The sequence below is a fragment of the Chiloscyllium punctatum genome, chromosome 44 (assembly GCF_047496795.1).
Source record: "Chiloscyllium punctatum isolate Juve2018m chromosome 44, sChiPun1.3, whole genome shotgun sequence".
Taxonomy (NCBI): Eukaryota; Metazoa; Chordata; class Chondrichthyes; order Orectolobiformes; family Hemiscylliidae; genus Chiloscyllium; species Chiloscyllium punctatum.
Genome location: NC_092782.1, coordinates 61763340 through 62051697, shown reverse-complemented (window position 1 = coordinate 62051697; position 288358 = coordinate 61763340). Strand labels below are relative to the sequence as shown.

The window sequence follows — 288358 nt, the reverse complement described above, 5'->3', positions numbered from 1 at the left end:
TGTTCGCAGGTAAAGGGATGGCTGGAAAATTGGAAGCCTTCAGAAATTAGATTACAAGAATCCAGAGAAAGTATATTCCTGTCAGGGTGAAAGGGAAGGCTGGTAGATATAGGGAATGCTGGATGACTAAAGAAATTGAGGGTTTGGTTAAGAAAACAAAGGAAGCATATGTCAGCTACAGACAGGATAGATCGAGTGAATCCTTAGAAGAGTATAAAGAAAGTAGGAATATACTTAAGAGGGAAATCAGGAGGGCAAAACGGGGACATGAGATAGCTTTGGCAAATGGAATTAAGGAGAATCCAAAGGGTTTTTACAAATATATTAAGGACAAAAGGGTAACAAGGGAGAGAATAGGGCCCCTCAAAGATCAGCAAGGCAGCCTTTGTGTGGAGCCACAGAAAATGGGGGAGATACTAAATGAACATTTTGCATCAGTATTTACTGTGGAAAAGGATATGGAAGATTATAGACTCTAGGGAAATAGATGGTGACATCTTGCAAAATGTCTAGATTACATAGGAGGAAGTGCTGGATGTCTTGAAATGGTTAGAGGTGGATAAATCCCCAGGACCTGATCAGGTGTAACCGAGAACTCTGTGGGAAGCTAGAGAAGTGATTGCTGGGCCTCTTGCTGAGATATTTGTATCAGCGATAGTCATAGGTGAGGTGCCGGTAGACTGGAGATTGGCAAACGTGGTGCCACTGTTTAAGAAGGGTGGTAAGGACAAGCCAGGGAACGATAGATCGGTGAGCCTGACCTCGGTGGTGGGCAAGTTGTTGGAGGGAATCCTGAGGAACAGGATGTACATGTATTTGGAAAGGTAAGGACTGATTCGGGATAGTCAACATGGCTTTGTGCGTGGGAAATTATGTCTCACAAACTTGATTGAGTTTTTTGAAGAAGAAACAAAGAGGATTGATGAGGGCAGAGCAGTAGATGTGATCTATATGGACTTCAGTAAGGTGTTTGACAAGGTTCCCCATGGGAGACTGATTAGCAAGGTTAGCTCTCATGGAACAAAGGGAGAACTAGCCATTTGGATACAGAACTGGCTCAAAGGTAGAAGATAGAGAGTGGTGGTGGAGGGTTGTTTTTCAGACTGGGGTCCTGTGACCAGTGGAGTGCCACAAGGATCGGTGATGGGCCCTCTACTTTTTGTCATTTATATAAATGATTTGGATGCGAGCACAAGAGGTACAGTTAGTAAGTTTGCACATTACACCAAAATTGGAGGTGTAGTGGACAGCGAAGAGGGTTACCTCAGATTACAACAGGATCTCGACTAGATGGGCCAATGGGCTGAGAAGTGGCAGATGGAGTTTAATTCAGATAAATGCGAGGTGCTGCATTTTGGGAAAGCAAATCTTAGCAGGACTTATACACTTAATGGTAAGGTCATAGGGAGTGTTGCTGAACAAAGAGACCTTGGAGTGCAGGTTCATAGCTCCTTGAAAGTGGAGTCGCAGGTAGATAGGATAGTGAAGAAGGCGTTTGATATGCTTTCCTTTATTGGTCAGAGTGTTGAGTACAGGAGTTGGGAAGTCATGTTGCGGCTGTACAGGACATTGGTTAGGCCACTGTTGGGATATTGCGTGCAATTCTGGTCTCCTTCCTATTGGAAAGATGTTGTGGAACTTGAAAGGGTTCAGAAAAGATTTACAAGGATGTTGACAGGGTTGGAGGATCTGAGCTACAGGGAGAGGCTGAACAGGCTGGGGCTGTTTTCCCTGATGTGTCGGAGGCTGAGGGGTGACCTTATAGAGGTTTACAAAATTATGAGGGGCATGGATAGGATAAATAGGCAAAGTCTTTTTCCAAGGGTCGGGAAGCCCTGAATTAGAGGGCATAGGTTTAGGGTGAGAGGGGAAAGATATAAAAGAGACCTAAGGGGCAACCGTTTCATGTAGAGGGTGGTATGTGTATGGAATGAGCTGCCAGAGGATGTGGTGGAGGCTGGTACAATTGCAAAATTTAAGAGGCATTTGGATGGGTATATGAATAGGAAGGGTTTGGAGGGATATGGGCCGGGTGCTGGCAGGTGGGACTAGATTGGGTTGGAATATCTGGTCGGCATGGATGGGTTGGACCGAAGGGTCTGTTTCCATGCTGTACATTTCTATGACTCTATGACCTGTTTAATGTCTCAGCCATTTCATCATATCCCATAACTAACTGCTCCTTCTCATCCTCTAAAGGACTAATGTTTACTTTAGCCACTCTTCTTTGTTTTATATATTTAAAGAAAATTTGCTATCTGTCTTTATATCCTGTGCTAGTCTTATTCTCATACGCTATCTTAATTTTCTTTATCGCTTTTTTTGTGGCTTTCTGTTGACTTTTAAAGTTTTCCCAATCTTCTAGATTCCTGCTGTTTTTGACCACTTTTGTATGCTTTCTCTTACACTTTGACAGCCTGCTTTATTTCCTTAGACACCCAGGGCAGATTACCCTCCTCTTACAGTCCTTCCTTCTCACTGGAATATACGTCTGCTCAGCACTTTGAAAAACGTCTTTGAAGATCCTCCACTGCTCTTCAACTGTTGCACCATAGAGGCTGTTTCCAGTCTACTTTAACCAGGTTGTCCCTCATTCTATCATAGTCCCCCTTATTCAAGCACAGGACCCTGGTCTTGAATTTTATCTTCACACTCTCCATCTGTATTCTAAACTCAACCACTTAAACTTATTCCAATTAAACCTGTTGGACTATAACCTGGTGTTGTGTGATTTTTAACTTTGGAAGTCCCAGAGAATTGTTAATTTCCAGCCCTAATAACATTTCCAACCTTCTCATGAATATGAATTACCTTCAATTCCTCATTCTCCCTAGTCACTTAAATTTCTAATTCTGACAGACTCTTGTATCTTCCTCAGTATAAACAGACACAAAGTAATAATTTAGCTTGTCTGTATTTCTTTATTCTGGGTTTTAAATTCTCCTGACTTGTGTTTAATGGATACGAAATGGATTCCTTGCGGGATTAAGAATTTATCAATCTCTGCCTTGAAGACATTTAACGTCCCAGTCTCCACTGCGCTCTGTGGTAATGAGTTCCACAGGCCCACTACTCTCTGGTTGAAGAAATGTCTCCTCATTTCCATTCAAAATTGACCCCCTCTAATTCTAAGGCTGTGTCCATAGGTCCTAGTATCCCCACCTAACGGAAACAAATTCCCAGTGTCCATTCTTTCTAAGCTATGCATTATCGTAGAACATAGAACATAGAAGAATACAGCGCAGTACAGGCCCTTTGGCCCTCGATGTTGCGCCGATCCAAGCCCATCTAACCTACACTAGCCCACTATCCTCCATATGCCTATCCAATGTCCGTTTAAATGCCCATAAAGAGGGAGAGTCCACCACTGCTACTGGCAGGGCATTCCATGAACTCACGACTTGCTGAGCAAAGAATCTACCCCTAACATCTGACCTATACCTACCACCCCTTAATTTAAAGCTGTGTCCCCTAGTAACAGCTGACTCCATACGTGGAAAAAGGTTCTCACTGTCAACCCTATCTAAACCCCTAATCATCTTGTACACCTCTATCAAGTCACCCCTAAACCTTCTTTTCTCCAATGAAAACAGCCCCAAGTGCCTCAGCCTTTCCTCATACGATCTTCCTACCATACCAGGCAACATCCTGGTAAACCTCCTCTGCACCCGTTCCAGTGCCTCCACATCCTTCCTATAGTATGGTGACCAAAACTGCACACAATACTCCAGATGCGGCCGCACCAGAGTCTTATACAACTGCAACATGACCTCAGGACTCCGGAATTCAATTCCTCTACCAATAAAAGCCAGTACGCCATATGCCTTCTTCACTGCACTATTTACCTGGGTGGCAATTTCAGAGATCTGTGTACATGGACACCAAGATCCCTCTGCTCATCCACACTACCAAGTATCCGACCATTAGCCCAGTATCCCATCTTTTTGTTACTCTTACCAAAGTGAATCACCTCACACTTACCTACATTGAACTCCATTTGCCACCTTTCTGCCCAGCTCTGCAGCTTATCTATATCCCGCTGTAACCTGACACATCCTTCCTCACTGTCAACAACTCCACTGACTTTCGTATCATCCGCAAACTTGCTCACCCAACCTTCTAGCCCCTCCTCCAGGTCATTTATAAAAATGACAAACAGCAATGGTCCCAAAACAGATCCTTGCAGAACACCGCTAGTAACTGCACTCCAAGATGAACCTTTACCATCAATTACTACCCTCTGTCTTCTTCCAGCCAGCCAATTCCTAATCCAAACCTCCAACTCACCCTCAATGCCATACCTCCGTAATTTTTGCAGTAGCCTACCATGGGGAACTTTATCAAACGCCTTACTAAAATCCATATACACCACATCTACCACTTTACCCTCATCCACCTCCTTAGTCACCTTCTCAAAGAATTCAACAAGGTTTGTGAGGCACGATCTGCCCTTCACAAAACCATGCTGACTATCCTTGATCACATTATTCCTATCCAGATGTTCATAAATCCTATCCCTTACAATTCTCTCACAACAGAATTGAGGCTCACCGGCCTATAGTTACTAGGGTTATCCCTACTCCCCTTCTTGAACAAGGGAACCACATTTGCTATCTTCCAGTCTTCTGGCACTATTCCTGTAGACAACGAGGACATAAAAATCAAGGCCAATGGCTCTGCTATCTCCTCCCTTGCTTCCCAGAGAATCCTAGGATAAATGGCATCAGGCTCAGGAGACTTATCTATTTTCACCCTTTCCAGAATTTCCAACACCTCTTCCTTACATACCTCAAAGCCATCCATTCTAATTAACTGTAAGTTCCAATTAGATCTCCCCTCAACCTTCTGAACTCTAACGAATACAATCCCAGGATCCTCAGCCGTTCATCGTATGTTAGACCTACCATTCCAGGGATCATCTGTGTGAATCTCCGCTGGACACGCTCCAGTGTCAGTATGTCCTTCCTGAGGTGTGGGGCCCAAAACTGCATACAGTATTTCAAATTGGGGCTAACCAGAGTTTGATAAAGTCTCAGTAGCTTTTACATTCCAACCCTCTTGAAATAAATGACAGCATTACATTTGTTTTCTTAACCACGGACTCAACTTGCAAGTCAACGTTTAGAGAATCCTGCACTAGCACTCCCAGATCCCTTTGTACTTTGGCTTTATGAATTTTCTCACCGTTTATAAAATAGTCCATGCCTGTTCTTTTTTCCAAAGTGTAAGACCTCGCATGTTTTTAAGGCGAGAGGAAAAATATTTTAAAAGATATACGAGTCAATTTCTTTACACAGAGAGTGATTTGTGTGTGGAATGAACTTCCAGATGAAATGGTGGATGTGGGTACAGTTACAACATTTAAAAGACATTTGGATTAGTGCATGAATTGAAATATTTGGAGGGATCTGTGCCAGGGGCAGGCAGGTGGGACAAGTTTAGTTTGGGATTATGGTCAGCATGGACTGGATGGACCGAAGGGTCTGTTTCTGTGCTGGATGATTCAATGATATCATTCCATATTCAAGGCATACATGATGGTTGGTTTTGTTTCTTATGTGATCTAGTTCATTTTGCAGCTTTTGTATTTCCTGTTACCATCTTCCAATTTCCTGTTTCAGGCTCCTATTCCATAGCAAGCTAAAAACAAATAAAGAACTGTGGGCAGAAGAGAAAATACTGGAAAATCTCAGCAGGTCTGGCAGCATCTGTAAGGAGAGAAAAGAGCTGACGTTTAGAGTCTAACTGACCCTTTGTCAAAGCTAAAAAAGGGGAGAAATAGGGAGGTCTTTATACTAGGCTGAGAGAAGGTAAGTCATGGCTCCAGAAGCAAAGGTAGCAATAAAGAGGTGATAATGACAGCGCAGAGAGAGATTATAGAGAGAGGAGCTGTGAGTGACCAAGGCTGAAGCCAGTGCTGTGTGACAAAATATGTGGGGGATGGGTGAAGCAGAGACAAAATGGAAAACAGGGGAGAAGGATAGCAAAGGGGGAAGAGGAGAGGAAAAAGGTGATGAGAGAGTGGGGAGCGAGAGAAAGAGAGACAATCAAGAAATAAGAGGTACAGAACAGTGAAAATACATATTAAAAAAAGATAAATAAAACAAATTAAATAAAATTTTCTGAAGTTGTTGAATTCAGTGTTGAGACCGGCAGGCTGTAACGTGCCTAATCGGAAGATGAGATGCTGTTCCTCCAGTTTGCATTGAGCTGTATGCAATCAGGTCCCAGACCTTCCTGTGGCTTGCCACTTCCACACCCAATCCTGCTCCCATGCCCACATGTCTGTCCTTGGCCTGCTGCAATGTTCCAGGGAAGCTCAACACATCTGCAGTAATTTGCTTTTGTAAAGAACTGAGGGTGCTGGAAATCTGAAACAAAAACAGAAGTTGTTGGAAAAACTCAGCAAGACTGGCAGCATCCACGGTGAGAAAAACAGAGTTAACGTTTTAAGTCCAGTAAAGAAGGGTGGCTCCACAGCTGCTGCCAGACCTGCTGAGTTTCTCCAGCAATTTCTGTTTTTGCCGCTGACAAGTTGGTTTAAAACCAACCCCCGACAGTACTGGCAAATCTCCTTGTGAGCGTAGGTCCCAGTCCTGTTGAGACATGATCTGTCCAGTTTATACATGTCCCACCAGAACTGGTGCCAATGCCTCTGAAAGGGAAAAAAACTAAATACGTAACTATAGAGAATCATTAGAATGGTTCAAGATCATACAGTAAAACAAAGCTTTAACATGAGTCCCAATATTATCCATTACAGAGACTCAGATCTAGATAAATTATCCTCCTATCTTAACTCCTTAGTTTTTATTTCACTGACTGCTTCCAGGTTCTTTGCATGGCCTGTGGATACAATTTAATTAATGCTTTCTGAGTCTGCTTATGTGGACCCTTCACAAATCTGACGGTCTATACTTTCTCAGTAGCAATAACCTGCAGATTTCTCTCTAAACTCTCCTGGCTTGGAGTTTACTGGGGGTGACTGGCTTCTTTTTTTTTAGATTACTTACAGCATGGAAACAGGCCCTTCGGCCCAACAAGTCCACACCGACCCTCCGAAGGGCAACCCACCAAGACCTATTCCCCTACTTTTACCCCTTCACCTAACTCTACGGGCAATTTAGCATGGCCAATTCACCTAACATGCACATTTTTGGACTGTGGGAGGAAACTGGAGCACCCAGAGGAAACCCACGCAGACACTGGGAGAATGTGCAAACAGACAGTTGCCTGAGGTGGGAATTGAACCCAGGTCTCTGGCCTGTGAGGCAGCAGTGCTAACCACTGTGCCACCATGCTGCCCATCTAACCTGAACACCTTCTTGGAGATAAACTTGATTCTGACCTCAACCCTGGTATCTTCTAAACTGAATTTAAAAGTTTGCTTAATCCTATATTCTTCTGAACTGAAAACAAATGAATATGTTTAAATGTTTACCCACCTGTCCTAAACACAAATTAACACTTTGGAGACTCGTGTCACCTCTTTTCCATCAAACGTTGGATTTAGTCACTGCCTCAGAAAGACTCTGACCTCGTTTTTTATTTGATGTAGCCAGATCTAACCAACAACTAACAACCAAAGACCTTTGTCTTGGCAAGTTGTGGCAAAATTTCATCCAAGGCAATGCACTTTCTGATAACTCAGAATCAGTTTCTACAGGGGGAAAGATACCTCTTGTTTTGCTTCTAATAGTCACTGGGAGAGAGATGCCAAAACTAATAGACTTTCGGGCCAGTCAAAAAGGATGAGCACTTGGCCAGTTTTCAGTGTCAATATCTAACCCCCTCGTGTCCCTGCAATGGACATAAGAATGGCCAGTGGGTCATTGCCCAGCCACAGGTTCACTGTGAATAGGGTCTTTGAGTGACCAGCTTTAATCTATTCAATGAGTGCAGTTAAGCCAGCACAGACGTTGTGGAAACTGATCAGCCTTTGCTCACACTGAGCACCAGTCTCACCACTATCGAGGGGGGCCCTGATGGTTTCAGTAAACTCACAATCCAGCTGCTGTCATTCCACAATCCAGTACTCAGCCTCAGACAGAACAGCTGCGGTTTTTGTGATGTGTGTTCATTTCAGCATCAAATGACACAATGCAGAGCCAAGGTATGTGAAGCTGCCAACACTCTCCAGTGTCATATTGCCGATGCTGATCAATGTCCTGCATGTCAATGTCCTGGATTATAACATTTGTCCATGTAATGTTAATGGTCAGACTAAGTTCTTTCCAAGAACAAGAGAGAGACAGACAGAGAGAAAGAGAGAGAGAGCCTGTCCATTTGCTGCAGAAGGTGTTACTCAGTGTGGAATGTTAGTGCACTGTTGTCAATACAGAGCAACTTTCTGATGAAGTTGTGTCTGCGATCTCAAGTGAGCACCTCAGATTTGTCAGGGGTAAATTCCATCTACCATTTTAAATACCAGGGGATGGAGTCTGCTCAGACTGGATGTGTGGTCCTGAGTTTCCAGTTTCTAGATTAGTGGTGCTGGAAGAGCACAGCAGTTCAGGCAATATCCAAGGAGCAGCGACATCAACGTTTTGGGCAAAAGCCCTTCATCAGGCCCCATGGCCCAACATTTCAACTCTCCCTCCCACTCTGCCGAGGACATGGAGGTCCTGGGCCTTCTTCACCGCCACTCCCTCACCACCAGACGCCTGGAGGAAGAACGCCTCATCTTCCGCCTCGGAACACTTCAACTCCAGGGCATCAATGTGGACTTCAACAGTTTCCTCATTTCCCCTTCCCCCACCTCACCCTAGTTCCAAACTTCCAGCTCAGCACTGTACCCATGACTTGTCCGGACTTGTCCTACCTGCCTATGTCCTTTTCCACCTATCTACCCCACCCTCTCCTCCCTGACCTATCACCTTCATCCCCTCCCCCACTCACCCATTGTACTCTATGCTACCTTCTCCCCACCCCCACCCTCCCCTAGTTTATCTCTCCACACTTCAGGCTCTCTGCCTTTATTCCTGATGAAGGGCTTTTGCCCGAAACGTCAATTTCGCTGCTCCTAGGATGCTGCCTGAACTGCTGTGCTCTTCCAGCACCACTAATCCAGAATCTGGTTTCCAGCATCTGCAGTCATTGTTTTTACCTTGTTGAGTTTCCAGTTGCCCGTTATTATAATTCTCCAACCCATTTCCATTCCTGTCTGTCTTTGAGTTTCTACACTAATTCAAAGGAATTTAACGATAACTGAAGAGACAGCAGCTCATCTTACAGTTAGGCACTTCACAGCTCTCTGAACCCGACACTGAGTTTAACAACATCAAACTTTACTCTGTGCTTCAGTATTTTCGTTCCATTTTCTGGTAATGATTCTGTAAGCCCATGTGATCATACCCCTCGAGATACTATCTTTTGTTCTATACTTTTTTTTATTACCCCCATCTTTAGCCTTGCACTAATACCCTTTTCTAATTTAATCTCTTCTGCCTTCTACCCTCACACAGTCTTTCTCTTCAGTTCACCCTGCATCACTTCAGTTGCTTAAAGTCAGCATTTGTTTGTGCCATTAAATCAGGAGAAACACTTCCTGTAGGTGGGTAGATGCATTGTCATTGCCAGCGTGTGATCATTCAAAGTGAGAAATACTCTTCAATACAGCTTCACTTCCTGCCATTGAATTGTGCATTTTCTTTTGCAAGCTGCAGTCTTACAGCCATTTCCTTTACAACAAAATCAGTTAATGGAAGAATTTGCAACTACTCAGAAATCAACCATTTAACCATCAACTTAAATCATTATTTAAGGAGTCAGTTGAAAATACCTTGGAGCATCAGGTTCCCAGATTTTGTCCAAGGTGCAGTTTAGAACTATGCGCCTGGGATGAAGAGTCCAATAGCTGCCAACGGTGCTAGATGCTCTGCACTGGGCTTCCCTACACAAAGTTTTTCCAACTCTGACATTTGTTCAGATACATATTGTTCAGGTATCTATTCTTATATCTCTGTAAAAGCATGAATTTCTGGTTAAGATTGCAGTTAAGCTGATTACTATCCAGTTTTAAACTGGCCCAGGAACATGGAACACATCCAGCATCTCAATGGGACACAGCTTCAGAGTAGACTGGGTGTGCAACCGATGCCTCTTCTGTGGACACAGAAAGTATACTGAAGTTTAAAACCCATTCCATCTCTAACCTTGCCCTGAGCTGATGAAGGGTCCCTGGCCTGAAATATTAACTCTGTCTCCCTCTCTCGCCAGGTGCTGCCTAACGCTGAGTATTTTCTGTGTTCAGTTCTGGTCTCCCTCCTATAGAAAGAATATTGTGAAACTTGAAAGGGTTCAGAAAAGATTTACAAGGATACTGTCAGGGTTGGAGGGTTTGTGTTATAGGGAGAGGCTGAACAGGCTGAGGCTATTTTTCCTGGAGCATCAGAGGCTGAGGGGTGACCTGATAGAGGTTTATAAAATCATGCAGAGCATAGATAGGGTAAATAATCAAGATATTTCCCCAAGAGTAGGGGAAACTAGAGGGCATTGCTTTAAGGTGAGAGGGGAAAGATTTAAAAGGACCTAATGGGCAAGCTTTTCACCCAGAGGGTGGTACGTGTATGGAACGAGCTGCCAGAGGAAGTGGTGGAGGCTGGTACAATTACAACATTTAAAAGACATCTGGACGGGTACCTGAATAGGAAGAGTTTCGAGGGATATGGGCCAAGTACTGGCAAATGGGACATGATTAATTTAGGATATCTGGTCAGCATGGACGAGTTGGACCAAATGGTTTGTTTCCATCCTGTACATCTCTATGACTCCATGACTCTATTTGCATTTGCAATATTTTAATGTTGTATCGGCTTTTAGATGTTTTGGGGTGGGTGGGGATGTGGGTGCTGAGGGATTACTGTGGGTGGCGACACATCAGGACAACATGTCTATTCCTGTTCTTGTTCCAATAGTGTGATCTTATACATGCGGTTTTGGGAGCTTTGGTTAGTTCAGTTGGCTGGATTAGACAAGCAGGAGGCTGGAAGAACACAGCAAGCCAGGCAGCATCAGGAGGTGAAGAAGTTAATGTTTTGGGTATAATCCTTCTCCAGTTGGATGGATGGCTGGTTTGTGATGCAGCGTGATATCATTGGTGTCAGTTTCAATTTCCACATCAGCTGAAGTCACTATGTAAGTCCCTCCTTCTTAACCTCTTCACTTGCCTGAAGTATGGTGATATAAAGGTCAAACCACTACCCGTCATCTCTCGCTAATGAGAGAGTGGGGCTCTGGTGACTTCACTTACACAGTTCAGGTCAAAAATCTTGTTTAAACATCTCACCTGAAAGACCTGACATTGACTCCCTCACAGCTGCACTGAACTGTGCTATGGGTCAAAGTCCCTGGTAGGGAGCTTCAGCCAAACCTGGGGATGGAGGTGACAGAAAATGAGCAAGGCCCTGACATCAATGTTCATATTAGAGGTAGGATGCCTGAAATAATGTATAATATACCAAAGAATGACCTGGAAATTACAGTAACTTGTTTTGACTTATTCACAACTTTGGCACTATTGTGCCTGCTACTCCAACTAACCAGAATGGTGTTCGTGCCAGCTCGAGTAGAGGTAACTAGATAAACTATGTCTAATTCAGTGCCTTTTGGGAAGTACATCAACTCACAAATCACCAAACATCCTTCAACAGCACCTTCCAAACCCATGGTCACTTCTGTCGAGACAGACAAGGATAGCAGATACATGGGAACATGACACCCTGCAAGTTCCCCTCCAAACCACTCACCACCCTGAACTGGAAATACTTTGCCATTCCTTCAGTGTTGCTGAGTCAAAATCCTGGAACTCTCTCCCTAACGGTGTTGTGATCCCAACAATACCCAATGACTGTGGTGTTTCAACATGGGCAATTTTCTAAAGGGCAAGTAGGGATGAGCAATAATTGTCGACCAAGTCAGCTACACCCAGTGAATGAATAAAACAAGGAATTGATCAAGAGATAATCTGGCATTTAGTTATTTATGTTGATAACAGCTTTTTACTTAAGGATATTTTTCATTGAATGTTCAATGACCAAATCTAAAATCTTTCCTTTTCACTGTAGCTGCTTCCCATTGCCTCACTTTAATGCACTCTGAGATAAATATGTACTTGTAAAAAGATTAAACTTTGTACTATTTTGTGCTATTTGAACATAGTAGTTACATTATTACCACGTGATTAGTTCTCTTATGAGACTAGAATATATTTTCTCAAAGGTTCTGATTGGAACAAAATAGTTTATCTAGTCATCTCCAATCCAGCTTCATTTTATACATTACAATGTTGTGTACCTACTGTCTGAAAACAAGTTAACTGAAGTCCTGAGATGAAAGAAAGAAAGAATTGTTTTTAATGTAGGGGGAAATGGTGATGTAATGGTAATGTTGCTCGACTAGTAATCCAGTGGATAATGCCCTAGAGACGTGGGTTCATAATCTCACCACAGCAACCAATTCAAATAAATAAACCTGGAATATAAATAAAGATGGCCATCAAGAATTTTGATCATACAACTATTACTGATTGTGGATAAAACCCATTTACTTCACTAACCGTCCTCTACAGAGGGAAATATGTCTGACTGACACTGTAATATGGATCAATAACAAAAATCACTGGAAAAGCTCAGCACATCTGGCAGCATCTCCGGAGAGAAATCAGAATTAATGTTTCGAGTCTGGTGACCCTTCCTCAGAACAGTAACACGGTTGACTCTTACCCTCTGAAATGGCCATAAAAAGTTCCTCAGGTCAAGGGCAATTCGGGATTGGCAACAAGTATGGGACTTGCTAGTGACACTCATACTCCATATGTACAAAGTTATCACTGGACACACCAAAGATTTAGAATGGAATGTACATTTCAGTTCTACTGCTAATGTAACAGAACAGATGCTGGTTTTAGATCTCTGTGAATGAACAATGTGGCAGTGTTATTATGATGGATTATGAAGATATTCAGTGATAGACTGGGTTCCTCTGGTTTATTTACAGCAAAGCAGATGTCAACATTCACAGACGTATATTGCGCTTAGGGTGCAATCGGCTCCCTGCAGCTGACTGTGAAATTCCTCACCAACACCAGGAACCGAGGTTCCGTATGAAGGCTACACTCAGTCAGGCCGTCAACATATTTAAAGCAGCAAATGCAAGGGCCAACATCTCTGCAGCTGGCATTGTTGGTCACAGTAAGTAACACAGTCAGGCCCAGTCATGCCACGGGAGCTGAAGTAGAAACAGAAAATAGAAGCAGGCGATGCAGCCCTTCCAGCTTGCTCTGCCAGTTAGTATAATCATGGCTGATCATCCAACTCAGTCTCTTGTTCCTGCTTCCTTCCCATCCCATTTGATCTCTATAGCCCTAAGAACTATATCTAACTCCTTCTTGAAAACATTCAATGTTTTGGCTTCAATCACTTTCCGTGGCAGGGAATTTCACAGGCTCCCCACTCTCTTGGTGAAGACCTTTCCCCTCATCTCAGCCCTAAATGGCCTGCCCCATATCCTTAGAATGTGACCCCTGATGAGAGATTCCTTAGTCATTGGAAACATCTGAAGTATTATTAAGGGAAATTATAGACTGTGACAGAAAGGGATTGAGAATACAATTGTAAGAGCAAACAAACAGGTAAGATTAGAAGCTAAAAAAAAACACAAAATAATCTAACTAATGGCTCTAAATGTGAATGCATGTGGCATTTAAAACAAAACATATGAGCTGAAAGCACAAATAGGAATAAGTGCGATCCGATAACTCGAACAGATTTGGCTGTAGGATGACAAAGATTGGGACTTGAATCTTGAAAGGTAGATGAAATTTAGGAAGGACGGGAAGCTGAGAAAAGGTGGTGGGTGACTCTGTTAATAACAGATAGCTTTAGTATAATAGAGAGGGATGGTACAAGATCAGGTCACCAGGATGTGGAAGCAGTTTGAGTAGAACTGAGAAATAATAAAGGTAAGAAATCACTTGTAGAAGTGGTGTGCAGGGCCTCTAAGAGTACCTACAATCTAGGATGGAGCGTAAAGCAAGAAATAATGGGAGCTTGTGAGAAAGGCATAGTAACGATGGTGAGGGGATTAAATTAGATTAGAATCCCTACTGTGTGGAAACAGGCCCTTCGGCCCAACAAGTCCACAGCAAACCTATGAAGAGTAACCCATTCAGACCCATTCCCTACCCTACATTTACCCATGACTAATGCACCTAATGTTATGGGCAATTTAGCATGGCCAATTCACCTAACCTGCACACCTTTGGATTGTGGGAGGAAACCGAAGCACCCAGAGGAAACCCACACAGGCACAGAGAGAATGTGCAAACTCCACACAGATTATAACCTACGTATAGATGGAACACCACCTGGAAATTCCCCTCTGAAACACTCACCATCCTTAGAAATACATAGCCATTCTTCCAGTGTCACTGGGTCAAAAACCTGGAACTCCCTCCCTCAGGGCATTGTGGGTCTAACTACAGCACATGGTCTACAGCAGTTCTAGAAGGCAGCTCACACCCACCTTCTCAAGGGGCATCTAGGGACAGGCAGTAAATGCTGGTCCAGCCAGTGACACCCACATCTCTCAGTGAACTTTTAAAAAAATCCAACGGGAAACGGTAGACTCAATGAAGAGTTCATGGAATGCTTTTAGGATAATAGCTTAGAACAGCACATTCTGGAGCCAACCTGAGAGCAGGCTGTACTAGAAATGGTATTTGTACGATGAGATAGGGTGAATTAATAACCTCATAAGAAGGCAATCCTAGGTAGCAGTGATCATAATATGATTGAACTTTCCGTTCTGCTTAAGGAAGATTGGGTGCAAACTAGTATTTTAAAACTAAATAAGGGCAAATATGAGGGTAGGAAGGCAGAGTTGACAAAAAGAGAAGTGTAAGGGATTGGTTAATGGAGATGCGGTGGCAGACATTCAACACTTTTCAGAATGCAAAAAAAGGGGCATTCCAACAAGAAGTCTCAGAAACAGTCACATAGATGGATTAACTCCAGGAAGGTGAGAGAGGTCGGCACCTAGTGCAGGACTCTTTTGTGGATATACCCATTTCAAACAGGTATGCTGTTCTGGAAAATGTTTGGGGTGAAGGATTCTCAGGGGAACGTAGCACAAACAGCCAAGTTTCTGGTATTGAGACTGGCTCTAATGCAACGAGGGGTACGTCGGGTTCCAAGAAATCAACTGTGTTAGGGGACTCTGTAGTCAGAGGTAGAGACAGAAGTTTCTGTGGCCAGCAGAGAAAAAGCAGAATGGTGTGTTGTTTCCCTGGTGCCAGGGTCAAGGATGTCTCAGAGAGGGTGCAGAATGTTCTCACAGGGGAGAGGGGCCAGCAGGAGGTCATTGTCCACATTGGAGCCAACGATATAGGAAGGGAAAAGGATGAGACTCTGAAGGGAGATTACAGAGAGTTAGGCAGAAATTTAAAAAGGAGGTGCTCAAGGGTAGTAATATCTGGATTACTCCCGGTGCTACGAGCTAGTGAGGGCAGGAATAGGAGGATAGAGCAGACGAATGCATGGCTGAGGAGCTGGTGTATGGGAGAAGGATTCACATTTTTGGATCATTAGAATCTCTTTTGGGGTAGAAGAGACCTGTACAAGGAGGACGGATTGCACCTAAATTGGAAGGGGACTAATATACGGGCAGGGAGATTTGCTAGAACTGCTTGGGAGGATTTAAACTAGTAAGGTGGGGGGGGGGGTGGGACCCAGGGAGATAGCGAGGAAAGAGATCGATCTGAGACGGGTACAGCTGAGAAAAGAAGTGAGTCAAACAGTCAGGGCAAACAGGGACAAGGTAGGACTAATAAATTAAACTGCATTTATTTCAATGCAAGGGGCCTAACAGGGAAGGCAGATGAACTCAGGGCATGGTTAGGAACATGGGACTGAGATATCATAGCAATTACAGAAACATGGCTCAGGGATGGGCAGGACTGGCAGCTTAATGTTCCAGGATACAAATGCTACAGGAAGGATAGAAAGGGAGGCGAGAGAGGAGGGAGAGTGGTGTTTTTAATAAGGGATAGTATTACAGCTGTGCTGAGGGAGGATATTCCCAGAAATACATCCAGGGAAGTTATTTGGGTGGAACTGAGAAATAAGAAAGGGATGATCACCTTATTGGGGATCGTATTATAGACCCCCTAATAGTCAGAGGGAAATTGAGAAACAAACTTGTAAGGAGATCTCAGCTTTCTGTAAGAATAATAGGGTGGTTATGGTCGGGGATTTTAACTTTCCAAACATAGACCGGGACTGCCATAGTGTTAAAGGTTTAGATGGAGAGGAATTTCTTAAGTGTGTACAAGACAATTTTCTGATTCAGTATGTGGATGTACCTACTTGAGAAGGTGCAAAACATGACCTACTCTTGGGAAATAAAGCAAGCAGGTGACTGAGGTGTCAGTGGGGGAGCACTTTGGGGCCAGTCACCATAATTCTATTTGATTTAAAATAGTGATGGAAAAGGATAGACCAGATCAAAAAGTTGAAGTTCTAAATTGGAGAAAGGCCAATTTTGACAGTATTAGGCAAGAACTTTCAAAAGCTGATTGGAGGCAGATGTTCACAGGTAAAGGGACGGCTAGAAAATGGGAAGCCTTCAGAAATGAGATAAAGAGAATCCAGAGAAAGTATATTCCTGTCAGGGTGAAAGGGAAGGCTGGTAGGTATAGGGAATGCTGGATGACTAAAGAAATTGAGGGTTTGGTTAAGAAAAAGAAGAAAGCATATGTCAGGTACAGACAGGATAGATCGAGACAATCCTTAGAAGAGTATAAAGGAAGTAGGAGTATACTTAAGAGGGAAATCAGGAGGGCAAAAAGGGGACATAAGATAGCTTTGGCAAATAGGGTTAAGGAGAATCCAAAGGGTTTTTACAAGTATATTAAGGACAAAAGGGTAACAAGGGAGAGAATAGGGCCCCTCAAAGATCAGCAAGGCGGCCTTTGTGTGGATCCACAGAAAATTGGGGATATACTAAATGAATATTTTGCATCAGTATTTACTGTGGAAAAGGATATGGAAGATATAGACTGCAGGGAAATAGACAGTGACATCTTACAAAATGTCCATATTACAGAGGAGGAAGTGCTGGATGTCTTGAAATGGTTAAAGATGGATAAATCCCCAGGACCTGATCAGGTATACCCGAGAACTCTGTGGGAAGCCAGAGAAGTGATTGCTGGGCCTCTTGCTGAGATATTTGTATCATCGATAGTCACAGGTGAGGTGCCAGAAGACTGGAGGTTGGCAAAGTGGTGCCACTGTTTAAGAAGGGCGGTAAAGACAAGCCAGGGAACAATAGACATTACATTACAGTGTGGAAACAGGCCCTTCAGCCCAACAAATCCACACCGACCCGCCGAAGTGCAACCCACCCATACCCCTACATTTACCCCTTACCTAACACTACGGTCAATTTAGCATGGCCAATTCACCTGGCCTGCACATCTTTGGACTGTGGGAGGAAACCAGAGCACCCGGAGGAAACCCACGCAGACACGGGGAGAACGTGCAAACTCCACACAGTCAGTCGCCTGAGGCAGGAATTGAACCCGGGTCTCTGGCGCTGTGAGGCAGCAGTGCTAACCACTGTGCCACCGTGTCGCCCACTGCTCAGACCGGTGAGCAAGTTATTGGAGGGAATCCTGAGGGACAGGATGCACATGTATTTGGAAAGGCAAGGACTGATTAGGGATAGTCAATATGGCTTTGTGCGTGGGAAATCATAGCTCACAAACTTGATTGAGTTTTTTGAAGAAGTAACAAAGCATATTGATGAGGGCAGAGCAGTAGATGTGATCTATATGGACTTCAGTAAGGCGTTCGACAAGGCTCCCCATGGGAGATTGATTAGCAAGGTTAGATCTCATGGAATACAGGGAGAACTAGCCATTTGGATACAGAACTAGCTCAAAGGTAGAAGACAGAGGGTGGTGGTGGAGGGTTGTTTTTCAGACTGGAGGCCTGTGATCAGTGAAGTGCCACAAGGATCGGTGCTGAGTCCTCTACTTTTTGTCATTTACATAAATGATTTGGATGTGAGCATAAGAGGTACAGTTAGTAAGTTTGCAGATGACACCAAAATTGGAGGTGTAGTGGACAGCGAAGAGGGTTACCTCAGATTACAACAGGATCTTGATCAGATGGGCCAATGGGCTGAGGAGTGGCTGATGGGAGTTTAATTCAGATAAATGCGAGGTGCTGCATTTTGGGAAAGCAAATCTTAGCAGGACTTATACACTTAGTGGTAAGGTCCTAGGGAGTGTTGCTGAACCTTGGAGTGCAAGTTCATAGATCCTTGAAAGTGGAGTCGCAGGTAGATAGGATAGTGAAGAAGGCATTTGGTATATGCTTTCCTTTATTGGTCAGAGTATTGACTACAGGAGTTGGGAAGTTATATTGCGGCTGTACAGGACATTGGTGAGGCCATTGTTGGATTATTGCATGCAACTCTGGTCTCCTTCCTATTGGAAAGATGTTGTGAAAATTGAAAGGGTTCAGAAAAGATTTACAAGGATGTTGACAGGGTTGGAGGATTTGAGCTACAGGGAGAGGTTGAACAGGCTGGGGCTGTTTTCCCTGGAGCGTCAAAGGCTGAGGGGTGACCTTACAGAGGTTTACAAAATTATGAGGGGCATGGATAGGATAAATAAACAAAAGTCTTTTCCCTGGGGTCAGTGAGTCCAGAACTAGAGGGCATAGGTTGGTGAGAGGGGAAAGGTATAAAAGAGACCTAAGGGGCAACTTTTTCATGCAGAGGGTGGTACGTGTATGGAATGAGCTGCCAGAGGATGTGGTGGAGGCTGGTACAATTGCAACATTTAGGAGGCATTTGGATGGGTGTATGAGTAGGAAGTGTTTGGAGGGATATGGGCCAGGTGCTGGCAGGTGGGACTACCTTGGGTTGGGATATCTGGTTGGCATGGACAGGTTGGACCCAAGGGTCTGTTTCCATGCTGTACATCTCTATGACTCTAAACGTCCCAAGCAGCAATCCACACTCTGTGGTTAGTTAACAAGTTGAAGAAAGTATCAAACTTAAAGATTTCATACGATTGTACAAAATTGGTGTCACAATATTAAATTAAAAATGCAAAGAATGACTTAATGGTAAGCAAGGAAGGAAAAATTAAGAGTATGGGAGAGTTAGGCAGTAACACAAACACAGAAAGTAAGAGTTTCTATCAATGTGTTTTAAAACAGTTAACAAAATGAGTTTGGGGAATTAATGATGAAAAATAAAGGCATGGCAGATGAATTGAACTTGTATTTTTCTGGTTTTCACTGTGGAAGATACATAATAATCTCTCAGAAATAGATGGAAAATAGGAAATGGAAAGAAGCGAGAAACTCAAAGAAAATTACCATCTGCAGAGAAGTTGTATTTAGTAAACTGTTGGAGCTGTGACTGACACATTCCTGGGTCCAAATGGATTTCATTAATGTCTGACAAGAAGTGGCTCATGATATATTTGATGCATTGATTTTAATAATTTCCAGATGGTTCCATGAGATTAGAAATGAGCAAATTTAACTTGTTTATTCAAAAAAGGAGGGAGACAGAAGGTAAGAACAGACAAGTCAGTTAGTTTAACATCTGTCATCAGCAACGTGTCAGAGGTTATGAAGAAATACTTTACGGCAAGACATTCAGTGTCAGTCAAAGTAATCAGGTAGACCCAACATGGTTTTGTGAAAGGGAAATCATGTTTAACTAATAAGGAAGAATTTGGAGACTGAGGTGCAAAGTTAAAAATCACACAACACCAGGTTATATTCCAACAGGTTTATTTGTCATCAGGTAACAATCACCTGATGAAGGAGCAGTGCTCTGAAAGGTCGTGCTTCCAAATAAACGTACTGGATTATAACCTGATGGTGTGTGATTTTTAACATTGTTTAAGGAAGAATGTTAATGAATTGGAAACAGTTCGGAGAAGGTTTAATGAGACAAACATCTGGAATTGACTTATTAGGACAGACTAGGCTCATATCCACTGGAGTTTGGAAAAGTAAGAGGTTAGTTTATTAAAATGTACAAGATTCTGAGGGATCTTGACCCAGTGGACGTGGACAAGATTCCCCTTGTGGGAGAATGTAGAATCAAGGATCAGAGTTTAATAATAAAGGGGTGGCCATTTGAAGCAGATACGAGGAATTTTGTTTTTCTCACGGTTGGTCATGAAATTACTTCAAAAGACAATCAAAGCAGGGCCTTCTTTCTATTTTTAAAGGCAGGGACAGATAAATTCTTGACAAACAAGGACTATCAGGAGGGACAGGAATGTGCAGTAATCAGATCAGGCACGAATAGCACAGCAGACTGAGGGGCAGACTGGCCAACGTCTGCTCCTAACTCTCATGTCGGTAAACCAGCAGGAAGGTCATCGCTATCTCCCAGTCAGGAAAGCTGGCCTCTTCCTCACCTGCTAAGGTGGTAACTAATTAGTGTGGTATTGAGGGCATACAAGTGGTAGTTCATAAACCAAGTGAGTGACTTAATTGAGACTTTTTCAATTTGCCAGCAAAGGGACCCTCTCACTCTGAAATGAATCCATGACATGGTGAAAAGGGGGGAAAATATCTGCCCAAGATCAATGAGCCCAATTCCTTCCACTTCTCACTACCTATCCTGCCATTTCATGAGAGGGAAATATTCCACACAAAGACTGTTGTCTTAATAATTAGAACAATACTCTTCTACAATTTCTTATATTTACTTGGAATGACTGAGTGGAAGGCTTGCCTCAATTCAGACCTCGACTCTGACGGAAATTGATTTTAAATAAGTCGACCTTTTAAAATAACACTCCTATTAACTAACAGTAACATGTATGATGCGGACACTCAATTGCTTCATAGGATCCTCCTCAGTCAACACTTACGTTCTTGGATCTTGGTATGGTGTCCATACGTTGCCCAACTTTAAGCACCATTGAGAAATATATAGAAATATACAGACTTTGAATTTAGTGTTGGTTCTGATGTTACAATTCTCTACAAGCTGAGAATTTACATAACTTACAATAGGCTGAACTAGCACATTAGATTTGGTTGTATACCTCTTCAATAGCAATGTTAAATACTGTCAGGTCAGGTACAGTGGGAGGGCAAAAGTAATTGCAATGATGTATCCTAACCTCCAAAACTCTCCTGCAACTATTCTGAAATTTTAGTTCTCACAGCCAGTTCTTTGATCGCTCTGTGTTAAATGTCACAGTGAGCAATCCTCTTGTACTAATGGAACTGGATTGAATCCATACAAATTTGAGACTGATAAATTGCAAGATCAGAAATTGTTAGAGCACTTTAATAAATATGTCAAATGGGACATGGACCATCATACAGAACCAAATATAACTGGAATAACATTTACAGCTATATCTAAAGGTCTGAAGTATAAGGACAAATTCTGAAGAAGGATCACTGAACCCAAAATGTTAACTCTGCTTTCTCTCCAGAGTTGAGTGTGTGGTGCTGGAAAAGCATAGCAGATCAGGCAGATCAAGGGCAGGAGAATCGACGTTTCAGGCATAAGCCCTTTATCAAGGCTCTTCACAGATGCTGCCAGTTCTGCTGAGTTTCTCTGGCTATTTGGTTTTGTTTCTGATTTCCAGCATCCACAGTACTTCATTTTTTTTTGTTTATTGATCATGTTACTCTCTGTATGCAAATCCTATGAAGATCTATAAAAGGTTCACCTGCTGTTCTCCCCCAGAAAGGCCTTGGGTTTTTAATCTGATTTCTCAGCCCCTCCTGGAGGTTGCCTGGTTGTGAAGTGGAGCACGTATCATGGACATTAACATATGAAGTCTCAAAGGAAAACCCTTCAAGAATATGGGTCAACCTCTAAGCTGCATTTAAAAGTGACCTAATAACTTAGTGATTGTGAATATCTTCAGTACAAGGTTAGTGAGCTCTTTGTGTTTTTTCACAACACAGGCTGTACCACCTTGCGTCCAGTCATATGGCACCTAAAAGGAAGATGTTCACTTTGGGAATGCAAAATTGAGGTTGACTATTAACGCAAATATAGCATATTGTGGGAGGGAAAGCGAGGTCAATTAAACACCAAGCTCATGCCACATGATTTTTGAGGCTGGAAGATGGGATTGCTTTATACGTCTCAATGTACAGTATTTGCAGTGTTACGGTCATGATTGTGTGGGAGAGATTGGATGGAGCAGAGGGACATCTCCTGTTGCCTACAGCTCACAACATTCTGAATGACACAAATGCCTGTATTGCAAATCCATGCCACAAGTACAGAAGCCTTTCTGAACAGCTTACACAATAGTTTATTAATATAGTTGTAATAGAAACAATATACAATATATACAGCAACAGACATGTCAGCAATGGAAGATGTTCCAGATCCTACATTCTCCCTTTTCAAGTGTCTTCACATAATTCCAACTAAGGGAATGAAAAGGATTAAGTAGTAAACAAAGACCTGCAGATGCTGGGAATCTGAAACAAAACTGAAATTGCTGGAGAAACTCAACAGGTCTGGCAGCATCTGTGTGGAGAAAGCAGAGTTAACATTTTGGATCCAGTAACCCTTCATCAGAACTGATTGTAACTAGGGAAAGGTGGCATAGACTCTGAAGACAAGGAAAGGGGTGGGGTGTGGGCAAGGAGAGAATGAGCAAGCAGATAGGTGAAGATGACAACGCAGAGACAGTGAGAGAGAATGGCACATGTTATTTTGCTGAAGGTGTAACACGGCCTATTAACCTCACCTGTCCTCACTATCCAAGGCGCCAGACACACTTTCCAGATGAAGTAATGATTCACCTGCACTTCAATCTTTTATATTCACTGCTTGCAATGTGCTTTCCACTGCACTGGTGAGATGAAATACGTACTAGGCGATTGCTTTGCAGAACACCTGCATTCTGCCCACAAAGGTGGTTGCATGGCGTTTTGACACCTCACCCTGTTCCCTGGCTAACATCTGTCTCAGGTTTGCTGCAGTGCTCCAGCAAAGCTCAGCAGAAGCTGGAAGAAGAGCACCTCATTTTTCACTTGGGGACCCTGCAGCCTCTCGGAGTCAATACTGAGTTCAATCATTTTCAGGCCTGAGCACCTTTTTCCATGTCCTTTACCCAGCCCCACACCCTAGGTCTTGCCATCACATGGGTTGCTTTAAGCACAGGAGAAAGTGAGGACTGCAGATGCTGGAGATCAGAGCTTAAAAATGCGTTGCTGGAAAAGCGCAGCAGGTCGGGCAGCATCCAAGGAGCAGGAGAATCGACGTTTCAGGCATAAGATTCCTGAAGAAGGGCTTATGCTCAAAACGTCGATTCTCCTGCTCCTTGGATGCTGCCTGACCTGCTGCGCTTTTCCAGCAACATATTTGTAAGCTCTTGCTTCCAGCACAGCCAACCCACTGTCACCCACTAACGGCCCTCCCCATCACCCACTATCTCTTTCTCTCCTGTCACCATTACCCATTCTTTTTAAACAACTGCTGTCCCCTTTCGCTGGGCTCCACCTCCTTTATCGTTGACTCCTTCCCCCACACTCGTGTCTTTAACATACCCTTGAAGGGCTGCTGGACCCAAAACATTGACTCTGCTTTCTCTTCACAGATGCTGCCTGACTTGCTGAGTTTCGCCAGCAATTTCTGTTTTATTAAAGAAATAACTAAGTTTGCATGAAAATTTCACGTCTCACATACAGTGGATTAATTTCTGGAATAAGAATTTCTTGGTAGATTACCACACCCATCTAGACTCCAAGAAAACAATGTTTTATTTTCAAAAACAGTGCCAATTTTAAATTTACTCGAGTATTAAGTTTAATAACAATACCATAGTCAATGAAAAGTGAATGATTACTTTCCCGGCAGCTGCTGCACAACCCAATGAGCATTTCCACCATTTTACGTTTATTTCAAATTTCCAGCCATTGCAGCACTTCATTGCCATTTTATATTGCAATATCAAACCTGCATCAGTGCGTTTAAAGTTGGCTCAATATTCAATCCATAGTTCAGATTTTCTTACATAAAATAAACAACCAGAAGAACATTTAATCAGAGTCGAGAATGTGAGTAGATTATACTATTGGTGGGATCTCTTCATCAATCAAGGTGTGTACTTGTTGGGAACAGTGGCTTCAAGTAGGGGGTCTCTTTCAACAACATGGATCTTGAGCTTCTAAGAGTTTGTTCCTTGTCAATTACCTACGATGCAGCATCTATGGTGATTGCCTCTGAAATTCCTGTTCCTTGCTCTGTACAAGTGATATGCAACGATCCATCCCTTTAAAAAAAATATGTTGAATGAATGTTAGAATAGCAAACTGACTGAAAACTGATAGACAGTACCAATCTGGACTACTTACTCTTTGGAATTAGAACTGCATTAGGAACATAGGAACAGGAGTAGGCCATTCAGCCCCTCGAGTCTGCTTCACCATTCAATGAGATCATGGCTGATCTGGTTGTGACCTCAGTTCCACATAACTCTCAACCCCCTTGTCATATGATACGACAATCACAGATGGAGGGAAAATGGTCACACACAGCAGGGACCATCAGCGGTTTAATGATGATACACTAATTTTACTAATGTTTTTCAGGTTACTTTAATTTTGAACCATCTTTCCTGTAAAAACCGCTCTTTCCCAGCGACTACTTATACGTGAATGATGTAAACATTAGTCAGGCCAACATTTGTAAAAAGCGATAATCAGCATTCTTGGAGCAGCAATTCTTTGTGCCATGTTTTACTGCCTCATTAAAATGCTTAAGGGAAGTATCAAGTTTGATAATATAGGCAAATACAGCTTAATGCCTTCTATCTATGCCACAAACCTGCATGTACATACAGCCAATTATTTCATATCTGAAACATTTTGAAAGTGATAAATTAACAATTCAGTTCCAAAGGTCACTAACACTTTGTTTGAACAGCCATTTAACTCCTTCAGTCCTATACAAGATATTATTCATCCATTAGAATGTACAAATGACAATCAAAAGCTGAGCAAGATTAAAAGAGGAAGTACGACAAGTGCCTGACAATGATCCTGCCCAAACAACAAACCTGCAATTTCATGTGATCGTTTACTACATACTTAGAACCACAGTCAACCACCTACCAATCATGAATCCTGTACATGTACTCAAAATGTAACTGCACAATGGAAAGGAAAGGAGCTCCTCCTTTAGGAATCTGGGCCAAAAATGCACATCACTGTGACCTTTATAATAGGTGGGAGGCAGCCAAGAACATTTTCCTGACCAACAATGCTTTCATTATAATGTGACCAAGTCTGGAGCCGTGACTGATTCAGAGACGAAAGCAGACAATGGCAGACATTTACCGTGATATTTCAGAAGGAGAATATTCCTATCACAACAAAATAATTTAAAGGGAAGACCTACTTTCTGTGGTAAAATAAAGTAGTTAGGGAAAATATTGAACTTAAGGAAAGTGCATGTAACTGAAAACAAATGAGTTCCAGATAAGATATTGATCAGAATATGAAGAGTGGCATAGAATTACCAGAAGGCTAAGAAGAACTAAGAACTTAGAATACAAGAGAAAACTAGCTAGAAATAGAAAAAGAGATACAAAGAGCTTCTGTATCTATTAAAAAAGGCAAAATAACACATTTAAGAGAAAATGGAGAGTTAATTGTTAAAAATAAGGAAATGGTGGATGAAATCAATAAACATTTTGCTTCTGACCTTCCAAGAGGATAAAAACAGTCCATTAACAGAGGGGAACTTAGTAAACTTACAACCCCAAAGGGGAAGCAGTACAAAAACTAATGGAGCTGTTGGCTGTCAAATCTCCAGGACCAGATGGACTGCATTCTGATAGAAGGCAGACTGATAAATGGACTACATCTTAAAGGAGGCAGCTAATGAGATAGTAGAGTGCAGAGGTGTTAATTTTCTAAAACTGACTGCATTCAGGAAAGTTTCCATCAAATTGAAAAGCAGCAAGTAAAGCCCTTATTTTCACGAAAAAAGGCAAACAGGAAACCACATGCCAGACAGCCTGATATGTGTTGCCTAGGTGCTAGAATCTATAATTAAAGATTATTCAATGATTGAGGGTTTCCAGATGGTAAAGTGCCACATCAATATTTTATGTGGAAAATATGTTTACGGTGTAATATATTAACATGAATAGAGTATTGACTGGCTGGCAGAAAACAGGGGAGACAGGTGTAGGACTAACAACCCAGAACCCTAGCCTAATGGTCGGAGGACATGTGCTAGAATCCCATTATGGCGGAGGGAAAAGTTTGAATTCAATAAAAAAACCTGATAGAGCAAACCTGTATCTCCATACATGTGACAACAGTAAATCAAATCAGATCAGACCAGAGGTACAGATCCTATTCCTTGTCAGGGTATAGGCACGCAGACTTGAACCTAGGGGCCAAGTACAACTGTCCATCAATACAGTTCACGTTTTTTCCACTTTCACCATTTAGAACTCGGTAATATTGTTGGCAGTGGTAAGTGTTATGGTCAATTGCAAATCTTTGCATTAAAAGCTGGTGTCTCTTGACTCACTTTAAACTCAGTTCAGATTTTAATCACTTTCCTCTTGCAGTATTATCTCCCAAACCTTCCAGCTGCCCAGTCCTTCCAGCTGCCCAAGTGGCTGAGGATTGGTGCAGACTTAAATCATAGCAATGAGAAAAGTCAAGGTTTAGTGACTGGTTTGTACTGAGTCAGTAATTCTCTACCTTGGCAGCATTTAGAGGAGCTACAGCATAGCATGCTGGATAGGAAAAGAAATAAACCCACTAAGGGTTACCTTTCCTAAATGGTAATCAGAGAATCTTGCTGCAATCAAACAATAATATTTGGCTGAGACATCATACTTTAATGTCTCCGCACGGTCGCTAGCCATAAAAATGATAAACAGCCCTAGGGACTGGGAGAAAAAGGGAGAATTATACTGAAAGATAGTTGATGGCTATGGAATCACACATCTTTAGGACAGAAAGAAAAACTTGTTAAAATATCCCACAAAACACTCTCAAATTCTCCTAAAATAAACTTTGAAACACATACCTTTTCATGGTGAGAACAGAGAGAATGTCACGGTTGCCGTCTTCCTTCAGTTGTAAATCTTTGAGTACAATCTAATCAATGAAACAAAATTAAAACAATATTATAAAGGGTAGAATGGAGTATTTTAATCATATATCTGATCAAAATACTACAATTATTGCATAATAAACCGCCCACTGTCTTCCCAGGTGTAAAACTGGTTTCATCTCCAGACTGTCCAAAACATGATACTTAATTCTACTTTTAAAACAGTATCTCAGGGGTCTGAACAGTGCTGCAAGTTGCACAATCATGAGCAAACGTTACCCACTTCTAACCTTACAATAGGAAAAAGGCCAGTCTCTGTGGAATTTGTTCTCCATTGGGATTTTACTGAAGAGATTCATTCTACCATTGTGCTTTTTCTATTTGCTTATTTCATCAGTATTTATTTACATCAGCACAATGTACCGATGCTATTAGCAATATATTTGATTATTCTTTTTCTTTTTCTCAGCTTGAGTTTAAAAAAAGTAAAACAATTTGTATTTCCAGAAGTTCAGCTGGAAGAGCAAACAAGATGTCTTTATTTAAGGTGCCTGTGTTCAAAAACAACTCTTCCAGATAGGGTTCCTTGCCTTTTATATGACCTCCTTTATTGTATATCATTACATGGTTACAAGGACAGCAGAAGATCAGCACACAGCATCACTGGATTCACCAAGTACACTTTATTTTACAGCTACATCTTAGCTTCGCTCTACACCTTCCTTTGCCAGCTCAGTTGGGAAAAAAGACCATCACATCAACAAACAATAAATAATAAAAACAAGTAAACTCTGGAAGGAAACAACGCTTTGTCCACAAATGCCAAACACTGGAACAACTGTCTAACAGAAATAGAGTAATCAAAACCTAAACTTAACTAGCATCCCTTTTGGAAATAAAACATACATTGGTCTTGTTATTTGAGTTTTAGCTACAACAAGAACGTCAAAATCTAGTCACCTGCAATGTTAACCTTATCCTTGATAATAGAAAAAATTTTTCCATCTACACCGTGCAACAAAATCATGAACTCACTTTTCATACATAGAATCAGCATTTTACTAGACATAATCCAGAGGAAATCTTCAGAATTATTGAATGAACACTTGTAATAATTTTGTTTTTTTTAAAGCCAGTCAGCTCTGGATGGTTGTTGGCAGCTACAACTAACTGATTAAAATCAGCATTCTTGTGCAAACCTGCTATTGCTCTAGAATCAAAGAAAAAGGGGTGGGGAGGGTGACTGCAAAACATAAATGTTCCAAATTTCCCTGACAACTTCAGCAATTAATGACAACTTAGTGAGTTTAATTCCAAAGACATGCATCCTACTAAAAAGACAGACAGATGAGTGAGGTGGGTTGCTTGCCTTCTTAATAAGAAAGGAAATTAAATCGATGTGAAGATCAAGAGAAGCTGGATAGACTGGGACTTTTTTCACCAGAGTGTAGGAGGTTGAGAGGTGACCTTATAGAGGTTTATAAAATCATGAGGGGTATAGATAAGGTAAACGGCAGGTGTTTTTTTCCCCCCCCAAGGTGGGCAAGTTCATGACTAGGGAGCGTATTTTTAAGGTGAGAGGAGAAAAGTTTAACAAAAAACATGAGAGGCAATTTTTCTTATACAGACAGCAGTTCGTGTGTGGAACGAACTTCCAGAGATGAATGCGGGTACAGTTACAGTGTTTAAAAGACATTTGGATAAATTCTTGACTAGAAAATGTTTGGAGGGACATGGGCAGGTGCAACTGGTTTAGTCTGGGATTAGGTTCTACATGGACTGGTTGTTCTAAAGGGTCTGTTTCTGTGCCTTAGGACTCTAAGTGATCTGAGGTGAGAAGGTGCAGAATCTGCGGACATACAAATGAGGAACCACAAAGGGGAAAAAAAAACCAGAATGAGAGTTGTGTACGGGCCTCCTAGCAGTAGTCCAGATGTGGGGAAGAAAATAAAACCAGGAGACAGAAAATGCATGCAAGAAAGGCAGTATTACAGGGTCTATTGAGGGACTTCAATATGAAGGTGGACTAGGAAAATCAGGGTGGTTGTGATCTCAAGAAAAGGAACTTATGGAATATTTACAGGATGGTTTCTCTGGAGCAGCTTGTGGTTGAGCCCATGGGAACAGGCAATTCTGGATTTGGTGATGCGTAATGAGGCAGACTTGATTAGGGAGCTGAAGATGAAGGAACCCCGAGGGGACAGTGACCATAATACGATAAAATTCATCAAGGGTTGAGGGAGAAATTAAAATCAGATGTAACGGTATTACAGCTGAGTAAAGTTAACTACAAAGTCATGAAGGAGGAGCTGACCAGAATTGATTGGAAAGGGAGTCTATCACAGAAGATAGTGGAGCAGGGTAATTCAGGAGGCACAGCAGAAGTTCATCTTAAGGAACATGAAACATACTAAGGCAAGGACAACCATGGCTGACAAGGGATCTCAGGAACAGCAAATACACAAGAGAAAAAGCATACAATGTTGTGAAGCCAAAGGATTGGGAAACCTTTCAAAGATCAGTAGAGGATAACTAAAAGGTAACAGAGCCGGGTTTGGAGGGGGGGGGGGGGGGGAGAGACACACACAACATGAGGGTAAAAAATAGACAAAACATTTTTACACTATATAAAAAGGTGACAGGAGTGATCACTGGACTGGGGCAGCATGGTGGCTCAGTGGTTAGCAGTGCTGCCTCACAGCGCCAGAGACTCGGGTTCGATTCCAGCCTCAGTTGACTGGAGTTTGCACATTCTCCCCATGTCTGTGTGGGTTGCCTCTGGGTGGTCCAGTTTCCTTCCACAATCCACCGATTTGCAGGTTAGGTGAATTGGCCATGCTACATTGCCCGTAGCGTTAGGTGCATTGGGGAAGTGAGTCTGGGTGGGTTACTCTTCAGAAGGTCAATGTGAACTTGTTGGGCCAAATGGCCTGTTTCCATACTGTAGAGAATCTAATCTAAAAATAAATTAGGCTGGAGAAGTAGTAATAGGGAAACCATGAAATGATGGACAAACTGAATAGGTACTCTGCATTGATTTACAGTGAAAGACACCGGTAGCATACCAGAACTTCAAAAGATTCAGGGGCAGAGGTGAATGTAGTGGCCATTACTATGGAGCACATACTGTGGAAATGGAAAGGCCTGAGGTGGATAAGTCACCTGGACCAGATGGACTACATCCCAGAGTTCTGAAGGAGATAGATGAGGAGATTACGGAGGCACTAGTGCTGATCTTTCAGGAATCAGTGGAGTCAGAGAGGATCCCAGAGGATTGGAAAATGGCTAATGTAATACCTCTATTTAAGAAAGACGGGAGGTAGAAGGGAACTTAACAGCCAGTTAGCCTGTCCCTGATCGTTGGTAAGATTTGAGAGTCCATTATTATGGATGAGATTGCGGAGTACTTGGAAGTGCACGGTCAGAGTCAGCACAGCTTCATCAAGGGAAGGTCATGCTTGAAAAATCTATTAGAATTCTTTGAGGTGGTAATGAGCAAGTTAGACAAAGGAGAGCCAGCAGTAGTGATCTATTTGGATTTCCAGAAAGCCTTTGACAAGGTGCTAAATAAGACAAGAGCCCACAGTGTTATGGACAAGGTACTGGTATTGATAGAGGACTGGCAGAGACTGAGAGCGCGGATAAAGGGGCTCATTTTCAAGCTGGAAGCTGGTGACTGGTATGGTTCCTCAGGAGTCAGTATTGGGAATGCAGCTATTCACATGGACAATGTGGATGAAGAAACTGAGGGCACTGTTGTGAAGTTTGCAGATGACACAAAGATAAGTGGAGAGGCAGGTAGTATTGAGTGAGCAGGGAGGCTGCTGAAGGACTTGGACAACTTAAGAGTGCGCAAAGAAGTGGCTGACAGAATACATTGTGGAAAAGCGTGAGATACATACTTTGGTAGGAAGGATAGAGGCATAGACTATTTTCTTAATAGGGAAAGGCTTTGGAAATCTGAAGCACAAAGGGACATAGGTATCCTGGTTCAGAATTCTCATATGGCTAACAGGCAGATTCAGATAGCAGTCAGGAAAGAAAATGAGAAGGGCCAGAATACAAGAGTAGAGATGTATGGTTGAGGCTGTATAAAGCTCTGGTCAGATTGCACTTGGAATATGGTGAGCAGTTTTGGCCCTCCTATCTAAGGAAGGATGTGCTGACCTTGGAGGGGGTCCAGAGGAGCTTTACATTATTTATGTTAATTTACCATTAAATTAACCTGTTGAACTACGTATAACTGGACAAGAGGATGAGGACAAGGTCAGTTCAGGCTTGGTGATGAAATCCAAAATCAAACAGTTTGCCAAACCTAGATGCCTAAGGTGGCCCAGTAAAAAAACACATTAGCATCTGCGGAAATATAGCTTCACACAACATGGAGGCTTTTTTCCCCAAAAAGTATCAAGTGCTCTGAGAGTTTTCTGCCTCTCCTCTTTCACAATTTCTCTCTTCCAGATTTTCAGAAGGCTTGTTTAAGAGTAGATTTGTGGCCCCTCAATCCTGCTCAATAATTCAATAAGATCATGCCTGATCTGCAGCTCAGTGGTTAGCACTGCTGCCTCAGAGCACCAGGGTCCCGGGTTCGATCCCAGCCTCGGGCGACTGTCTGTGTGTGTTTCCTCTGGATGCTCCGGTTTCCTCCCACAATCCAAAGATGTGCAGGTCAGGTGAATTGGCCATGCTAAATTGCCCCATTAGTGTTAGGTCAATTGGTCGGAGGGAAATAGGTCTGGGTGGGTTACTCTTTGGAGGATTGGTGTGGACTGGTTGGGCCGAAGGGCCTGTTTCCACACTGTAGGGAATCTAACCTAATCTTAAATCTAATTCCTCACAGAATCCCCCAAACCTCTCGATTTCTTTACATCTGAAGAATCTTTTCAATCCCAGCCTTCCTTGTGCTCTTTGACAGAGTGCGCACATCCTTCTGGAGTACAGAATTATTTCAGTAAAGACTCAAAGAAAAACACTGACCTGTGCTAATTTGTTTCTTTCTGGCTCACAACCTTTCTCCACAGACTCATACAGTTCAAGGCAGACGGAAGAAACATTTCCTGGTGCTTGAAAAGCATGATGTTTCCTTGCTGGTAATGGAGTACCTGATGGAAACACCACCTTATATGTGTCAGATCCAGACTCATCACTCTCCTAGGAACAGGAAAGTAAAAGGATAAAATAACATACAAGCAATTGGCAGTAATGGGTAATGATTTTACTGCATTAATAAATCGCATTAATAGAATTGTTTACAAGATAAAGCATCTTGAAATCTTGATTATTTTTTCAAACTAGAGAAAGTAATTGCTTCACCAAAGCAATACAGGATAATATTCATAATAAAAATGTTGAGCACAATCTGATTCCTCTGTAAGCCAGATTTAATCATTTGCAGCTGAAACAATGGATTAAATATTACACTGTGAAAGGTTATGGATATTCATTTTTGCAAGTGAAACAGTAACATGAAGGGCAGCACAGTTATCAAAGCGAAGGGACACCGCTACAGGCAAATGACAAATAAATATACATTCTGCAATGCACTGGTTTTCATTAAAACTGTTCGTAAATCATAGGGTGTCAACTGTAAGTTACACAGATAGGTGGTTTGGAGATTTAGATATGGTATTGAAAACTCATTCAAGACGTTTTTTGCGCCTGGAATCACAGATATCAGATTTTAATACCTTAGCAACAATGTTGCATGCAGAGCACTCCACAATTACAGATTCTTCTTCCAATGAACTGTTCTCCTTCCCTAGTAGCAATGCAGCCTCAATAGCTGCACCAACAGCTATCACTTCATCTGAGGGGATGGAATTTAACAGATCAACATCTGGGAACAGATCTCGAATCATTTGCTGCAATTTTGGAATACGTGCAGAGCCACCACAAAGAACAACCTAAAAAGAATGAAAGATACTACATTAACATGCAAGGAATTACTGGAATCTGGAATGGATTACATGGGAAGGTAGTTAAGATGGGAAACCTCAAACTTTAAACAGAATTTAGAGAAGCATGTAATAACATTCAAAGGTATGGGCCAAGTGTTAGAAAGTGGGATTAGTGTAGGTTTAGAATAGTTTTTGATGGGGCAGACTCGATGGGCCATGGGGCTTCCACTATACTACATGATTCTAATTAGAACAGACAAATTTATTCTGAGTTGGGGGTGGGGTGGGTTTTGGTGGTGATTGTTGAGGACAGCGTGGGAGCTTCTAACATTTTCCCTATGGCAGAGGTTAAGCTAATTGGCCCATAGTTTCCTGTTTTCTGTCTCAATTCCTTTTTTAATATAGTAGTCATATTTGCTATTTTGCAATCTTAAAAGAAGTGATGAGTGAGATAGCTGAAGCATTGCTTTTAATTTTCTAAAATGCCCTCGATTGAGAAAAATGTTCATTAGATTGGAAATGGCAAATTATCTGCCATAAGAAAAGGGTTAGAAACTGTTATTAAATTTATAGCTGAACACTTGGATAAGTTCAAGGTGATCAGACAGAGTTAACATGGTTTCATGAAAGGGAAACCATGTTTAAACAATTTATTAGAGCATTTGAGGAAGTAATAAGTGCTGTGGATAAAGGGGGAATTTCCAGAAGGTATTTAATAGGATGCTGCAAAGGATATTGTGGAAAATAAAAGCTCATTGCATAGGGAGAAGGTTAGGTGTGGAGAGGGTATTTCCACTGTTTCCAATAAGACCCGATGCAATTTATTTGACAGCAAAGCAAGCTTGGAAGGCTGAATGGCATACTCCTGTTTCTATTTTGTATGCTAACTACAGCATCCAACATTTTGACATTTCTAAGTTTTAAATCAGGTTTCAAACAAACAGGGGGGTTCATTGTGTCCTACAGATATTTATCTAAAAATCAGCAACAGTAACAGATATGTTGCTGTGGAAATTTGCCATGTAGAAATTGGCATTTGGGTTTCATACATTACAAAAGTGACGACATTTCAAGAGCCCTACATGGACTGTAAAGTATTTTTGTGATACAAGGAATGTCATTTAATATATATTTTAATTTCATTTATGTTTGAACTTGGATTTTTGCATTTGAACTCATGGCATATGACGTTTCTGTGCATTTGAAGGAGTTTAATGATTAACTTGCAAGTATTTCTGTAGCAATAGTGATTTTAAAATAAAGTCCAAGAATGGTGGTTTTGAAGGTGCATAGGAATGTTTATGTTGGGAGAGTCAATGAGCAAACAAAATAAAGTGTAGTGCATTGTGCCTTCAGAACAGTCTGGAAGCTGTTGGGCTTACACCCAGACTTGAAACAAAAGCTTTGGGCAAGACTTAGCTTTGGAAAAGTATTAAATCAATGATATTTAACATGATCACTGCTCAACATCTAACCACTGTAGTAATCAAAGCCACATACAAATTGCTTTAAGTGAAGAATTGGATTGGAATGCTTGGAGAATCTACATGAATAGCTGGAACTAAAACGAGCCAAACACACTCAGTATTGTACACTTTCTTCAATTAAATCTGATTGTACACTCTGGTGTTATTGAAATGAACTTTTTTTTTCAGTAGAGAGAGGACACTTTACATTAGCCCTAAAATTAGAGTGGGTCAGAACTTTATTTTTATTGCCTTTTCCACATCCATTCAGCACTATTGAGGTTCTTCAGCTCAGTAACGTAAGTAACAGGATTTCCTAAAGTGTCTGCTTGAGCACAAAACCTATCAATGATACATCATGTCTGTTAATAACATAAGAGATTAATATTATCTTACAAATAACAAATGTTTTTCTTTGTAACTATTACTTTCAAAAAGGGTGTGCACACACAAATAGCAATCATGTTTTCAACAAATTGGCACAATAGGCCAAGTCACTTTACTTCTAAGACTTGGATAATTTCGGTCCTCGACCTTTGGATAGATGTTTGCTTTGTGTATTGACTATGACCATCTGTTTCCCATATTGCCCTCTATTTGTCTTTGGAGGGGAGGGGAAGAGAGGAGTGTATGCCCACTGCACAGAGTGTCACATCAGCAGAGGTCCAATTGTTCATGTTTTCCTCATCTCACACTGAACATGTGTTGCTTGTTTCTGATGGTGAGGTTGAGGCTAGCATATAGGGAACCAGACTGGAACAGTTTAATTGCAGGGAGCCTCACATCAAAATAATCTAACAGTCCTACGACTGGCATTGAATAAAAGCTACTCTGAATGGCCACCTTAGAGGTCACAAGAATGGCTGGCAAAGTAACTATGGTAGTGGGATAGTTGGGGTGGTTTCCTGCCTTTCGATGGAGCAAAACAAATAAGTTACTTTGAATCCACTGTATGCTATATTAAGAGCACGGCATGTTATTAAAGAGTGCTTACAAAAGAAATGGGAACAGTTTCTTTAGATTAGCATCCATTCACATAATGTCAACATAACCGGATTGGTTTATATGTACACAAGTTGTTACAGTGTAGATTTATGAGCAAGATTTATGCTAATGTTGATTTGGTATGATTAATATGGATGTTAGGTGAGGAGGAGTTATTCACAAGTTGATTATTGTGATGATTTTATAAAATATGAGAACGTTTCAAATAAATATGTTCTCTATGAATATTAAAGTCTATACTGCTTAAACCAACTGTACATTCATCTGTGGCAGGAGTATTTTACTGGCATTATTACATAAAACAACAGATTTATGACCTTTAGCAGCAAAAAATACAGAATATTTATCACTCCCATTACTCTGTATTGACAATTGAAAGAGAGAGCAGTAGAACCTGGAGGTAGTTCAGTGGGTCTTTTGCCTTGCTAACTGGAAACTTGACAAAGTTTGAAATTCAAGGGTTAGGTCAACATTTATTGTTAAGCATCTCCAATGCAAACCTTAGATATTTCACCTCTGGAGAGTCCAGCTTCTTCTACAAGCTTCTGAATAGGTTGAACACTTTGAATGAACAATGCAGAACATACAGATTCAAATCTTGCTCTGGAAAAAAAGACATACAATTAAAATAAAAAGACAGCCTGCTGCCCATAAAAAATTTCAAATTCTAGAGTACACTGCAGCTTTATTGAGTTGTAAAATGTTAGACAGCTTCTAGATTTGTTGCTCATGGAAAGAATAGTCATATAAAACCCAGCTTGTGTACTGGGTTTCCAGTTTAATATCATACTTCATTCAAGTTAACCATAAAAATTTCTTCAAAATGGCTATAGGTTTATAGGTGAGGATCATGCTGAAATGTTCAATCAGAAAAATCTAGCCTAACAGTAACAAGGTTAATTACTAACAGAAAACACTGTCTTCTTTCATTGGTGCTTGGATCAAAGGAGATCGATGGAAGATTAAAAATTGAGAGAGTCCTCACAGAATGGATAAAGAGGATTTACTTTATAGCAAAGTGGTCAATAACCAGGGCATTGTTATGAATGTGAGATTTTATAAGACTGTAAGTTTAAAAACTGTCCATTTCATTGAAGCTAGAATGAAGAGGTGAAAGGAAGGATCAGGTGACCTATTCAGAAGTCAGCCTCACAACAGGAGTCGGTGGCTTGGTTTCTACAGAGATGGGGTGAGGGGTGGTGCTAGCCAACAGACTTGCTGAGCAATCGACTTTCAGATTCCAGAAGAGTTGTTAGAGCTGCCATAACTAGTCATGGGTTCGGAAACGGAGCCACAGCTGCTCAATACCAATCCAGAATTAACTAAGAGTGCAAAGTGTCCCTTTTTCTCAAATTGTAACAGGCCTTTTAGGAAATAAGTAGCTAGAAAATGCAGGCACCAAGGAAATTGAACATAAAATCTCTAGAACAATACAACAGAGATGGAAGCCTTTCATCTCCATCTCTGGTGCTTGGTACTGTCGAGCTAGAAGCTTCATATAGAGGTCTAATATAACAATAATTGGTCTACTAATAAGGTTCAACATCAACATGTCGCTTGGCCTCTCACAACTAAATACATACCTGGATATACTGCAGTCAAAATCTAAGCCTTCATGAAGTGAATCTAAAAAACAGTTGGAACTTCCCAAAGTTGACAATGTGTGCTTAGCAACTTCAGCACTATTAATAAGTTTCATCATGGCTCTCGTATTGCTCTTAACATCGTGCTTAAACAATCTGTTATAAAATAAAAAGTTTAGAATTTCATTCTTGCAGAAGTAGAGTCAGTGTTGAAAGTGATCCAACATTATCTCTATTTCTTCTGTATAAGCTCTTACCTCTGGAATTCTGAAGCTAAATAGAGTGCCAATGCTTCTGTGAAACACTCTCCTCCTATGCTGTCATCAGTATGAGAGGCAAGGACTCTGTACATGCCACTATTTATCTCTACTATTGTAACAGATAGTGATGATCCACCAAGTTTGTAAACCAGTGCATTACTATACATGGATAGAGAAAAAGATAAAATTACATGAAAACTGTAGATTCCATTGCTTATCTTGCACAAAATGAGTTTACTCAACTGAAAGCCAGAAATAGTTGGGTTACATTACCAAACTCAATGTTTAAGTGCAGATATTCACATTGCTTTGAACAATTAAACTGAATGAGATACGATCCCTGAGATTATACAGCAACACTATTAGAGCCCATCAGCAGATTTAGTTTGCGGCTGAATCATCTAATGAAAATGTCAATTAATTAAAAAATAATATATGTATAAATCCCATTTCAATTCACAAAATTGTAAATAACACAAAGTAATATGAAGTATTGCAATGCAAATATTTATAGAACTAAAACTAACCATTCCATGACATCTAGTGAATTAAAATGCTTCAAATAAATGTACACCATTAAAATATCAAAATACACCACCTCTTCTCAGTAGGTGACTCCTGTCCAACTCCAAATGCAAGAAGAGCTGCTGCAGGTTCATGAATCAATCGCAAGACATTGAAACCAGCTGCCTGGGCTGCCTGTCTACAAAACAAAGCATATAGGACATAGTCTGACACAGATGTTTCAATAATGAAAATCTCCGATCAAAGAAAGAGTGCTGGAAATCTGTTTCCTCCCCGAAATAGGGGTTAGTTAATTACTAAGATAGCTACTTGTTAACTATAGTAGATGAGGCAGTGATGACAAGAACAGAGGAGCTTCTCGTCAAAAGGAAGAAGGCAGATAACGTAAGGTGGAGGAAGCAAGGGTCAAGCACAATTTTAGAGGTTTACAGGCTTGCTAGGAAGGAGCTCAAAAATGGACTGAGGAAAGCCAGGAGGGGACACAAAAAAGGCTTGGCAAGAAAGATTAGGGAGAACCCAAAGGCATTTTACTCAGTGGAATAAGAGAATTATCAGGGAGAAGGTAGGGCTGATCAGGGATAGCGGAGGGTACTTGTGCGTGGAATCTGAGCAGATAGGGGAAGCCCTAAATGAGTTTTTTGCTTTGGTTTTCACTAAGGAAAGGTACTTTGTTGTGAATGAGAACTGTGAGGAGCTGGGATATGGGTTTGAACAGACCAAGATTAAGGAAATTGATGTGCAAGAAATTTGGCTAACATTAAGATTGATAAGTCGCCAGGGCCAGAGCAGATTTATCCTGAGTTGCGCCAAGAAGCAAGAAAGGAGGTTGCTAAGCCGCTGAAGATCTTTGCTTCCTCACTCTCCACGTGAGTCGTACCGGAGGATTGGAAGGAAGCGAAAGTTGCTCCTCTTTTCAAGAAGGGGAATATGGAAATCCCAGGCAATTACAGACCAGTCAGTCTTACATCTGTGGTCAACAAAGTTTTGGAAAGAATTCTGAGGGATAGGATTTATGACTATTTGGAAAAGCACAACATGATTAAAGGCAGTCAGCATGGCTTTGTGAGGGGCAGATCATGCCTCACAAATCTTATTGAGATCTTTGAGGAGGTGATGAGACATGTTGACAAAGGTCAAGCAGTAGATGTGGGGTACATGGACTTCAACAAGGCATTTGACAAGGTTCCCGACCATAGGCTCATTCATAAAGTCAGGAGGTATGGGATACAGGAGATTTGGCTATCTGGATTCAAAATTGGCTGGCTGGAGGTCAGTGGTGAGTGGCGTCCCACAGGGCTCTGTTCTTTGGCCTCTACTCTTTGTAGTTTTTATAAATGACTTGGATGAGGATGTTGAGGGGTGGATTAGTAAGTTTGCTGATGATACAAAGGTTGGAGGTGCCGTTGATAATATCAAGGGCTATTCATAGAGTCATAGAGATGTACAGAATGGAAACAGATCCTCCGGTCCAACCCGCCCATGTCTACCTGATATCCCAACCTGATAGTCCCACCTGCCAGCACCCGGCCCATATCCCTCCAAAGCCTTCCTATTCAATTACTCATCCAGATGCCTTTTAAATGTACTAGCCACCACCACTTCCTCTGGCAGCTCACTCCATACACGTATCATCCTCTGCGTGAAAAAGTTGCCCCTTAGGTCTCTCTTATATCTTTCTCCTCTCACTCTAAACCTATGCCCTCTAGTTCTGGACTCCCCGACCCTAGGGAAAAAATTTGTCTATTTACCCTATCCATGCCCCTCATAATTTTGTACACCTCTACAAGGTCACCCCTCAGCCTCCGATGCTCCAGGGAAAACAGCCCCAGCCTGTTCAGCCTCTCCCTATAGCTCAAATCCTCCAACCCTGGCAATATCCTTGTAAACCGTTTTGGAATCCTTTCAAGTTTCACAACATCTTTCCCATAGGAAAGAGACTAGAACTGCACGCAATATTCCAACAGTGGCCTAACCAATGTCCTGTACAGCCGCAACATGACCTCCCAACTCCTGTACTCAATACTCTGACCATTAAAGGAAAGCATACAAACGCCTTCTTCACTATCCGATCTACCTGCTACTCCACTTTCAAGGAGCTATGACCCTGCACTCCAAGGTCTCTTTGTTCAGCAACACTCGCTAGGACCTTACTATTAAGTGTATAAGTCCTGCTAAGATTTGTTTTCCCTAAATGCAGCACTTCGCATTTATCTGAATTAAACTCCATCTGTCACTTCCAAGCCCATTCGTCCATCTGATCCAGATCCTGTTGTAATCTGAGGTAACCCTCTTCGCTGTCCACACACCTTCAATTTTGGTGTCATCTGCAAACTTACTAACTATATCTCTTATGCTCGCATCCAAATCATTTATACAAATGACGAAAAGTAGTGGACCCAGCACTGATCCATGTGGCACTCTACTGGTCATTGCAGACTGCAGTGCGACATTGACAGCATGCAGAGCTGGGCTGAGAAATGGCAGATGGAGTTCAACCTGGATAAATGCAAAGTGATGCATTTTGGAAGGTCGAACTTGAATGCTGAATATAGGATTAAAGATAGGATTTTTGGCAGTATGGAGGAACAGCAGGATTTGGTGTTCAAATGCATAGATTCCTCAAAGTTGCCACCCAAGTGGTTAGGGATGTTAAGAAAACATATGGTGGTTTGGCTTTCATTAACAGGGGGATCGAGTGTAAGAGTCGCGAGGTTTTGCTGCAGCTCTACAAAACCCTTGTGGGACCACACTTGGAACACTGTTTCCATTTCTGGTTGCCCTATTACAGGAAAGATGCGGAGGCTTTGGAGAGGGTGCAAAGGAGGTTTACGAGGATGCTAGCCTGGACTGGAGGGCTTGTCTTTTGAGGAGAGGTTGGCAGAGCTTGGACTTTTGTCTCTGGAGAGGAGGAAGAGAGGTGACCTGATCAAGGCGTACAAGGTAATGAGAGTCGATAGCAAGAGACATTTCCGCCAGGCGGGATTGACTGCCACAAGGGGTCATAGTTTTAAGGTGTTAGGAGGAAGATATAGAGGAAACATCGTAGATAGGTTCTTTACACAGAGAGTTGTGAATGCATGGAATGCTTTGCCAGCGGTGGTGGTGGAAGCAGAGTCATTGGGGACATTTAAGCGACTGCTGGACATGCACATGGATAGCAGTGAGTTGAGGGGTGCGTAGGTTAAGTTACTTTATTTTAGATTGGGATTAATCATCGGCACAACATCGTGGGCTGAAGGGCCTGTACTGTGCTGTACTTTTCTATGTTCTATAGTATTCAGGCTAAAACAAAGCACAAAGTTAACACAGAAGAATCTCTCAAAAAAAATTAGAAACAAGAAGAAGCTATAGCAAGATATAAGCCAACAAAAAGACATGAGCCAAACATTTAAATGCACGGACTGATGACAATTAAGTGGTTCAGTCTGAATTTTTATGATTGGATAGATTAAGGTCTGCCTAGCCTACCTTAAAACATTTTTCTGGTTCTTGCCAAAGTCTAGTGGGACAGTCACAACAACATCATTTGCATCAGAGCCCAATGCTGATTGCGCAGTTTCTGTAAACAAAAATCAATTGACCAAGAAGAATTTTTTTAAAAGCTGTAAACTAGGTTAGGTTATGTGATTTGTAAAGCACCATCATCATTAATGCTGTACGCCACAATTACAAGCTGGGTCACTAGCCCAAACTTCATGATCACACTGCCTCCTTGACTTGTTACAATGGTCCATCAAAGCTAAATGCCAAATAAAAACTGAAAGAATGGCGGATACTGTAAATCAGAAACAAAAACAGAAGTTACTGGAAAAGCTCAGCAGGTCTGGCAGCATCTGTGGAGAGAAATCAGAGTTAATGTTTCAGGTATGATGGCCCTTCCCCAGAACTGAAGGGTCACTGGACCTGAAAAACATTAACTTTGATTTCTCTGCACAGATGCTGACAGACCTGCTAAGCTTTTCCAGCAACTTCTGTTTTTGTTAAAGCTCAATGCAAGCTGGAGGAACAGCAGCTCCATTTTCCATTTAGGCACTTTACAGCCTCTAGGACTCCACATTGCGTTCAACAACTTCAGAGCATGACCGTGTTCCTGGCATTGCTCTCAGCAGAGTGGACCCATTTTCTCCTTTCCACATCTATTATTTCCACCTATTTCTCATCTCTCTCTCTCTCCTTAACCATCACTGTACTATGTTTGCTTTGTTCTGCACACCATCGCTATTCATTCTACTTGTTCCTCACCCCCTCAGACATTAGCATTAAAAAAAACCTAGCCTTTTCTATTCCCTTTTAGTTCTGAAGGAGTCAGATTGAATTGAAATATTTATTATTTTCTTTTCATAAAGATGATGCCACCATGGGTGAGTTTCTCCTGCATTTTCAGTTTTATCTGAGATTTCATTGTTTGCTTACATAATTTTATTTCACCAGGTTATAGTCCAACAGGTTTATTTGGAAGCACTAGCTTTCGGAGCACTGCTCCTTAACCACCTGATGAAGGAGCAGCACTCTGAAAGCTAGTGCTTCCAAATAAACCTGTTGGACTATAACCTGGTGCTGTGTGATCTCTAACCTTGGACTGGGGTGGACCACACCATCACCTCCAAGTCATAATTTTACTCCAGCGTTGAATATGAATATCCTCATCAGCCATTGGTTAATTAGGAACACTCTCACCTGAGACACACATTGCAGGTTTAAACCCCACATCAGGACTGAAGTACTAAAATACACATTAATAGTCCACTAAAGCATTAAGGAGGTTTTATACTGTTGTAAAGTTATTTTCTGAATGCAACAATAAAGGGAGGCTCCCTTGGGTGAATGAAATGGAATATTTTGCAAAGAACAGGGGAGTAATCTTCGGCATTTTCAATATTTATCCCCTAGTCAACATTACAAAAGTCTAATGCTTGTTCATCATATTTGTGCTTGCCATGTATGACTAGTCACTATACTTCCATTACAAGGGTCAGTACACTTCAAAAGTACTTCAGTGGTTGTAACGTGTTTGTGAAAGGCACTACTGAAATTCAAGTTGTTTTCTTTCCTCTTTTAAATAGCAGTATAATGAAGATGAGGTGAGAAAATATTTCAACCGGTGTGATTTTCTGCTCATTCACCCTGATAATCTCACATGGACAATGATACAATTTTTTTATTGCGTCAGCCTGATTAAGTCACTTAGCATGCGTAACAGAAACAAAGTTTTTTAGACTGTTCATTGTAGCCACTGTTCCACTTTAAACAATTCAGATTTCTGAATTTTGAGGGTTTAGAAAAAAAATCTTATTCTCAGGATGTTGTAAAGCTGCATTTATTGCCATTTTCAGTTAGTCAGAGATGATAGACCTCTTCCACAAAGATCACTGTAGTCCTTGTGGGCTGGACAGAGAATTCCAGGATGTTTAAAATATGAAGTTAGGATAAGTGGTTTCTGACAACCACAGTCATATCCATTTATGTCAGTTATTCCTCCAGTTAGTAGAGTGTTTTCCATGTGACTAACCCCATCTAACCCCCTCCCCAATCAGTGACTCTGATCCATTACTGACATATTCAGGTGGCATGATGGCTCAGTGGTTACACTGTCCCCTCACAACATCATTGATCTGGGTTTAATTTTACCCTGCAGCGACTGTCTGAGTGCAGACATTCTCCCTGTGTCTGTGTGGGCTTCCTCCAGGTGTTCTGGCTTCCTCCCACAGTTCAAGGATGTGCAGGCTAGGTGGATTGGCCATGGGAGAAGCAGGGTTACAAGGGTAGGGCAGGAGGGTGGGTCCGGGTGGGATGTTTTTCAAGGGTCAGTGTGGACTCAATAGGCTGAATGGCCTGCTACCATACTGTTGGGATTCTGTATGCAGTTGAGTTTTGTCTTTGTACATGGGGCAACTGCTCTTCACTCTCAGAATAAATTCATATTCTCATTTTATTATTAACAATCTCGTTTCTAGTCATTTTGCAGGTTAGTTCATTAAAACATTCTATCTGTTCCTAAGTATGACTCCACGTCTTGGGATCATTGTATTAGTTTGAGCTCATGTGCACAAAGAATTATATAATCAGCACATTTCCATGGCTAAAGTTTCCTTCAATTTTGCAATATGCAGATGCTTGCTCCAGTTCATAATCACATGTCCTATGGAAGCAGAGTTACTCATTCCTTCATACAAATTAAAATTTTAGATGTAAATTTTCCTCGACAGAGTTGCACTTACCCTTCATTTTTGCAAATATCAACTTTATTACTTCCTCTGGAGTGACAATCTTGAGCTCTTCCCCAGTATCAATTTCAAATCTAGGTTTCCCATCCTTTTCAATAACCTGTTTAAACATTTAAAAAGAAAAATCAAATTAATTCTCTCATAATTGGAGTCAAATTGCAAACATCAAATTAACTGACAGAATGTAAACTGTAAATATTTTGCTGCACAGAGCATGAAAAGGTTGCCATGTCACTATAATTCTGTACATTTTGCAGTAAGTGTGACTGTTTTGGTAACACTCAGATTAGATCAGTGCTTCATTATTCCCTCTCGATAAGCAGCTGGTGTGAAAATACTATTTTTTTTTACTGAGGTAATCTTCAACTGGTGACATATGTACTGTTTTGGCAAACTTTCCTCAAATTCTTCCGTTTGATACAACTAGTAAAAACACAAAATATTTTGAGTGTAAGACTGCTACTTGGAGTGAACGCACTCAATATTCTCCTTTTTACCATTGCTTATGGTGTGTTCTTAAAAAAGGAGCACACATTTGTTATGATGAAAGGTCACTGATCTGTAACGTTCACTATTTCGCTCTTCACAGGAACTGCCCAAGCTAATGAAAATGTCCAGCATTTTTTTAACTTCTAAAAAAAAACTCGAAGCTTTTTCATTTCAAACTTAGTCAAGTCCACCTTTTAGTAACATATTTCAAAGAGCCACTTAAAAAGTTATTGCAGCTGTCAAGTCAAACTCTAGCAGCACATTGCTTTCTGAGTTGATTAACGAAAATGGAAGACAGTTGGTTGATTAATTGTGAGCTACAAAAAGTTTCAGATTTTGTTTTAAAAGAAACCGTAAAAAGCCATGGCAATTACTTTATTAAAATAGGTTACAGCCTCCTTTATTTCAATACTTACAGAACACTTGCTTTTTGCCACATGCTTCTGAACTTGAGGATCGTCGAAACTAGCAAAAAGTTAGAAGCAACTTTGAAAATGGAAGGACACAATTTAATTGAAAAATATTAATGTTTAAAATGACAAATCTTTATTTCTTTTGAAATTTGTATTTCATACTCTCCAATTACAAAATTATACAAAATATTGACAAGAGACAAGTAATACAATTTATTATGCTTCAGTCACTGTACGACTTACTAACTGGAAAAGCTCCTACACATGCCTAAAATGGAAACTAGTCAGAGAGGTCTACATTACAGAAAAAGACCCTTTAGCCCATTGACTCTGTGGTGGTCAAAAACAAGCACTAACTATTATCATTTTCAAGGATATGGCCCATAAGCTTTGTATATATTGGTATTGCCTGTGCACATCTAAATCCTGATCTGTTCTGCTATACTCTCACTGTTGTTTCACCTTGACCAAAAGCAAATTGTCCAGAAATATCAATGTGTTAGAAATGCAAGAAAGGGCAGCCAGCATCTCTGGAAGGAAAAGGAAGGACTAATATTTGGTTACAGCTCTTTCTTCCGAAATGAACAGTGAAACAGCATTCTCAACTGTTTTGTACTTCAAATATTTAATCTTTGTTTTTAGAGTTAAGTGGCTTCAGTGCACCTCTCCAAGATATTCGCCTTTTCTTTCAAACTGTCACGCTTCTTTCTCTGTTATTTTCCATATTAAAACTGTCCCTCTAACCAGCAATGACTCCTCAGATACTGAAGCAGTCCAAGTCCAAATGTTGCAAGAGTGACAATAAATATACAGGCCTGGGCTGATAAGCGGCAAGTGACACCATGCCAAGCAATGATCATCACCATAAGGAGAGAATCTAACCATTACCGCTGGACATTTCATGGCAATACCACTACTGAATCCCCTACTAACAACATCCTGGAGATTACAACTGATCAAAAACTGAACTGCACCAGCCACATAAATACTGTGACTACAAGAGCTGGTCAGAAGCTAGAAATCCTGCAGCAAGTTTCTCATCTCCACACTTCTCAAAGACTATCCACCAAGGCACAAGTCAAGCCAAACTCATATCCCATTAATGAATAAGAAAATGTGAAACACTACAGCAATCAAAAACAAATCTGCATGCTAAGACAATCGATGGACCTAATCCCTGCATGCCAACAATGTTTGAAAGGGTGGGAAATGAAAAACTATGATTGGCTTAAAATTTTCAGCTGCAGAATTAACCCTCACACCTCACCTGACTACAGCACCGAATGATTAAAATAGTGGCATGCCTGTTCCAATATAACTTACAATTTCAAGAGATATTCCCCCCACAATCAGTAAGCATGTCCTATGAATGTAATAAGTCAGCGCCCTACGATGCAGATAGACGGATATTTTAGTATCAGGAATAAAACAGAATATCATCTTTATTTTCACCATTTTATATCCCTCTCAGCACTGCTGAGGGGTCTGCAAACAACTCCAGAAAAGACTTGAAATCGGAGCTGTCCCTTAGCTTTACTAATAGTGTTTCCATTATCCCAAATACAAACTCCTTTTTATCAATTTTGTATTTTGTTGTCATTTTGTATTTTATTCATTTTATTAACTTTTTCTTTCACAATGTGCCATGCCCTTTCTAAAGATATTTTAGCTTACAATAGGGTGCAGCTCCAATCACAGCATTATTCACCTTAAGGTGAACTTGCTGTTTTAACTTTTGTATTATTTATGTCAGCACAATTATGGACAAAGCTTTAATATGTGTACCTTTCCCCAGACCATCTCCAGGTCCAGATCGTGTATTTCTCACACTTTTGTCAGCACCATATATTGATATGTTTACAATGTGTTCACATTTTGAATCACAAGTTTTTTTATTTTCGGCTGGGTATTTTATTATTTTGTGTAGTTTTCAGGAAGCATTTCTAGAACATTTTAACTTTATCATTGCTTCTACTTTGCCCTTCGATCATATTCCTTCTTTTATCTTTGGTTTAACTATATTTTCATCCATTTCATCTCTCTTCACCGTTTCTCATTTTAAAACACTTTTCCTGGTCTATTTCTCCTTTTTGTTAGAAGCTTGGTCCAAGTCAGGTTCAGATTTAGTCCATCCCAATGATAAAACTCCTTTCAGGGCTAATGCTACTGGAAACAGAACTACTTCTCCCCCTCATCAGAATGGATTACTCGAGTTTCATTTTATAATTTAGCAGTTTTATAATAAAGATGTGTTAGGTCTCTCATTTTTAAATACCCTGTAGGCTGGGGTAGCTCTTAGGTCTAAGAACATGATATTGAAATAGCGTCTGAGTACTCCCCAGCGGGTTCGAACACAAATACTGACTATTTCACCAGAGGATTTGTGGCATCTGTGAAATTACACTCCAAAAGAAGTGAATGATGTCAGAAATGAAATTCAAGGGAGAGAATATATTCTTAAAAGTAGGGATTCACCCAATTCACTTACTTAATTGCTGAATGTCCTGATGTTTTAGGTAAGGGGTTTAAGTTAACTAACTGAGAAATTAGAACTGAAGTGGCACACCCGACTCCTCAATTTGCTGGATGGAACATATTGTGTTAATATCAAAGCTGTTAGTAGAAAATTGAACAATTGCATCCCAAAGCTAAAGATTTGACATGTCAGATTAACTTAAAAAACTGGAATCAATTCTTCAGCTTTATCTTCATTTCAGTATAGCACAGCCTCCTCCTCAGACAAGATATATGTACAACACTTGCACATGTTTTATGAAGTGCATACAATACTATCAAATATTTCATATATTCCCATAGCATAATTTGGGCTACAAATATCTGAACAGCAATTTCTACTGTGGCTAGTAAAGATATATTTACATGGTTCTGCTGGCAAACTCTTCAAACTTACCGTCTGCCAAGAATCTGTTTCACTTTCACGAAAGTGTTTGACGCATTCCTGATTCTACCTTGCTTTGCTGCCAAGCCCACAATCTAGCAAATAAAGCAAATAAATGAGACTTTCCTAATTCGACCATGCGTACAATGTCAAAGACATAAAACGGTCTCAATTACCTTCTCATTTTCTCTATAAGCAACGACTGCTGGGGTAACACGGTCACCTGCATCATTTGCTACAACGTCGGCCCGACCATCCTAGGTTGAAATAAATTCCAAGTTTCAGATTACAAACAAGATACTTTTACAATATATTGTCACTATTTGCTACCAACCACAAATGAGACTATGTTTAAATAACACATAATTAAATAAATCATGCAGTGGATAATCAAACCAGCTTTCAACCATTGTGTGTCATCTGTGGTGTTGTTTATGGCATGCATGCCTCAAGCGTTAAAATATTGCAGGTTTCAATTTCACTAAAAAGACTGTAGCACATAATTCCAAGTTGCCAGCTCAGGGTGATATTTTGAGGGAGTGCTTCCCTGTCAGGGGTGGACTAATCAGAGAGTAGTTCATGTCTGCTCTCTCAGGTCCAAGTTCCTATGGCACTATTTTGATGAGAAGTTGGGGGATTCTTTCCAAGTGTTCTGGCCAAGACTTAGCACTCAATTAACATCATAAAACCAATTATCCAGCCATTGTCACATTTGTATTGTTTGGAGCTTTATACGTCTGCATAGACAGTCATATTTCCAACAATATCACAATTACAGCACTTCAGAATTACTTCATAGACTATAATGTGATCTCTTGATTGTGAAAAGATGCTATATAAACTGTTACAAGGTTGCACTTATGCAAAATATTGGACTTCTAAAAAGTCAAAATTTCTTTGAGACAAAGAAAGGTAGTTTCAAAGCCACAGCATGAATCTAATTACACTACACAGATAAATCTACGAAAGCCATTTCAGTCAGTGGTTTCTCCAGGAATTGTAAAGAATGCTCATCCTGTATTATCAAAGACATCGATAGAACCATCTACTGTACTGAAAGATGGGAAATAAACCAAAGGTTGTGCGCTTGAACAAAAGACACTGACCTTCTAAAAGTTAGCACAAGGTTTGCGGAAAGATTTATTGCTCGGGTGCCAGTTGCTGTAGTTGTGGGTATGTTCACCGAGCTGGGAAATTGATTTGCAGATGTTTCAGCCTGTCTAGGTGACATCTTCAGAGCTTTGGGGCCTCCTGTGAAGCGCTGCTGCACTGTGTCTTCTGGAATTTATTTGGCTCCATTTCTGTTGTTCATTGTAGTGGCCGGTATATTGGGTCCAGGTCAATGTGCTTGTCGATGGTGTTTGTGGATCGACAGACTCTAACTTGTCATTAAACGCACAACCAGCTTGTCCCTAGTAGCCATACCCAGATGACAGGGACCACCAATTTGACTGGGACAAACTAAACAGAAGACAGCCAGAGAATTCCTAAAAGCATGGCACTCATCCATGGACTCTATCAACAAGCACATTGACCTGGACCCAATATACTTGAGTCTACAGTGAACAACTGTAACTAGAAGCAGCAGAAATGGTACCAAATAAATTCCTGAAGACACAGTACAACAGCACTTCACAGGTGGCTCTAAAGCACTGAAGATGTCACCTAAACAGAGAAGAAACATCTGAAAATCAGCATTCCAGCTTAGCGAACATACCCATAACCACGACAAAAGCTAGCTTTCTAAATCAGCTAAGTGAGTATTGCTTGCACTACTGATACTAGAAAATAAATTCACCTGACCAGCTAGTGAGAGAGTGAGAGAATGCGAGAATGCGCGTTCAAAGCATATGTTTCACCTCGTCTAGAGGTCGAACTCAAGTCTACTAAATTTGATTGTCTCTCCATTGCTGCAGAAGACAAATTTTTAAAGAACGATTTCAACTTTCCAGCAACATTTCCAGAAAACTCCATTTAAACTTTAAACCACCTCAACACTGAAAGCAAGGCCATCTAATCCAATATGCAACCAGACAAGAAAACAAGCTACAAAACTTTGAACTTCACTTTATCATTGTTTGAACTTGAATCTAGCTAAATCAACCCTTTCTACTCTGTATCTGAATCTGCAGGTGTGTTTATTTCAGTGCGTACACACACATTAGTGGAAGCTGGAATGTATTTAACATTTTTACCTCAGTCAGTTTTAGTACAATAAAACCAACACTTGCTTTCTTAAATTAAAGAAAAACTGTCTGACTAGTTCCTGGTTCATGAATCGGTTATTGAGAACATCCTCCCTGTGATTAACCTATCAATTCCTGGTTAAAATTTATAGGCTTTTATGAGATCTGCCTCTTTCTTCTAAACTTCAGTGAATAAAGTCATAATTGATCCAGTTCTCTTCATACATCAGTTCCACTATCCCAAGAATCAGTTTGGTAAATCTTTGTTTTACTCTCTCCACAGCATGAACATCCTTCCTGAGGCAAGGAGACCAAAACTGCACAATACTCTAGGTGTGGTCTCACCATTTGCCTTCTCCATCACCTACTGCACCTGCATGCTTACCTTCAGTGACTGGTGAACAAGGACACCCAAGCCTCCTTTCTCACTCTATCACCATTTAGATAATGATCTGCCTTCCTGATTTTGTTACCAAAGTGGGTAACCTCACATTTAGCCACATTATACCTCATCTTCCATGCATTTGCCTACTTATTCATCTTGGCTAAATCACACAAAGCATTTTACAGTCTTCTAAATTGAACATGGAGTTCAACAACATACTAAAAACAGAAAGTACTGGGGAAACTCAGCACATCTGGCAGCATCTACAGAGACAGGAAAAGTTTCACAGGGTTAACGTTTTGAGTCCACCATGTCCATGATGAAAAGATGCCAGAGTTGGACTGGGGCAGACAAAGTCAGAAATGAAACACCAGGTTATAGTTTGACTATAATCTGGTGTCGTTTGATTTGTGACCTTCTTCTTGTGCCAGTCAGTTTATCCATCAGCTTCTGCCTTCATTTCATAATTTTGCTTCATGTAATAATTCCTGATTGATATGACTGATTCCATTGCGCAGGCACCAACTGTTGTTACTGATTCTGCTGGAAATCTCTAAGTCTCTGAATTTGCCGATTTTCTGTCTTTAGAATGAACTGAAATCAATGAAAAATGGGAACAGGAGGCCATTCAGCCCCTCGATGCCTGTGCCCCGCGGAATAACAGCGGTTCATAGGACCACTCGTGTAGATCAATGAAGTGACATTCTCTCCAGTGACAAGATTTAATTGGATCCCGGATCCCAGACCTTACAAACGGCCACACAGCTACACGTGTCCCCGAGGTGAACTCCGATGGCCGCCATCTTGGTAACTAGGAGAAACCGCCAGGCATGCCGGGAAGGCTACTGGAGGACTCCGGGGCTGATCAATAGAAGCGAGGAACAGAAGCAACGTGACGGTGGGCAATGAGAGGGATACACTGATTGGTGCAGCTTTCACAATGGGACTGAGGAGTAGGTGCGCGGGGGCGGTGTGGAATGAGAAGCGCATTCTGATTGGTGTATGTCTCCCAAATGAGCGTGACGAATGGCTGAGCGTGCGGGGAGCTGCACCAATTGGAGTAAGGACGTGGGGCGGCTAGTGATGATAGGAGGGCTTTGATTGGCTCGGTGCCCGCCAATGGGCGGAGGGTAATGGCGGCCACCGTTGGGAGGCGGTTGCCGGGTCCCAGGCCAGACATGAAGCCGCTTCTCCTTCTGCTCATCGCCGCTGGTACCGAGGCTTTGGGCCCGCGGGAGTGTGAAGGTTAGTGGTGGGACTTGCCTCGTCTCCCGCCTCGGGATTGAATTCACTATCACACCCCCCCCCCTAAAAAAAATAGGTCAGAAGGAGTGGATGGAGGGGGATTGGGGGTTAAGACTAATGGAAGGTGAGGGGGGGGGGTAGGGAGAGGGGCGAAGGGGGGGGTAGGGAGAGGGGCGAAGGTGAGCGGGGGGGGGGTAGGGAGAGGGGCGAAGGTGAGCGGGGGGGGGGTAGGGAGAGGGGCGAAGGTGAGCGGGGGGGGGTAGGGAGAGGGGCGAAGGTGAGCGGGGGGGGGTAGGGAGAGGGGCGAAGGTGAGCGGGGGGGGGTAGGGAGAGGGGCGAAGGGGGGGGTAGGGAGAGGGGCGAAGGTGAGCGAGGGGGGGTAGGGAGAGGGGCGAAGGGGGGGGGTAGAGAGAGGGGCGAAGGGGGGGGTAGAGAGAGGGGCGAAGGGGGGGGTAGAGAGAGGGGCGAGGGGGGGGGTAGAGAGAGGGGCGAGGGGGGGGTAGGGAGAGGGGCGAAGGGGGGGGGTAGGGAGAGGGGCGAAGGGGGGGGGTAGGGAGAGGGCGAAGGTGGGCGGGGGGGGTAGGGAGAGGGCGAAGGTGAGCGGGGGGGGGTAGGGAGAGGGCGAAGGTGAGCGGGGGGGGGTAGGGAGAGGGCGAAGGTGAGCGGGGGGGGGTAGGGAGAGGGCGAAGGTGAGCGGGGGGGGGTAGGGAGAGGGCGAAGGTGATATAAGATGAGTTTTGGTGGGTGGTTCGATAAAGTGTGGAGCTGGAAAAAGCGCAGCAGGTCAAGCAGCATCAGAGGAGCAGGAGAGAGAAGGTTACAGGTTGTGAACCTTCATCAGTCCTTGCTATCTCCAGTTTCGTCGGGAAGTATACATGGCAGTGAAAGAGGAATGGAGAGAGAATGTTGCAAGAGAATAAAAAGCAAATCACTCATTGCTGGACATCTGAAACAGAAATCCAGTGCTGAAAATAATCAAATCAGGCAGTGTCTGTGGAGAGTCGAGAGTGTGTTGCTAGGAAAGCACAGCAGGTCAGGCAGCATCCGAGGAGCAGGCGAATCGATGTTTTGGGCATAAGCCCTGTCTGTGGAGAGAAGAAAAGTTATTGTTTCAGATCGATAATTTTTTTTTCTTTAGGCTTCCCTTTTTCCTAGTGCCCTCACGCACCCCCCTCGGCTGTCATCACCAGCCCTACCCAAAAGAAAAAGTTGACATTTTAAAAATTCATTCAATAGATGTGAACATTGTTAGTTATTGCCCATGTTAATCTGCCCTCAAAGTGGCTCACCACCTAGTTCTCAATTATGAATGAATGGTTTGTGAAGCCACTTCAGACAGTTATTTGAATCAACTGTTGCTACAGGTTGTGCCAAGGGCTGACTGTAGGCAATGGATTCAGGTGAATTTTTGTTATAATAGTTTTATGTTCTTCATTACTGATGTTAATTTTTGTTCCAAACTTGTAGTCATAGAGACATAGAGATGTACAGCATGGAAACAGACCCTTCAATCCAACCCAATCCAGTCCCACCTGCCAGCACCCTGCCCATGTCCCTCCAAATCCTTCCTATTCATATACCCATCCAAATGTCTCTTAAATGTTGCAATTGTACCAGCCTCCACCACTTCCTCTGGCAGCTCATTCCATACATGTACCACCCTTTGTGTGAAAAGGTTGCCCCTTAGGTCTCTTTTATATCTTTCCCCTCTCATCCTCAGACTCCGACGCTCCAAGGAAAACAGCCCCAACCCGTTCAGCCTCTCTCTATAGCTCAAATCCTCTAACCGTGGCAACATCCTTGTAAATCTTTTCTGAACCCTTTCAAGTTTCACAACATCTTTCCAATAGGAAAGAGACCAGAATTGCACGCAATATTCCAACAGTGGCCTAACCAATGTCCTGTACAGCCGCAACATGACCTCCCAACTCCTGTATTCAATACTCTGACCATTAAAGGAAAGCATACCAAACGCCGCCTTCACTATCCTATCTACCTGCGACTCCACTTTCAAGGAGTTATGAACCTGCAGTCCAAGGTCTCTTTGTTCAGCAATACTCCCAAGGACCTTACCATTAAGTGTATAAGTCCTGCTCTGATTTGCTTTCCCAAAATGCAGCACCTCGCATTTATCTGAATTAAACTCCATCTGCCACTTCTCAGCCCATTGGCTCATCTGATCAAGATCCTGTTGTAATCTGAGGTAACCTTCTTTGCTGTCCACTACACCTCCAATTTTGGTGTCATGTGCAAACTTACTAATTGTACCTCTTCTGCTCGCATCCAAATCATTTATATAAATGACGAAAAGTAGAGGACTCAGCACCGATCCTTGTGGCACTCCACTGGTTACAGGCCTCCAGTCTGAAAAACAACCCTCCACCACCACCCTCTGTCTTCTACCTTTGAGCCAGTTCTGTATCCAAATGGCTAGTTCTCCCTGTATTCCATGAGATCTAACCTTGCTAATTAGCCTCCCATGGGGAACCTTGTTGAACGCCCTACTGAAGTGTGTATAGGTCACATCTACTGCTCTGTCCTCATCAATCATCTTTGTTACTTCCAAAAACTGTCAAATTTGTGAGACGTGATTTCCTATGCACAAAGCCTTGTAATCTAAGGTAATCCTCTTTGCTGTCTACCACACCTCCAATTTTGGTGTCATCTGCAAACTTACTAACTGTATCTCTTATGCTCGAGTCCAAATCATTTATGTAAATGACTTCAAATTCCCAGCTGTTGCAACAGGATTTGAGTTCCTGTCTCCAGATCAACGATTCACTAATACTATCTTGAGAGTACCCCTTTTGTTTTCTAACCTAAAAGTTAACTCCTCCGCTCTCTGCAGATGCTACCAGCTGAAGACCAACAATTCAACTTGTTTTTGATTATGAACAATAATTTTTAAAACATTTTTTCTTACTATTTCCATTACCTTGTCTTGCATCAACACTCCTTTTTCTTCCCTTCTCCTTTGCTGTTTTCTTTATCCTCTCATTGTTTCAACTGCTGAAAATGTAATCTTTCTCAGGTCTTCTGACTCATCAACCTGAAATATTAATTATTTGTCTTTCCACTAATGCTGCCTGACCTGCTGAATATTTTCATTGCCTTCTGTGTTTGGTTTCCAATGTCTGAAGTATTTATTTTGGAGTTAATTTTTTTTTCTCTCTTCATCCCTTCCTTCCTAATCAAAGGTTGTAAAGGCTTTCATGGGACTACAGAAGAGATTTGTATGGTTTCAAGGATGAGGGACTGGATAGGTTGGAGAAACTGGGATTGATGTCATTTTTTTAAAGAAAGAAATTGAGGAAAATTAATAAAGGGATCTAGACAGAGCAGATATGGAAACCTATTTATTTAGAAGAGATGAAGCCAGATTTCACTAATTTAAGATTATTTGCAAAAACACCAATATGTACACGCGAAACAACATTTTACCACAGTGCATACTTCTGAATATGTTGTTTCTGTGGTGAGGAGAGAGTCAAACATGGCCATAAGAGATTTTTTTAAGCCCCTGAAAGAGAGAGAAATTGCAGGGGTGTGTGAAAAACACAGTGGAAGTTGGACTGGGGGGACTAAATTGTTCCTCTGGGGAGACAGTAGGACTTGATGGGCCAAATGGCCTCTTTCTACCTGTAATCGCTCTTACCTTGAACTGTTTTGCTAAACTAGTTAGAGATGTAATTATTCCTTTTTTAAGTTTTTATACTGATGAGAAAAAATGCCTAGAATTAATACATTATTCTTAGAGAATTAGAAATTGTTAACTGTTCATATAATATTGGTTTTAACAGCCATTCTGTAACATTGGAAGGGAAGTTAGCTGATTTCCAGAAAATCAAGCTTTAGTCATGTTGATGATTTTGGGGTGCAGGTTTTCACTAATTATAAAACGTCATGTGGTCTTTACACTTTTCAGATGTCTTAACACAAATGAAATAAACGTTCACTGTATATCTAGCAACAGAAATCATTTCACAGCATTAATAGATTGTCATCCACTCAAATGAGGGAAAGTGTCTTAAAGGCACAGCTTTATATGTTAAAAAAAAGTATTGTTTGTGATTGAAATCATTTGAAGTAAGAAATTATTCCACAATCCGTATTAACTCTATGTGGTATGAACTAACTTGTTGCAAGTACTGTGCAAGTAACTGTACTAAACTTGTTTGACTTTGTGTAAGCATGTTTAGCACACAGGCAATGAAATTCATGAAGAAAGACTGGCATGCAGCAAGTGGTGCATTGTAACAATTTTTGTATCTGGTGAGTGCGCACGTCTGAAATCTTGACTTTTTTTTAAAACCAGCAAGTAAATCCTTACTTTCATAACTCTGTACTCTGTTTGGAGCTGTTTGCAGTTCTAATTAATCTGTGAATTCAGTTGCCTCTTAATATGACAGCTTTCATGCAATCTAAGCATGTGCTTTAAAGACTTCATCCTACAATCCCTGCTTGTTTTAGTTTCTGAGTTTCTGATCATTAGTTCTGTTGTGCTTATTCTCAATAGTTAGCGTTCTGCCTATGGAGGTGGCCAATCTTGCCAAACCTAGCATGTACCCTTGCTCAATAGGAGAAATTTGTGAGGTCAAATATTGAATGCCACATGATCAAAGAGTAAGGCATAATTCCATCCTAAATACTTTGTATTGGAGTTCACAGTTGTGTTTAAAGTCTGTATTTTGCTATTGTGTTGTAGTAGTTTGTAAAATTTTGTAGTTGGCACATTAGGACAGGAACAAAAGTTGGCCATTTAGTGCCTTGAGCATTAAATAAGGTCACGGCTGACCTGGGGCCTAATTCCAAATACAGTGGTACCTGCCTTTGACCCTTATCCCTTAGCATCTGTACTTGACAAAAGATTATCTATCTCTGATTTAAAACTAATGACTGAGCGTCAACTGCTGCTTGTGGAATAGAGTTCCAGACCTCTGCTACCCCTTATGTGATTGTTATCTTATTAGTTCAGATATCACAGTGAAGGGAAATGTATTTTATTTAACTAGTACCACTGTTAAATTGCTTTGACAAAAAGAAATATTAGGAATTCACAACACTGTAACAGCCAGTGTCACTATATGGTCTTCACATAAGCAGATCATTTTATTACATTCATTCTTATTCTCTTATCCAAATTAATTTCAAATGTTGACCTCGTTTTTACCTGAACTGTTGCCCTGGACCTGAACGTCACAGTCTCTTAATTCTTAAAACATTCTCCTTGTTCACTTTTCCCAATCTCTTTACATTTAATTTTGTATTGAAGGCCCCTCATTCTAGACCATCCACTGGGCCTGCTTCTTTCTACCAAGTCTCATTTTTCATGGTGTTAAATACCTTGAGCATATCCCTGTCCAATTTAAGTTCTTAAAAGTAATTTAATCACCTGTAAATGTATACTTGCACATCACAGTGCAAATTCACAGCATCAAAGGAACTTCCATTCAGAGTGTAATTACTGTGGTTTTTATCATAGCATAATCTCCTTTAGTGAAATATGCTTCTTAGCTCATTCCCCAATCTTATAATCCTTGAGTTTCCTTTGTTTGTCTATAGAATAGCACTGATGTGAACGTGAATAGATTCTGAGACCAGTTTTGAGGACTTTTCAGGGAAAGAGGTCATTTTCTCCCCTGACAAAAATACAACAAATAAGTTTCTGAGGCACTAACTTATCTTCAGTAAGTTAATGGATGCTGAGCTCTTGGGGAATTGAAAGTATTTAAAACAGTGACCTATTCAAAATCAACAATGAAATAGGCAATGGTGGTGACAACCTATTATTAAGAAGTGTTACTTCAAAACTGGATAATGAGTAATCTTGTGGATGTATGATGAGAAATAGCAAAGATTCAAAAAGAGAAACTTCTTCCTGAACAATCTCCTTAACATTTTTGAAGAAGTGACATCCCGAAAGGATTGTTGAAAATGCTACAAAGCTTGTATCTTGGCTTCAAAAAACATACAACACAAGTGAACGTGAAAGGCTATCGGTGACAGTCAGATTGCATAATTCATAAGATGTAGGATCAAAGTTGGCCATAAGGCCCATCAAGTCTATTCCATCATGTAGTGAAATCATGGCTGATCTGATGATCTTCAACTTCCATTTTCAGCCTTTTACCTTTGATTTCCTTACTCTGCCTCCTGAGGTAAAGAATTCCATAAATTCACAGGTCGCCATTCCAATCCAAGTTGATTCCATATAGGAGAAATTTTATAAAGTGAAGCTTAAGCGTCAATAACACACATTTTGGTTGTTGACAGGAAAACCAATAATAGAAATAGTTGAGTTTTAATTAACATGGTTTTTGTAAGATTTGTAACAGGACACACAAATGTAGTTGAGTAAGTTTGTAACATTTAACACTGTCAAGTAAATGTTTCTCGTCTGTAATGAAGAAAAATTATGTGGTTCATTGAGTACATTGCAACGCCTTGACATCAGGTATCTTGAAGAGGTTGTGTTATTGAAGGTTTAAAAAATATTTATCATTCTTTAAATACCTAAAATAGTTTTTTAAAAAAACCTTTCATTCATTTTAATGTTTTAAATTTGATATTTATTTTTGATAAGTGTTTTCTTCACTTTTTACAATTCTCAGTATGCATTGGATTTCTGGAGAGGTTTTACAGTTATTTGAAAGCACAGGATGTGGACTTGACACCTGCAATGGTAGTAAATGAGCTGATGTTAATGTGTGAATACACTAAAGGAAAGGAACATCGCCTAGTAAGTATCTTTCGATGCAAGCTATGTTTAATTTTGGTTGTTAATTTGACTGTGCCTTTTCGTTACTGTTATAATGAGGGCTTATTGGAATGACACAAGCAAATTGTCATAGTGCAAAACCCTCAAAACCTAAAACTGCAGTTAGCTGAGAAGGGAAATTCAAGGGAAGCCTATTTGTAACTTCAGAATTTTCAAAGGGGAAAATGTGTTCCCACTGAATTGGTAACTAGGGATACAAATGCATACATTGCAAAACTAAAAACGTACAAAAGCTTAGAATATGACCGACATATCACAACTGAAACAGTACTTAGCATTTGAGGGAGTCGGACAACTAAATAAAGATCAGTATGTAGTTGGAATAGGGGAGCAGGGCAGGAAAATGAGGTTTGACAGCTAGATCTAATGCTATTGTCCTTGTGAAATTTGTACAAGTAAATTGTATTGAGTACTTTGTGGATTCAATATTGAACCATCAGTGGACTATGTCATGGAGTAGCAAGCTGCTCTCTTGCCTCATTTGTTTAGTCACATTATTAAAAGCTAAGAATTAGGATATATATTGTGAAAATTTCTTCTCTGGTTCATTGTTTGAAGACAACCATTTAATGACTTTTAATTACATTTCATCTTATGTGAATCAGTAGTTTCCACAGGAGAAAGTTTGTCAACAGTTGTAATTGTTTGCTACAAGATTTTCTGATTGCTGTATTTACAGAATAATCGCAGTGGTATACAGTATGGAGTTTACTTTTTTGTTCACAGTGTTACTATATTGGAGCAACGAGTGATGCTGCAACTAAAATTGTGAATGAAATAGCACGGCCAATGAGTGCACATGTACCGGTCCAGAAAATCTGCGAAAAGCTGAAAGTGAAAGACATGCAGATATGTGAGCTGAAATATGGTATGAGTTTTAACTACTGTGTGAATTGTCCTAAATATAATTTTATTTTGAGCTGTACTGTCCAACACTTGTATCAAGTTGTTTATATCTCAAATGAGTGCCTCTTGGTTTGGTTCAAAATTCATTGTTATAAAACCAACAAATTACAATGGAACTGCAGAGGAATGTACCAGTTAAATTTTAAGAACTACAACGTCCTCACAATCGTCATTTTGAAAATCTCAAATATCTTTGGCTCGCCTCTTGAACTGTTACTAAATTGAAGCTGGAACTATATAGTTAAGGATTAGGGCATCATACATAGATTTTTTTTTAAAGGAAAGGATGAACTTATCTACTTGTTTCTGGAACTTTGTCCAGAAACAGAATATTTGCCTCTCCATTTCAAAGCAATACGATTAGTCCTTGCTCCAGGATTTGAGTGCACAGTGTAACCAGGCACTTTGGTACACTGATTGTCAGGAATTACTAACTTTCAGGTGACATGTTAAACTAAAAATCCATACTAGAACACACCAGATGGCCTCCTTCTTTAGAGACCGCAATTTCCCTTCCCATGTGGTTAAAGATGCCCTCCAACGCATCTCGTCTACATCCCGCACCTCCACCCTCAAACCCCACCCTCCAACCGTAACAATGACAGAACGCCCCTGGTGCACACTTTCCACCTGACCAACCTTCGCATAAACCAAATCATCCGCCAACATTTCCGCCACCTTCAAACAGACCCCACTACCAGGGATGTATTTCCCTCCCCACCCCTTTCCGCCTTCTGCAAAGACCGTTCCCTCCGTGACTACCTGGTCAGGTCCACGCCCCCAAACAACCCACCCTCCAATCCTGGCACTTTCCCCTGCCACCGCAGGAACTGTAAAACCTGCGCCCACACCTCCTCCCTCACCTCTATCCAAGGCCCTAAAGGAGTCTTCCACATCCATCAAAGTTTTACTTGCACATCCACTAATATCATTTATTGTATCCATTGCTCCCGATGCGGTCTCCTCTACATTGGGGAGACTGGGCGCCTCCTAGCAGAGCGCTTTAGGGAACATCTCCGGGACACCTGCACCAATCAACCACACCGCCCCGTGGCCCAACATTTCAACTCCCCCTCCCACTCTGCTGAGGACATGGAGGTCCTGGGCCTCCTTCACCGCCGCTCCCTCACCACCAGACGCCTGGAAGAAGAACGCCTCATCTTCCGCCTCAGAACACTTCCAACCCCAGGGCATCAATGTGGACTTCAACAGTTTCCTCATTTCCCCTTCCCCCACCTCACCCTAGTTCTAAACTTCCAGCTCAGTAACTGTCCCCATGACTTGTCCGGACTTGTCCTACCTGCCTATCTCCTTTTCGACCTATCCACTCCACCCTCTCCTCCTTGACCTATCACCTTCATCCCCTCCCCGACTCACCCATTGTACTCTATGCTACTTTCTCCCCACCCCCACCCTCCTCTAGCTTATCTCTCCACACTTCAGGCTCACTGCCTTTATTCCTGATGAAGGGCTTTTGCCCGAAACGTCGATTTCGAAGCTATTTGGATACTGCCTGAACTGCTGTGCTCTTCCAGCACCACTAATCCAGAATCTGGTTTCCAGCATCTGCAGTCATTGTTTCTACCCCCTTAAAAATCCATACTGCTGTACAAGTCAACATAAAAAGATTGTGATACCTCAAAGGAGACAGTGACTTTCTCATGGTCTGTTCCAGTGACTAACATTAACCTTGAGCTAACCCCACCAAGACAGACCCATTGCTTTTTATGGAATTTCTATGAATGTACACTGGTTTCTGTATTTGTTCACAAAACGATGGCAATAATTGAAAGGTTGCTCATTGGCTACTAAGTACTCGGGCTTGACTGGCAAGATGAAAGCTGCAAGTTGCAATGTGGTCTTTCTATCCCTATTGTAACTGCATTGGATTTAATTCTTATTGTTTTGTGTATTGCTGGTTGCAATTTTTAATCCTTATTCACATGAAAAACTTATTCCTCAATTTCACACTTGCACAACTCACTGCACCTGATGTTGTTCACGAAATGAGCTATTCTGGTCGAGTCAGCAGTTATTGAGCAACCCTAACTGCCCTTGAGAAATTGCCCTGTGACAAATAGGCTGCAAACCAGAGAGTTTACAAGATTGGCACCTAATACCAGCCCGTGTGGAATTGTAGAGAAACATACAGCAAGCAGAGAACAGAGAAAGTTGATGTTTCAACTGAGGACTTGATGGAACTGAAAGATGTTGCATCAATAAAAAGAACCAGAACAATGGGAAAAGAAAATAATAAAACTCAACTACACATGGGAACAAAAAGACCTAAAAAAAACACATTTGGATTACAGGGTAATTTGCATATTTCACAGAAACTGAAGGGTTAATAAATGTATTTGATTCATTTTTCTCTGATTCTGAATCCTCAAAAACAAAGTGAATGACGTTAGATCATTGCAGGAGAATCACTTCATCAGTCCTACCATCCGGAGATGATGTGCAATTGAGTTCTGATGAAATGCCATCGACCTGAAATGCTTACACACTATCTGTGCAGGTGACCCTTGACCTGCTGAGGATTTCCAGCTTTTTCTGGTACTTTGGATTTCAGTGACAGTAATATTTTGCTTTGTAGTATAGAACTGGCTTTAAATCAAAATTCTGATGTCTGATTGACTTAAATGTGCAAAGGTACAACTCTCAAACCATGGAAGAAAGTTTCCAGGAATGACTCTAAAGTTAGTTAGCAACAGTTCAGAAATACAGGCTGAGACTCTGCACCACCCAGTAGCAGTGTGTAATACATGTATGATGGTGACACCTTATGATGCCTAATAGGGTGTGTCAAAGATATGTAACTCATTCATTATACTGTTTGCATGTTGGTGTTGTCACATGCTTCTTACGCACTGTCTTTGCTGAAGACATTGCAGTTCTGTGGGGTCTAACATATGCCAATGGAAGAGACTTCGGTTATCCCTCTGTGTTCCATTATGCTAGCTATACCATATTACACGTTCTAAGCTATGTGTGATATTATTGTCCTCCTAGCTCCTGGTGTAGCTATAAACCTTGTAATTGCACTGAGTGGCATCACTAAACGCATGGTGAAATACTAAAGCAAAATTCAAACTGTTATTAATTACTAACCTTGGAATGATTTTCTGACTCATGCAGAGAGTGGCCCATATTTATAAGTATTTTTAAGTAACCTGCTTAGGCATTATAACCCAGCCCTGAAGCAGGTGGGACACAAACCTGAGCCTACACAACAACAGCTCTAAGGTCATGTTTATATAGTGAAATGGAGTCTCAAAGAATCTCAACCAATTGAGAATAAGTGTAGTATACAGCAAGATCCCACAAGCTATTAAACGATAATGAGAATCTTGTCATGTTAATTGAAGAGCAGTATTGGCTGGGATGCCAGAGAGGGCAGGGGATTCAATGATGAAAGACCTTTGCTCACGTCAATTCTCCAGCTCCTCAGATGCTGCCTGACCTGCTGTGCTTTTCCAACACCGCACCTTTCGACTCTGATCTCCAGCATCTGCAATCCTCACCTTCTCCTCAGGATTTCTTATGTCCACCCAAGAGAGAAGATGGGATGTCGGGATCAATGAGTCACCCAAAAGATTGTGTGTGTGACACTGCTGCACAGCATTTGACTGGCACCATTGATTTTTATGTCCCAGTCCTCGAGTGTGTACTGAACCCACTGAGGCAAGAGTGCTACCAACTGAACCCTGCTAACATTGAGTTAGAATTAATTTTAAGAATGTAAAGGGAATAGGCTGCTTCAAACTCTGTGGTGCAAAAACTTCCATTTTTCATGGAAAATTTTGACTGATATTCTGTTTTATAATAAATAGGAAAGAATGTTTTCATGTGGTAACTATTGATGTCTCGCCAGACAATTCAGTATAGATAGAAAATGCTTTTTTTAAAGATTAATAGCTTGTATTAAACTGCATCAAGTTTCAGGAATGTAATGTAAACACTAGAATTGTTTTTCTCTGTGTCTCACAGAAAAGAAATTGCTTTTGAAGAAAGCTGAATTACACAAACTGCGAGTGGCCCAGCTAAAGAAGATTCTTGAAGACTGGGGAGAGAAATGTATCGCCTGTGCAGAGAAAATTGACCTTATTGATTTAATCTTGGAATTAGCCCACAAATACGGGTCTGCTGAACTAGATGTGAACTTTGATCTATAAAGCATCGCCTACATTTTTTAAAAAAAAAGAGTGGACTCCAAAAATAATTTATTGATTGTATTTGTGGTATATGCCATGTGTATATAGGATACTATAAAGAGAAGTTTGCCACTTCATTTGAACTTTCCAGCTTTGTTTTTTTTTTGTGTTCTTGACATTTGTATGATTGACTGGCCACAAGAGGGAGCTCCTATACAATTTACTGGAGTAGAATGGTTATAGCATAGAAAAGAGGCCATTCGGCCTGTTGGTTCCACATGACTCCAGAGCAATAATATAATGATTTTCCCATCTTATATTGCACAATTTTCTCTTCTGGTACTAATCCAGTATTCTTGAAATTCAGAATCAAATCTGTCTCCAGTGGGCATTTAGGATCCTGACCACCCACTGTTTTGATAAAAGCAAAAGTTTTCATGTCTTTTTTTTAAACTAGCAATCACCTTCAATTGATGTCCCTGGTGCATGATTTTTCTGCTGATGGTAACAATTTGAGTGGGGCACTCAATTACAAGGCATCACAAGTTCAAGGGAGAGCGGAAAGGTTTAAGGGAGATGTGCATGAAGGTTCTTCTTGTAGAGGGTGCCTGGAATGCATTGCCAATGGAGGTGGGCACGATAGCATCATTTAAGATATATCTAGATAGATACATGAATGAGCAGGGAGCAGAGGGATAAAGATCCTTAGGAAATAGGTGACAGGTTTAGGTCGAGGATCTGTATCGGCGCAGGCTTGGAGGGCTGAAGGGCCTGTTCCTGTGCTGTAATTTTATTTGTTTTCTGTATTCTGTCATGACTCCTTTTGAATGTGAGGCCCTCTGTCAGATCCCATTGCACCTTACATTATTACAAAGATAACCAGCTGACCACCATCAACCTAGCTAAGGAACTGAACCCTTCATTTCTGGAACAATTCTCATTCGTCTTCACCACACCCCCTCATGTCTTCACATCCTTACAAAACGGTGGGGTCCAGAATTAGACACGCTATTCCTGTTGAGATTGGACCAGGTTGATAATAACTTTGCTTCTAAATATTATGCTTCTTGTTGAGGCCAAAGATTCTGACAGCCTTTAAACCAATTTATCAACCTGCTATACTCCCTTTGGTAGTTTGTGGGCACATAGCTCTGCTCCTGCACCCCATTTAGAATCTTAGAATCCCTACAATGTGGAAACAGGTCATTTGGCCCAACAAGTCCACACTGATCCTCTGAAGAGTAACTCACCTAGACTCACTGCCCTATGCTATTACTGTACATTTATCCCTGACTAATGCGCCAACCTACACATCCCTGAACACTGTGGCCAATGCACCTAACCTGCATATCTTTGGACTGTGCGAGGAAACCCGTGCAGACACAGAGATTGCACAATCTCTTAGAGGATTTTTATAGGCTCTGTATTAAGATCCAGTGTAAATAAAAATATTGTACATTTAGAATTATGCCCTTTAGTTGTGGGGTTGTCTTGCTTTGTTCCTTTTGGAGAAATGAAATAATGGTGTTTTCATTATTTGAAAGCAATATATTTTACTTTAATCGTCAGGATCTGTTTCCTTTCAGAGAAAGGTTAAAGATGAATTTACACTACCTCTGAAGCTGCACCATTCAGACTAGTGGGAGTGAAAGGTCATCTTGTCCAAATGAGTAACAGACTTTGGAATGTAGGAACAGGAAGAGATTGTTTCACCCTTGACTTTGTTCTGCCATTCACTGAGATTATGGCTGATCTGTGACCCAACTCTCTGCCTCATATCCATGAAGAATTTTGGATAACAAAAATCTCTTTTCAACTTTAAAATGTATCTGACCACAGTCAAATTGCCATTTCAACAAGATGCCTGTAAACATCTAGCACCTCTGGATGTAGAATTCTTCATTTCATTCCATTAAGACTTGGGTAAACTTTGGACCATGTCCCAAAGTCCTAGACTCTGGAAAAACAGTCAAAATGCTTTGTGTCTCTAGTCTACTAGTTTCTCTTACTAACTTGATCAAATCAACCCATACCCTTTTAATTTCAGGGAATACAATCTGAATCTCCAATTTCTTCTTGACTGTGTGAAGACCTTGTAAGCTGATGTAGTGCACGTTCTGAGACCAAAATCCTGTAAATTGTGCCCCCAGCTATGCTCAAACTAGAACCTTGTCTCGATAAAGCATAACTTCTAGCCCCTTATATTTTGAAACTTGAGAAACTGAGGTGACTGCTTGCTTTTCTGATCATTTTAAATGTTTGTGAACCTCCACTATCCCTCAGTTTGATCACAGTTTTATTACAAGCAACAGTTGTTCATTATAGAGCTTACAGAGTGCAATAGGAAACACAAAAATGCATTAATTCTCGTTGGATCAGTATTGTTAATAAGGAGCTAGATCAAAAAAGTTGGGATTTGTTACTGATTGTGTCAAAAATCTTATACAAGAGTAAAACATCCCTTTATTAATCACAGCACAGAATGATGAGAAATAAAGTTTCACGCAGTAGAAACCCGATCTTCCAAGAGCAGGGAGTATGAATAAATCTGGATGACCCCATCTCCAAATTTTCCCCAACAGCTGTCATACAGGTACGGTATGGTGTAAAGGCTGGGGAGAATGTGAACTGTTCTGAGGACAGTTTTAGTTAAAACCAAGATCAAATGTAATTGACTGTCTGACAGTGTTCATTGCTCCATTTTGAAAGGCATTGCCCATAAATGCCCCCCTCACTTCAGTGTTACATTGGAGTGCCAGTCTAGATTTGTTTCCCTCTGGTCAAGTTACTGGGATGCGGATTTGGACACTTGACCTTCCCACTTCTGAGCATGGATATTTTCAACTGAGCCACACTGACTACTTCCAGTTGATGTGGCATTATTGTTAGGCAAAACTCAACACACAAAGAGAAGAAGGTGGTTGAGTTATTTAAATGTGCAATTCTGGGAGTTTGTGTTAGTTGCTGTTTGTCCCGCACATGGAGAGCAGGGTGAGTTGGCAGTCTGCCTCAGATATTCCACTTTTGTCTCCAAGTTACTGACTGGAATGAGGAAAGCTGCTGAGCCAACTTGCTGAAGGAATTATTATTGGACAATTATTCTGTAAAGTCGTAATTCATGTGAAGTGATCTAACGAATATCCTGATTGTGTTTGAATGGAGTAGGAAAACAATTCACACAGGAAATGGGTGAGACACTAAAGCATTTTTTGCATTAGTGTTTACTGTGGAGAAGGATAAGGAAGATATAGAACATGGAGAAATAAATAATGACATATTGAAAAATGTCCATATTACAGAGGAGGTGGTGCTGGACATCTTAAAATGCATAAAGGTTGATTAAATCCCCAGGACCTGATCAGGTGTACCCTAGAACTCTGTGGGAAGCTAGGAAGCTGTGGGAAGCCATGGGTGAAGTGCTAGGAGACTGAAGGTTAGCTAACATGGTGCCAATATTTAAGAAAAGTGGTAAGGAAAGCCAGGGAACTATCGACCAGTTGGTGGTGGGCAAATTGTTGGAGGGAATCCTGAAGGACAGGATGTACTTGTATTTGGAAATGCAAAGACTGATTAGTGATAGTCAACATGGCTTTGTGTGGGAAATGATGTCTCACAAATTTGATTGAGTTTTTAGAAGAAGTAACAAAGAGGATCGATGAGGGCAGAGCAGTAGATGTAATTTATATGGACTTCAGTAAGGCATTCGACAAGGTTCCCCATAGAAGACTGGTTAGCAAGGTTAGATCACACGGAATGAGGGAGACCTAGCCATTTGCATACAGAACTGGCTCGAAGGTAGAAGATAGATGGTGGTGAAGGGTTGCTATTCAGACTAAAGCCCTCTGAGCAGCGGAATGCCACAAGGATTGGTGCTGGGACCACTGCTTTTTGTCATTAATATAAGTGATTTGGATGTAAACATAGGAGATAAGGGTATGTTTGCAGATACACCAAAATTGGAGCTGTGGTGGACATTGAAGAAGGTTACCTCAAAGTACAATGGGATCTTGATGAGATGGGTCATTGGGCTGAGGAGTGGTAGAGTTTAATTTAGATAAATGTGAGGTGCTGTGTTTTGGAAAGTATAGGACCTATACACTTAATGGTAAGATACTAGGGACTGTTACTGAACAAAGAGACCTTGGAGTGCAGGTTCATAGCTCCTTGAAAGTGGAGTCACAGGTAGATAGAAGAGTGAAGAAAACATTCTGTATGCTTTCCTTTATTGGTCAGAGCATTGAGTATTGGAGTTGGGAGGTCATTGTGTGTCTCTACAGGATATTGGTTAGGCCATTTTTGGAATAGTGTGTGCAACTCTGACCTCCCTGCTATAGGAAGGATGTTGTGAAACTTGAAAGGGTTCAGAGAAGATTTACAAGGATGTTGCCTGGGTTGGAGGATTTGAGCTAAAGGGTGAGGCTGAATATGCTAGGACTATTTTCCCTGGCGTGTCAGATGTTGAGGGGTGACCTTATAGAGGTTTATAAAATCATGAGGGGTATGATAGGGTAAATAGACAATGTCTTTTCCCTGGGTTGAGGGAGTCCCAAACTGGAGGGCATAGGTTTAAGGTGAGAGGGGAAAGATATAAAAGGAACATAAGGGGGAAATTTTTCACGTAGATGGTGGTGCATGTTTGGATTGAGCTGCCAGAGGAAGTGGTGGAGGCCGGTATAATTACCACATTTAAAAGGCATCTGGATGGGTATATGAATAGGAAGGGTTTGGAGGGGTATGGGCCAACCAGATATCCTAAATTAATCCAGTCCCATTTGCCAGATGGGCAAAATTAGATTAATTTAGGATAGCTGGTTGGCATGGACAAGTTGGACCGAAGGATCTGTTTCCGTGCTGTACATCTCTATGACAATGATCTGCATTTTGAATGTTTTGTTCATGCACTGTATCTTTGATGTCATCTGAAAGGGTTTTGCAAATTGGAATCTGAAATTGCAATTGAAACCAAGATTTTTGGAAAACCCTTTAGTCAACCTCAGAAGGGTTTGGGAATAAAAACGGAAGGGAGTAGGGTCAAGCAATAGGTCACTTTTTCAGGTTTAAGGAGAGAAATTATCGACATTTAAATTCAGCCCATTCTCCCTTTCTGGCGTGTAATAAAGCAATCTTTAAAAATAAGTGAGGAATTTAAAAGCAAAGTGAAAGGCTGAGAGAGCACAATATTAAAATAGTCAAAGCAGCAGGAGGAAGATCAGGAATGCACTGCCTGAGATGAAAGAAGGTTTAGCTGATGCACTCAAAAGGGATTGGAACTATCACTTGCAAAGGAAGAATATGCAAGTTCCAGAAGCACATTTGGAGAATGGTACTCAGCCACATGATCATTCTGAGAGTTGGTACAGGTCTAATGGGCCAAATGCACTGTAACAGTTCTGTCAAATCAATACGGCTCTTAAATGTTGAAAGTTAGGTGTCACTGATTTGCTAGGTGCACAGAACCTGTAAAAGTGTCCGTAAAAGCCAGTGTTTGCAACAATTTGCTGTTACAGCTGAGTGTGTTAATCATATTTCAGGTCTAAGCTCAGAACCTTAGGCTTTTTTGAATTCAAGTATAAATAACCAGTTTTATACAAATCTTCCCCTTCCTTCCTGTCACAATCCATGTAATTCTGTGAATCTCTCATTAGATTCAAAGTAAAGAGTATTTAATTGGCTTATCCGATATCAATAACTTCAGTTTGCCTTGCTTATCTGGGTCTTTACTCCTCAGACTAGAGTTTTGCAGACATTTTCATTCTTGTTACATATAATTGCTATTCTGCTAAGTGAAACTTTAATTATAAGCTGTGTTCAAATCAATGCTGTTCCAGAACAGTGAATCAGGAGAAAGCGAGGACTGCAGATGCTGGAGATCAGAGCTGAAAAATGTGTTCTGGAAAAGCGCAGCAGGTCAGGCAGCATCCAAGGAACAGGAGCATCGACGTTTTGGGCATAAGCCCTGATTCCTGAAGAAGGGCTTATGCCCGAAACGTCGATTCTCCTGCTCCTTGGATGCTGCCTGACCTGCTGCGCTTTTCCAGCAACACATTTTTCAGAACAGTGAATCTCCTGCTTCAGCAGAAACCCCAATAAAAACAGGATGATGTATCCCCAGATTTTTCTTTTCCTATTGGTTATTTAATGACTCAATGGCAGGCTTTAATTAAACCTCTCTCTACTTCATCATCAAACATGACCATTGTTTCAGAGTCAGTGGTGGAGGCTGATATTTTAAATTAACTTATCGTCCCTTGTTGACAAGCAAAGGGTAAAGGTTAACAAACGACAATGTATAGCAGTGTAATATTAGAAAATTCCAGGAAAGTCTGATTGGTACATTGCTTATAACTTGACTGGGCATCATCTAACACAATAATTCAGATTTTTAACAATGACACACGAATGTCCAATATGGAAAAGAGTCCTGTACATCTGTGTGCCATCCATAAAATCGACCTGATGACGGGCTTTTGTCTGAAATGTAGATTTTATCTGCTCCTCGGATGCTGCCTGACCTGCTGTGTTTTTCCCAGCACCACTCTAATCTTGAATCTGATCTCCAGCATCTGCAGTCCTCACTTTCACCTCTGAGGTGACAACACAGCACCACTATTTAGAAATCAACAGAGCAACACATACAAAAAAAATGTGTAACTGACCAGATTAGGGTTTTTTTGTACAAATTGGTTTCTACATTGCATATGTTAACTCAAACTTGAGAATATGATAGTGGTAGGTTACCTTTTCTTTAAAAAGTTGCTAAAATGGAATCTTTAAACATGCTTGAACCTATGAAAGATGTCATGACCAGTACAGGCAGGAAGATATTACAAATTTTAATGCTACATTTTAAAACCAATGTGAACACAAGGGCAGTTAAGATGACAGCATCATACCACATGCCTTTGGCAATATCAGCTCCAGACGGTTCTGAAACTTCAGCAAATATCTAAATAAATACAGTAACTCACAGGCATTCGTGAAATTCACACACCTATTTGTCAGCAAGAGACAATGACAGATGTTCAGCTTTCTCCTTCACATGGACAAAACAAATGTTAAAACTCAACGGATGGGTGACATATACATGAATCCCATTGATCTTTCATTGTATTGTGATTACTCCAGTTCTAAGCACACATACATTTGCTGCACAAATACTCAATGTGTGAAAAGCTGTAGCTCAGAACGATTATTACACTAACCTACCAGCTTATTCGGAAAAGGACTTTGGACTCATTACAGATCACACAGGTAAGACAGCTATGTCTTAAAGTAACAGCGGAGGCTCTTCAGAGAGAAAGGCCACCTGAAAACCATCAAACCAGCTGTAAGACAGTTACACAGCTGAGATCATAAGCAATTACACCTTGAAAGAAGGGGAAGGATGATCACCCAGTCCGTTCCAACTCAGGTTCACCGGAATACCAACCTCCTGGGAATTCAACGACAGGAATCTTCAGATCTTAAATGTTCTCACTAAAGCATGCAATTGTCAAAGAAACTACAGACCTGCCATGAAAGAGACTTGAAAAATCCCAAGCTTATTTATTTGTATTTAACCTTCGTGTGAGGGATTATATGTGAGAGTCAGTCACATAAGGGAATTGTGAAATAATACATAACTTTCTTTTTTTCAAAACTCACGACAAAGCTTGCTGCTGAAATTGTTTAAATTGGGACAAATCACTTTGAGGGTAAGAAAACACACAAAACCTCACTTATGAAATACCTTGATCACAAGCAGTAATAAAACAGATTCTGTCTGTAACCAAAGCAAACTACGTAAACAATTGAATTTGCCAAAAATACATTACATGAATCATCTGTCATGTTGTTAATTTCTGAAAATTGCTCCATTAGCAAGTTGGTTGTATTTGTAATAATATGCTTTACATTAAAAGCTTTAACTATCCAACTTGGTCATTGGGGTGTGATGAACGTGAGGACCCCTGTATAAATTGGAAAGAGGTGGGTTGGGATTCTAAGCAGAGTCATGTGCTTCACTGGGCTCCGAATCGACAGCTTCGAACTCTTTGTAGGTGAAAGGTGTTTGAGATCATTTATATATTTTGCTTTTGCTTCATCCGATAGCCACTCCATGTGACATGTGTAACTGGAAGTGTATGAACAGCTCCTTCTCACATAAACAACTGAACCTCATCAATTTCAGATTACATCATTCCTGGAAGAGCCAGCAGTGATATCACTCAGCGTTTACTCTAGTTTGAATGTGTTGATGGCTGATGGATTGTTTGAAACTTCCAGCCAGGAGTTAGTGTAAGACGTTAATATAACTAAAGGATTTTTTTGGCTATGGATTGAGGTTTGGCATTGACTTGTTAATGATCCATCTGCCTTGCCATCAATCTAATTGATTCTTTGATTTTATCGTACCAACATGGTGACAGCAACCTTTCTTTCAATCAGACCCCGGTCCACACATCACTCACAGTTAACTTTGACTGGGTGGTGTTGATGTCACTATTGTCACAAACACTGTGTTAAAGGCTGTTAAATACAGAAAGCTTCAACTTTACCTATTTCTCACAAAATGTGTGTGTTATGATCAAAGAGTTTTCATATTTTTCAAATTTTTCATATTTATTCATGGGGTGTGTCTGTCATTGGTTTTTTTGCCCCTCCCCGGTTGCCCCTAGAGAAGGTGGGGTTGAGCTGCCTTCTTGAACTGCTGCAGTCCATCTGCTGTAGGTAGACCCACAGTGCCCTTAGGGAGGGAATTTTGATCCAGTGACACTGAAGGAACAGCGATATATTTCCAAGTCAGGATGGTGAGTGGCTTGGAGGAGAACTTGCAGGGATGGTGTTCCCATGTATCTGCTGTTCTTGTCCTTTCAGAGGACTCTGAAAGATGCTGTCTTTTTAATATTCATTCACAGGATTCGGGCGTTGCTAGGTCGGCCATCATTAATACCCTCTTTAATTGGCCAGAGGGCAGTTAAGAGTCAACCCTATTGCTGCGGGTCTGGTGTCACATGTAGGCCAGACCTGCTAAGGATTGCAGTTTGCCTCCCTTAAGAATATTAATGAATCAGATGGGTTTTGCTGACAAGCATTTTGTGGTCATGGCAGGCTTCAAATTCAGGTCCCCATAACATTATCTGGGTCTTTGGATGAACAATACCGTGATAATGCTACTAGGTCATTGTCTCCTCCTATCTAAGGAGCCATGGTCTATTTTCTGCAGAGTATCTTGTAGGTGGTACTCACTGTTGCTACTAAACATCGGTTGTGGGGAAAGTGAACGTTTGTAGAGATGGTATCAATCAAGTGGGCTGCTTTGTCCTGGATGGTGTCGAGCTTCTTGAGTGTTGGTGGAGCTGCCCCCATCCAGGATGGGAGTATTCCATCACACTCCTGACTTGAACCCTGTAGATGGTGGATAGGTGCTGGGGAGTCAGGAGATGAGTTATTTATTGCAGGATACCTAGCCTTTGACTCATTCTTGTAACTACTGTATTTATATGACTAGTCCAGTTGAGCTTCTGGTCAGTTGTAACTCCCAAGGTGCTGATAGTGGGGGATTCAGTGGTGGTAGCACCATTGAATGTCAAAGGGCTCCATTTGGATTCACTCTCGTTGGAGATAGCTAATACCTGACTGATATGTGGAGCAAACCCACCTGCCAATTGTGAGCCCAAGCCTGGATATTGTCCAGGTCTTGCTGCATTTGAATATGGACTCCTTCAGTATCTGAGGAATTGTGAATGGTGTTGAACGTTGTGCGAACATCCCCAATTCTGACCTTATGATGGCGGGAAGGTCATTGATGAAGCAGCTGGAGATGGTTGGGTCGAAGACACTCCCCTGAGGAACTCCTGCAGAGATGTCCTGGAGCTGACTGACCTCCACCAACCACAAACTATGTGCCATGTATGACTCCAACCAGTGCAGAATTATTCTGTTACCCATTGGTTTCAGTTTTACTAGAGCTCCTTGATGTCACAGTCAGTTAAATATTTACCTCGATGTCAAGAGAAAAAGCTTGATAAACAACTGGTTTAAAATTAGACATTAGCAATGAATTCGCTAAGCAGGGAGCTAAATTATTATTGGTCATGCTTTTGATTTCAAGATAATATTCTTATCTGATTGTACATGCAGCCAACACCCCTCAGTGGAAGTAAATGCAGGAAGCGTGGCCTAGATAATGCCCAATCAGTGATTAATCTTAGTCAGAGTCAGAATTGGCAGTATTAACAGAAAGCAGATATTGTACAGCTGCAACTCTTTGTGTGCCAAGCAGTGACATCAGTACATTTGCAGATGTCTGGGTGGTAATGGTGTAGCTGTTTTATAATTCAGAAACACTCATCATCTTGAAATTTGATTATACATTTTAGCAGTGGACAATATTTTCAGCACTTATAAAGGAGATTCCACTATTTACACATTACTTTATCACAATGTCAATGAATGCACACAATGAATTATGCAGCATCCAAACTGAAGCAAGGGAAAATAAACACGATTAACGGGCGCAGTTTGTCAATGATGCCAACTGATCTACGAAAATTTATTTGTGAAATTATGTGATTGGTTCCCTCACACCAAACAATGAGAAGCTTCTCTTGACACAGATGGAATTCATTTATTTTTCCCTGTTGTTGATGGGAGGAGGTTTCTGCCACTTCAACATTCGGTTGAAGCAATTGAATCAGCATTTTAACATCGGAATTAGGAGAAGGAGTATACCATCCGGCCCCTCTAATCCGTTCTGCCAGTTAACAAATAGCAGCTGATCTGATTGGTCTACTCTCCCACCTCTCCCAGATACATCTGCTTTTCTGTAATCTCAAGGACTCTGTGTCCAGCACCTTTTAAAGAGGAGCATTTTAAAGGATCATTGTGCCCTGAGAGAAAACAAATCTCCTCATCTCATCTCCGGTCCAAGATGGTGGCTCCAGAGCACAGGTCTTGGCCACTCTTAGGGCCCGTGAGGTGGGTCTGGCCCACATCCATGCTGCTTTCCAGCTCAGTGATATTATTTTTGGTTTAGGTTGCCCTGGGGCCTTGCCTTGCAGGTGGCCAGGCTCTGTGTATCTCCAGCGCTGTTCCAGCTTGGGTGGAAGATGAGCCAGGACCCCATTGGATGACTCAGAGCCAGGATCCCATTGGGTGACTCAGAGCCAGGACCCCATTGGGTGACTCAGAGTCAGGGTCCTATTGGGTAACTCAGAGCCAGGATCCCATTGGGTGACTCGGAGTCAGGGTCCTATTGGGTAACTCAGAGCCAGGACCCCATTGGGTGACTCGGAGTCAGGGTCCTATTGGGTAACTCAGAGCCAGGACACCACTGGGTGACTCACAGCCAGAATCCTGTTGGAAGACTCTGAGCCAGTATCCCATTGGGTGACTCAGAGCCAGGATCCCATCGGGTGACTCAGAGCTAAGACCCCATTGGATGATGTTTAGCAATGGAGGAAGCTGCGGGACTTGTGCAGTGTGACCATCTCCAACTCGGAGGCGGTGATTGTGGAAGTAATAAATTCAGTAGCGGCAGGAAACAAGCACATTGTCCGGACCCCGGGGACAAATCCAAAGGGTTTTTACAAATACATTAAGGACAAAAAGGAAACTAGGGAGAGAATAAGGCCCCTCAAAGATCAGCAAGGAGGCCTTTGTGTGGAGCGGCAGAAAATGGGGGCCATACTAAACGAATATTTTGCATCAGCATTTACCGTGGAAAATGATATGGAAGATATAGACTGTAGGGAAATAGATGGCGACACCTTGAAAAATGTCCACATTACAGAGGAAGAAGTGCTGGATGTCTTAAAATGCATAAAGGTGGATAAATCCCCAGGACCTGATCAGGTGTACCCTAGAACTCTGTGGGAAGCTAGAGAAGTGATTGCTGGGCCTCTTGCTGAGATATTTATATCATCAATAGTCACAGGTGAGGTGCCAAAAGACTGGAGGTTGGCAAAGTGGTGCCACTGTTTAAGAAGGGTGGTAAGGACAAGCCAGGGAACTATAGACCAGTGAGCCTGACGTCGGTGATGGGCAAGTTATTGGAGGGAATCCTGAGGGACAGGATGTACATGTATTTAGAAAGGCAAGGACTGATTTGGAATAGTCAGCAATGGCTTTGTGCATGGGAAATCATGTCTCACAAACTTGATTGAGTTTTTTGGAGAAGTAACAGAGAAGATTGATGAGGGCAGAGCAGTAGATGTGATATATATGGACTTCAGTAAGGCGTTCGACAAGGTTCCCCATGGGAGACTGATTAGCAAGGTTAGATCTCATGGAATACAGGGAGAACTAGCCACTTGGATACAGAACTGGCTCAAAGGTAGAAGACTGAGGGTGGTGGTGGAGGGTTGTTTTTCAGACTGGAGGCCTGTGACCAGTGGAGTGCCACAAGGATCGGTGCTGGGTCCTCTACTTTTTGTCATTTACATAAATGATTTGGATGCGAGCATAAAAGGTATAGTTAATAAGTTTGCACATGACACCAAAATTGGAGTTGTAGTGAACAGCGAAGAAGCTTACCTCAGATTACAACAGGATCTTGATCAGATGGGCCAATGGGCTGAGAAGTGGCAGATGGAGTTTAATTCAGATAAATGCGAGGTGCTGCATTTTGGGAAAGCAAATCAGAGCAGGACTTATGCACTTAATAGTAAGATCCTAGGGAGTGTTGCTGAACAAAGAGACCTTGGAGCGCAGGTTCATAGCTCCTTGAAAGTGGAGTTACAGGCAGATAGGATAGTGAAGAAGGCGTTTGGTATGCTTTCCATTATTGGTCAGAGTATTGAGTACAGGAGTTGAGAGGTCATGTTGCGGCTGTATAGGACATTGGTTAGGCCACTGTTGGAGTATTGGATTTACAAGGATGTTGCCAGAGTTGGAGGACTTGAACTCGAAGGCGAGGTTGAACAGGCTGGGGCTGTTTTCACTGGAGCGTCGGAGGCTGAGGGGTGACCTTATAGAGGTTTACAAAATCATAAGGAGCATGGATAGGGTAAATAGACAAAGTCTTTTCCCTGGGGTTGGGGAGTCCAGAACTAGAGGGCATAGGTTTAGGGTGAGAGGGGAAAGATATAAAAGAGACCTAAGGGACAACTTTTTCATGCAGAGGATGGTACGTTTTTGGAATGAGCTGCCAGAGGAAGTGGTGGAGGCTGGTACAATTGCAACATTTAAAAGGCATTGAATAGGTATATGAATAGAAAGGGTTTGGAGGGTTATCAGCCGTGGGCTGGCAGGTGGGACTAGATTGGGTTGGGAAATCTGGCCGGCATGGACGGGTTGGACCGAAGGGCCTATTTCCATGCTGTACATCTCTATGACTCTATGACTCTGTGACTCTATTACAATGTCAGACAGGAGTGATTGAAAGAGCAGAGTGTGTGAAGTCTACGGAGAGGGAAAGATGGACATTTGAAGCTGATTCAGCCTCAGTGACATCAATTTAATATTAATTTATGCAGTATTTTTTCACTTGAACGATTCACACAATACCTTACCCATAATCGAAGGTGGTGCCAGGATGTGGTGACATTGTCCACATTTCACTGTACTGCATCTAGATACAAGTGACAACATTAAATAAATCTATCTTAGAGGGGTTCCTCATCATTTTTTTAAGCAGTGACTCCTGACTCCTCAATAAGAGGAAACATTCTCTCCACATCCCCTCAGGATCCTATCCGTTTCAATCAATTCCCTCTTGCTCTTTTAATCTCCAGTGAGTACAAACCCAGTCTGTCCAAACCATCCTCAATCCAGGACGAGTCTAGGGAAGTAAATTGCTTCTTGTATATTCGATGCCATATGCTACAAGATAAGACAATCCTGTTATATGTACACCAGAGGCTTTTGCCTATCAGAGGACCAAGACCTAGTAATTGCATTGATTCGGACAAAGAATGATGGCTCCAAAAGTTTGCAATTTCAAATAAACCTGTTGGATTATATCCTGGTGTCGTATTATATTTGACTTCGTACAAGGAATGCGGTTCTAGTCAACAAAAATGTCTTCATTCAATGTGAGTCCAACTTCATTACTTTAAAGAGAAACATTTCCTGGCTGATGCCACATTTACATTACAGCTTTCTTTTAGAAGCCCAATCTTCACCATTGTCTCAAATTCCTAAAGTTATTGGAATGGCTCATTTCCACACGGGCTTCAGTGCTGCCGGAACAGCAGCTTGTGCAACGGACAGACGTGTTTGAAGAAGTTTTCATGTTGTGCTGTTTCATAGTTTAGTTTGTAGACATTTCTGAACAAGATCCTGAAGTATTTGCTGCTAATTCTTCCTTATGCAGACAGCACACTTCCTGCTCAGTAACAAATGGAAGGCGTTTGGTTTGCTTTCTTTTATTGGTCAGAGCATTGTGTATTGGAGTTGGGAGGTCATGTCGCGGCTGTACAGGACATTAGTTAGGCCACTGTTGGAATATTGCGTGCAATTCTGGTCTCCTTCTGGATGTTGTGAAACTTGAAAGGGTTCAGAAAAAGAGTTACAAAGATGTTGCCAGGGTTGGAGGATTTGAGCTATAGGGAGAGGCTGAATAGGCTGGGGCTGTTTTTCCTGGAGCGTTGGAGGCTGAGGGGTGACCTTATAGAGGTTTATAAAATCCTGAGGGGCATGGATAGGATAAATAGACAAAGTCTTTTCCCTGGGCTAAGGGAGTCCAGAACGAGAGGACATAGGTTTAGGGTGAGAGGGGAAAGATATAAAAGGGACCTAAGGGGCAACGTTTTCACACAGAGGGTGGTACGTGTATGGAATGAGCTGCCAGAGGAAGTGGTGGAGGCTGGTACAATGACAGCATTTAAAAGGCATCTGGATGGGTATATGAATAGGAAGGGTTTGGAGGGATATGGGCCAAGTGCTGGCATATGGGTGTAGATTAATTTAGGATATCTGGTTGCCATGGATGAGTTGGACTGAAGGGTCTGTTTCTCTGCTGTACATCTCTATGACTCTATGACAGTAAATGGGGTGAAGGCATTTGGATGAACCAGTGTGTAGTGATTGGAACCAGGGCCAGGTGGATCTCATTGACTATGAAAGCCTTGGTTGGGGTTGTTATCCTGAGAAAATCATGGAGCCCTGGCTGACAGATACAGAAGATCTCCTCAGTCTGGGGATGGCTTTGAGCTGGCTGCTATGTACTGTGCCTCTGTGCAGTTATTTCACAATACAAACTCTGACAGCAGGTTCTTGAATGCTAGTTTAATGAAATCAATGATGACATGCCCCTGTGATTCTAGCTGCTCTACTCTCCCTGATGACGTAGACCAGCACCTAGGATCTTATATTTAATCGACATGATGAGTTACATTGACTTTACAGCAGAGGCCATTCAGCCTAACCAGTCCATGCTGGCATTTATGCTTCATTCAACCTGTTCCTTGTAGTTTAATATCCAAAATGGAATATTCTGTGCATTCCTTACTGCAAGTCTGTTCCAATTCAACTTAAACCCACCATTTCTCTATCGCCATTTTAATTCTGTAAAAGAATTGTATTGGATTCACAATATTAACTCTGCTTTTCTCCCTGCAGTTCTGCAAGACCTGCTGAGCTTCTCCAGAAGTTTCTATTTTTTATAATTGATTCATGTTGCAACTAAGAATGAGATAATAATATAATTGCAATCTGAACAGTGAAAAAATGAAATGGAGCAGGATTCACTGCAATATTGCAGCATCTGTCTTCGAGTCATACAGCATGGAAACAGACCCTTCAGTCCAACTTGTCTGCACTGACCAAGTTCCCCAAACTAATCTTTCCCACTTGCCTGTGTTTGGCCCATATCCCTCTAAACCCTTTCTATTCATGTGTCTTGGGTATTGGATGACTTGTGAGTGATATTTTAAAGTGCAACATCTTTATAGAATCACAGTGTGGAAGCAGGCCATTCAGCCCATCAAGTCCACAGCGACAGTCTGAAAAGTATCCCACCCAAACCTACATTTCCACTCTATCCCTGTATTTCCCATGGCTAATCTACCTAGCCTTCACATCCCTAGACACTATGAACAATTTAGCATGGCCAATCCACCTAAACTGCACATCTTTGGACTGTGGGAGAGAATGTGCAATCTCCACATGCATGGTCACCTAAAGGTGGAATTGAACCTGGGTCCCTGGCACTGTCAGATAGCTGTGCTAACTGGTGAGCCACTGTGCTGTCCTAATTTCATCTTTTCAAATGTTAGAACTACAAATGACCAAATGACTTTAAACTCTAGCTTTCAAAATTTCTCTTGCAACCCTGAAGAATGTTTGTGCAAATTACATATCGCACTGTGAATGTTGAGAAAGAGTACAAGCCTTGTATGATTTGTGATGATCAATTCACCCCCCTCCTTAACTAACATCTTGCCCACTCTCCCCTTAGCCCCATCTGTAAGTCATGTAAGGTATGATTTGTCTGGTTAGCGTGTAAATACTTTTCACTGTATCTCAGTGCATGTGACAATAATAGATCAGATCTAATCAAAATCTCCACATAGTGTTGACCCTTTGCTAATGTGTGTTTCTGTGTTTCCTCAACATACCCAGGGAGTCAGAGAGGTCTACAGCACGTACAGAAAACGGCTCTTCAGCCCATCAAGTCTGTGTTGATCCAAAACCATCACCTAATTCCATTTTCTAGCACTTAGCCCATAGCTCTATCTGCCTTAGCATCGCAAGTGCATATCTAAACACTTTGTCAACATTTCAAATTTTGCCTCTAACATCTTCACAGCCAGTGAGTTCCAGATTCTTCTCACTCTTTCTACACACCCCCTTTAAACATCCTGCTCCTTCCAAAAATGTATGCCCCTGGCCATTGATCCCTCCATCAAGGGGAAAGTTTTCTTCCTATCTGCCCTATCTACATCCCTTATACTTTTATACATTTCAATCATGCCTCAGTCTCCTCTATTCCAAGGGAAACAACACCAACTGCCAAGAATTTGAATAGTGATAATTACTTTATCTTGTGGTCTAAGCCAATACTGCTCACTGAACATTGAGATACCAGTCTGGAGGATCTTGGGTTGTGAGTGTCTCTGCAGACATTGGCCCTGAGGCTGTTTTTTTCTTACCGCATAATTAAGGTCCCTCAACTCTTTATTACTGTAACAGTCCTTTATTTCTATCTGTATGCAGTAGGTTCTCACAGATGGATCTCATGTGCAGTGTCTAAGACCTCCCCCTTTATGTGCTAGTACAAGATCAATCTTCTCTCTGATTGATATTGGAGTCATTCAATAAGTTGCTTCATTCGGATTTATATGAATATCAGAGCATCACAATAACAAATGGGTTACTCCTCCCTCCTAGTCAGCCTAGGGAATACCAAGGACACTTCAGTGAAATACACTTCTTGAAATTAGGTAACACATTACGAGACAGAGATCATCATCCCACCTACCTTTCCCCCAGCCCCATCTCCCTCTATGTACTCCTGGGCTTCCCTCCCCTTCCCCAATCCTGACAAAGGGTTTCTGCATGAAACCCTGACTTTCCTGCTCCCTGGATACTGTCTGACCTGTCTGCGCTTTTCCAGCTTAACATCTATTGACTCTGGCTTCCAGTATCTGCAGTCCGTACTGTCTCCTGGTTACTACAAGCCAGAGATGGTTGTGTTTGGTTGACCAGAGCAAGTCCAAATTTCCACAGATGCACTGGGGCTAGATTTCTAATCAATCTGTTCAGCAATGTTTTGACAGACCTGTAGAGCAGCTGAGACTTGAGCTCTGGCCTCCTGGCCCAGAGGCAGGGACACTATCATTGTACCACAAGAGCCCTCAGAAACATTGGGGAAAAGCAACATATTCAGCTGTGCTAATCTCACTTTCATGAGGCGTGGGGACACAGGACAGGAGCTTTTATGATGCAAATCTACATTCAGGAGGAATAACAATTAGCATGTAATCCTCAGAGACACTTTCAGCTTCTTTCAATGTGATCACGGTTTCAAGTAAAATACAGCAGCTGCTAATTTCCTTCAGATTTGACATGCCTTCCATACATTATTGATGAAGCATTAATGTTTCATTCATTGTAGCATTAAAAATAAAACTATCTCTAAGCATAGAGATGCAAAACCCTGAAAATGAACAGACTTGAATAACGGTTCAGCATATAAGCCTATGAATATTTGTATTAAATTTTGGCTTTAATGATGATTTATGGCACAGTGTGGGTTCATTTGTAGTTTCAACGAAGACATTTTGAAGTGAGAGTAATGTAAAAATTTCACCTAAGCTGGAGTAGGTGGTTGGTCAATGAACATGAACTGGATTAACTGATCCAGTCCCAGAATATTAACTTCTTTAACTTAACTAAGAGCATTGTGGGTCAACCAACAGCATGTGGACTGGAATGGATCAAGAAGGCAGCTCTCCCCCACATTCTCAAGGGACAACCAGGACCCTATTCATTTCCAATGTTGTCATTTTTTATTTCTGAACTTGTGTTGCTTATCAGAATGAGGTTTTCCAGGGAATAGATTATCTTCCATTTTAGATCTTTTAAAAAGAATTAATTCATTGATGGGATATGGGAGTTGCTGGCTGGGATGATATTTACTATCCATCTGTAATTGCCCTGGGGAAACTGATGGTGAACATCCTCCCTGGAGTCCATTGCAGTCTGTGTGATCTATATAAACTCTTCACTTTAACCTTTAAAACAGTGCGATTCCAAATAAAAAAAGACAAGGAACTGCGGACGCTGGAAATCAGAAACAAAAACATAAGTTGCAAGAAAAGCCTAGTAGGTCTGGCAGCATCTGTCGAGAGAAATCAGAATTAACATTTTGGTTCCAGTGACCCTTCCTCAGAACTGAAGGTTTTGAGTTTTTTTCTGGCATTTTCTGAATTGGATTCAGAATAAAACTCCTTCCACCCAACAGTGTACCTGAACCACAATCTCAGAGAAGCATACTCCCTGCATTGTCTACCACTGTGACAAACTTCCATTCCCCACAACACACATTAGGAGTGACATTAGCAATTTAATTCTGGTTAATGTCAGTTGTAGATTTAGATCTTGGTTTTACTGTCACATGCACTCAAGTAGATGTACAAGAGTACAGTGAAAAGTGTATAATATCGTCACACATGGCACCATCTTAGATACAAAGTACCTAGCACAGAATCTTAGTTACAAAAATAGATAAATAAAAAAAAGTTAAAAAGTTTAGGACGACAGTCTTCTTAGCATGCAAGTAGAAAAACAAAGAAATAAAGTTAAATATCAAACAGTACACTCCTTTCTGAAGCCTTGGGCCTGCAGATGCTCCTAGCTGGGCACTCTCTAAGAGGGTTGGCTGTCTCCCTCACACTGGGAGCTCAGACCCACCCAGGCACGTCCAGCTTTGGCCCCGACTGCCACATCGCCGCTGCTGACATCACTTTGAAACTTTACATACCACATCGAGGCCACTGAGACTGTTTCAAGCTGAGCCTTTCTTCCTTTCCCTACAGTGTGGAAGCAGGCTATTCAGCCCATCGAGTCCTCACCGACCCTCCAAAGAGCATCCCACCTGGACCCACCCCTTGACCTACCCTGTGACCGTGTCTTTCCCATGGCTAACTCACCTAGCCTACACATCCCTGAACACTATGGACAATTTAGCATGGCCATTCCACCCTAACCTGCACATCTTTGGACTCTTCTGAAAGCAGACAGGAGGCTTCTATTATATTGTTCTGAATTGCATTCAAATCCAGATTGAAAGGTTAAAGGGCACAGTGTTCCATCAACTACATCTTTTGTTTGTTTTCCATTAAAATTTCCAGCATTTGAAACTTATTTGTTGGTTCATTGGTGCTGCAGCTCATTTTTTTGTCAGTCATTTCTTGGGACATGGGTATCGCTGACTGGGCCCAGCATTTATTACCCATCCCTAGTTGACCTTGAGAAGGTGGGGGTGAGCTGCCTTCTTGAACCGCTGCTGTCCACCTGGTGACCCACATTGTCCTTAGTTCAGTAAAAGTAAAAACAAAATGGTAGAAAATAATGGCTGAAACTGAAATACAAATACCTTGCATTTTACTTGAAAGTGGAACCCATTCAATTGTAAAATTGTAGATGAAATAGCTGTGTTTTCTAAAATTTTATGATATGTTTAGTTTAGTTTTTTGTTCCTTCTGTTGAAACCCAGAATGTAACAACAGATTGACTTTGATAATACTAACTAATGGTATCAGTATCTTGAAGGATCTCATTAGACCTCAATGTTGAACAAACAAAGCTACCACACCAGCCTTATTTCAGAGATAAATATCAACATTTTAAGAAAAGTTAGTGTTAAAAAAAGTGTGAAAAAAAATTTACCCAGCTCCTGATGCTTTTACAGACAAGTGCTATCTGATGGGTTCGTTTGGAACATTGGTATGTGAGTGTTAGATGAAGACACAACTGGGTTAGGCTCTGATATCCTTCATTGTCAATATATTCAAAGCATAGCTTAAAACACGAAGAACAGCACAATGGACAAGTAATAGGAAGACTGTGACCGCGTATGGAGAACCAGAGCAGTTTCACTCTCCTTATTTAAGAAAAGTTATCATTTCATTGGAGGCAGTTCAGAGAAGGCTCACTTGGTGATCCCTGGTATGGAGAGATTGTCAAATGAATTAAGCAGGTTGGGATTCTACTCATTGGAGTTTAGAAGAATGAGAGGTGATCTTATTGAAACATATTGGATTCTTAAGAGGCTTGACAGGGTCAATGCTGAGGATGTTTCCCCTCACGGGAGGGTCTAGGAACAGACAACACAGTCTCAGGAAAAAGGAGCACCAATTTAAGACTGAGGTGAGGAGGAATTTCTTCCCTCAGAGTGTTGAGAGTCTTTAGAACTCCTTGCCTCAGAGAGCTGTGGGGGTAGAGCCTTTGTGTATGTTTAAGGCTGAGACTGATTGATTCTTGATCAGTCGGGCAATTCAGGCTTACTGGGAAAGGACAGGAAAGTGGGTGTTGGGAATGGCAGGGCAGGCTCAATGGGCTGAATGGTCTACTCCTGTTCCTATTTCTGCTCCTTATGGTCTTATGGACAGGAAGAATACAAAAATAAATAATTACATCAGGAATTATACATTGTGAAATGTTAGCATTTAACCAGTCTCCTGGCTGGATTATTATCTTTATAAGTTTCCTAAAGCTAGGATATTATCAGAATTAAATAAGAAAGGTGGGGAGTAGGGATAGAAGTGGTGGAATTAACGGTGTCTCAGTTTATAATATTTTTGTTCATTTTATGTACAAGTGATTTTGCTTCAGCTTAACACAACTGAATAAATATTGAACCATCACCACAGATTGTATCTTGCTGTTGTCTATGTGTTTCAGCAGGTAGTCATTGACTTTTCTGTAACTAATCCTCCACAGATGCTCTTCCCCCCCTGTACAAACAGGGTATAATTTAAGAGATATTGCATTCATCAATATCTTCCAACTGTCAGAATGGATTACATGTGTATTTGGTTGTTTAAACCGTACAATGAATTCTAAGTTTTCATGATAGTTACAGATTTAAGTCAGGTAGCAAAACACTTTAAGGATGTAGCATTGATTGATATATCAGGGTCTAAATAAAAGAGGGTTGTACTGTAATAGGAGCTGCCTTCCAATTCAGAAGTTAAACAGAGTTCAGTCCGATGAATGTTATAAGTCCCATGACATTAAGTAATGAGCAGCATGGAGTTGTTTTTGACAACAATGCGTCCTCTACCAAACATACATTAACCTTGGAATCACATCACCGTCATTTGTGGGACATTACAATTGTGGTGAAAATGGGCCATCAATATACAATTTGTCTCATTTGACTTTAATATTTGAGACTTCTGTGGACTAAAAACTGGGTTTCAAATATTGTTCTAAAATGGCTGCTGTGATCACCTGAAAATGTGTTGCTGGAAAAGTGCAGCAGGTCAGGCAGCCTCCAAGGAATGATTCCTGAAGAAGGGCTTATGCCCGAAACATCGATTCTCCTGCTCCTTGGATGCTGCCTGACCTGCTGCGTTTTTCCAGCAACACATTTTCAGCTCTGATCTCCAGCATCTGCAGACCTCACTTTCTCCGTTGTGATCACCTGACCAGATTACACCATCAGGAAACAAGGGTCAATGTGAGTTAACAGTGTTATAAAAGGGGACTGTGATCTGTAGGTCCTGGCTGATTCACACCTTTCTGGAAATTAGCTAGAGTATCCAGTTTGGGAGAACAATGAGCAGACTCAGGAATTTCCAACTAACCTCCTATCAACAGCTGCTTCTGAGTAGCCAAGGAGAGACATGGAAAATGTCTCTCTCCCTGCCTTTCTCTCTCTCTCCCCCCCACCACCCCCCCCCACCCCCCCAACCCCGGCTGCCAGTTTCTCCAGCAATCTCAATGCTTGTTCCTTCTTTAGATTCTGTTTGGAGCAGTCAGGCTGTTTACTGTATTGAAGGAGGCCATTCACCTGAGCCCTTGCTGTAAACAAGAGTCAATCAAAATAAACACTTGCACAAATTGCAAAAGCTCTCCTGGTGGCTCTTCCTAGAAATATTAATCCACACTGAGAGAGTGTTCATTGTTACTCCCTGGTCAGCACTCAGCTAACAGCTCTCTGCTGAGGGAGCCTGATACTTGAATTGGCTCTGTGCCCTTTATCCAGAGACTGGGAAAATGAGACAGCTTTGCCGGACTATTCATTAATAAATGCTGGTCCAACCATTCCATGATTGAATAAAATAAGTCATAGGATGTGTGTGTTACTGTTAAGGCCCAGCAGTTACTGAGAAAGCAGCAGTGAGTACGCTTAGCTCTGATAACTTGACGGTCAAGTAGGTTCCTAGCTGAATGACTGCATGAGGCACAAATATTACCTGTTGTCTGTGACACTGTTGGGGATAGAAGGGGAGCAGACTTCTGAAAATAAAGTCTACAAAGGAAAGGGAAAAATAAAACTTTTGTAAAATGTTTGAACTAGGCAGAAGATGTGGTGTAGTGATAACATCGAGTAATCCAGAACACCAGGTTAACATTTCGGAGCTTGGTGTTGAATCCCCCTTTGGCAGATAATGATATTTGAATTTAATTTTAAAACCTGGAATAAAAAGTGAGGCCTATTTCGTACATTACACACATTAGCCTTGCACTCACATCACTGTCATTTGTGGGACATTACAATCGTAGTGAAAATGGGCATTATAATTATAGTTTTAATCACATAAGACTACATTACAAAAGGAACTGGTGTAACGATTAATGGACTTTTGTAAGAAAGTCAGACTCTTTCGTAAAAGTCCTTTATGGAAGATAATCACAGGTGTCCTCTTGTGGTGCGGTACTAGCCCTGGACCAGGAGGCCTGGGTTCAAGTCTCACTTGCTCCACATCATTGAACAGGTTGATTATGAAAAGGTAAGGAAGGAAATCTTCCATCCTTACTCAGTTTGGCCTCTATATAACTCCAGACCCACAGCAATGTGGTTGAATCTTAACTGAGCAATTAGAGATGGCTCATAAATAGTGGCCAAGCTAGTGGTGCCCACATTCCATTGTCAGACCACATTATTATTAAGTTTCTTAGTTACCACAGTCTATTAAACTCAGATTCTGGGAGTTAGATTTTCATACTGAGGGCAAGTCCACAGCCTCCCCATGATTTGTTGCTCGGTGATAAAGAGCATACCAGAATATATTGCAAGAATTTTCAGTAAGAGATGAATCAATAATCTAAAGACATTTGTCCAATGCACTTCCTTTGGGATTCCCGTGGAATGAGGATTAATGATATTTGGTTAAAACTAGGTCATAAGAACCTAAAAAAGGAAAGCCTGAATTAGGCCAAGCAGTCTGTGAGACTGGTCCTACTCTCCTCCACAATCAGGGCTGATCCAATTGTGGCCTTAACTCCACCTTCCAGTCTGCCCTCACACTTAACTGACTTGCTGATCAATCATAAATCTATCTAACTTATCCTTGAGTATAATCAATGACCCAGCTCCAATGATGTGAAGGAATTCCTCTTCATTTTTAAACTGCGCCCCTAGTTCTAAATACTCCCCCAAGGGAAACCTCCTCTCAGCATTTCCCCGGTCCCATTTTTGGCGTGTTGTATGTCTTAACATGATCACCTCTCAGTCTTCTAAACTGACTCAGTCTTTATTGATAAGGCAACCCCTTTATTCCAGACAAAGCGAGTGAATCTTCTCTGAACTGCTTCTAGTGCAGGTCCACCCCTGCTAAAGAGAGGAGAATTGTACACAGTGCTCAGAGTCCAGTCTCACAAAGTCCTGTACAGTTGTAAAAAGAAATTCCACCTTTTATTCTCCATCAGCCTATGATAAAGGCATCCCAACATTCCAATTGCCTTCCTAACTACTTAATGTACTTGCACATATGCCCAGGCTTACTCTCGAAACATCGACTCTCCTGCTCCTCAGATGCTGACTGACCGGCTGTGCTTTTCCAGCACCACACTTTCCAACTCTGACTCTCCAGCATCTACAGTGCTCACTTTCTCCTACTTAATGTACTTCTTGTGACTCATGTACAAGGACAACCAGATGTCTCTGTAATGTCAGATTCTGCAGTCACTCTCTCCACTTAAAAACGACTCTGTTTTTGTACTCTTTCTGCCAGCATGGACAAATTCACTTTTTCCCAAAGTTTACTCCACCTGGCCAATTATCGCACCATGTTTTAGCGAGCCTATCTTCATTTGGAGGGTCTGTGTGTCCTCCTCACAACTTCCTTTGTAACACCTCGACTACATTTGGAGCCGTTGTCCAAGTTATTCACTGTGATTTCCTATGGCACTCTGTGAGCTATAATTTGCCAACCGGGAAATGACCCAACATCATGTGCAGTTTATCTCCAGCCTTCGTGAGAATGGGAGAAATGGAACAGTCACCTCTACAAGTGAAGTGGACATGAGACACTGTGGAGTTGGAGAGTTGTGAATACTTGACTTTGTGTGAATAGTGACATGCGGATACGTCCTAGGCTGGCTTGACTTTGTCTTTAAGATTTGTTCACGTTATGTACTGGGGTTCAGATGAGCGTCTCAGCTGGAGGGAGGCTGCAGAAAAACAATACTAGAAGGAATGCAAAGTTAAAATTCACACAACATCAACAGGTTTAATTGGAAGCACACTAGCTTTCGGAGCGCCGATCCTTCATCGGGTGGTTGTGGAGGACACAATTGTAAGGCACAGAATTTATAGCAAAAGTTTACAGTGTGATGTAACTGAAGTTATACATTGAAAAAGACCTTGATTGTCTGTTGAGTCTTTCATCTGTTTGAATACCAGAAGGAATGCAGACCCTCATCTTCCTATAAACATCACCATAGGGAATGGGAACGGGCAATAGAAATGATTGCTCATTTTTCCAAACACTTGTGCAGGGAACAAGCACAATAACTGACAATGTGACAAACTGACAACATTCGTGTGTTTATTTTCACCAGACCCATTTCACTCAGTTGAATGCTTTAACTTTCTAAGTTGGACAGCTATTGCATATTGTGTAAGGAGATTGATTTTTTTTTGCAAAAAAAGTAGAATGATCATTTTGTTCATAATGTCTGAACGAAATTGTCAGATTTTTGTCCTGCATTCGGATTTATTTGATGAAAGCAAGAGTGCCATTTTAGAAATTAAAATCGCTGGTTGATATCTGGTGGAAAGAATTTCTGTTTCACGAAGCAGGAGTAAAGCATTGTTGGATTTTTCTTTCTCCGGAGAATGAGATAGAAGTGGACCAGATCATTTCAGAATCCCTTTCAGAGATGCCTCATTCTCCAGTGTTATTGGTCATATGATCTGAGCTGTGGCTATAGCATACATACTGCTGCAAATAAGGAATTCCACATGTTTCCATGGTACTGATTTTAATTTTAACTTCTAATTTAAGTATTTATATGATTCTGTGTATTACTTGTAAGGATGTTTTAGGAAGGGCTAAGGTTCAATCTAAATGTTTTAAAATTAATAAGAATATTGACGTAGAATCTCACTTTGGGGGGAGTCAGTGCTGAGGGAGTGCCACACTATCAGAGGGTCAGCTCTGAGGGAGCACTGCACTGTCAGAGGGTCAATGCTGAGGGAGTGCCACACTGTCAGAGGGTCAATGCTGAGGGAGCACCACACTGTCAGAGGGTCAGTGCTGTGGGAGTGCTGCACCATCGGAAGGTCAGTGCTAAGGGAGCACTGCACTGACAGAGAGTCTGTGCTGGGGGAGCACTGCACTTTCGGAGAGTCAGTGCTGAGGGAGTGCTGCACTGTCAGAGGATCAGTGCTGAGGGAGCACCACACTGTCGGAGGTACAGTGCTGAGGGAGTGCTGCATCGTCAGGTGGATTGTTCTAAGAGAGCACAGTTCTGTCAAATGGTCAGTCATGACGTGGTTTTGTACAGTCTCAGGGTCAGTGCTGAGGGAATGATGCATGGTGAGCACTGCACTTTGGAGATTTCACCTGTGAAAAAGAATTTCAGACAACAGTAAAGGAGTTATCCCTGGTGTCCTGATCCATGTTCTCTTGTACAATCAACCTCACAAAAACGCATTACCCCTTCATGACAATATTGTTCCTTCATGGGAGCTTGCTGTGAACATATGTGTACACATATTCACAGATTTGTATTTGCAGATATATTCTATTTTGTTCAAAAGGCACACAATCTGTAGGTAGTCAATGTAACATTTTCTAAATTTCTACTTTGGAAATAGAACCAGTCTGACTCCAGGTTGGAATACAGACAGACTCTAACCTCACACCTTTAATGCATTGTCTGAGCTGAGGTGTCACTTTTTTTATACACTGATAATACCATAATTTATCCTGGGGCTGTGACTTGAAAGAAATTCTGGGATTGACATATTAATCAATCGGAACCTGTATCCTCATTCTAAGTGATTAAAGACTTAACAGCTGTCTCGGTTTGTCTAATACATCGCATCAGTTGTATGACATTTTGACCTTTTACTATAAATTCTGTGTCCTATGTACCTCCTCCACTAGCTACCTGATGAAGGAACAGCACTTAGAAAGTTTGTACATCCAAGTAAACCTGTTGGACTATAACTTGGTGTTGTATGATTTTTATTTGTGTACAAATTAACTGCCCTGCCTACTACACTACAGCAATAATTATCTTTCAAAGTATCTCATTGGCTAAAAGGCCCTGGGCCATCCCCTGAGCTCCTGAATGATGTGAAATAAATGGAGAAATATTGTTGATTTGTACAGTTGGTCAAAAATGAACTGACTAGAACATACTGTCACATTGGGGTTTGTATGTCAGTCCAATACATTCCTCAGCTGACACCATCAAATATAAATGAACTGCCAGAGTTTGAAAGTAACTTTCAGATGTGTGTGAATGAGAGATAAATGTTTCCTTTATTTCAGGTGTTAAATATTTAAAGTCTGTAATCCTAGAATTATATTTGTCAGGAATAATATCACTGATCTGGTATTGTTGGTTTAAAGACTTGACAGATCAGACTACATTGAAGATGATCATGTTGATTCAGATCAGTAATATTATCGCCGGAGTTCCAGTTCGCTGTGTACCAGTGGCCTTACACCTGACACCCACAGGGGAACACCTTTGTGTGTAACATCAGATGAGTTTCTTACAGGCCTTGTGTTTACCCTCTTCCATTTCTGGATCTAAAGAGAGAGAGAGAGAGAGACAGGAGCTGAGAGAGAAGGAGAGGAGAGATTGTTACAAAGGTGTCCTCATGTTGCTGGGAAGCCTCACCTTGGTAGAATGCATCAGTTTGCCTGCTCTGACATATTCCACTGTTTTGGAAATGGAGGGGAAAGTGCTCCTCCAGGTGCTCAGCCCGAATGTAAGCTCAGAGCCAGTACAGAGTTAGAGGAATGTGTCACGGTTCATCCAGAGACCATCTGTGTGCAGCCTGGTGCGCAGCCGGTGGAACATATTCCTAATATGGGAGACACCTCTAACAATATTAACATTGACAATAATGAGCTCAGTCAGAGCTCAGAGCTGGTCTCAAAGAGCAGGGAAACTGAACCTGAGCAACTCCAGCCTCAGGCTGCAAGATCTCCGCAAAACAGTCAGCAGATGGTGAGTAATCTCCCAGACTCTTCGATTGTTTAGTCACAGGTTAAATACACTCATTTGTTGCTGGGGAGTTTGCACACATCCCCATTTATAACTCCTTCGGGGATTATTCTCACTTGAAAACACAAAGCTGTAAATGCCAGTAATCGGAAATAAACAGCGAATTACTGAGCATGTTGTGACACACACACATCTCCCTCCAACCTGACTTAGCCCCCACCCTCAGGCAGCTGCTCACTAGACACCAGGATGGCAAGATTATGCTCAGATAGAACAAAGTGCTGGACCTTCTCAAACACAGCTCATACACAGCACCTGAAGTTAACAGAAATAATAATTTAGGATAGAATTAAAAATCACATGGAGAAGAAGGAGCTGTTGATTAGAAAGATTAAGCTAGAATTTACAATGAGGAAATCATGTTTAACAAACTTATTAGAAACCTTTTGAAGAGGTAACAGGAAGGTAATGAGGGTAATGTCATTGATGTGATGTGCATGGACTTTCAGAAAGTGTTTTGTGCTACACAACAGACTTATGAGGAAAGGTATATATCATGTATGAACGGGACAGTTATCAGTGTGGCTAGAGAAATGGCTGAGTGATAGGAAACAGTGTAATGGGCAATGGGTATTTACCAGGCTCAAGGAAGATTTATAGTGGAGTTCCCCAGGGGTCAGTATTGGGACCGTTGCTTTTCATAGAGATGTACAGCACAGAAACAGACACCAACTCGTCCATGCTGACCAGACATTCCTCAGTTAATCTAGTCCCATTTGCCAGCACTTGGCCCATATCCCTCAAAGCCCTTCCCATTGATGTACCCCTTAATTGTCATAATTGGACCAGCCTCCATCACTTCCTCTGATAGCTCATTCCGTACATGCATCCCCCCTCAGCATGAAAAAGCTGCCCCTCTCAGCTTAAGCAAATACCTTTCAGATTTCTACTCTGAGAAAAACACCTTGGCTATTTACCCTAATCATGCCCCTCATGATTTTATAAAACTCTAAGATCACCGTGTGAACCGGACAATTTCAAAAGTTTGCAGAGGACACTTGGAAGAATTGTAAACATTGGGGAGGGCAGTGTGGAATTCCAAAAGACATTGGTGGAGTGGGTGGATGGATGGTAGATGAGGTTCCAGGCAGAGAAATGTGAGGTGATGCACTTTGGTCAGAAGAATATTAGAAAACAGCATTAAATAGGGAGCATAATTCGAAAGGGGATGCAGGAGCAGAGGGAGCTGGGGGTGTATGTGCACAGGTCATTGAAGGTGGCAGAACAGCTGGAGAGAGCAGTTAATAAAGCACACAGTGTTCTCAGCTTTATTAATTGGAGCATAGAGTACAAGAGCAAGGAGGTGATGTTGAACTTGTACAAGACACTTGTTAGACTTCAGCTGGAGTATTGAGAACACTTGTCAGCATCACATTATAGGAAAGATGTGAAGACGTTGGAGAGAGAGTGCAGAAGTAATTTATGGGATTGGTTCCAGGAAAGAGAAACTTGCGTTAAAAGACTGAATTGTGGTGGAGGCTGGTACAATTGAAACATTTAAGAGGCATTTGAATGGGTATATGAATAGGAAGGGTTTGGAGGGATATGGGGCGGGTGCTGGTAGGTGGGATTAGATTGGGTTGAGATATCTGGTCGGCATGGACAGGTTGGACCAAAGGGTCTGTTTCCGTGCTGTACATCCCTATGACTCTATGCAGCATTTGGTTCTGTTCTCTTAGGAAGAGAGAGGAGATTCAGTGAATGCCTGGATAGAGTAGATAGGGAGAAGTTGTTCCTACTTTTTAAAAGAAATAAGAATGAGAGGACATAGATCTAAATTGATGTGCAAAAGAAACAAGGCTGATATAAGAAAAACTTCTTCCACCCAGCGAGTAGTTAGGGTCTGGAATGTACTGCCTGGATTTGTGGTGGAGGTAGGTTCCATTGAAACATTCAGGAGGGGAATTGAATTATTATTTCAATAGAAATTATGAGCAAGGATATAGGGAGCAAGCAGGAGACTGCCACTAAGTAATGAGGCTGATTTGAAGAATTAGTACAGGCACGATGGGCTGAATGGCCTCCTTCTGCTACATAACAATTCTGTCATACTGTGACATTGCACCAGAAGGAGGGGATCAGTGTCTGCTGGTAACAACACAACTTAATGCTTTCATTAAACCTAGTTGGGCATTTCTAATTGATTTCTGTTCTTTTTATAATTATTCTCAATCAAAATCAATGGAAACATAAATTAAATATTCACTTTCACAAGTGGCCAGTGTTGGAGCAGAGTCAGGGAGAGTCTGAGCATGATGAATCCATGACTGATGTTAGAGGTATTTTTAGCTGACTTGTTCTGTGTTATTGTACACCTCTAGAACAGGTGACACTTGATCCTGGGCCTTCTGACTTAGATTTTGGGACACTATCACTGCACCACAAGAGTCCCTAGGGGCTGTTGCGTATTGGTGAAAGGGTTAATACTGCAGGGGGTCCTAACCACCACTTGTCGGGTGATTGATATGGTATCATAAGTAATTGCTGGTCAGGGATTGTTAACTTTGTGGGTTGATTAATTTAAAACAGTAGACATAAAAACAACAAAGACAGGATCAGGAGTAGGCCGTTCGGCCCTAATCTGCCATTTCTTATGGTCATGGCTGATCACCAATGCAATGGCCTGTCCCTATTTTTCTCCCATATCTTTTGATCCTTTTAAAGCCAAGTGCTTTATCTAGTGACTAGCCTCCACATCTTCTGTGCTGGAGAATTTCACAGTCCACTAGCTTTTGAGTCATAGAGGTCTACAGCACAGAAAGAGGTCCTTCGGTTCATTGAGTCTGTGCTGGTCAAAAACAACTGCTATTCTAATCCCATTATCCAGCCCTTGGCCCAAAGCCTTAAATACCTTGGCCTTGCAAGTGCATATCTAAATCCATCCTTTTCTGCAGCACTCTCACTGCTGTTTCACATTTGAGTGAAACATTTCTCCGCCCCTCCATACCCTGAATTAGTGTCCCCTGGTTCTACACACCCCAACCAGGAGCATCATGTAGGCTATATACACACAATACTCCCCTAAAGTGTGGAAACAGGCCATTTGGCCCAACAAGTCCACACTGACCTTCCAAAGAGTGCCCCACCGAGACCCATTCCCCAACCTTATTACTCTACATTTACCCCCGACTAATGCACCTAACCTACACATCCCTGAACACTATAGGCAATTTAGCATGGCCAATCCACCTAAACTGCACATCTTTAGCCTGTGGGAGAGAATATGCAATCTCCATATGCATAGTCACCTAAGGGTGGAATTGAACCTGGGTCCCTGGCACTGTCAGATAGCTGTGCTAACTGCTGAGCCACTGTGCTGCCCTAATTTCATCTTTTCAAATGTTAGAACTACAGATGAACCAACGACTTTAAACTCTAACTTTCAAATTCCTCTTGCAACCCTGAAGAATGTTTGTGCAAATTACATATCGTACTGAGAATGTTGAGAAAGAGTGCAGACCTTGCATGACATGTAACGGTCAGTTCACACCCCTCACTAACATCTTACCCACTCCCCCCTTAGCCCCATCTGGAAGGTATAATTTGTCTGGTTAGCGTGCAAATACTTCTCACTGTATCTCAGGACATAATAAATCAGGAAGGAAACATGCGAACTCCACTCAGTTGCCCGAGGCTGGAATCAAACCCAGGTTTCTATCACCGGGAGGCAGTGGTGCTAACCACAGAGCCACCATAACCACCCCATGCTCTTTCTGAAAGAAAGTTTAATGATTAATTCTTGAATCCCTCACTGATTCAAAATCTCTCTATCGCAACCTTGGTTACAATTAAGGACCGAGCCTCAATAGCTGTCTGTGGTAAGGAATTCCACAGATTCACTATTGTCTGAGAGAAGAAATTCCTCCTCAGTCTGTCCTAATTGAGCAATCCCTTACTCTGAGATGAAGGCCTCTGGTCCTAGATTCTCCCACAAGGGGAAACAACCTTTCCACATCTATCCTGTCGAGTCCCCTATGAATATTGTTTCAATAAGGTCGCCTCATTCTTCTAGCCTCCAGTCAGCATCGACTCCATCTACTCAGCCTTTCCTCATAAGACAGTCCCTCTGTACATAATACCAGCCAAGTGAGTCTTCTCTGGATTGCCTCCAATTCCAGGATATCTTTCCTGAAAATTGGGCCCAAAACTGTTCACGGTATCTCAACTATGGTTTGACTAGTGCCTTGTGTAGTTTTAACAAGACCTCCTTAATTTTATACTGCATTCCCTCTGCAGTAAAGGCCCTGACCTGGGGTAGTCCCTAAAGCATCCCTCATCTCAAAGATGATATTCCCAAACATGGATTTGTCCTGAGTTATTGGTTCAGCCTTTTCCTCTTCATTAAATTTCACTGCCCACAGGAGAGGGCCGAGAACTTAACTCCACTGATTCAGAGACAAGTTCTGTTCTGTTGTATTCAATTCTTTATATTCATTTGTGGGATGTGGGTGTTACTGGCTGGGTCCAACATTTATTGCCCTGTCCCTGATGGCTCTTGAGAAGGTGACGGTGAGGTGTCTTCTAGAAATGCTGCAGTTCCCCCTGCTGCAGGTAGACACAGAAAGTCATTAGGAAGGGAATTCCAGGACTCTGCAAATATCTCTTGAAGAGTCTGCTGGAGGGTTCGTTGTGTCTCTGATCCCTGACTGATTATATGGATTGTGACTGGTGCAGGTTCATGGTATGAAGGCAGATCTGCAGTTAATGACCCAGTAGTGTGTACACTGAAGTATATCTGCGATGTACCTGCATTCCAGTACAATTGATAGAAAACAGAAAATGCTGAAGAAACTCAGGACGTGGGAAGTATCTATGGAGAGAGAAAAACAGAGTTAATGGTGCGAGTCCTAAGACTCCTCTTTGAAATTGACAGATGGGTGGAAATTGGGCATGAAAGCCACCGTGGTAGGTAATTAATGAGGAGAATTTGGTAAGAAATAGAGAGATCCTACTAGGTCTTGCAACATCAAACCCTCGGAAAAATCTGGCGCATCTCAGATTCAGATAAAAATAAGATTAAGCCACTATTGGAGATGTGTTTATTGGAAGATAAATAAATGCCAGGGAGTGGGGATTAACAACACTGCTGTAAGGGTAAGATGAAGAGGCATTGGAAGAGGTTTGTATGGAGCCAAAATTGTCATAGGGGCCAAATGGTCCGAATAGCCTACTTCTAAAGTCTGTGTTCTATTTAATCCCTGGGTCTACAGAATTTTTGCTGAACTTCGTGTGAGCGTGTTGCATATTTTAGTGGTTTTTCTGCAGGGGAACCAGTTTTTTTGTGAATGAACTTGCTTATTCAAACACAAGTTTAGAATTTTGAGAGATGTCTTTGTGGAGTCTGTTAGTGAGTACCTTGGAATCTGAAAAATGATTTGGAAGTGAGCATAAGAGGTACAGTTAGTAAGTTTGCAGATGACACCAAAATTGGAGGTGTAGTGGACAGTGAAGAGGGTTACCTCAGATTACAACAGGATCTTGACCGGATGGTTAAAACAATGGCTGCAGATGCTGGAAACCAGATTCTGAAATAGAGTGGTGCTGGAAAAGCACAGCAGTTCAGGCAGCATCCGAGGAGCAGGAAAATCGACATTTTGGGCAAAAGCCCTTCATCAGGAATACAGGCAGAGTGCCTGAAGGGTGGAGAGATGAATGAGAGGAGGGTGGGGGTGGGGAGAAAGTAGCATAGGGTACAATAGGTGAGTGGGGGTGGGGATGGAGGTGATAGGTCAGGGAGGAGGGTGGAGTGGATAGGTGGAAAGGAGATAGGCAGGTAGGACATGTCATGGGGACAGTGCTGAGCTGGAAGTTTGGAACTGGGGTGAGGTGAGGGGAGGGGAAATGAGAAAACTGGTGAAGTCCATGTTGATGCCCTGGGGTTGAAGTGTTCCGAGGCGGAAGATGAGGCATTCTTCCTCCAGGCGTCTGGTGGTGAGGGAGCGGCGGTGAAGGAGGCCCAGGACCTCCATGTCCTCGGCTGAGTGGGAGGGGGAGTTGAAATGTTGGGCCACAGGGCGGTGTGGCTGATTGGTGCGGGTGTCTCGGAGATGTTCCCTAAAGCGCTCTGCTAGGAGGCGTCCTTCCCCTGCTACCACAGGAACTGTAAAACCTGCACCCTCACCTCCTCCCTCACCTCCATCCAAGGCCCTAAAGGAGCCTTCCACATCCATCAAAGTTTCACCTGCACATCCACCAATATCATTTATTGTATCCGTTGCTCCTGATGCAGTCTCCTCTACATTGGGGAGACTGGACGCCTCCTAGCTCAGCACTGTCCCCATGACTTGTCCTACCTACCTATCTTCCTTTCCACCTATCCACCCTCCTCTCTGACCTATCACCTTCATTCCACCCCCATTCACCCATTGTACTCTTTGCTACCTTCCCCCACCCTCCTCTCTGACCTATCACCTTCATCCCCACCCCATTCACCTATTGTACCCTATGCTACTTTCTCCCCACTGCCACCCTCCTCTCATTTATCTCTCCACCCTTCAGGCACTCTGCCTGTATTCCTGATGAAGGGCTTTTTCCCGAAATGTCAATTTTCCTGCTCCTCGGATGCTGCCTGAACTGCTGTGCTTTTCCAGCATCACTCTATTCCAGAATCTTGATCAGATGGGCCAATGGGCCAAAGGGTGGCAAATAGAGTTTAATTTAGATAAATGTGAGGTGCTACATTTTGGGAAAGCAAATCAGAGCAGGACTTATACGCTTAATGGTAAGGTCCTATGGAGTGTTGCTGAACAAAGAGACCTTGGAGTGCTCCTAGAAACTAGAGTCTCAGGTAGATAGGATAGTGAAGAAGGCATTTGGTATGCTTTCCTTTATTGGTCAGCGCACTGAGTATAGGAGGTGGGATGTCATTTTGCGGCTGTACAGGACATTGGTGAGGTCACTTTTGGACTATTGCATGCAATTCTCGTCTCTCCTATTGGAAGGACATTGTGAAACTTGAAAGGGTTCAGAAAAGATTTACAAGGATGTTGCCAGGGTTGGAGGATTTGAGCTACAGGGAGAGGCTGAACAGGCTGGGGCTGTTTTCCCTGGAGCGTCGGAGGCTGAGGGGGGACCTTATAGAGGCTTATAAAATCATGAGGGGCATGGATAGGAAAAACAGACAAAGTCTTTCCCTAGGATGGGGGAGTCCAGAGGGTGTGGGTTTAGGGTGAGAGGGGAAAGATTTAAAATGGACCTAAGGGACAACTTTTTCACACAGAGGGTGGTACGTGTGTGGAATGAGCTGCCAGAGGAAGTGGTGGAGGCTGGTACAATTACAACATTTAAAAGACATCTGGATGGGTATATAAATAGGAAGGGTTTAGAGGGATATCGGCCAAGTGCTAAAAAGTGGGACCAGATTAGGTAAGGATATCTGGTCGACGAGTTGGACAGAAGGGTCTGTTTCTGTGCCGTACATCTCTATGACTCTATGACTCTAATTAAAGGTGTAACTGCAGTACATGTTACAGTAGTGGTAAATCATGGACTTCAACATCCATCATCTGATTTTACTATCAGAAAATGTTTATGAACTAAAAGAGTGTTTGTAAGGGAAGCACTTTGATTTAAGATGGCTATAGTGATCACCTACCAAAAGGTTAATCAACTCAGGAAACCATCAATAAACAAGACTTGGACTGAACTGAAATTGGAACTGAAACCAATCACTCAGACCTGAATCTCTGGTTTGATTTATACCTTAAACAAAAACAGAAATTACTAGAAAAGCTCAGCAGGTCTGGTAGCATTTGTGGACAGAAAGCAAAATTTCAGGCCAAGTGACCCTTCCTCAGAACTCACACATTGAGATGAAAGATTTGCCTTCAAGTTGTCAAGCTTAGTAAAACAATGAAGCCAGACTTGGGAATACACAAATAAAGAGAACAAAAGGCAAAGAATGAACAATGAACTGTTTCAAGTAACTGCTTGTTGAGCAGAGCAGAAAAAGAAGAATAGTGGTTTGCAACAATAAGACCTGAAGGTTTGTTCTTTCTTTTCCTGTTTATTTTCTCCCAGCCTCTCAAAAGACAATGCCTCATAAATAACAAATCAGAAAAACATCCATTGACAGAAAACTCTATACCTATAATTTCTGCTACTGTTGAGGATATGAGGCATCAATTAAACAACCATGGTCTCAGGTTAAAACCTGATAGCACAAGATTTCAAAGGATATAGTAAAATATGCACTCTAGCTCTTCCTTTTAGTATTAGACACTCTCCCTTTTTAATCTTTATATCTTTGTTTTTGTGTATGTGTTTAATGTCTTATTGTATTGTTTTTCTCAAAATTAATAAGCTATAAAATTCCTCTTTCTTTCACTCAAGAAATCCTTGCAATTGTCTTCTAGATTTCTGAATTTGCAACTGCACTGGCATTGAAATATAAAATAGCCACATGCGAAAAACAATTTATAATCTTAGTTTTGCCACCTGAGCGGTTGAAAAGGAGAAGCGTTAATTCACCCTTCCTCCCCTAAAACTATGTAAACAATAGCAATCAGACAATTCTGTTACAAGGAGCAGAATTGAGGCCATGAGTTAAGCAAGTCAATAATAGTCCACAGGAATGGACTTGCCATCTTTACCTGGCTTGTCTGATATGTGACCCCAGGCCAACATTACATGTTTGATTGGTAACAGAGTTAGTAGCACAAAGGTGATGGTATTGTTGCTGGACTGTTGATCCAGAGACCTAGGCAATGTTCTGGGGGCCTGAGTTCAAATCTCTACCATGGCAACATTTGAATTCAATTATTAAAAAATCTGGAATTAACAGTCAAAGGGTGACTATGAATTGATTGTTGGACAAACCGAACTTGTTCAATAATGCCCTTTAGGGAAGGATATCTGCCATCCTTACCTGATCTGGCCTATATGTGATTCCAGATCCGCACAATGTGGTTGATATCTTCACTGCTCTCTGAGCAATTAGGGATGAGCGATAAATCCTGCCCATCCTTATCCTGTGAATAAGGTGGGTCCCAATGACACTCCTCCCGTCAGAATACAATTGCAAAATACCTGAAGTGCGATGTGAGAATTATTGTTAATCATGCTCTTATTCAAAAAAAGGCTGAACTGTTGAGAATAAACAAAGAAGTGTTTATAACATTTCAGATGTGTAACCCTCTTCAGATCAATGAAGGGCAAGTTTTAATTTATATGCTACATTTCCACTAGTTGTAGTTTTTGCTCTAACGTTTTAGTGATTTATTACACTATTAGAAAAATCTGATTAGACTGCACAATCTGTGCAACCATTTCAGACACATAAATCCACACGACAGTTTCGATATGGCTTCTCTGGGACAATTGTCATTCACACAGCTGATACTTTTTAGGGAAGCAATTAATGAGATGCTTTCTAGGCACCAGTGATCTTGCAGCAATTACCTAAATCGAATGGAATGAAAACAGAAGACACAACTTTACTAATACAAAAAACAATTCCGTATCAGCTTTCAACCATTTCATCTTTCTCTTGATATATTACAGCATTGAATATTCAATTTTAGATACATTATAAATGTTCAGAGTGCTTTTGAAAAATGGTCAAGCTAAAATACATAAATATCCATATAATCTGCATAGATTTGTTTTAAAACTAGGGACATTATCATTGTCAAATAAATATTGTGCATTTTGCTTTCCTCTAAGGAATGCCAGAAAGTCTTCCTGCTGCCTTCACCCTGATTAGTATTCAATGCCCAACATTATCTGGTACATGACAAGTCTTGATAGTAGTCAGTGACACATGTTTGACATTGAAAACTAAAGGCATCTTCCTAAGTATCTGGAGAATTTTTTTAAAAGTTCCAGAATGTCTTCGATGTAAAAATACTTATTGCTTTCAGATCTCTTTCTTCATTTGGCTTTAATTGAGCATTCTGTTTATAAAGAATCAAATATTATGGCAAATCATAAATCACTCCACCAACTGGTATAAATCTATAATTAACCTTTCACTCTATTATTAGCAGACCAGTGTTTTCGTTTAGAATAGTACAGTGCTGTAGCAATCAATCGAAAATGAAGTCATGAGAAATCATAGTTGCCAATTTTGTGTACGATAATGTTTTACAATCCCCATTTGTAAAGCAATTTTTGAATAAATTCATATTCTTAAAGTTGAATAGAGGCATGTTATAGAGCAAAGCGTTCAATTGAATTGTTTATAGAAATTCATAAGAGTAAAATTAAACAAATAAACAGAAATATGACCTAGTTTTTCTCACAGTTATTGTAAAGTATTGGGGATAGAAAGGAGTGATCGTGCAGATCTGATTTAATAGGTGTGATTCAAATGATGTCCCAAATTAGGAAACAAATTCAAATGATTCTGGCAATTCATTAGAAACCTGAGATTGAAGTTCACTTTTGAATAAAAACCAAAATAACTGTGGATGCTGTAAATCAGAGACAAAAAACAGAAGTTTCTGGAAAAGCTCAGCAGGCCTGGCAGGATCTGTGAAGAGAAATCAGAGTTAACGTTTCAGGTCCACTAACCCTTCTTGAGAACACTGAGGATCACCGGTCCTGAAACGTTAACTCTGATTTCTCTCCACAGATGCTGCCTAACCTGCTGAGGTTTTCAAGTAATTCCATTTTTGTCTTGCATTCTTGAATCATCCCATTTTGTCTGATTTACCTACTGTATAAACTCTGAAACAAAATATATAATTTCAGATATGGGAGGTAAAGAACTGATAAATATGCTTTGAGTTAACAGTGTGATTTTATTTTAAATCTGATTTTCTTTCAGAGAGTCATAGAGTCATAGAGATGTACAGCATGGAAACAGACCCTTCGGTCCAACCCTTCCATGCCGACCAGATATCCCAACCCAATCTAGTTCCACCTGCCAGCACTTGGCCCATATCCCTCCAAACCCTTTCTATTCATATACCTATCCAATGCCTTTTAAATGTGGCAATTGTACCAGCCTCCACCACTTCCTCTGACAGCTCATTCCATACACGTACCACCCTCTGCAAAAAAAAAGTTGACCCTTAGGTCTCTTTTATGTCTTTCCCCTCTCACCCTAAATCTATGCCCTCTAGTTCTGCATTCCCCAACCCCAGGGAAAAGACTTTGTCTATTTATCCTATCCATGCCCCTCATAATATTCTAAATCTCTTTAAGGTCATCCCTCAACCTCTGACACTCCAGGGAAAACAGCCCCAGCCTGTTCAGCCTCTCCCTATAGCTCAAGTCCTCCAACCCTGGCAAATTCCTTGTAAATCTTTTCTGAACCCTTTCAAGTTTCACAACATCTTCCAATAGGAAGGAGACCAGAATTGCACGCAATATTCCAACAGTGGTCTAACCAATGTCCTGAACAGCCTCAACATGACCTCCCAACTCCTGTACTCAATAGTCTGACAGATAAGCATACCAAATGCCTTCTTCACTATCCTATCTGTCTGCGACTCCACTTTCAAGGAGCTATGAACCTGCACTCCAAGGTCTCTTTGTTCAGCAATACTCCCAAGGACCTTACCATTAAGTGTATAAGTCCTGCTAAGATTTGCTTTCCCAAAATGCAGCACCTCGCATTTATCTGAATTAAACTCCCTCTGCTACTTCTCAGCCCATTGGTCCATCTGGTCCAGATCCTGTTGTAATCTGAGGTAACCTTCTTCGCTGTCCACTACACCTCCAATTTTGGTGTCATCTGCAAACTTACTAACTGTACTTCTTATGCTCACATCCAAATCATTTATGTAAATGATGAAAAGTAGAGGACCCAGCACCGATCCTTGTGGCACTCCACTGGTCGCAGGCCTCCAGTCTGAAAAACAACCCTCCACCACCACCCTCTGTCTTCTACCTTTGAGCCAGTTCTGTATCCAAATGGCTAGTTCTCCCTTTATTCCATGAGATCTAACCTTGCTAACCAGTCTCGCATGTGGAACCTTGTCGAACGCCTTACTGAAGTCCACATAGATCACATCTACTGCTCTGCCCTCATCAATATTCTTTGTTACTTCTTCAAAAAACACAATCAAGTTTGTGAGACATGATTTCCCATGCACAAAGCCATGTTGACTATTCCGAATCAGTCCTTGCCTTTCCAAATACATGTACATCCTGTCCCTCAGGATTCCCTCCAACAACTTGCCCACCACCGACATTAGGCTCACTGGTCTATAGTTCCCTGGTTTGTCCTTACCACCCTTCTTAAACAATGGCACCACGTTAGCCAACCTCTAGTCTTCTGGCATCTCACCTATGACTATCGATGATACAAATATCTCAGCAAGAGGCCCAGCAATCACCTCCCTAGCTTCCCAAAGAGTTCTAGGGTACACCTGATCAGGTCCTGGGATTTATTCACCTTTATGCGTTTCAAGACATCCAGCACTTCCTCCTCTGTAATATGGACATTTTTCAAGATGTCACCGTCTACTTCCCTACAGTCTATATCTTCCATATTCTTTTACACAGTAAACATTGATGCAAAATACATGTTTAGTATATCCCCCATTTTCTGCGGCTCCACACAAATGCTGCCTTGCTGATCTTTGAGGAGGTCTATTCTCTCCCTAGTTATCCTTTTGTCCTTAATGTATCTGTAAAAACCCTTTGGATTCTCCTTAATTCTATTTGCCAAAGCTATCTCATGTCCCCTTTTTGCCCTCCTGATTTCCCTGTTAAGTATACTTCTACTTCCTTTATACTCTTCTAAGGATTCATGTCTATAACTGACATATGCTTCCTTCTTTTTCTTAACCAAACCCTCAATTTCTTCAGTCATCCAGCATTCCCTACATCTACCTGCCTTTCCTTTCACCCTAACAGGAATATATTTTCTCTGGATTCTTGTTATCTCATTTCTGACGGCTTCCCATTTTCCAGCCGTCCCTTTACCTGCGAACATCTGCCCCCAATCAGATTTTGAAAGTTCTTGCCTAATACCGTTAAAATTGGCCTTTCTCCAATTTAGAACTTCATCTTTTAGATCTGGTCTATCCTTTTCCATCACTATTTAAAATCTAATAGAATTATGGTCGCTGGCCCCAAAATGCTCCCCCACTGACACCTCAGTCACCTGCCCTGCCTTATTTCCCAAGAGTAGGCCAAGTTTTATATCTTCTCTCGTAGATAGATCCACATAATGAATCAGAAAATTTTCTTGTACGCACTTAACAAATTCCGTTCCATCTAAACCCTTAACACTATGGTAGCCCCAGTCTATGTTTGGAAAGGTAAAATCCCCTATCATAACAACCCATTATTCTTACAGTTGGCTGGGATCGCCTTACAAATTTGTTTCTCAATTTCCCTTTGACTATTAGGGGGTCTATAATACAATCCCAATAAGATCTAGCAAACCTCCCTGCCAGTATATTTGCCTCCTTCTAATTTCGGTGAAACCCGTCCTTCTTGTACAGGTCACCTTTCCTGACGCACTGCCATTGTGAGACAGTGTAGCGAGCAAGTGAGTTCTTAATTTCTTTCTAAAATTCTAAATGTGTTTGTCTTTCACATTTAATGCCTAAATGTAATTTACTATTGAAATTCTAAATTTCATCCAAACTTAGGCACGGTTACAGAAACTGTCTGATCACCTGGTTCAAAGATGTTATTACACACCTCTGAAACATGTGGGACTTGAACTCAGGCCTCCTGGCCCAGAAGTAGGGACACTGCCACTGCACCTCCAGAACCTTTTAGGCAGGTCTCGACAAGCTTTCTGTATCGAATAGCAGCTGATGTTTTTAATTAACTAAACCAGATGAAACTGTTTTTTTTTTCTGGACATGACGTAATTACCTCTTTAATTCAGAAACATATGAACAGGGGCAATTCACTGCAATTTACCATGAAATACACAAACAGGGTGTTGGCAATTTGCTGACCAAGGAACCAAAAAAGAGAAAATGCTGGAAAATGTCAGCAAGTCTGGCAGCATCTGTAAGGAGAGAAAAGAGCTAACGTTTCAAGTCTAACTGACCCATTGTTTAATTTATTACTGCATTTGCAGTAATTTGCTTTTATGCTGACTAAGGAAGTTTGGAGAATGAGGTGCTCCCTCTTCCTAACACTTTCACCATCTAGGAACCGATTCTCATTCTACAAAAGAGAATAAATTAAATTGTTTGTTGTGAATCTGGTAAGATATCCTGAAGAAGATTCACACCAGACTTGGAATATTAACTCTGTTTCTCTCTCCACAGATGCCGCTAGACCTGCTGAGTTTCTCCAGCATTTCTAGATGTTTGTTTCAGGTTTCCAGCATCTGCAGTATTTTGCCTTTTATAACATTAGTTATGAACTATTCTATTCCTAACATATAAAATAGTACAGGAGGTGATAAGGTTGATTAAAAATAAAGGAAAGAAACTAAATGAATCAACTAGTTAAGTTGGTGTCACATTAGTAAGTCTGAGAACACTGAGTGCGTCTGAAAAATATATTCACAGGAAATGAGTCATAGAAACATAGAAATATAGACATTGACATGTTGATGCACTTGAGAGACACACAGCAAAGGTGATCTCAAATGGCACAGTCTTGCATCATAAAATCAAACATTTTATGGTTTTCAGTGTGGATAGGAAGAATGTGAGAATGATCTTAGAGAGATATGAAAGATAATTGAAATTGGGAAAGCAAAATCCAGAAAATTATGTGCAACTAGATTGTGAGTGCAAGACAAGACTCAAAATAATAAAAGGATCAGGTCAAAGCAAATACAGCAGATGCTAGAAATCTGAAATAAAAACAGAAAATATTATGGAAGCTTAGCAAGTCTGGCAGTACTGAAGCAGAGCTTAAAAATGTGTTGCTGGAAAAGCGCAGCAGGTCAGGCAGCATCAAAGGAACAGGTGAATCAACGTTTCGGGCATAAGCTCTTCTTCAGGACTTATGCCCAAAACGTCGATTCTCTTGTTCCTCTGATGCTGCCTGACCTGCTGCACTTTTCCAGCAACACATTTTTAAGCTCTGATCTCCAGCATCTGCAGTCCTCACTTTCTCCCAGTACTGAAGCAGAGTTAATATTTTGACTCTTCCTCATAACTGAAGAGAGATGGAAATGTTGAAAAAAGGTGAAAAAGTGGTGGAGTCGCTGCTCTCCTTGGGGAGAAGAACAGTGGACTGGGTGACCGCTTTGTAGGACACCCACATCCTGTCTGTAAAAAAGACCCTGAGCTTCCAGTTGCCTGTAACTTCAACATGCCACAGTGTTCCTGGACCACATCTCTGATTCAGGCGTGCTGTGGTGCTCAAGCCAAGCCCAGCTCAAACTGGAAGAACAGCACTTCATCTTCTGCTTGGGAACTCTGTAACCTTTAGAGCTTTGAGTTTGCTATGTTTCGGGCCTGAACATGTCCTTCCATGTTCTTTACACATTCCCCACATCAGGATTGTCATGACATGCATTGCTTTCAACACAGGCAATCCATTGTCACCTACTTATAGTCGCCATTATCACCTACCTTGCTTTTCTTCTTCCCTGGCTAATCAACTATTTCTTTGCCAACTACTTTCTCTCACTCTCTCTCTCTTTTCTGTGCTTCTGTCTCCACCTACCTGCTCACTCCCTCCCCATCGTCAACATAAACACCACTTTCTTCCTCAATGCTACCAGTTCTTAAGTACTGTCACATTGGACTTAAAATATTTACTCTGTTTTTATCTCCACGGGTGCTGCCAGACCTGCTGAATTTCTCCAGTAATTTCTGTTTTTGTTTCAGATTTCCAGCTTCCCACAGTTCTATGTTTCATGATAGAGATGGAAAAGTTTTATTTTGTGAAGAAAAGTGAGAAAAGCAAGTGGATCAAAAAGTGAAAGTCAGGGAAAAGTTAGACAGAAACATTAGAGGTCAAAGGTGCTGCGAAATAAAAGGCAAAGGGTTGTAGAGACAAAACCTTGGGTCAGAATGGGTGGTAATAGTAGAATAAAAGTCAGCTCAGACTGAAAGCAAAATCATGAATTCAACATACGGAAACTCGGATATACATTGACATAGAGGAAGGATATAAAGTGGCATGGTGGCTCAGTGGTTAGCACTGTTGCCTCACAGCGCCATGGACCTGAGTTCAGTACCAGCCTTGGGTGACTGTTTGTATGGAATTTGCACATTCTCCTTGTATCTGCGTGGGTTTCCTCCGGGTGCTCCCGTTTCCTCCCATAGTCCAAAGATGTGCAGGTTAGGTGGGTATTGGCCATGGGACATCCCTATGGTGTTCGGGGATGTGTAGGGTGGGTTACTCTTCAGAGGGTTGGTGTGGACTTGTTGGGCCAGATGGTCTGTTTCTGCACTGTAGGGATTCTATGATTCATGGCCTGATGTTTTTGAACTCAATATTGAATCCAGAAGAAGGTGTACAGTGGCTAATTGGAAGGTGAGGTGCGGTTTCTGCAGCTTGCGCTGAGTTTCACTGGAACACTGCTGATGGCCCCGGATGATTATGTGAAGATGAGAGGGAAATGGCAGGTGAGCGGAAAGGTCGGGCCATGCTAACAGACTGAGTGGAGGTGTTCTATCAAATGGTCTCTCAGTCAGCAGTCAGTCTCCCTAACATAGAGAACACCACATTGTGAGCAGTGAGTAGACAGAATCATTATAGTCCAAGAAGCAACCTTTCACTCCATAATGCCTGCTCTGGTTCTGTTACCTTGTGCCAATCTCCTGCCCTGTCCCCATATCCCGGCACACCATTTCGGTCCAAATGGGGTGATAGATTTAAGACTGATGTCAGAGGCAGGTTCTTTACGCAGAGTGGTAAGGGTGTGGAATGCCCTACCTGCCAATGTAGTCAACTCAGCCACACTAGGGAGATTTAAACAATCCTTAGATAAACACATGGATGATTTTAGGATAGTGTAGGGGGCCAAGCTGAGAATAGTTCACAGGTCAGCACAACAACGAGGGCCAAAGGGCCTGTTCTACGCTGTATTGTTCTATGTTCTATAACCCTCCAATGCCCCTCCTGGATGCTTCAGTTGAACCTGTTCACCCCACATTTCTGGGCAGTGCATTTCAGACCCTCACTATTCACTCCGTGAAAAAGCTTTTTCTCCCATTCCTCTTGGTTTGCTCATCACTTTAAATCCATGTCCCTCTCAGTCTTGTTCCTTTTACAAGCGGAAACAGCTTCTCCCTATTTACTCCATCCAGCCAGCTCATGGTTTTAAAAACCACCATTAACTCTCTTCTCAGCTTTCTCTCCAACCTCTTCAATCTGTCCCATCAAACAAGAAACTGGATGGCAGAAGTCAAGAAATTGTTACTCATGTAGAATTATCATGAAATTCTTCATTAAATAAAGACATGAGGAATATATTTTGAGATACCACAGAGGAGATACAAATCCTGAAATCAGCCAAAACAAATTGAATGCTGCGCGAATTTACAGACATAGAGCAATGCACACATGCATTAAATTATCCATAAAATGATGATTCCACTGTTGAGCTTTCAAATTGTAGATACTCAGAAAATGTGCTGAATTCAATTGTTCCTGTTGATGGTGTTATGTTTGACAGCTAGAGACAAAAAAAAACTGCAGATGTTGGAATCCAAAGTAGTTTTTCCAGCCTCCTGTGTGTCTGTTATGTTACATCAGCCAGAGTAAGGCTTTTTCTTACTTACAAGAAATTAGATAACACTAAGGCCTTGGAGAAAGGTCTCCCATTAAACTAGTTTGTTGCTTCCCAGTCCACTGTGAATACAGGAAAATATTCCTTTTGTATTCCGTGTACAGTACATTTTACTTCCTGAAAGTTAGTCAAAGCAATCAGGAAAGGACAATCAGGTTCACATGTAAAGGCTGTGCTATTTCAATTTTGCCAATTAAGCCATCTGTCTTATATATCACACAAGAGTTACAAAGGCTTCTGCCAGCCTTTGAAGTTCAAGTTAAATTTAAATCGTGCACAGATTTCAAGCTGCACATTATTTTGTTCCATTTGTCAATTGGTGATGACCGATAGCCATGCAATCCAAATATTTCTATTTTTCCTCTATTCAGCTGTGAAGGACATTTACAACAAGGGCTGTCTATTATCATGCAATAATTAAAGCATTGAACTATTTTATTATTTATGTTGACAGATTTTCCATTGCTTTGCTTCTGAACCTCAGAAAATTCAAACAGTTTTCAGGTTGAAGTCAAATGTGTGTTCAACCAAGTTTTCTCTAATAGCTTCCTTGAGAAAAATACAAAGTTATTTTAAAAAGTGACTATAGGATGAAAGGCTTTGACAAAATGTATAATTTTTCCAGGATACTAAAGTAACTTTTATTTATTATGGAACATTTAGTTTCCCTCTTCTGTTTCTTTCCTGCCCATTCTATTCCTGAAAGCCATGCACTGAAGGTTAAACCTGCAGCAGAGTCTTCACCAGTGTTCCGCAATTCTCACATTCCGATCACTAAATCTGAACTATCAACATCCTTTCTCTCCCAGCACACCCTCTCTTCTCTCACTATTACTTCAATGCTGCCCCCTGCCACACGTCACATTTGATGAAGAGTCACCTGGACTTGAAATGTTCACTTGCTCTCTCTCCATGGATGCTGCCTGACCCACTGTGATCTCCAGCATTTTTTGTTTTCGGCAGAGTTCTCATACGCTTTATTCCCCAAAATTATAAACTATAAACATGCACGTTGTCACCATGAAAGTGTTTCTGTCTGTTCCTTTATATCACAGATAAGTGAATCCCCAGTTAATAAGCACCATCTGAGCTTAACTTAATACTGAATGGTTGTACAATTAACAGAAGGCTTAATACTTGACTCAATACCAGGTAACATCTTTGATAAGGTCCGGCATTGTAGCCTCAAGAGTAAAGTTAGATCACATAGGATTCAAGGAGAGCTTACCAATTGGATACAAAATTGGCTTGACAGAAGGAGACAGAAGGTGGTGTTGGAGGATTGTCTTTTGGACTGGAGGCCTGTGAGCAGTGGTGTTCCATAGGAGTCTTGCTGGGTTCACTGTTGTTTGTCATTTATATAAACTGTTGGATAAGAATTTAGGTTGGCAAGTTTGCAGATGACACCAAAATGGGTGTTTAGAAGACAGTGAAGAAAACTATCCAAGATTGTGATGGGATCTTGATCGATTGGACCAAAGGGTTGAGGAGGGGCAAACAGAGTTTAATTTAGTTGAATGTAAGGTATTACGTTTTGAACAGAACTTATACAACTAATAGTAGGGCCCTGGGTAGTGTTGGTGCTCTGAGAGACGTAAGAGTTCAGGTACATAGTTCTTTGAAAGTTGCATCACAGCTAGACAAAGTGGTTAAGGAGGTATTTAGCTCACTTGGCTTCATTGCTCAGACCATTGAGAAAGGAGAAAGTGAGGTCTGCAGATGCTGGAGATCAGAGTCGAGAAAGTGGTGCTGGAAAAACACAGTGATGCTGCCTGATCCATTGAGAAAGGAGTTGGGATGTCATGTTGAGGTTATTGAGACCACTTTTAGAGTACTATGTACAGTTCTGGTCACCCTGCTATAGGAAGGATATTATTAAATTGGAGAGGGTTCAGAAAAGGGTGCAGGGGAGATTTACCAGGATATTGCCTGGGCTGGAGAGTTTCAGTTACGAAGAGAGATTGGACAGACCAGAGATGCCTTCCATAGAGTAGAGGAGATTGACAGGGGACATGATTGAGTTGTATAAAATTATGAGGGACAGAGATAAGGTAGTCAGAAAGAAACTTTTCACCTGGGCAGAGGGATCAATGACCGGGGGAAGACATTGAAGGTCAGGAGGTTTGGAGGAGATGTGAGGAAAAGCATTTTCACCCAGAGGCTGGTGGGAATCTGGAAGTCCCTGCCTGTAAGGATGAGAGAGGCAGAAACATCATCAAATTTAGAAGTATTTAGATGTGCACTTGCAAGGCCAAGACAGTCAAGGCAATGGACCAGGTGCTGGAAAACTGGATTAGAATAGTTAGGTGTTTGTTTTTGATGGGCCGAAGGGCCTTTTTCTATGACTCAGGATTGCTTTGCACCTATTTTTATTTGTACATTTTATTTCCAGTTATTTGCACATGAAGGAAGGCTGACTCCTTGAGTTCAGGACATTGTCGGACACACCTCAAGGTGGCAATATCAGGGGAGGAAGGTAGAAAAATTTAAAACAAAATGCAAACTAACAATTTTTACAGTTCAATATTGACGTGTTATGTTATGGACAATTGAAATTTAACACTATCTTAGTATGAAAGGAACTTGTTCATGCCAACCAAGTTTCCTAAATTAAACTAGTCCCACTTGCCTGCATTTGGCCTATATTCCTCTAAACCTTTCCTATTCATGTACCTGTTCAAATGTCGTTTAAATTTTGTAACTGTGCCTCCATCGAGCACTTCCTTTGGCAGTTCATTCCACATGTGAATCAGCCTCTGTGTGAAAAAGATACCCTCAGGTCCCTTTTAAAACATACACCTCTCCCCTTAAAAATATACCTCCTTGTTTTGAATTCCCCTACCTGAGGGAAAAGACCTTTGCTATTCACCCTATCTATGCCCCTCATTGTTTTATAAATCTCTATAAGGTCACCCCTCAACCTGCTACACTCCAGTGAAAAAACTCAAACCCTCCAGTCCCGAAAATATCCTGGACTGCGCCATCTGTCATCCTATCACATCCCTCCTATGATGTGGATTCCATAACTGGGCACAATACTTGTGCTTGTGGCCTACCCAATGTTTTATATAGTTCAAGCAGAATATCCCTACACTTAAACGCTTTGCCTCAGCAAGGAATCCCATACGCCTTCTTAATCACTTTATCCACCCAATACCTTAAGGGACAGTGTACACCAAGCTCCCTCTAATTACTGCTGTTTCCCAGGGTCCTACTGTTTATGATCTTCCTTGCCTTGTTTGTCCTGCCCAAATGCATCTCCTCACATTTATCCAGATTGACTTCTAGTTGCCACTGCTCAGTCCCTCTGTCCACCTCCTCTCCAGCCTCCTGTAATCTGAAACTATCTCCTCACTGTTTAACAACTCACCAAATTTTCACACCATCCATGAACTTACTGATCAATCCTCCTATGTTCAAGACGAAATAATTTATGTAAGCTATAATCAACAAAGGCCCTAACACTGACTTCTGCAGAACCCCAGTGGACACAGACCTCCAGTCACAAAAATACCTCCCAACAATCACTCTCTGTTTCTTGTCACCTTGGATCCAGTTAGCCAATTTCCTTGGATCCACTGGGCTACTTTTGCTATCAGTGTCCAATGCGGGGTCTTATCAAAATCCTTACTTAAGACCAAGTAGAATGCGACTGCCCTCATCTACGCACTGAGTCATCTGTTTGAAGATCAAATTAGTCAGACATCACCCCTCTTAACAAAAGCATGCTAACCATTCTTGATTAACCTCTTTTCCTCAAAATTCAGATTAACCCTGTCCCTCAGAATTACTTGCAATAGTTTCCAAGGTAGACTGGCTGGCTTGCAGTTTCCTGGTTTATTCTTTGCTTCCTTCTTGGACCACAATATTGCATTGGCTGTCCTCCAGTCGTCTGGCACCTCTCCTGAAAATTATTGCCCCGATAGTTTCTAATATGTTGCTTGCAACTTAAGGAGTCAAGCTGCCTTACACAATCCAGATTGATCCACTGATGCTGTGTTATAGAGTCATAGAGATGTACAGCACAGAAATTGACCCTTCGGTCCAATCTGTCCATGCCGACCAGATATCCCAACCCAAGCTAGTCCCACCTGCCATCACCCAACCCTTATCCCTCCAAACCCTTTCTATTCAGATACCCATCCAAATGCCTCTTAAATGTTGTAATTGTACCAGCCTCCACCACTTCCTCTGGCAGCTCAATCCATACATGCAGCACCCTCTGTATGAAAAAGTTGCCTCTTAAGTCCCTTTTATATCTTTCCCCTCTCACCCTAAACCTGTGCCATTTAGTTCTGAACTACCCCACCCCAGGGAAAAGACCTTGTCTATTTACCCTATCCATGCCCCTCATGATTTTATAAACCTCTATAAGGTCACCCCTCACCCTCTGACGCTCCAGGGAAAACAGTCTAGTGTGTTCAACTTCTCCCTATAGCTCAAATCCTCCAATCCTGGCAACATCCTTGTAAATCTTTTCTGAACGCTTTCAAGTTTCACAACATCCTTCCAATAGGAGGGAGACTAGAATTGTGTGCAATATTCCAAAAGTGTACAATGTCCTGTACAGCTGCAACATGACCTCCCAACTCCTGTATTCAATACTCTAACCAATAAAGGAAAGCATACCAAATATTTTCTTCACTATTCTATCTACCAGCGACTCCACTTTCAAGGAGCTATGAACCTGCACTCCAAGGTCTCTTTGGTCAGCAACACTCCCTAGGACCTTTCCATTAAGTGTATAAGTCCTGCTAAGATTTGCTTTCCCAAAATGCAGCACCTTGCATTTATCTAAATTAAACTCCATCTGCCACTCCTCAGCCCATTGGCCCACTGATCAAGATCCCATTGTAATCCACTACACCTCTAATTTTGGTGTCATCTGCAAACTTATACCTCCTATGTTCATATCCAAATCATTTATATCAATGATGAAAAGTAATTGATTGAGTCGAATTCTCTCCCACTTTTCCTAACACAGTGCAATGGGATATTTTATATCCACCTTGGAGGACTTTTCTGTTTGTCATATCTTTCAAAAGACAGGCCCTCCAACCATGCTGCACACCTTCATACAATGTTGGAGTCTCAGCTTTGATTACATAGTTTTGTGAAAGCGAAATGTTTAATCAATTTACATGAGTGCTTTGGAGATGTAATGTTTCTTGTGGATAAAAGGGAACTGGTAAATGTATTGTACTTAGACTTCCAGAAGGCATTTGATAAGGTTACACGTCCAGTCATCTTTTTGCAGAAAATAAATGCTCATGGGCTAGGGTTAACCTATTAGCATGAAGAATAGATTGATTACCTACCAGGAACCAGACAGTAGGTATAAATGGACCATTTTCTGGTTGGTAAGATGTAAGGAGTGGTGTACCACAGGGTTCAGTGCTGAATATTTGTAATTTATATAAATATCTTGGTTGAAGGTACCGAAAGTATGGTTGCTAAATTTTCTGAACACACAAAGGTATATTTTGGAAAGTAAGTTGTGAAGAGGCTATTAAGGAAAATATGAAGGGATATAGAAAGGGTCAGTGAGTGGAGAAGGATCTGGCAAATGGAGTGTAATGTGAGAAAAAGTGAAATTGTCCATTTAGGCAAGAAGAATAGAAAAGAAGCATTTTATCTAAATGGTGAGAGATTTCAGAGCTCAGAGACACACGAGATTATGTGTCCTGCTGCAAGACACGTGGAAAATTAGTAAGGAGGCACATCAAATAATAAGGTAGGGTTAAGTATGTTATCATTTATTGCAAGGGAAATAAGGAGCATACATTTCATTTCTAAAATCATAGAATCCGTACAGTAGAGAAAAAGGCCATTTGGCCCATCGAGTCCACACCAACCCTCTGAAGAACATCCCACCCAAACCCACCCCTCGATCCTATCCCTGTAACGCTGCATTTCCTATGTCTATTCCACCTAGCCTGCACATCCCTGGACACTATGGGTAATTTAGCTCGGCCAATCCACCTCATCTGCGCAAAGTTAACTGGTAATGCCACATCTGAATCATTGTGTAGAGTACTGGTCTCTTTATTTAACCAAGGATTTAAACCTGTTGAAACTGTTCAGAGAAGGTTTACTAGACTGAGACGAGGAATGAGAGGGTTGCCTTATGAGGAAAGATTTTACCGACTAAGCTTGTTCTACTAGAGTTTCGAAGATCAAGAGGTGACATGAGAGAAACAGAAAAGAACCTGATTGGTCCTGACTGACTGGATGTGGGAGAATCCAGAACCAGGAACCATTGTTTAAACAAAAAGGGAGATTCCTGTCAGCAGGAATGAGGAAGTTGTTTTCCTCATGGTGTCATGAATCTTTGGAACTCTCTCCCTCAAAAGGTGGTGGGAGCAGGGTCCTTAAAGAGTTTTAAGGCTGAGGTAGATAGACTTTTGGTGAGCAAGGCAATGAAAGGTTCTCAAGGCGGGGGCAGGGTGGGAATGTGTAGCAATCAGATCAGCCAATGGGAAGATCTTATTAAATGGTGGAACAGGCTTGAGGGGCTGAATTGCCTCCTACTGTTCCTAACTTGTACATTTATATACTCATATGTTGTCATGTGTGACTAAGAATGTAACAAAGTGATAACCTGTCTAAGTTGGAAAAAGGGGAAGTCATGTTGGAAGCGTCCAGAAATGATAGGATCTGAAGAAACAGATGAGCCAATGCGAGAACACTCCAACTAAATTTCCAGGGCATTGGAATGGTTCAGAGAACTAATCCCATTATTGACCTGCTAATCTGTCTCTGATATTGATCAGGAAAAGAGTCACTTCTGCTAAAGGAGTCCACAGTTGAAATCATTGCAACATGGCGACAACAAGGACAAAATATTCTAAATGTTTAGTCACCAATAGTAGAAGATAGCAACTGAAACCACAATCTGGCTGGGAGCCCATGTAACATATAATCCTGGAAAAGATGAGGTTGTGGGGAACTTCCTAAATCTGTAGAGCCTCCCACATTAATTAACAATTGAAATCATTGGAAACATCTTTCCTCCAGTGGAGTGTACAATTTCTGTGAAATTAATGTCAGAAAGGAAACTCCCTTGTCTGGATAATTTGCCTTCCACTTAGTGGTTCTGGGTAACAGTAATGCTTTCGCCAGCTGTTAGGGTTAGCTTGACAATAACAATACCATCCTAGCAGATATTTATCATCCAACTGGTAGTGTGCTACTTTTTACTTTGATTATGCGCAGTAATTCAATTCATCACTGGCACTGTGTTGAAAACTCTTCTTGTGCTGTTTAAGATGCAATAATGATCAGTTCAACTAGAGCATGACTTTGTCAGTTATTATGGTAGATTGTTTCTAATCAACCTGTTCAGAGATTATAACAGAACTGGAGTAGATGGGAGCTGAACCCAGATCTCCTGACTCAGAGGTAGGGACTCTACCACTATGCCACAAACTTCCACCACCACCCCCAAGTTGATTTCTGTTGACATTGATGTGACAACCTCCTGTGCATAACAAAGAAATCAGAATGGTTAGGCTGCCTTGGAGATGGCTGCTGACCAGCAGTAGTCAGTATAACTTCCATCACGTGTATGGTAGCCCTGTACACACAAGCTCCGGAAAGGGAACAGAAGGGCTCCTAAGGACTGCTGACCTTGAGCAATGTTTTTCTTTGGTGCTAAATCATCTTCAGTACGGTGGACACAAAGCATCTGGTGATTCCAAGTCATAGGTTGATAACCACCTCAACACGAGATCATAGAACATAGAACATTACATCGCAGTACAGGCCCTTCAGCCCTCAATATTGTGCTGATCTGTGGAACTAATCTGAAGCCGATCCATCCTACATTATTCCATTCTTGCTCATATGCCTACCCAATGACCATTTAAATGTCCACAAAGTTGTTGAGTCTACTGTTAGTCATAGAGTCATAGAGATGTACAGCATGGAAAAGACCCTTCGGTCCAACCCGTCCATGCCGACCGCATGTCCCAACCCAATCTAGTCCCATCTGCCAGCACCCGGCCCATATCCCTCAAAATCCTTCCTATTCATATACCCATCCAAATGCCTTTTAAATGTTGCAATCGTACTAGCCTCACCACTTCCTCTGGCAGCTCATTCCATACACACACCACCCTTTGTTTGAAAATGTTGCCCCTTAGGTCTCTTTTATATCTTTCCCCTCTCACCCGAAACCTATGCCCTCTAATTCTGGACTCCCCGGTCCCAGGGAAAAGACTTTGCCTATTTACCCTATCCATGCTCCTCATAATTTTATAAACCTCTATAAGGTCACCCCTCAGCCTCCGACACTCCAGGGAAAACAGCCCAAGCCTGTTCAGCCTCTCTCTATAGCTCAAATCCTCCAACCCTGGCAACATCCTTGTAAATCTTTTCTGAATCCTTTCAAGTTTCACAAATCTTTCCGATAGGAAGGAGACCAGAATTGCACGCAATATTCCAACAGTAGCCTAACCAATGTCCTGTACAGCTGCAACATGACCTCTCAACTCCTGTACTCAATATTCTGACCAAACGCCTTCTTCACTATCCTATCTACCTGTGACTCTACTTTCAAGGAGCTATGAACCTGTGCTCCAAGGTCTCTTTGTTCAGCAACACTCCCAAGGACATTACCATTAAGTGTATAAGTCCTGCTAAGATTTGCTTTCCCAAAATGCAACACCTCGCATTTATCTGAATTAAACTCCATCTACCACATCTCAGCCCATTGGCCCATCTGGTCCAGATCCTGTTGTAATCTGAGGTAACCCTCTTTGCTATCCACTACACCTCCAATTTTGGTGTCATCTGCAAACTTACTAACTGTATCCCTTATGCTCGCATCCAAATCATTTATGTAAATGACAAAAAGTAGAGGGCCCAGCACCGATCCTTGTGGCAGGAAGTGCATTCCATGCCCCTACTACTCTCTGAGTAAGGAAACTACCTCTGACATCTGTCCTATTGAGAGCCATGGAATTGAGATGCCAGTGCTTACAGCTGGAACAGGAGTGAATCTTTGAAACATGCACACAAGAGAACAATGACACTTGAGGTTCACTCTGTAAGATTGCTTTCTCTGAGGCAGTCACACTGACAATAAAAAGATTATTGTGTTGGGTGCTCCCGTCTGTATCTTCTAAGTGTATGGGTTCTTTAGGGGCTGACCTGGTCTACACTTTTGTGTATGTTGCAAGTACTGTATATGTGCTGTGTAATCTAAACAAGTTGAAACAGGTTGGTCAATTAGCATTTTGAAAAATGCAGTGCTAAACCTGCACAGTTAGTTAACTCAGTTTGCTGGATAGTTAGCTTGATTTGATGTGATTTGATTTGATTTGATTTACTGTCACATGGACCTTGGCGGAAACCAAGTTGATAGTTTTCTTAATGCTCAACTAGAGAAGGTTCTGGCTTACATAGAAATATTGGACCAGGAGTAGCACCTTGACCTGTTTCCCCATTCAATGCGATCATGGCTGACCTATGACCTAACTCCATATACCTGCCTTTGGCTCATATTCCTTAAAGCCTTTGCTCAACAAAAAGCTATCTATCTTAGACTTAAAATTAACAACTGATACAATATCCCCTGTCATTTGTGGAAGAGAGTTCTAAACCCCTCCCATCCTTTATGTGTCGAAGTGCTTCCTAGCATCTATCCTGAACGGTCTGGCCCTAATTCTCAGACTATGCTCCTAGTTCTAGAATCCCCGACCAGTGGAAATAGTTTATCTTTATCTACCCTGTCTTTTTCTGTTAATATTGGAAAAACTTCAATCAGATCACACATTGACCTTCTAAATTCTGGCAGAAACAGGCTTAATTTGTATAATCCCTCCTCATAACTTTGCCCCTGAAGTCCAGATATCATTCTTGTAAACCTATGTCGTACTCGCTCCAAGGCCAGTCCATCCTTCCAAACATGTGGTGCCCAGATCTGCTCACAGTGCTCCAAATGAGGTCTAACCAGGGTTTTGTATAACTGCAGCATAACTTCTGCATTATACTCCATTCCTTGAGATATAAAGGCCTGTATTCCTCATCCCCAATTTGATGTTGGAGAAGCAGTCTGCAAGGTGTGATCGTGAGCTGGAGTCAAGGCTGGTGGATGAGAAGTAGAGCAGGGTTTCATCGACATACTTGTGGAGTTGGGAGAGGAGCAGGGTTGTTCCCTTAAACAGCCCCAGTTGGAAACTCATCTTGACTTCAATTGAACTGAATATCCAGAATATCTTATTATAGGTGCCTAAAATGATAATGCCCAGTAGATGCTACTATATAGAACATTCCCTCATAAACTTTGCATTGAACATTTTCCTATTATATTCCAGCACCTTTGCAGCAAACTAACAAAGCATGGCTTTGCAGACAAATTCATCAACATTCTTTAGATATTCCTAGAGCAGAAACCCAATTCACGTTTATTGCAAACACTTTGTTCAGTCCCAGTGGAGTTAAAAATCTGTATCTGTTTGGGAATAAACACTTCCATTTATCGAGTAAGAAATGAGAAAAGCCATATTCCATGTGTCTGATTGGAAATCCTGGTCAATACTCATTACTGTAAGTGAACTGGAGTTGACCGAATTACAACATGAGTCTAGTCACCCTAGAAACACATCCAGTTCCAGTCCTATTACACACAGATTGTTGTGTAGGAATGACATAAGGCTTGACTTACAAACATATTCATACAGCTTCCCTCATTTCACCTTGCACGAGGGAATTTTAAATGATCCTGATGATTAATTAAAAAGTAAACATTCACATCATTAAAAATCTACAAATGTTTAACCTCCATGTGGTTTCCTCACTGTTGAATGCAAATTTCATTGTGACAACACTGAGCTGAATATAATTAAATATTTCAAGTATTTTCTTGGTTTAAGAAAATTGCAATATATTGAAAAAAGGCACTGTTTTGTACTAGCGGTCATTCCCTGTTATTCAGGGGGAAAAAGGATACAGAATATCATGTCTCAATTCTGTTATAAGATTATCATTGAAGTATCAAATGTCAAACCACTGTCATGCAGTTTATATAGGGGCTTCACCAACATTTCTTGGGTAAAATGTTCTCTTATCTTTTAGCAGGGACCGCTTCTAAAGCCTAAAATTAAATAAAGTGAAGAATTAAGTTCAATGTGTGTTCAATACTGATGTCCAAATAGAACAGGTAAAACAAAAAAAAACGGTTTGAAGATCAGTCACTGGACTTGAAATGTTAACTGTTTCTCTCTCCACAGATTCTGTCAGATCCACTGAGTTTCTCCAGCATTTTTTTTGTGTATGTCAGAATAAAAAAATTGGGTTGAGTTTTGGAAATTTAAATTTTGGATCTTAGCAAAACAGTCCACTGTTCGTGCTCGGAATCAGGAAATAAAGTCAGAAAATGTTGCAACATGCAGTAGGCCTCTGAAACAGAAAAAGTGAGGGAGAAGATTTGTAGCTCGGGTGCTCGTTGTTGTGGTTCTGTTCGCCGAGCTGGGAATTTGTGTTGCAGACGTTTCGTCCCCTGTCTAGGTGACATCCTCAGTGCTTGGGAGCCTCCTGTGAAGCGCTTCTGTGATCTTTCCTCCAGCATTTATAGTGGTTTGAATCTGCCGTTTCCGGTTGTCAGTTCCAGCTGTCCGTTGCAGCGGCAGGTACAAATCACTATAAATGCCGGAGGAAACATCACAGAAGCACTTCACAGGAGGCTCCCAAGCACTGAGGATGTCACCTAGACAGGGGACGAAACGTCTGCAACACAAATTCCCAGCTCGGCGAACAGAACCACAACAGAAAAAGTTACTTAAAAACAGTGCTTTCCAAAATTTATCCCAATGTAACCTTGCTTTAATGCTTCAGTCTTTGTGTGATCCCAGAATGAAAATTAGGAATTGGTAGAAGGGACTGGGTCCAGATTGGAGATTTGGAGCAGGTTTTGAGAGTAAGAGTGAGGGGGAATTGGAGTTCAGGTTAATGAGCAGGGAAAGGAGAATTGTCAAGAGGGAAGAGTAGTTTGAGGTATTTTTTAACCAATTGTGGGAGGAGCAGCAATCAGGCCTCAGGGAGAAATTTACTATCCCATTGCCACCAGCAGAAAAGAACTTTAAAGATTAATGGAGGCCTCTCAGCTGTTAGAAATCTGTGTTAACATTTCCATTTTAAACCCGTAACTGTATACCAAAAAGATCTCTATCCCAAACTATTAGCACAGGATCAGAGAATGTATTCAGACCTCTCTTCTTCTAGCCTGTGCTGGCTCTCTGCAAAAGCAGACATATCTAATTCCATTGTCCATTCCAATTCTTTAATCATCACTTTTAACTGTTAAAAAAAACATTTCAGGAGTTTATCCAATTTCCTTTTTTTTAGATTAGATTACTTACAGTGTGAAAACAGGCCCTTCGGCCCAACAAGTCCAAACTGACCCGCCGAAGCGCAACCCACCCAGACCCATTCCCCTACATTTATCCCTTCACCTAACACTACGGGCAATTTAGCATGGCCAATTCACCTAACCTGCACATTTTTGGACTGTGGGAGAAAACCGGAGCACCCGGAGGAAACCCACATAGACACGGGGAGATGTGCAAACTCCACACAGTCGCCTGAGGCGAGATATGAATTAGCCTCGGGCCATCCTTTCAGGTGAAACATTTTAGAATCTCGCTCTGTGTGAAATAAAAATCATGTTACGTTTGGTTCTGTCGTCAATCACTCTCATTCTGCAGCCTCTTTGCCAAAGGGAAGAGTTTCTGTAGACCTTTCCTCGAGAGCCCTCATCACCTTTTGTCAAAGTCCTGACAGGTTTTGAAAGTTACAGTACAACCATTTTGTTTTTAATTCAATTGCAAATTAAGGCGCCTTTGTGACTGGACTCCTGTCATTTGGAACTGCATATTGGTTGCTAACAAGAGGAGATTGTCATCCCACAATTCAAATCTGCCCCAAAATGTGGAAGGACAGATTGTTGTCCATCTTTACCAGATGCCCTAAAACAATTTGACATTATGTATTAAGTGTAATTGGCAAAAGAACCATTGAATTGGAGATGGGAGCTGAGATTGCCTAAATATCCAGATGCCGGGGTGGAAGTTGATCTGAAGGAGAAGGCATCGTCTCTGCAGATTAACTGGAGCATTAGTCAGACGACAGTTGCAAACTTTATTTCAGAAACAAGGGCAAACAGGAAGACTATTATTCAGTTTATAACCTGTGCCTAACACAACCACACCACAAACCACAGCTCATCCGGTTTCCAACTGTGTTGCAATCCATTTTGATCTTTTAAAAAAAATTATAAGCAAAATCTAATTCTCTATGAGTATGGTAAGTCAAACAGAATTACAGACTAAACCTACAGTTTAATTTCTGACGTGACAGTATTTAATGTTTGTTAGAAGTGCACCATTTAAAGTGAATGGTGAACAATACCACTGTATTCCTGAGCTTGCTGTCTCCAGGACACAACGTGCTATTTTTGCTGCCTGTTAAAGCTCAGTTCTTCCTTTCTCTGTCTTGCTCATCAGCTAGTATTTTGCTGCTAACCCTTGTTTTTATTCTGCTTATCTTCTCATTATCGCCTGTGGCCTTTGCGAAGCAGGAGCACCCACATGAAGAGGAGTTATCTACATCGCCAGATTTGCCACCTACAGTTAATGGGCCATTATCAGGTACAGTGCTCTCATCAACTTCCGTTCAGAGTTGTTTCATTTGAATGTTTGTAATGTGCAGTTAGCAGATTGTTCCTCTTGCTTGCCAAGTCAAAAGAATGGATTATTGATTTCCAATATCAATTTTGGACCTATGAATTCTCCCAGGGTGGAAATATTAGCCTCGAGATGGTCGAGCTTCTATCCCAATTAATAGCTTAGATGACAGCCTCCTCCTGCCATCTTAATCAGTTGGATTTTGATTCTAAAGCGGGGAATTTCTGCGGGCATCTTCCTTAATCGTCATCATTTTTTGAAGTTTGCGTCACAGGTAGGCAGGGTGGTTAAGAAGGCGTTCAGCACATTTGCCTTCTTTGCTCAGACCTTTGAGTACAGGAGTTGGGACGTCATGTTGAGGTTGTACAGGATGTTGGTGAGACCTCTTCTGGAATATTGTATGCAGTTCTGGTCACCCTGTTACAGGAAGGATATTATTAAACTGGAGAGGGTTCAGGAAATATTTACCAGGATGTTGCTTGGAAACGGAAGGTTTGAGTTATAGTTGGTTTCACTGGAACTTCTTTCACTGGAGTGTAAGGGGTTGAAGGATGATCTTTTAGTGGTTTATACATTTATGAGGGGTATAGACAAGGAGATAACTGTTGCCTCACAATGCCAGGGACATGGGATTGATCCCGCTTTCAGGTGACTGTGTGGAATTTACACATTCTCCTTGTGTCTGTGTGGGTTTCCTCCAGGTGCTTCAGCTTCCTCCAACAGTCCAAAGATATGCAGGCTAGGTGGATTAGTCATGGGAAATGTAGGGATACAGGGATAGTATCAGCGAGTGAGCTGCTCTTCAGATGGTTGGTGTGGACATGATGGACCAAATGTCTAGATTAGAGTGGTGCTGGAAAAGCACAGCAGGTCAGGCAGCATCCGAGGAGAAGGAAAAATCAGCATTTTGGGCAAAAGCCCTTCATCAGGAATGACAGGCAGGGAGCCTCCAGGGTGGAGAGATAAATGGGAGGGGGTGGGGCTGGGGAGAATGTAGCCAAGAGTTTCAGGACATGGTTGAAGAGCTTTAGGGCAGAGATCCTTGTGGAGAGAGGAGGAGAACTTCTTTAAGGCAAGCATCCTTGCAAAAGGATTACAGTAATGTTAAAATCAACTAGGCAAAAGTGAGGACTGCAGATGCTGGAAACCAGAGTCTAGATTAGAGTGGTGCTGGAAAAGCACAGCAGATCAGGCAGCATCCGAGGAGCAGGAAAATCGACATTTCGGGCAAAATGAGGTCATGGCTGATTTGTGGCCTAACTCCATTTGTGGCCTTTGGCCCATATCCCTGAATACCCATGCTTAACAAAACATCATCTATCTCTGATTTAAAATTAACAACTGATCCAGCATCCACTGCTGTTTGTGGAAGAGAGCTCCAAACCTCTCCCACCCTATGTGTGTAGAAGTGCTTCCTAACATTTCTCCTCAATAGTCTGGCCCTATTTTCAGACTATGTCCCCTAGTTCGACAATCTGCAATTTTGAAGACCTTGGTCACATTAGCAATTAGTGCTTCATCAGGCCTGTGGCCTAATCAATCTCCACAAGCCTTTCTTCTGATTCTCCATTGTCCAACTAAAGGGAGAACTTCAGACAATAAGGAAATTGAATGGATTGAGGCAATTTTCCCAGGTTTTCACAGCTCTTCCACAAAGTTACAATAATGAGCCCTCTGGGAAAATGCATCCCCTCAAAGTCAATCCCACAACAATGTGTTCTTGAGGCTATCGCATGATGATAACTTCAACCAAAGAGGAAGGAAGGAAATCCTGAGCAGAAAAGGAAGTTACTGTCACCTTATGGACTTTGACAAGTGGGAATATGACTGCAGGCAGTTTATTCCTGTGCTCAGTCAGCAACAGTGAATAGAGGAATCGGATTTTGAAAACTGATGATCCTTTTGCTATTGAGTCTCTTCAGTTCAACAGCATATGCTGTAGGCACAGGGACTCTTTTGGTGCTGTGGTAGTGTCTCTAGCCTGATCCAGGAGGCCTGAGTTCAAGTCACATTTGTTCCCGAGGTGCTATAACATCCCTGAACATGTTGATTATAAAACATCCACACTGTGGATCTGAAACCAATTACTTGGTTTACCAGGTAAAGTCCAAATGGGGGCACCGTTGTTACTTGAACCAATATTGAGCAGTTTATCAAACTGTTGTGAGCAAAACAGTGTATTTTTGCAGAATCTTTAAATATTTTTAAGGCAGAAGTAAATAAATTCTTGATGACCAAGGGGATGAAAGATTATCGGGGATATACAGGAATGTAGAGTTGAGGGTAACATCAGATGGACCATGATTTTATCGAAGGGCCAAGTCGCCTATTCTAGTTCTTTGTTTGTATGTTTGCATTTGCCACTCTGGCGAACTTGTAAAAGTCTGAAAAACCCAAGTGCAACATTTCAACAGCTTCTGAACGTAAATAGCACTGAGACAACTGAGCTTTGAATGTGTAGGCATTTAAGTAAAAATTCCCAGTAGTTCCAGAATAACTTTCAGGACAAGGTTGGGACTAGTTTAGTTTGGGAACAAGGTTGGCGTGGACTCGTTAGACCGAAGGGTCTGTTTCCATTCAGTATGACTCTACCACCTGTGCTGTCCCCAATTGACAGTGGACTGTAACCTGTACCACTTACAACCTCATATCCTTGAGTGCCAGTGGTCAGAGTCCAGCACTATTTCCATTGTACTGCCCTGGGCTGCTGTCTCTGTTTGTATTATATTTCCTGAAGAGTCCTGTCTGTGCCTAACCCTGATACACTGCAACACAGATACCACGTCACCAAAGCAACAGACAGACACGAGGAGCAGGAATTTTCTGGCTGAGTAAACATGCAGTTACTTGTCAATAGAAACACGAGACTGTTCTGTAACAGACACTAGCCCATTCTGCTGCTACCTCTGCTTTAAAAAAAAAGGTCTTCCTTCGGTCAGTCTCAATATCTTCAGAGAGAGAATTTGCAGCAACAGTTGGGTTTTGTTGCTGACTGGATAAATGTAATGGAATTGCATTGAATTGAATTTATTGTCATCTGTACCAAGGCAGAGTGATCTTGTGATCAATGCAGGCAGATCGCAGAGTTAAGTAGCATAGGTAGTAAATAATAGGCAAAAAGCAGCAAAAACAAAAACACAGGTACAGGCGAATGTTAAGAATTTGAGAGCCCATTCAGTATTCCAACAACAATAGGGTAGAAACTGTTTCGAAACCGGCTGGTGCATGTGTTCAGGCTTCTGCACCTTCTCCCCGATGGTAGAGGTTGTAGAAAAACATGTAGCCCTCAAGGAGTGAGGAATGAGGATCCTGGGTGGTGTAAGGAAATGTTTACAATTGATTGAGTGGGCAGAATCTGGAATTCCAGGGCTCCACCTGAGAATGGAGGTGGAGTTATATCCAATTGTGGCTTGCAGAGGGGAATTGGCTATTGATCTGTGAGAACAGAATGACACAGAAAAGATGGGAGAGAGTTTATAAAAATGTGTTTCTGGGATGGGATGTGTCATTGGCCAGCATTTATTGCCAAGTTAAGAGTGGACCACATTGCTGTGGGTCTGCAGTCACATGTAGGCCAGACCAGGTAAGGATGGCAGTTTCCTTCCCTAAAGGGCAGGAATGAACCAGATGGACAGTAGTTACACGGTCACTTTCAGGCTTATTTTTAATTCTCGATTTTTATTAGAACACAAAAACTAGGGTCTAGGAGCAGGAGTAAGCATTTCAGCCTCTGAAATCTACTCTGCTGAAATTGGATTGAATTTGAATTGAATTCAGATGACACCATCTGCCCTCCAAGCTACGTGGAATTTACAGGAAGCTAACACAGTCACGATGGGCCAGAAAATCCTATTTTGTGCTGAGACCCTTCAATGATACAGGAAATAGGAATGGGAGAAGCTTTGAGGTGATGTATCAAGCCCTTTGATTTGGACCCACTGCACAAATCACTAAAAATAATTTATCAGTTGGATATCAAACCCTCAGTCCTTCTTCAATGGCTTGATCTCTGGTTTCAAATACTTCCTCTGAGTTAGTACTACACATAAGCCATACAACATCTCTAAGGTCTATGTAGCTATTACTAAAGTTACATTCTGCTGTGAAATTTGCTAAGTTGAGATGATGTTAATGATACAGTTATTGAGAGTGATTCAAAATGATTTTAGAAAAATCTGTTGTTTGCCAATGATTGCACAATGTTCAGCACCATTTGCCGCTCTCCAGATACTGAAGCAGTCCATGTTCAACTACAACAAGATCTGGATAACATTCAGGCTGAGACTGACAACTGGCAAGAAACATTCACATCACACAAATGCTTACCTCCAATAAGTGACAATCTAACTACTGCCCCATGAAATTCACTGCATGTCCCACTATCAACATCCTGGGGATTACCATTGACCAGAAACTCAACGAGAGTCACCATATAGGCTACAGGGTGGCACAGTGGCTCAGTGCTTAGCACAGCTGCCTCACAGCACCAGTGACCCAGTTCAATTCTACTCTCAGACAACTGGGGTTATGGAGTTTTAGTGTTTGTGGTGTCTTGGCTGTGTGGAGTTTGCACATTCTCCCTGTGTCTGTGTGTAAGGGTAGTCTAGTTGGGGTATGGATCTGGGTGAGATGCTCTTCAGAGGGTTGGTGTGGACTCAATGGACTGAATAGCCTGCTTCTGTAATCCTAACAGCAGGTCAGAGGCTAGGACCACTGTGGTGAGTAACTTATCCCCTGACTCCCCAGCACCTGTCCACCATCTACAAGGAACAAGTCAGCAGTGTGGTGGAATACGCATCCACATACCTGGATGCGGCTCTAATAACCCTTAGGAAGTTTGACATCAGCTAGGACAAAGCAGCCTGCTATATTGACACTAACACTCTGTAGCAGCAGTGTGCATGATCTACAGGAAGCAGATATTCACGGAAGATCCTCAGGTACTACCTTCCACGTGGAAGGACAAGGACAGCAGATATATAGGAACAAATATCCATCCTAGCCACTCACTTGGAAATATTTCAGTGTCGTTGGAGCAAAATCCTGGAATTCCCTCCCTCAGGGCATTGTGGGTCAACCTACAGCACATGGATGACAGTGGTTCAAGAAGGCAGCTCACCCCACCTTCTCAAAGGGCAACTAGGGACGAACAGTAAATACTGGGCCCAGTCAGCGATGGCTACATCCCATGAGTGAGTAACATAAGACACAAAAAGTGAGACTGAAGCCAAATTAAAAGAAGAACATATTGGTCAGAGTTTGCCCCTTTCTTTGAAGAATGGAGGGCTGATTGGGAGCATGTTACATTGCAACAAACACAGCACTCACACCACTCAGTCAAGACGGCAGCAAAGTTGGCAGGGCTGGGAAATGTCTCTTGCCCGGGACTCATCTTCTCATCTTCTCCCGCAAGGTTTCTTTCTTTTTTTGCCTTCTCTTTACTTTTTTTTTTCTTTTGTTTGTCTTTTCTATGGAGCGTTTTGTGGCTGGTTAGTTGGTGAAATTAGCATGGCAGCTAGAGTGGGCCATGCACAGAATGGTGGCTCCTCACGGTGGTCAGTAGCGGCAACAGCAGAGACGGAGACATCCTCCCGGCCTTCCAGGCTGGCAGCATACCAGCGGTAAGGCTGTTCAGGTGATCTGGGGCAGCGGCAGTGGGTTTGTCAAGATGGCGGCAAGGTGATGTCGCAGAGAAGGGTGGCCGGTGCGGAACTCTTGGTGAGAAGATGGCAGTGGCTGGTCTGTGGGGTGAGTGTAGGTTCAGCACAGGCTGTAGTGGAGGAGAGGCAGTGGTGTAGGTGCTGTTGGTGAGTTGGCTCAAGCCTCAGGACTCTCTTTCAGTTATATCTTTTATCCTTTTTATTCTTAACCTATTCAATATGGCACCTGATTGTGATGAGTATTGAAGCTTTTCCCTGCATTTTACTGAAATAATTCATTGTAAAATGCTAGTGACAATAAATAAATTATTCATTCATTGGCTTGTGATAAGCTGAGTTTCAATCAGAATGTTTAGGATCGAAGGCAGTGCACTGGTGAGTTTCTCAGCCTATCACAGGCTTTGACACTGGCATCTCAGGTCACGAGAAGCTGTCATCCAATCAGAAGATGGCAATTTTTCAGTTGAGGCCTACTCTTCAGGGGATCCAATGGCAAGGAGGTAAGTTGTTTTTATAAACCTTCCATGGGAGGGGGTCGTTAGGGCCGACTGCCTGCCCCTCTTCCGGGGTTACGTTAGAGCCCGGGTGTCTCTGGAGAAGGAGCACACGGTGTCCACCAACACCCTGAAGTTGTTCAGGGAGAGGTGGGCGCCGCAGGGAGTGGAGTGTATTATTTCCCCGTCCAACTCTGTTTGATTTAGTCCCTACCCTCCCCTTCACTGTTTGATCACACAGCATTGCCCTGTGGTTTGAAGGGCAGTGCTTGTCACTGGACACTCGGGTGTTTTTCCTATCTTCCTGGTGGTGGAAATTGAATAAAGATTCGTGCACTTTGTGTCTCTCACTTTGTCTCACACCTGCACACACACACCATGGGTGCTGTGGGAAAAAATAAGCACCGCCGCAGTTAGGCAGTAGTGTGGGGGTTAAAAAAGAAGAAAAAGAAAGGAAAAAAAGAAAAAAAAACCTTCCATGGAGTGGTAGTTGCAGAGAGGGTGAGGTGCATTGGAAGTTTTCAGAGAACACTCTCTTGATTCTCATCTGTGCCTGCAGTTGTCTCCAGATTGCAGTAATTAGTGCAACCCAGCAGGAAGATCACCCTGGTTTCCCAGTTGGGAAATTCATCACCTTTTTCCCACACTAGTGAAGGCAGGTTACCAGGGGAGTTGTGAGCTGAGGCCCTGAAGTGGACATGTGTTGACTGTTTATAGTATATAGACCAGTGCAGCACAGGAACAGGTCCTTTGGCCCACTGTCTGTGCTAACTGTGGTGCCATTTTAAACTAATCCCACCTGCCTGCACATGGTCTGTATCCCTATTCTCTGCTTGTTCATGTAATTGGTGGTGGGTCAAGAAAGTTGACTCAAGAAAGGACCTTCTTGCTGGGACAGTCTTTGCTGCGAAGGGAAGAAATGAGCAATTATGTCACCTGGACTAACTAACCTACTTGCCGTCCTCACCAGTTTGCCTGTGAGCTCCAGGAAGGGGAAGATTCATTTGTAGATTGAAACAGCAATGAGCCCTTCACAGAAACATCGTTGTTTGTACAAGAATGCTGGATGGACACAGTCAACATCTGAGTGGCAGCTCTCAACGTTAGCTGCTACACCACATGCTTATCTTGTCATTTATCAGAACTGTTCTGATGATTTGCTCATTCTCAACATTTGGCAAACCTTCAAATGGTGATTTTGTCAGTGTATTCACAGCATTTTCTGATCGACACATGATCATGTGGAGGCCATTTAGCCCCTTGAACCTGTTCTGCCTGCTGTTCATTGAGATTATGGCTGATCTGATGATTGCAGGTCAAACACTTTGCCCTGTATCCCTTCATGTCTTTGGATATCAACATCTACCAAGCTCAGCTTTCCAATTTGATTGTGCATCAATTGCAATTTAGGGAAGAGAATTCCAACCTCCTATATAACCTCTGTAGAAGAATGCTTCCAAAGTTGACTTCTGAAAGATTTGGCTCAACGTTTAGACTGTGCCCCCATCCCTAGACTCCCTAACCAATGGTTTTCCTGATGTGAAGGTGCCAGTGTTGGACTGGGCTGGACAAAGTCAGAAGTCACATGACACCAGATTACAGCCCATCAGGTTTACTTGAAATCACAAACTTCTGGAGCACTGCTCCTTCGTCCAGTGAAATGACTTCACCTGATGAAGGAGCAGCACTCCAAAAGCTTGTGCTTTCAAATAAATCTGTTGGACTATAACCTGGTGTCATGTGATTAATGTTTTTTTCTGCATTTACACTCTCTGGTTCCCCTTAGTAATAGAAAATCTTTAATGAAAACAACCCTTAAATCTTTCCAAAGTCTTGACTAAGAGCCCTGTTTGTGTAATTTATTTTCTCCATAATTCCTGGGTGTTATTCCCTCCAATGTCAGTTTATACTCCCTCAGGTACTCCCTCAGGACAGACTCTGATTGCTCCAGCTATGAGATAACCAAGGTTTCATACAAACAAAGCAGATTTCAACCAGATTTCCAAGAGCCATAGCATTTTTTTCACATCCCAGGTTTTATTTATATCAGAAAATACTAAAAAAATCCGGAAAAATGATCAAAAATCAACACAGACAAGAATTCAGAAATCTGAAGTGCAAAGGGACTTGGGAGTCTGAGTGCAGGATTCTCTGAAGGTGAACTTGCAGGTTGAATCAGTAGTTAGGAAGGCAAATGCAATTTATTTTGAGAGGACTAGAATATAAAAGAGGGATGTAGTTCTGAGGCTTTATAAAGCTCTGGTCAGACCACATTTAGAATATCATGAGCAATTTTGGGCCCTATATCTCAGGAAGGATGTACTGGCTCTGGATTGGCTCCAGAGGAGGTTCATGAGAATGATCCCAGATGTGAAAAGTTTAACATATGAGGAACGTTTGAGGACTCTGAGTTTATAATCAATGGAGTTTAGAAGGATGAGAGGGGGATCTAATTGAAATGTACAGAATACTGAATGGCCTGAACAGAGTGGATGTTGGGAAGATGTTTCCATTGGTCGGAGAGACTAGGACCTGAGGGCACAGCCTTAGAGTAAAGGGAAGACCTTTCAGAACAGAGAGAAGGAGAAACTTCTTCAGCCAGAGAGTGGGGAATCTATGGAATTCATTCCCACAGAAGGCTGTGAAGGCCAGGTCATTAAAAATATTTAAGACAGAGATGGATAGCTTACTGATTGTAATGGGGATCAAAGGTTAAAGGGAGAATGAGGGTGAGCAACCTATCAACCATGATTGAATGGTGGAGCAGAGTCGATGGGCTGAATGGCCTAATTTCTGCTCCTGTGTCTTATGGTCTAAGTAAACATGTTAACATTAAAATATACACAAAAATAAAACAAAGAAGTAAGATTAGGGCCAATCAAGGAGAGTAGTGGGAAGTTGTGTGTGGAGTCAGAGGAGATAGGGGAAGCACTAAATGAATATTTTTCGACAGTATTCACTCTAGAAAACGACAATGTTGTCGAGGAGAATACTGAGATTCAGGCTACTAGACTAGGTGCGATTGAAGTTTACAAGGAAGAGGTATTAGAAATCCTGCAGAGTGAAAATAGATAAGTCCCCTGGGCCAGATGGGATTTATCCTAGGAGCCTCTGGAAAGCCATGGAGAAGATTGCCGAGCCTTTGACATTGATCTTTAAATCATCATTGTCTACAGGAATAGTGCCAGAAGACTGGAGGAAAGCAAATGTGGTTCCCCTGTTCAAGAAGGGGCGTAGAGACAACCCTGGTAATTATAGACCAGTGAGCCTTACTTCAGTTGTTGATAAAGTTTTGGAAAAGGTTATAAGAGATAGGATTTATAATCATCTAGAAAAGAATAATTTGATTAGGGATAGTCAGCACAGTTTTGTGAAGGGTAGGTCATGCCTCACAAACCTTATTGAGTTATAGAGTCATAGAGGTGTACAGCATGGAAACAGACCCTTCGGTCCAACCCGTCCATGCCGACCAGATATCCCAACCCAATCTAGTCCCATCTGCCAGCACCCAGCCCATATCCCTCCAAACCCTTCCTATTCATATACCCATCCAAATGCTTCTTAAATGTTAGAATTGTACTAGCCTCCACCACATCCTCTGGCAGCTCATTCCATACACGTACCACCCTCTGTCCCTTAGGTCTCTTTATATCTTTCCCCTCTCACCCTAAACCTATGCCCTCTAGTTTTGGACTCCCCCACCCCAAGGAAAAGACTTTGCCTATTTATCCTATCCATGCCACTCATAATTTTGTAAACCTCTATAAGGTCACCCCTCAGCCTCCAACGCTCCAGGGAAAACAGCCCCAGCCTGTTCAGCCTCTCCCTATAGCTCAAATCCTCCAACTCTGGCAACATTCTTGTAAATCTTTTCTGAATCCTTTCAAGTTTCACAACATCTTTCCGATAGGAAGGAGAACAGAATTGCACGCAATATTCCAACAGTGGCCTAACCAATGTCCTGAACAGCCACAACATGACATCCCAACTCCTGTACTCAATACTCTGACCAATAAAGGAAAACATACCAATCTCTTTCTTCACTATCCTATCTACCTGAAACTCCACTTTCAAGGAGCTATGAACCTGCACTCCAAGGTCTCTTTGTTCAGCAACACTCCCTAGGACCTTACCATTAAGTGTATAAGTCCTGCTACGATTTGCTTTCCCAAAATGCAGCACCTCGCATTTATCTGAATTAAACTCCATCTGCCACTCCTCAGCCCATTGGCCCATCTAGTCCAGATCCTGTTGTAATCTGAGGTAACCCTCTTCGCTGTCCACTACACCTCCAAATTTGGTGTCATCTGCAAACTTACTAACTGTACCTCTTATGCTCGCATCCAAATCATTTATGTCAATGACAAAAAGTAGAGGACCCAGCACCGATCCTTGTGGCACTCCACTGGTCACAGGCCTCCAGTCTGAAAAACAACCCTCCACCACCACCCTCTGTCTTCTACCTTTGAGCCAGTTCTGTATCCAAATGGCTAGTTCTCCCTTTATTCCATGAGAGCTAACCTTGCTAATCAGTCTCCCATGGTGAACCTTGTCGAACGCCTTACTGAAGTCCATATATCTCACATCTACTGCTCTGCCCTCATTCATCTTCTTTGTTACTTCTTCAAAAAACACAATCAAGTTTGTGAGACATGATTTCCCACGCACAAAGCCATGTTGACTATCCCGAATCAGTCCTTGCCTTTCCAAATACATGTACTTCCTGTCCTTCAGGATTCCCTCCAACAACTTGCCCACCACCGAGGTCAGGCTCACGGTCTATAGTTCCCTTGTTTGTCTTTACCGCCCTTTTTAAACAGATATAGGACAGATGTCAGAGGTAGTTTCTTTACTCAGAGAGTAGTAAGGGTATGGAATGCTTTGCCTGCAATGGTAATAGATTCACCGACTTTAAGTACATTTAAGTCGTCATTGGACAAGCATATGGACGTACATGGAATAGTGTAGGTTAGATGGGCTTCAGATTGGTATGATAGGTCAGCGCAACATCGAGGACCGAAGGGCCTGTACTGCGCTGTAATGTTCTATGTTCTGTAAAGAACTGCAGATTATAGAAATCTGAAACCAAGGCACAATTTGCTGGAAGAACTCAGCAGGTCTGTGGAAATTAAACAGAGTTAACATTTCAAATCCACTCCTTGTTTTTGTTAAAATATGCCCAATTCTTCCTCCATATGTCTCCGGGTTTTACAGCTACCACTCTTCTTACATGAAACAGCAAGATTGCAGACAGAGTTGCACCTGAAAGACTATGTTCCGTGACGTGGGAAGAAAAAGATGAGGAAGAGAGATCTACAGAGAGATTCTGTTTCTTGTTTAACTTCCTTTCCTTCAGGAAGTATTGGCACACTGCTCAGTGCTTCCCTTTTCAAACAAGGCTGACAGCTCATGTGGACACTCTCAGGAAGGAATGTGTGTTTTTTAAAAATTCATTCACGTGATATGGGTGTCGCTGGCTGGGCCAGTGTTTATTTTATATCTCTAAGAGTCAACCACATTGCTGTGGGTCTGAAGTCACATGTAGGCCAGACCAGTTAGGAACAGATGATTCGTTCCCTAAAGGAATTGGTTTAATGTATGTGTGAGATTATGTGTGTGTTTGTGTAATTGTGTGTGTTTTTGCCGTAGGTGTGTGTCTCTGTACGTGAGACTGTGTGTGTGTTTGTGTAATTGTGTGTTTGTGAGACTGTGTGTGTGAGAGACTCTGTGTGTGTGTGTATGTGTGTGTGTGTGAGAGACTCTGTGTGTGTGTGTGTGTGAGAGAGACTCCGTGTATGTGTGTGTGTGTGAGAGACTCTGTGTGTGTATGTGTGTATGTGTGTGAGAGACTTTGTGTGTGTGTGTGTGTGTGAGAGAGACTCCGTGTATGTGTGTGTGTGTGAGAGACTCTGTGTGTGTGTGTGTGTGTGAGAGAGAGAGAGAGAGAGAGACTCTGTGTGTGTGTGTGTGTGTGTGTGAGAGAGACTCTGTGTGTGTGTCTGTATGTGTGTGTGAGACTCTGTGTGTGTGTGTGTGTGTGTGTGTGTGTGTGAGAGACTCTGTGTGGGTGTGTGCTCACAACCTTACATCCTTCACATTGCCAAGATATCCCCCTGCCAATTCTGTAACAATTCTCAACCTTATTATAACAGCAGACATCAATCAAAACACCTGTTAACCTGCTAAATGCAAGGTTTACATAACATCCTCAACATAATTTAGCCCTTGGTATATAGGAGTCATTCTGGAAAATCTATACAGCCTTCTGTTCCATTGTGGTGGCCTGGGAAATCTATACTGCATTCCCTTCCATTGTAATAGCCTGGGAAATCTATACTGCATTCCCTTTCATGGTGGTGACATGGGAAATCTATACTGCATTCCCTTCCATGATAGTGACCTGGGAAATCTATACTGCATTCCCTTCCATTGTAATGGCCTGGGAAATCTATACTGCATTCCCTTCCATGATAGTGGCCTGGGAAATCTATACTGCATTCCCTTCCATGATAGTGGCCTGGGAAATCTATACTGTATTCCCTTCCATGGTGGTGACCTGGGAAATCTATACTGCATTCCCTTCCATGGTGGTGACCTGGGAAATCTATACTGCATTCCCTTCCATTGTAATAGCCTGGGAAATCTATACTGCATTGCTTTTCATGGTGGTGACCTGGGAAATCTATACTGCATTCCCTTCCATGGTGGTGACCTGGGAAATCTATACTGCATTCCCTTCCATTGTAATGGCCTAGGAAATCTATATTGCATTCCCTTCCATGGTGGTGACCTGGGAAATCTATACTGCATTCTCTTCCATGGTAGTGGCCTGGGAAGTCTATACTGCATTTCCTTCCATTGTAATGGCCTGGGAAATCTATACTGCATTCTCTTCCATGGTAGTGGCCTGGGAATCTATACTGCATTCTCTTCCATGGTAGTGGCCTGGGAAATCTATACTGCATTCCCTTCCATGGTGGTGACCTGGGAAATCTATACTGCATTCTCTTCCATGGTAGTGGCCTGGGAAGTCTATACTGCATTCCCTTCCATGGTAGTGGCCTGGGAAATCTCTTGCTTTGATAGTTCCCAGGTGGTTGAGGTTCTATTGAGCATCCTGCAGAGAGCTTCTGGTTATTGAAGTATCTGCCCCCTGCGTCCAATTCCAGACCAGGTTTTACAGATCCACCATCTTGCACTCACAGACCAATGTGACTGCCCAGTTTCCCAAAGCCTGAAGCAAGAATTAAAATTACACTGAAGATTGTGGGTTCCCTCATTACAATGTAAATGGTGCAACTTTATTCTACCTCTTTCAATCCTTAACTGCTTATAAGTGAAGGTAGACAAAAGTGAGGACTACAGACACTGAAGGTTAGAGTCAAGATTAGAGTGGTGCTGGAAATGCAGAGCAGGTCAAGCAGCATCCGAGAAGCAGGAAAATCGACGTTTCGGGCAGGAGCCCTTCATCAGGAAGTGAAGGTCGATCCCCAATCCTCTTTTCAATGTCTAATTGTTTCTGAATTTCTCCTCTAATCCCTGAAGGTGATAACTCCTCTTGGGCATATAAAGTTTCAAATCAGAGATGTACAGCATGGCAAGAGACCCATCGGTCCAATGTCCATGCCAACCAGATATCCTAAATTAATCTAGTCCCATTTGCCAACATTTGGCCCATATCCCTCTAAACCCTTCCTATTCATATATCCACCCAAATGCCTTTTAAATGTTGTAATTGTAGCAGACTCCACCACTTCCTCTGGCAGCTCATTCCATACACGTCCCACCCTCTGCGTGAAACAGTTGCCCTTTAGGTCCCTTTTAAATCTTCCCCCTCTCACCCTAAACTTTTGCCCTCTGGGTTTTGGACTCCCTTACCCAGGGAAAAGACATTGACTATTCACCCTATCCATGCCCCTCATAATTTTATAAAACTTTAGAAGGAAAAACAGCCCCAGCCTATTCAGCCTCTCCCTTTAGCTCAAACCCTCCAACCCTGGCAACATCCTTGTAAATCGTTTCTGAACCCTTTCAAGTTTCACAACATCCTTCCAATAGGAGGGAGACCAGAATTGCACGCAATATTCCAAAAGTGGCCAAACTAATGTCCTGTACAACTGCAACCAACTCCTACACTCAATACATTGACCAATAAAGGCAAGCGTACCAAATGCCTTCTTCACTATCCTATCTACCTGTGACTCCACTTTTAAGGAACTATGAACCTGCACTCCAAGGTCTCTTTGTTCAACAACAGTCCCTTTACCATTAAGTGTATAAGTCCTGCTCTGATTTGCCTTTGCAAACTGCATCACCTTACATTAATCTAAATTAAACGCCATCTGCCACTCTTTGGCCCCTTGGCCCATCTGATCAAGGTCATGTTGTACTCTGACATAGCCTTCTTTGCTCTCCACTACAATTTTGGTATCACCTGCAAACTTACTATACCTGTTATGTTCACATCCAAATCATTTATATAAATGATAATCTTTGTGGCACTCCACTGGTCACAGGCCTCCAGTCTGACAGGCAACCCTCCACCACCCTCTATCTTTTACCTTCAAGTCAGTTCTATATCCAAATGGCTAGTTGTCCATGTACTCCATGAGATCTAACTTTGCTAACCAGTCAACCAGGAGGAACCTTGTTGAATGCCTTACTGAAGTCTATTTAGATCATATGCACTGTTCTGCCCTCATCAATCTCATAGAATAGAATTGCTACAGTGTGGAAACAGGCCATTCGATCCAACAAGTCCACACTGACTCTCCAGAGATCGAATCCCCCCAGACTCACCCTTTACCTTCACATTTCTCCTGACCATTCCTAACCTGCATATCTTTGCACTGTGGGAGGAAACCTGAGCACTCAGAGGAAACCCCTGCAGATACAAGGAGAATGTGCAAACTCCACACAGACGCCCAAGGTTAGAATTGAACTTAGGTCCCTGGCGCTATGAGCTACCATGCTGCTCCTTTGTCACTTCTTCAAAAAACTCAAATCAGATTAGTGAGACACAATTTCCCACGCTTTCCCACGCACAAATCCATGTTGACTATCCCTAACCCTTCTCATTCTGTTAGCATCAATAACCTTCTGGGCTGCAGGTGGGCAAGTGCTAGGAACAGCCATCGCCAGGGAGACAGATCAAGGAGATACATGGTTGACTCATTTTCCTCTTTCTTAAGTAATCCTGCCTTTCCTAGCTTTCTCTACAGACAGAAGTTCAAGATCGGGGCCACAGTGCGTCCCTGGTATCTCTGGTGGTTATCTATTGAGCAGACCTTTGACACTGTGACCATTTGGGCGAACTTGAAACTGTAAGGTGCACAGTGTAGGACTTGACAAAGACATTGGCATGGTGGTGGATTGGTCAGATAGGTGGCAGATGAAGTTCAGTAGAGATGGAGGGCAGGTCTTATGAAGAAAGGTTGAGGGAGCTAAGGCTTTTCTCACTGGAGCAAAGAAGGGTGAGAGGCGACTAGATACAGATGTACAAGATGATGAGAGGCATAGAGAGAGTGGATAGCCAGAGACTTTTTCCCAGGGTAGAAATGGCTATCATGAGGGGAGAGTAACTTTAAGGTGATTGGAGGAAGGTTTAGGGGTGATGTCAGAGGTCGGTTCTTTATACAGAGAGTGGTGAGTGCAAGGAATGCACTGTCAGCGGTGGTAGTAGAATCAGAGACATTAGGGACATCTAAGTGATTGTTCGATAAGCACATGGATGATAGTAAAATGCAGGGTGTGTAGGTTAGTCTGATCTTAGAGTAGGATACAAGGTCGGCACAACATCAAAGGCCAAAGGGCCTAAACAATGCTGTGCTGTTCAATGTTCTATTTATCAGTGATACATTTTGGAAGGAAGAACATGGAGGGATAATAGAAAATAAGGTGTTTGACTCTAAAGTGTGTGTAGTAGCATGGAAACCTTGATGTGAATGTACATAGAAAGTAAAGGTAGCAGTACAGGTGGAGAAAGCAATTAAAGTGTACAGTTTCCTAAACTTTATTAAAAGGTGCAAGAATGCAAGAGCAAAGATGTTGTGCTGATTGTGGCCTAGGCATTAGTTTGGTCTCAACTGGAGTACTGTGCACCACGTTTTAGGATGGATGTGAATGGATTTAGAGAGACTACACACGAGGTTTACAAGAATGGTTCCAGAGATGAGCATAGGTCAATATAGAATGCCTACGGTGTGGAAAGAGGACATTTGGCTCATCAAATCCACACTGACCCTCCAACCCACCAAGAGCCAACACCTCCACCCTATTCCCACATTTCCAACGGCCAACCCACCCCAATCTGCACATCTTTGGACCATGGGAGGAAACCAGAGCACCTGGAGGAAACCCACACAGACACGGGGAGAATGTGCAAACTCCACACAGTCACCCAAGGGTGGAATCGAACCCTGGTTCCATGAGGCAGTAGTGCTAACCATTGAGTCAACATGCCAGATTGGAAAAGTTGAGATGGCTTTCCTTCGGGAAGAGAAAGCTGAGAGGAGATTTTGAGGAAATGTTCAAAATAATGAGTGGTTTGGGCAGAGTAAACCATGAGAAAATATTCCTGATTGTAAAAACCTTGAGAACATGAAGGCATGGATTTAAAGTAATTGTAAAAGAAGCGAAAGTGATATGAGGAAATACTTTTCCACACAGCGAGTCGTTAAGGTTTAGAATGCCCTGTCTGCGAGTGTGGTTGAGATGGTTTCAATGATGCTTTTGAAAGGGAATTAGAGGATTATTTGAACGGGTATAATAGGCAGGCTCCAGGTGAAATGGCAGGATAATGGCACAGGGTCAGACGCTCATTTGGAGAGCAATGGGCTGAATGGCCTCCTTCTGCACTGCAACAGTTCTCTGACTGGATAATAGTCACTGCTACTGTCCATTAAATTTGATGGTCTGAAGTTTGACCTTAGGAGCCATGTTACACATTCTTCTAGATTGCCAAGTGGCCCAGCCGGAGGAGTACATTTGAGATACATTTGTATGCTTGCTGCTACCTTTGCTGAACTAACCTGTCAACAATCCATCTCTTGCCAAGCTGCTGGAGAGGGCTGGACCAGTGGGGCCCAGTCTCCAACAGACACCTTCAGAAGAGGCGGGTGGGGGAGTGGTGGTGGGGGAGGGGATGCTGCAAACTGCAGAGGAAAGTGAGCAGAGGGAGAACCAATACAGCTCTTTTCAAGCAGCTGTCACCACTTAGTGTGGGCATTCCTGGGGATCTGGGAGTGCATGCCCACATTCTCAGCTTGTGAGTGTACAGGCCAATCCAAAGGGAAGGAAGAGAGGCAGCCACATGTTTGGAAAACCAAGCAACACACTCAACAAAGGGATATTACACCAATGAGAATGCATTACTCAGTGTTACCACTAGTAACATGCCTTGCTGTCTTTCCGATTTAGATTTGCTAATCCATCTCTTTTTGCATCTGTTTGAAGTCCTGACATGAATTAGAAGGAAAACGCTTGGCTATGGCTTTAAACCTGTCAGATTGCAATCCATTTAAAAAAGTATGCCGAAGTGGTCTTGGCAGGGTGTCACTTTACTACATAACATGTTGAATTATTCCGTTTTAAGAGGTCATGGTCTCCAACAGGATGAGCTCCTGATCTTATCCAGGAGTTTGCGTGGGGAGATGTTTGCCAGATGTGGAAACTTTCTCCCCCAGCTCTTGCTGATGTGTGTCACTGGGCGACTGCTTTCAGAAGGAGTCCTATTCTGTTCTGGGTAAGGAAAATCACTGATGTTTTGTTTTATCCATTCATTGGTGCTACTTAAATTTTAAATATATATATATTATATATATATAATTAAAAGCAGCGTTTAGCGAGCATGAGTGTTGATTGTTAAACACGGGTGTTGCTACTTTGCTGAAGATATCTAAAGCAGATTACAACATCCATTTAATCAACAGCTGCAGCTTGTACATTCCAGAAATACAAAGTTATATCTGATCTAAAACATGCCTAACGTTGTCCCTAAGATGTCAATGTAGACCTGTGCAACTAATCATAGGGGACAGAGTTCAAGAAGCAGCTGAACATAAAGAGGGAATACATAAAAACATTCATCACTGAAATAAACCCTTCATTTTCAGAAACAACTCAAAGGAAAATGATCCTTTGAGACCAGGATGAGTGTTAAAAAGGAATGAACTGTAATTTGTGAAGGGATTGTATAGTAAGGGTATGCAGAACAAAAGGCTAAAGGATTACTGAAGGAAAATTAACAGAGAAAAGATGGGATGGCACTTCAATCTGACTGAAATTATAAACTGTGGAAGAGAACAGCAATAACTGGTGAAAATTCTCCACACAGCATTCACCTTTAACACAAAGTTATTACTGCAGAAGGAAAGAATTACATTCCATTTACATCAAAAAACAATCAAAATCCCACCTGAAATTTCTCAATTAAATCTCCAGTCACCCCAATATTTAAAGAACATTGAAGCATTGGAGGGAATGTGCAATGGATTTGATTGGGTGGCATCAAACTGTGATCAGGACAGCACAAACAGCCTGGGATACATTTCTCTGAAAAGTGATGGCTAATCGAGGCATTAAAACATTATAAACCATTTTGCTAGAGTATACACAGAGTGTTTCTCTTGTGAGGAAGAGAGTAACTTAAGGCCATCAGTATAAGACAGCCACAAGAAATCCATTCGGAAATTCAGAAAAATGTCTTCTTAGAGGGCAGTGAGAATGTCAAGCTCACTTCGACAGAGTGTAGTTTGGGTGAATTGTACAGGTCACAGAAAAGGTATTAGATAAGCATGTGTCAACTGGTTAGATCGCTAGTGTGTCATTCAGTGAGTCTGATTCCCATTCTGTCCGAGATAGACTTGGGATCAGACTCCTGAGAGGGAAGGCAATGGAATGTACTGAGAAGGGGAAAGAAAGGAGCTCAGGGTGAGGCATCGACGAAACAAATTAAAACCCTGCCTCCAACAACAGCCACATGGAGGACGGAAGGCTCACAGGAGAGAAGCGAATCAAGCTGAGCCAAGTTAGATGAGGAGGTTTGAGCAGAGCGAATCAATGCTGGGATAGAGTGGCTAGGTGGGGCGCTTTGTTTCAGTGCTGTGTGTTTGATGTCATTGCATGCAAGTTCTATCTAGCTTTTTGACAAATTCTACTTCAGGCCAGTTGGTTGTAAGATATTGCTAGCTTGATGCTAGTATGACACTTGTGTCGCATTATTTATAGTTAACATAATGATTGACTTTTACTCCAAAGCTGTAAGACTCTAGAACGGCAATAAAAGATCCACATAGTCATGGTTCAGCACCAGTCTGTGCCTACGTTGAATGAATTCTTTGCTGAATCTGCAGTTAGGGAGCTGGAGAATATCCCTGACCTTTGGACAGCATGGTATCTCATTTGTTAGCACCACTGCCTCGCAGCACCAGGGAACCTCGGTTTGATTCCAGCCTCGGGTGACTGTTTGTGTAGTATTTGTACATTCTCCCCGTGTCTGCATGGATTTCCTCCCATAGTCCAAAGATATGTATTATCCATAGGTGGATAAGCCCTGGGAAATGTGGGAATGCGATGCTGTCTGGAGGTTTTGTGCAGGCTGATTGGCCTGTATCTGAACTGCTGGGATTAGAGAGGGAAATAAATGTAACCAGTCATCTTACTGTACAATTTCAGGAAAATCCACCTCAACACCATTTTCCTTTTTAATCCCTCTAATGCTTAGTTCTAGATTAGATTACTTACAGTGTGGAAACAGGCCCTTCAGCCCAACAAGTCCACACCGACCCTCTGCAGAGCAACCCACCCAGACCCATTCCCCTACATTTATCCCTTCACCTAACACTATAGGCAATTTAGCATGGCCAATTCACCAATTTTTGGACTGTGGGAGGAAACCGGAGCACCCGGAGGAAACCCACGGAGACACGGGGAGAATGTGCAAACTCCACACAGTCGCCTGAGGTGGGAATTGAACCCGGGTCTCTGGTGCTGTGAGGCAGCAGTGCTAACCACTGTGCCACCTTGCCACCCTCCTTTAAAAAATTCACACTGGCTGAGTTGGTATTTATTCCTATCCCTAATTGCTCCCCTCCCAGGGCCATTTCAGCAGGCAGTTAAGACTCAAACTGTGGGTCTGGAGTCAAATGTAGGTCAGACCAGGTAAGGAAGGCAGATTTCCTTCCCTGAAGGAGATGAGATTTTACAACAATCAACAATGGCTACATGACCAATAGATTCGCTTTTAATTCCAGCTTTCCCAGGCTGTCTGATGTTGTCACAAGGGTCCCACCTTTTCACTTGAGACATGGTGCCCTTCGAGTTCAGCTCACCACCAACCACCTCTCTCGAATAAGAGAGCAGCCCTGTGCTCCCCAGGAAAATTTGCTAACTCCAGATTTTTAATGAATTCAAGTTCCAGCATTTGCCATGGTTGGATTTGAACCTATCATTTGACAGCATTAACCTTTTGGTCTGGATCACTAGCCCAGTGACTACCAGTACCACTGCACTGCTGCCTCCCCAATATAGTCAGCAATTTATTGACCTCTGTTTTGAAAAAATATTCAACAACATAGCATCCACAGCTCTTCAGTAACGGGGACATCCAGAGTTTGACTCTGAAGAAATTTCACTTCCTCTTGGACAAAGCTCCTCATTCTGATACTGTCCTGGATGTTTCACCCGCGCAGGGGAAGACATCTTACCATACTCTGCCCTGTCAATCCCTGTACAAATTTTGTTTGCTTTGATTATATCAATCTTCTAAAGTCTACAGACTGTCAGCCCCAGCCCATGTGATCTCTCCACATCAGACGCTCCTCTCACCTTGGCAATCAATCTTGCGAACCTTTGTTGCACCATTTCTAAGGCTGATTTAGAACATAGAACATAGAACAATACAGCGCAGAACAGGCCCTTTGGCCCTCGATGTTACACTGGCCTGTGGACTTTTCTCAGCTCGTCCCCCTACACTATCCCAAAATCATCCATGAGCTTTTCTAAGGATTGTTTAAATCTCTCTAATGTGGCTGAGTTGACTACCTTAGCAGGTAGGGCATTCTATGCCCTTACCATTCTCTTGTGTGAAGAACCTGCTTCTGACATCTGTCTTAAATCTATCACCCCTCAATTTATAGGTATGCCCCTCGTACACGCTGACGTCATCATCCTAGGAAAAAGACTCTGTCTACCCTATCTAATCCTCTGATCATCTTGTTTATCATTGCTTGGGAAAGGAGACTAAAACTGTGTGCTGTATTCTGGATTTAATCCCACCAAGCCCCCACACAATTTCAGTCAATCTTCTTTGACCTTAGCTGGAGTAATTGGAGATGAAATGTAGTGCCAAGATTAGAGCAGTGCAGGAAAAGCACAGCAGGTCAGGAAGCATCCGAGGAGCAGGAAAATCGATGTTTCGGACAAAAGCCCTTCATTTCCTGCTCCTTCGATGCTGGCCTGACCTGCTGTGCTTTTCCAGCACCACTCTAATCTTGACTCTGATCTCCAGCATCTGCAGTCCTCACTTTCACCTGACCAAATGTAGTGCCCCAACTCCCAATCTCATTGTTTGTAGCTTAATGCCAAGTGTGGCTTTATTAACCATAACTGACAGCACAATTGAGTGCATTTTCACATGATTTGGTAAAGCCAGTAGAGCTAAGGACACACTCATTATAGACTCACCTGGTTTTTATTCCAAGGCAATGAACAGGCCACCTATTCCACTAAACTAAAAAAAAATGGTGAGGTTGACATAATCCTACCAGAGCATGGGGCTACTCTCTTATTATGGAGAGACAGGGAGAGACAGAGATAAAGAGGCAGTGAGAGAGACAGACAGAGATAAAGAGGCAGTGTGAGAGCGAGAGAGAGACAGAGATGAATGGTGGTGGTTTAACTTGAGGGTCACCATGCCTTAGGCAAGGGGAGAGGATGAGAAGGAATCCTTCGTGGTAACTTCGGCTGGTGAGCTGCATCCATACTGCATCACAAACCTGCTATCCAGCCACCTAAACAAACTGACCCCCAGTAGATTATCACTTGGGTGGAGAGGTGAAAATTCACTTTAGTGTTGATGGTAAAAATGACACATCATAACGATTCCAGATGCAATGAAAGATTTAGTTAAGATCAAATTACTACTTCCTTCGTCACCCTCCCAAAGAAAGACTGTCAAACTCTTTTCGTAAAAATAGTTCCCCTTTGCATTTTGCATAATTCTAATTCTATGAAATTCTTGCATCCAACTCTTTAGTGTCACAATTCAAAGTCAGAAGTCACACAACCAGGTTATGGTTCAACAGGTTTGTTTGAAATCAGTTCTGAGGAAAAGGTCACTTGACCCAAAATGTTAACACAGATACTGTTATCTGATGGAGGAGCAGAGTCCAAATAAACAGGGTGAATTATAACCTGGTGTTGTGTGATTTTTAACTTTGACCACCCTAGTCCAACACTGGCTCCTCCACATCATCCACAGATGCTACCAGACCCACTGAGCTTTTCCAGCAATTTCTGTTTTTGTTTCTGATTTACAGTATCCGCAGTTCTTTCAGTTTTTGTAAATGTAAGGATGTCACGCTTCAGGTGTACAGGGCATTGGGGAGACCACATCTCAAATATTTATCAAAAGAAGGATTTAAATCTATTGTAGATGGTTCAGTGGAGGTTTACAAGAATGAGATCTGGAATGACTGGATTGCCGATAGAGAAAATACGGGGATGGGGGCATAGACTGGGCTTATCTCTCCTGGAGCTTATTAAAGTGAGGGGCGATTTTATTGATGTGTAAGATCCTCAATGGTCTTGACAAGGTGAATGTGAGAAGGATGTGGTTGGCCCAGAACTATGGGCCATGGTTTTAAATTAGGGGTCACCCCTTTGAGGACAGACAAGGAGAAAGTTTATTTCTCTGAGTTAAAAATCACACAACACCAGGTTATAGTCCAACAGGTTTAATTGGAAGCACAATTAAACCTGTTGGACTAAAACCTGGTGTTGTGTGATTTTTAACTTTGTACACCCCAGTCCAATACTGGCTTCTCCAAATTATTTCTCTGAGAGTTGTCAGCTTCAGGAGACAGTGGAGGAGAACTCTTTAAATAGTTTTAAGGCAGAGGTGGAGAGTCGTGAAATTTGTTGGTTTCATTGTCTCGCTTCTCTCTCGCTGTCAATATTCATTTTTTAATCTCATTATTCTGCATGGAAATACAGTGTCTCATTGAACTGTTCTGTCAGTTTAACTCTTTGCAAACTTTGGCTGAATCAAGGCAGACAACATGACTGATTCTGCAAATAATTGTACCTCTAGGAATAACCCTGCCTTAATATTGAATGAAAAGTACCCAGTACAGCTGACAAATACAATACCACATGACCTTCTGGTTCATTGCAAATGAAGCCTTGTTTATCTTAGATTTTTGTACTTCATAACAGTTAAAAATATATTATGAACTGAGTTGTGATAACACTCCATCAGAGGATATCTGCAGAAGTGAAAGTTTCTTGGTTTAAAGGTTGTGAACAAACAAGTTAACACTCCCATTAATTCAGTACTGAGCCATTCTTATATATTTCCAGTAACTGAGAATAAAGCAGATTTATATAAATAATAAATGGGAAGAGCTCACTAGTTGGGAGAGAGAGCACACCCAATTGAACTCAGGAAAAGCTCATATTTTAAATGTCAATTAAGAACCCACGGAAAAATAATTTTAATTATTAACAGAATTAATCCTGTTTGATATATATACAGGTCATTTACAAATGCTTTACACTGTACAGTGAAATGAAGAATATACTTCATTCAAAACATAGCCCACTTATAGAAAGTTAAAATCAGGTCATTATTTTTTATCACCTCTCAGCATAACACAGTGAAATTTTCTGGCCAGAAACGTTTGCACTATTTACCAGATGTTGGCATTGCCACAATCGGTAACATGTCAATTACCCTTTCCATGTTCTGTGCGGGGAAAGTCATTTTGCTGGAAAAACTGATTCAGAGTTTCCTATTGAACTAATTAGACCAAACCCATCACAGTAATCCTCACAGACTGGGCCACTTGCCTGATCAAAGTTCACAGTTTGCTAGAGGTTGCATGTGTTGCCAGGGAATGGGGATCATGTTGAAAACTATGACTAGAGCAGTTGTTTCCACTCAGAAGGGCAATCCAGTTCACTGGAAAACAACCTTTTCATAATACGGACTTGTAGTACACAGCAAACCAACTGAAACCAACATCTACAGATTTTTAAAAATTCATTTACAGGATAAGGGTCTCACTGGCTAGGCCAGTATTTATTGCCCAGTTAAGAATCAACCACATTGCAGTGGGTCTGGACTCACATGTGTGCCAGGCCAGGTAAGGATGAAGGCTGGAAGAGCTCAGTAAGCCAGGCAGTATCAGGAGGTGGAGGGATACAGTAAAGCAGGCAGGATCAGGAGGGAGAGGGACACAGCAAGGCAGGCAGGATCAGGAGGGACGGGAACACAGCAAGGCAGGCAGTATCAGGAGGTGGAGAAGTCAAAATTTCGGGTGTAACACTCGAAAGTCGACATTTCGACTTTCCAAAATGTTGGTTTCTCCACCTCCTGATGCTGCCTGGCTTACTGTGTCCCTCTCCCTCCTGATGCTGCCTGCCTTGCTGTATCCCTCTCTCTCCTGATGCTGCCTGCCTTGCTGTGTTCCCTCTCCCTCCTGATGCTGCCTGCCTTGCTGTGTTCCCTCTCCCTCCTGATGCTGCCTGCCTTGCTGTGTCCCTCTCCCTCCTGATACTGCCTGCCTTGCTGTGTCTCCCTCCCTCCTGATGCTGCCTGCCTTGCTGTGTTCCCTCTCCCTCCTGATGCTGCCTGCCTTGCTGTATCCCTCTCTCTCCTGATGCTGCCTGCCTTGCTGTGTTCCTCTCCCTCCTAATGCTGCCTGCCTTGCTGTGTTCCCTCTCCCTCCTGATGCTGCCTGGCTTACTGTGTCCCTCTCCCTCCTGATGCTGCCTGCCTTGCTGTGTTCCCTCTCCCTCCTGATGCTGCCTGCCTTGCTGTGTTCCCTCTCCCTCCTGATGCTGCCTGCCTTGCTGTGTTCCCTCTCCCTCCTGATGCTGCCTGCCTTGCTGTATCCCTCTCTCTCCTGATGCTGCCTGCCTTGCTGTGTTCCCTCTCCCTCTTGATGCTGCCTGCCTTGCTGTGTTCCCTCTCCCTCCTGATGCTGCCTGCCTTGCTGTGTCCCTCTCCCTCCTGATGCTGCCTGCCTTGCTGTGTTCCCTCTCCCTCCTGATGCTGCCTGCCTTGCTGTATCCCTCTCCCTCCTGATGCTGCCTGCCTTGCTGTGTCCCTCCAGCTTCCTGATACTGCCTGCCTTGCTGTATCCCTCTCCCTCCTGATGCTGCCTGCCTTGCTGTGTTCCCTCTCCCTCCTGATGCTGCCTGCCTTGCTGTATCCCTCTCCCTCCTGATGCTGCCTGCCTTGCTGTGTCCCTCCAGCTTCCTGATACTGCCTGCCTTGCTGTATCCCTCTCCCTCCTGATGCTGCCTGCCTTGCTGTGTTCCCCCAGCCTCCTGATGCTGCCTGCCTTGCTGTTTTCCTCTCCCTCCTGATGCTGCCTGCCTTGCTGTGTCCCTCTCCCTCCTGATGCTACCTGCCTTCCTGTGTCCCTCCAGCTTCCTGACGCTGCCTGCCTTGCTGTGTCCCTCTCCCTCCTGATGCTGCCTGCCTTGCTGTGTTCCCTCTCCCTCCTGATGCTGCCTGCCTTGCTGAGTCCCTCTCTCTCCTGACGCTGCCTGCCTTACTGTGTTCCTCTCCCTCCTAATGCTGCCTGCCTTGTTGTGTTCCTCTCCCTCCTGATGCTGCCTGCCTTGCTGTGTCCCTCTCCCTCCTGACGCTGCCTGCCTTGCTGTGTTCCTCTCCCTCCTGATGCTGCCTGCGTTGCTGTGTTCCCCTCCCTCCTGATGCTGCCCTCCTTACTGTGTTCCTCTCCCTCCTAATGCTGCCTGCCTTGTTGTGTTTCCCCTCCCTCCTGATGCTGCCTGCCTTGCTGTGTTCCTCTCCCTCCTGATGCTGCCTGCCTTGCTGTGTTCCCCCAGCCTCTTGCTTGTTTACTTTAGATTCCAGCATCTGCAGTTTTTTTTGTCTCAGATCAGGTAGGGATGGCTGTTTCTTTCCCTAAAGGACATGAGTGAATCAGACAATTGACACATGGTCATCATTACATATTTAATTCTCGATTTGTTAAGATTAATTCAAATTTCATCATATGCCATGACAGGATTTGAACCCAGGTGCCCAGAATGTCATCTCACTCTCTAGATTCACAGTCTAGCAATAATACCACTAGTCCATCACCTCCCTATTAGATAGGAGAATGCTCTACTATTTTATTTCAGAAGGCTGCAACAATTTGAGAAGTATTATTCCAAATTACCTTCTACAACCACTGGACATCCCAAAAGATTTCTCAGCCAGGCGGTGGAGTTGAAGTGTAGCCAGGGTTGCAATGTAGGAAACACTGAAGTCAACTTTCATCACCACCGATGCCGTTTTGTGATATCGACCTGAAGATCAAAGATTTGCCAGGGCACTGAGGAGAACTTATTCCCTACTTATGAACACAGGATATTTTTCATCCATTTAGGAACAGCACAAGGAGTTGGCTAGCAGGTGCAGCCGGTAATTAAGAAGGCAAATGAAGGAATTTTGTCCTTCATTTCTAGAGGGATGGAGTTTAAAAACAGGGAGATTATGTTGCAGCTGTATAGGGTGCTGGTGAGGCCACACCCAGAGTACAGTCAGTTCTGCTATAATGCGGTAAATCCATTCTCAGGCAATCCTGTGTTATAAGACAATCATGTAATAGCAGTACCACTTAAACTAATGGGGCCAGAATTGCATTACAACCAATACAGACTTAGTTCACACTTTAGAAACAGTGTCCCCAATTCGTCAGTCGTGTTACAGCAAATCCGCAGTAACGTGATGCAAGTTATAGCAAAATGACCTGTACTGTGTACAGTTTTGGTCTCCTTACTTGAGAAAGGATGTACTGGCACTGGAGGGGATGCAGAGGAGGTTCACTCAGTTGTTTCTGAAGTTGAGGGGGTTGGCTTATGAGGAGAGACTGAGGAGACTGGGATTATAGTCATTGGAATGTAGAAGAATGAGGGGGGATCTTATAGAACCATATAAAATTTTTAAGTAAATAGATAAGAGAGAAGCAGGAAGGTTGTTTCCACTGGGGGGTGAGACTAGAACTAGGGGCATAGCCTCAAAATAAGGGGGAGCAGGTTTCGGACTGAGTTCAGGAGGAACTTCTTCACCCAAAGGGTTGTGAATCCGTGGAAGTCCCCGCCCAATGAAGCAGTTGAGGCTACCTCGTGGAATGTTTTTAAGGCAAAGACAGATTTTTGAACAGTAAAGGAATTAATGGTTCCATGAAAAGATCCGCCAATGAACGTATTGAATGGCAGAGCAGGCTCGATGGGCCGGGTGGTCTACTCCTACTCCCAGTTCTTAGGTTCTCATGAAAGGGAAGGGAAGGCTTTAGTTTAAGGTCTCACCTGAAAAATAGCACCGTAATAAGTACAAGACTCCCTCAGGACTGCTCTGGGGCAACCTCCTGGATTGTTGCAGTCACAGCCTGCAATAGAACTTGATGCCACACAGTCAGAGGTAAGTGTGCGTTGGCTCAACCACACCTGACACATAGTTGCTATGGATATACTTCATGTTCTCCCAGTGAACAGGAATTTTCAAGTGAACAATGACCTCTCCTGTTTAACCTTGACAGATAAGTTTTTTTGCTTAACTTGCACAATACTGTCTACTCTTCTGTGAAAAGAATACATTGCTGAACTTTGTAAAATACATCCCATGGAAATCAAGTGAAAACAAGACTCCAAAAATATTCTCAATAAATTTTAAAATCCACTTGTCAATATCAATGTGTCAGAATACTGATGGTTATATAGTATAGACCAACCCAAGATGAAAACCAAACTGGCTCACTTCTACTGATCAAGTGACAACACAGGGGAAAGTTTATACAATGTCCTCTCAGAAGTCTCCATACGATTTGATACATGTTAGTGTATGTACTTCACTTATCTCTTGTACACTTAAGTTGTATAATGTCAATCGAAAATGCTTGTGTTTCTTTCTTTTGAACATATTGTCCAGCAGCTTAGGTGACAAGCACACTGTATGTTTTTCAATTGAATGGTCATGTCTTGAAGGGGAGCAGTCCTTAGACAAGTCAAGAATGATCTTTGTCAGCAAAGAACAAGAGTAGGCCATTTGGCCCATCGAAACTGCTCTCCCATTCAACAAGTTCATGGCTGATCTGATTTTAACTTGAACTCTACGTTCCTGTATATCTCCTGATAATCTTCCATCCCCTTGGTTATCAAAAATCCACCTACTTCTGCCTTCAAACTATTTAACGATTCTGCATCTACTGTCTTTTGAGGAAGGGAATTCCAAAGACTCTCAGCCCTCTGACAGAAAATAAAAGTTTCCTCATCTCTGTTTTAAATGAGCATCCCCTTATTTTCAAACAGTGACTTCTAGTTCCAGATTCCCCCACAAGAGGAAACATTCTACTTGTGCATGCAGATTATAATCTTTATGAAAACTGGCAATTAGAGTCTAGTCCGCTGACAAATTCTGTCATATTCTTTCTAGGATCTTCACTTCCATCATTCTTTATTGTTGTCTAATGGGATTCATGTAATTCATAATGATACAACCAATCACATGACTCTGATATCAGTAAGAGTGATGACACCTGTCTTGAATGAGCATATGAAGAGGGAGGTCTGTGACACTGTACTAGAGAGCTGTCTGTGAGAACCTGCTGTGTATAGATAGAAATAAAGGACCATTATAGAGCATAAGGATTTGAAGAGTCTTACTTAGAGGATAAGGAGCAAACAGCCTTGGGGAATTTTCCCAAACCCTAAAGAAGTCAATGATGAGTCATTTCAGCCAATATGGCGAGAACAGAAAACTTAGATTCTCATGTTGAGAGGAAAGCCTCCAATTTTGCATAAAATGTTTTAACAGTTAGTAGGAATCTTGCTAATGAGCAAGGTAAGGCCTATTTGCAGGCATTAACATCTCGTTATGAAGTAATCTTGCCTCAAGATCACTTTGTTATTTTCCAAGGCACAGAGGATAAATGAGATCGTGCTAATTCCTAGCATGGATGTCGGGGCAGGTACCTGTTGACTCTTCCTGGTCTCCCTGTTGTCAGCAGATTCCTCCCCCCACCCCCACCCCCACCCCCCACACACATTAGGCACACTCCTTGAGCAGTGACTACCTACATCCTTCACCTACGGAGGTTGGCATCAGTCAAGCACCAAGTCATTGCACATCTCAAACTCAGCTCAGCACTACAAAGCAGCACTGAGAAGTTCATTATGATTATAATGCTGTTGTGAGGCTGTGTTGCATGCAGGACAGTCTCCCATGACAACTATTAGACCAAGGTGCACCCCCAGGGTTCTTAGGTTGCTCTCTTAGTGCTCACACCTTGCACCTTCTTGAATTCTTGCAGCACCTCAGCCTTGTCTTACCCTTTTGTGCATTGCTGCCTCGTTCATAACTGAAAGGCTCACAGTCTTATCTTGCCTTCTAACACAGATACTGGATTAGTGGTGCTGGAAGAGCACAGCAGTTCAGGCAGCATCCAACGAGCAGCGAAATCAACGTTTCGGGCAAAAGCCCTTCATCACGAACCCAAAGGCAGCTTGTCACAACAGCATTACAATCAAAGCACTCATAATGAACTTGTAAGTGCTGCTTTATAGTGCTGAGCTGTGTGCTAAGGAGTTCAAGATGTGCCGTGACGATATGATGAGTCTCATGTTTGACTGATGCCAGCAATGATCTGTCCATGGGGTTGTTGTGTTTCTGCCCAGCAGTGTGCTACACCAATCTCACTTCTGCTGCCTGGACCAGCAGCTCAGGTGACCCGCACACTGCATATTCTTCAAGCGAATGGTTGTGTCTTGAAGGAGATTATTCCTCAGACAAGTCAAGAATAATTATTGTCAGTTAGTGTAGATGCAAACAATTAAGGGTATTGTCCAATTTCAGTCCAGAAGCTTGGGAACCAAGGATCCTCTAACGGTGCCTCCAACATCACTACCACCATCTAGTAGGACAAGGGCATCAGATACATCATCCCATCAGACGGTGGGAACACTATCCTTCCACATTCCCCTCCAAGCCACTCACCATTCTGACTTCCAAATTGTTGCAGAGGAATTTTAAGGAGGAGTCTTATTCCCGCGTTCATTGTTCTCCTTGCCACGGAGCATGGAAGACAGGAGATAGACTTTGAGACACTCCCTCTCTCCCAATAAAATACAGAATATTTATACACTCCTTGTGACAATGGTTACATGCAACATTAACATCAATGTGTGCCCCCTCCCTCGACATTTGCCAGCTGCATCATACTGGGTGGGTGTTGCTTGTTACTTTGGGAAGCTGCGATTATTTTTCTGAAGTCATAATGACAAAGTAACGTTATGCGATTGCCTCCTTCCAATGTTATCTGTGCTCTTTCACAGGATTATCTGTTTATACTCTTGGTTATACGTCATTCATTCGGTCCTTGGTGTTTATATCATTCATCCTTCAATCCCCCCCTGCTAATGGGTGAGGGGTTTCTCTCTACTCTTCACAGCAACTTGTCTAAATTCCATTGCATTAGTTTGTTAGCTGTGATTGTAATTTCAGTGTACCCACGTTTATTACTTAAAAAGGCTTTGATTACGGTGGGGTCAGACTTGCCCTTCTACACTTTGCTAAACAACAAGTGTCCTTTTTCCCACAAAGATTCCTCTGAGGCACTTCATTATCTTATCTGGTTGCCATGGGTACGAAGGCCACATTCTGACTGTGGAAACTACTGTGTCAAATAACAATTCTCCTTCCCCCATGGGCCACGCCAACAGCAGGATTTTCAGTGTCACTGAATCCTCCCTAATGGCATTGGGGGTCAACCCACAGCACGTGGACTGCAGCAGTTCAAGAAGGCAGCTCACCCCCACCTTCTCAAGGGGCAACTAGGGACGGGCATTAAATGCTGGGCCCAGCCTGCGACAACCACAGCCCATGAACAAATAATGAAAATGGTCAGCTGCCTGGGCATTTCAGGGTCTTCCCAGTCTGGGTGCTAGACCACAGGCAGTCCTGCACAGCCAGATGGAGACTTGCCAACTTTAAGGGCATTTAAATGGTCATTAGATAAACATATGGCTAATAATAGAATAGCGTAGGATGGATGGGTTCAGATTGGTTTCATAGGTCGGCACAACATTTAGGGCCAAAGGGCCTGTAATGCGCTGTAATGTTCTATGTTCTGTATGTGGGAAATCAATCAGGATTTGGTCAGAGATCAGTCAAAGTCAGAAGTCGGTCAGGGATCTGGTCGGAGATCAGTCAGGATAAGAGATCAATTAGGGATCTAGTCGGAGATCAGTCAGGATCAGAGATCAGGATGAAAGGTAGGGCTGGTAGGTATAGGGAATGCTGGATAACTAAAGAAATTGAGGGTTTGGTTAAAAAAAAGGAAGCATATGTCAGGTATAGACAGGATAGATCGAGTGAATCCTCAGAAGAGTACAAAGGAAGTAGGAGTATACTTAAGAGGGAAATCAGGAGGGCAAAAAGGGGACATGAGATAGCATTGGCATATAGAATTGTTGGAATATTAAGGAGAATCCAAAGGGTTTTTACAAATATATTAAGGACAAAAGGGTAATTAGGGAGAGTATAGGGCCCCCCAAAGATCAGCAAGGCGGCCTTTGTGTGGAGCCACAGAAAATGGGGGAGATACTAAATGAATATTTTGCATCAGTATTTACTGTGGAAAAGGATATGGAAGATAGAGACTGTAGGGAAATAGATGGTGACATCTTGCAAAATGTCCAGTTTACAGAGGAGGAAGTGCTGGATGTCTTGAAATAGTTAGAAGTGGATAAATCCCCAGGACCTGATCAGGTGTACCCTAGAACTCTGTGGGAAGCTAGAGAAGTGATTGCTGGGCCTCTTGCTGAGATATTTGTATCATCGATAGTCACAGGTGAGGTGCCAGAAGATTGGAGGTTGGCAAACATGATGCCACTGTTTAAGAAGGGCGGTAAAGACAAACCAGGGAATTATAGACCGGTGAGCCTGACCTTGGTGGTGGGCAAGTTGTTGGAGGGAATCCTGAGGGACAGGATGTACATGTATTTGGAAAGGCAAGGACTGATTCGGAATAGTCAACATGGCTTTCTGCATGGGAAGGCCTGTCTCACAAACTTGATTGAGTTTTTTGAAGAAGTAACAAAGAATATTGATGAGGGCAGAGCAGTAGATGTGATCTATATGGACTTCAGTAAGGCGTTCGACAAGGTTCACCATGGTTAGGTCTCATGGAATACAGGGAGAACTAGCCATTTGGATACAGAACTGGCTCAAAGGTAGAACACAGAGGGTGGTGGAAGAGGGTAGTTTTTCAGACTGGAGGCCTGTGACCAGTGGAGTGCCACAAGGATCGGTGCTGGGTCCTCTACTTTTTGTAATTTACATAAATGATTTGGATGCGAGCATAAGAGATACAGTTAGTAAGTTTGCAGATGACACCAACATTGGAGGTGTAGTGGACAGCAAAGAGGGTTACCTCAGATTACAACAGGATCTTGACCAGATGGGCCAAGGGGCTGAGAAGTGGCAGATGGAGTTTAATTCAGATAAATGCGAGGTGCTGCATTTTGTGAAAGCAAATCTTAGCAGGACTTATACACTTAATGGTAAGGTCCAAGGGAGTGTTGCGGAACAAAGACACCTTGGAGTGCAGGTTCATAGCTCCTTGAAAGTGGAGTCGCAGGTAGATAGGATAGTGAAGAAGGCGTTTGGTATGCTTTCCTTTATTGGTCAGAGTATTGAGTACAGGAGTTGGGAGGTCATGTTGAGGCTGTACAGGACATTGGTTAGGCCACTGTTGGAATATTGCATGCAATTCTGTTCTCCTTCCTATTGGAAAGATGTTGTGAAACTTGAAAAGGTTCAGTAAAGATTTACAAGGATGTTGACAGGGTTGGAGGATTTGAGCTAGAGGGAGAGGCTGAACAGGCTGGGGCTGTTTTTCCTGGAGCATCGGAGGCTGAGGGGTGACCTTATAGAGGTTTACAAAATTATGAGGAGCATGGATAGGGTAAATAGACAAAGTCTTTTCCCTGGGTTCGGGAAGTCCAGACCTAGAGGGCATAGGTTTCGGGTGAGAGGGGAAAGATATAAAATAGACCTAAGGGGCAACGTTTTCACACAGATGGTGGTATGTGTTTGGAATGAGCTGCCAGAGGATGTGGTGTAGGTTGGTACAATTGCAACATTTAAGAGGCATTTGGATGGGTATATGAATAGGAAGGGTTTGGAGGGATATGGGCCGGGTGTTGGCAGGTGGGACTAGATTGGGTTGGGAACCCATCCATGCTGAATTGGTCAGCATGGCCGGGTTGGACCGAAGGGTCTGTTTCCATGCTGTACATCTCTATGACTCTATGACTCTATGAGTTAGGGATCTGGTCAAAGATCGGTCAGAGTCAGAGATTGGTTAGGGATCTGGTCAGAGATCAGTCAGAGTCAGAGATCAGTCAGGGATCTGGTTAGAGATTATTCAGGGTCAGGGATCAATTAGAGATCTGATCAGAAAGCCTGACAATCTCATCAACCATTTCAAATTCAGCTCAAAGACATGAAGACAATGTGGATTGGCCACGCTAGGCTGACCATAGTGTCCAGGGATGTGCAGCCTAGTTGGGTTTAGCCATGGGAAATGCAGGGTTACAGGGATAGGGTAAGGAGGTGAGTCTGGGTGGGATGCTCTTCAGAGGGTCAGTGTGGACTTGATAGGCCGAATGGCCTGCTTATACACTGTAGGCATTCTATGATATGATTCAATAGCGGACACGAAGCAGTGGAAACATCAGAAAGCTGGAAACTTGCATCTAAGTTCCACAATTCACAAACACTCAGATGACTTTGAACCTCACAAGGTACAGGAACACAGTGGAAAATAAATGTCTGCGCCACTACCTGATGTGCACTGCTGCTTATTTCGGGTAATATAAGGATTTGAGCTGGGGGAAGATGTCCTCGTTCCCCTGACCCCATTTACAACCTGCTGCTGTACTTTGCCAAATGTTTGGTGTGGTGTGCATCGCAGTCAGGTCAATGGTGTAAACATACTCGCTTAGGGCCATCCCAATGCCCTGTTCGTCAGGGGGCTCCATGTCCCACTGTTTGGAGGATGCTGTTCCAATGTGAGTGTGGCTGTAGGCATTGGGATGATCCCATTACTAAGGAGCTGCTTTGATTCTGATATTGCCCATGGACGATCATGGGAACTTCCCTTATTGGATGTGGCTATTGATGCTGTGGTCGTCTTTGTGCTCATTAGAGTGAGAACTTCCAGAAGAATGGACAAGGAACATCCATGTGTCCGGAAGAGCAGGGCCAGCAGTAGGTGTGGAGCATCCACATGCTCAGGCAAAGCTGCCCTCATGATGTAGTGATAAAGTAGGTTCTCCACTGTCTCTTATTTTCCATGGAATGCTGAGCAGATGAGAGAGGGGGGTCATGGCTGTGTACTGTGTACGGAGGGAGCAGTCAGAACACCATGTCATGATGCCAATCATATCCGCAATGCAACGCTTTCTTCCCGAGACTGCTGGGAGGGAGACAATGTCTCCTGTGTATCAGTTCCCAATGCAGGCCAGCTCTGGGAGGGGATATGGCAATCCATTTCAGACCAAGGGTATCACTTCATCCTTGCATGCTTTGCTCTGGATTCAAGTGAACACAATGAGGGTAGATTAGATTTTAGTTTAGATTGCCTACAGTGTGGAAACTGGCCATTTGGCCCAACAAGTCCACACCACCCTCCGAAGAATAACCCACCCAGATCCATTCCCCTTCTGACTAGTGCACCTCGCACTATAGGCAATTTATCATGGCCAATTCACCTGACCTGCACAACTTTGGACTGTGGGAGGAAACCGGAGCACCCGGAGGAAACCCACGCAGACACGGGGAGGATGTGCAAACTCCACACAGACAGTGTGCCACCGTGTCGCCCCAATATCTGATGAATGATGAGGATGAGCTTCAGTACAGCACTGGGGAGGAAATTGAGGGCATTCTTCAGAAGGATTATCACCTTCACATTCATACAGCACAGTGATATCATGCAAAGTAACCCAGGAAGGACTGCTCTGGCAACCACTTTCTCTGGATGTGAGATGTGTCAGTTTATCATTGACAGTCTGTGAATATTTTGATGCTGCAGAGGTCAGCAATCCCTGTGTAATTCCATTAGCAAGGGCCATTTACTGCATTGTTCTTCCTTCACTCTTCTTGTTGTTTAATAAAAGTTAAGGTTACAACCTGATGGAAACCTTCACAACATCCAATGCTCCTTCATTCCATCATGACAAAGTTTCATGGGTGCAGTGGGGGCGGCACAGTGACTCAGTGGTCAGCACTGCTGCCTCATGGCGCCAGGGACCTGGGTTTGATTCCAGCCTTGGGTGACTGGGCAAACTCCACACAGACATTCTCCCTGTGTCTGCATGGTCCACCTCTGGGTGCTCCCACATTTCAAAGATGTGCAGGTTAGGGTGGATTGGCCTTGGGACATACAGGGTTAGGATATGTGGGGACAATGGGATTAGGGTATTGAGCTCCACAATCATATGAATGGCAGAGCAGGCGAGAGGGGCTGAATGACCTACACCTGCTCCTACGTTTCTACGAGTGCAGATGAAAAGAGATGGAATTGAGTGATGTTGAGGAGGTAATGAGAGAGTGAATCGTGCTCGGTAGCTGGGAAATGGGGGTCTCGGGAGGCCCAGCAGGGAAGGTGTGGAGCCTCTCTTTCTGAGTGGGGTGAGGAGGTGGATGTTGGTTGGCCTTGTCTGCCTGATTAGAGTCATAGTCATAGCGGTTTACAGTGTGGAAACATGGCCTGGGCACAACTTGTCCATGCCACCCAGTTCTCACAATTAATCTAGTCCCATTTGCTTACATTTGGTCCACATCCCATTCATCTACCTGTCCCAATGTTTTAGATCACTCAGCTCCACCACTACCTCTGGCAGCTCGTTCCAAACATTCACACACCTCTGTGTGAAACAAATTGCCCCCTGGACCCTTTTGTATCCCTCCCCTCTCACCTTAAACCTATGCCCTCCAGTTTTAAACTCCCTTTCTCTGGGGACCAGCTGCTGGCTATCCCCCCTTTGGGCTGTCTCCTCCTGCAATGAGGCAGAGTGAAGATTAAAATGAGATGAAAGTGGGCTGGCACAACTGGTACCGAGGGTGTAGCTGTGGGAAAGCTGGTGAAATGCAAGAGCATTTGAAACAGGTTCATGATCACAGAATGATTCCGGTGTAGTAGGGAGCCATTCAGCTATCATTTCTGAACCGGCTCTGTGAGCGTTTGGACACTAGGCCTGTTCCCGTAAGTCTTGCACATTTTTTTTCCATATTATGATAACGTCATCAAATGGTACATTTTCAAACCAGATCTTTGGGTTTTTCAGCTGAATTTTGCAACAATATCCTGGAAAATGAAGCAACATGCAACGCTATCACAACCGGATGTTGCAGCTGTGCCTTACTCTGGAAAATGGGGAAATGGAATTGCTTCAGCCTTTGAAATTCAAACTGTTGTCACCGAGGTCAGAGTCGGATTGAGTGCTTCCATTCCAGCCTGATAAACGTGCAAAAGAAACCACAAATGCATGATAATTTGTGTTTTTTCCGACCCTGTTGGAAGCAAGCGGATGATTAGAATTACACGTGTCAGGGGAATACCAAATCATGTTGTGTGATGTTGAATGAGAACGATTCAGGGATAAAACAATTAGATGATCATTTTAGTGATTTAATTTAGTTTTCTGGAATTTGTTTTTCCCTTGAGGGGGGGAATAAGCAATGTCCAGATTGACAGGTGTGTGTGTGTGTGGGTGGGTGGGTGTTATGGGAGTGGGTCTGTGTGTGACAAATCAAAACTAAAGTCAGGTTAAATGGAACCCAGAGAGCAATAATAATAATTTTATTATTAGTCACTATACTAAGTCAGTCACTATACTCAGCTCGAGGCCATGGGGTGGGGGCATAGGGTGGGAGTCTCAGGGTGGGGTCAGCCGACCAGCAGGAAATTTTCACAATAACTGAAGAGAATTTTGATGGAGTAAAGTTTAAGTATTTTGGAATTGGGAGTAAAATTTATGAATTTTGATTGAGAGTAAAGTTTAAGGTTGAAGAGAGAGGATTTTGAAGGCAGGGAGAACTGAAATGGTTTGGAGAGAGATTTCAGCATCACCATGGTGATGAACAAGAGATGGGAAAGAGGAGGAAGTGGCAACTCAGTAGTAATTCGGAGTCAGAGAAGCACTGAGCACAAGTGGGGATTTAAAGTTAGAACGGTTTCATGCTTTCATTTAAGGTTCAGTTTCAAAGGTGAAGCAGCAAGAGAGAGACAATATGCATCACTTTCCCTCACCTCAGGAACCTGAACCATTTTAGAGCCAATGTTGTAGCATTGTAATACAGGAACAGGGGGGGGAGTCTGTGCACAGCAAGCTCCAACACACACAATGAGCATTAATCTGTTTATGAGATGTTGATTAAAGGACTAGGGCTCAGGGTAAAAACAGCAACATGACATTTTCATTCTAAGCAATGTTATACCACTTCTGAAGGAGATTACAGCAGCCCTACCTTCAAGGTAGAACTATAATATAAACAAGGCCCCTTTGAAATATCTAAAACCAGGGAACGCCCTTTACAGAATCAGATTGCAGATGTCAATTGATTTTGATCTGATTGGATTTATTATTGTCACATGTACCAAGATACAGTGAAAAGTTTTGTTTTGCATGCCATACAGGCAGATCACACCATACAAAGTGCATTAGGTAATAGAACAGAGTGAGGAATACAATGTTATGGTTGCAGAGAAAGTGTGCAAAGTGTGAGATCAACATTAAATTTAAAATTTGAGAGGTGTATTTAGAAGTCTGATAATAGTGGGGAAGAAGCTGTTTTTGAATCTGTTAGTACGTGTGTTTAAGGTTTTTTATCTACTGTCCCATGGAAGAGAGTATAACCGGGGTGGGAGAGATCGTTGATGATGCTCGCTGCTTTTCCGAAGCAGCAGGAAGTATAGCTGGAGTCAATGAATGGAAGGTTGCTTTATGGGATGGACTGGGCTGTGTTCACAAGTCTGTAGTTTCTTACAGTCCTGGGCAGAGCAGTTGCCGTCCCACACTCTGATACATCAAGGTAGGATGCTTTCTATGGTGCATCTATAAACATTGGTAAGTGTTATGGATATGCTGCTTTTCCTTAGCCTCCTGAGGAAGTAGAGATGTTGTTGTGCTGTCTTGACCGTCACGTCAACATGGGTGGACCAGGACAGATTGTGGGTGATGATCACTCCCAGGAACCTGACCCTCTCGACCGTCTCCTCCTCAGCCCCACTGATACAAACAGGGGAGTGGCCTCCACTCCACTTCCTGAAGTTAATGACCAGCTCCTTCATTTTGCTGACATTGAGGGAGAGATTGTTGTCTTTGCACCGTACCAAGCATTCCACCTCGATCCTGTATTCTGTCTCATCATTACTTGAGATCCGACATACAACAGAAGTGTTGTTGGTGAACTTGTAGATGGAGTTAGGACAGAATTAGACCACACAAGTCATGAGCGCACAGGGAGTATAGTAAGGAGCAAAGTGCACAGCCCTGTGGGGCACCAGTAACTGGTTGCTGATGGTTATCGGAGGCAGCCTTTTTATTCTACAGGGAATTAACTATCCACTTATAATTGCCAGCGTCGAAAATGAGAGATAGAAGCAGGAATAGGCCATTAGGCCCATTGACCTTGCTTCACCATTCAGAACGATTGTGAACTTCAACTCCACCTTCACACCTCATATCTTTCGATTCCCTGGGAGATTAAAAACCTATCCATCTCTATCTATCTCCACTGGGATGTCTGTGGGTGGGAGGGTTTAATAATGACTGAGCAACTTTTCAATAACACATTGAGGATGAGATTTCTAAATTCTTGGATGCTCAGGGTCGGATTAGAACAAGTCGGCATGGATTTGGTAAGGGGAGGTCATGCCTGACAAACCTGTTAGAATTCTTTGAAAATGTAACATTTGGGTTAGTCCAGGGAAACCCAGTGGATGTTATCTATCCAGACTTCCAAAAGGCCTTTGATAAGGTGCCTCACAGGAGGCTGCTGAGTAAGGTGAGGGCTCATGGTGTTTGAGATGAGCTATTGGCTTGAATTGAGGATTCACTGTCTGACAGAAGGCAGAGAGTTGGGATAAAAGCTTCTTTTTCGGAATGGCAGCCGGTGACAAGTGGGGATCCCGCAGGGTTCAGTGTTGGGGCCACAACTGTTCCCTTTATATATTAATGATCTGGATGAAGGGACTGGGGGCATTCTGGTGAAGTTCGCCGATGATATGAAGTTTGGTGGACAGCCAGGTAGTACTGAGGAGGTGGGGAGGCTGCAGAAAGATTTAAATAATTTAGGAGAGTGGTCCAGGAAGTGGCTGAAGAAATTCAACGTGAGCAGATGCGAGGTCTTGCACATTGGAAAAAAGAATACAAGCATGGACTATTTTCTAAATGGTGAGAAAATTCATAAAGCCAAAGTACAAAGGGATCTGGGAGTGCTAGTGCAGGATTCTCTAAAGGTTAACTTGCAGGTTGAGTCCTTGATTAAGAAAGCAAATGTAATGATGTTATTTATCTCAAGAGGGTTGGAATATAAAAGCAGTGATGTACTTCTGAGACTTTATAAAGCTCTAGTTAGGCCCCATTTAGAATACTGTGTCCAATTTTGGTCCCCACACCTCAGGAAGGACACACTGGCACTAGAGCATGTCCAGTGGAGATTCACACGGATGAGTTGAAAAATGTGGTGCTGGAAAAACACAGCAGGACAGACAGCATCTGAGGAGCAGGAGAATTGACATTTCGGGCATAAGCCCTTCTTAAACGATTCTCCTGCTCCTTGGATGCTGCCTGTCCTGCCGTGTTTTTCCAGTACCACATTTTTCAACTCTGATCTCCAGTATCTGCAGTCCTCACTTTCTCCTAATTCACATGAATGATCCCTGGAATGGTAGGCTTACATTACAATGAACAGTTGAGGATCCTGGGATTGTATTCATTAGAGTTTAGAAGGTTGAGGGGAGATCTAATAGAAACTTACAAGATAATGCATCGCTTAGAAAGGGTGGATGCTAGGAATTTGTTTCCGTTAGGTGAGGAGACTAGGACCCATGGGCACAGCCTTAGAATTAGAGGGGGTCAATTTAGAACAGAAATGAGGAAACATTTCTTCAGCCAGAGAGTGGTGGGCCTGTGGAATTCATTGCCAAGCAGCACAGTGGAGGCTGGGAAGTTAGATGTCTTCAGGGCAGAGATTGATAAGTTCTTGATCTTGCAAGGAATTAAGGGATACAGGGAGAGTGTGGGTAAATGGAGTTGAAATGCCCATCAGCCATAATTAAATGGCAGAGTGGACTCAATGGGCCAAATGGCCTTACTTCCCTCCTCTGTCTTATGGTCTTATGGAATGCAGATTGCACAAAGGCTGCATGACCATTTTTTCTCAGTAAGGACATACAAGGTGGGCCTAATGGCCTCAGCCTGAGACAGAAATTTCTATGATTCACGTAAGCTGCATCAATAAAACTGTTAATGTCTGACTAAATTGATTGGGAATACAGAGGAACCTCGATTATCTGGCACTCGATTATCCGAGTATCGGATTATCCAGCAAGATCGCAAGATCCTGATGCTTGGCTATACTATGTTATCCGGCATTCGACTATCCAGAATTTGGTTAACCAAATGAAATACTTCCCGCCCATGTCCTTCGGATAATCAAGGTTTCTCTGGTATCCAGGAATCATTTACTTGGGAACAGGTAACTTTTTCTCCGCAGATAAAAATAAATTGCTGGAGAAACTCAGCGGGTCTGGCAGCACATTGGAAAGAGAAACAGAGTTAATGTTTCATGTCCAGTATGACTCTTCTTTGGAGTTTTTCATTTAATTTATTTTCTTCAGGAAGTCCTTTCCATGAGAAGTGTCTTCACTCAGAGAGTGTTGAGCTGTGGAATTCTCTGCCACGGAAAGTACAATCCTGATGAAGGACTTTTGCTTGAAATGTCAATTTTCCTGCTCCTCCGATGCTGCCTGACCTGCAGTGCTTTTCCAGCACCACTCCAAACTTGACTCTAATCTCCAGCATCTGCAGTACCACCTCCGCCCGGCCACAGAAAGTGGTTGAGGCCACAACATTGAATGTTTTAAAGAAGTTCTTCGGGCAAAAGAGTCTGGAGAGGAAGTGGGAATAGGGGACTGAGTTGGATGATCAGCTGTGATCAGATTGAACAGTGCAGCAGGCTCGAAGGGCCGAATGGCCTATTCCTGCTCCTATTTCGATATTCCTATGGAAAATATGTTCAATGTTAGATATCAAAAAGATGGTTTTATGCCATTTCCTACAGTAAACTAGTTTGTAATTCCTCCCATTAGTTTACAGTTTCTCTTCACAGACCCAGCCAGACGGAAATTGCTGGAGAAACTCATCAGGTCAGTCAGTATCTGTGGAGAGAAAACAGAGTTAACATTTTGAGTCTGGTGACTCTTCATCAGAACTGATTGCCATTAATACCACTTTTTCTCTGAGTGGCTAAGCTGAGGTTGGGGCATGTGCGTATGGGAAAGGTGAACAGATAGGTGAAGATGTAGCCCAGAAACAGAGCGCAAAAAGAGAGAGAGAAATGAAAGGGATAGATAAACACGGGGATTATTGATGGTAGATTAGGACAGAAGAGAAGCTGAAGAAGTAATAATGAGAACTGAGAGTGGGTGAGAATGGGTAGGCCGTGCTGAAAGCAAACTGGAAACTTTGAAAGTTGGAAATTTGGAAAGTTTGTGGGCACTAGCCACCTCCTCTTTACCATTGACATACAAACCCTTTCCACATCCGCGCCCCATCAGGACGGTCTCAGGGGTCTCCCCTTCTTCCTGGCGCAAAGGCCTAAACCACCACCACCCTCCTCCATCTGGCTGAACCCATCCTCACCTTGAACAACTTCTATTTTAACTCCTCTCACTTTCCTCAGGTCAGAGGGGTGGTCATGGGTATCCGCATGGGCCCAGCCTGTCTCTTTATGGAGTGTGGGAAACATTTCTTGTTCAGGTCCTATTCTGGCCCACACCCACAATTCTTTCTTCAATATCAATGACATTATTGGTGCTGCTTCCCTGTCTTGTCCGGAATTGGAAAGGTTTATCATTTTGTTTCCAATTTCTAGCCTGCCCTCACTTTCACCCGGTCCGTCTCTGACTCCTCCCTGCCCTTCCTCAACATCTCTGTTTCCATTTCTGGGATTAGGCTGACCACTAATATCGACTACAAACCCTCCGACTCCCACAAATAACATGACCACACATCTTCACACTCTGCCTCCTGTAAAGACCCTATTCCACTCTCTCAGTTTCCATTCCAAAATGTCCACCTTCTTCCTCAACCAAGGATTCTCCAGCACTGTAGTTGACAGGGCCCTCAGCCAGGATCGACCCATCTCTCACACGTTTGCCCTCACACCCCCCTCCCCTTCCCACCACAGCAATAAGATACCCCTTGCCCCCACCCACCAGCATCCATATCCAAAGGATCATCAGTCACCACTTCCACCATGTCAAATCAGATGCCACCACCAGACACATATTCCCCTTCCTTCCCTTGACAGCCTTTCGCAGGGACCGTTCTCACCAAGACATCTTGGTCTACTCTTCCTTCACTCCCAATACCCTCCCACAGCCCCACAGCACCTTCCCCTGCTACTGCCCATTTCCCTCCTCCCTCCTCATTATCCAAGGGCCCAGACACACCTTCCAGGTGAAACAGCATTTTACCTGCACTTCCCACAATCCAGTCTGCTGCATTCACTGCTCAATGTGGTCTCCTCTACATTGGACAAACGAAATACAGACTGGGAGATCACTTTGCAGAACACCTACGTTCTGTCGATAAAAATGACCCTCAGCTTCCCATTGCCTGCCACTTCAACACAGCACCCTGTTTCCATGCCAACATTGCCATCTCAGGCTTGCTGCAGCTGGAAATACAGCAACATTAGCTCCACTTGGAGACCCTGTAGCCTCTAGACTCAATGTTGATTCCATCCTTTTCATACTTTTTACCCACCTTCACACCCGGTCCTGTTATGACTTTTAACACAGCCTATTCATTCTCTGCTACCCTCAGCTCTCATTATCACTTTGTCTGCTTCTCTTATGTCCTGGCCTATCTCAAAAATCCCCTTGTCTGCCTACCACTTGCATACCTCTCTCTCTGGGCTCCGTCACCATCAATCTGCTCACCTCTCCCCCCACCACCACCGCTGCCCCCTCCCCCCCAACAACTCTCAACTTTCTCTTCAGCAGAAATGCCACCTTTCAATTCTGATGAAGAGTCACTGGACCCGAAAGGTTAACTTTGTTTCTCTCTCCACAGGTGCTGCCAGACCTGCTGAGTTTCTCCAGCAATTTCTGTTTACATTTGTTTCAAATCTCTAACATCTGCAGTTCCTTGTTTTAGAACATAGAACAGTACAGCACAGAACAGGCCCTTCAGCCCACGATGTTGTGCTGACCATTGATCCTCATGTGAGGTAAACCTAATGTATGAACTCGCAAATTTCTGTGACCATATGCATGTCCAGCAGTCTCTTAAATATCCCCAATGACCTCACTTCCACAACTGCTGCTGGCAACGCATTCCATGCTCTCATAAAGAACCCGCCTCTGACATTCCCTCTACACTTTCCGCCAAACAGCTTAAAACTATGACCCCTTGTGTTAGCAATTTCTGCCCTGGGAAAACGTTTCTGGCTATCAACTCTATCTATACCTCTCATTATCTTGTACACCTCAATTAGGTCCCCTCTCTTCCTTCTTTTTTCCAATGAAAAAAGTCCGAGCTCAGTCAACGTCTCTTTGTAAGATAAACCCTCCAGTCCAGGCAGCATCCTGGTAACCCTCCTCTGAACCCTCACCAAAGCATCCACGTCTTTCCTGTAATAGGACGACCAGAACTGGACACAGTATTCCAAGTGCAATCTAACCAAAGTTTTATAAGATCTCACGGCTCTTAAACTCAATCCCCCTTTTTATTTCACAGTTTGTTTTATCACCTGTACTTAAAAATTGCAACTATTCTTTCAGCTGATACAATGTTATGCTGAGACCGTTATGCGTAAAAACTCAAAGAGCCGTTGACCATAAGAAGTACATAACGTTTTAAAAAGCTGCATCTGAAAGAAACATCCATTTTCAGATCTGGCTATGGGAATGGAAGGAGCAGTGACTGACCAATTGGATGACTTGTAGCAAGCTGGAGTTTCCGTCTCCTTATTTATAAAAATGGTGTGCTTCCAAACCAGGTTTACTGAGCCCTCACTGACTAGGAATGGTAGAAGGTTCTTTTTATAAGGAATACTGTCTCCTTTGAAAGACTTTTCTTAAAAAAACCATACATCAGTGTTACAATCCTTCCTTCAACTATTTGCTTATCTGGGAATTGGTTAGCTCAGTTGGCCGGATGGCTGGTTTGTGATGGAGAGTGACACCAACAGCATTGGGGTCCAACTCCTGCACTGGCTGAGGTTACCATGAAGGACTGTCCTTCTCAACCTCTCCCCTCACCTGGAGAGTGGTGACCCTCAGGTTAAACCACCACCAGCCATCTCTCTCTAATGTGAGACAGCCCTATGGTCTGGGAAGATGGTGGGTGACTTGCTCATCTCAGTGAGGGCAGTGTGGATGCCTACATTGGCTGTAGACAGACTGAGGATATTCACACTGCTGCCTTACAAATAATGCGTACTCCAAGGTCGGGGAATGAGTCATGGCTGAAATGATAAAGTTGCCAACTCAGTAGCTTTGTCTGCCCATGTTCAAAGTTACAGTTGTCCTTGTCCTTAAATCCGATGGGAGAATTTGGAACACATGCTATTAGCTCATAGCGTAGCTATCATAATTAATCAGAAGATGATACAGAACAGGAAGTCACTTAGCCAATTCTGCCCAGCCTGGTCATTCAGTGGGCTCTCGGATTGATCCCACTCCTCTATTCTTTCCCCTGTAGCTCTGTAAACCTACTCAACCATATATCATTCAAACATTTAGAGATCAATTGCTGACCGATTGGAGTATTTGGCCTATGCTTTGTGTGAAAAAGAATGGTTATTCAAGCCATCGTGTTTATAAATGTCCTTAAAGTGGAATCTGTTCTATAGCTTTTGCATTTAATTATTAATGTTTTTAACATATTTACCCTCATAATGTTCAACCTTCCTTACCAATACGTCATCATATTTTTTTTTGCATTTTATTATAATTTGGGAATTTGTATATTAAAGAAGAGGTAAAACAGATTGATGATTTCAGTTCTATAAAAGTAACTTTCTTTTTAAGAGGTCAGAAAGTAATTTGGAACAGTAAACCAAAGGCATAATTTCCAAGATAGCATGAGACTTAAGTTAAGCACCCAGCAGGATATTTGTGAGGTTAATAGATGACATGGTAATAATGCTGAAGTTTATAACATGCAGAAAAACAAATGGTCAGGGACCTCTAGTAATTTGTGTTCACTTCAAAAAAATCAAGTTTCAGTTCAAAAAGACGGTGTTATCTGAGCAGAAGTGCAGTCTGTCAGTTATGTAAAAGATTCCAGATTGGGAGATTTTAGTTTGTGAAATTTATAGGTTGGTGAGCTTTTGTAGAAGTCTCCTGGCTGTCAAGACTTGAAAACAACCCAGGTCCTCAGGAATGGAAAGAAGTTCCTAGGCCATTAAACCTGGAAAGCAACAGTTAACTAATAAAGCAAAGGGTTAAGTTGGGTGTGACGCTGCAGCAGGATTAAGTATCTGTAAGGGATATTGTGGGGAGCAAGGCTGAATCTATCTTTTTGCCAAATATGTTCAAATGTTTCTAATCTGTCATAGACAAGAATGTTGCCAGGGTTGAAGGGTTTGAACTACAGGGAGAGCCTGAATAGGCTGGGACTATTTTCCCTGGACTGTTGGAGGCTGAGAGGTGACCTTATAGAGGTTTATCAAATCTTGAGGGGCATGGATAGAGTAAATAGTCAAGGACTTTTCCCAGGAGTGGGGAGAGTCCAAAACTAGAGGCATAGGTTTAGGGTGAGAGGGGAAAGATATAAAAGGGACCTAAGGGGCAACTTTTTCATGCAGAGGATGGTTTGTGTATGGAATGAGCTGCCAGAGGAAGTGGTGGTAGTTGGTACAATTGCAACATTTAAGTGGCATTTGGATGGGTACATGAATAGGAAGGGTTTGGAGGGATAGGGGCCAAATGCTGGCAAATGTGACAAGATTAATTTAGGATACCTGGTTGGCAAGGACGAGTTGGGCCGAAGGATCTTTTCCGTGCTGTACATCTCTATGACTCTATGACTGTATTTAGCTTTCTTTTCTCTTGGTAAAGTAAACTTGTGTACATTTGTTAAGGAATTAGCAGTCTCTCATGGGTATCTTCTGTGGGCGGAAGTGAGTACTGCAGATGCTGGAGATTAGAGTCAAGATTAGAGTGGTGCTGGAAAAGCACAGCATCTGAGGAGCAGGAAAATGGATGTTTTGGCCAAAAAGCTCTATGAACCACCCTAATCTGGATATCTTCAGTAACTAACCACCACAATAATGAGGCTGCAAAAATAAAACCTTTGGTCTATCAAACCACTGCAATCTGACCTGCCTAGCAGTACCATCCAATGGCTGAAATAGAAAATAAAACTAACCTGGAGCAATCAGAGAGTGAACACGGGTGTATCCTACCGTCCTCATCATATTGTCTGTAATATGATGGAGCCCTGGAGTTAGAGTTTGGAAATGATTATGTATTCAGCTGAAGCGTAAATGTTGGCCAGAGGCCCATCTGGCAGCAGAGAAACAGACATATTGTAGAAGCTTTATGTTACAAAGAGCTCCACAGAGAGGGTTGCTAAATACATCAGGAGTCTCTCAAAATGGCATTGGTTACTGTCAGGAATGTCTTAAACTACGCAACTGAAACAGTTTGCAATCTCTACCGATCATCAATCCCCTCGTCAGAAATACAAAAGGACTTTCGCCTAACCACAGTTTTATACATAAACATGACCTAGCATCAATAACTCGTTCTGTGTCTGTACAAAATGATCTCGAGCCCATTGCATTACCCCTGGGACACACACAATCCCTTTGATTTCCTCTTGCAATATGAATTAAATTTGAAGAGAGTGGGGTAAGGAAAGCTGGAGGGTGGAGTCAGTCTGAGGGCAGTCTAACTCTGTGAAATGCTGTTTGACACTGAAGCCTCACGTGACCCAACCTTAATCAACGTTTTCAAAGCTTCCCCAACCCTGGTCTTTTAACAGCAATAAGACCAGTGAACAGTAGGCACGAAGCAACCTATATAAGGCACAGGCTTCACGAGAAAACAAGGCGCTTGCTAGACTTCCTCAGGGAGACCGAGACAGAGGGAACACATCTGTATTCACTCCAGGGATTCTTTTCTTTATAAGGTATGGCAGTTAGCTATTAAACAAAGACCTGCAGAGGTTTGTGAGTGAGACCTACAATGTGTATAAGCATTTATTTCCCTTTGTATTAGAGCCAGGGCTGGATGCAGTAGCTTTTTTGTGACACCGCTCTCGAAGTGTCCGTCTGCAGGCTTTTCTTTTAAATATCCGAGAGAGGAATGTCGGCTGTTACACAATAGACCATTTCTGTGGAGAATTAGTTCAGCCCAGTGTCTGGCTGTGTGTGTGTGGAGCTGCCTCCCTACACATTGTACACTGCACCGTGACAGTGTCAAACAGTTGGGGCTTTCCATGATTTTGTTTTGGCTTTATTTTCTGAAATATTCTCTCCTCTGAGACAGTCTGTGTTTATTACAATGTAATCCACAAAGAGGAACACAATAGAGATTGTCTGATGCCGAACTGTGCTGAATGAATTCAAAACTGATCCTTCTTTTGACTGTATTTGGTAATATGATTTTCTTGGTTAATCCAAAAACGATTCCTCCAATCAGATTTTAAAATGTGTATTTTTATATTTCCTGTGACTCAGAACAGCTTTCTAGAAAGTCACAGGAATCCTGATCTTTATCTGTGAGTGCTGTCACTCACAGCACAGGGCAGTCTCACAGACTAGAGCTCTCTATGCTTTAACGTTGGAGATCTCTAGCGATCAATTACACCAGGGATCCCTGTGAATTTAACATTGCAATGTCATATTCCCTATTTCTTATCTGCTCCAGGAATTATGTCTCTGGATTTTGAGCGTTCACTGGAAGGTGGCATTCAATAAATGAGAGGAGTATTCCTCTTGTGGGAGAATGAAGCACTGGACGGCATAATCTTGAAGTAAGGGGTTGCCCATTTAAAACAGAGAGAAGGAGGAATTTGGTCTGTCAGAGTTGTAAATCTGTGGAATTCTTTACTACAAAGTGAGGTGAATGTTGGCTCATTGAGTGTAGCCGAGTTGAAGATGAACAGATTTTTAATCTGGAAAGGAAATGAGGGTTATAGGGAAAAGGCAGGAAAGTGGAGTCAAAGATTATTAGATCAGCCACAATCACATTGAATGGCAGAGAAGACCCAACGGGCTGAGTGGACTACATCTGTTCCCAGGTTTTGTGGACTGTGTACAGAGTCTGTAGCTGTCTTTTCAGTCATTACTTTAATGTTGTCTCTCTTAGAATATTTGATAGAGTACAATGGGATTAACCAACACTTTATTGAATAAGATGATCTGGAGTAAATATGTCAGACTTCTTTGGCAGCAAGCACACCTTTTTTTTGTCTGTATCAATCTAGAGGAAAGGTGTTTACAGGGGGACTTCCAGACACATGCAGAAATTTGTGATTGTACAAAGACCATGTGTTTCTGTTGCCTAGTGGGGTAGATGTGCGTTTTGAGAAGATTTGTAGCTCAGGTTGAGGCTCTGGATGCAGATTTGCTCGCTGAGCTGCAAGGACCTTCCACCTCAGAGAGCAAACCTACATCCTGATGTAGTGCATTACCGGGTGATTTGAAACCAAGATCCCCGTTCTGCGACAGTTTAACTGATTTTGGGAGAAGTTGACCTCTTTTGAAAGACTATTTTAAGATAATGCATCAAATATTCACTGATAAATGTGGCATGTGCTCAGTGGCTGAGTCATACACATCCCAAGTGTAATCTTCTCCATTCTGTGTTCAATTATAGCACTTCTAAATTCATTATAATGGATGTCATTCTTATTTTCCTCAAATGCAATCCTGAGAGCACTAAAATCCACAGTCCTGTCTTGTTCATCTCCAGTCAGACGTTTCCAACACCTTGCCTGTGGATCTACCAAGCTCCATTCAATCTACATTTCCCAGTTTCTTGTCCAATCATTTTCCCCCCCACAAGCTCCAGTTGTCTATTTCCCATTGTTGTTCAACCGTCTCATTGAGTCGGCATCCCTCGTGTGGCACTCTGTCCTCCCTGTGAGGGACTTGAAGATCAGATGCTTGCACACCTGTAACTCTGCCCCAGGCCTTAAGGCAAAGTTGTGGGGAGAAGGAATGGGACAGGGACAGGAGAATAACAATGCATACACAATCACATTGTGTTTGCTAATAGCTCCAAGGTTTCTTACAACCGGTTTCACGTAGAGCGGGAGAGTTGTAACTGGGTTTGTTTATTGTCTTCTGACTGCTAGACACAATGTGCCTTATACTATACTGCATAATTTTCTTAAAAATGCTTCATGGCAAGGCAAGATAATAAAAATACCTCAGTAGTTCCCAGCTCCTGTATGTGAGAGAGAGAGATTTATGCTGCAATTTGCCAAACTGTCAAGACCAGTCATTCTCCTCTATAAAGCAATAAATCCCATTAACAGCAGATGGGATAAAGCAAGGTGGAAACAGCAAATTCTTAAGGATGTGGGGTGGTGGAAGGGGGGAGGGCAGCAGTAATTGATCTGACCAATTGATTTGTTTGGTTCTACTTGCCATCCCATCAGTGTGTGGTGGAAAGGCACACAGTTATTGTACAAATAGCTGAGGACAATCCACAGAATTGAAAACTAGGAATGTTTAGGGACTGCAAAGGTCAGACTGTCTTAAATGCTGTATGAAGGAACCTTTTGAAGAACAATCTGTAAGGTTTAGGCCAAGGCTTAAGTACAACTGAGTGGCAGCAAAGTCTGTCAGCAGCCTGTTCAGTCAACGCCTTATGGTATTTCTTTAACAAAACATGTCTCTCTTATAATTTCACTTCCCTATTCTCTGCTGTAACAGTTCTTTGCTTTTACAATAATGTTTGCGGTTGTTCTGGAAACCCTGCTGCTGACATCACAGTTTCAAATTGTAATTGGTAGGAGTTCCAAATTAATTGCGTGTTTGCTGTCTCCAAAGTGTTCTAATTGTTAAGTGGGTGGCTAACTTGAAATCCAAGCCTGAAACTATGATAACAAATTATTATGTTGCTGTCTCCATCACTGGTGAAAGTGACATACCAGACCATAAGGAAAAGTAGATCACCCAACCACACATTTGAGTGAATGAAATGTTAATCCCATCTCGTTTCTTTCTTAGCAAAATTAAATCCATTTTTTCAACCTTATTTAGATTCAGGATCTAAGAGTTGACATTCTCTTCATATTCTGGGTAAATGTTGCTTTCCAATTTTAATCATAATAACTATGTTGCTATAATTAAGAGACTCTCAACTACCATATATACTCGTGCAATAATCAACCTTGTGTAAACATCTTCCCCAAACTTTGGCTATTTTTAAAAATGTAATCCTGCAACTCACAACAATATTTTTAATGAAACTGTTCAGACGTTTTATAATTTTGGGGCAGTGGGATTTGAACCTGCACGTGCTAGCTTAGAAGGACGCTACTACAGAACCACATGCTGTGCATGTATTAATCTACAATCTTTACCTAATAGGTCAAACCTCCTTGTACCTCAAACCTGCTCACTGCTGAAGTCAAACAGGCCCTGGGTACAAACCCACCTGTTCATAGAATCATAGACCAGCTCAACACTGAAAGTGGCTGTTCAGCTGCCTGTGGCTGCACGCATGAACATGTGCTGTCAAGTTGACCCACCTCCTTGGTGCGTGTGCTGCATTCCTACCAATCTCATACTGTAGTATCACAACATGACATCAAGAAAGAACAAATTCAGAGTCATTACAAAGAATGTGAGGAATTCTAATTGAGGTATATCAGATGCTCAAGGGGATTGACAAAGTAGACGTAGAGAGGATGGTTCCTCATGTTGGACAATCGAGAATGAGCGGTCCTAGTTTTAGTATTGGGGGCGGTAGATTTAAAACGGAGATGAGCGGAAATTTATTCTCTCAAAGGGTCGTGAATCTATGAATTTCACTACCCCAGAGTGTGGTGGATCCTTGGGATATTAAGTAAATTTAAGGAGCAGATGGACAGATTTTTTTTTAATGAGTAATGGGTTAAAGTGTTATGGTGAGTGGGCAGGAAAGTGGAATTGGAACTGAGGTGAAATCAGCCATGATTGTATTGAATGGTGGAAGTCAGGGGCAACTCTTTTGATGCCGAGAGTGGTTCATGTGTGGAATGAATGGCCAGAGGAAGTGGTGGATGTGGGTACACTTTACAATGTTTAAAAGATAGTTTGGATAAATAAGTGAATATGAAATGTTTAGAGGGATATGGGCCAAGTACGTGCAGAGTGGGATTAGTTTAGTTTGGGATTATGGTCAACATGGACTAGTTGGACTGAGGGGTCTGTGTTTGTGTGCGGTATGACTCGGATGTAACTGCAATGAAAATGCTCAGAATAGACTCTGTTCCTTTGAGGATTTATCCAAATTGCTGACATGAAACCAACAAAAAAAGACTGTACAGGCTTCAAAGCCAATCCTTGTTGGTGGACCAGGTTTATGAAGAGAAACCATTTTGTACTGTGATAAAAAAAATAATGTCATGGTGTCTCCCAGCAGACCTTGAGCTGCAGCTTGTTGCATTTCCATGGTTTATAATCCAATAATGACAATAGCAATTTGCATGTCTTTGGTTTTTGATGAAATTAGTTTACACAAACTCCTATCTGTCTCTCTGAGAATTATTATTTCAGAGACAAACGTTTACTAATAAAGTTACTTCTCAGTTCCAGTTTTGTCGGTTTTAGGGGCAGTGTCTGACCTGTACGATAGTTCATGTCTCACTATGTCTTTACAATGTAACAACAGGAGGGAGTGATTTTCAATTCTTTGCAAATATTGCTCATGACCTGCTGCTTGTTTTTAAAGGGGGCAGTTTTACAACTGACCAAAAGGACCCAGCAATGACCAGTGTTTCATACTTTTCTTTAAGCTTTTCAATATTTAATTCACCAGGTGATTTATTGAATGAAGCTGTTAATAACTAAATTGATTTTCTAATATGAATGAAATAAAACTTTGCGATGGGAGAAAGGAGCTTGACACCAATTTGCGCACACCCACCAGTGAGACAGCAATCTTGATATTGTTAGTGAGGGACAAATATGAGACTGTTCCTTAATTTTGATCTTTCACTCAGACAGCACTACTTTTTATTGCAACACAGCAAGATTGAAATGTCAGCCTTGGAGTCCTGGACAGAAGCTTCCAGACTCCAGACTTTATTCTCAAGCTCAGAATCCTAACAGAGCCAACTGATCCAAAATAGGTCATGAACTGGAATGCTAAGTTACTGATGGGTAACGAATAAAAATAAGGCCATAAAATGAAACAAAGAACTGTGGATGCTGGAGATCTGAAGCAAACAAAAACAGCAATTGCTGGAGAAACTCAGCAGCTCTGGAGAGAGAAAAACAGATGGCATTTTGAGTTCAGTGAGCCTTCTTCAGAACTAGACAAACTAGCAGTGAATTAATGAAGGAAAGCTGATTGTTGAATTGTTAGGTTCTGTGACAGTAGCATTTCTGAAGACAACACCATGGAGCTGCACTGATCTTAACTCTGCAATATCCTCAGATTCTGTAAGGTGGCATTCTTACTTTTTTCAGTTTTGTCTACATGGTCTTTAGTGTGTTGGACAATTAAACACCAGGGGGAATGTGAGGAGGAATCTCTTATGCAGTGAGTGGTAATGACATGGAACTTGCTGCTTTTGAGATTGGTGGTAATAGAGGGATTGATGAGTTTGGAAGGAAATTAGATGGATATTTGAGGGAAATAAACTTGTTGGGACAGAGGGAGAGTGTGACTGACCAGAGTGCTCTATATACACATTAGATGGGCAGAATAGCCTCCTTTTTGTACAGTAAATGACCTGATGGCCTTGTGTATATTTAGGGCTGGGATAAATCAACGGATTCTTGATCAGCTAGGGAATCAACGGGTACGAGGAGAGGGCAGGAACATGGATATGAGGAACGTCAGATCAGCCATGATCCTGTTGAAAGGCAGAGCAGGCCTGAGGGTGTTGTCTTTGGAATAGTCTGTACAGACACTTTAGATCAGTTTATTATTCAGAAAACGCAGTCACATGGGTGCTCATACAGTACGAGACAACAAAGGACCTCGGATCAAACTTTTTGTTTCTTTAACTTGAGTATTTTAATAAAAGTATGCTTACACAAATTGAGTTAACACTTTCCAAACCAGATTGACTGCCTGACGACACCATATACCACATGTTCTGGTGAACTTGGTTGGATCGAATTCACCTAGCTTCATCAAAACAGCATTCAGGGTCTTCTTGGTAGAAAGGTCAGTCTCGCATGGAGTCTTCGTCGGTCACGTCTTCACTGAGGGAATGGCATCCAGGGAAACTAGGGAATACACAAATATAACATCCCTCCCTATTCTGCCTGAGAACCACTTAGAGTTTCAGGTCATAATGACTCTGCTGTCGTTAAGGTTGGTTACCTCTGCTCAATATGTAAGACGAGTCTGGGCTGGTCTTTGTTGGTTTCCGACCTGTGGTAACCTTGGCATCTGCATTCCAGACCTTGTTTGCTGAAACTGATTCACCAATTTGATGTTGAGCCGAGTTGTTAGTCACTTAGCCAGAAGACGCCAAATGGCCAACTCCTGTTGCTCTGTCTTATGGTCTGTGGCTGTATACAACAATGACTGGGCTGGCCTGGATGGAGGTCGAGAGTTTGTCTCCAGTGAACAGAAATTCGAGATCTAATGTCACTGTTTCAACATGAAAGAGATGACCAGTTCCACCAGGAGCCATCTCTGCCTCGAGCAGGAGGACATTTCATAATGCTGTACTCCAGAGTGTAGGATAGTCAGTGGTTGAGCATGTTCACGATCGATGTGATAAATTCCTGGGCGCTAAGGAAATCAAAGGCTTTGGGAGTAGAGTGAGGGCAGTGAATAGGATGTGGCTGATCAGCCATTCATTGACTGAATAATGGAGCAGGCTCAAGGGGCTAAATGGTCTGCCAGAGTTCCTTTTTCGAACAATGTAAAGTGTATTGCTGTAAAGATGATAAATATTAATACAGTCAGTAATATTGTCTGGTGGGTTTCTTTCCGCTTCCCACCTGTTGATACGAAAATCAAGTTTTTATTTTCAGTGAGGTTAAAATCTCTATTTTTGGTTCTTTTTTAAGAAATACAGCTGCACTTATAGCAGCAGCTTTGATCAGGAGCCAAACCCACAGCAGCACCAACATACTGAGCAGAGGCTGTGATCACTGCTAGCCCTGGAGATAAGCATTACCCAGTGGTTCACATAATTGTGTGTGAGAACGAGGCTACACTGGCTTTTCTGCGAAAAAGACTTAACTGAAATATTGAGTGATTTTAACCTAATGCCCCAACAGAAGCTGACAGGATTGAATCGGCCATTGATGTTGGTGGAAAGTGAGGTCAGATGCAACACATAATGGGTACCCCATCCATTCCAAAACAAACAACTTTGGGTTTTTTTATAAAGTGCCACTAATGTGATTTAACATCAAAAAGATGTTTCCCCGAACGTAAAAGGCTGTAGGCTGACCTTGTAGTGGTTGATAAAATCATGAAGGGCATGCATATTCAAGGTCTTTTACCCAGGATGATGGAATCCAGAACTAAAGGGCATGGGTGAGAGGGGAAAGATTTAAAAAGGACCAAAAGGGTAACTTTTTTTCACGCAGAGGGTGGTGAGCGTATGGAATGAGCTGCCAGAGGAAGTGGTGGAGGCTGGTGCAATTACAGCATTTAAAAAGCATCTGGATGGGTGTATGATCAGGAAGTGTCTCGAGGGATATGGGCCAAGTGCTGGCAAGTGGGACTAGATTGAGATATCTGGTCAGTGCAGATGAGTTGGACTGAAGGGTCTGTTTCTGTTCTGTATGACTCTGACTCTAAAGGAGATACTTGGGCCGACGAACAAAAGAAATGGCAAAGGAAAAGTTACCATGGTCGGCTGCCTCATGGGGGTGGGGAGTGTGGAGAGCGAGAGACAACTAGTGGTGGTTTAACCTGATGGTCACTAAGCCTCCGGTGAGGGGAGAGGATAAGGAGGAAAGTCCTTCATGGTAACTGTAGCAATTGTAATGGGGTCAGTCAGGTGGACCTCATAGAAGATACGTTCTGTGATTAGGGCTGTTAACCTGGTCCAATCAGGGAGCCCTAGCTGACATATCAACAGGAATGTCAGGAATTCTGCTCGCCCTCAGAGTTGGCTCTGATGGAGCTGGAATAGTGTCAAGAAATATGCACATGTAAATAAAGGGTGACTCAGTGATGGGATACCAGCCTCTGGGATTATTTCAGTAAATTCAGGTAATGTGCTGGAACTGAACCCAGGCATTACTTGTAAACTAGGTAAAAACAATGACTGCAGATGCTGAAAACCAAATACTGGATTAGTGGTGCTGGAAGAGCACAACAGTTCAGGCAGCATCCAACGAGCAGCGAAATCAACGTTTCGGGCAAAAGCCCTTCATCAGGAATAAAGGCAGTGAGCCTGAAGCATGGAGAGATAAGCTAGAGGAGGGTGGGGGTGGGGAGAGAGTAGCATAGAGTACAATGGGTGAGTGGGGGAGGAGATGAAGGTGATAGGTCAAGGAGGAGAGGGTGGAGTGGATAGGTCCACATCCATCAAAGTTTCACCTGCACATCCACCAATATCATTTATTGTATCCGTTGCTCCCGATGTGGTCTCCTCTACATTGGGGAGACTGGGCGCCTCCTAGCAGAGCGCTTTAGGGAACATCTCCGAGACACCCGCACCAATCAACCAAACCGCCCCGTGGCCCAACATTTCAACTCCCCCTCCCACTCTGCTGAGGACATGGAGGTCCTGGGCCTCCTTCACCACTGCTCCCTCACCACCAGACGCCTGGAGGAAGAACGCCTCATCTTCCGCCTCGGAACACTTCAACCCCAGGGCATCAATGTGGACTTCAACAGCTTCCTCATTTCCCCCTCCCCCACCTCATCCTAGTTTCAAACTTCCAGCTCAGTTACTGTCTCCTTGACTTGTCCTACCTGCCTATCTTCTTTTCCACCTATCCACTCCACCCTCTCCTCCTTGACCTATCACCTTCATCCCCTCCCCCACTCACCCATTGTACTCTATGCTACTCTCTCCCCACCCCCACCCTCCTCTAGCTTATCTCTCCACGCTTCAGGCTCGCTGCCTTTATTCCTGATGAAGGGCTTTTGCCCGAAACGTTGATTTCGCTGCTCGTTAGATGCTGCCTGAACTGCTGTGCTCTTCCAGCACCACTAATCCATTACTTGCAAACTGGCTATCTAGCCAACTGAACTATAGAGAGGTTTAGGAAGGGAGCTCCTGAGCTTTGTCTCAAGAGTTGTCCATGATGCAAGAGGTTAAGATTATTCACCTTGTTATAGTCAACAGGGCCAGGCTTTTGCTCTTTTTAAAATCAATTTCAACATGACTTCCTAATGCAGACAGATCTCATTAACGTGCAAGCTTGGTGATTCTTTTGGGAAAGTTTAACTCTTATTGTGATTGAAGTTAAGCCAGGTTAAGTCATTAAATTTCTCTTTAGGAGAGTGCACTTGTCTGGTTGGATCCCTCTTTCCTGAAAGTTCACCACTTATCAAATCTAGTTTGAGGTGAGCTACTATGACCAGCTGTATGGCAACCAGCAACCATTTACTAGATCTTCAAGCTGCAGCCATTGGAAAGACCCTGTTTCAAATGAAATGAGTTGCTTGGTAACTGGGTTTAATGAATTAAAATGTTTAAATTGAAGTTGCTGCTGGCTCTGGTGAGGCTTATTCACTGAGAGCTGTCAGTTTGAGTCTCCAAGTTTAGCATAAATCAAGATGAAAGGTTCTTTATTTTAACTCTGCATAAGTGATGCTTTTCAACCTTGGGGCATGGAAAACCTGTGATCGCTTCTGAGTTTGAAATGTTTACTTTTGAAAAGGCTTTTCAACAGCATCTTTGCATGCAAAAATTCAAAGCCTAAATTGATGACGTCACTGTCCAGTGTAGCAGTGGTTATCACCTTGTTCAGGGAAGGAACATGTGGAATCAGTGACAAAGGAGAAAATAGAAAGAGATTTCAGCCCCAAGGAATCCAACCGGAAAAACCACCTCTATTTTAAAAATTATATTCATTCATGGGATGTGAATGTCGCTGGCTGGGCTAGCATTTATTGCCCTGTGAGACAGGTCAGATACCTCCTGAAATGCTGAATATTTCCAACACATTCAGATATTTCAGAGATCCAGCATCTGCAATTTTTTGCTTAATAATTAGATTTTGCAAACTTACTGTCAGTTTAATATGTAATTACTTCAGTTTACAAATTCACATTTAACAGGTGACATAATATTTAAACATTGTCACTCTGTTAATGATTACTTAATTATAATCAAATGTTGGCATTATGCAAAAACCTGAAGTGCCGCTATACATGTCTGCCCCTTCCTAGTCATTGATGCAGTGTGGTTTGTTCTGTACATGTTTCCCCCTTGTAACATATACCACTAACAGGTTCTTAACCTTAACTATATACAATGATATGACATATCAGACATTGTCTAGTTAATATAGTTTTACATAGTTTATCTGACAGTCAATGTATTTGTCAATCAACTGAAATAAATGCTTGCTAATAGACTAATGGACACATACATATGATTCTTATACTAGAGTGGCAGATGTTGTGCTGCTGCCTAGATGTCTTAAAGGCTTTTCTATGCTCTGAAATAATAAAACAGACATTGAGTCACACAACATGGAAACAGACCCTTTGGTCGGTACAGACAAGTTGGACCAGCCAAGTTCATCTGACCTTGTCCCGTTTGCCAGCACCCAGCCCATATCCTTCCAAACCCTTCCTATTCATATACCCATCCAGATGCCTTTTAAATGTTGTCATTGTACCAGCCTCCACCACTTCCTTTGGCAGCTCATTTCGTACACGTACCGCCCTCTGCATGAAAAAGTTGCCCCTCTCACCCTAAACCTATGCCGTCTAGGTCTGAACTCCCCCACTCTAGGGAAGAGACCTTGTCTATTTACCCTATCCATGCCCCTCATGATTTTATAAACCTCTATAAAGTCACCCCTCAGCCTCCGACGCTCCAGGGAAAACAGTCCCAGCCTATTCAGCCTTTCCCTATAACTCAAACCCTGGCAACATCCTTGTAAATCTTTTCTGAACAATTTCAAGTTTCACAATATCTTCCCTATAGGAGGGAGACCAGTATCGCACACAATATTCCAGAGGTGGCCTAACCAATGTCCTGTTGTAGTGATAATCAGTGTGTTATGTGAAATGTACCTCTGAACCAGGAGGCTTGAGTTCAAGTCCTTCCTGCTTCAAAGTGGATCATAACCCAACTGAACTGGTGGTTTCCCCCCCCACTCAGGAAAAACTTAGATGGAAAACCACAGCAGAAGCTGTTGACTGAAGGGGGAATTCCCCAAACACTTCTGAGTATTTCTACAAGAAATGGGATGGAGAGGTTGAGTACTTGCTGTAGTCAGTTAATTTTAATAACTTTTCTCTCTTTTGTGAACTATTTTCCTTTTTTTGTTCTGGAGGATTTCCTCTAACCCCTCCCAACCCATGTCAGTTCATAGCACCCCCCAACTTCCAGGTTCCATTTATTGCTGTTTCCTCACAAAGTGATCACTTGGAACTGAGACTTACTGTTCAAAGGATTGGGTAGACCTAGTCCTGCTCTCCCCCAGAATCTATCTAGTCGGCTGGGTCTGTGCATCAGGGTAAAAGCATCTGACTCCGCTATCTCCAGTTGCAATTATATCAACCATTAGCGAGAAAAAGAAATGACAGGAAATGGAAACCCAAACATATAAATAGAAAGCAGGCTACACCACCAGTGCCTCATCCAGAGGCTCACTGACAACGTTACCTAGTATGGTGAAAAAATGTCTGAAGACTAACCTTCCAGCTCAGCAAACACACCTGCATCCACAATATCAGCCATTCCTTGTTGGGTCCAAAACTAACTCCTTCATAGGACTGTAGCTAGATATACATTACACAAACTGCAGTGGGGCAAGAAGGCAGCTCACTACCACCCTGCCAAGGGTAAGCAGTAAAAGTTGGCCTAGTCAGTGATCCCCACATCCCATGAACAAGTAACAAAAACTCCATGTGTTAGGAATTTAATCACTGGTACTGTCTAAACCAGCACCACTCTGAAAACAATCCTGAAATGTAAAGAACCTTTCAGAATGTTGAAGGCACTTTTGACTGTGTTATTAAAGCCCTCTAAATGTAGGAGAGCAGATTTTAGACTTTTCTTCACAAAATAAACATTAAATACAGTTCACATGCAACTTGTACCCTGTATGCAACAATTACTCACATGTCAAACTAAGATTTACTGTTTGCTAATTTAGTAAATGAGATTTGTTACTGTTCAAAAAAAGCCCTCCTTTTCTGATTCCTGATCGGTCAATAATTTATAAAATCATGTGATGGGTTTTTCTTACCTCGGATAAACATGTGGAGTTCCTGCACACTGACCTGTGGATAAATCGTAAAGGGAGTTCTTGACAATCCTATGCTACGAATGTCCTTAATTGTGAATATTATACATTGAATTCTGTAGAGCATACTTCGCTATGTTCAGCAATGTAGAGTTCCTGATTCCATAATGTGACAAGGTGAAGCCATACTTGTACTGTTTACTCAACCTTAACAGTACAGGGCATCTTAAATTATCAGAGTGAACTCTCAGCATGTCCTTAATAGAAAAGAAATCCCCAGGCATTAATAAGTGAAGTGATATTGAGGTTACCTTTGGCAATGATGTAAGGTGCAGTCAGTCCCTTCCTCCTGGTCATAGCAAAGAAAGAATCAGATTCACAAAGTCTTTAGCCATGACTTAGAGAGTAAAGGGAAGACTTTTTAGAATGGAAATAAGGACAAACTTCTTCAGCCAGAGGGTGGTGAATCTATGGAATTCACTGCCACAGGAGGCTGCGGAGGCCAGGGCATTGAGTATATTTAAGACAGAGATAAAAAGGTTTCTCAGTATCAAGGGTTATGGAAAGAAAGCGGGAGAATCTGATTGAGCAACCATCAGCCATGATTGAATGGCAGAGCAGACTCGATGGGCTGAATGGCTGAATTTCAGCTCCTGTGTCTTATGGACTTCAGATGACATCTGTGTACTGTGTGATGCCTTGCCCAGGATGGAAAAGAAATCTTCCTCTTTCAAGGTAGATTGTCATCTCAAAGCATATTACTTTGGCTTGAAGCAGATGCGCACAATTGTGCAAATTAGGTCCTGAAACTTTAGCGGGTATGTGTTTGTATGCAAATCTTGATGGTATTCTAATGAAATTGCTGTCCAGTTTAAGAGGTTCCATGGTAGATTTTTCAGGGCTGTTCCTGAACTTTCACCTCCCCCCCCCCCCCCCCCCCCCGAACCCATCACATTTCAATGAATAGGTGTCATCACCAGGATAGGCTGTAGTTATCACACTGTAACAATTATTGGGATGCCTGTACTAATTACCTAGAGACAGGAGTTCAAATCACACCACAGTGGCTGGAGCAGTTAAGTTCAGTTCATTTAAATGAAATGTAGAATTAAAAGGAACAATGACCATTATACTGTGGATTGTTGTAAAATCCTCTGCTTCACCAATGTCCATCATAGAAGCAAATCTGCTAGTCTTACCCAGTCTGACCTAAATGTGGCTCCACTCCACTCCATTGTATTCAAGAAGGAGTCTTACCACATTCTGTGTAAAGGTTAGGGGTAAGTGCCTACCAGTTGAGGTGGTGGCCTATTGGTATTATCATTCGACTATTAATCTGAAATTTAAGCAGTGCTCTGGGGAACATGGGTTCAAATCCAGCCTTGGCAGGTGATGGAATTTGAATTCAATACAAATTTGGAATTAAGCATTTAATGATGACTGTGAAACAATTATCAGAAAAACCAACTTGCTTCAGTATTGTCCTTTCGGGAAGGAATCTACTATCCTTACCTGGTCTGGCCTACATATGACTCCAGACCCACAACAATGTGGTTGACTGTAAACTACCCCCTGGGAATTAGAGATGGACAATAAACCTTGACCCAGCCAGCAACACCCACTCTGAATGAGTTTTTAAATATTAATAACTGTTGGTTAATGCCCACATTCTATGAATATTGTGTATATTAAAAAAAAGTCTTACCATCAATACCTTGTATCCATGGAAACAATGCAGAGAAATGGAATAACACTCTGGTTATTATTTTTCTTCTATTTATTTGAATCTGAAAAAATAGGGTGAATCTGACAAACTCCTAGTTTTATGGGAGCTTCATTTTTTTTCCCTTCGCCATGTGGACTTATGCAGCGATGCTGTTTGGATGATAACAGGTTGGCTGTCTGTTGTGTGCTCACTCACCCGTTTACACAGCTATACCCTGCTTTTGTTAGAAAAGCAAAGTCCTGCAGACACTGGAGATTTGGAAGGTGCTGGAGTAACTCAGCAAGTTTGCTGGCAGCTGTAGAGAAAGAGAGAGTGAGTTAACATTTTGAGTCCAAGATGACTCCTCCTCTTCAGAACAGTTCCCATTAAATATCCTTTACATCCTCTCCAGTGCAGTCACATTATTCCTACAATATCGTGACCAGAACTGCATGCAGTACTCCAGCTGTGGCCTAACGGTGTTTTATACGGTTCCAGCATAACCTCCTTGCTTTTACACACTATGCTTCCGCTAATAAAGACCAGAATCCCATATGCCTTCTTCGCTGTCTTACCACCTACCCCAGTACCTTCAGGGATCGATGGATGTTCACCCCAAGGCCCCTCTGATCTTCATACTTTGCAGGATCCCACCATTCATTGTGTAATCTCTTGCCTCATTTGTCTTTCCCAAATGCACTACCTCACATCTTTTTCTGAGTTGAATTCACTTTGGCACTGCTCTGACCAGGTCTGTTGATGGCCTCCTCACTATTTACCATCTGTGCCATCCACAAACCTCTTCTGACCATATCTCACTCTATTTAAATCCAAATCATTAATGCATATCACAAACAGCAAGGACACCAGCACTGAGCCCCACTGAAACCTATTGGAAATGAAGTTCCAATCACACAAACCTCCCTCTACAATCACCCTCTGCTTCCTGCCTCCATGCCAGTTTTGGATCCAATGTGAACTTTGCCTTGGATACCATGGCCTCTTACTTTCTTGACCAGTTCTGCCACAGAGGACCTTATCAAAAGTCTTGTTAAAGTTTCTGTATTCTATGTCCCACATCACACCTCTTCAAAGCATTATTTCAAATTTGTCAAACCCAACCTCCCCTTAACTGCAGGCTGACAATCCCTGATTTAACCTGCATCTCTCCAAATGAAGATATATTCTGTCCCTCAGAATCTTTACTAATAACCTCTCCATCACTAAGATTAGGTCTGTACTTTCTTTGTCTGTTGCTTCCTCCATTTTCTAAATAACAGGATATTGTTAGCAGTTCTCCAGCCCCCTGGTGGGTTTGCTCAGAATTTGTGGTCAGAAAGAATTTTAAAATTTGCTCTTGGGGCACTGGTATCTGCTGCTTTGCCTCCCTCAACAGCCTGGGCATGTGGATTTACCCATTTTTAAGGCTGCCAAACTTGTTAATACCTTCTTTTTCTCTGTTAATTTCTTCTAATATTTCACAGTCAATATTTTAAAATGTAAGATTCACCATTTTGTGTTTTTATATTTCATGCTAGATTTTTCTCGTACCCTAATTTCTCCCTCTTCCCGTAGCAGTCCTTTGTTGGTTCCCAATATTTACTAATCTTCTGGCCTCCTACTAATACTCACAGTATTGTACATCTCTTCTTTTAATTTGATACTGTCCTTAACTACTTTATTTCGCCAAGATGCTGCATTCTGCTCTTGTATTCAACTGTGAAAGAAAGATTGTATTTTTGTTGAGTCATGAAATATCTTTTTTTAATTTATCTGACAGTTTCTTTGTCAACTCCGTGTCTTCGTATCCTTGAAGTTGTCTTTGTTTAAGACGTTAGTTTCATACCCACAATTCTCCCCCTCAAACTTAATATGAAATTCTAACATGTCCTTTACTATGAGGTCTTTTATTTGTTGCAGTTTGTTACATGTTCTCAGGTTAGTTCCAAAGAAACTCCGCCAAATACACTGTATCCTCATCCACTCACTTATCCTTGCTAATTTGATTCGTAAAACTTATATGAAGATTAAAATCACCCATACTTACTGCAGTGCCTTTCTTACAAGTTCTGATTATTTCTTTATCATCTGTTCTAAATTAATTATCATTGCAGACTAGGCTTTGCGTAGTTTTAATTCTGAGGCAGTTTTCCCAATTGGAGAGGGGTGATCATTTGGAGTGAGTTGAGATTTTCCACTTCATCTGCTCAGTTCTGATGCACAGCCAGATGCCCCTAGAATCTTTTCTTTGCGTTCAGTTTACATGTTGCATTGGACACTGAAGGGAGGATCAAGCTTTGCATGTTATGGTCATGAAGACCACTTGCAGTGAGGAGCATTAGCAAGAGGGAGTACTGCTGTGACTGCCTATTCAGGAGTTTCTAGCCTTGCTATCATGGGCTCTACAATCTTTGTCCCCTTTGTATGGAGCACAGACTAGATGGCGTGCTGTTGGCCTGTCAGTATAACTATTGGCAGGAGAGGTATCAGGGACAGATTTGGAGAGCTTTGTCTTGTTTTAGACTCAGTGAACACAACTGTGTATAAAAATCTGGGCTGTTTTCCATGCTGGCTCAACCAGCACTGATTAACTTGGAAGACAGAATGTTTATCTGTGTCATTCTCCAATTTATGAGCTTTTGAAATCCAGGATTGGCGTCCTCATTTATTTTTTACCATCTAATCTCTACACGATTGGACTTCATTCCTCAGCTCAGTCATTTTATATTTTTCACCCACAAACAAAACTCTGCAGATTCTCTTCTGCTTGTGTTGTGTCAGGGATTTTAAGGATTGTAGTTTTTTTATCTGTACTGATGATTTAGAAATGTGAGAATTTTGTAAACCTATCGGCCTATTGATAATCTCTTATATGGGTGAGTGATGTCTATTGTCACCTTTATAACAATCTGGTACACTCTCAGTTTAGAACAAGGAGAGCAGAGTTAATCAAAAGGGAATAATTGCACAAAGGTTTACATTTTTGGCCCTTTACAAAGTTCAAAGCCTGGAGCGTCAGCCTTCCAAGGACAGTGATTAGATCAGGACCGTTAGTGGGCAAGATATATTCATGTTGATGGAAAAATCTATTTGAAATTCCTGGGAAAAATAGGATTTTACTGAGGTTAGAGCGCATGTTCAGTGCAGATTAAGCTTGCTTTAATGAGTGACTGTCCCAACGTTAATGTAAGATTAAGTTCTCGTAATTTAGTTTTGAAACTCATTGTATTATACAGACTGCACTTCTTCCTCCTTGGGATATAGTATGAATCATCTTTGGATGTTTTGTTGATTTTTGAAGGATTTCTCTGCTGGTTATTTCCTTTGGATTATGGTGACTGGACTCCTGTAAGCAGAGCTCAGTAGCAGTTAGAACCAGCACTTGGCTTTTTGCTGCTTAACATCTAGAGAGATGTGGCAGAGCCCAGGAGTCAGGGAGCCTGAGGTGCTGGACCCAAGTTAATTGGAAAATATGATGCAATGTCTATCGAACACAGACGATTCTCACCCCTTAATTCACATATCACTTATTCCCTTGTTCCATGTGCTTGCTGAACATGGGTTATACTGTGAACCAGGAGACACTAAAGTTCAGCTGGGTGCTGAAGGGGAGTGAGCATGAACACATTCCACTCCATAACACTCGTGAAAAGACTTAACAGAAAACTGTGGGTGGCACGGTGGCTCAGTGGTTAGCACTGCTGCCTCACAATGCCAGGGACTTGGGTTCAATTTCCACCTCTGGCAACTGTCTGTGCTTGTGTGGGTTTCCTTGGAGTACACTGGTTTCCTCCCTCCTCCATAGATGTGCAGGTCAGGTGAATTGGCCATGCTAAATTGCCCATAGTGTTAGGTGCATTAGTCACAGGTAAATATAGTGTAGGGGAATGGGTCTGGGTGGGTTACTCTTCAGAGGGTCGGTGTGGACTTGTTGGGCCAAATGGCCTGTTTCCATATTGTAGGGCATCTAATCTTTTTTTTAAAAAAAACCACTTGCAATCGCACCTTAACTGCTGAATATTTCCAACATTTTCTAAATTTAAAAAATTTCATATAAAACAGTACTTCATTTTACAGATTAATAGAGATGTACAGCATGGAAACAGACCCTTTGGTCCAACTTGTCCACACTGACCAGATATCCTAACCTAATCAAGTTCTATTTGCCAGCACTTGGTCCATATCCCTCCAAACCCTTCCTATTCATATACCCATCCAGATGTCTTTTAAATGTTGCAATTGTACTAGCGTCTAGCACTTCCTCTGACAGCTCATTCCATACACACACCACCCTCTGTATGAAAAAGCTGCCCTCCTCTCCTCTCCTCTCCTCTCCTCTCCTCTCCTCTCAACCTAAACCTATGCCCTCTAATTCTGGACTCCCCACCCCAGGGAAAAGATCATGTCTCCTGCAAAGGTAATCACTCTCCGAGTTCTCTGACTGTCCTTGCTCCCCAGTAACTTCAGTCTGTTTTGCAGATGCAGCTGAGCATGAGGCAGAAATCTGTAACTCCTAGTTGGAAACATTAAAACCCAGGGAATTAACTGTTTGGAAGGAGGCCATTTGGCCCATCCTGTCTGTCTTGGTCAGTAAGAGCCATCCAGCTTAATGCTTGTAAGAGGCGACTTGATTGAAACGTATAAGATCGTGTTGGAAACAAATTTAGAGAATGCTGGAGAAACTTAACAGGTTTGGCAGCATCTGTAGAGAGAGAAACACAGTTAATGTGCCAAGTGTGGTATGCATCTTCTTCAGGACTGGAGGAGAAGTTTGTTTCGGATTTCCAGTGTTCAAAGATCATGTTGGGTTTTGACTGGCTGGATGTGGAGAAATTTCCTTTTTGGGAGAATCTTGGGGTCACTGTTTGTTTGAAGATGAGATATCACCCTTTTTAAAACCGAAATGAGGAGAATGCTTTCTCTCGGAGGGTCTTGTCTGTTTGGAACTCCCCTCTCTTCCTCATCAGGTGGTGGAAGCAGAATCTTTGAATATTTTTAAGGCAAAGGGAAATAGATTCTTGATAAGTCGTGGGATGAAAGGTTATTGGGAGTAGGCAGATATGTAGAGTAATCCTACCTTATTGAATGTAGGGGAGAAAGTGAGGACTGGAGATCAGAGCTGAAAATGTGTTGCTGGAAAAGCGCAGCAGGTCAGGCAGCATCCAAGGAGCAGGAGAATCAACGTTTCGGGCATCAGCCCTTCTTCAGGAATGAGGAAAGTGTGCCAAGCAGGCTAAGATAAAAGGTAGGGAGGAGGGACTTGGGGGAGGGGCGTTGGGAATGCGATAGGTGGAGGGAGGTCAAGGTGAGGGTGATAGGTCAGAGTGGAGTGGGGGCGGAGAGGTCAGGAAGAAGATTGCAGGTTAGGAAGGCGGTGCTGAGTTTGAGGGATTTGACTGAGACAAGGTGGGGGGAGGGGAAATGAGGAAACTGGAGAAATCTGAGTTCATCCCTTGTGGTTGGAGGGTTCCCAGGCGGAAGATGAGGTGCTCTTCCTCCAACTGTCATGTAGGAGCAGGTTTGAGGGCTAGACTGGCCTAATCCTGCTCCTGGTTCCAATGTTCACATGTTCCCCACGTTTCAGTTCCTAGTCTATAGCCCTGTGGATCATGTTGTTACAAAGGCATATATAGGTACTTTTAAAAATACAATGAAGGTTCTGCCTCTGCCATCTGTTCAAGCAGTGAATTCAAGATCCCCAGCTCTCCCTGGGTGAGAAGGAAATCTCCTCAAAGTCTCTTTAATTCCTCCTCGACCCAAGCTTCCTGCTTACCTACCTCTGCCAAAGGCAATAGTCCTTTTCTATTTCCTCTTACACTGTTATTCATATTTTTTTTCCACCTCCAATTAAATCTCCTCCCAAAGAAACCAAGCCCAATCTATCCGCTCATTTCTTATCACCACAGTTCTCCCTCCTGCTAACATCCTGAGCTCTCCTCTTTTGGTCTCCTTGTGCAAACCCTTTCCTTCCTGCCATGCAGGGAGTGGAATTACAGTACTCCAATATTTCATACGTCAAATCTGTCAATTTTTCTACAAAAGGGATCTGTTAGTTCAGTTGGCTGCACTCTCCTCCCCAACTTCTTCTCTTGTTGGAGGCACGGTGACCCTCCAGTTAAACCACCACCAGTCATCTCTCTCTAATGAGAGAGCAGCCCCATGGTTCTGTAGGACTGTTGGGACTTTTCCTATTTAGAACTGAGTAGAAATATATTGTCTCCTGTACTTTTTCCATGAAAAATCCAGTGTGAGGTTTTATACGTTGTCCCACCATGACACCTGCATCAATGATAGAAGACCTACATAATTATGGAAAAAAAGTTTAAGACAAAGTTCTTCATGGTGCAGTTGGGATGGCTCAGTGGTTAGCACTGCTACCTGGTAGCACAAGGACCCGGGTTCAATTCCAGCCTCAGATGACAGTGCAGACTCTACACAGATATGCTCTGTGTCAAAGTGGGTTTCTAGTCGGTGCTACAGAGTATTTCCCCACTATCCAAAGATGTGCACGGTGGCTCAGTGGTCAGCACTGCTGTCTCACAGCACCAGGGTCCTAGGTTTGATTCCAGCCTTGGGCGACTGACTGTGTGGAGTTTGCACATTCCCCTGTGTCTGCATGGGTTTCCTCCGGGTGCTTTGGTTTCCTCCTACATTCCAAAGATGTGCAAGTCAGCTGGATTGGCCATGCTAAATTGCCCATAGTGTTAGGTGCATTAGTCCGAGGGAAATGGGTCTGGGTGGGTTACTCTTCGGAGGGTCGGTGAGGACTGGTTGGACCAAAAGGCCTGTTTCCACGCTGTAGGGAATCTAATCTAATCATGTGCAGGTTAGTTGGAATGGCACGGATGTGCAGGGTTACAGGGACAATGTAGGGCAATGGGTCTGGGATGCTCTTCAGAGGGCCAAAGTGGACTCAATGGGCTGAATGGACTGCTTCAACACTGTAGGATATCAATGATTCTAGTTAATGGCTTGGGGAAAATTGATTAATGAACGATGGAATGCCCTGAAGATGCAGCCGGGAAGAGACTGCCATTCCGGGCTGCTGGAATACTGAGCACAGGGCCAGAAGCCTCTGCCAGATGAGACCACCTGCTAGGCTTCTGGAACACATAGAAACCGAAGACAAAGAAGACCTTCATATGGAGAAAAGACCTCCTCATTGTGAATACTGGCCACCTCTCCTTTTTAGATGCCCAGGCCCATCCGTGGACCCAGAGCCTGGGCCTAGCCTGTGAGACTAGGCCAGGATCTGCTCCTCACTCACCAGGAGACCCCGGGCTGGGGTGAGGCTGAGTCCGACTTGTCCCAGTGTTGCTGCCGGAGGACTCCTTCCTCGCCTGCTGCCCACCACGGCTAAGAAAAGAAAATGAAGATGAAAGAAAAACAACCAAAGCAGGAAAGCCAACATGAGCAGATGAGCCCCAGGATTAGCCCTGCTGCGCTGTTGACGTCTTGAATAGACTTCCAAAGAACTATAGCCCAGGTCCTCTTTTAAAAAAAACTGACCTTGATCTTCAACACACATTTGCTAGGAACTTAAACACTCAAACATGGAACTAGAATAGGCCACTCTGCTCTTTTTGAAACTGCTCTGCTCTGCTATTTTATAAGATCATGGCTGATTTCAAGCTCAACTCTTCATTCCTCTCATACTTTTTCATCCCCTTTTAATTTAATTTACTTTAAACTTTTAGGAATATTTAAATAGGAAGTGGGAGTCACTTGTCCAGTATTTATTGTCCATCTGTTGTTGAGAGTCAGCTACATTGCTGTGAGTCTGGGGTCACAGGTAGGCCAGACCAGGTAAGGACAGCAGATTGTCTTCCTTTCATATTAACAATTTTTTAAAAAAACTTTCAGGTTGCGAATCCTGTGGGAACTTATAATTTTGAAAAGCTTGATCATTTTCTAGGAAGCCGATGGATCTGACCTCAAAAGTTTGAAATCATTTGTGATTACAGGAAACCGAAGCTTATCCAGGCAGCTCTCGGAGATAGCACAGGACTCCGAGTTCGCCATATATCACAGCATTATCATATTTGAACCTTGTTCTGCCCAAAGAACCTACAACCATTATTAATGTGTTCGGCAGATTGATCTCTGCAATCTCTGTTTTGAATGAGCTCACACCGTAATAATCTTTACGGTGTATACAATCTATCCACTAATAGGAATCCGATCAATAACCTGCAAAGACAATCCTTTTTTTTGGTCACCTCATACAAAATGAATATCAAAATTCTTCCTTTTTCTTCAAATCCCTACAGTGTAGAAACAGGCCATGTGGCCCAAGAAGTCCACACCGACCCTCCAAAGGATAACTCACCCAGACCCAATCCCCTACCCTATATTTACTCCTGACTAATGCACCTAACATGCACATCCCTGAACACTGTGGGCCATTTAGCATTGCCAATCCACCCTAAGCTGCCCGTCTTTGCACTGTGGGAGGAAACCCACACAGACACGGTGAGAATATGCAAACTCTACACAGACAGTCACCCGAGGCTGGCATCAAACCTGGGACCCTGGTGTTGTGAGGCAGCAGTGCTAACCACTGAGCTACCTCCGGTTGAGCATGAACTGTGAATCAAAATGGGGTAAAATGAAAACAAATGCAAAGTACTGTGGCTGTGAGAAGTTAGAAATAAATACTTAAAGTGTGAGATTTTCTCAACAGGTTTTGTGACATTGGTGGGGAGAGAAATAGGTTTTGTTTTAGGCGAATAATCTTTCATAAAGGCTGGTTATTGATTAGAACTATTAGCTCTGATGATTGGTTGTTCACTTTAAGCATTAACTCAGTGTCTCGCCACCCAGACGCCAAGTGACCTGCTGAACTTTTCCAACATTTTCTTTCTTTTTTGTGGTAAAACTGTGATTCTAATTAAAATTCCTCAAAGGTACATGACCAGTCTCCAACCATATCATGGTGATGCTTTAAGAAAAATGAAATAAGATTGATTTGGAATCTATACTTCCTTTTTATATTTAAAACAAAGGGGATGCGACCCTTAAATCTATCTTTGCTTTTAAGTCAGGTAAAAGGTAACTTTTTTTTTGCTGTGACGTTTGTCAATTATTCATCCGACTCAAGGTCATGTTGTATCTGGGTTATCAACTCTGAACACAGCCTTAAGCACAATGGGATAGCTTTAAAGAAACACAATTACTTGGTCCGTAAGACTATAAATAACAATCAAAAAAACAAGCTGATGCGAGTCCAAGTAAACATTAAATAAATCACAAGTGTTCATAGCAGAACGTGAACTTGGGGAGATGCAAAAACAGGACACAATAGAACTGAATATGTAACCTAAAAATAACCAAACACAACAATGCTGTCAACCTTAATACAAATGTGCGGCAGCCTAAATCAGGGCCTTGCTAATGTGGGATACAACCTCTGACAACTACATAAAACAATTCTGGCAAAGTGGGAAAGAATTATGGGCTAAAGCAGGCAATTGGATTCAATTCAGTAATTCTCGTGGGCTGCTGGTTATAGATTAGGTGGAGGCGTCATTTATAGAGTTCTTGTTGAGGGAGGCAGTTGATTAGATTACATTTAGGTCCATTGAACATTAGAGTTATAGAGTCTTTCCATACGGAAACAGACCCTTTGGGCCAACCGGTCCATGCCAACATGTTCCCAAATTTAAATCCCTCTTGCCTGTGTTAGGTCCATATCCCTCTTAAATGTTTCCTATTCATGTACTGATCCAAATGTCTTTTAAAAGTTGTAACTGTACCTGCATCCACCACTTCCTCTGGCAGATCATTCCACACATGAACCACTCTGTGTAAAAAGATTTGCCCCTCATGCTCTGTATTGTCATCAATGTGAACCCCAAGACTCCATTTCCTCCTCCACCAACCAGTCATACAATCTTCTGAGACAGTGAGCAAAGCACTCTGGGAAGCTGCTCTTCAATGTGAGCATGTTCAAACAGGTTCCAGATGAAACAAAAACAGAAGTTGCTGGAAAAGCTCAGCAGGTCTGGCAGCATCTGTGGAGAGGAATCAGAGTTAATGTTTCAGGTCCGGTGACTCTTCTTCAGAACTGATGGTAGCTAGGAAAATGTGGTTTTTCTGCAGCAGATAGGGTGGGGGGGGGAGGGGAGGGGATAAGGAGTAAATGATAGGTGGGATAGAGCCCAAAGAGATGGAAGAACAGTTAGACAGACAATGCAGTGGATAACAATTTGGCTAGGAGAGTGAATAGCTGTTAATGGGGACCATTAACAGCTAACAATGGGTAATATATAATAGCAGACAATGTGATCCAAGGCCTGGTGTGTGGGAGTTGGAGTCAGGACCGGGGAGAGCTCCAGTCCTAAAGTTATTGAACGCTGTATTGATTACTAGAGGCTGCAGGGTGCCCAAGCTGAAAATGCGGTGTTGTTCTTCAGCCTGCACTGAGCTTCCCTGGAGCACTCCAGCGAGCCTGAGACAGAGATGTTGGCCAGGGAACAGGGTGGGGGGGTTAAAGTGGAAGGCAACTGGAAGCTCGGTCTTTTTTTTCCTTTTGCAAAAGAACCCAAGTGTTCTGCAAAGCAGTCACCCAGTCTGTGCTTTGATTCCCCAATGTAGAGGAGACCACATTGGGAGCAGTGAATGCAGCAGACTAGATTGTGGGGAGTGCAGGTAAAGTGCTGCTTCACCTGGAAGGTGTGTCTGGGCCCTTGGATACTGAGGAAGGAGGAGGGAAATGGGCAGGTGTTACACCTTCAGCGGTTGCAGGGGTAGGTGCCATGAGGCTGTGGGTGTTGGGAGTGAAGGAAGAGTAGATCAGGGTATCCCAGAGGAAACCGTCTGTGTGGAAGGCTGACGTTCAGATGAATGTGTTGAATGGGAGACACACTTCCTTTTTATACCTGATGATGGAGGCAGCTGCCAGGAGCTTATCCAGCTTTCTATTGAATTCATGTTCATTGACCAACTTAGACTAGGAGTTAGAACCTCCCTGTAAACTCCCTTTGACATCCAACCTAGTTCAATGCTTATGTGATAGTTGCTGATCTTCTATAACCCAGTTAACCCACAGAGCCCATGTTTGTATGTGGACTAGGTCTAATTCTTTTGTTGTTTTGCACATCTCAATCCGATCTCCTCCAAGTCTATCTCCTGTGGTGGGGCATCACTAGGTACAGGTATCAGACTGGTGACCCTTCTCCAAATATAGCCTGGTCACTTCAGACAGGTGCCCTGTGGAATTGGTGAAAATTGGAACAAGGCAGGTAAATAATTTGGGATGGTTTTTTTTTAATTGGTCCAGCTCCTGCTTTCTGCCAGATATCTAGGATTAAAATTCCCTTCCTGAAGTGGGCAATTTGGACTGTCTTCAGCAGTTTGATGTGGTATTGGACAGCTTGCCTGTGATGTGGTAGCACGGGAAAGGTTGTAAGAAGGGTCAACAACAAAATACTATAGACAAGCTCTTTGGGATTTGAATATGAAGCATTTCATGGACAAAGTATCTCTCAGGATAGTAATGAGATTCATAAAACTGGAGGTCAGACATGCAATCACCTTTGTTCTAGATTTCCTTTTGGATTATCAATTTACAAAGGGCATTTGATAAACTCAGAATGTTAAATAATTTGAAGGCAACTAATTAATCAGCCTTTAGCCATTCTCAGCTTCGACTGAGCCTTGAATTAATTAGTAAACATGCCTTATGTTTCTATCCCACTGATTGGACAAGCCATCAAATTGCTGATAACTGATTGGAGAAGCCACGCATCCTGTTATTATAATGCTTTCATAGTGAATAGTGAGTCATATCTCCATTGGGTTTGGAGCTTGTGCTTTGTATAAACAGCAGAATATAGACTGGCATTTTAAACCTTCTATAGTGGAGGACGGTGTGTGATTGGCAATCTGCTGTGTGAGGGGTCCTGCTAGTCTCTGCTCCTTTTCCCCCATCTCATCCTGCCATATAAAGAAAGATCTGCATTAATTTAGCACTTTTCACAGCCTCTGCATGTTCCAAAGTGCTTTACAGGCAGTGAGAAATTTATGAAGGGTAGTTGCTGTTGTAATGGAGGAAATGCAGTAGCCAATTTGCCCACAGCAATGTGAGAGTAGCCAGATTGTATCATCCGAGACACTGAGGATTTCCACCAACATTCCCTTTGATTTTCTTCCTGGCTGCATCAGTCACTCCATGTCTATCGTTTGCTTTAGATATTGAAGATAAACCAATCGGCTCCAGGAATTGACCACACTTCACTCATGGTGGCCACGAGTAAACTGTAGCCTCTGCTTCTCCCGACAATGTGGGCTGAATCTTCCCACCATGCAGTAGATACAGATTTCCCTTTTGTTTATCCAGTACCAGCTGATCACTGTGTTGGCGATGCAAATTCAGATGTAAATTCATTGCTGCTGCTGCTGCTGCTTAATATAGAGTCATAAAGTCATATAGCATGGAAACAGATCCTTCAGTCCAACCAGTCCATGCGAACGCCATCCCAAACTAAACCAGTCCCACCTGCCTGCTCCTGGCCCATATCCCTTCAAACTTTTCCTGTTCATGTACTTATCCAAATGTCTTTTAAATTTTATAATTGCACCCACATCCACCACTTCCCCATGAACTACCCTCCATGTGAGAAAAAATTGCCTCATGTCTTTTTAAAATCTCACCTTAAAAATGTGCTCCCTAGTCTAGGGAAAAGACAATTACCATCAATCCTATCGATACCCCTCATTATTTTATAAACTTCTTTTGAGGTCACCTCTCAGCCTCCTACATTCCAGTGAAAAAAGTCCCAGCCTATTCAGCCTTCCTTTATAACTCAAGCCTTCCTTATCTGGCAACATCCTGAACCCTCTCCAGCTTAATAATATCATTCCTATAAGTGGACAACCAGAACTGAACACAGTAAAGCAGAAGAGGCCTCACCGATGTCCTGTACAACCTTAACCTGTGACTTCCCATCTCCTGTACTTGAAGGACTGAGCAATGAAGATAGGTGTGCCAAACACCTTTTTTAGTCACATGGTCTATGTGGTGTAAACATTCAAGGAATTATGCATCTGCACTTCTAGGTCCCTGTGTTCTACACCACTACCAAGGCCCTACTGGTAACTTTAACAGCCTTATGCTTACATTTTGGTACAATAAGCAATACCACGCATTTATCCAGATTGAACTCCATGTGCCTTTTTCTCGGCCCATTGACCTATTTGATCAAGATGCCTTTGAAATCTTAGAAAACCTTCTTCACTGTTGACTTTTTCACCAATTTTGGTGTCATCAACAAACTTACTAACCCTGCCTCCTATACTCTCTCATCCAAATCATTTCTATAAATGACAAACAAAAGAGGACCCAGAACTGATCCCTGTGCAACACCCCTGATCACAGGCCTCCAGTCTCAAAAGCAACCCTCCACCATTACTCTCCGTCTCCTGCTGTTAAGCCAATAATATATCCAATTGGCAAACTAACTCAGAATCCCATGTGACCTAACCTTTTACTAATTAGTCTATTATGCAGAACCTTGTCAAACACTTCACTAAACAATATCTACTGCTTTGCCCTCACCAATATTTTTGGTAACATCCACAAGAAACTTAATCAAGTTTGTGAGATACAGTTTTGTGCAAGGAAAATTACATTAACTATCCCTCATCAATTTTTGCTTCTCTAAATGTCCATAAATTCTATCTTTTATAATCCCCTCCAACAATGTCCCTACAACCAAAGTCAGGTTCACCGGTCTATAGTTTCCCAGTTTCTCCTTACAACCTTTCTTAAACAAAGGTACAATATCAGTCACCCTCCAGTCATCAGGCACACTTAGTTATGGATAATGCGACTATCTCTGCAAGGGGGTCTCATAATTTCTCTCTTACTTCCCACAATGTTCTGGGATATATTAGATCAGGTCCCAGAAATTTATCCACTTTTTTTTGTTTTCTAAGACCACCCCCCTCCCTGAACTTCCTCTTCTGTAATGTGAACTGTTTTTAAAACGTCAAAGCTTATCTCTCTGCATTCTGTAGACTCCATTTCTTTCTCCACAGTAAAAACTGATGTGAAATATTCATTTAGTATCTCTCCCATCTCTTGGGTTCAACACAAAGACGACCTCCTTGATCTTTAAGAAGACCTACCTTCTCTCTCATTACCCTCTTGCTCTTAATGTATTTGTAGAATCTCTTTGGATTATCCTTAACCTTATCTGCCAATGCTAACTCTAATCCCCTCTTTGCCTTCCTGATTTCTCTCTTTAGAATGCCCCTACACTCTTTTATATTAATTTGCTTTATTACAATGAAAATCTTTAATTTTTATGGAAGGCGTATCCTTTTCCACAACAATCTTAAACTATAAAAGAATTATAATCGCTGGACCCAAAGTTTTACTTCAGTCACCTGCCCTGCCTTATTGTCCAAAAAAAAGGTCAAGTTTTGCTTCTGTAGTAGGAGCAACTTGAAAAAGAACACTTTCTTGAACATATTTGACAAATTCTTCACCATCCAAACCTTTAACACTACGGTATCCCCAGTCACTGTTTGAAAAATTAAAATCCCCATTAATACACTGGAATTTTTTGCAGTACCTTCTTACCTTTCCGGACAGTCACCCATTTCTGGGATATATTAGATCAGGTCCCAGAAATTTATCCACCTTTTTTTGTTTTCTAAGACCACCCCCCTCCCTGAACTTCCTCTTCTGTAATGTGAACTGTTTTTAAAACGTCAAAGCTTATCTGACTGATCCTGCAGTGTAATAACGTTTCTGAATCTACTGGCCATCTCACTCTGTATTTGATATATGCCGTTAATTGAGAGTCAGGAGTAGTTTTATTTGTCATTTCTACCATACACAACTGATACAATAAAAAACAAAGTTAAAAATCACCAGGTTATAGTCCAACAGGTTTATTTGGAAGCACTAGCTTTTGGAGCGCTGCTCCTTCATCAGGTGGTTCATCTCAACTACCTGATGAAGGGGCAGCGCTCTGAAAGCTAGTGCTTCCCAATAAACCTGTTGGACTGGAAAATGGTGTCGTGACTTTTAATTTTGTCCACCCCAGTCCAACACCGGCTCCTCCAAATCCGTATAAAATGAGACCAAGATGCTACATGGACAGCACAGACTACACGAGAGTACTGTCATACACAGGGCAGCATAAAGTAGACATGAAAAGTGCAAAACACATAAGACAGTACAGTAATTCCTGACCAGACAAGACAATAGGCACAGTAGTGGACAAATTACAGTGTAATATCCTGCCTAAAAAAGGACGTTTCAAAAACACCTTTATAACACTTTTCAATATCTACAGAGAGTAATGTTAAAATGGAAAAAAAATTTAAAAATATGTATGTTAAACATATAAAACTTAAATAAAATCGACCACTGAACTGATTAACTGATTAAAAAATGACTCCTCCAGTAAATTCCTTGAAGTGAAAGCAACTTCTCTCAAGCGGACCGTGTGTGGGACTCGCCAGAATGAAAACACAACTCCCTATTTTAGAAAGCTTTTTTTAAAAAAAACCCTTTGGAATGTTAAACTCCTTTTTAAAACACAATTTTTTTTTACATCTGAATTTAGAATAAAAGAAAACCCCGAGCCATTCACTATAAAGCTCGTATTTTAAAAAACGTCCATTTTTCAAAAATCGCAATTTTCGTTTTGTTGGGTTTTTTTTGACTGTTACTGAAACAAAATGAATGAAAAATCATATTTGTAAACTATCACAACTATAAAAAGCTATAATAAATCTTTAACTTTGCCTGCAATCCCTGTATTTAGGGAAAGTACAGTTCCCAGATTTTATTAATGTCAAGTTGACGCTCCTTGTATTTTGTGAGATTAAAGCACGTGGTCCAAAATCCCAGAATTATTGCAGCACAAAGGTAGCCCATTTGGCCCATCCTGTCTACACTGGCTCTCCAAATGGGCACTTCACCAAGTGCTATTCTCCTGCCTTCTGTCTGTAGCCCCGCAGGCAGTTCCTGTTCAAAGAACCATCCCATTCCCTTTTTTGAGTGCCTCCATCAGACTCAGGCAGTGCATTGCAGATCTCATTCTAGCCCTAACCTGAATCCTATTGCAGACCTTAAACCACCTTCTGGTACGAGAGAGTCCCAGGATTAAATGTTGGCTCAGAGTGAAATGGGTGTTATGTGATGTAACATAAGCTTTATTGATTTTATTTTGTTCTGTTTATATTCCCAACCCATACTAGAAACTAAAACCGAAGTTGCTGGAAACGCTCACCAGGTCTGGCAGCATCTGTGAAGAGAAATCAGCGTTTACATTTCAGGTCCAGTGACTCTCCCTAACTCTCTGATTTCTCTTCACAGATGCTGAACTTTTCCAACAACTTCTGTTTTTTTTTTGCTTCACATTTACAGCATCTGCAATTCTTTTGGTTTTCCTTACTGGAAGCTACAGTTTGTGCCAACTTTTGGATCATTTTTATTGGCTCGATTCATTCAGCCTGGGGTAACAGAAATGCTGAGCCCCTTAGGGCGCCCTGAGCAATGGTTATTTAAGACCCCACACTCCAATATATTCCAACCTATAAACCTCAAAATCTGAAACTGCAGAGCAAACAATTGATCAGATGTGAAATAGCTGGAATGCAGGACAGGGACCGAGGTCACTGCTCTCCAAGTGAATTGCGGAGGAAATGATCCCCTTTTTCTGGGCAGGGATTTGCAGCATTGTGTGAGCGTTTTAACTGTGATCACATTGCTAGGCCTGAGTGTGACATATACAAAGGAGCAATGACTGTTCCAGGCAGACCCTGGGATGTGAAGAGGGTCAGAACACCATGCAGGGCAGTGGAAAGCAGCTGTTCATCAGTATGAGGGGACATTTACAGCCTTTTGTGGAATCATGTCTGTAACTCCTTTGCCATGACCCCTAAATTGCAGATCAAATCCATCAATTCTCTCGTGAAAAAAGTGATCTGAAGCACACCGTATGATCCGTATGGATACGATTGTGTGAGCTGTGGTGCTGTCAAGTTCACACTTGGTGAGAATGGCAGTTTTGGACACTTTCCCTCCCTGGATAATTTCTGTCTATTCCACATTGGCAACAGTGAATTCCTAGCATTCTGAAACACTGTCACGCAGCACGGAAACAGACCCTTTGGTCCAAGCACTCCATGCTGACCATAATCACAAGCCAAACTAGTCCCACCTGCCTGCTTCTGGCCCATATCCCTCCAAACCTTTTCTTATTTTTGTACCAATCCAAATATCTTTTAAATGTTGTAACTGCACCTGCATCCACCACTCCCCCCACACGCTCTTCTGTGTGAGAAAGTTACCCCTCATGTCCTTTTTCAAATCTCTCCTCTCACCTTTTAAACATATGCCCCCTGGTTTTGAAGTCACATCCCCTGAGTACTCCCAGCTACTTATTCATGAGCAGTGCCCTGCAGCGCTAGAATTGCCATGTCTTTGCTCTGCTCACTCAGATTAGCAGCACCAGGGTTAGGATGTTCCAGTATTAGGGCAGTTTGGTCCTTTTGTAACAGACCCACCACTGACCTATTGAAGCATAAAGAATGAACAAAAGAGATGAATTACTAGATTTTGTGCAGAGGTTTCAGCACTAGGCGCATGCAGAGATTTCAGTCGTGAGGTGCTGTGTAGCTGGAATCCGATATAATTGAGTAAAGACAACTACAAAGACGTGAGGGAGGAGCTGGCCAGAGTGGATTGGAAGGGGAGCCGAGCCGAGCAGGGAAGATGGTGGAACAGCAATAGCAGGAGTTTCTAGGGATAACTCGAGAGGCACAGCAGAAATTCATCCCGAAGAAGAAAAACATACCAAGGAGAGGACAAGGCAATGACTGACCAGGGTAGTCAAAGACCGCAGAAGAGAAAGCATACAATGTGGTGGAGATTAGTGGGAATCCAGAGTATTTGGAAACCTTTAAAAACCAGCTAAGGACAACTGAATAGAGTCAGTGTGGTGCTGGAAAAACACAGCAGATCAGGTAGTATCCAAGGAACAGGAGATTTGATGTTTTGGACATAAGCCCTTCATCAGGAATGTGGAAGTGGGAATGGGGCTGAGAGATAAATAAGGGGGTGAGAGTGGAGCTGGGGATGAGGTAGCTGGAAAGGCGATAGGTAGATGCATGTGGGGGTGATTGTGATAGGTTAATGGGAAGTGTGGAGCAGATTGGGAAGGAAAAAGGACCAGCAGGACCATGAGGGTGGTGCAGAGTCGGAGGGTTGGATCTGGGATGAGGTCAGCGGGGGGAGGGAAGATTTGGAAACTAGTGAAGTTGATGTTGATGCCAAGTAGTTAAAGGGTCCCAAGGCAGAAGATGAGGCGTTCTTTCTCCAAGCATCGGGTGGCTTGGATTTGGCAGTGGAGGAGGCCCAGGACTTGTACAGAGGCATCGACTGTTTTCTAAATGGGAAAGGCTTCGGAAATCTGAACCACAAAGCAACTTAGCGCTAGTTCATGATTCTCTTAAGGTTAACGTGCAGGTTCGAGTTGGCAGTTAGGAAGACCATTGCAATGTTAGCATTCATTTCAACAGGGCTAGAAAACAAGAGCAGGGATGTACTGCTGAGGCTGTATAAGGCTCTGGTCAGACTGCATTTGGAATATTGTGAGCTGTGTCTAAGGAAGGATGTGCTGACGTTGGAGGGGGGTCCCGAGGAGGTTCACAAGAATGATCCCGGGGTGAAGGGCTTGTCATATGAGAAGCAGTTGCAGACTCTGGGTCTGTACTCGATGGAGTTTAGAAGGATGAGAGGGAGATCTGATTGAAACTCTCAGAATACTGAGAGCCCTGGACACAGTGAACATGGAGAAGATGATCCCACCAGTGGGAGAGGCAAGGATCTGAGGGCACAGCCTCAGAGTGAGGGGTCAACCCTAAGACTGAGATGAGGAAGAATGTCTTCAGCCAGAGGCGGGGGTGAATCTGCAGAACTTATTGCTGCCGAGGGCTATGGAGGCCATGTCATTGAGTGCCTTTAAGACAGAGATAGATAGGGCCTTGATTAGTAAGGGGGTCAAGGGTTACAGGAAGAAGGTAGGAGAGTGGAGTTAAGAAATATATCAGCCATGATCTAATGGCAGAGTAGACTCAATGGGCCGAATGGCCTAATTATGTTCCTATATCTTATGGTCTTAGAGCTTTCAGCCACTGGACATTGTGTAGAGGTTAGTGAACCTTCCCATTGCTCGATGAGGAAACTCTTCCTCTTGTACAAAAACTGGACATACTGGTAATGATGTTTTTCACAGCCCCAAGAAGAAACATTAAACATTCCAGCGCAGTACAGACCCTTCGGCTCTTGATGTTGCACCTACCTGTGAAACCAATCTGAAGCCCATCTAACCTACACTATTCCATTCTTGTCCATATGCTTTTCCAGTGACCATTTAAATGCCCTTAAACTTTTGGCGAGTCTACTACTGTATAGGCAATGCATTCCACACCCCAACTACTCTGAGTAAAGGAACCACCTCTGACATCCATCCTATATCTATATCCCTCAGTTTAAAGCTATGTCCCCTTGGGCTAGCCATCACCATCTGAGGAAAAAGGCTCTCCCTGTCCACCCTATCTAACCCTCTGATTATTTAATCACCTCTCAATCTTTTCTCTAACAAAAACAGCCTCAAGTCCCTCATCCTTTCCTCGTAAAACCTTCCCTCCATACCAGGCAACATCCTAGTAAATCTCCTCTGAACCCTCTCCAAAGCTTCCACATCCTTCCTATAATGCGGTGACCAGAACTGTACACATCACTCCCAAGTGCGGCTGCACCAGAGTTTTGTACAGCTGCAGCATGACCTCATGGCTCCGAAACTCAATCCCTCTACCACTAAAAGCTAACACACTGTAGTCTTTCTTAACCCTATCAACCTGGGTGGCAACTTTCCAGGATCTGTGTACCTGGACAGTGAGATCTCTCTGTTCATCTACACTATCAAGAGTCCTACCATTAGCCCAGTACTCTGCATTCCTGTTACTCCTTCCAAAGTGAAGCACCTTTGTAACAGACAACATCCTTCAGCACTATCCACAACTCCACTGACCTTAATATCATCCGCAAACTTACCAACCCATCCTTCCGCGCCCTCTTCCAGGTCACTTATATAAATGACAAATTCTTCCACATCTCACCCCATAAACAGTGTGTACACTGAATCAAACTGATTTATGATGTTCTGCATTTAAAGTCACCTCACTTCCCTGCTGTTTTGCCAGGGCTTCCTTCAGGAGGAAAGGCTACACCTTCTGAACTAAAACCCTTCAAACATTGCCAACCAGGAGACAGCTACTGATCAGAAAACCAAAGTCACTGTGAGGCTGAAGCAGTAACACTGAGGGGTAACTGCACATTCTGACAGCTGCTTTACCCATCAGCAGGATGACTGGAAACCTCTTTGATTCAGATGTGTCGTTATTTGCCCTAATGATCTTTTCCTCCGTTTCTGATTTATGTTTCCTTCCTTGCCGGGTCTGAGGTTTAACCTCGATTGTTTAAAACCCATGACAAAATGAATGTGAACCCACCCTGAATCCAGGGAAGCTAAAATGATCCCTCTAGGCTGAATAAGCAGCCTTTATAGTGTTCTCACTAACACAGCTGCATATTTCATGGAATTTAACTCCAGAATGATGACAGATATTCATGAGGATCTTCTTTGAGTTATTCCAGTTGCCTCAACCTCTGGATTTACATTTACAGTGTGCACGCTGTTATATAAGCTCATGGTGCTGAAAGGGTTGATATATGTGAGCTCGCATGAAGCTCTATCCAATCCAATAAAGTCATCCGGGCTTGGGTGGAGAATGAGGACTGTAATGGGGTTAGATGTGCCATCTCTGGCTCCTGATTACCTTCGTAATTATGTCTCACTAGCCAATGTGCCAGTTGCTATCACGTAATAAACTACATCCTGTGGGTAAGACAAGTGTCTCTTCTTGTTAAGACTCACTAGTGATTCATCCTCTCCCTCAGTTCACCCAAGCAGGCCCTTAGACTCAATGTAGACAGGACAATGGTTGGCCACACTACCTCCAACCATTAACTTGGTTCATTGGCAGCACATGCAGCACACCCTGGTACTATAAGCTGCCATACAAGTGTGAAATTATTTATTGCCTGAGATTTCCTTTTATTACATTAATGGTGGCTCAGTGGTTAGCACTGCTGCCTCACCACACCAGGTACCCAGGTTCAATTCCATCCTCGGATGACTGTCTGTCTGTGTGGAGTTTTCATGTTCTCCCTGTGTCTGTGTGGGTTTCCTCCGGGTGTTCTGGTTTCTTCCCCAAGTCCAAGGATGTGCAGGTTAGGTGGATTGGCCATGTTAATTTGCCCATAATGTCCAGAGATATGCAGGCTCAGTGGGTTAGCCATGGGAGATGTAGGGTGGACATGTTGGGCAGTTTCCACAAGGTAGGGATTTTACACAAAAAAACCTGCTTTGTAAACTCTCCCTTCCATGGGTGACAACAGCAAAGTACCACTGTGTTGCATCTGTTTTGTGATCTTGCTCCAGGGGGTTTTATTTTTGACCATGGTTGAAAAACTGTCCCACCCAGTGACACAGTGAAGTCCGAAGCTTTATAACTTGAGGTTTATATCAAGATTTGAATGTAGCTTGTATCAGAAGTAGAATCGGGGCTGATTATTATAATTAATCAGGTCCATCTGGACACGTAGGCAACTGAGTCAGTAAATGACCAGTGAAAAAGAGCATCAGCACAGAGCAAGTGTTGGCTGCAGTAGATATGTTTGACTTTGCTGGCAGCAGGTTCAGGATAGAGAAAGGGTCATGGTTTGATTAATTTCATGGAGTGATTTGTAATCGAGAACATGTGTTTGAAGGAAAAGGAAGTATTTCCAATGACTAGTGATGCTACAGGCAAATTTTAACTCCTTCTTTAAATATTAAAAACAGACATTTTTTACATTTAAATCTTTTTTTTTATTCTTTGAAAATGCCTTTCCATGAATTTCCCATCTGTCTCATTGACCTTTCCCACCTGCTTATGTTTAAATCTGAAAGGTACCATTGACCCTGGCTGTGTTTCTGCAAGAGCTTGTTCATGTTGGAACCCAGTTAGAGAGAGGGCTTGTGGTGCCTATCTCTATTTCCTTAAACATCATGCAAATCTGCCAATGCTTGGGTGAAACAGTCCATGCTGTAATGAAGCAATCTGTATTTACCCACAGAACGGCGAAGTAAACATCCAGGTTTTGGCTGATAGGTAATATTTGGAGCACACAATTATCAGCCAAGAGCCATCTCCAACAAAAGAGAATCTAACCATCATTGCTCCTTGACATTTAGGAGGTGTTACCATCACTGAAACCCCCACTATCAAGATCTTGGTGTTTATCATTGAGCAGAAACTGAACTGGACTCACCGTGTAAGAGCAGGTCAGAGGCTGTGAATTCTGTAACTCAGCTCCTGACTTGTGAAAGGCCGGTCCACCATCTAGAGCACTCCCCATTCGGTGAAGTTCCAAAACCATTCAAGATGTGTGACACCACTCGGGACAAAGCAGGCTGCTCAACAAATACCCTAACCACCACTTTAACTATTTACTTGCTTCACCACTGACACACACTGAGGCAGCAGGCTGTTACCGTCTATACAATGCACTGCATTAACTCACCAAGTGTCTTTTCACAGCACCTTCCAAATCTCATACCTTCCACATCCACTTCCATTCGGAAGAATAAGGCCAGCAGATACTTGGGAACGTCCCCCCCACCTCCCCCCGTAAGTTCCTCTCTGAGCCACTCACCATCCTGACATGGAAATAAATCTCCATTCCTTTGCTGGGTCAAATTCCTGGAATTCTCTCCCTAAGGGCATTGTGGGTCAACCTGCAGTGGTTCAAGATGGACTGCAGTGCTTCAAGAAAGTAGCTCACCCCCACCTTCTCAGGGGCAACTAGGGATAGGCAGTAACTGGTGTCGTCAGGGAAACTCAAACCCTGAATAAGACATCGTGTTAAATCCAGCTTCACTTATTACAACATGGACATTGAGGGCATCACTTGACAGGTCCATGCACCAGACTCTGCCCTCTGAGCCAGTGATGCCCCATCATTTATAAGACCATGTTGTGCAGCCATGGTGGATTTGTCACCTGGGCAAGTGACTGGCATGGAGCTGCCAATCAGATTTCTGAGAAGCCTGGCCTGGTGAGGGCACCGTTGTCTGTGTGTCTGCCCAGAGAGATGCAGTCTCTTTTGCCTCTGCTCATAGACTCCTAGAGATGGACAGCATGGAAACAGTCTCTTCGGTCCAACTTGTCCACACCGACCAGATTTCTTAAACTAATCCAGTCCCATTTGCCAGCGCTTGGCCCATATCCTTCTAAACTCTTCCTATTTATGTACCCATCCAGATGTCTTTTAAATGTTGTCATTGTATCATCTTCTGCCACTTCCTCTGGCAGTTCGTTCCATATACGCACCACTCTGTGTGAAAAAAGTTGTCCCTTCGATCCCTTTTAACTCTTACCCCTCTCACTCTAAACCTCTTCCATTAACTTTAGGTACCTTTTGCCTATACCCATGAATCCTGTGCTCAGGGTAGTCCCCAATGTCCCTTTGTGCTCCTGGGATTTCTCCTCTGGCCTCCTGATACTCAGCACTCTGCTCTCTCTCCTCTCTCCAATAACCTCTATATGAAGACGGTCAAGCACCCAGACAGTGTTGACCCCAAACAGTGTATCCCCTGCTCTGACTGAGATGTTAACAATCCCTCGATTTTTTTTTTTTTCCTGATGGAGGGCTTATGCCTGAACCGTTGATTCTCCTGCTTCTCAGATGCTGCCTGACCTGCTGTGCTTTTCCAGCACCACGGTCTCGACTCTGATCTCCAGCATCTGCAGTCCTCACTTTCTCCTAGTTGATTTTAACCCCTCGACCTGACCAAGTTATTCACCCGGTCTCCTCACTGATGTGTGATGGACCCTGCCCCCTTTAGCTTCAAAGAGGTAAGCCCTCTAGCCTCCAGCAAGGCCAAAGGATTAACCGTTTCTGCCCTCTGCCTTGACTTGCTCCCAGGCAGCACCCAGTTAGTCTGCTTCATGCAGCTAAACCTGGGCTGAGCCAGAACAATTCCCAAAGCTCGGCGGGTTGGGATTTCAGCATGTTCTCAATAACCTACACTCGCAAGGTTAGGTGTACAGATGAAATAGTGCTGGGGAAACTCAGCAGGTCTGTGGAGAGAAAAATAAAGCTAACAGTTCCAGTCTGGCATGACTCTTCAGAACTGAAAGGTGTTGGAAAATGCTGCCTTTGTTTTTTTTTGAAGAGGTTTTGTCTTTATTTGGGGCTATAGATGAGTTTGTGAACTCTCCCTCCTGTCCTCATCAAGTTCAGACTCCAGAAACGGAGGTGGGATTTTTACCCACCTGGATCAGACCCCAAGGGTCTCTCTCAGGGAATCCAGTCCGAGTCAAAGGCTACACAAAGTCAACTTCCAAAACAGCTCATTCCATATGAGTTCTGTTCCATAAATGCTGCATGATGAACTGTGTGTATGTGAGCTATACAAGGCAGGGGTGCTGCTAGTGCTGTCTCTACCCTCTGCTAGCAGAGTCTGCTATCTCAGGGATGAGGAAGCACCAATTTCACAATGTATAACTTCGAAACAGGCCATTTGACCCAACATGTCTGTGTCCGTGCCAGTGTCTGTGTTTCACTTGAGCCTCCTCCCGTTAGGTCGCCTTTATCCAATTGTCCATCTTCTCATCAGAGAGAACTATGTTATTGGTCTTAGTACTGACTGCCTAACTTCACATAGTCTCGGAATAAATTATCCATACGGACATCAGATGAGGACTGGAATGTGCTCAACTGTGATGTTCTTTATTGTCAAACTGTTCCCTATTTTTGCTATAGTTCCTTTGGGAACTCTGGGGAGATGGTCAATCCAAATTTGAAGCAATTTCATTCGTCCTGGAATAATTTGAACTCCTCTGGGCTTCACATTTCAGGTTAATAGTTCTGACTCGGTGTTGTCCTGGCACAGGACTTTGTCCCAGGACCTGGCAGGTCAGGAGCCCCAATGTAGCACCTAACCCCTGGATTCTGGCCCAAACAGGCTCCTGTATAAAACAGCATCCCTGGTTCCACCTGCATTTCCTGAACTCTACAGAAGGAAGCTACTTACTCCTACTCTTGGATTGGTGTCCTGGCTTGGTTCAGAGTCTTCAGTGTTTTTTGGCCTAAATGTTGTCTTCTGGACATCTTTCATAATGGGTGTACAACTAAGAAAATTGAAGTTTATCAAGAGCTTTTCTACTTCTCTTGCAAAGATGTTTCATGTTGACTGTTCTAAGTGCAATTTCTCAGCCTCTTTCTCTGAATGTCAAAAGATCAGTTGCACAGCTCCCAGTTTTAAAGAAGAGTCATTGAGGGCTCAAACTGTTAAGGCAGGCGATGGCCTAGTGGTATTATTGCTGGACTGTTAATCCAGAGACTCCGATAAAGTTCTGGGGACCTGGGTGCGCATCTCCCCACAGATGGAGTTGGAATTTCATCCTTTTTCAAAAAAAAAATCTGGAATTAAAAGTCATTGTCAATTATCAGAAAAATGTAGCCAGACAATTGATATCCTTTAGGGAAGGATTCTTACCTGGTCTGGCCCACACATGACTCCAGACCCACAGCAATATAGTTAACTTTTAACCATCCAATTAAGGATGGGCAATAAATGCTGCCCTCACATCCTGAATGAATAAAACTAAGGAAATATTAACTTTGTTTCTCTCCCCACTGTTGCTGCCAGACCTGCTGAGTTTCCTCAGCAATTTCTGTTTTTATTTCCACAGCTCTCTACACTTCCTTTTGTGCCGAAGAAGAGAGTATATCCCAGGATAAACCATTCAGAGTGTGTGTCTGTATATGTGTGTGTGTGTGTGTGTGTGTGTGTGTGTGTGTGTGTGTGTGTGTGTGTCTGTGTCTGTTGAATAACAAGACCAGACTTGACTGTGACACACCCTCCTCAAACAGCCCCCGCTGACAGTCACAGTTCTCACATCAATAGCGGTTACTTGGCAAGGCACATGGGGTCAACATGCATCCGTGGAATCCCATTGCAACAAGGCATCTACACCTTCAGCAGACAAAGGTTTCATTCCCATGGAAGGACAGGAACTCTGTGCTTAATCTTCCCTTCCTAACACACAGACACTGAAACTAATTTTAGTCCCAAACCCTGAATCAGCAACCTCGCTAAGTTTAGTTAATTCCACAATGACTGGAATGAAAACTTTTCTGATCTGTAAGGGAGCTATTGGAGCAAGTATTTCATCATGCACTGTCCCAACAGTAGAATCCCAAACTAGTTGGGATAATTCTTACATTTGGGAGGCAGAAGTTCTTTACTTTTTTGTTAAATAATAAAAATCTGGCATTACTGCAATTAACACTCAGCTAACTCTCCTATTACCTGTCAAAACATTATTCTTTATCACTGTAATTTGTTACTTTTCACTGAATTCATGTCACACAATTAGTAAATGAATACTTCAACCCTTGTTTTTAAATTGTATTTTACATCTATACTAAATTGCAAGTTGTTCCCTTTGCAAAAAATATATAATTTGAAGATATTGGTGCCAAATGTTTGACATGATAACTTTTAATTATTTTTGTATTTACAATTCCCATGGAGGTCAAAAAACTAACAGGAAAATGAACTCCATAAAAGACCTCAGTGGAAGAAACTAGTTGATGGGTGTTTCATATCTCACACAATTTCAATGCACAAGTCAAACGTGATACGACTTATCTTGCAGGTTGCAATCAGTGGAAACTAAAAATTGTACATTTTAAGAAGCTGTAAAAATGAAGATAAACCTCAGGGCTTTGCTGACGGTCCCTTTGCCACAAACATCATGCCATTAAACCCCAAACTCTCCACTACCCTTATCTCCACCAGCTCAGATTCAACTCCTTGTCACACAGTATTCCAGGATGTTAAGAACTGAAAGAACTAGGGATGCTGTAAATTGGAGATGGAAATTACTGGAAAAACTCAGCAGGTCTGGCAGCATCTGTGGAGAGAAATCAGAGTTAACGTTTTGGGTTCAGTGACCCTTCAACAGAACAGGAAAGATTATTAGACCCGAAACGTTAACTCTGATTTCTCTCCACAGATGCTGCCAGATCTGCTGAGCTTTTCCAGCAATTTATGTCCTCTGGTTGTTATACCCAGGATTGGAGAGCTCAGTTCAGGTGGAGAGATTGGAAAAGTTTGAAGTAATAACTTCTACAACTTTCAAACAGAAAATATGTAAGGGTGGAACTGAAAAGATGGCTGATTCCAGAAATCATTGGTAAACAGAGTGGAACAGATACCTAATGAAGAATTTTTAAACACAAAATGGGATGATTTGGAGATGCCGGTGTTGGACTGGGGTGTACAAAGTTATAGATCATACAACACCAGGTTATAGTCCAACAGGTTTAATTGGAAGCACTAGCTTTTGGAGCGCTGCTCCTTCATCAGGTGGTTGTGGAGGACACTATTATAAGACACTGATTCTATAAGTTCTTCTATAAATTCTGTGTCTTACAATTGTGCACTCCTCCACCACCACCTGGTGAAGAACCGGCGCTCCGAAAGCTAGTGTGCTTCCAATTAAACCTGTTGGACTATAACCTGGTGTTGTGTGATTTGTAAAAAAAAAGTAGGGAAGTAGCCTAAACAAGGTTACTCTCAGGGAACCAGTGCAACCATAACAGTGTGTGGTATCCTCCTGTGCTCTTCCCTAACACTCTGAGCATGGAGAAATCACAGCTTCAAACCTTGCTCGTTTAACCAGTAAGATTCCACGTCATTTCATAGAGTCACGGAGTCCTACAGCACAGAGACAGACCCTTTGGTCCCAAACTGGTTCATGCCGACCAAAATGTCCATGTACGCTAACTCCATTTCCCTGCATTTGATCCATATCCTTCCAAACCTTTCCTATCCATGTATTTGTCCAAATGCCTTTTTAAATGTTGTTAATGTACCCGCCTCAACCACTTCCACAGGCAGCTCATTCCATATGCGTATTCCACTGTGTTTTAAAAAAAAGTTGCCCCTCAGGTACCCTTTTTATTCTTTCCCCTCTAACTTTAAGCTGATGTCCTCAATTCCCCAACCTGGGGGAAAAAAACTGAGTACATTCACCCTATCCATGCCTCTGATCTCTTACATTTCTGTAAGATCCCCCCCATCAGTCTCTCTTGCACGAAAGAAAAAAGTCCTAACTTGTCCAACCTCTCCCGATTTTAACTTAGATCATTTGATTATATTGTAACATGCTCGGAGTGGTTTAGGGCATTGAATATCATTACTTCTACATAAGGCAGAGAGACAAAAGATAGAGATGGAAGGAATGGGAAGGATATCCTTGAGGAATGTTAAGGTCTAGCTTTTCAGAGTTTTAAAAAAAATTTCCAGAATTTTAGACATCGCTTCTGGTGCAAAACTCTTTTTGTTAATGAGAAGTATCACAGATATTTTGAGAGTAAAGTAGGCTTAATTTTGACTTTTGTTTTGTTGGTTCTGATTATAAGAGCCTGACTTTCAGTCTGGGTGAGGCTTGATCTGTATTTCTGTCTAACAGTTGCTAAACTTTTTTATTTGCATTTTGAAACCGTACATATGCAAGAAATATGGGCATTTCCCTTTATTCTTAATTATAATGTAGGCTGTTTTGGAAGAAATCTTTGTATAAAATACAAGTTTGCTTTTACCCATACATGGCATGCTCCAGTAATGGATTGACAGAGAACATACTGATGGAAAATAATAAAACAAAACTGGTTTACAGGAGTCTGAATTATGGAAATATACAGCACGGAAATAGACCCTTCAGTCCAACTCATCCATGCCGACCGGGTTTCCCAAACTAAACTGTCTGCTTTTGGGTCATTGCTCTTAAACCTTTCCCATTCATGTACCTGTCCAAATATCTTTGAAACGTTGTAACTGTACCTGCATCTACAAATTCCTATAGCAGTTCATTCCACATACAAACCACCCCCTGTGTGGAAAATGTTACCCTTCAGGTCCAATTTAAATCTTTCTCCTCTCACCTTAACCATATGCACCCTTGCTTTGAACTCCCCCATCCTTGGTGACAGACCTTTGCTATTCACCTTGTCTATGCCCATCCTGATTTTATAAACGTCTATCAAGTTGCCCCTCAACCTCAAATGCATCAGTGAAAAAAAAGTCCCAGACTACCCGACCTCTCTCTTTTTAACTCCAACCCCCCAGGCCAAGGAACATACTGGTAAATCCTTTCTGCACCCTTTTTCAATTTAATAACACCCTTCCTATAACGGCAACCAGAAATGTATGCAGTACTCCAGAAGTGGCCTCCGCAATGTCCTGTACAACCTCAACAACCCAACTCCTATACTCAATGGTCTGAGCAATGAAGGCACCCTCTCTCCCCATGATATTCTGTCCATTCCCAAACGGAACTGCTCCAGGCAGGGACCTCGGAGCCTGTGCAGGATGGAGGGATGAGCCAGAATGGGAAAATCAACACTTGGGTAATCCTTTTGGGTTCCTTAGGAAGTAGCCCAAAGTAAATTAATATTAGTGTTAGAACCAACTTTCAGCAAGAGATAGCAAGATCAGCTATAACAAAATATTTGCATTTATATAGAACCTTCAATTGAATAAAGGGGGGTGGGGAGGTGGGGGGCGGCGGGGGGGCGGCGTGGAGGGGGGGGGGTGCGTGGACCTGACCAGGTAGTCACTGAGGGAACGGTCTTTGCGGAAAGGGGTGGGGAGGGAAATATATCCCTGGTGGTGGGGTCTGTTTGGAGGTGGCGGAAATGTCGGCAGATGATTTGGTTTATGCGAAGGTTGGTAGGGTTGGAGGGGTGGGGTCTGTGGGAGGAGGTGCGGGATGTGGACGAGATGTGTTGGAGGGCATCTTTAACCACGTGGGAAGGGAAATTACGGTCTCTAAAGATTCGCCGACTTTAAGTACATTTAAGGACAAGCATATGGACATACATGGAATAGTGTAGGTTAGATGGCTTCAGATTGGTACGATATGTTCGCACAACATCGAGGGCCGAAGGGCCTGTATTGCACTGTAATGTTCTATATTATTCAAGCAAATGAGCAAAGAAACTATCTTCCACTTCACGATAGCCAGAAATCAATATGTTCCAAAGCAAACTCCAGGCTTGAAGCATTCTCTCGCTCCCTGCCAGTCTCTCTCTCTCTCTCTCTCTCTCTCTCTCTCTCTCTCTCTCTCTCTCTCTCTCTCTCTCTCACCCAGTTTTGAATGTAGTCAGCAGGCTGTGTGTTTAGTTACAAGTTTATTACCAATACTTGAAGCAAAACATACCCTGTCTGTTTCATTCAAATATTCAACCCCTGCTCTGACTTCATAATGATGTAATGACCTTGGATTTAACTTTGGATGAGGCTGCATGGATAGAATTTCACAGAATCCCTACAGTGTGGAAACAGGCCATTAGGCCCAACAAGTCCACACCGACTCTCCGAAGAATATCCCACCCAGACTCATTCCCCTACATTTACCCCTGACTAATGCACCTAACCGATACCTCCCTGAACACTACGGGCAATTTTACCATGGCCAATTCACCTAACCTTCACATCTTTGCACTGTGGGAGGAAACCAGAGCACCATGAGGAAACCCACACAGACACGAGAATGTGCAAACCTCACAGACAGTCACCCGAGGCCAGAATCGAACCATGGCACTGTGAGGCAACAGTGCTAACCACTGAGCTACCATGCTGCCTTAATGGGGTGAATGAGAGAAACTAATAGAAGCTCAAATGGAAATAAAAGCCCAAAATAGCCACCTGTAAATTGTGATTAAATTAAGATTGGAGAAAGAATACTGGAATAAAACAAAGTTGCTGGAGAAACTCAGCAGAGCTGGCAGCATCTGTGGAGAGAGAAACAGTTAATGTTCATATCTGATATGAAATATTAACTCTGGTTTTTCTCTCCCTCCATAGGTGCTGCCAGGTCTGCTGATTTTCTCCAGTACTTTCAGTTTTTATTTCATATCTCCAACATCCACAGTAATTTGTTTTTATTTCAAGAGTATTACAGTTGAATAAACTGATGGAAAATCCTTCAATTGAAGCCACCAGTAAACGACTTGTCCTTCCTGCTGATCCAGAATGATCACAGACATTACTGTGTGATAGTGATTAAAGTTGTTGGACAGATTTAAGGAATTACCCAGTCAATATTTCAACCTGAAAATACATGTTTATTGATCATTATGTCCTAGTGGCAGCATTAGTTCAGTTATTTCCCTTTGGCTCAAACCCAAATCAATCCTGGTCTCTGCCAAGAGGTTATTAGTGGCTGTGGTTCCCTTTACCTCTTCTTCTTTATAAGTTTAAGTGCAGGTTGCCAGCCAAGTCATAGCACTGAGCATCTTGTTAGGTGGATTGGCATGAAGCCTGTAACAAATGTTTGTGGGCTATGTTGATTGACAGTGTGGTGAGCCATCCGATCCTGCTGACCACAGTAACACATTGAGTTCTCCTTTTTAAATTCCACTTGAGAAGGATAGGCAGTGTCTTGGATTTGGGTTGGATTTCAGATCAGACTGAGATGAAAGCCTCATCTCTATCCACAAGGACCTTGACTGAGTGTGTTTGCCAATGGGCCCAAAACTGTTTCTAATTTTCCAGTGCTTTCAAAGCTCCACAGAGAGAGACTGCAAGCATGACTACCTAGCCGCATGCAGTACCAGGTGCTCTTCTGACATGGCGGTTAAACATAGAAAGCTGGTGTAGGCCATTCAGTCCTTCAATCCTGCTCTGCCACTCCATACGATCATGGCTGACGACTCAACTCAGGAGAAAGTGAGGACTGCAGATGCTGGAGATCTGAGTCAAAAAGTGTGGCATTGGAAAAGCACAGCCAGTCAGGCTGCATCCGAGGAGCAGGAGAGTCAACATTCCTGATGAAGAACTTATTCTCAAAACATCGACTCTCCTGCTCCTCAGATCCTGCCTGACCGGCTGGACTTTTCCAGCACCACACTTTTTGACTCTGATCACCCAGCTCAGTCCCCTGCTCCTGCTTTCTCCCCCATACCCTTTTGTTTCCTTTAGTCCTAAAAATTATATCTAACTCCATCTTAAAAGCATTCATTGTTTTAGCCTCTACTGCTTTCTGGGCAAGTAATTTCTCCTCATCTCAGGCCTAAATGGCCCACCCTGAATCCTTAGCCAAAGTTTTTGAAATGTCGTTTTCATTCAGAACTGGGAGATATCCTGTTTCCAGCTCAGCAAACATCGAATCCCTGACACAGCTCAAACAATCCGCAAAAATGATCCTCAGCAATAGTTAGGAGTGTGCTTGTGACCTGGTCTCTGAGTATTTTGTGTCATATCCCAATCTCCTCCTGAAATTACACCCAACGCCTCTCCCACACCACATCTTGAAGCACAAAACTTACTGTTACGTCTGTTTAATTTTTAACAGCTTGACCTTTTTATTCTTAATTTCTGCACCATAGCAGCTTGGATTTATATCACTGCACTTGCAGTGTAAACCATTCCAAGATAGTCAGAGGAGGGTTATCGGCAAGCTTTGACCTCCAACCGCATTGGGAGGTTTTGGGACAGCTGGTCAAAAAGATACATTTTAGTAAATGTTCTAAAGCAGGAAAGATGCTGGAATTTCAGAACTCAGTGTGTCAGCAACTAAAGGCATGACCACAAATGGTAGAGTTATTAAAATCAGGGATACGCTGGAATTGGAGGAAAGCAGAGATGGTTTGAGAAGTGGAGGGAGTTACCGATAAAGAGAGCAGCGAGACCACAGAAGGATTTGAAAACAAGGGTGAGAATTTTAAAATCAAAATGTTTTGGAGCTGGGGAGTAAGGTAGGTCAGTGAGCATGGAGTAATAGGTAAATTTGAATTGATACAAAAATTGATTCAGGCAACAGATTGACTTGAACTCTCTATTAAATATTTGTCTTCCACAAAATTACTGTCTGTTTCTTTGAAGAATGCTGTTTTCTTCCTCTGTTTGTTTCCTTTTCTGACAGAGGTTAATCCCAGAAACATGGAAAGTCAGGCACAATCTCTTGGAGCTTGCGTGAATTTCACAGCTACCGTTTTAGTCTTGACATTGTCCAATTGTTAAAGATCAGCACTGTTGGAAACGAGCCTTCCAGTTTAGAGACTGACATACACGCATGCACGCAGACTGCAGTCTGGGGACCCATGTGGGGATATTGGCCTCAGTCAGTGTCTGGCAGATGCTGCACTTGCCCCTGTATGAATTCTCTCATGTGCTTTACCATGTTATCATTCATGTCTTATGGTCTATTGGCAACATTGAATGGACACAATTACATGACCTAGAGGCTGAAGTAGACCATGCAGTGGACATGCTTCAGCATTCAATGAGACCACAACTGATCTGATAATCTTCAACTCCACTTTTCAAGCCTTTTCCCCATAACTCTTGATTCCCTTAGTGATTGAAAATCACACTGTCTTAAAGAAGGATGGTGAAGTGAGGAGGTTTGGAGAGGTTGTTGCTGATCTTAGGGGTTTGACAACTGAAACATGAGAGATTAAAATTTTCTGCAACTAGGTGTCAAAAGTGGAGGAGTGCCGATCTATTGGAATGCTAGGAGAGGTTACAAGGATGGGGAGTCATGTTTCCAACATTGTAGCTCTGGGAAGCAGAGATTCCTGCTTCTTGAGACTCCAGTGTGAAAGAACTGAGTTTTTATTATCCAGCACCTATGGGACCAGGAGAGTACTGATTGATCACTTTTTCCTTGTGGATCAAGAGGTCCCCATAATCAGTGTAAAAAGACACACTAAGTCATAGAAACGTAATACAGAGGGCATACAGATCACTGTTTAGATTATTTACAGTGTAAATTACTGAAATAATAAAGCAACTTCACCTTAAATAAACCTTACCACAGAAAGCTTCTCACTCACCGTCTCATTGACCACTTGGACATCTCAGTAGATTTCAGCATTTGAGGAAAATTGACTCGAAATTGAATCAATTGTTGCTATTTCATGTGGCCATTCGATTCAACAACAAATATATTTACATTGAGGTGAATAAATTTAAAAAAACACAAATAATCGGACAGAATAATACAGTAATCCTTGCGGTGTTTGAGATACATAATTTTTGCTGGTTTATTGAGACTCTTAGTTCATAAGGTGCTGTACTTGCATTTTGGGGGATTACAAAATCATTTCCACCACCTCAGAGTCATAGAGCTGTAGAGTCATACAGCACAGGAACAGACCCTTCAGTCCAACTCATCTGCACCAACCAGACATCCCAATCTAATGTGGTCCCATTTGCCAGTGTTTGTCCCATATCTGTCTTAAACCCTTCCTATTCACATACCTATCCTGATGCTTTTTAACTGCTCCAGCCTTCATCACTTCGTCTGTGTCATAGTTTGAATAACTTGCCTTTTGCCTGGCCACCATCTACAGGTCAGGAGTGTGGTGGAGTTTTCCCCACTTCCCCAGCTCCAACAACCCTCAAAAAAAAATGGAGCTCAAAGCAACCCATTGGGTAATATCCCATCGAGGACTGTACACATTCTCCGCTGTATTATCGATGCAGCAATTTCCTTCGTCATTACCTTCCAAACACACAACCACTCTAATCTCGAAGGACAAGGGCAACACATACACAGGAACACGACCTCCTGCAAGTCCCCCCTCCAAGCCACTCAGCATCGGGACTTGGAAATATGTCACCATTCGTTCACTCTTGCTGGGTCAAAATCCTGGAATTCCCTCCCCAAATAGCTCTGTCAATGTCCCTCCAGCACCAGGATTTCAGCGGTTCAAGAAGTCCGCTCCTGGAGCAGTTAGGGATGAACAATAAATGTTAGCTTGCTGCAACACCAACATCCTGCAGAAGGATGTTTAATAAATACTATAATCTATTAACCACCCATTAAGTTCATGTGTAATTTGAATGAAAGTGGATGATATGACCAAGATATTGGCTGTGCTCTGGTGCAGCTCCATTCGACGATTCAAAAACACGGAATATCTCTTTAAAGTCAGTGTGAGTTATTGGAAAAGACGGCAGTGATGTTTGGTGCAGCATTAGTCACATCCTCTGGCAATTGTAAAAAAATTTCACATTGGCTAACTCTGACCTTTAGCTTGAAGCTTTAATCTATTCCACACAAACAGTCAGAAAACAGACAATGCTGCAACTCTGAAAATAGAAATGGATAAAAACAGGGAAGTTCACAATGGATTGAGTAGCCAGTGATAGAAAGAAAAGACCGCCTTTCACATGAACACCCTCCATCGAGACCCTCCCCCCAACAAAGCTTTTCAATGTCTCCAGTTCCGAGTTGTACAACAGTTACAGAAGATTTTTTGTTGGGAGTAAATGAATGTGGGATGACTTCTGGCAGGATTATAATAGTTACCATATTTACATTTCACAGGGTATTCTTGCTTTGAAGTATGTTATGGCTTTGTGCGCTGTGCTGTCTGATACCACAGGAGTTTATAATGTTTAAACAGCTTAGAGTTTCCTATTACTTCCTGTTGGTGCTGCACCATATTTTTGGCAAAGGGCCACATTCCAACACTGTGACAGCACTTGGATCACCAGCTAGCCTTAAGACAGAGCAGGAGCTCAGCTCAGGAGGTCCTGACCTTTAAATCACAAGAGCAACCCTGGGAGTTAGTAATTGAAATCTCCTTCGTTGTCACCAAGTGGACCTTTCAAACTTCCAAAGTCCGAACAAATTCTTTTTAACACAGTTAGGAACACACCCTTCCTGCCAACTGCAATCCCATGGGGTCTTATACTCACTGTCAATTAAGATGGTAATAGAAAATTCAAGATAATAGGAGGAAAAAGAATTGTTTTCAAAAACAAACTCCTTGTCACTAGATAAATTGTGAGACAAAAGCTGGTGTTATTCCTGTGTTTCACAGAATTACTTTGATATGAAATATCACCAGTAAAATTTTAAAGAGGTTTCAGTTCTATGCAGTTATTAGAGTTTTCAATGGTGGCTCAGTCAGCGGTTACACTTGGCATAAGGGGGTTAGTTAGCTCAGTTGGCTGCAAGGCTGGTTTACAGCGACACCAAAAGCGTAAGTTCAATTCCTGAAGCGGCTAAAGTTCCCGAAAACTTTTCAATCTCTCTCTCTCTCTCTCTCTCTTTCTGTACCTGAGGCAAGGAGACCCTCCGGTTAAACCACCACCAGTTATCCCCCTCTATTAAGGGTGTGTTCCCCTGGAATGATGGTGACTTTACTGCCTTCGGACAAAAGGTTGCATGTTTGAGGCCCACTTCAGTGCAAAAGCCGATGTCGGTTCTGCAGGAGAGCTACATTTGAGTTGCTGGCTTTTAGCTGATAAGTTCCACTGGTCCCAATAACAGATCCTTTTGCATTATTTTGAAGAAGAGGGAAGTTTTTCCTGGTGCCTAGGCCATTATCCTTCAATCAACGTTACAAAATAATATTTGCTCCTATCACATTGCTGCTTGTGGGAGTTTGCTGTGTTCAAATTGGCTGCTGTGGTTCCTACAAAATACAAAAGTGCCCATACTTCAAAACTATTTCATTTGACAAGAATATGCTTTGGGATGACCTATGGATGTGAACAGTGCTATGTAAATGCCTGTCTTTCCGGAGTGTGTGCTGAAGCAAGTGAGGGTAAGGCACGTAGTACCAAAAAAAGCTGTACCCCATTGTGGGCACGAGTTTGGATTAAAATGACCAATTTTGCTGTAGTTGTACAGCTGCCATGGAGCCGGCCTTGCCCTGATGCTGTAGGAGTTTGTTGTTTTGGGGGAGGGATACAGAAAACTTTCACCTGAACCTGGCATTACTTGATGTTGAACACGTACTGATGGAATGAGCAGTGTTCATTGTTTTAATGTCTGTGTTCCTCATCACGATGTGCAAAACAAAACTAACTCAAAATGCTCTTCCACAGCATAAGAATGGCTTGGCTGTTAGCTTTACTGTGAAACACAAGAATTTACTTATTTGAAATCGACAGAGCCTATTACAACAATATTTTTGAAGCTTTGCATGGGGGAAATGTTCTCTTTAGTGCATTAATGACTCAGTGTGATATCCTGACTACTGGAGGATGTTTGGATACTTTTAAAGAGAGAATTTCGGCACATAAAGGTTTCTGGTGTTTCAGCCTCCCTTCTTCCACCAGCCCTTCTGTTCCTCTGCTTCAGGGTTAAACAATAGGAGCAGGATAACAGAGCAGGCGTGGACTCTGCTGCAGGAAATGAACCATCAGTCTGGATGAGAAAGAAAGCTCATCACTTTTTCCACCGACAAAAAAAATGCAAAGGCTCTTTTCCCTGGAGTGGCAGAGGCTGAGAGATGACATTATAGAGGTTTATAAAATTGAGGGGCATGGATAGGATAAATAGCCAAGGTCTTTTCCCTGGGTGGGAGAGTCCAGAACTAGAAGGCATGGGTTTAGGGTGAGAGGGGAAAGATTTAAAAGGGACCTGAGGGACAACTTTTTCATGCAGAGGGTGGTGCATGTGTGGAATAAACTGCCAGAGGAAGTGGTGGAGGCTGGTACAATTGCAACATTTAAAAGGCATCTGGATGGGTATATGAATAGGAAGGGTTTGGAGGGATATGGGCCAAGTGCTGGCAAATGGGACTAGATTAATTTAGGATATCTGACTGGCATGGAAGAGTCTGTTTCCATGCTGTACATCTCTATGACTCTGAGGTCTGACGTAATTCTTGGCACACGAGGTGACCAGACTGTCGTGGGGACTGCCCAGGACCTTCAATCGATTTCCACAACAAACGCAAAGCTACCATGTTTCAAATGTTCATCCTGCTGACTTGCAAATCTGAAAATATGAACACAAATCTATGACTTAATGAATTCACTTTGAAATAAATACGAAATGGAAGTAAGTCATCACAGACCATGGGCAGGCAGATGGGGTCAGCGTAGACATGGTGGGCTGAAGGGTCTGTTCCTGTGCTGTGTGTTCTATGTTAAGTGGAATATTAAATAGTGGACTACACCAGTTGTGCTGAATGCCTGTTTCTGATGCTGTAAATTCAATGCAAGTCCAAGTGCAGTAGACCCTAACCCCCTCATTTGGGCAATGGTGTTAGCAAACGTGTTTCTCCATTATGTTAAGGTTGCTTACAGTTTACCTTCAGGTACTGAGCAATACAGATTAGCAGGGATCCCTTTAAAGTACATATATATATTTGAATGCACTTTCAGCAGATGTGAATCACTGATAAAACCACTGCTTACAAAATGTCGACTAGTTTTACCACATTTAGCTCCAGCCGACTGAAGAGAATGGTTTAAATTAGTCTCAGAAGAAATCAGCGCATTTTATGGGCAGCTACAATGAACCTGCTTCTCTCTGATGTGTCTGATGGTTTTTAATACTCTACTCCTCCTTGGTACAGACGAAAATGTTCGGGATAAAAATTAACCACAGTCATGACAAAGCAGAAATCTAATCCATGCGTTTTGTCCTGTGCTTAGCCCTTTCATGCTTTAATCATTTGGCATTTTCCAACTTTCTAAACCACTGTTGTCTCTATAAAGGTCTGTGGCTGTATCGGGGGAGGTTTGTGGCAAAATTCAGTTCCTCACATTGGTCAGGGGAGCCAGATTCACAACCTTGATTCACCTGTTGCTGTGCTCATAGAATTGAGGAGATTTTAGTTCCTGAATGCAGCACCAATGTAGCATTGTGAACTTTTAAAATATATGGTTAATGCTCATTTTAATAAAAGAGATAAGATTGTGTTAACACAATCTGCTGTGCGCTGATGTCATGCCACAATGAAACAACACCATCATCATGCATTCTATACCTCTGTCTCTCATTGTTGAAAATATTTCCCATAAACGTACCTCTTTGACCAAGCTTTTGACATCTGACTGATTATCATCTTACGTAGCTAGGTAATATACTTGCTTTATAACACTCCTGGGAAGTACTTTGGGATTCTTTGTGTATTAAAGAATAGTAAAACCAACATACATTTAAATAATTTATTGAAACACTCCTGAGTGCTTCATATGGAAGTTATTAAACAGGGAATGACCCTCAGCATAGGAAGGAGATAATACGGCGATTCGTGGCATGTTTTGAAGGAGGGCCTTAAAAAGGAAAGTGAGGAAAAAAGCCTGACGTAGGGGCCATGTAAATACAGCTTCTGAAGAATGGTCATTGGACCTGAAACATTAACTCTTTCTCTGTTCACAGATGCTGCCTGACCTGCTGAGTTTCTTCAACAATTTCTATTTTTGTTTTAGATTTCCATCATCCACAGTTCTTTGCTTTTATTATGTTAATGCAAATTTTGTTATCCTTCCTTCTAGATTTATTCAGAGTAAATACTGGATTTACTCAATGTCAGTTTGATCAGTTTTGGCACGAGTTTGTTTTGGGTGTTGGAAGAAAAAGCCTGATCTGCGTGTCTCTCCTTTTGAGAACCAGATCATTTTAATTGACATCATTTGTAATAAACAGGCCAGGATGCTATGAATGAATGACCATTTCAAAATTCCTTTCTCTCTCTGTCTTAATATTTTGAGAAGTTCTTACTGGATAAGGGTAAGAAGACATGTTGAGTTTCAACAAGGTAGGAGAAAGGTTTCGGGTCTATAATGTGTGTGAACACATACTTTTCAAAACAGGAGGCCTCTGTGTATCAGCTGATTCTTTTGAACTTGGATTTCATATTGCCATTTTAGAAACAAAAATCTTGACTCTCACAGAACACACAAGTGTATAAGTTAGGAGCATTCAGTCCTTCAAATCTGCTCTGCTATTCAGTAATATCATGGCTGATCTTCCCCATACCCGATATCCTTACACCAGCTTGCTTATCCAGAATCTATCTATCTCCATCTTTAAAGTATTCTAAGGGTTTGCTTCTACTGCCTTTTTGAGGAAGAGAGTTCCATGGACCCATGACCCTCTTTGGGGGAAAAAATCTGTAATAGCTTCACACCCCATATTTTGAAACTGTAATCCGTCATTCTGGATTCTCAGATGTGGTCTTGCTGACACCGAGTCTAACTAAAACACAACTTCCCTGCTTTCGTATTCAAATCTTCTCACAATAACTGATAATACTCTGTTTAGCTTTTCTCATGACTTGCTGCATTTCCATACTGAACATTTGTGATTCATGCAGTTGTACACCTAGATCCCTCTGCATCTCAAAGTTCTGGATTCTCTCACCAGGTTGATGAAATTTTATTTCTTTTCTCTCAAAATACAGAATTTCACATTTTCCCACATTATACTCCATTTTCTAGGTCATTGCCCAGTCACTTTGCGTACCTATATGCTCTTGTATCCTCCACAAATCCTCCCCACAACTTCAACTCCAACCCGAGTTTGTGTCAACAGCAAATTTAGCAAATCCCTCCCTTTATCCTCGTCATGGATATAAATTGTATAGATTGAGACTTCAATACTGATCCTTGTGACACACTCATTACATCTTATCAACCAGAACATAACCCATTTATGCCCACCATGTTTCCTGTTCAGAGCAATGTCATCCCATCCAGCACGAACATTTTTTTTTCCAAACTAACCTTGGTGGCACCTTATAAATGCTTTTTGGAAATCTGAGTACATTGCTTCACTGGGTATACAATGTAAGCATGTGATGCACTGCACTGACTGCAGATTATTGGTTTTATTAAGTTCTCAAACGTAATTAAAAAATTAGGAAAAACCAGAAGGACTGCAGAGATTGTAAATCAGCAATAAAAACAGAAATTGCTGGAAAAGCTCAGCAGGTCTGGCAGCATCTGTGGAGAGAAATCCCAGAGTTAACGCTGCAGATCGAGAACAGTTCCAAGAGTCACTCAATCTGAAACATTAACTCTGATTGCTCTCCACAGATGCTGCCAGACCTCCTGAGCTTTTCCAGCAACTTCTGTTTTTGTTTCTGATTAACCGTCTCTGCAGTTCTTCTGGATTTTCCTAATTTTTAAGTTGCATTTGAGAACTTAATAAAACCAAGAATCTGCAAAGGAGCAGCACTCTGAAAGCTAGTGCTTCCAAATAAACCTGTTGGACTATAACCTGGTGCTGTGTGATTTCTAACTTTGTCCAGCCCAGTCCAACACCGGCTCCTCCAAATCAACAATCTGTAAGGCAGTAAATATTACATTTGGTCGCCACATTGAATTCAGTGAGATATTGTGCCAACAACTGGGGCCCAGGGCACCAATCCTTGTGACACCCCTCTGGTCACAGTCTGCCATTGCAGGATTGACCTGTTTATTCTGAGTCTGTTTTCTGACTGTTAGCTGATCAGTAATCTATGCCAGTACATTGTCTCATAGCCATGTGCAGCAAAGCAAGTGATGCTGTCAGAATTCTTGACAAAACATGCACCTCTCTGGATTAATTTTTATATTTATTTATAAAACAGCACGATAACAAACGTCACTGACAGGCAGCCTGCATTCGAGTGCATTGTCAGGCACATTACTGTCGCACATTGTCTGCCTTGTGGCAGGGATGAAGCTGATGTAGTTGGGAGTATTTGCTAGCTGCATGTCTGAATGTAGGAAATGTCAGGGTTCACATTCCCATTTGTGCTCCATGTACCCCTGCTGGGAATGGTCACACACTGAGGTGAGGTTAGAAGCAGACTTGGCTTTACTGCTACAAACAGAAACAGAAATTGCTGGAGAAACTCAGCAGGTCTGCCAGCATCTGTGGAGAGAGAAACAGGTAGCTGAAACATCAGCTTTCTTCAGAATGGCTTTCTTGCTTTCTTGCTTTCAAAGAGCTGGTTGTCTACGCTTGCACACACCTCCTGAGGCTGGACCAGTTGTCATTGATCAAGGGACCGTGGCTCAGCTGGTGTCCCTGAAAAGCAGAGACAGAATTAAAGTAGGGAGCATGGTGTATTCTTTAAAAATTGACATAGCTACACCAATGTTCCCCACCCCCAACTCCTGACGCACTGTCGTTTACTAAGAACTGTGCAATAAAGCTGGGGTCGAGTTAAGAATCTGAAACACTTGTTTAAAGTGTGTGCATTAAACATATTTTTGCTTGGTTGTCTGTATTTTAAATATTTTTAATCGATACATTCCCAATTAAGCAGACTGCAGGCACAAACAGTTCCTGCTGTAATCAGGAAGTGATTTCCAATAAACGTGATCTTCCAAAGAATGGAAATAGAGTAGAGTTTACTGCAAGATGAAGATGTTTACATCCTCGTTTCATTTCCTTTTAGGCCTCTGTACTCATGAGAATTAACTCGTCCACATTCTGCTACTTACAGGAATTGATTAGGGGGGCAGTAGTGTGGTGCTCATGTCATTATAGATGTAATCCATGAACTCCAGACGAATGTTCTTATCCTGTGGGTTTCAACCCCACATGTCAGACGGTGAAATTTGAATTTAACTATAACAAATCTAGAATTAAACAATGTAAACACTGATTAAAAACTGCGGATGCTGTAAATCAGGAACAAAAACAGAAATGACTGGAAAAGCTCAGCAGGTCTGGCAGCATCTGTGGAGAGAAATCAGAGCTAACAGCTTAAAGATCACTAGACCTGAAACATTTAACTCTGTTTTTCTCTCTCCACAGATGCTGCCAGACCTGCTGAGTTTCTCCAGCAATTTCTGTTTTTGCATCTGGCTCACTAATATCGTTCAGAGAATGAACTCTGCCATCCTTACCCAGTCTGGCCTACATGTGACTCCAGACCTGCAGCAATGTGGTTGACTCTTAACTGCCCTCTGAGCAATTAGGGATGGACAATAAATGCTGATTTAGCCAGTTTATGTGAATGAGTGAAATAAAAATTGATTAGGAATGAAGTATCTTGTAAATCTTCTACTTATTTATGACTCATAGAGTTATAGAGATGTACAGCATGGAAACAGACCCTTCGGTCCAACCCGTCCATGCCGGCCAGATATCCCAACCCAATCTAGTCCCACCTGCCAGCACCCGGCCGATATCCCTCCAAATCCTTTCTATTCATATACCCATCCAAATGCCTCTTAAATGTTGCAATTGTACCAGCCTCCACCACATCCTCTGGCAGCTCATTCCAGCTGGCAGCTGCATGAAAAAGTTGCCCCTTAGGTCTCTCGTATATCTTTCCCCTCTCACCCTAAACCTATGCCCTCTAGTTCTGGACTCCCCCACCCCAGGGAAAAGACTTTGTCTATTTATCCTATATGTCCCTCATGATTTTGTAAACCTCTATAAGGTCACCCCTCAGCCTTCTATTGAAAAAAAGACAAGTCAGACAAATTAGTTTTATGGATTTATTTTAAATCCATGTAAATGAAACTAGCTCACTTACAACCCCGATTTAAAACAGTGGCTGCAAAAATCCTTTCCCCATCCTGCCTCTTCCTTGACCCCTTCTCACTCTCCAGGTTTGGTGACTACTATTTAATTTGCATGTAAAAATAACCAGGGGGTTTTTGTACACTTTGTCGATCGCTGATGTGCTAGACACTGATGTGGAGCAATCAATACTTTCTTCTGAGCATTAACTCTAACAAACTTTATTGACAAACCACAAGCTTCTGGAGTTTCAAAATGAAAGAGCACCAAATAAGGCAAAATCGACTTGAGATTTAATGTCGATGGACCAGCCAACAGCAACAATGCAGCACTTCTCATATTGTATTGAAAAACTGCTCTGGTGACCTTTTTTACCCTTTTTTACTTTTTTAAAAGGAAAATGTGGAATGCAATAAATTTCGCAACATCCTTCTTGTAGGAGGGAGACCAGAATTGCACACAATATTCCAAAAGTTAGAAGTGTATTGGAATATTCCCCACTTGCCTGGATGGGGGCAGCTCCTACAACACTCAAAAAGCTCGACACCATCCAAGACAAAGCAGCCCAGTTGATTGGCATCACATCCACAAACATCCACTCCCTCCACACCGATGCTCAGTAGCAGCAATGTGTACTATCTACAAGATGCACTGCAGAAACTCACCAAGGCTCCTTAGACAGCATCATGACCACTTCCAACTGGAAGGACAAGGGCAGCAGATACATGGGAACACCACCTCCTGCAAGTTCCCCTCCAAGCCACTCACCATCCTGACTTGGAAAGATATCACTGTTCCCTCACTGTCGCTGCGTCAAAATCCTGGAATTCCCTCCGAAACTGTGCTGTGGACAAATGTAAACCTCGGAACCTGCCAAACTTTAGGAAATCGTCCCAAGTAGTAACAATAATATTATATTCTCACAACTCCTCACACAATAATTAAGCTCCACATTGAAACAATTGTAATAACCTACAACAGTTGTACTTGAAACAGTCCCTGTCCAGTTGCCATTGAAACCACTGGAGATCTGCCAGTGTTCCTATAAAATGTTACAGCTAATGTCGACTTCCAACATTGGAATTTGGACAGCCCGCTGTGTTACGTCACAGTTAAGCTTTATACATAAGTCCTGTGCATAATTGTCAGGTTGAAACGATGTTTGGGATATCTTCAGGATGGGCAAGTGGGCAGGACAAGGGGAAAACAACGCTTTCTTAAAAGCTCTTTCACAGGATGAGGACATCACTGGCCAGGACAGCATTTATTGCCCATCCCTAATTGCCCAGAGGGCAGTTAAGAGTCAACTACATTGCTGTGGTTCTGGAGTCACATGTAGGCCTGACCAGGTAAGGATGGCAGTTTCCTTCCATGAAGGACATTGGTCACCTCGGTCTTTCCCCAACAACTGACCACACATCCATGGTCACCATTGCACTCTTCATTCCAAGACTATCATTGAATTCAAATTCTACCATCCTCTATGGCTGGATTTGAACCCAGGCCTCCAGATGACTACTTAGGTTTCTGGATTAATAGTCTCGTGGCAAAACCACTTGGTCATCACCTCCTCATCAGGCCTTTGACATTTCTGTGTAAAATACACCCTCACCTGCCTGGGCCTACTGGTTGCAGGACCTGTTCCAGGACCATGGGAACAGCAGGAGGCCATTCATCCTTTCGAGATTGTTCTACCATTCAGTGAGACCATGGCTGATCTGTGAACTGATACAGTATTCCCTTTGGAAAAAAATATTGATCTCTGATCCAACATCAACTTTTATCTTTAATCACCTGTTGTTTGTGAAAGGGAATTCCACGAATGTTCCCCTTCTTGGTTAAAAGTGTCTCCTAAATCCTGAAAGATCTAGTGTTAATCTTTAGGTTTAAAACCCCAAGCAGTAGACTCCACAACCAATGGATAAAGTTTCTCTCAATCGACCCTGTCTGTTCACCATTTAACATCTTGATCAAATCAACCTTTCAGATTCCAAGCTGTAGGGAATACAACCCAAGTTGATGCGATTCCTCCACTGTGCCTGAGTCTCTCCTGCTGACAGGACGAAGTGTGTGCAGTGATTTCGAGAAGGCAGCTCTCTACCACCAGGTCAAGGGCGAGTAGACGTGCTCAATGAAGGCTGGGTCAAGCCTGTGGTGCCACCTCTCATGAATGAACTTCATAAAAGTAGCTCAGCTTGCATTTTAACCTTTGAACACTGGCTTTCATTTTAGTGAACCTTTGCTGCACGGACAAGTCACAGTGACAGAGTAAGGGAAAGTACGGGGATGTGCTAACGTCCCCCTAATTCTCCCATTGTAGCCCCTTGCCCACCCCATTTCTCAGGCACTGTGAAACAGTCAGTCAATGGAGTGGCCTCATCACCCAGACTCTTACATGCTCCTAGGGACTGAGCTTCCCTAGGAGTCTGGAACATTTTGCCAGGGGTGGTAGTGGAGGCAGATACAATAAGGGCATTTAAGGGGCTTTTAGATAAGCACATGGATATATAAGGAATGGAGGGATATGAACCAAGGGCAGGCAGAAGGGATTAGTTTAAATTGGCATCATGTTCGACACAACATTGTGGGCTGAAGTGCCTGTTCCTGTGCTGTACTGGTCTTTGCTCCCCAGGTTATTGAGTTGACAGCCACAGGACAGCTTGGAGAGGGAGATGTGGCCATATTCCATGTGTACGGGCTGCTCCCAGTTGGCTTGGCAAGGACAGGGGTCACAAGATTGCTCCAGGCCTGGGCCCCAACCCCTGACCCAAACCCTCCCCCTGAGCCGAGCATTGTGGGACCCAGTTATTGAGCTCTGATATAGCCACCACCCACTCTCCCAGCTGGTACAGACCCTGCTGCTGACTGTACAGACTGGTGGCAGTGCAGGGTGTGGGGTCTGTCATGAGCTGGGGTAGGGGAGGGCAGAATCTACAATGGAAGTCAAACAGGTGTAACATTTCCAAATTGTTGTACGATGCAGAATATTTTATGCATTATTTTATGAAAACACACCTTTGCTGTTCAAGCCTGGGCATTATTTGTGGCATTTAATCCCTTGTTTCTTTGGCCACTTAGTTACTTTCCTGCAATCACACAGCAGCCACCTTCCAGAGGCTTTTTGTCTGTCCTTATTTAACGACAGCTTTGCAAAATATCATGAGAGTTTCACAACACTGCAGTCTTGGAGACAAGGAGAAGGTGTCCCTGTCCCACAAGATGAAATCAATGTCTGACAGTGCCCCATTAGGAAGTCTTAAATGAGCAAGTCCCAGCAGCACAATACATTGCAGATGCGTTTTTGTCCCATTTTGTCCTCCGTCCCTATGGTGGAGGGGTGGGGGCAAGAGTAATGACGGAATATTTTCTGAACTTGATTCAGAATTAATTTGGGTTTTGCTGTTGCAGTTTGTAAGAGTATGTTATAATTCTCAGCCACACACAACGAAAGTTGACAGATGTGGGTCACATCTAAATTTATGTGATAAATATTTGTCCTGAGGTTTCTTTCTGAAGGGTCCACTGATTTTTGAATTTCCTGTGAACAGCTGAACATAGCAACATGATGTTTTGCCTTCATAACGCAAACACCACCTCTGCAAAAATAAATCAATTTGAAAGTTGCCTGGAATCATTTCAAACCAAGTGCATTCAATAAATGTATTGTTTCTTCAATGTCTCATCTTAGAGGAATATTAATTCTTTGCAAATTTTAAAACAATGTAAAACATTTTCCTCACTGAGCGTCTTCTCACTAGTCCAGCGAGATCATAAAACAAGCATCACATTTAGGAGTAGTGTAGGAGAGGCAAGTTGTGATTGAACTGTTTGCCCAGTGAGGAGTCTGCTCTAACTGCTGGAGAATTCCATCAGGCTGGCCAGGTTTCCTGGCTGTTTCTCTTTGAGGTTAAATTGGCAAGCAGCTAGTGCAGAGATGAGAGCTTCCAACCTGATTCCTGGGGAGTCATTTCTCCATGTTAGAGCTAGATATTCGATCAGTGAGGTTGGGCAAGACTGGAACATTTCCTCAAATCTCCTTTGCTATATCCCAACTACCACCCACTCAGTGCCCTCTGACAACCAAAACAAACCAACCCATTGATCAATAAAGTATTGAAATGAAATGCAATAGTTTTTCTGTCATTTGCATCACTTCAAAACTAGATTTAAGAGATTTCTGTAATCCCCGGAGATGAGGAATTTGTTCTGAGGGTGGTGAATCTGTGAAACTCTTTACCACAGAGGGATGTTGAGGCTGGGTCATCAAAGCTGAGATACATAGATTTTTAAAATCTACCGGGAAATCAAGGGTTCACAGAATCCCTACAATCTGGAAGCAGACCATTCTGGTAAAAACAATGACTGCAGATGCTGGAAACTAGATTCTGGATTAGTGGTGCTGGAAAAGCACAGCAGTTCAGGCAGTATCCGAGGAGCAGGAAAATCGACGTTTTGGGCAAAAGCCCTTCATCAGGAATACTGTATTCCTGATGAAAGGCTTTTGCCTGAAACATCGATTTTCCTGCTCCTCAGATGCTGCCTGAACTGTTGTGCTTTTCCAGCACCACTAATCCAGAAGCAGACCATTCAGCCCGTTGAGACCATGCTGACCCTCTGAAGAGCAGCCCATCCAGATCCACCCCATATTTCCCATGACCAATTCACCTAATCTAGGTGAAAGTGAGGACTGCAGATGCTGGAGATTGGAATCAAGATTGGAGTGGTGCTGAAAAAGCACAGCAGGTTAGGCAGCATCTGAGGAGCAGGGAAACATCGATTTTCCTGCTCCTCGGATACTGCCTGACCTAGTCATAGAGTCATAGAGACGTACAGCATGGAAACAGATCCTTCGGTCCAACCCGTCCATGCTGACCAGATATCCCAACCCAATCTAGTCCCACCTGCCAGCGCCTGGCCCATATCCCTCCAAACAATATCCCTATTCATATACCCATCCAAATGCCTCTTAAATGTTGCAATTGTACCTGTCTCCACCACTTCCTCTGGCAGTTCATTCCATACACTTACCACCCTCTGTGTGTAAAGGTTGCCCCTTGGGTCTCTTTTATACCTTTCCCCTCTCACCCTAAACCTATGCCGTCTAGTTCTGGACTCCCTGACCCCAGGGAAAAGACTTTGCCTATTTATCCTATCCATGCCCCTCATAATTTTGTAAACCTCTATAAGGTCACCCCTCAGCCTCCGACACTCCGGGAAAAATAGCCCCAGCATGTTCAGCCTCTCCCTGTAGCTCAAATCCTCCAACCCTGGCAACATCCTTGTAAATCTTTTGTGAAACTTGAAAGGATTCAGAATATCTTTCCAATAGGAAGCAGACCAGAATTGCACGCAATATTCCAACAGAGGCCTAACCAATGTCCTGTACAGCCTCAACATGACCTCCCAACTCCTGTACTCAACACTCTGACCAATAAAGGAAAGCATACCAAACACCTCCTTCACTATCCTATCTACCTGCGACTCCACTTTCAAGGAGCTATGAACCTGCCCTCCAAGGTCTCTTTGTTCAGCAACACTCCCTAGGACCTTACCATTAAGTGTATAAGTCCTGCTAAGATTTGCTTTCCCAAAATGCAGCACCTCGCATTTATCTGAATTAAACTCCATCTGCCACTTCTCAGCCCATTGGTCCATCTGGTCCAGATCCTGTTGTAATCTGAGGTAACCCTCTTTGCTGTCCACTACACCTCCAATTTTAGTGTCATCTGCAAACTTACTAACTGTACCTTTTATGCTCGCATCCAAATCATTTATGTAAATGACAAAAAGTAGAGGACCCAGCACTGACCCTTGTGGCACTTCACTGGTCACAGGCCTCCAGTCTGAAAAACAACCCTCCACCTCCACCTTTTGAAAGGTCTTCTACCTTTGAGCCAGTTCTGTATCCAAATGGCTAGTTCTCCCTGTATTCCATGAGATCTAACCTTGCTAATCAGTCTCCTATGGGGAACCTTGTCGAACGCTTTACTGAAGTGCATATGGATCACATCTACTGCTTTGCTTTTCCAGCGCAATTCACCTAATCTGCACACTATGGGTAATTTCCCATGGCCAAACCATCTAACATGCACATTTTTGGATTGTGGGAATAAACTGGAGCACCCAGAGGAAACCCACACAGACACCGGGAGAACGTGCAAACTCCATGCAGGCACCTGAGGCTGGAATTGAACCCAGGTCCCTACTGCTGTGAGGCAGCAGTGCTAACCACTGAGCCACTGTGCCTCCTGTGAGGGTCATGGGGAACAGGCAGCAAATTGGAGCGGAGGATTATCAGATCAGCCATTGAATGGAGAAGCTGAGTTGATGGGCTGAGTGGCCAACTTCTGCTCCTTCATCTATGGTCTTATGGCCTTATAACAGTGTACCACTGAAATTGAAGGGAATTAATCTGACAAATATTTGCATCGGAGATATCCGTTCTGCTTGGCCGTCCTTTTTATTGTCAAACACAGAGGCATCTGTGAATCTTGATTTGAGGTAATCATGTTTGCCAGCATTATAATTGTGTTATGGACATCCCTGAGGAATCCAAGTGAAAGCTCATGACTGTCCTTTATGAAGTTATGTCTTTGTGGTACCCCAGTGTTGTGGAACCAAATGTCTGTGACACAAAGAGCAGATTGTTCAACACTTGAAGCCTTAAAAAATGCAACACAGTTAATTTTTCTAGAAATAGTGCTGCAATATGAATGTAAAATCAAAATCTTCAGAGCCAGATATTAAATAATTTATCATTGTTTTTATTGTAGGTGTTACACTTTGTTGAAAGAGTTTTAAGCTGAGTAGGGCTATTTACCTGCAGTATCCTTCTAATGTTTGGGTGGTGTGGTGGCTCAGTGGATTGTGGAAATACCTCACAGCGCCAGGGACCTAAATTCAGTTCCAGCCTTGGTGACTGTCTGCATGTTCTACCTGTGTCTGTGTGGGTTTCCTTTGGCTGCTTTGCCTTTGTCTCACAGTTCAAAGATGTGTAGGTTGGCCATGTTAAATTGTTCATAGTGTCTGGAGGTATACAGGCTAGGTGGGTTTCTCATGGGATATGAAGAAATGGGGCGGGCTGCTCTTTCAGAGGGTCAGTATTGACTTGATGGCCCAAATGTCATGCTGTAGGGAATCTATGATTTTCCCTTCCAATATTTACTTCACCAAAGTCACTGGTTGTCTGTGTTTCTGATATCAATTCCTCATAACCTGAGGGAACTGGAGATTTGCCCACACTCTTGGATGGCAGGTATTTGATGATAGGACAGGCTGACAAATTTCCAGTATTTTATAGTTTAGGGAGAATGGACAAAATTGAACATGACACATTAACGAGCTTTGTAATGGCGTCTTTTTAACTAGTCTGAACATTTAAACCTGTCTTTTAAAGTAAGTTATTGCCTGTCAGACCCTTTCTGTTGGAAAATCAGTAAAAATATAATTAAGTGTGCAAAGTCGTCAGTTTTGGAGATATACGATTTAAGGAGAAGTGTAGCAGTGTAGTGCAGAACTGTAGCTACCAGATTTGAGGGGAGATGAATGTTATGTCGGGCAGAGAAATGTTCGATATGGGTACCAAAAGGGGGCAGTGCTGTCTCTGCGTTTGTTCCTGACATACTGTGGCAAGGTGGTAATGCCACCAGCCTTGGAGTCCAGAACCTCAGGCTAATGTTTGAATTCCATGAAGGCAGATGATGAAATTTAAATTCAATAAAAAGCTAGCCTACTGACCACTTGGAGCCATTGTTGTTTGGAATATTGCGAGCAATTTTGGGCCATGTATCTAAGGAAGAATGTGCTGGCCTTGGAAGGTGTCTCGAGAAGATTTACAAGAATGATCCTGGGGATGAAGGGCTTGTCATATGAGGAGCGGTTGAGGACTCTGGGTCTGTACTCGATGGAATTTCGAAGGATGGGGGAGATGTCATAGTAACTTAGAGAATACTGAGAGGCCTGGATAATGTGGACATGGAGAAGATGTTTCCACCAGTAGGAGAGATTAGGACCTAAAGGTACAGCCTCAGAGTGAAGGGATGACTCTTTAGGACTGAGATGGGGAGGAATTCCTTCAACCAGAGGGTGGTGAATCTGTGGAACTCATTGCTGCAAAGGGCTGTGGAGACCACATCATTGAGTGAATTTAAAACCGAGATAAGTTGCTGATTACTAAGGGGGTTCAAAGGTTACAGGGAGAAGGCAGGAGAATGGGGTTGAGAAACTTATGAATGGTGGAGGAGACTCAGCGGGCTGTATGGCCTAATTCTTCTCCTGTATCTTACAGTTAGCTATTGTAACCTGGTTCACTAATGTCCTTGAGGAAGGTGCTCTGCCATCCTTATCCAGTCAGTTCAGTTGGCTAGAAGGCTGCTTTGCAATTCCTGTACTGGCTGAGGTTATCCATTTCTCAAGCGTGCTCCTCATCTGCCATGTGGTAATCTTCAGGTTAAACCACCACTAGCCATCTCTCTCTCCCTCTCTCTAATGGGAGAGCAGCCCTCTGGGATTGTGGTTAGTTTACTTTAATAGAGGTTTGTAAAATAACTTGCATGTTGACAGAGTAAAGAGAACTATTCTATTGCAAAGACCATATCTTCTTATTTTTCTGTATCTTTGATTGTAAACTGTGTTTTTAAACATCAAGGTTGTCACAATTTTCAAAAGCCAGTCCTTATTGAAAATGGTCTTTTTAATGCTGTTGTTTGTTCAGTTGTAGACACACTGGCATCAGGGAGAATGTGTGAGATGAGATTTAGCTGGTAACAAGGAGCTGATTGGTCAGTGGTGTAATGACCAGTTGTCAATGACAAAGGCCTTCTGCCTGCCACGTGAATGTGATTGGCTGCACAGTTTGTACAAGAAACGTTTAGGACTTCCACAATATAAACAAAATCCTACAGCCTGAAAACAGACTGGTTAGTCTCTCTCACAGTTGCAGTAAACTGTGGCATTTAACCAATAAATCAGAGACTTCATAAATTTGTGAACCAGTCACTCTGGGAGAGTTGCCAGAGAAATTAGATCAAACAAGTCGTACCAAACTAAACGATCCCATCAACCAACCCTGTGGAGAGGGACTACCCATCTCTCCCTCTGCCCATAACACCAATGTTTTTATTTTATAGAATCCCTACACAGTGGAATCTACACAGTGGAATCCCTACACATTTGACTCATTGAGTGCATACTGACCTTCTGAAGGGGATTTCACGCAGAGCCACCCCATCTCTGTAACCCTGCATCACCCATGGCCAATCCACCTCCCCTGTACACCTCTGGCTGTTGGAGGAAACCAAAGTAGCCTCACGCAGACACTGGGAGAATGTGCAAACTCCACACAGACAGTCGCCCAAGGCTGGAATCAAACGTGGATCCCTGGCGCTGTGAGGCTAGCACTGAGCCACCGTGCCACCCTATTTTCTTTGTGTTTCTGTTTCTATGTGTGTGTTTGGGTGAGTTTATAAGGGGGTTAGAGTTTTAACGAGTGGAGTTACATGTTGACACATCATATCACTTTATCCGGAGCTAGAATCGATTTATTTATGATAGACAATTATTCTTGTTAAGTACAGAAACTTAGTTTTCTGTCCGATTGGATTGAAGAAACCAGGATATCTTGAGGACATTGATAAAATCTAAAACTTCTTTGACGATGCCACGAAAAGCGTGGCTGGATTTCCAGTGCATAGAAGATTGGAACTTTCCAATTTTTGAAGATATGTTTCCTACCTTTACCAGTTTTCTTCAAATTTATTTTTTCATGAGACCTGGGGTTGCTGACTAAGCCAGCACTTATTGCTCATCCCTCGTTGCCCTGGAAATAAGAAGCTTGCTTGATCATTTCAGGGGACAGTAAAGAGTCCAACACATTGCTGTGGGTCTGGAGTCACATGTAGACCAGACCAGGTAAGGATGGCAGTTTTTCCTTCCCTAAAGTACATGAGTGGACAAGATGGGCTTTTACAATGGTCGATGATAGTTTCAGGATCACTGTTATGTGAGTCACCTTGTATTCTTGATTTTACAAATTAAAAGTTTTAGATTCCACCAGCTGCCAGAGTGGGATTTGAACTTGTCCCCAAATGATTATTCTAGTCCAATGCCACTAGTGTCCCACCATTCACTTGGGGCTAAGTTTGTTCATGCAGCATTTTACTCCCCACTGTCCCAGCTACAGCTTTAGAATAATGTGGGAGCAGGAGTAGACCATTCAGCCCCTTGAGACTGCTCTGCTGTTCCATGTGATCATGGCCAATCATCGAGCTCAATACCCGAATCCTGCCTCCCCCCATCTTCCCTTTGATCCCTTTAGCTACAAGAACTAAATTTACCTGCTTCTTGAAAATGCATAATATTTTGGCCTTAACTACTCTCTCTGGGCAAAGCCAGACAGTGAGAGACGATGTAATGTTCAGAGCCAGGTTAACATGCTGCCTGGGCCCAATGCCTACAAACAGAGTGCTTTGGATTTTCTACCCAGTTTCCTGCAGACAGATCATGGTGTGACAATCGTTTTAGTAAATGTCACCTTTTAAGCCTTTTTTGAAGTGGGATCTGATTCTCAAGAGATTTAGAGTGACCACAGATTCTAAACTGTGTGAATTGGCAGCAGACCGAATAGTTTGTGGAATTTTGTTCCTCATCTCCCACGTTGTACTCAAGAGAATCAAGTTGGCTTGGCATAGGTTCACTGGGGCCAAGTACCAACTATGAATCATGGGATGAATATTCTTGCTGCAGTTGATCACAGAGTCATAGAGATGTACAGCATAGAAACAGACCCTTTGGTCCAACTCGTCCTAAATTAATCTAGTCCCCTTTTCCAGCACTTGACTCTTATCTCTCTAAACTCTTCCTATTCATATACCCAACCAGGAGTCTTTTAAATGTTGCAATTGTACCAGCCTCCTCCACTTCCTCTGGCAGCTCATTCCATCCATGCATCACCGCTGCATGAAAAAGTTGCCCCTTAGGTCCCCTTTAAATTTTTCCCCTGTCACCCTAAAGCTGTGCCCTCTAGGTCTGGACTCTCCAGGATCTATTTACGCTATCCATGCCCCTCATGATTTTTACAAACCATTGCAAGGTCACCCCTCAGCCTCGGATGCTTCAGTGAAAACAGCCCCAGCCTGTTCAGCCTCTACCTATAATTCAAACCCTCCAACCCTGGCAACTTCCTTGTAAATCTTTTCTGAACCTTTTCAAGCTCCTGTAGCAGGGAGACCAGAATTGCACACAATATGTCCTGTACAGCCGCAACATGACTTCCCAACTCAGTACTCTGCCAGAGAAGTGCTCAGTACACTATCTTGTTGATCCTACTACCCTTGTCTGAAACAGACACAAACTCAAAGACTATTTGTCAATAGAGGTCAGATGTTACAGTTAAACTGCTCACCAGTGATGACAAGTTCTGAAACCCAGCTCCTTTTCAAGAACATGTTAGAATGTGGCGATTTGCAACATGATTTGCAAGATGCTTCGTATGCCCAAGGGAAACTGCTCAATTCTGTTTATATATTTATTCATGGGATATGGGTGTAACTGGCTGGGGCAGCTTTTATTGCCCACCTTTTGTTGCCCCTTGAGAAGGTAGTGGGGAGCCAAATCAGGTAAGGATGGCAGTTTTCCTTCCCTGAAGGACATTAGTGAACCAGATGGGTTTTTCCAACAATGGATTCGAGGTCATCATTCCATACTTTTTGAACACAAATCCCTAGAACAATTCAGTGATAATACCACTAGGCCATCACCTCCTGCAGGTAGACCACAATGCTATTAGAGAGGTGTTTCCAGGATTTTGACCCAGTGACAGTAGAGGAACAGCGATATATTTCCAAGTCAGGATAGAAGGAATCAAAGGAGGCTTGGTGAATTTCTGCAGTGCATCTTGTAGATAGTGCACACTGCTGCTACTGAGTATTGATGGTGGAGGGAATGGATTTTGTGGATGTAGGGCCAATCAAGCAGGGCTACTTTGTCCTGGACGGTGTTGAGCTTCTTGAGTGTTGTTGGAGCTGCCCCCATCCAAGACAAGTGGGGAGTATTCCATCACACTCCTGACTTGTGCCTTGTAGATGGTGGATATGTTGTGGGGAGTCAGGAGTTGGATTACTCCCTACAGGATTCCCAGCCTATTCTTGTAGCACATTCTTTATTTGGTTAGTCCAGTGTCCAGTCAGTGGTGACTCCAGAGAGTTGATATTTGGAAATCAAGTAAAATGCATGTACCCCACAGCCCATTTTGTTTCAGTGGAGAACCTGTGTGCTTTCCATTGCTCAACTTCAATTATTCACTCCCTTGCTGTGGTTTGTTGGACAAGAATTTCCCCATTTCTTGAAACCTGCAGTTTTGCTTCACTTCTGGTAGAACTCATTCATCCCTTTTAAGTCTGTAAGACCATGAGGGTCAACTCATTAACTATAGTCAGTTAAGAGAAATGACTTTTCTGTCCTCATCAGTTTCAGCTCTGTCTGAGTAACCGAGTCTGCCTATTCAATGTGAATATTACCCGAACGTGAGGTCAATAAACAGCTTACCATTCATCAATATGTGATTTAAAAAACAAATTAACCCATTTGTTGCAATGATGTCATTTATTTTGAGAGTAATAGGAGGAAGTTTGTGTGGATCCACATTCTGACATTTAGCCAGTATAACCGTGGGGTGGGTCAAAGGTTATCAAGTGATTGGCTGTTCAGGTGGAGTAGTGACACCAGCAAAGGACCTGTTAGTCCGACATAGAAAGAGAAAATAGGAGCAGGAGTAGGCCATTCAGCCCTTCAAGTCTGGTCCACAGTCTGATATGATCATGGCTAATCATCTATCATGAAGAAGGGTTTCTACCTGAAGTGCTGAGTTCTCCATTTCTGGATGCTGCCTGGCTTGCTGTGTTCTTCCAGCCTCCTGTTTGACAACTCAACACCTTTAGCTTCCAGAAATCTATTTGCTTCTTAAATATGTTCAGTAAGCTTGGGGTGTTGGTTAGCTCAGATGGCTGAACAATTGGTTTGCAATGCACAGCATGGGTTCAATTCCCTCATTGGCTGAGGTTACAGTGAATGATTCTCCTTCTCATCTTCTCCCCTCGCCTGAGGGATGGTGACCCTCTGGTTAAACCAACACCAGTCATCTCTCCCTGATGAGAGAGCAGGACAGTGGTGACTTTACCTTTATTCAGTGAGTTGACCTCCACTGCTTTCTGTAATAGAGAATTCCACAGGCTCACCACCCTCTGAGTGAAGAAATCTCTTCTCATCTCACTCTGAAAAGGTCCACTGTAAATCTGAGTCTGTGACCCTGAGGAGAGGTGGGCTTTGACTGGCTGATTATTTTTGAGCTGGTGATGACCAGAAGGAAAGGGAAAGTCAAAAGTTGAGTTCAGTGCAGAATTTGAAAGGAAATGTGCACCGTTTTGCATGAAGGTGAGCACATTATAGAATTGTTTTTGGTTTTGTCCATCTGAGAATACCACCTGTGCGGGTACACGTCATCTGCAAAACATGTTGACACCATTGTTTTCCTGTTCATTCCCAGAAACATTGTGTCACTGGTTTGGAGATGCCGGTGTTGGACTGGGGTGGACAAAGTTAAAAATCACACAAGACCAGGTTATAGTCCAACAGGTTTATTTGGAAGCACTGCTCCTTCATCAGCTGGTTTCAAATAAGCCTCTTGGACTATAACCTGGTGTTGTGTGATTTTTGACTTTGTGTCACTGGAGTACTTAACGCTTTCACGCTCTGAAAATTGGAGACATCCTTGTGAAGACATGAAAGACATTTGACTGGCAGTTTGTGGGGGGACATTCAGTCAGAAGAGGATAAACTGTAACTCTGCCAGGTTTTGTAGATGTATAACCAACGTGACTGACCTGAGTTAACTTCAATCACTGGGTGGCCTGGATCCACTGAAGGGAGAGATCCGTGTTTTGAGGCCCAGGAGTATGTTCATGCACAGTTCAAGCTTGACAGAAGATCCATTCAAGAGGGATCACTGGAAAGTGACAGAAACAAACTAGCCCCTCCCTTGACGAGGATGCTGAAGCTAATTGTAGCGCCTACATCTCACCGGAACTGAGCTGAATTGAATTAGCAAATACGATAAATCAAAACTGCGATCTCCTGGTCTAAATATCCTCTCAGAACCTGAGGAACATTGAGGAGTGTTCCTTTATCATCTGCCTATCAATTATCTTCTCAGACTGACAAAAAAACATTGCGCCTGCTTTTGATTTTTTCTCTTTGGAAGAACAGCTTAACTTATTAATTATAGTTAAAGGGTTAACTCCCACAGAAATTGGAAGGTTAAATGGCAATTGTGTGGGATGGGGGTGGGGTGGGTGAGAGTATTTGGTGTAGTGGTGAGAGCAGGCTGATATTTTACCAACTGAACCAGGTTGTGTGTTCACAGTGTCATCCACGAGGATTTCTGTGAGAAACACTGAATTAACACCATGTACAGGGCTTTACCGAGATTATAAAAGGCCAGATTTTCAAGTTGTTACCAGCTTAGAGTCATAGAGTCATAGAGTCATAGAGATGTACAGCATGGAAACAGACCCGTCCCTGCCGACCAGATATCCCAACCAAATCTAGTCCCACCTGCCAGCACCCGGCCCATATCCCTCCAAACCCTTCCTATTCATATACCCATCCAAATGCCTCTTAAATGTTGCAATTGTACCTGCCTCCACCACTTCCTCTGGCAGCTCATTCCATACACGTACCACCCTCTGTGTGAAAAGGTTGCCCCTTAGGTCTCTTTTATATCTTTCCCCTCTCACCCTAAATCTATGCCCTCTAGTTCTGGACTCCCCGACCCCAGGGAAAAGACTTTGCCTATTTACCCTATCCATGCCACTCATAATTTTGTAAATCTCTATAAGGTCACCCCTCAGCCTCCGACGCTCCAGGGAAAACAGCCCCAGCCTGTTCAGCCTCTCCCTGTAGCTCAGATCCTCCAACCCTGGCAACATCCTTGTAAATCTTTTCTGAACCCTTTCAAGTTTCACAACATCTTTCCGATAGAAAGGAGACCAGAATTGCACGCAATATTCCAACAGTGGCCTAACCAATGTCCTGTACAGCCGCAACATGACTTCCCAACTCCTGTACTCAATAATCTTACCAATAAGGGAAAGCTTACCAAACACCTTCTTCACTATCCTATCTACCTGCGACTCCACTTTCAAGGAGCTATGAACCTGCACTCCAAGGTCTCTTTGTTCAGCAACACTCCCTAGGACCTTACCATTAAGTGTGTAAGTCCTGCTAAGATTCGCTTTCCCAAAATGCAGCACATCGCATTTATCGGAATTCAACTCCCTCTGCCACTTCTCAGCCCATTGGCCCATCTGGTCCAGATCCTGTTGTAATCTGAGGTAACCCTCTTCGCTGTCCACTACACCTCCAATATTGGTGTCATGTGCAAACTTACTAACTGTACCTCTTATGCTTGCATCCAAATCATTTATATAAATGAGAAAAAGTAGTGGACCCAGCACTGATCCTTGTGGCACTCCACTGGTCATAGGCATCCAGTCTGAAAAACAACCCTCCACCACTACCCTCTGTCTTCTATCTTTGAGCCAGTTCTGTATCCAAATGGCTAGTTCTCCCTGTATTCCATGAGATCTAACCTTGCTAATCAGTCTCCCATGGGGAACCTTGTCGAACGCCTTACTGAAGTTCATATAGATCACATCTACTGCTCTGCCCTCATCAATCTTCTTTGTTACTTGTTCAAAAAACTCAATCAAGTTTGTGAGATGTGATTTCCCACGCACAAAGCTATGTTGACTATCTCGAATAAATCCTTGCCTTTCCAAATACATGTACATCCTGTTCCTCAGGATTCCCTCCAACAACTTGCCCACCACCGAGGTCAGGCTCACTGGTCTATAGTTCCCTGGCTTGTCTTTACCGCCCTTCTTAAACAGTGGCACCACGTTTGCCAACCTCCAGTCTTCCGGCACCTCACCTATGAATATCGATGATACAAATATCTCCACAAGGGGCCCAGTAATCACTTCTCTAGCTTCCCACAGAGTTCTCGGGTACACCTGATCAGGTCTTGGGGATTTATCCACTTTTAACCGTTTTAAGACATCCAGCACTTCCTCCTCTGTAATCTCCTCTGTAAGCTTTTCAGGAGGAAGGATGTCAGTACTGTTCTGCTTGAATCTGACAAAAAGCAAGTACACAATCACCAAAAACAATACACACGGTTCCATCCTGCACTCAACCCACATCGAAATACACACCTGACATTGCGGCAGTCTCTCAGCACTGACCTCCCCGACAGTGCGACACTCCATCAGCACTGACGCCCAGATAGAGTGGCACTCCCTCTGCACTGTCCCTCCAATAGTGCCTGCTCCCTCAGCAATAACCCTGTGACAGTGTGGCACTTCCTCATCACTGATCCTCCAACAGTGCAGCGCTCCCTTAGTGCTGACCCCCCGACACTGCGGTGTTCCCTCAGTACTGACCCTCCGACAGTGTAGTACTCCCTCAGTACTGACCCTCCGACAGTGTGGCACTCCCTCAGCACTGACCCCCCCCAATAGTGCGGCATTCCCTCAGCACTGACCCCCCTGACAGTGCGGCATTCCCTCAGCACTGACCCTCCAACAATGTGGCACTCCCTGAGCACTGAATCTCTGACAGTGCGGCGATCCCTCTGCACTGACCCTCTGATAGTTCAGACTGATGGTTGAAAACCTGATTTTAACTATCTTAGAAAATCTGTAGAACACTGAACTGCCAGGGGATGGGCTGGCTAAGTATCGGGTAGGATAACTGTTCTGCTTATCCCACTGGCTGTACAGGTCTGACTATTGCCCAGAGACTGAGCTGCCTGGCCTGAGAGTCCATTGCTGCTGGATTCTGGGTCATTTACACTGTGTCAGCCGAAGGTGTTTATTGGCTGAATTGTTAAACTCAACATCAAACGATCACAATTTCCTCAGCCATGTGAAAACTGTTGGCTCTCTTTGCCCTGAGGAGGATGTGATATATGACATGATCACTGGACTGGTGATCAGAGCCAAAACTAATGCTATTCCCTCTAGCATAACAGAAGGTGAAATCAATAAAATCTGGTATTTTGTAAAAGAAACTGGTAGCGGCATGTGACCAATATCAATTATCATTAAAACCATCAGGTTCACTCATTTCCTTTAGTGAAGGAAACTGCCATCCTTACCTGGCCTGGCCAACATGTGACTCCAGACCCACAGCAATGTGGTTGACTCATATAATGCTCTGAAAAGGCAGAGAGATTAAATCAGTTCAAGGGCATAGGACATAGAACATTACAGCGCAGTACAGGCCCTTTGGCCCTTGATGTTGCACCGACCTGTGAAGCCAATCTAAAGTTCATTTAACTTACACTATTCCATTATCATCCATGGGAGATGGGCACCATAGACCCTGTCCCTGGCTGTGGTGCCCACATTCTATGTAACAATAATGTTTAGAAAGCGATGATTCCCACTTGTCTGGATGGGGGCAGCTCCAGCAAAACTCAAGAAGTTTGACACTATCCAGGACAAAGCAGCCCACTTGATTGGCACCACATGTACAAACATTCAATCCCTCCATAACCAGTGCTCAGTAGCAGCAGTGTGTACCAACTACAAGATGCACTGCAGAAAATTACCAAAAATCCTCAGACAGCACCTTCCAAACCCATGACCACTTCCATCTAGAAGGACAAGGGTAGCAGGTACTTGGGAACACCACCACCTGCACATTCCCCTCCAAGCCATTCATGACCCTGACTTGGAAATATACCGCTGCCATTCCTTCACAGTCATTGGGTCAAAATCCTGGAATTCCCTCCCTACCGGCATTGTGGGTCAACCCACAGCAGGTGGACTGCAGCAATTCAAGAAGGCAGCTCACCACCACCTTCTCAAGGGCAAATAGGGATGGGCTATCAATGCTGGCCAGCCAGTGATGCCCAAGCCCCACAAACGAATTAGAAAAACTGTTCATTTGATTATAGCTCATGGAGGGTTTTGCCACATTGCATTAACAATTCTTCCATTTTTATCATTTTCCCGAAAACGTAAAGGAGATGAGGAAATGTGTTTCTGAGAGATAAGAAACCACATGGGTGTTTTTAAAAGAGGGTCCCAGTTCCGGTCTAGGCCCAGCAGAATAGTGTGACTTCAAAGACTCAACAGGTAGTTCCTAATCTATTGGAGATGATTGACAGCAGTGGGTTTGGGTGTTTTATTCAAGTTTTATTTGAATGCATCTGCTTGTTTGCACAACATGTGACCAAGGTCACGGCCTAAGGGAAGGGGACCAACTGCAGGTTTGGAAAATGTAGCCATTTGAAGTACATTCACAAAGAGACAACTTGGAACCAGGCAAGCAAGTCAGACAATGGATTACAAATAAATATTGGATGAGAAACAGGTAATTATTTCTTGGGATTTTTCACTGTAGATTACACCACCATATTCTATTCTGTTTTTTAAGGAAATGAACTGATTGTGAAAGTGAACAGAAGCATAATAACCTGGGGAGTGATTAATTCTGGTGGAAAGATCGGTTTATATTTCCAGCTATCTGGCCTAGCGATGAGAGCTTTTAAAATATTATAAACATTCACAACCAGATTATAAGCTTAAGAGGGGCAACCTATGAATAGATTTAATATTGTATCATTTCCATCCTTTTACATGACATTACCAGGGTCAAATTCCAACGAAAATCATTTAATTGTCTGAAGTAATTAACTTAAGGATGTTTCTGGTATAAAATAAATAATAATGCCTTTTAATGTTCAATATCATAAAAGTAATGTATAATAGGATGAAGGACAGCAGAGGAAAAAATATTAAAACATCTTGCCTTCAGTAAAACAGTGCTCTGTTTTTTGCCATGAGCAGCCACTGGGGAAACACAGTTTTGTTTCATTTTATAACTAACTGTCTTAATGGGATTGCAGGAAACAGAGACTGCAGTGGATGGATGAGGGATGTGGAGGGATATTTTAATACTCTCTTTTTCTCTCTCTCTCTCACACTCTCACAAACTCTCTCTCTATCTCTCTCTCACACACACTCTCACTCTCACTATCTCACTCTCTCTCTCTCCAATAAATGTGTTTTCTGCTTTGAAATGGTAAAAGTTGACTAATTTAGTCAAAGATTTTCTCAGTTCCTGTTTGCATCTTCCCCAAGAGGTTTGATCTAAAATTTCCTGTGGAAACAGCTTTATTCTAATGCATTGTTATGAAAACTAAAGGGAAAACCAATTATATGGCAGTGATGTCAGAATCATAGAGATGTACAGCACGGAACCAGCAGAGGTTAAAGGAAAAGTTAGCTGCACTGGAGCCCTGCCCAGATGGGAGAGGGAGAGGATATTGGTGATATGGCAGTCTGGAAATCTGAGCTATTTCAGTCACCAACGCAGCAGGAGGGCTGACATTTTGTATTAATCTAGACTGAGAATGTATACAAATCAAGGATGGGTCAGTGAGGTGGTGGTGGACTAGTAACCCTGCAGTGGAACAATCCACCATGGCAGATGGTGAAATTTCATTCAATTATGAAATTGCAGGACAAGAGCAGCTTTGTAAACCTGTGTCCAGTTCTGGTATCTGCTCTATAGGAAGGATGTGATTGCACTGTTGGGGGTGCAGAGGAGATTCATCAGGATGTTGCCTAGAATAGAGACTTTAGCGATGAAGAGAGGCTGGATAAGCTCAGGTTGTTTCCTTTGGAGTGGAGAAGGCTGAGAGGGAGACCTGATAGAGATGTATAAGAATCTGAGAGGCATGGACAGGGTGACTAGAAAGCAGCTGGTCCCCTTGGTTGCAGGGTCAATACAAGGGGGCATTATTTTAAGGTGTGAGCCAGATGGTTCCGAGGGGATTTGAGGAAAACTGCTTTTGCCAAGAGGTGCTGGGAGTCAGAGATGCATTGTCTGGGAGGGTAGTTAATGTGGGTAACATCACAGGCTTGGCTGAGCACTTGAAATATCATAATATTCACGGCAATGGGCTGAGTGTTGGAGGGTGGGACTGATGTAGATGTAATGTAACTTTGGCAGTACAGATTTGATGGGCCAAAAGGCCTCTTCTGTACTGTACTATAAGAATCTTGTTTTTGTCCATGGTCAACCTGCTATCTGTACTCGAATAATTCTTCTAAAGCCAAGTGTCTTTATTTTCTTCACCAAACCTTTTATGGGGCACTTTTTAAAGTGAAACCTTCATTTAATTCCCCTCCTTCCTATCTTGTCACTTCCTCAAATGACTCCTCATTAAGTTTGCTGGGCCTGCATTGCTTTTACAAATCAAGATCTTAAACCCATAAAGGATAAATGTCAAATATTAGCAATCTGGATCAAACCAGGAGATTCAGGAAGTACCAAGCCCAATGGAGGAGATGAGAGAATTTGTGCTTCAGGTGTAGATCCTTCACCTGAACCGTTCTTACAAACAACGCTGCTCTGAGAGTCTGCCCAATCTGTAGAAGTTTGCAGAATTTGCGACTTTCTGGAAGTGACCCACATGTTCACAGCTGGACATTGGTTTTCACCTTGCAATCTTCAGGATGTTTCCAACAATACCAATGTGAACCTGATAATTATATTGTATCAGAGCGTAGCAGTGATTGGTTAGCAAATGGATTCTGATTCAGTCCTGAACAGTGACAGTTCTATCTCTGATTCTACCCGAAGGGTAAGGTATCTGAAAAGGCTGAAGTGAGCTGTTTCACTCTGCAGCTATGTAGTCACAGCCCACGTGGTATTCGCCACAAACAGAATGCTGTAGTCAAGCCAAAAGCATTCTGCTTGTCCCACCTGGGTCATTTGTGATATGAATTTCAGTGCGAGTGTGATGCCAGGTTTGGAGGCGTATGGACCGGAGACTGGCAGATTAAACAGTTTATCACTTTTTAGCTGTTTGCAACAAGCAAAGTTCTGCCCAATATCTAACCAGCCTGAGCTGGTTAGATAACTCACATTGTCCAACTTTCGATCTTCTGTGATTGGACAGCATTTCTAACTAACCTTCAGAATTACGTTGACAATCTCTCCAAACCTCCTGTTGAAACACCACCCTCCACCCTCCTCCCTAAACCCCGCCCTCCACCTGCCTCTCTCAACCTCATCCTCCACCTCTTCTCTAAACCCCACCCCCACCCTCCTCTCTCAACCCCACCCTCCACCCTCCTCTCTAAACAGGCAGGGTGTGGGGACCCGGCCTTAAATTGTTCAGTCACTTCAGAAACTACAACTCTCATCCCCGTCCTAGAGGGGTTGCTTAAGGAGGGGGAAGAAGGAGATGATCACCACATCTATCCCCTGAACAAAGCTGTTACATTGGCAACCTACCAATCATCTACATCATCCGGAGGGGTAACTGTTTGAAATCCCATGGTCTTTGTTATCTCCTTGGTCATCTCTGACCAGGGTCTGGAGCATCAAATAAACCCAGAAGCTGTCACTAAAGGTGAAAGGGTGAAGGGGTTGACCATTGGTTCCCAATGTGACCCCATTTTAATGCCTCGGACGTCCTGAGATTCCAGAGTAAAACTCTGGGAGGGGGTTTAAAACTATTGTGTTCATCCAGAAAAACAATCCTTTTCAAAGGCTTTGGGAGTCATTGCAGTGGGGCCCAGAGAACGGATGATTAAGCCACTTCGACTGACAGGAAAATGCCCCAAACATTTAAAGGGTGTGTCAGAGCTCCAATCGGATCTCTCCACAGTCACCATTTCTGTCCCAAAATCTCTTCCTGTGACCCCACTGAGGGGGTCGGAATGTGGGGACAGAGCAGCAGATGGACAAAATGCAGAAGGACCTTAAAATGTCTGTTGAGTTGGCAAATTAATTTCAGTGTAGGGAGCTGTGAGCTATTCCCTCATGGCGAGAATAATAAGGAAGCAGTGGATAATAACAACCCAACTGGGATGAGGAAAAGAGGGAACTCGAGTTATAGGTACGCAGATTATTACTGAAACCTTGCATATTAATAAGGTCATTAAGAAGAAACTAACCACTGGGATTTATTTCTGGAGGGACACAATTGAAAAGCAGTCATGGTAATGTGTCTTCTCCTCATGACGTCCCACCAACTTGCAATAATTTCTTGTCTGATTGCTGCTTCTCTCTTTCTCGCACCTTTCCATTCCCACTCTCGCTCTCTGGCTATGAGGAAAAGGTAATGGGATTTCCATGTCCTCTGTGCACATTTTATAACACCACTAATTACCCTCTTTGTTGTCTTTTTCATGTGTTCAAGTAATTTGTTATTATTTTCCTTTTTGTTCTTGATTTATTTTCTCATGACCCTTTATTCCTTACTTCACTTGAATTTCTTTGTAGTTCTTTTTAGACCTAAATTGATCAAATGTCTCTTTTTTAATGCTCATTTTAATTCTAATTTCTGTTCATCTAAGGAACTTTAGCTTTTGCTGCCCATTTCACTTATGGGAATATGTCTTGTCTATATCCTGTTCTAGTTTGAAAGTTAGTCCAGTTTTCCTTGCCTATTTCCCTTTTTCATCAAATTAACATGTACATTTCTTATGATGTGAACCCATTACCAGCCAGGCCACATAACCAACCAGGCTCCAGGACCAACCAGACTACATAACCAGCCAGGCTCTGTAACTAGACCACGTAACTTGGATAACTGGGGTTCTTTCTGGGGAAGGTGGGACCTCTATAAACAGGATGGTCTGCACCTGAACCTGAGGGGCACCAGTATCCTTGGGGGGAGGTTTGCTAGTGCTCTTGGGGGGGGTTTAAACTAATTCTGCAGGGGCATGGGAACCCAGACTGTAGCTTTAGGGTGCAGGACCTGGAGTGTAGGGAGGTTAGGAATATGGCATCAATCTTAAAGGAGGGTGCCTGTAAACAGAAGAGTGGCTTGAAGTGTGTATACTTTAATGCCAGAAGTATACGAAATAAGGTAGGTGAACTTGCAGCGTGGGTTGGTACCTGGGACTTCGATGTTGTGGCTATTACGGAGACATGGCTAGATCAGGGACAGGATTGGCTGTTGCAGGTTCCAGGGTTTAAATGTTTTAGTAGAGTCAGAGGTGGGGGTAAAAGGGGGGGGGGGTGGCTTTGCTTGTCAAAGATAGTATTACAGCGGTGGAAAGGAAGATGGACGAAGATTTGCCATCTGAGGTAGTTTGGGTTGAGGTTAGGAATAGGAGAGGTGAGGTCACCCTGTTAGGAGTCTTTTACAGGCCTCCTAATAGTCCTAGAATCGTTGAAGAAAGGATTGCGAAGATGATTCAGGAGAAGAGTGACAGTAATAGGGTGGTTGTTATGGGGGACTTTAACTTTCCTGATATTGATTGGGAAAGCTATAGCTCGAGTTCGTTAGATGGGTCGGTGTTTGTCCAATGTGTGCAGGAGGGTTTCCTGACATAATATGTAGACAGGCCAACAAGAGGTGAGGCCATACTGGATTTGGTTCTGGGTAACGAACCAGGCCAGGTATTAGAACTAGAGGTAGGTGAGCACTTTGGGGACAGTGACCACAATTCGGTGATTTTTACTCTAGTGATGGAGAGGGATAAGTGTGTACTACAGGGCAAGAGTTATAGCAGGGAAATTATGATGCGGTGAGGCATGACTTAGGATGCGTGGCTTGGAAAAGTAGATTCCAAGGCAAGAGCGTAATTGATATGTGGAACTTGTTCAAGGAGCAACTATTGAGTGTCCTTGATAAGTACGTACCTATCAGGCAGGGAGGAAAGGGTCATGTGAGGGAGCCATGGTTTAATAAGGAATTGGAATCCCTTGTTAAATGGAAGAGGGCGGCCTTTGTAAAGATGAGGCGTGAAGGTTCAATAGGGGCGATTGAGAGTTATAAGGTAGCCCGGAAGGATCTGAAGAGAGAGCTAAGAGCAGTAAGGAGGGGACATGAAAGGTCCTTAGTTGGTAGGATTAGGGAAAACCCTAAGGCTTTCTATAGGTATGTTAGGAATAAAAGAATGACTAGGGTAGGAATAGGTCCAATCAAGGATAGTAATGGGAAGTTGTGTGTGGAGGCTGAAGAGATTGGGGAGGCACTGAATGAATACTTTTCGTCAGTATTCACTCAGGAACAGGACATTGTTGTCGATATGAATACTGAGGCACGAATAAGTAGAATGGATGGCTTTGAGATATGTAGAGAAGAGGTGTTGGAAATTCTGGCAAGGGTGAAAATAGATAAGTCACCTGGGCCTGATGGCATTTATCCTAGGATTCTCTGGGAAAAAGGGAGGAGATTGCAGAGCCATTGGCCTTGATTTTTGTGTCCTCTTTGTCTACAGGAGTAGTGCCAGAGGACTGGAGGCTAGCAAACGTGGTTCCCTTGTTCAAGAAGGGGAGTAGGGATAATCCTAGTAACTATAGGCCAGTGAGTCTCACTTCTGTTGTGGGCAAAGTCTTAGAGAGAACTGTAAGGGATAGGATTTATGCACATCTGGATAAGAATAATGTGATCAAGGATAGTCAGCATGGTTTTGTGAAGGGCAGGTCGTGCCTCACAAACCTTATTGAATTCTTTGAGAAGGTGACTAAGGAGGTAGATGAGGGGAAAGCAGTAGATGTGGTATATATGGATTTTAGTAAGGCGTTTGATAAGGTCCCCCATGGTAGGCTACTGCAGAAAATACAGAGATATGGCATTGAAGGTGAGTTGGAGGTTTGGATTAGGAATTGGCTCTCTGGAAGAAGACAGAGGGTAGAAGTTGATGGCAAAGGTTCATCTTGGAGTGCCGTCACTAGCGGTGTTCCGCAAGGATCTGTTTTGGGACCATTGCTGTTTGTCATTTTTATAAATGACCTGGAGGAAGGGTTAGAAGGTTGGGTGAGCAAGTTTGCGGATGATACGAAAGTCGGAGGAGTTGTAGACAGTGAGGAAGGATGTGGCAGGTTACAGCGGGATATAGAGAAGCTGCAGAGCTGGGCAGAAAGGTGGCAAATGGAGTTCAATGTAGCTAAGTGTGAGGTGATTCACTTTGGTAAGAGTAACAAAAAGATGGGGTACTGGGCTAATGGTCGGATACTTGGTAGTGTGGAAGAGCAGAGGGATCTTGGTGTCCATGTACACAGATCTCTGAAAGTTGCCACCCAGGTAAACAGTGCGGTGAAGAAGGCATATGGCGTACTGGCTTTTATTGATAGAGGAATTGAGTTCCGGAGTCCTGAGGTCATGCTGCAGTTGTATAAGACTCTGGTGCGGCCGCATCTGGAATATTGTGTGCAGTTTTGGTCGCCATACTATAGGAAGGATGTGGAGGCACTGGAACGGGTGCAGAGGAAGTTTACCAGGATGTTGCCTGGTATGGTAGGAAAATCGTATGAGGAAAGGCTGAGGCACTTGGGGCTGTTTTCATTGGAGAAAAGAAGGTTTAGGGGTGACTTGATAGAGGTGTACAAGATGATTAGGGGGTTAGATAGGGTTGACAGTGAGAACCTTTTTCCACATATGGAGTCAGCTATTACAAGGGGGCATAGCTTTAAATTAAGGGGGGGTAGATATAGGACTGATGTTAGGGGTAGGTTCTTCACTCAGTGAGTCGTGAGTTCATGGAATGCCCTGCCAGTAGCAGTTGGTGGACTCTCCCTCTTTATGGGTATTTAAGCGGGCATTGGATAGGCATATGGAGGATAGTGGGTTAGTGTAGGTTAGGTGGGCTTTGATCGGCGCAACATCGAGGGCCGAAGGGCCTGTACTGCGCTGTATTCTTCTATGTTCTATGTTCTATGTAACCAGCCTGCCCCCAGAACCAGCCAGACAGACAAGAAGGAGGTTGGAAGAACACAGCAAGCCAGGCTGCATCAGGAGGTGGACAAGTCAACGTTTTGGGTGTAACCCTATGGGTCATGCTAAACTTGTCCATAGTGTTCAGGTGCATTAGTCAGGGGGAAATGTAGAGTCATAGGGTAGGGGAATGGGTCAGGATGGGATACTCTTTGGGGAGTTGGTGTGGACTTGTTAGGCCGAAGGGTCTGTTTCCACACTGTAGGGATTCTATGGATTCTATGATGCTGCCTGGCTTGTTGTGTTCTTCCAGCCTCCTGCTCGTCTACCTTGGATTCCAACATCTGCAGTTTTTTTTGTCTCTCACCCAGAACCAGCCAGGCCCCAGGACCAGCCAGGCCTTGGCAGGTAGAGTAAAAGCTGTGGCCTGAGGAGGAACGTGAATGTTTCACTGACTGACTGCCTGAGAAATTGCCCACCTCCTGCCACCTCATTCCTCCTGTCCCCACACTTACATCATGTCCTGATCGACCTGTTCTTTTAATCACCGGACCCTCTCTTGACCAATCCTGGTGGCGTCAACCATTCATGGAGTTTCTTTCTCAACTCGAAGTAAAGATTGTCAAAGTTTTGCCCAAGCCAATGACACACACAATCCATGAATCAGTAAGGAAACCATTAACAACCAAATGGGAAATGGACTGGAGATGAGGTAAATCTTTGGTCTTGCTCATTGTGTTGTATGATGGATCAGCTCCAGAGGTTGACTGATCTACACTGGCTATTATTTCTAAATTCTTATGTATGTTGATACCACCCACTCCGCATCTGCTTCCAGCCAGAGATAATCAACGTTGTCAGTATTGGTTACATTTAATGTTAGCAATGAGCCGATGGGTCATTTGGTGCTTTGGCAGCAATCACTAAACATAGAGATATAGAAAATAGGAGCAGGGTAGGCCATTCAGTCCTTCCAGAGTGCTCCACCATTCAATATGATCATGGCTGATCATCCAAATTAGTCCCTTGTTCCTGCTTTTGGCCCATTCTTGAGAACATTCTACAGGTTCCCCACTCTCTGGGTGAAGACATTTCTCCTCATCTCTGTCCTAAATGGCTTATCCGTTATCCTTAGACTGTACCCCCTCAGTTCTAGACTCCCCGCTCATCAGGAACATAATTCCCTGTTTACTCGACGATATTTTAAAAGTTTCCAGCTACTGCAAAGTTGAGCTGGTGTAAGATTTCATCCGTGAACTCCCCCATACGTTGCTGAGTGAACCTGTATCACAGAACAGTTCACAGTGTCGAGTTTATATTCATGTGGTGTTGAAGCACACCTGTAATATTCCAAAAACTTTTGATAAGATACTGTCTTTGTATTCTGTGTTTTATTAGCAGCTTATAATTTCAAATATTTATTAAAATAGAATTCTGTCCAAAAGCTTCTATTACAACAAGATTTATGTGTTGTTTTTTAAGATACACATCAGATATACTCTTGTTATGATAATGTTATTGCTCACAAATATTTGTAATACCATTAGCATGTGTAAAAAGTGGGTAGTGAAGTATTTAAGGATCAGATGTCTGGCAGATGGTTGTCACATTAATGTGAGTCAGATCAAATCTTAACTTGTGCATCTTGATGTAATGAAATCCTGTATAAAAGGAGACCTTGAAGAACAAAGTTAGATTTTAATCGTTTGTGCAGCCGAAATAAGCATAGCTTTACCTGATCGAAAGAGGTTTGTAACAGCTAGAAACTTGGAGACACTTTGGTCGAATTTCTGTATGTTCAGCTCCTGCGGACACGTTTGTGCTTCAGTCGAAAAATGAGAGTGGACAAATTATTTAGAACATCATTTAGAGTTTACATTTGTGAGCATATAGTGAGTGTATAAACTTAGAGTTATGAAACAAATACCAATATTTAGAACTTTAAACTAAAGCTTTTGCTGAATTTTCCCCACTTTCGTGTGACAACGGAGCTAGAATTTTGTAGGCAGTTGTGACCTGAGAGTATATCCTTGGGGAATTGTGGTTTAGCAGGAACTCTGAGTGTTTGCAGGCAGTTTACCCAAAGTGTCACCATAGCTGATGGTCATCGAATTTTTTATACGGCTGGAGACGGAGGCACTGGGTAGCAAACAGGAGTTAACTGCTGACTGTTGTGGGTACAGCCCCATAAGTTACCTTTACTTCTTCAATGTATTAATTAATCTCACAAACAATCAAGGACTGAAACAATGATTTAAACTTGACTAGATGTGGCAACCAAATCAAGACCCCTCAAGTAAGCAAGTTAAGCCTCACAACCCAACTTGGCTATTACCTGATTAATTTTGGAGTTTAACACAGTTCTTACAACCTCAGAATCAGGCCATTCAATTTATCTGCTCCATGCTGCTGTTTCTATCCACACAAATCCCCATCCCATCTCCCCTCTCTATCTCACCTTATCAGTATACTTTTGTATCTGTGGACAGATTCACTGGACTTAGAGTCATAGAGTTATAGAGATGTACAGCTCGGAAACAGACCCTTCCGTCCAACTCGTCCATGCCAACCAATCTAGTCCCCTCATGATTTTGTAAACCTCTATAAGGTCACCCCTCCAATGCTCCAGGGGAAACAGCCCCAGCCTATTCAACCCCTCCCTATAGCTCAAATCTTTTCTGAACCCTTTCAAGTTTCACAACATCTTTCTGATAGGAAGGAGACCAGAATTGCATGCAATATTCCAACATTGGCCTAACCAATGTCCTGTACAGCCGCAACATGACCTCTCAACTCCTGCACTCAGTACTCTGACCAATAAAGGAAAGCATACCAAACGCCTTCTTCACTATCCTATCTACCTGCGACTCCACTTATTACTTTTGCCTGACTGTCAGTTTGTTCTGATTGCAAGTTCCTTTCTCCCTCGTGCTTATCTAGCTCATTAATACATCTACAATGTTCACCTCAACTATTCCCTGTGGTAGTGAGATCCCAATTCTTACCACTGTCTGGGGTAAAGATGAATTTGAATTCCCTGTTCGATTAATTAGTCACTATTTTATGCTTAAGATCTAGCTTTGATCCAACACAAATAGAAACATGTTATTTGTTTTTAACCAGGCAGAGGTGTGTGATTTTCCTGGAATTGATGAGCTGGGAGGGGCAAACAGCTTACTCCATTCATGTTTTTCTTGTTGTCATGTAAACAAAAGAGAAAGCTTCCAATCCCAATGCAGCTTGAGTTCTGCTATGACATATTCAGAAAGGAGGTGGGTTTCTATAATGTTGACTCCTTCCCAGATAAGGACGGTGACTCAGTGACTAAGTTCCTGCAGTGTTCTAGTAATCAGCCAGAGGATTTGGAGTTCTCCGTTCGATAGTGAAGCACATGTTGGACAGAGTGTTCCCTGGCTTGGCAAAAGCCAATCACCTGTGCCAGCAACTTGAGAAGCCGGTCAGCAATGGAATCAGAGCTTTCTCTTGCAGAATGAGTCCAACGGTATTTTGAGAAATATTTTACTGCGAGAGACCTCTCACCTGGCAGATAGACAAAGTGGCAGCAATGTCCAGATACTAACTACAGCCCAAGGTTCAAGGTAAGCCAGGTGGAGCTGTTTAAAGGAAAACCACGCTGTGTTACAATTAGATATTCATTCAGATTGGCAGCACTAGGGCAGCATGCAACACCAGGTCACCAGCATAACCAGAAGGCAGTTCCATTTGCATTAATTCTCATAGGAAGGTTTTAATTTGTGACAGTCTTGCGTGATTTTGCTGCTTTGAATAATAATTAACAATTATTTGCACACATCAGACTTGTGACTGTTGAACCTGTAATTCAGCCTTGCTCACTCCAGTCTTTTCTGTCAAAGTACATCTTTACATTATGTGAAGCTATGGACATAGTCATGTAACAATACAGGGGGCCACTGATCTATGAACATCTGACTTAAATGTTTGTGCTTCCAAATATGATCCCAAACCGGGGTGTAATTTTAAAGACCTGACGTAGAAATATTTCTAGTACTTACAAACAGCTGCTTTCCATTGACCTGCATGGTACTTTGATTTGCTTATAAATTAACTTGTGAATGGATTCCAGAACAGAACTTGTTTGTTACCTGTGTGCTGTCTGTATAGATAGTTATTCAGTAACAGAATTTAGCTGCCAATTGGCATTGGAATGTGAGTAGAAATTAGTGTAATATGGTGCCAGCCATTTATACCTGTATTTTGCACTGTGATTGGGACAGTGCTTTGAACTGAAAATAGTGCCCTCGATTTTCCTTCCCCTTCCAATGAAACCCTGGAGATCAAAGACATTAGTTTGTATTTGGTTCGTGTCTGTAGTTATTGAGGTTATGTCATTATAAGCAGCCTGGTCTTTGGATGTACACCATTAGTGCAAAGAATGATAGTCAAACCCTGGAATCTTGCCACGTTGATGGCGAAATTCACCACCTCCTAGTGGCAGTTAGGAGGGCTGCAGTTCAGCCAATGGATGATGTTCTCCGGATTTCCCATAACCAAGAGACATAGCCATTTATTTTCGATCCTATGTTTCATGCTATTAAAAACTCTGACATCGCTCCATTTGTATTAGGTTCTATTGTATGGTGATAGCTATGACACGGAGACAGACCAAATCAGCCTTTCTACCTCTATATTCACAAAACAGTAAACTTAAAACTTTCATAGACCCTCAAAATTGAACCCAAAGGTTCCTATCCAGTCCTTTTGAATAATTCCAGACTCTGTGAGTAATCAATCCTCAGTTCTGAGGAAGGGTCACCAGACCCGAAACATCAACTTTGACTTCTCTTCACAGATCAGCTGAGCTTTTCCAGCAACTTCTGTTTTTGATTCAATTCTCAACATTGGGGGTGTAGCTTAAACAAAAGACTTAACACTTCATTTGCCAAACAGCAACTTTAGCAGAGCAAAAAATTAAACAACAAAGCTATCTGATCTAATTGGCCTGTGCTTTAAACCAGGCAGCTTTTGTTTTCCTGCTGCATTCACACAGAGAGACAGACAGGTAGACAAACACAGTTAAGGGATAAATCAAAGAAAGTAAAAGAAACATTGACCAGATTACTTATGTAGTGGTCTTCCCAATGTGTTGTTCCACAGGCAGAGATAATGGTTTCTTAGTTGATTTTTAAAGATATCAACAGGGTCAGATAAAGACAGTAATATTTATAACTTAGTTTTCTATTCTCTGAGCTGCAAAGAGCTGCTCATGGGAGGTGGGGCAGGGACCTGAAAACTCTTCATGATGTTGCATCAATAACTGGATTTCTTTTTCCTGAAAACAGTCAGAAATTCAATCGAAACACTGGCCCCCTCCCTGATAGACTGACCATCTCTTCCACAAACTCCCAGTTACCATCTGCAACTGCCTGAGCATAAGGTCATTTCCAGACTTGCTGGAACCAATTCCTCGTAACACAGCCAAACCCTCCTAGCCTGCACATTTTGGACTGTGGGAGGAAACCCACACAGACACATGGAGAATGTGCAATTTCCCACACAGTCACCTGAGGAAGGAATTGAACTCTGGGTCCCTGCCACTATGAGGCATCAGTGCTCACCACTGAGTCACGGTGTCACCGATACTGCAAAAGAGAGAGGGTGATGGGAAAAATAGGAAATAATTTTCCTCAAAATAAAAATCAGGCTTCAGCTAACCTTCCAAGGCCTCAAGCAATGTAGAAATAAAACAACTGCAGATGCTGATGATCTGAAACAAACAAAAACAGAAATTTCTGGAAAAACTCAGTCGGTCTGTTAGCTTCCGTGGAGACAAAGCAAGAATCAATATTTCAAGTACAGTGACTGTGCTTCAGAACAGTTCTCTCGGCAATTTCTGTTTATGCTTTGTAAATATATATTTTGTATTAATTGCCATAACGTGAGGTACAATAATTAACTCAATAACCTTTAACTTTTCTAATGGATGCTTCATACCTTTGTCATGTCAAGTGCAGAAAATTATTCTGAAAATAACTGGGTGGGCCATTCAAAATCCATGAGCGTTTCTGTGGATGTCTGTACAATTTGTACCCTCAAACTAATTGGGACTTTTCTGAAGAATTTGGCATTTTGTTACAACTCTACAGTTGCCCATCACTGAAGTCTGATCTGGATCGAACCATATACTGAGTGTCGGTAGGGTTCAGAAACATAGTACTGCTTATAGCACAGGCATTTCAAATTTAATGTTCTTGGATTCCTCACTTTTCTGTGTAAAGTTAAATGAATTCTCACGTTGACTAATTTTAAATGAAATTGACTCTGAACTTCAAGATCTCTGTGCGTGAGTTTTCCCCACTCACAGCCATGCCATCAGTTTATTGAGTTGTGAATCTTGAAAATTCCTCCATAAACCTGTCCAATATTCACAAAATAGTTATGAAGCTTGACTTTGAAACAAGAGAAAGTGAGGACCGCAGATGCTGGAGACCAGAGTCAAAAAGTGTGGTGCTGGAAAAGCACAGCAGTTCAGGCAGTATCCGAGGAGCTGGAGAGTCGACATTTTGGGCTAAGCTCCTGATGAAGGGCTTATACCTGAAACATCATTTCTCCTGCTCCTCGGATGCTGCCTGACCAGCTGTCCTTTTCCAGCACTACACTTCTTGACTTTCAACCAATCAACTGAATGAGATTGGCACGCACTGTTATGGCCAGATGCTTTTTTTTTCCCTGGTTGTATGTTAATTGTTTTTAAAAAAAGCTCTCTGATATAAGCTAAAAAGTAAAGAGGGATCTTCTTGAAAGTTTAAGAGGAAGTAGATACCAGCTTATCTCAGCAGTAATTGTTTTACAGTGACAGAAAGGTGTGCAGTTATACATCAGGCCCAATGAGCTTATCCTGCATTTAGATAACCCCCAACTGGCCAGTTTACCCACATTGCTGTCTCTGCAAACATGCACTTATTTATCACTCAAGCTGTGTGCTTGACTAACTTTCCTGATAATGTGTTCCTCAAGTTACCTTACTCTTTGGATGAATAAGTCCCACATTTTTCCATTCTCAATCCTAATTTCCTGATGACTTTGAATGGTGTCCAACTGGGAAGGAGGGAGGACCTGCATTTATGTAGCACTTTTTTTACAACCTTGACATGCCAGTGATGCACCTTTTCTGAAGTGATCTTACTGTTGCAAGGTAGGGAATGTGACAGCCAGAGTGTGCACAGCAAGCTCCCAGATGCAGTTGTCCAATGACTAAATAATGTCTTTGTTTGTGATGTTGACTGAGAGATGAGCATTGGCCAGGGGAATGTGGCAGACTCCCTGTTCGACCTCAAAATAGTGCCTTGGGATCTCTAATGTCCGTCTTGGAGGTTGGGCAGGGCCATTTCCGAATGTTTCACCCAAAATTAAAAGGTAGCTCCAAAAGTGCAGCCAGTTCTATGAGATTGAGGAGCTTGCAGAGGGAAAAATGATAAGGGCATGGAGAGGAAAAAAAGGTAAAAGATTTAAAAACATTAATTGCTTCAAAGTATTCCTTTCAAAGTGGGAACGGAAAAGATCCAATTACTCTTCTGGCTGTTTTTAATAGTAACTAAATTTGTTAAATGTGTGTGTGTGTGGTTTTAGTTAAGCAGAATAAGGGATATGAGACAGGCTTTGTGGCAACCAGGGTTCAGAATTTCTTTTCAGTTTATCTGTTGCCAACTCCAACTAGTCTGGATTTATAAACCTCTCCTGGTAAGTGCTTCTTTGCTTATAAACTGTTCACATTGAGTAGCTGTTGCAGCCAGATTTTTAGACTTCTTCAATTTCAATTTCAACATTGCGCCACCCTGTCAGACATTCAGGGGTATCAAGTAAAAATCACTGTGCTAAACAGGAAACCCACTTGGACACATTATTGGAGAGGACTCAGCAGCTGAGGCCTACCTCATTCTAAACACTTGAGAACTGAGGCAATGAGGAGCATTTCCAGTATGTTTCCTGTCATGAAAAGAGAACATGAAAAGGGAGATGAAGGTTGTAGTGGTAGCGACGATCAATGGTTTCAAATGAAGATTGGAGAAATAAGTTTACAGGCTGACAGGGTTAGAGTGGTGAAATAGGACGGTCTAGATTGCTTTGCAGAATTGTTACCCATTTGGCCCGTTATATCTGCATTGACCCTCTGACCATTTTAATCTAATGCCAATTTTCTATCTTTTCACCATAAGCAAACACATTTCTAATAAATAACTGTTCAATGCCCTCTTGAACACCACAATTGAGCCTGCCTCACCCAGACTTCCAGGCAGTAAATTCAATACGCTAACTACTCAATGTGTGAAAAGGTTCTTTTTCCCTTAGCTCACATTTGCTTCTTTTGCAAAGCGGTGTCCTCTGGTTTTCAATCCGTTTACAAGTGGAACCAGTGCTCCCTGTTCTCTTTTCCCAGAATGCTCACAATTTTGAAAACCTCTAACAAATCTCCCCTCAGCCATCTTCTCTCCGAGGAGAACAGTCCCAGTCTTTCCTCGTACTGGTATCTGATCCATTCTCATAAATCTGGCCCAGCCAGCCTCAAATACAGTCACAACCTTTCTACAGCATGGTGTCCAGAACTCTGCACAATACTGCAGCTGAGGTCTAACCAGCATCTTATATAACATGTTTGCCATAATCTCCCTTCTCATGTACTCTATGCTGCTATTTACGAAGTCAAGAATACTGTATACTTTATTAACAGCTGCTTCGACCGGTTCTGTCAACTGTAATCACCTGTGTACATATACACCCAGATCTCTGCTCCTGCGCACCCATTAGTATAGCACCGATTATTTTATATTGTCTCTGTGTTCTTTGTACCTACGTACACACTTCTCTGCATTGAACATTATCTGCCACCTACCTGTCCACATCACAGTCCTTTCAAAGCTCTCCATTGTCATACCCAGAGTTTACAGTTCTCCCAAGTTTTATGTCATCTGCAAATATTTGGTCGGCATGGATGTGTTGGACCGAAGGGTCTGTTTCCGTGCTGTACACCTCTATGACTCTATGTTCCCTGCAAACCAAGGTCGAGATCACTTGCAAATATATCAGGGAAAGCAAGAGTCTTCATCCTTAGCTGACCAAGGACTGGCATGAACCCAATGGGCTGAATGGCCTCCTGTGTTGTGACAACTCTTAGGTTCCTCAGAAGTTTGTTTAAAAAAAAGGAATCTGCAGTTGACACAGTTCACTGTTTGATTAAGCAATAATCAATAAATTCTTCAAATTTTCCAAATTGTCTGGAAAATTCTATTCTCATCTGCATTTGACATGAGGCAAGATTGCAAAAATATTTTTCAAAAATTGTCAAGAATCAAACAGACCATCCAACTTTCCTGTTGGCGTCTCGAAGACACATTCTTGCACCAAGTTGATCCAATAAATTTCACTCAATGAGTTTCTCATATTTCCACATATTTTCACACGTCCTTTGCACACATAATGTTTTAAACGTGGAAAGATGTCATCACTACTCCTTTTTAATAGAATTATTAAATAATAATCTTTGGTCATCTCCTGCTGAAACTTCATTCGCTTTGCGGAAAATATCACAGATTATTCCCTAATGTTTTCTGACTGTTACCAGGCAGTTTTTGTCGCACATGCTAAGCTTTTTTCTGGAATCCCTGATGATCTGTTTTCTCAAATCATCTGCCTACTAGCTTCCCTGCTATAGAGAATAAAAGATTAATTTATACATTCAAGTATGGTTTTCGGGGTATCTGACTGCCAGGTTCCATATTTTATTCTTTGGGTTGTGGCATGCTGGTGAGGCTGCCTTAATTGTGTTTAAACTGAGTAACTTGCTCAGCCACTTCAGACGATAGGTGAGAGTCAATCTCATCAATGACCGCCTTTGAATCCTGAAGTACGTTATAATATGGACTGAGCCACATCTGAGTGGAATTGCAGCTCACCTGATAGTGCCTTTCACTCCACATTTCTGTCTGCCCTTCTAGATACAAAGATGGATTAATTTGAGGTTTGCTCAATCCAGTTACAGTGGGGAGGTGGAAGTGTCACTAGATTATTAGATTTTACTGCTCCTCGGATGCTGCCTGAACTGCTGTGCTTTTCCAGCACCACTCTAATCCAGAATCTGGTTTCCAGCATCTGCAGTCATTGTTTTTACCCATTAGATTATTAATCCAGACCACCCAATGTAATGTTCTCAAGAAGTGAGTTTGAATTCAATAAAACCTGGAATTATAAACTGGCTCAACATGGGTGAGGTCTGCATTTGCTCCTGAGCCTCCTCATTGCACAGTGAAACAGAGAGGATATCTTCCAATTGTTTCACCCAGTTTTATTGTATTCATTCATGGAATGAGGGCACTGCTGACTAGACCAGCATTTATTGCCCATCCCTAATTGCCCAGGGGGCAGTTAAGAGTCAACCACATTGCTATGAGTCTGCAGTCACATGTAGGCCAGACCACGTAAGGATTACAGACAAAAAAAAGCTGCAGATGCTGGAATCCAAAGTAGACAAACAGGAAACTGGAAGAACACAGCAAGCCAGGCAGCATCAGGAGGTAAGGAAGTCGACATTTCGGGTATATTCCTTCTTCTGGCGTCAGTGAACCAGTTGGGTCTTCCCCAACAATTAGCAATGGATTCCTGGTCATCATTAGGCTCTTAATTCCAGATTTTTATTGAATTCAAACTTCACCATCTACCATTGCAGGGTTCAAACCCAGGTCCCCTGGACATTACTTGGGTGCAGCAATAATACCACTAGACCATCACCTCTCCCATTTACTTGCTCATTTAGAGAGATTCTGAATCGGAGCTGAGTAGCACTTGGGGCTAGTTTATCTTCCAGCCTTCCCATTCTCGCGCTAATCAAAGAGAATCATTTTAAACAATTTGAGAATTTGCTTCCTATAGCAGCACATTGTTTCAAATAAAGCTGGTTAACCATTGTTCTGAAGTAGACTGCAGAGGAATTTAACATAAACCCATCAGCTACAGGAAACAAAGATTCCCATTTGCTGTGGGCTGTCCAAAAGCAATAAAACTGGCTGGAAATTTATTCACATTTTGAGTCAATTTTTATTTGGATCTTTTCTTTTCAGAAAGTGACAAACCGAAGTTGGAACCTGAACTGCCAGACTTTAAAATGAGTGCAATGGCTGAACCAGACTATATGGATGATGAAGACAGTGCAGAACTCATTAAGCCCAGGAAACTGGTCAACCCTGTGAAAACATCCAAAAATCACCAGGAACTCCACCGAGAGCTGATAATAAACCAGAAAAGGTAGATGAATCAAAATCCCTCATTAAAGCTTCACAATTTCCATCCTCATTTACAGTGCTCACAGAAATTTGCCCCGTGACCAGGATTTTAGTTCCCCATACTAATATCTCATTATGTAACTTAGTATCAAGTTTTGTTCAGTTACACTGCTATGACTGAGGGACCATTCATAGAACACCGACAGTGTGGAAACAGGCCATTCGGCCCAAAAAGTGCACATACTGACCCTCCGGAGAGCATCCACCCAGATTCATCCCACCCCCCAACCCTATCCCTGTAACCTTGCATTTCCTATGGCTAACCCACCTAGCCTGCACACCATGGGCAATTTAGCGTGGCCGATTCACCTAACCTGCACATCTTTGCACTGTGGGAGGAAACCCATGCAGGCAATCACCTGAGGCTGGAATCGAACCCAGGTCCCTGGTGCTGTGAGGTAGCAGTGCTAACCACTGAGCCACCACACTGCCACAGTGTTAAAGGTGCTACATAATGACAAACTCTTGTGGTGCCTGTCTGTGTTTCCTTCCACTGTTAAGTGTCATGGCCAGAAAATGACCATACTTTGATCCACAAGTAATCCTGCCATGTGATAGGACTTCTTCCTGCTGTGAAGGAGGTTTCAGGAACCTCTGTTCCGACTGGAAGGTGATTATTCACTGGAGGCGATTCTGTCTGATGGCTCAATGGGTATATTGAGGTGAGAAGATGAGGAGGAATGTCTTCACCCAGAGAGTGGTGAGTCTGTGGAATTCTTTGCCACAGAAAGCAGTTGGGGGCCAAAAAAGTGTTTTTCAAGAATGAGTTAAATATAGTTCTGAGGGCTAAAGGGAACAAAGAGTATGGGGAGAAAATGCAAACACTGGGCTAGGTTGGATGATCAGCCATTATCATATTGAATGGTAAAGCAGGCTGGAGTGGCCGAGTGGTCACTACAAGTAATTCTACTCCTCCTACGTCTATGTTTCTATGTTTTCATAAAACCTCTGTGAATCAGCTTGCTGTGTTTTATTATTTTATAAATTTAATTTGCTTTAGTCGCAGAGTGAGATTAGAATTTTTGTGATGTATGGATTTAAAGAAAAAGGAACTGGATAGCAAACTGCTTTTAAGTACACCCTCGGACAGCGTTAGGCCTTTTCTACCTTGTGCATTCCCATCTTGTACATTTCTATGTTTGGTTACTCGGTGTGGGGGAGTGACCCAGAAAGGTCAGTGTGGCTCCACGTTTGATTCCTGGACTGCGCTGGTCTGGCCAGTCACGACCCTGAAATCGGGAGAAAGCTATCCAAGTTTCCAATGCTGGTAAATCCCAGCTTCCTTTCTGTGAAAGCACGTGGACGTTTCCTTTTTAATATTACAAGGCTTTTTCAAAAACAGCCAACTTCAAATGAATTATTTAATCACTCTTAGTATCTATCTATTACTCTCTGCTGTGAAATGGTTATGTAGGAAAGAGATTCTGTTCTACACATCCTGTGATGTTATCGCAAAAACAGTTAGCACCACTGCCTCACAGCACAAGGGACCTGGGTTCAATTCCACACTCCGGTGACTGTGCAAACTCCACACAGACACATTCTCCCCATGTCTGCGTGGGTTTCCTTCGTGTGCTCTGGTTTCAGCCCACAGTCCAAAGATGTGCAGGTTAATTTGTGGGATGAGGGTGTCACTGGTTAGGTCCAGCATTTATTGCCCATCCCTAATTGCCCCAAGGGCAGTTAAGAGTCAACCACATTGCTGTGGGTCTGGAGTCACATGTAGGCCAGACCAAGTAAGGATGGCACCCTCAGTTCCAACCTTCCAGCTCAGCACTGTCTTCATGACCTGTCCATCTTCCTTCCCACCTATCTGCTCCATCCTCCTGTCTGAGCTATCATCTTTATCCCCACCTCCACCCACCTATTGCACTCTCAGCTACCTTTCCCCAGCCAGACCCCCCCTCCCATTTATCTCTCCACCCCTGAGGCACCCAGCCTCATTCCTGATGAAGGGCTTTTGCCCAAAACGTCGATTTTCCTGCTCCTTGGATGCTGCCTGACCTGCTGTGCTTTTCCAGCACCACTCTAATCTCCAGCATCTGCAGTACCCACTTTCACCCAGGTAAGGATTGCAGTTTACTTTCCTAAAAGACATTCCTGAAGTAGATGGATTTTCCCTGACAATTGGCAATAGTCATTCAAATCCTTAATTTCAGATTTTTATTGAATTCAAATTCAACGATTTCCTGTGGTGTGATTCATATCTGGGTTCATCGGAACATTACCTGGGTCTCTCGATTAACAGTCCAGTCATAATACCACTCGGCCATTGCCTCCTCCCTCTCCTATGGACACTAAATTGCCCATAGTATCCAGGGATATACAGGTTAGGTGGATCAGCCATGGGAAATGCAGAGTTACAGGGAAGGGAGGATGGGTCTGGGTGGGATGCTGTTTGGAGGGTTGGTGTGGACTCAATGGGCCGAATGACTTCTTTCTGCACTTTAGGGGTTCTATCTTGCTTCAGTTTTGCTACACCATGTTGATGTATTTGGGAAGGTGAGTGTGGAGACTGTTGGTTTGTTTGTGATTCAATTGCTACTGATCTCATCATGTGGTAACATCAGGTGGTGCTGTTCAGTGCCAGGAGTCACCCGTCTGCTTCCAGCTGCAGGCACCAACTTGTTTCAGTGCCTTCTGCTGTCTCCCTGTTTTCCAGAGGGAGCTTGTGGGCAAGGGATAATTAGCAATGTCTGAGCTTCCGTCTGTGTCTCTGCTTCCAGCTGGAGCTGGAGTCTGCACCCTTTCCCCTGGGTCACTGCTTTATTTAAAATCTTTGCACCCTTCCCAAGAAGTGCCAACTCCCTCTCTCTTTTTCAGTAAACTACAAAACAAAGAACTGCGGAAGTTGGAAATGAGAAATTGCTGGAAAAGCTCAGAAGCTCTGGCAGCACCTGTGGAGAGAAATCAGAGTTAACGTTTCAGGTCTGGTGACTCTTCCTCAGGAGAAGTTGTTCTGTTCTGAAGAAGGGTCACTGGACCCGATACATTAACTCTGCCTTTCTCTTCACAGGTGCTGCCAGAACTGCTAGGTTTTTCCAGAAATTTCTGATTTTGTTCCCGCTCTCTTTTTCCTCTAAGTCTGTCTCCATCGAAGCCAACTGTTACCTCATAGTCTGGACTGGCTTTAACTCCCTGAGAGGATCAGGCTGGAATTTATTGTCTAATTTTCCCAATTTAGGTCTTTTTTTCATTTCTCCCAGTGATTCCACACTGATAGAGAGGGCTGTGTGGAAAAAGGGAGGGTTGGGTGAGCAGGAGAACGGCAGTGGGGTTAGGTATTGTCATCTGTGGATAGGGCACCACTGAGGGTGGTTCAGGTTTGATATGCCAACCCCTGTCGGTTTTTTATGATATTCATCATGTTATTGTACCAAAGTACAGGTGCCAACGCTGTGGCACCATGCAAGTTTTGCTGAGCACGTGACTGTGCCAACTATGCAACAGTGTGTTTCAACCAGAGTGTTTGCTCTCCTGACAATGTCAGACTGAACCCTTCTTGCCTGGCTCTTTATTGTTCACAATGACTCAGCTCCATGTCACAGAGCCACTCCCAACTCAACCTTCCAGCAGCTAACTGACAGAGGTCGCATCATGGAGGCTCATATACCTGCGATAGGGTCAGGGTTAGAATTAGGTGTAAGGTTAGGGTAAGGGTCAGGGTTTGGGTCAGAGTCAGGGTTAAGGTTAGGGTTAGGATTAGGATTAGGCTCACGATCAGGGTCACAGTAAAGGTTAAGGTTAAGGTTAAAGTTAGGCTCAGGGTTCAGGTCACTTTTAACTGATTGCGTGGGTGTGACTGGACTCTCTCCTGACATTCTGGATTAGTGGTGCTGGAAGAGCACAGCAGTTCAGGCAGCATCCAAGTAGCTTCGAAATCAACGTTTCAGGCAAAAGCTGACATTGCCTATCCTCTATCTCCTCAATGTCACCCAATCCCTGCTTCACCTTGAAGCATCGTTGATAGAGTTCCTCACAGCCGCCTCCTATGCCCAGCTCCCTTTAGCTGCTTTATAATGACTTTCCCAAAAATTGGAGGTGACAGTGTGCAACTTTCAATGAGCAATGTTCAGTTCTGTTTATGAGTTCTGTGTCAAAGTGAGGAAGATCTGGACCACACTCAGGCTTGGACTGAGAGAAGCAAGTATCATTTGAGATGATTGAGTTCAATATTTCTTCCTGAGGAAAGATCATGTTGGATTCAAAACGTTAACTGTCTCTCACTCTCTCTCTCTCTCTCTCTCTCTGTCTCAGTCTGTCACTCACTCTCTTTCTCTCTCTCTTTCGCTTATTCTCTTTCTCTCACTTTTTCATTCACTCTCTCTCACTCTCTTTTTCTCACTCTGCCTCTTTCTCACTCTCTCTGTCTGTCTGTCTGTCTCTCTCTCTCCACGTGTTGCCAGACATGTTGGGTTGGTCAAGTTAATTCTGTTTAATACCGTTACTATAACCTCCCCCCACCGTGGCCTCTGCCCAGTGACTGTCAGTTAGTAGGACACTATCTCATTTAACATGACAGTCAACTCCCCTCACCAGTCCCCTCCCCCCGAGGGGTGGCAGCTCAGTGTGAGAGCAGGCCCCTCACCAGTGTCACTGTTACAGTGGTAGCCATTGCAGAGGATGCAGGGTAAAGTGCCACAATGTGAGTTATGTCCAATGAGCAGTGGGCGTGATCACGGAGGTCCAGTGTCAAGTTGGCAGGCTTGGTCAGTGGGTTTGGTGGTGGGGCCTTGTGGTACACTGGTGCTCCATTACCAAAGGGGCAGACATACCACCTGAATGGCTCATGGAGAACCCACCAAGTGGGCATTGCTTCCTGCTCCCCTCCAGAACCCACTAGGAGGGTGCCAGTGTTTATTGAGTGGTCCTCCCACTCCCCCACAACACAGAGAAACCACTCCTGGGGCTTGGCATGAGCCCTATGTTGGCCAAATAAACAATACAAGATGGCTCAGGAAGAGGTGGGACTCTTACTCCCAGCCTATCACCAATAAACCAGAAAACTCAGTCCAAAGAAACAAGCTTACTTGTGTGGAAAAAGATTCAATGTCAAGGTGGTTCTAGTTTTCAAAGAGTTGGGTATTAAGCAACATTTGGCTGAGATGTTGATGTAGTGGGAATGTAACTAGATTAGTAATTCATTTTAAACCTCTGGAGATATGGGTTCAAACCACACCAGAGCAGGTGAAAATGAAGCTTGTAACGGTGAAACAATCACCAATTATCATTTAAAACCCCACCTGGCTCACTATTATCCTTTAGGGAGTGACATCTGCCATCCTTACCTGGTCTGACCTACATATGACTCCAGACCCATTGCAATACTTTGGACCCTTGACTATCCTCTGCAATAATCAAAGACCTCTCCTACCCCATTTGTACTCTGTTCCACCACTGAGCAGCAGATACAAAAATTTAAAAACAGGTACAAACAGATTCAAGAACTGCTTCGTCCTTGCTGTTATCAGACTTATAAACAGACCTCCCACATATTAGGGTTGATCTTTCTCTGCACTTCATCTGTAGCTGTAACACTGTATTCTAGATCCTGCTTTATTACCCTAATACACTTATGTAAGGTATGATTTGTCTGGAGAACACGCAAAGCAATATTTTTCACTGTATCTCGGTACATGTGACAATAATAAATCAAATCAGATCAAAAATAGCCAAGAGACTCTCGATTCAAGGACAAATAGGGACAGATAGAAAATCCTGGCCCAGCCAATAATGCCCACATCTCAAGAATAAATAGAGCAAAACACTGAAAAGGGTCACATCTATTCCTGATCCCATCTGATTTACCCCGTTCCTTTTAGTCAAAGGCATGGATTAGTGACATGCTCTCCTGCCTAATGGATCTCTCTCTCTCTTGATCTGTGCTCAGGCCAGGCAGCGATGAGAAAAGGTAAAAACAATGACTGCAGATGCTGAAAACCAAATACTGGATTAGTGGTGCTGGAAGAGCACAGCAGTTCAGGCAGCATGCTGCCTGAACTGCAATGAGAAAAAGCTATCCTATCATCTTTACATTTCCAATGTGTGCATTTTGGATTTTTTTAAGGACAGCATTGAGCTACTTTGAGTTTTGAAAGAATGAATGAATTTGTTCAAGTTTTGATTTTAAAAGCTGCAGAGTTAGAGAAGGTGTGTATTAAATCCAGATGAATTCATTTAATAAATAGCACAGCTCTGGGTTGAACTGAGGGCTGTTTGTCTCACCAAAATCCATTAATCAGCCCCGCCTGCACCCTATCCATCATTTTAGAAAACAGAAGCAGATGTTTTCTTTAAAGTTCTTCTCCTGAGGGGATGAGAGAGAAGTGATTGGAGTGACAGGCTGCTGATTGAGTTACTCAGTGGGATAGCAAGTCTAAGACTGAGTACCCCTCCAGGAACATGGAAACAGGACACAGGGACGCGTTTTAACGCAGAGCCCACAAGTGACTGCAGTCTTCAGATCTGGCCATCCACAACCGAAAGCTCAAACTGACCAGGTCATCCTTCAGGGGCTGGTTAAATCAGAAAGCCAGGCTGATAAATCAGCCATCAGAATGTTTCAAACATGCAGAATTCCTACAGGGTTCGACAGGGCAGGTGCTGGAAGAATGTGGCAAGTGGTGGATGTCTAGGATCGGAAGGCATAGTCTTGGAAAAATCAGCCCCTTATCTCTTAACTATGACCTCTCGTTTGAGATTGCTGCACAGGAGGAACCATCCTCTCTACATCTACTTTGTCAATCCACTTTAGCACCTTAAATCTCTCAGATCTCTCATTTTTTCTAAACTCCAGAGAGTATTGGTCTAACCTGCTCAGTCTCTCCCCAGAAGACAAATCCCTGGAATCGGAGTCTAGTGAACTGAAATTCCATGATGCCTATGCGTTGTGCTGTGAATTGTTTCTGCTTCTGTCCTGGTAAAGACTGGAGAGGCAAAGATACAAAGTTGTATTGGAAATTCCACCATCTTATTCAAACCACTGAGCACAATGCAACCTTTCCTGCCTCATTGTACCCAAGGGTATCCTGGGTAAACCCGAAGGTTACAAATTGATGGGAGTGAATTTCGTGGACCTTCACGCTGTCACTTTGACTGCACAAATGAGGCCTTTCTGCTGATACTATAGTGGCAGGGTCCTGAACTCTTAGGGAATCGTATCTTTGTGTTTTATAGATAGATTTAAGCTACTTCAACCTTGAGCTTCAGTGAAGGTCCTTGAAGGTCAGTGCCCAGAAGCTGGCATTTGGCATATCCAATGCTCCATTTAGATGTCTTACAGCCAGAAATCATGGAGCAGTTGTCAGCATGAACAGCCTAATTTAGTGGGAGTTAGGTTTCCGAACTGAGTACAAAGATGGGAATCGTGTCGCTACTGAGACCATTCACTCCCTTCACCGTGGGCTGAAAGTTCTGAAATTTGGTTTGAAACAGTAACCCTAAAGAAATACATCCAGGCTCAGGATTCCAGACAACTGGAAAAGTGAGCTGAGAGGAACAGTGTCAATAGCAGGAGCCAATTTATTACTCACCAGTCTATCAGCAACAGCAAGATAAGGTACTGCCTTGATTAATTATTGGTTGTTTAGTGATAGTTGGGGCATTCTTCAAAAGGAACAATAAGTTCAATTCATTCCGGACTCTATCGGTCATAGTCCTCCTTTCTAGTCAAGGGCGTTGGAGGAGGTTCCGAAACGGTTTGATGGATTAATTCCAGAGATTAAAGGCTTTTTAAAAAAATTCATTCACGGGATGTGGGTATCGCTGGCTAGATCAGTATTTATTGTCCATCCCTAATTACCCAGACAGCAGTTACGAGCCAACCACATTGCTGTGGGTCTGGAGTCACACAGAAACCTGACGAGGTACGGATGGCAGCTTCCTGCCTTAAGAGGCATTACTGAACATGATGGATTTTTCCTGACATTGACAATAGTTTCATGGTTATCATTAACTCTTAATCCCAAATTTGTGCTGAATTCATTTTCCACCATCTGCCATGGCAGGATTCAAACCCAAACATCACCTAGGTCTCTGGATTAATAGTCTGGTAACAATTTAAATTAACAACATGTTATCATGCATTATTTAAAGACCCTACACTCCTTAACCTTCCTCACCAAAAAACAAACGATAATCACGAGTTGGATTAAGCTCTTGCATGAAAAGTTCCTATTGCAACATGCTGCTATTTTTGCAAGGAATTAAGGGATATGGTGAGAGTGCAGGTAAGTGGCATTGAAATGCCCATCAGCCGTGATTGAATGGTGGAGTGGACTGAATGGGCCAAATGGCCTTACCTCCACGCCTATTCCTTATGGTCTTAATGATACCATTAGGCCATCACCTTCCCTTCATATAAGTCGCTCCTTTTGTTGCTGAACGGAGCAAGGGTATGAAACTCCTCAAAGGCCCCTGTTAGACTCGATCTCACGGAGCCTGGTTTACAAGAGCCACTGAGCTATGGAGACTAAAGTGAAGGGTGATTGAGCAGTTTAGGCCGATACTCACCAGAGTACTGAAGGATGAGAGAAATATAAGATGCTGAAGGAAATTGATGAAGTAATTGTAAAGAAGGTGTTTCCTCTTGTGGGACAATCTAGAATGAGAGATCATAGTTTAAGGATAAAGGACAGATTTAAAAGAAAGATGAGGAGGAATTATTTCTCTCAAAGGGTCATGAATCTGTGGAATTCAGTCTCCCAGAGTGCGGGGGGTGATTGGACGCTGAGTAAATTTAAAAAGGAGAGAGACAATTTCTTTAAGGGTTGCAGGTCATGGAGAGGGTGGTAAGAAAGTGGAGTTGAGGCCGAGATAAGATCAGCCATGATTGTGTTAAATGGCGGAGCAGGCTCGAGGGGCTGAATGGCCTCCTCCAGCTTCTAGCTCTGATGTTCTTAAGCAATCATATAGGTATAAGGCAGCATGGCGTTTTACAATTCAATAAAAGAGGTTGTACTTTGTGATTAAGGTCCTGCTAAGAGTCAAAACACAATTTGTGACGTTATCTGATTAACAAGCACTTCAAAAAATATTTCAAATTTTCAATGTTAAATGAACCATAATTGTTTCTCCCCAGTTGGGTGATCCCACAATACATTTAAAAAGAGCAGGAATGTCTAATTAAAAATTAAACACTTCTGTCTTCCTGTTTTATAACTGGTTTCACGGTGGTCAAAGAGTGAGTTTTGGGTTTTGTTAACTGTTCCTGTAAAGTTCAGGAGTGAACATTCTGGTGGGAGAGTTTGGAGTTAGATTCTAGTCAGATAATAGATTAGTGCGTTATTAGTTTAAACTATCAAACTTCTCATTCCAAACTCTTAAGACACAAATAGTCAAGGTTAGTTCTGTAATTATTGTCTTAAGGCTGTAAGATGGGGCGTTATCTGTATGTAGTTAAGGCTGTTATTCCATGTTCAAATCATTGGTTCAAGCACTCAATCATTACAAAACCTTGAGAATGATCGATGACATTAAGCCACAACCAAAGAGTGGGTAAGAGTTAGAATTGCAACATTAAACCTTAATTCTCTGGAACACATTCCCTTCAAGCAGGTTCAAAGTTGGGTTCATGGAATTTGAATTTTATCTCTTTCTTGTCACCGTTTTGTGCTGGTCTGTTACCTTTACTGCAGTCTGTGCCTTTGTACCTCCACAAAGTTTTCCTTATTGACAGCACTGTCAGGGGTTCTGGGCTATAAACCGCAGTGGTTGGTGATTCACCACCACCTTATCCCAGACCCTTCAAGACGGGCACAAAATGTTGGCCTAGCCAGTGATGCCTACAACCCAATAAAAAGAATAAATCGTTTGGCCATCCAGTTAGGGACCATTAATTTTCTCTCCATGGAAACACCTCAAACTCAGCTCTACAATTACGTCCTCCCAACAGTTTCGGCATCCTACAGAATCTTGAACACCCATTCACTCCCAGGATTAACCTGCAAAGTATCAACCTTCCAGAACATACTGAATATTGCAGCCAATGTAATCAAAGACCCCTCCCTCTCGCTTCCATCGGGCAGAAGATACAAAAGTTTGAAAATACATACCAACAGATTCAAGAACAGCTTCTTCCCCGCTATTATTAGACTTATGAATGGCTCTCTCATATATTAGAGTTGATCGTTTTTTATATTTACTCTGTAGCTGTGGTACTGTATAGAGGAACCTCAATTATCCAGCTTTTGATTATCTGAAAATCGATTATCTGGCAAGATTGCAAGATCCCGATGTTTGGCTAAACTATGATATCCGGCATTCAATAATCTAAAATTCAATTAACCGAATGAAATACTCCCCACCCATGTCCTTCAGATAACTGAGGTTCCTCTGTATTCTGCATTCTGTCCTATTACTCTGATGTATTTATGTACGGTATGATTAGTCTGGTTAGCATGCAAAATAATACTTCTCACTTTATCTCTGTACATGTGACCATAATAAATTAAATCAAAATCAAATCTATTTTCTTGCACCACCTCTGTAACTTGTCACATGTTTTGTGCTTTCAGGGGCATTGCTCCTCAGAACAAGCCAGAGCTGCAGCGAGTGATGGAACAGAGAAAGAGAGATCAAGTTGTCAAACAGAAGAAAGAGGAAGAAGCTCTAAAGAAATCTGACTTGGAGCAAGAGTTAATGAAACGTCAACAGAGGCTAGACCAGGTGCTTAAGTCTAAAAATAACAAAGAAAACAGTTTAACAGCTACCTTAATGATAGAGGTCCATGTTGATTAAATTGACTTTTTATGTTATGGAAAGCATCCCTATTTTAATTATCACAATTTGCACTTAATTGCTTAATTAATGTTGTATCAGTGCCAAAGTGTACAAACTGAATCCATGACAGCTCTTATTATATGTCTGTATATATTTAGAATTTCCAACAAAATTCAACAAGATAGAATTTCCATGCTAGATTTATATTGAGAATGCAAAGATAGAATTAATGAATTTCCTTGGAACTTTTTTTTTAGATTAAGTTATATCCAAGTCCGGATGCCAGGCAAAGTGGAAAGTATTGCTTAATTGTTTGCTTCTCCTGTTTGTTACCAGAGGCATCATTTGTCTTTTTATGATGGCAAATGACGCCCGGTGTAGGAGTAATCGATTTCCTGCCAAGAATATCTCCTAGCCAGCTGTATGTTTCTTCAATTAAAAACAAATACAGATTACTTTCAAAATGAAAGTATTGCCAGAGGATTGGACATTCTGCAATAAAACCTTCATTAGGAAGAAGCAGAGCTGATAAAGTCCAAATTATGGGTGGAGCGGGATTTTGCTGTTAGTTCCAGATGAAATCCTTCCCGTGTGTAACATTTGCACAGAATAATATTTTTGCTCGGGCTGGTGAGGGGGTGGAGGGTGAGGCGGAACAATGCTGCTTTGTAAGATAATGCTTTTTTTTTGCGCAGTCAGCCTCAGTGAAAATCTAGAAATAAAAAACTGGCAAGGAGCTGCACTGAGGGAAATCAGCAGCTAGAGGAGAAAGATGTGGTTGGTTTGGGATCCTTCGAGGAGAATTGAGAATGAAAAGATTGATCTCTACTATTAATCAATAGTATTAGATATTGGCTCATTGTAATATTTAGCTCCCTATACTTTTCAGTTCTATAGCAGTCTGTCTGCTGTGTAGGGTACACCCCTCCTTGTTGGAAATATTATTGAGAATCTCCCATTCCCCTAGATAGAAGCTGGAAAGGTACAACAGGTCAGACAGCATCCAAGGAGCTGAAACCCTGAAGTTCCTGCTCCTCGGATGCTATCTGACCTGCTGTGCTCTTCCAGGTTCACATCTGTTGACTCTGGCTCCCAGCATTCTGCAGTCCTTCCTGTCTCCAAGATTTCTCATTCTGGCTCTTTCCACATCCTCCATTTTGATAATTCTGCCATTGACTGCCATGACATCAGCTTCCCTGCAATTCCCTCCCCTAACCCTCCACTGTCCCGTTCCTCTCCTCCTGAGGAACGCTTCTTAAACCTGCCTCTCTGTCCAATACTTGGGTCATCTGTCCTTAATATCTCCTTGGGTACCTCCATGTCCAAGCCTTGATTGAACACGCTCCTGTGTTGGGATGATTTACTGTCAAATACAAAATAACATTGAGGCATTTGGAAGCAGAATTGCATTTGTGGGAGCTAGCCCTGTTGGCTGGATGGCTGGCTTGCAATACGGAGTGATATCAATAACATTGGGTTGAATTCCTACACCAGCTGAGATTCTCATGAAGGTCTCACCTTCTCAACCTCTCTCCTTGCCTGAGGCATGCTGACCCTCAGATTAAGCCCCCACACCATTGCTGCTTTCTCTAATGAGAGAGCAGCCCTCTGGGTCTATGGTGACTTTACCTTGACGTTTGCTGGAGGTTAGGATTGAAAGGTGTGTGTGTGGGTGTGTGTGTGTGTGTCGCAGACTGTAGTGGGTGTTACTGACTTATAAATGTGATTTCAGATTGAGCAGGAAAGGCTGAACGCGGAGGAGAAACGGGAGAATGCGCCTGAGTTTGTCAAGATGAAAGATAACCTGAGGAGAACCAAACACGAGGGCGGAGACGTGCAGGTCTCTTAGAGAAGGACTGTACATGTGGAACTCTGGAGTTTGTGGATTGGGTTTCTGTTTTTGTGGCCATGGGAAATCGGCACCCTGATTATTATGGCTTTGCAACAAACTCCAGCAGCACATTTTTATTGAGCGCTCCCTTGGTCATGGCGTACTGCCCATCTGCAGACTGAAAGGGTTAATTTTGTGCAGGATAGCTTTCAGGGCAATGACTAGAGTGATGCTCAGTGGGCTCACTCACTGGGCTGGCTTGATTTGAATGGGATTCTAAAGCATTGAGAGACTCTGTTTCTTTCATCCTCGGGATAATGATCAGACATTGTAAAAAGACAAACTATCACAAACAGTCAACAATGAACCATTGATACCAACCTCACTGTGGATGAATTACTTGACCCGCTTGCTTGCATCTAGAACCAGCCAATCTGCTCCATGCACCCAGGGATGGTAGTGAGATTGGTCAATTCCATCAGTGACATAAAACAGACAATAATGAATTGGGATCATCCCGGAGACCCCCAGCTGATGTCGATGACTGACTGAGTGAAGAGAGCTTTGGGCAGGATGTAAAACCTGATTCCCTTTTAACGTCACCAGACCTGCAATAACATCAATGTCAAATTTTCCATCCTTTTGCTTTTTGCTGTTGCTCTGCAGGACATTGGTGTTTCTGTGTCCACTGGAATGAAGAGGAAATTCGAATTGGCGGGGGGGGGCGAGGAGAAGAATGTCACGTGAATGCATGGAGCTCTGTTTGGTTAAAATCCGTGCTAGCAATTTCTAAGCTATGGCTAAACAATGATTGGGTGGGCAGGGGAGGGAGGGGGAATCAATTTTTCCAGATACAATAGTGAAGGATAACACCACTCTCCTCCCTGGACCTCTATTGGCTGTACTGAGATCTGCCCTTCCTCCAACCAGAACCTGAGCATCCTTTCAACGTGGGAACCCAGTCAAGAGGATGTTGACACTGTTTACAAACAGAACAATATGCAACAAGAATATGTTCAGTGTGATTTATTTCTTCATCGGTCAGCCCTGCATAGTTCATTACAAATCTGGTGTGAAAGCCTTCCAAAGCTTGATAAGATTTTGAATTTTTTTTTATATTAAGTTTGCTATGTGGTGTAACAAATTCTATGTAATCTGTAATGATTGATAATATTAATGCAGTGCTTGATATGTTGTCAGACTAGTGTGCGAGGTTAAGTCAAGTTTTATCTTGCTGATCCTGCCTTGTTTATTTGCATGCCCCTACATTATAACAGTGGACTGTTGTGCAGTGTGAAACTGCTCAGATGACCTGAACAGTTAAGACTGAAAGAGTGATGTGTCATTTTGTGGATACTGCTTGGAGATTACTTTGCATTGATTTCTGTCACTCAAATTTTGCAAAGTTCTCTCTTTCCAAACCCAGCAAAAATGAAGTTAATTTGTCCATTTCCGAATTGGATATACTTAGCAGCAAAGATTGTGTTTATTGTGGTCCAAATGCCTTTGTCATTTAGGCAATTGGTTTTAGAATCATAGACATAGAATCACTACAGGGTGGAAGCAGGCCACTTGGCCTGTTGAGTCCACACTGACCCTCTGAAGAGCACCCCACCCAGACTCACCCCGTCCCTGTAACTCCCCATATCCCACAACTAATCCACCTAGTCTGCATATCCCTGCATATCCATGGCAAACCCCATGCAGGTAGTCACCCAAGGCTGGAATCAAACCCAGGTCCCTGGCACTGTGCTAACCACTGAGCCATTGTGCCACCTCACAATCAGATAGTACCAAATCTCACACTCTTCAAATCTTACTGTCTTGTATCAGGCATGAATCACACTTAGAAATATCAGAAGAGGATGGAATGTCACATTTTTCTGGTTGATCAGGAACCTATTCCTGGAATCTCCATGATCCTGATCCCAATCCCACACCAGGACAGTGGCAGTGATGTAATGGAATTCTCCAAGTGGCACTCTCTAACTGGCCTGGAGTTGGGGAGATGTCCAAGACTGTGAATGTGGAACTAAGTGGGAAGGTTAATCACTGAGGAATGAATTAAAAGGCAAATGGCAGTAGTTACTGAGCTTCACATTCCTTTACCAATAGTTGAGCAGTGAGGGCTGAGGGGCAGCAATGGGGTGGGCAAGCATTCAAGAGGGCATGCATTCCTCTTTGCCTCCCCTGGGGACCTGATCAAGGTTACGGCAGACCAGAGAGTTTGATGGTAGCTATACCAGAGAGATACAGCGAGAGAGAGTGAGCTGGTGTTGCTGAAGCTCTGACAGAGACCGAGGGCCTCATCTTCCCCATTAGAGTCCAAACCCAGTCTTTTCCCAATATCAAGCCTCTCAGCTTCAGTGACATCAGCTCCACTGTCCTCTTTGTGCTGTTTCACACAGCAGACTGAGCACAAGTAACTCCTCACCGTGTCCTCGACAGCTTTGCTCAAACAGCTCCTTGTCTCCCAGATGAAAATGACCAAACTTTGCTCATCGTACTCATAATGAGTTTGTGTCGGTGTTTGGGGAAGGTAGTGGGGCTTTTGTGCAGAGACAGAGGATCAACTTTGATCACATTGAATGGCAGAGCAGGGTCAATGGGCCAAATGGCCTAATCCTCTTTTTTTTTTCTCATGTTTCTGCACCGATATCATCGAGCAGTTTATAGAACTGTCTCTGTTGCCAATGCCAGCCTCCCTGAAAACCCAGAGGCACCAAGGAGCTAGCTGGAGCCTGTGCCACATTCTGGGGGCTTGATGATCCCACTCCTTCTGCCCTGAACCTGCCATCCATCCCACCACGACCCTAACTTCCCACCCCAGCCCATGACTCTGCCTCTCCAACCATGAATCCCCCTCCCCACACTGAATCCCCTTCCCCCATCCCTAATCCCCCCCCAATCCACTGTCCTTCCTAAACCCCGAATCCCCCTCCCCCCTGAATTCCCCTCCTCTCCAGACCCAGAAACTCACTCCCACCCCAAATCCCCCAATCACAAATTGCCCTCCCCCACACACCAAAACCCCTCCATCCCAAACCGCTTCCCCACAAATCCCCCTCTGCCCAACCCTGAATCCCCCCTGAAACCCCCGCTGAATCTCCCTCCCCCACCCCATTGAAAATTCGGCCCCCCTCTTCACGCCCGATCTCCCTGACAACTCTTGACCTTTGTGGTACTCACCTGGAACATTGTGCAGGTAAGTTGATGAAGCTGTTTGCAAAGTAACCTTTTATCTTCAGTGATGTGAAACAAGCAGCTGTGATTTTGTTCAATTGACCAAAATAGTATTTTGCTTTTCCCGAGTCTGTCCCACACTGCTCCCTCCCAAACCCCAGTCCATTGAAACAATGTCGTCACGACCGCATGAAAAATGCACATTTGTTGTTGTTTGATTTCATCTTGACAAGACAAACTGATAAAATGCAACGTTCAAACCAATGTTCCAACAGGAGTTCCTTTCATGTGGCTTTGGATGGTTTTTCTGCTTGCATTACAGCCACACAATAAGGGGAGAGGTGGTACTTTTGATATATTCATGAAAAACCCTTTGCGCAGCTAATTGTGTAAGGGAGGAATGATGGTACTGAGCACAAAAACCTTCTCTAAGGTTGGACCGGAAGCCAATGGTCACCGTGCCTGCTCCATTCACAGCTAGCACCCACTTCTGACAAAGCTGACCACCTACTTCCCAATCAGGGAGTCTGCTGGAAATCTGCAACAAACAAAGAGAAATGCTGGAGAAACTCAATGGGTCTGGCAGCATCTACGGAGAGAGAAACAGAGTTAATGTTCCAAGTCTGGTATGTCTCTACTTCAGTCTGTTGGTTGCTGTCAGGGTCCCTGTGTCCTTTGTCCTGCAGGGAGTTTTTTTTTGGCGGGGGATATGGGTTCGGACTCATCTTGCCACTGGCTGTCCCTCCGTTGAGCACAGGGAACGTGAGCAGGACGGGGTGTCTCCAATCAGGCAAACTAGGTGGGCTTTCCACTTGGCATAGCCCTCCCCTCTCCCCATTGGGATGAAGCCCTTAAGTGGCCTAGTCAGGAGAGCCAAAAAAGTTCTGGAACCCTCTCTAACATTAGCTGTTCCTCTCTTTCTTTCTCCACCTCCTCCTTCCATCATGATTGGCTTACTTCGCTCCATTTAAGCATATTCAAGAGGGCTAGAACACAATAGCAGGGAATATACTACTGAGACTGTTTCAGGCTCTCATCAGAATGCATTTGGAATATTATGAGCGGTTTAGGGCCCCATATCTCAGGAAGGATGTGCTGGTGTTAGAGGGGTCCAGAGAAGGTTTACAAGATTGATCCCAGGGTGAAGGGCTCCTCATCATATGAGGAGTGTTTGAGGACGATAGCTCTGTACTCAATGGAGTTTAGATGGATGAGGGGGGTCTGATTGAAACTTCCAGAATACTGAGAGGCCTGGACTGTGTTGACATGGAGATAGTATCTCCACCAATAGGAGAGATGAGGACCTGAGGGCACAGCCTCAGTGAAGGGATGACCCTTTAGAACTGAGATGAGGAGGAATTTCTTCAGCCAGAGGGTGGGGAATCTGTGGAACTCATTGCTACAGAGGGCTGTGGAGGCCAAGTCATTGAGTGTGTTTAAGACAGAGATAGGTTTTTGATTGGTAGGGGGATTAAAGGGGAAAGGGTTGAGAAACATATCCGGTTCAGGATTAGAGTGGTGCTGGGAAAGCACAGCAGTTCAGGCTGCATCCGAGGAGCAGGAAAAATTATTTACACCATTCTCCTGCTCCTCGGATGCTGCCTGAACTGCTGTGCTTTTCCAGCACCACTCTAATCCAGAATCTGGTTTCCAGCATCTGCAGCCATTGTTTTTACCTTGAGAAACATATCAGCCATGACCGAATGGCAGAGTAAACTCAGTGGGCCGAATGGCCCAATTCTCCCCTTTATATTATGGTCTTACTTCTTTGATGTCAAGATGGTTACTCTGAAATTTCCATTTTGCCCATAACCATTATGCTGTGATATCCTTCTTGCATAAATTTCCCTCATTTTGAAATTGAGAAGTTCCCATCATCTTCTGAAGCAGGTTCTCATTTCTTCAGCTGTAAAAACTGTTCAAACTATTGCCTCAGTTTGTTTTCAACTGATCTGTTTTTAAAAGCAATGTTGATGATGATGTATTATTTACACCATTTTCTTTTGGAACTGAGACAGCAATCTTACTAGACTTCCCCATAAACATTTGCATTTTTTATAAAGCTGCCAAACATGAAGTTACAAAGAATGGAGAAATGTGAACTATATTATTTTCCATGAGTTAAGAGGGCCATGCGTCATTTTGCAAATAAACTCAAACAAATTATGGAAGTAGATTCACTGGGGAAATAAAGATGTTTTTATAGTCCACCATCGTTCTCAATGATATCATGTAGCAATCTCAGTTGCCCTGGATGGATGGAGGATATATCAATGTGATACAAGTGTTATTACACACCTCTGGGTACTGGTTTCTGTCAGCTCCATTACTGTTTCTTCCAAACTGTAAAGAGTGAAATATGCTGGGAAACCTGGCTAGATGTATCACTCTCAGTCTCTATCATGTGGTCTGCATTCCTCCAAGCTCAGTCTCTCTTACAAAATTACAGAAACAATTACAGAATAGGTAGCAACGTCTCTCACAGTTGCAGTGGTACTGGATGCCTTACATATTCACATATGAAAAAGATTTCAGAATTCTTCCGTTCCTTCTCCAGTGTGACTCCTGAAACCAATTCAACAAAATTATTTCATAGCAATGCATATCCAATTGCTGGGCGATGTTTTGTATTACCATAACTGTGATATACCAGTAATGCAATGCAGGAAATACCCAGCAGATCAAGCAGCATCTGGAGAAAGGGAAACAGCATTAACATTTCAGGCTGGTGAGTTCCCAACAGAACACGATTGCAGTATTTTACTTTTGTGTGACGTCAATGTTCTTCATGTCATCCATCACCAGATGGATCAGTCCATTCCAGAAAGTCATAGAGTCATAGAGATGTCCAGCGTGGAAACACACCCTTCGGTCCAACCTGTCCATATCAACCTGATATCCCAACCCAATCTAGTCCCACCTGCCAGCACCCGGCCCATATCCCTCCAAACCCTTGCTATTCATATACCCATCCAGATGCCTTTTAAATGTTGCAATTGTACCAGCCTCCACCACTTCCTCTGGCAGCTCATTCCATACACATACCACCCTCTGTGTGAAAAGGTTGCTCCTTAGGTCTTTTGAATTTTGGAAACCAGGATTGTGACGTTCGGAATATGTGAAAGAACTAAGTGACATTGTGTACAGAATGTGCTTTAATGTCAACATTAATAAAATGTGTGAATCCATAATGAATTCATGCCAGCTTTGAATTGAGATGCAGATAACCTGTAGCTCAAAAGGTCTTTCAAATTTATTAAGTCAACAAAATTCCAAGTTAATTTGATTTAAATTCAAAACTCGACATTTTCAATTCATCCAACACCTTGTTTGCTGAGAACTGGAGGGTAGTCATTGAGCTGTAAGGAATGTACAAGTCAGTGCACATGATGAGTCAGAATCCCCTTCATTGTGGGAGTAGAGACCTGGAGTGACTGGTGAAATATTGCAAAAACCATGCTTTCCATGTTCTTTTGTGATTGTTTTCATAAAACTATCACTGTGATTATTCATCCGAAAACTGTATAAACGTAGTGTTTCGTAAATTTACTTTTATATTTCTTGTGTGTTTGTTGCATCTACACTGATGGTTTTAGGTATTACATGCAAATTAAGAAGTGAGAGCAGTGAATGTTTTTTGAAATAAAAAGGATGCTTCTTTTGCATAGAACACACTGGTGCTTGTTTGTTTATTTCAGACTGCATCGATTTCTGTCATAACAGCAACTATTTTGTTACAACCTGTGGAGGATCTAATTGCTTTTGTGCAAGTTCAAAGAGATGTTTAAAACCAAAGCAGTTCACTGGATACCCCCGGACCTCAGCGGGTTAATGTACTGTTTGGATATTGACCACACATTTGCAGTTGCTGATCCTAAGGAAGTGGATATATCAGGCAATGGGGACTGTTGGTGTAGGAGAGGGTAAATAAGCAATTCCCCCTTTTAGTCAGTTAGAGGAACATAGGAGCAGGAGTAGGCCATTCGGCCCTTCAAGCCTGCTCCACCACTCTACGATCACTGCTGATCATCCAACTCAGTCCCCTGTTCCTGCTTTCTCCCCCATATCCTTTGATCCTTTTAGTCCCAAGAATTATATCTAACTCCTTGAAGACATTCAAATATTCTGGCTTCAACTGCATTCTGTGGTAGAGAATTCCACAGGCTGATCACACTCTGGGTAAAGACATTTCTCCCCATCTCAGTCCTAAATGGCTGACCCCTTAGACTATGATCCCTGGTTCTGGACTTTCTGGTCATGGGGAGTATTCCTCCTGTCTTTACCCTGTCTACCCTTGTTAGAACTTTATAGGTTCCAAAAGATTCTTTTGAACTCCAGTGAATATGGTCCTAACCAATCCAATCTCTCTTCAGTGCTGCCATCCCAGGAACCCAATGACACTGATCATAGAACATAGAACATAGAACAATACAGCACAGAACAGGCCCTTCGGCCCATGATGTTGTGCCGAACATTTATCCTAGCTTAAGCACCCATCCATGTACCTATCCAATTGCCACTTAAAGGTCGCCAATGATTCTGACTCTGCCACTCCCACAGGCAGCAGATTCCATGCCCCCACCACTCTCTGGGTAAAGAACCTACCCCTGACATCCCCCCTGTACCTTCCACCCTTCACCTTAAATTTATGTCCCCTTGTAACACTCTGTTGTACCCGGGGAAAAAGTTTCTGACTGTCTACTCTATCTATTCCCCGATCATCTTATAAACCTCTATCAAGTCACCCCTCATCCTTCGCCGTTCCAATGAGAAAAGGTCTAGCACTCTCAACCTATCCTCGTACGACCTATTCTCCATTCCAGGCAACATCCTGGGAAATCTCCTCTGCACCCTCTCCAAAGCTTCCACATCTTTCCTTTCCTAAAGTGAGGTGACCAGAACTGCACACAGTACTCCAACTGTGGCCTAACCAAGGTCCCGTACAGCTGCAACATCACTTCACGACTCTTGAATTCAATCCCTCTGCCACCATCATGTACCATCACATTGAGGGCGATGGTGATAGAGTGGTAATGTCGCTGAGCTGATAATGCAATAGGAAGCAAAGAATGCTGGAGATCACATCAGATTGAAAACGTTGGCTTGTTCTCTCTCCAGAGATATTGCCTGACCCGCTATGATCTCCAGCATTCTTTGTTTTTAGTTCAGATTTCAGTCTCTGCAGTAATTTGTTCCTCATAACACACTAGACTGAGCTTAAACACCTGGGAACACAAGATCAAATCCTATCAGGACAACTAATAGAATTTGAACTTAATTAATAAAATGCAGGAAGGAAATCTTCTGTCCTTACCCAGCCTGACCTAGATGTGACCCCAGACTCACAGTAACATGGTGTCAACTGCCCCCTGAAATGTCCAAGCCAGCTACTCACTGTCAGGGCAATTAGGGATGGAAACACACTCTAACCTGGCCAGCAACACCTACATCCCATAAAAGGAACACAAAAATTAAAATGCTGCCCTTTGCCCGTGGGAAAGGTGGCTGTGCTGTGGATGTGCTGCCAGTTTTGTATTGTCAGGTGTCAGAGAGGAGCTTCCGTGAGCCTCCTGTGGCCAATAACAACACTCCCTAACACTTGGGAAAATTACTTTTATCAGCTTTTAACCACTTCCCTGGACATTAAACTGAATATGTACCACGCTCCATGGTATGAGGAGAACACAGGATGCAGGCCTCAATTCAGTCATAACCCAACCTGCCCTAACACCAAACTATACATTTTGAGATTCTTTTTAATGCTCAACTTTATTCCCATGACGTTTGTCCTCAATCAGAGATGTCAAGTGAGATAAGGGTCATTAAAGTTTGTTTGATTAAATGAAGACTATGAATAAAAATATTTTCTTCAAATGCTCTATAGATGTTGATGAATAAAGGAAAAGGACGTAGACCCATCAAGTTAAACACTGCAAGTTTACAGGATGTCCCATTGTACTCTCTTGATTTCTAAATCAACATAGTACATCCTGCCTCCATCTTGCAACCTTTAATTAAACCGCAATTTGCTTGGCATCTACATTTGCTTGCCTTTATATCACAAGGATCAGAAGGTGGAGAAGACAAGTCAAACTTTAGTCATTCAAAACAAAACAGAAATTGCTGGAGAAACTCAGCAGATCTGGCAGCATCTATAGAGAGAGAAACAGACTTAACGTTTTGAGTCCAGTCTGATCATTATCCCAGTTCTGAAGAAGACCAAGACCAGACTTGAAAAGTTAACTCTATTTCTCTCTCCACAGATGCTACCAGACCTGCTGAGTTTCTCCAGCACTTTTTGTTTCAGATTTCCAACACCTTCAGTATTTTACTTGTTTTTAGCCATTCAAAGCCCTAGTTCACCCACGCTGGAGAGGTTATGGTCATCTTAGAGGCAACACACAGTGCAGATTTACCAGAATAACACTTGGATCCCCAAAACAGATTACACAAAATAAAGTTGTATTCCCTGGAATGTAGAAGGCGAAGGGGTGATTTGATCATGGTTCTCAAGATATAAAGGGAAACATGTGGTGTGAGATAGAGAGACAGTTTCTTCTGGGGAATAGTCTGGGATTGGGGCAGAGTCTTAAAGCATTCTGGGATGAGATTAGGAGACATTTCTTGATACAGAAGGTAGTCTAAAATTTTATTACATCTTAGATCTGTTGTTAATTTTGGAACTGAGTTTGATCAATTTTTGTTTGCCAGAAATTTCAAGAGGCATCGAGTTAATTCACAGATCATCCACAATCTCGTTAAACTAGGAAGCAAGCCTGATGATTTGAATGTTCCTCCGGTTCTTACTTAAGCACAAATGCAAATTCATAAAGTACAATAAATGTCAGGTGTACAGTCAAACAGCTGTACCGTCCCCAAAAAGATTCATATCTTTTTTCCTGAACTCCAAATAGCAAACAATTGCAGACTTCATTGACTGGATCTTGCATTAATATACCATGAAAATCTTATTTCTGCACAGGTGGGCTTTGCTGCTGTTACAGCAGTCACTGAGCTGAATGAAGGATCACACAGTAACCAGCTATAGGAATGGTAGCTCCTGGCTCAGTACTGTACATTGTACTGCTCTATAAACAAAATCAGACCTTTCAAAATAAACAGTGTCCTTCTCAACAGCCTGGTAGGTGTTCTTAATTATTTCTATTATTCTGTTTAATTTAGAAAAAAGGAACAATCCTCTTCACACAGACAAGACATACAGACACACAGCCATACAGGACCCCCCCCCCCACCCACCCTGACCCCCCCACATACACACGCACACATATACACACATATACACACACATATACACACAC

At 42.7% G+C, this 288358-nt stretch overlaps 3 protein-coding genes and 1 long non-coding RNA gene across 6 annotated transcripts; 2 read left to right on the top strand and 2 right to left on the bottom strand.

Moving 5' to 3' along the window:
* Positions 1-23760: 23760 nt before the first annotated feature.
* Positions 23761-51285, bottom strand: hspa14 (heat shock protein 14). Its single transcript, XM_072563069.1, has 14 exons — positions 51181-51285; positions 48040-48120; positions 47876-47958; positions 44968-45016; positions 44057-44162; positions 41307-41397; positions 37912-38016; positions 37311-37472; positions 37054-37209; positions 35971-36073; positions 32790-33005; positions 32080-32253; positions 27076-27146; positions 23761-24295 (listed from the first exon to the last, which is right to left on the bottom strand). The coding sequence occupies exons 1-14, from the start codon at positions 51235-51237 to the stop codon at positions 24217-24219; spliced, it is 1533 nt and encodes a 510-aa protein (XP_072419170.1). The 5' UTR covers positions 51238-51285; the 3' UTR covers positions 23761-24216.
* Positions 51286-51563: 278 nt separating this feature from the next.
* cdnf (cerebral dopamine neurotrophic factor) lies at positions 51564-63665 on the top strand. The gene is made up of 4 exons (XM_072563068.1): positions 51564-51679; positions 58291-58418; positions 59184-59325; positions 63354-63665. The coding sequence occupies exons 1-4, from the start codon at positions 51568-51570 to the stop codon at positions 63536-63538; spliced, it is 567 nt and encodes a 188-aa protein (XP_072419169.1). The 5' UTR covers positions 51564-51567; the 3' UTR covers positions 63539-63665.
* Positions 63666-90896: 27231 nt separating this feature from the next.
* LOC140467029 (uncharacterized) lies at positions 90897-170393 on the bottom strand. Of its 2 annotated transcripts, none has more exons than XR_011955328.1 (3): positions 170016-170393; positions 100512-100672; positions 90897-91164 (listed from the first exon to the last, which is right to left on the bottom strand). It is a non-coding gene; the product is annotated as an uncharacterized lncRNA (long non-coding RNA). The 2 variants fall into 2 exon arrangements; XR_011955329.1 differs by lacking the exon at positions 170016-170393 and adding an exon at positions 150651-150786.
* fam107b (family with sequence similarity 107 member B) lies at positions 140828-284709 on the top strand. Of its 2 annotated transcripts, none has more exons than XM_072563067.1 (4): positions 140828-140844; positions 265085-265268; positions 275821-275971; positions 277758-284709. In XM_072563067.1, the coding sequence occupies exons 2-4, from the start codon at positions 265129-265131 to the stop codon at positions 277872-277874; spliced, it is 408 nt and encodes a 135-aa protein (XP_072419168.1). In that variant the 5' UTR covers positions 140828-140844; positions 265085-265128; the 3' UTR covers positions 277875-284709. The 2 variants fall into 2 exon arrangements, with proteins under 2 accessions (XP_072419168.1, XP_072419167.1); XM_072563066.1 differs by lacking the exon at positions 140828-140844 and adding an exon at positions 170587-170780.
* Positions 284710-288358: the final 3649 nt, after the last annotated feature.

What these genes read in the sequence shown, in the direction of transcription:
- cdnf (XM_072563068.1), top strand. Translation starts at nt 51,568, where the DNA reads ATGGCGGCCACCGTTGGGAGGCGGTTGCCGGGTCCCAGGCCAGACATG. An exon ending in GGGCCCGCGGGAGTGTGAAG is followed by an intron (nt 51,680 to 58,290) that starts GTTAGTGGTGGG and finishes TACAATTCTCAG; the next exon opens with TATGCATTGGATTTCTGGAG. An exon ending in AAGGAAAGGAACATCGCCTA is followed by an intron (nt 58,419 to 59,183) that starts GTAAGTATCTTT and finishes TTTTGTTCACAG; the next exon opens with TGTTACTATATTGGAGCAAC.
- fam107b (XM_072563067.1), top strand. Translation starts at nt 265,129, where the DNA reads ATGAGTGCAATGGCTGAACCAGACTATATGGATGATGAAGACAGTGCA. An exon ending in CTGATAATAAACCAGAAAAG is followed by an intron (nt 265,269 to 275,820) that starts GTAGATGAATCA and finishes TTGTGCTTTCAG; the next exon opens with GGGCATTGCTCCTCAGAACA. An exon ending in GTCAACAGAGGCTAGACCAG is followed by an intron (nt 275,972 to 277,757) that starts GTGCTTAAGTCT and finishes ATGTGATTTCAG; the next exon opens with ATTGAGCAGGAAAGGCTGAA.
- hspa14 (XM_072563069.1), bottom strand. Translation starts at nt 51,237, where the DNA reads ATGGCGGCCATCGGAGTTCACCTCGGGGACACGTGTAGCTGTGTGGCC. An exon ending in AAACAGATTCTTGGCAGACG is followed by an intron (nt 45,017 to 47,875) that starts GTAAGTTTGAAG and finishes ACTTTTTGCTAG; the next exon opens with TTTCGACGATCCTCAAGTTC. An exon ending in AACCAGAAAAATGTTTTAAG is followed by an intron (nt 38,017 to 41,306) that starts GTAGGCTAGGCA and finishes TTTGTTTTGTAG; the next exon opens with ACAGGCAGCCCAGGCAGCTG.